We start from the raw sequence: 288,358 nt of genomic DNA, 5'->3' as shown, positions 1-288,358 counted from the left end.
TTCTTGATGGAAACCAGGTGTGCTGTCATCAAAGCGAATTAGAAGCAAATGGGAAATTAACAGTTGGAACCGTGGCACAATCAACAGAAATTAGGAGCAAGATAGGGAATAAACGATCGGGACCATGACAGTACCTCCCCCCCACGGGAGCCTCCAGGCGATCCACCAGGCTTGTCCGGATTGTACCGATGGAAATCCCAGATGAGGGAAGGGTCCAAGATGAAGGAACAGGGAATCCAGGAATGGTTCCTCCGGGCTGTATCCCTCCCAACTGGCCAGGTATTGGAGGCCCCTGCCTCGGCACCGCACATCCAATATTCGCCGGACGGTGTACGCTGGGTGGTCATCAATGATACAGGTGGGTGGAGGGAGTTCGGCAGGAGGACATAGAGGGCTAATAAACACCAACTGCAATTGGGAATCGTGGAATGTGGGATGGGTTGCCATAGATTTGGGTAGTTTGAGTCGGACCGCCAAGGGGTTGATAATACTCCCAATTTTGAATGGTACCAGGAAGCAGGGGGTTAGTTTCAAGTCCAAAACATATGAATTAATGAAGCTTCTCAATATTACATCTGTCGCAGTAGGGAGATATATCTGAATAAAAACAAGATAGCTTACCCTTAGTCATATGAGCTCTATGTACCATCTTAAATTGTATGAGGGAATGATGAGCAGATAGCGATAAAGTATTAACAGTTTAAAAATTTCATTCCAAGTTTCCTTAGATATTGATGTCTGTAAATCTTGTTCCTAGAGATTCTTAATTTTGTCTTAAGGAACATTCCTCATCTCCAGCAACATACCATAAATATTAGATATTGAACCATTATGAAAAGGTGTCAAACTGAAAATTTGTCTAGTAGGTTCTTATCTGAGCATATAGGAAAAGTACAAAATTGGGATCTTAAAAGGTCTCTGATTTGTAAATATCTAAAAAATTGAGTTTTGGGTAAGCTACATTTAGCTGACAATTGCTCAAATGAGAAAAGGTTTCCTCCAACAATCAGATCCGAAAAACATTTAATACCCAACCTGTCCCATTCTTTAAAAACTAAATTGGTCATGGAGGGTTTAAAAAATTAGAATAAATAGGACTTGAAAGGAAAAATCTCAATAAACCAAAGTGTTTTCTAAATTGTATCCAGATCCTCAGAGTATGTTTAACTATTAAATTATCAGTTAGTTTACTTACAGATAAAGGAAGTGAGGAAAAGAAGAAAAAGAAAGAAGAGAAATAATAGAAAATTTATTAACAGAGTTAGCTTCTAAAGAAACCCATACTGGACAATCTACACGATTAATATAATATAGCCAAAACATAAGATATCGTATATTAACTGCTCAGTAATAAAACCTAAAATTAGATAAGGCAAAACCTCCAGTCTTTTTAGATTTTTGAAAATGAATTTTATTTAAGTGAGGATGTTTATTTTTCATATATAAGATAAAATAGAATCAAGAGAGTCAAAAAAAAGATTTAGGAATAAAAACAGGTAAAGCCTGAAAAAGATATATAAATTTAGGTAGAATATTCATTTTAATAGAATTAATTCATCCAATCAACGATATTGAAAGAGGTGACCAATTTAATGATATCCTTTTTACATGATTCAATAAAGTAAGAAAGTTTTCTTTAAACAGGTGTTTGTAATTCTTAGCGTTACATCCAAATGAGTGAATTGATTCCTAACTTTAAAAGGGAGATTAGTATCAATTGATATCAAATTATTTAAAGGAATTAATTTACTCTTATGTAGGTTCAATTTATATCCTGAAAACTGGCTAAAACGGGAGAGTAAAGAAAGTACGCAAGTTAATGAGGTCTCAACAATAGAGATAAACGGCAATATATCATCAGCGTAAAGTGAAATTTTGTGAGTAATACCTCTACTTAAAATACCACAGATATCATTAGATTCTCAAAAAGCAATGGCAAGAGGTTCTAAAGCTAGATCAAAAAGCAAAGGGCTCAATGGACAGCTTTGGCTAGTTCTGCGATGAAATTTAAATGGTTTGGAATTTTGAAAATTATTAACAACCCAAGCAGAAGGACATAAAGTAATTTAATCCATTGAGTAAAATCTGGTCCAAAATTAAATTTTTCTAAAGATTTAAATAAATAATTCTATTCAGCCCAATCAAAGGCCTTCTCGGCATTTAAGGATATCACACATTCTGATATCTCCTGGGAGGGAGAGTAAACAACATTTAATACATGGCGTATATTAAAATGGGAATGTCAGTTTTTAATAAATCCAGTCTGATCATCGGAAATAATAGAAGGTAGAATATTTTCAATCCTACGAGCCAGAACTTTAGAAAGGATTTTAGTATCAACACTGAGTAATGAAATAGGCCTATATGAAGAGCATTCAGTTGGGTCCTTGTTCTTCTTTAGAATAAGCAAAATCAAAGCTTCATAGAAAGATTGAGGCAAGCTACCCAATTTGAAAGAATCCAAAAAGACTAAGTGTAACTGTGGTATAATTAATGAAGAAAAAGTCTTATAAAATTCTTCAGAAAATCCATCTGGACTGAGAGCCTTCCCCGAGTGTAATGAATGTATAGCGTTGGCAGTTTCCTCATAAGAAATGGGTTGATCCATCTGTTTACAGTTATCTGCAGAAAATGCAGGGATACTTAATTGATCTAGTAAATTATTCATTAAAGTATTATCTTTAGGGGAATCAGAACTATAAAGTTCAGAATAGAATTCTTTAAAGTATCATTTATTTCAGAGTGATCAGTTGTCCTGTCACCATTAGTTTTGAAAATTTCTTTAATTTGTCGTTTAACTATAGAAGTTTTTAATTGGTTGGCCAATACTTTGCCTGATTTATCTCCGTGAATGTAAAATTGAGTTTTATCTTAAGAAGTTGAGTTTCAATTGGATATGTTAACAGAAGATTATATTTAGTTTTAATTTCAACAAGTCTTTTATATAAAACAGGATCTGGAGCTATAACATATTTTTGATCTAATTGTTTCAATTGATTGGCTAATTCATTTTTTTCTTTATTAGCTTTAATCTTAACACTTGCAGTATAAAAATAATTTGTCCTCTAATATAGGCCTTGGAAGTATCCCATACAATAAGATTAGAAGTCTCTTCTTTTTTATTCTCTTCAAAAAACAGAATAATATGCCTCTCTAGAAATTTTTAAAATTCCTTATCAGATAACAAAATTGTATTAAAATGCCAAATACTGTTTGTTTGAGGAAGACCAGGGAGATTTAGAGATAGAAATACAGGAGCATCATCTGAAACAGCAATCTCTTTATATCCACAGGAACGAACTGATGAAGTCATTTGACTATCAATAAAAAATAATCAATCCTGGAATATGTATGATGAACATGGGGCAAAAACGAATACCCCCTATCTAAAGGACGTAAGAAATGCCAAATATCAACAATACCACTTTTCAATAAAAAAGATTGAATAAACAAAGCTGATTTATTAGGAGATGCTGGTTTAGAAAATGGTCAGTCTAAAACTGGATCGAGCCAGCAGTTAAAATCTCTTCCCATCACCAAAGAATAAAGACTCATATCTGGTAAAAACGAAAAAGAAAAAAACGCTCAAAGAATCCTGGATCATCAACATGTGGGGTATACACATTGGCAAATAATATTCATTTATTATCTAGTTTTCCTGAAACTATAAAAAAAAAACCTCCATTAGTATCAGACACTACTTTGTGTTGGACAAAGGAAAGCGTATTATTTATAAGAATCAAAACTCCTCTAGATTTGGCCTGAAAAGGCGAATGAAAACAAAATACGTTCCAACAGCTAAAAAAACGTAGATTATCACATTTGCATATGTGAGTTTCTTGCAAAAAAAAATAATAGGGACATTAAATTTTCTAATATGAGTAAAAATCATTTTATGTTTAACAGGGTGATTTAACCCTTTCATGTTAAAACTGAGTAAAACTGAATTTGGTCCATTTTTAGTATTATTTAAAGGAAGGGTGAAAATGAAAGTTAAAACCAATCCATAAACCGTGACAAATGGTAACCAAGCAAAAAGGTGGCTAAAAAAATTTTGAAAACAGCTGAGAAAAAAACCATCCCCCTGCCCACCTCCCAAAGAAGGAAAACCGACCAATAGAAAGTCAGCATCTACAACTACGGACAACCCCACCCCGCAAAAAGCCTGCTGATCACTCCAATTAGATTCAAGGTTGTTTATATTCCAACCTAAACTAAACAATATCTGGACAAATTCAATTCTTGTATACCAAAAATACGGTATTAAAAAAATACAAAAGGAAATTAGTTACAAAGATTTACCAAAAGTAAAAGATACCATTATTCATACAGAAAGATATTAAAGATTTAATCTTATATCTTCATGAAAAAACAGGCTTAGCAGTTAGCTTTCAAATTAAAAAAATCTTTTATGCTTCAGCATTCAAACAAAACCATTCAAAGGGTCCATTTTTAATGAGATTCTCAGTCAAACTGGGTAACCAAGGGACGGGTTAAAACCCTTGTTAAAAAATTCCAAAAAAGCTTGTTTAAACTTAGCACATTCCTGCATTACCTCAAGTGAATAGTCTTCGAGAATCTAAAAGTCCACCCTATAACAAATTATACCCCTTTGACGGGATTAGCAAATTAAAAGTTTCTCATTTAATTTTGTGTCTTTGTGTAAGGACAAACTAAACAGCTAGCCTTTGGATCTTAAAAATCTTTGTGCTTCAGCAGTTGATCGAAACCATTTGAAAGAACCATTTTTAAGTGTGATTCTGAGATGAGCTGGATAGTGAAGGGAGGGTTTAAAACCCTTGCTAAAAAAACTCAGACATAACTTCTTTGAACTTAGCATGTTCCTGCATAACCTCAGGTGAGTAATCTTCAACAGTTCTAATCTTGCCGCCATGATAATCAACCATGCCTCTTCGATGAGGTTCACGTATTAACAGTTCCTTTGTTTTAAATTCATGAAAACATATTATTACTGATCTTGGTCTATCTCTGTTAGGAGGTGTAAACACAGGAGTCCTGTGAACTCAATCAATCATAGGCAAAGATGCAAAAATTTCTGGAAATAATTCTTGCAGAAAGTTTGCAAAGAATTCCATAGGATGATTACCTTTGATTAATTCTTCGAGACCCCGATTGTTCCTTCTACTTTTATTGTCAATGTTGATAATCTTCTGTCTTAACTTTTCGTTGGACTTTGATTGCTTTTCACAAAGCTTTTGCAATTCATCCAGCAAACACGAGGAAATCTGCAGATGCTGGAAATTCAAACAACAACACACACAAAAATGCTGGTAGAACACAGCAGGCTAGGCAGCAACTATAAGGAGAAATTATGTCGATGTTTCACGCCAAGACGTCAACATCGCTTCTCCCTATAGATGCTGCCTAGCCTGCTGTGTTCTACCAGCATTTTGTGTGTGTTGCAATTCATCCACTTCTGTTTCCAGAGATGACAACATTGCTTCATTATTTTTTATACATTTATCGTGTTCATTAAGAGTTTGCTGAATAGAATCCAATTTACCCTCTATTTGTTTAAATTCAGAGCTGAATTGTTGAAACTTCTGTGAGGCTTCTCATGTATGACTTTGCAGCAAATCCATAATAGTATCCAAAGAAGCAGGGGGATCATCCTTTTTAGTACCTCTGCTACCCTTTGATGTAGCCATAATGGAAAAATATCACACTTAAAAAGGAAGTTTTAAGACAGGTTGGAAGTAGTAAGATAATTACAGTTGGAGCAATGGGAGATTGCTGTTACTCCATCAGCCACCACCAGGAAATCTCTAGTACCTTATCTTTTTCCAAGCATATTGCAAGCTTTGGGATGCGGTATCAAATTCAGCAACGTCAGGATATTCGCATTCTCAGTTTATATAAAAACTGGCCACTTCTTGGAATATGCACTTGATGTTTCTCTCTCGGTGGACACTGCCTTTTCTGTTGGACATTTTCTGCAGCTTTGAGCTGCATTTCATAGCTCCTATGCCTGTGTTTTCTTTCACTCTCTCTGACCGTCAATGAGGTGGCTTCAACAACTGCAGCAATTCTGCCTCACGCTAGCAGAAATATTCTGTTATAGCTATCCCTCTTCCATTTTCCTTTAACTATAACATTTTCCTATCAATGTCCCGCTGTAAGCTCTGACAGCCCTCCACACTATCCACAACACCTCCAACCTTTGTTTCACCAGCTAACTTACTAACCCATCCCTCCACTTCCTCATCCAGGACATTTATGAAAATCAGGAAGAGTAAGGGTCCCAGAACAGATCCCTGAGGCACTCCTCTGGTGACCGACCTCGATGCAGAATATGACCCGTTTACAACCACTCTTTGCCTTCTGTGGGCAAGCCAGTTCTGGATACACAAAGCAATGTCCCCTTGGATCCCTTGCCTCCTTACTTTCTCAATCCATATACACTACACCTACTGCTCTACCTTCATCGATGTGTTCAGTCACATCCGTAAAAAATTCAACCAGGCTCGTAAGGCATAGCCTGCCTTTGACAAAGCCATGCTGACTATTCCTAATCATATTATGTCGCTCCAAATGTTCATAAATCCTGCCTGTCAGGATCATTTCCATCAAATTACCAACAACTGAAGTAAGACCCACTGGTCTATAATTTCCTGGGCTATCTCTACCTTTCTTGAATGAAGGAATAACATCTGCAGAACCTCTGCTTTCCATTGATGATACAAAGATCATTGCCAGAGACTCAGCAATCTCCTCCCTCGTTCCCCACAGGAGTCTGGGGTACATCTCGTCTGGTCCCGGAGACTTATCCAACTTGATACTTTCTAAAAGCTCCAGCACATCCTCTTTCTTAACATCTATATGTTCAAGCTTTTCAATCTGCTGTAAATTATCCCTACAATCGCCAAGGTCCTTTTCTGTAGTGAATACTGAAGCGAAGTTTTCATTAAGTACCTCCGCTATCTCCTCCAGTTCCATACACACTTTTCCACTGTCACGCTTGATTGGTCCTATTCTCTCATGTCTTATCCTCTTGCTCTTCACATACTTGTAGAATGCCTTGGGGTTTTCCTTAATCCTGCCCACCAAGGCCTTCTCATGGCCCCTTCTGGCTCTCCAAATTTAATTCTTAAGCTCCTTCCTGCTAGCCTTATGACCTTCTAGATCTCTATCATTACTTAGTTTTTTGAACCATTTGTAAAATGTTCTTTTCTTCTTCACTAGATTTTCTATAGCCTTTGTACACACAGTTCCTGTACCGTACCATCCTTTCCCTGTCTCATTGGAATATACCAATGCAGAACACCACACAAATATTCCCTGAACATTTGGTACATTTCTGCTGTAATTTCCCTGAGAGCATCTGTTCCCAATTTATGCATCCAATTTCCTGCCTGATAGCTTTATATTTCTCCTTACTCCAATTAAACACTTTCCTAACTTGACTGTTCCTATCCTCTCCAATGCTATGGTGAAGGAGATAGAATTGTGATCACTATCTCCAAAATGCTCTACCACTGAGAGACCTGACACCTGACCAGGTTCATTTCCCAAAACCAGATCAAGTACAGCCTCTCCTCTTGTAGGCTTATCTACATATTGTGTTAGGAAAACTTCCTGAACACACCTAACAAACTTTACCCCATATAAACCCCTCACTCTAGGGAGATGCCAATCAATATTTGGGAAATTAAGATCTTCCACCACAACTATCCTGTTATTATTACACCTTTCCAGAATCTGTCTCCCCATCCGCTCCTCTATGTCCCTGTTACTATTGGGTGGTTTATAAAAACACCCAGTAGCATTATTGGCCCCTTCCCGTTTCTAACTTCCACCCACAGAGACTCAGTAGACAACCCCTCCATGACTTCCTCCTTTTCTGCAACCGTGACGCCATCTCTGATCAGCAGTGCCATGTTCCCACTTCTTTTGTCTCCCTCCCTGTCCTTTCTGAAACATCTATAGCCTGGCACTCTAAGTAACCGTATCTGCCCCTGAACCATCCAAGTCTCTGTAATGGCCACAACATCATAGCTCCAAGTACCTGATCCATGCTCTAAGCTCATCTGCTTTGCACATGATGCTTCTTGCATTAAAATAGACATATCTCAAACTATCAGTCTGAGTGCATCCTTTCTCTATCACCCGCCTATCCTCCCTCTCGCACTGTCTAAAAGCTTTCACAATTTGTAAGCCAACCTCCTCTTCCCCAGTCTCTTCAGTTCAGTCCCCACCTCCCAGCAATTCTAGTTTAAGCTCTCCCCAACAGCCTTAGCAAACATCCTTGCCACGATATTGGTCCCCCTGGGATTCAAGTGCAACCCATCCTTTTTGTACAGGTCACGTCTGCCCCAAAAGAGCTCCCAATGATCCAGAAATCTGAATCCCTGCCCTCTGCTCCGATCCCTCAGCCACACACTTACCCTCCACCTCACTCTATTCCTATACTCACAGTCGATTTGTGCAGGCAGTAATTCTGAGATTACTACCTTTGAGGTCCTGCTTCTCAACTTCCTTCCTAACTCCCTGTAGTCTGTTTTCAGGTCCTCCTCCCTTTTTCTGCCTATGTCATTGGTATCAATATGTACTACGACCTCTGGCTGTTCACTTCAGGATATTGTGGACGCGATTGGAAACATCTCAGACCCTGGCACTTGGGAGGCAAACTACCATCCACCTTTCTTTCCTGTGTCCATAGAATCACCTCTGACCCCTAACTCCTATTACTGCTGCCTTCTTCCTTTCCCTACCCTTCTGAGCCACAGAGCCAGACTCTGTGTCAGAGGCGCGGCCACTGTTACTTCCCTCAGGTAATCCGTCCCCAACAGTACTCAAACAGGAGTACTTATTGCTGAGGGGACACCCACAGGACTGCTCTAGTATCTGCCTCTTGCCCTTCCCTCTCCTGACTGTTAGCCACTTATCTGTCTCCTGAGGCCCCGGTGTGACTACTTGCCTATAGCTCCTCTCTGTCACCTCCTCACTTTCCCTGACCATGCGAAGATCATCGAGCTGCATCTCCAGTTCCCTAATCCAGTCCCTAAGGAGCTGCAACTCAATTCACCTGGCACAGATGTGGCTGTTTGGGAAGCTGGGAGTCTTCCAGACTTCCCATATCTGACACCCAGTACAGAACACCGACCTCACAGATATATTTCCTGTTTCTATTCTTCGTGGATAACCTACCTGGCCTCGATCTGTTATCACCGAAGCCCCATTGAACCAAAGCTCTCCTACTCCGTCACCCGCTGCTCTGATGCCAAGCTGTCTCCTTTTAAACTTCGTGCCGGTCTTACTCGCTGATGTCCACACACTTGCGCAGTCATCCCTCGATCAGACCGCTAATGAAAAATCTGTCTCCTTTTAAACTCTTCGCGCCGGTTTAACTCACTGAAAAACAGAGTTTCCCTTCTTGTAGCCAATATTCATGTCCTAAGTCAATATTACCAAAAATAGATTACTAAAAGACAATAGGAACAGAATTAGATTACTTGGCCCATTGAGTCTGCTCTGCCATTTCATCATGGTTGATCAATTTTCCCTCTCAGCTCAATCTCCTGTCTTCTCCCCATATCCCCTCATGTCCTGACTAATCACGAACCTATTAGCCTCTGCTTTATGTGTACCCAATGACTTGCCCTCCACAGCCACCTGTGGCAATAATTTCAACAGATACACCACGCTCTAGCAAAAGAAATACCTCTTCACCACTGTTCTGAAATGATGTCCCTCTATTTTGAGGCTATGTCATCTGGTCCTAGACTCTCCCACCACAGGAAACATCTTCTCCATATCCACTCTCTTTAGGCCTTTCAACATTAGATAGGCTTCGATTAGGTCATCCCCCTTTGTTCTGAATTCCAGTGAATACAGGCCCAGAACCGTCAGGTGCTCTTCAGATGACAAGCTGCTCAATACTGGAATCATTTTCATGAACAAACACAAGGAAATCCGCAGATGCTGGAAATTCAAACAACACACACAAAATGCTGGTGGAACACAGCAGGCCAGGTAGCATCTATAGGGAGATGCACTGTCGCCGTTTCGAGCCGAAACCCTTCGTCAGGACTAACTGAAAGGAAAGATAGTAAGAGATTTGAAAGTAGTGGGGGGAGGGGAAAATGTGAAATGATAGGAGAAGACCGGAGGGGGTGGGATGAAGCTAAGAGCTGGAAAAGTGATTGGCGAAAGTGATACAGAGCTGGAGAAGGGAAAGGATCATGGGACTGGAGGCCTAAGGAGAAAGAAAGGGGGAGGGGAGCACCAGAGGGAGATGGAGAACAGACAGGGTGATGGGCAGAGAGAGAGAAAAAAACAAACAACTAAATATGTCAGGGATGGGGTAAGAAGGGGAGGAGGGGCATTAACGGAAGTTAGAGAAGTCAATGTTCATGCTATCTGGTTGGAGGCTACCCAGCTGGTATATAAGGTGTTGTTCAACCTGAGTTTGGATTCATTTTGACAGTAGAGGAAGCCATGGATAGACATATCAGAATGGGAATAGGATGTGGAATTAAAATGTGTGGCCACTGAGAGATCCTGCTTTCTCTGGCGGACCGAGCATTGGTGTTCAGCGAAATAGTTTCCCAGTCTGCGTCGGGTCTCACCAATATATAAAAGGCCACACCGGGAGCACCGGACGCAGCATACCACACCAGCCGACTCACAGGTGAAGTGTTGCCTAACCTGGAAGGACTGTTTGGGGCCCTGAAAGGTGGTGAGGGGGGAAGTGTAAGGGCGGGTGTAGCACTTGTTCCACTTACAAGGATAAGTGCCAGGAGGGGGATCGGTGAGAAGGGATGGGGAGGACGAGTGAACAAGGGAGTCGCATAGGGAGCGATCCCTGCGGAAAGCAGAAAGTGTGGGGCGGGAAAGATGTGCTTGGTAGTGGGATCCCGTTTTCGTGAACCTGCTTTGAAGCCTCTCCAGTGTTAGAACATCCTTCCTACGATAAGGAGCCCAAAACTGTTTGCAATACTCCATGTGAGGTCTCTCCATGTAAAACCTCAGCATTACAACCTTGTTTTTATATTCCGGTTCTCTTGAAATGAATGCCAACATTGCATTTGCCTTCCTCACCACCGACTTAACCTGCAAGGTAATCTTTAGGGAATCTTGCACAAGGACCCAAGTCCCTTCCTGCCTCAGATCTTTGAATTTTCTCTCCATTTAGAGAAAAATCTAGGCTTTTACTTCTTCTGCCAAAGTGCATGACCAATCTCTTCCTGACACTGTATTCCACCTGCCACTTTCTTTGCCCATTCTCCTAATCGGTCTCAGTCCTTCTGGAGTCTCTCTACTTCCTCAAAACGATATTATAACGATAGTCCCACCTCCAAAACTACTACATTTCTGTAACGCCCGCTGTGATAGGCACAATATAAATGAGAGTGCACTTTCTTATTCCATGGAACTTGAAACTATTTATAAATATTATTTGTTTGTGTATATATTTTGATATCCTCAGGCGACGCAATGTCAAGGCAGATCTTGCATTGATGTCGCAAAAGGTTTTCAGAATCGGGTTTATTATAATGTGAATTATTTTTTGTGGCAGCAAAGAAACATACAATTACTGTAACTTGCAAAATAAATAAAAATGCAACTAAGGGATAATGAGCCAGTATTCACGGACTCATGAATGGTTCAGAAATTTGATGACGGGGTGGGGAAGAACCTGTTCCACTGAACCGTGCGTGGGTCTTCAGACTAAGGTACCTCCTTTGTATTTTTTAAATTTTCAATTATAACATTGAGAAATAGATTAACTGCACTATTACGGTTCTCGGTATTTTGTTTTTCTGGTCAACCGCTTATTTTAAGGCAAGCTGCATTTTCTTTTACCCGGATGAAACCAGCGATTCGGCATCAGCCGCTGCGGAGACGGGATCCGCCTTTAGCTAAACGGTCGCCCTATGATTTCAGCCGATCATGCGATTGGCTTTCAGATCCGGTCGCCGCTCTGCTTCTCCATACCAGAAACCAAATCGAGGAATGAAAACCGAAAGTGACGATAATGGGGGCGGTGATGAATCAGTGCCACTTTATAAAAGGAGGGGACTGTGCGGCTGATCAGACATAGCAAGAAGACCTTTATGACTAATCTGGCCGACAGGCAGTAGACGAAGAGATCCGTTTACTGGCATTTTGATCATTTTATTTTAGTGCTGTCGCAATCGCTAGGCGAAGCAGGAGTGAGGTGGACAAAAACAAGGTGAGCGTTACAGTAACCAATAAGACGGGCGGAGATGAGTGTTGTCTCGTTGTAGATTAATTCATGTTCGGGGTCATGAATAGGTGAATGGAACGAAGGGGAATGAATGTGTTTCGCGTTCCTGTCAGCGACAAGCTCCCCAAGCATGAATAACTCAGAATAGTCAACTCTGGGCAAAGTTATTCCGGAAGTAAAGTGCGCAAACAGAACGCGGAAGTATGTTTATTATTGTAACGAAGTAACTGCAGTGAAAGACTTCTTAACACCAGGGGAATTGCTGGGAAAATGCTTCCTGTGCCCCTTCCCCTATAAAGGTGACCGAATTGCGCTGTCTTCGCGAATATGTAACGCGAGTTGCGTCCTCGTCCAGGTTCTGCCGAAGATGATGTCACGAAGTGGGTGGAGATTGGTGACCCATTTTTATTTCCCAAATGCTGATCCATTATATACTATTTCTCGGTATTTTAATCGGATTTTCCAAAACAGCCTTGTGCAGAAAACAAAAATTGCGTTGACTTGATTCAGTACCCACTCACTCAAAACAGGAGGGAGGTATGCCTGGCCACCGTGATAATCCTTAGTGAAATACATTTTCACGCAAACAGGCGTGGGAATATCATTGCCCACATTCTTGTTTCAGTGTGAAACAAGAGGGGGACCTTTGTTGTTCAGATCTTTTCTATTGACATTCAATCCCATGGCCTAACTTTTTGAACACATTGACAAAATACCGAATGAGCCAATAAATAAATAAGGCCACCTTTACGTGAGTATGGAAATAAACGCTCGCTTCCTGTTTTGCAGGATGTAATTTTACCGATAATCCGGTGTTTGTTTTCGAAACTGTTTTGGTTTTGAAATAACCATTTTCCAACAAATGTGACACCGTGAATTTGCTTTGATAACATTGGGTATGGAGGCTCATTAAAAGTTACGTTGTTTGTTTATCGTAATTGCTGCAAAATGGGAGGAGACCGATCGTAAACTGCAGCGATCCGTTGGCTTGTATACAGTATTTGTTTTTTTCCTCATGCGGGGGTAAAGTAGCTGACCAGTTGGTGCTGTGGTTGAAATGTTGTGCACGTCTAGTTGTGTGTGTGTAGTAATCGTCTCCATGGTAAAATCACCACTTCTCCCATGGATGCTTTCAGAACGATGTGAAAATGATGTCATTGCACCATTGAATTACTGCACCGTCACGTTATTTTTCAAGTAGTTTCCTTGCTCTACCTTACAATATTCTGGGGATGCATGTCTTTTGCCAAAACTATGAGAGCTGGTGCCATTTTCTGATGTTCTGTATGTGTTTGCCCGCAGATATATAAAGTATAAACTGACGATGTTGATTGTGTGACCTCTTTATCTATCATTCACTCCCTCAGTGAAGGTCAGATCATCCTTATGGGCATTACATGTTTTGTCCTATCAGGGAGGACAGTAAAGACAATGTTTAAGTGCATTTTAATGTAAATTTAACTGTGCAGTAACGCAAAAAAAAAACCCGTTTCAGCTTATTGGGACCATTTATACCCCCGCATTTCCGGTGAGTTCTAAGACTTTATCGTGCTGAAAGTAGGAGTCGATCTACTGAAGGTCTTGCTATCTTTTCTTTCAGTTAGTCCTGACGAAGGGTCTCGGCCCAAAACGACGACTGTACTTCTCCCTATAGATGCTGCCTGGCCTGCTGTGTTCCACCAACATTTTGTATGTGTGTGGCTTGAATTTCCAGCATCTGCAGATTTCCTCGTGTTTGCGTATTAACTCTCAGTAGTTTTAACAAAACCTTTAAGAAGGCTGCTTCAATGTTGGCTCGGTTGCGTGCTGCTGACCACGACAGATACACAGTACTCTGGAAGAATGAATTGCTCAGAGTAAAAATAAGGATGACTTCATTCAGTAGATAGATTGTTCCCAAAGATTGTTACGTTAGTATTACAATTGCATAGATATACAAATACCAGAGGCGAAGTAAGAAAGAATAAAAAAAAAGTTACCTCCAGAAGGAGGGGGTAATCACATCCCTGCTACAGGTTGACTCATATACCGCTCTTTTGGAGCAGCGCAGTTGTCTTAGTCGATTACTAAAAGTGCTGCTCAGTTCAGCCAAGGTGGCATGCAGAGGATGAAAAACATTGTCCAGAATTTTCCGTAGGGCCCTTTGTTCTATCTCAGCCTCCAGTGTGTCCAGCTTGACTCCTACAACAGAGCCACCCTTTCTAATCGGTTTATCGAGCCCCTCCCAATGGCTAATGGTTCTGGTTCCACTAACACGCCAAATGTGTGTGAGAGTAGAATTACTTTGGGGTTTCAATTACTGAATTAAAATATTGTATAAAACTATCAGCTTTAATATTTATTAAGACCTAAGAACAAACTTATCAATTCTAACAATATAAAAGTTTATTAGGTTTTCTAGGGCTGCTATATTCATCACATGAATCGTTATTTGCATTAAATCTGAAGGCAGCTGCATGTAAGTTTGCCTCTTGGGAAGCACATTTATATTTATCTTTCTGTTAGGAATAATTAGCTAAAATATCTGAGATTGGCAACTTGACAGTTGAGTGAAAAGTGCAGACCAATTTGATAATTATCTTAGATAAAATGTGAGACAAAAATACCGTTTCACTCTTACTGTTGAGTAAGAATAAAGGAAAATTAGGTTTGGAGTGATTAAGTGGTAATGATGCAATTCTTGTTTTGGAAATCCATTCTTATGATGTCTGTATCACATGACAAGAACACAACATGTTTTTTTGTGTCTGTGATGTTTTGAAAGAGGTATAGGTGCTTAGTTTTATGATACAGAGCAAATTGTATTCTGTTTTACAAAGACATCTACTGACATATATTACTTACTTTACTGTATTGTCACCAAACAATTGATACTGGAGCGTACAATCATCACAGCGATATTTGTTTCTGCACTTCGTGCTCCCTGAAGGTACAAATCAAAGTAAATATAATAAAAATTTAAATTATAAATCATAATTAGAAAATAGAAAAGGGAAAGTAAGGTAGTGCAAGTCAGGTCCGGATATTTGGAAGGTACGGCCTAGATCCAGGTCAGGATCCATTCAGCAGTCTTATCACAGTTGGAAAGAAGCTGTTCCCAAATCTGGCTGTACAAATCTTCAAGCTCCTGAACCTTCTCCCGGAGGGAAGAGGGACAAAAAATGTGTTGGCTGGGTGGGTCATGTCCTTGATTATCCTGGCAGCACTACTCCGACAGCGTGAGATGTAAAGTGATCCCAAGGATGGAAGATTGGTTTGTGTGATGTGCTGGGCTATATTCACGATCTTCTGCAGCTTCTTCTGGTCTTGGACAGGACAACTTCCATACCAGGTTGTGATGCACCCTAGAAGAATGCTTTCTACAGTGCATCTATAAAAATTAGTGAGGGTTTTAGGGGACAGGCCAAATTTCTTCAGCTTTCTCAGGAAGTAAAGGCGCTGGTGGGCCTTCTTGGCAGTGGACTCTGCTTGGTTAGACCAAGTCAGGTCATTTGTGATATTCACCCTGAGGAACTTAAAGCTTTTGACCTGTTCCACCTGTGCACCACTGATGTAGATGGGGTCGTGCGGTCCGCTACTCCTTCTGAAGTCAACAACGAGTTCCTTCATCTTGTTGATGTTGAGGGATAGGTTATTGTCTTCGCACCATGCCACTAGGTTCTTAATTTCCTCTCTGTAATCAGACTTATCATTATCCAAGATATGGTCTACAATTGTGGTGTCATCAGCAAACTTATATATTGAGTTCGATGGAAACTTGGCTACACAATTATGGGTGTACAGTGAGTACAGCAGGGGGCTGAGTACACAGCCTTGTGGGGCACCGGTGCTCAGAGTGATTGTAGAGGAGAGCTTGGCCACTATTTTTACAGCCTGGGTCCTGTCTGTGAGGAAGTTGAAGATCCAGCTGCAGATCTGAGTGCTCAGACCCAGGTCCCGGAGCTTAGGAATCAGTTTATTTGGAATGATGGCATTAAAGGCGGAGCTGTAGTCAATGAAAAGGAACCTTACATATGCGTCTTTATTAAGTACTACATTTGAAGGAGGATTTGAGTGTAAAATGTGACCACTTTAATTTTCCTTCTTAAGATCTCAGAGAAATTGTAACAAATATTTATTGCCTTGTGGGCAGGAATTTTCCCAGCAACATCACATCACCGTTCATGTTAAGTTCACACAACTTAAGAAACAGTATGTTGGATTGGTGGTAAAGAAAATGTTAATTGTGCCATGTGTGCAAACTATCATTATAAAAAAATAAAAATGATATATCATAAATGTACTATTCACCTTATAATCTCTTAATTAGTCTCTGGCATTAGTTAAACTACACCCCAGTGCTGTTACAGCATTGCAACAAGTCTCAGTTGCCCCATGTTGTTCGCTGTTCTATGAAGTTGCCACGTAAATGCATCAATACATAGCATTTATGTATTCTACTTTATCCTATTAATGGGAAGCTTGCCTTAGATATTTTGAAGCAAGGAATTGTAATTAGCACTTATATCAGGCTCTGTGTAGTTATTTTAGTTACTGCCAGTTATGCCACTGGCACTTATGGCAGCAGTGAAGGTTACCCATCTGTCTGTCCTTAGTCATCTTCTCTGTTGTGCCCCAGGTGTGGTTCAAGGTCATCGTTTCTCTATCTTTGGTATGGCACCAAGTTGCCTTTGGTCTCCCCATTTCCTCCATCCTTCAGGGGTTCTGTGAGTGCTGACAATGTTGGAGTTGGCCTCTCTTCTCATCACATACCCAACCTATCTGCCGCATTTCCTCATGATTTTGTCCATGTCCTCTTGGTGACACTGAATAAGGGTGATGAACTTAGAACATGGAGTTATGATGCTATGGCCTTCAAAAGGTTTTGGCTATTGCAAGGGCAGGATTGGCTGCTTGATGTTCCAGGGTTTAGATCAGCCCTTCTCAATCTTTTTGCCCTGCAGGAATCCTTGAAATAATTTTCAGGTCTCGGAACCCCTGCGTAAAAACTATTGCAGGACATTTGCAGCTCATGGTACATTAGCGTGATCAGTATATTGTACGTATAGTTATCCAAAATAATTATCAATGCTTGAATTTGGAGAATGAACTTTTGCAAACCTTTCCTGGGAAAAATACAGGTAGTTAAGTTTAGCTTAACTTTCTTGAAATTAATCTCTTTCCTTTCTGTTCATAAATTTAAAAAACTCATAAGGCAAACATAATACATTTCTGTTAAATAACTGGCTTAAGCCAAAATAGTATTTAATTTTTCTGAAGGTAGGCTTCCTAGATTTAATTTAAATAAAGATTGTAATTTGATTTTATTTAATGTTGTTTACAACATGAACATTTATTGACAAAGTTGAATAGTAAAGTTAATAAAAACTATAAGCTACAGCAATATGAATAAAAATATTGCCTAAGACACAATTTTATACAAGACATTGAAAAAACATTTACTTACTAAATGAGACACATGGGTTAAATATAAAAAAAGAAAGGCATAATAAATAACTAAATGAGAAAACTGCAAAAATTAAAACTTCACAATACAATTCACTTTTCACCTGCACAATCCACCTTTTGCAATGTTTACAACAACAGCAAAGTGGCAGGCCAACAGCTGAGTTGTGTGTAAGAATTCCTTCTTAAAATGAAAATTTCCCTCCAATGTTCTACTACACTGATGGCTTGTTTGATCCTATAAGTCAGTGCATAAGGGGAAGTTGGGCGAGGTAACTCGATAGGGAGAGGCTGACATTACAGCCCAAGTTGGGTGAGTCCATTCAATGCTTGGAAAGTGCACTTCATGTTCCTCATCAGCCTCTTCTCCATCAATACAGCGTCTACCAACTATCAGCCTACTGTCCTCCCCTCCATGCAATACAGCGCTCACCATTTGTCAACGGCCTCCCCTATCTCCCATCAAAAACTGGGAATGGACTCAATTAAATAAGCACGGTCCTACTGTGTACTGCCATACTGGGCTGAGAGACTTCTAACGAGATAGTTAGCTGGATTGCTTGGTCACAGCCCACCACTCTGAGTGCTAGCATTGCGAGTTGCGTGGTTCAAAAACTGATGTTACTTAGATGTTACACGATCTCTCACAGAACCCTTAGCAATCTCTTGTGGAACCTTGGTTGACAAACCCTGGTTTAGATGTTTGAAAAGTGATGGAAGTAAAAGAGATGTGGGGAAGCGGCATTGCTAATCAGCAATAATAGCACAGCTTCAGAAAGGGAGAATATCATGGAAGGAATATCTACTGAATCATTGTGGGTTGGAAGTCAGAAACAGGAGGGTGCATTCAACCTATTAAGAGTAGTTTACAGCCATCCCACCACCCCACTCTGCCCAGCAACAGGGAAACTGAAGAGCAAGTAAGTGGGCAGATTTTGTAAAGGTCAAAAATAACAGTTGTTATCATGGGTGGTTTCAGCTTCCCTAATATTGATTGATACCTTCTTAGTGCAAAAGATTTGGATGGGGCACAGTTTGTTAGATGTGTCAGGAAGGATTTCTGACACATTATGTACACAGCCCCACTGCACCTTGTACTAAATAATTAATTTGGTCAGATGACAGATCTCTCAGGATGAACATTTCAGAGATAGTGACAATAACTACTTAACATTTAGCATAGCCATAATCAAGGATGGGAGCAGACTGTATGGGCAAGTATTTAATTGGGGGAAGGCAGATTATGCAGGTATGAGGCAGGAACTTAGGAGTGCAAATTGGGAGCAGATATCCTCAGGGAAATGCACAGTGGAAATATGGAAGTTGTTTAGGGAGCACTTGCATGAGGTTCTGGATAAATTTGTCCCATCTGAGATAGGAAAAAGATGGCAGGGTGAAAGAACTATGGTTGACAAGAGAGGTGGAACATATAGTTAAGAGGAAGAAGGAAGCGTACATGAGGATTAGGAAGAAAAATGAGAGAGCACTTCAAGGTTATGAATTATTCTGGGAAGAGCATAAGGATGGATTTAGGAGAGCTGGAAGGGGGCATGAGAATGACTTGGCAAGTAGGATTAAACAAAACTCCAGGGTCTACATGTATGTGAAGAGCAGTAGGATAATTAGATAGTTGGTAGGGTCACTTAGGAATAATAGGCAAAACATTTGCCTGGAGTTGGAGGAGGCTCTTGATGAATACTTTGCTTCAGTGTTCACATTGAGGGGGACCTTTATGATTGAGGTCAGCATAAAACAGATGAATGAGCTGGAGCATATTGAGGTTTAAAAAAAAAAGGCAGTGTTGAAGCTTTTGGAAAACTATAGTATAGATGACACCTGATGGGTTACTACAGGAAGTGAGGAAAGAGATTGCTAGGGCATTGAAGATGACCTTTGCATTCTCACTTTCCACAGGAGTAGTATCTGAGGATTGGAGATGGCAAATATTGTTCCTTTGTTCAAGAAAGGTAATAGACCAGTGAGCCCTATGTCAGTGGTAGGCAAACTCATGGAGAGGATTCTTAGGGGTGAGTATTTGGAGAAGTATAGACTTATTAGGAATAGTCAGTATGGCTCTGTGAGGGGTAGGTTGTGTCTCACAAGCCTGATAGGCTTTTTCAAGTAAGTGAAAAATACCAAGTTGAAGAAGGTAGATCAATGAATGTGGTTTATATTGACTTTAGTAAGCCAATTGGACAAGATTGAAGGCTCGTCTGGAAAGTCATCAGGGTTGGGATCCATGGAAACTTGGCAGCGTCGATACAAAATTGGCTTGCACATAGAAGCTAGAAGGTGATAGTAAATGGAGTATACTCTGCGTGGAGTTTGGTGATGTGGTGCTAACGTGGGGATCTGTTTTGAGAACCCTGGTGTTTGTGATTTTAATAAATGACTTGGATGAGGAAGTGGAAGGGTGGGTTAGTATGTTTGTACATGACTCAAAGGTTGGTAGTGTTATAGATAGTCTAGCAGGTTATTGCAGGTTACAACAGGACAGAGAGCAGAGCTGGGCTGAGAAGTGGCAGACGGAATTCAGTCAAGAAAAGTATGAAGTGATACACTTTGGAAGGTCGAACTCGAATGCAGATTCAAAGATAATGGAAAGATTTTTAGCAGAGTGGAGGGACAGAGGGATCTTGGGGTCCAAGTCCACTGGTCCTTCAAAGTTGTCACCAAGTTGATAGTGTGAATAAGGAAGCATTAGTTTGTAGGCTTTCATTATTTGGGGACTGAGTTCAAGAGCCATAAGGTAATGTTGCAGCTGTATAAAACTTTGTTTAGAGTATTGTGTTCTTGGAGTATTGTGTTCCGTTCTGTTCAGCTTACTTTAGGAAGGATGCTGAAGTGTTAGTGAGAGTGTGGGGGAGATTTACTATGATGAGAAGTGACTAATGGAGATGTATAAGATTATAAGAAGCATAGATAGAGTGGAGCCCCACTCAGCCACTTTGTCGGTCATAAGGAAGGCAAATACAATGTCAGCTTTCATTGCTAGGGGAGTAAAATATAAAAGCAAGGATGTAATACTGAGGCTTTATAAGGCATTGGTCAGACCACATTTAGAGTTTTGGACCCCTTATCTAATAAAGAATCTTCTGGCATTAGAGAGGGTCCAGAGGAGTTTCACAAGAATGATTTCAGGAATGAAAGAGTTAATGTATGAGGAGCGTTTGACAGTTCTAGACCTGCACTTGCTGGAGTTTGGAAAGGGGGTGGGGATCTCAATGAAACCTATTGAAAGTTAAAAAGCTTAGGAAGAGTGAATGTAAATGTTGTGTATTTAAGTAATATTTGAGTAATATTGTAAATATGCTGTTTGATTATGCATTCTTTGTTTAAATAATTCATAAAGGTTATATATGAAATAAGGGAATTGCATACATCTTTACTCTACCACGTGCATCTCGCTGACAGTAAAAACTAAGTTGGACTCCCATTTCAGACTCTGTTTTTTCTTTTAAATTAGTTTGATGTTTTGGAGTTACAAAACATAACCATGGAGAAGTTTCCTGTAGTGGAGTGTCTAGGTCCAGAGTGCGCAGCCTCTGAATACAAGGACATCAATTTAGTACAGATTGAGGATTGTTAGCCAGAGGGTGGTGAATCTGGAAATCATTGGCACCAGTGACCGTGGAGGCTTACTTAAAGAGAATACATAAAGCAGAGGTAGATAGGTTCTTGTTAGCAGAAGCATTAAAGGTTACTGGGAGGAGTCAGAATGAGGTTTAGAGGGATAATAATTAAACAGCGGTGCAAATTTGATGTCCCAAAGAGCTTGGTTCTGCCCCAATGTCTTAGGGTCTTAAGGTTGTATGACAGCCAGTGGAAATCCTTTTTCCAGTGCAGTAATGACCGATATCAGAAGTCATCTGTTTAGGGTGAGTGGAGCAAAGTGTAATAGTGATGGCAGAGGTGGGCTGTTTACACAGAGAGTGGTAAAGACCTGGAACCTGCTGTTTCAATAGGTTTCAGTAGGTACATTTAATGTCCGAGAAATGTATAATTTTGCTGTGGGAAGTGGTGTTCGAGATTGATACAATAGGGACATTTAAGAGGCTTTCAGATAGGCGCATGGATGAAAGAAAAGTAGATAGTTATATGAAGGGTATATTGATTGCGAGTATTTTAAACCATTGTAAGATGAAGGGTCTATACTGTGCTGTACAAGTTCTGTGTTCTATAGGAGTCCGCTGTAGATGATGCTTTCAAATTGTAGCATTTGGATAATCTTCATGTCCTTTTTCAGGGATCGATTTTATTTGCCATATATATTTACATGTACTAGGAATTTGTTGTGCTTTGGTGTCGCATGCAACAAAAAATAACTATTCAACATTTATGAAGAATTATATAAAATAATGCTGGAAGTATGCATATGGTATAAATAAATAAATAAACAGCAGCATGTATTTACAATGTAGACAGAATTATAAAATGTTTAGTTACAGTGCAGTGCAGTTACTGCGATAACTCTGGGGAAGAGGTGGAAGCTAACTAGAATAGTTGATCAGATTAATTTAAGTAAAAATGCTGATGGAACTCAGTAAGCCAGGCAACATCTATGGAAAAGAGTAAACAGTTGACGTTTTGGGCCAAAACCCTTCATCAGATTAACTGCCCGGGGGAGGAAGCTTTTAAGGTGGTGTGAAGTTTTTGGGAAAACCAGTTTGTCCTGTTCCTCTGAAATCAATTGTCCGACCATGTGGTGAAGTAGTATTCTGGTAGTGAATTAATCAAGTCAGTGACATTTGTGGTAAAATCATGTTGACTCCATGAATTCTGGTCAAACAAAGAGGAAAAATACATCCTATTTTTAATTACTAATGAATGACATGTCCAGCAAGCGATTATGTCTAGCTGTCGAAAAGTGGCAGGGTAGCATTGTGTAATGAAATAACACTAGCCATTATAGAGAATGGATGTTTGATTGAAGTACCAGAGGTCAGCCAGTGCTTCTGCAACCTAGGGTGGAATTTTTGTTAGTTTTTTTTTTATTTTTATTTTTTTCTCAGCTCAGTTCGAAACCTGAGGTACAGGCATAGCCAAGCATGCTCATTTCTCAATTGCTAGGAACTTTCAGACTATTCTAGTGGTGTGCTGAAGAGTTACATAACTATTCCTGTGTAGGCATAATTGTTTAATGCTTTGTGTAGTGACTTTGGGATGATACCAATTGCAGATACTACTATTAGGGCAATGGATATACTCTGTTCATGTTCCATAGTCTTTCAATTTCCTCTTTTAGTTCAGCCCTTTTCTGGTGTTCTTCACATTGATTTCTATATGTGTGTGTTTGGAATGTCTACGTCTATTTAATAAGTTCTTCTTGCTTGTTTATCTTGTAATATTATATCCAGATGGTTATCATGGATAGTCCTATTTTTAACAATGGATCAGTCATAATATGATTTGTGGGACTCTGACTCTAAAACTGGATCGGGCTTGTATTTATGGTGAGCTATGGTGTTTTTTATAAGAATATTATTATTATTATTATCATCATCATTATCATCACATGTACCAAGATACAGTGAATAGTTTGTTTGTGTACAGTTTGTTTCGTTACACAGTGCATTGAGTAAAACAAAATAGAACAATAATCGAACAGAATAACATGTAACAGCTACTAAGAAATTACAATGCATCCCCCGCTTTGCGAATGTTCACTTCACACCGCTTGGCTTTTACAAAAGACCTAGATTAGTAACCTGTTTTTGCATTACAAAGAGGATTTTCACTTTAACGGAAAATTTTCCCATATAAATTAATGGTTCTTCACTTTACGCCATTTCGGCTTAAGAAAGGTTTCATAGGAACGCTCTTCCTTTGTAAGGGGGGGGAGCAAAAGATGCATGATCATGATGAGATAGATTGTGGGGTCAGGAGTCCAATTTATTGTACTGAAGAACTACAAACTAATCTTGCAGCAGCAGGGCAAAAGCTGTTGTTGAACCTGGTGGTTTGTGCTTTTGGGTTTTTGTATCCTCTGCCCAGTGGAAGAGGCGAGAAGAGAGAGTGGGTCTTTGATTAATAGGCTGCTTTACTGAGGCACTGAGAAGTATTGACAAGTTCCAATGAGGGGAGGCTGGTTGCTGAGCGATGCTGAACTGTGTCCACAGCTTCATGGTTTCTTGTGGTCACGTGGAGAACTGTTGCCATGCCAAGCCATTATGCCTCCAGATAGGATATTTTCTTTGGTGCAACAATAAAAATTGATGAGGATCGATGGGGACAAGCCAAATTTCTTTAGACTTTTGTGGTATTAGAGGTGTTCAGGTGTGGGCTAGACATATATCACTATGTCAAATATAAACTAGCATACACAAAGTGCTGGAGGAACTTAGACAGTCAGTCTGCATTTGTGGAGGGGGATTAACGGTTACCAGTTCAGGCCAAGACCCCTCATCATGACTGGAAAGAAAGAGGACATTTTGTGGGAAGGAGGGAGATGCTCGAACTAGTAGGCAAAGACAGTAGACCATAAAACAAAGGGGAGGAGCTGGGGAAGCAAATGTCATCAGTTTGGAGACTACTAAGACAGAACATGAAGTGTTGCTCCGCTAGTCTGCATCTGGCCTCAGCGTGGCAGTAGAGAAGGCTGTGGATACACATGTCACTGTAGGAATGTGAAGTGGAATTAAAGTAGATGGCCATTGAGGGATCCTGGCTGTTTGTTGAAGCAATTTCCCCCAAACTGTGTCAGGTTTTGGTTGTCTTTATCCTGATGGCATCAATATTCCACTAACTTTTCACTTCTGTTTTCCCCACGCCTTTTGTTTTCCCTGATATCTCTGGCCTCTTTACCCCTTCTTTTTCCTCTCCCTTGCCCTTCCAACCTGCCCATCACCCACACTTTCCTCTGTCATGTTTCCACCTGCTTTATTCCATGGTCGACTGTCCCCTATATTTACTTATCAAGAATTTCAATGTACTGCTGCCGTAATGTTAACAAGTTACACAACATGCCAGATCTGATTCTGATTTCTATCAAATTTCATTTTCTTCAGCCCTTTGCCTCTTCCCCTTATCGCCTTCCAGATTATCAAATCATTCCCACTTCCCCCGCCACCTTCACCATCACCCCATCTTTCCTCTTGCACCTGGATTCACGTATCACCTGAAATCTCTGCTTCTCCCCCGTGCCTCCCCCCACCTATTCTGGCTTTTGCCCTTTCTTTTCAATCGTTTTGAAGTGTCTTGGCTCTAAATGTTCATTTTCCTCCGTTGATCTGCTAAGTTCCTCCTGCGTTTAGTGTGTGTTGCTCTAAATTTCCAGCATCTGCAGTTTCTCTTTTTTCACCAAGCACGTAGTATTCAGAGGCCAATCTTACAGAACTGTGTAAAAGTCTTAGGTACACACATAATATATATATTATATATATAGCTAGTTTGCCTATGACTTTTGCGCAGCACTGTATTTGTCAATGTGGAGCAGAGAGCGAGTTTGTAAATCTGGCACGAGTGAAGGGTGGAATGCCGTGGGAGCGGTGTGGCAGAGGAGGAGTGCCAGGGAGGGGAGGGGTGGCGCAGGTGCAGATACACTCAGCCCTAGGACACCAGGCAAGATCATTTGAAACAGTTGGATTATTGATCTTTCTTCCTTCCCTCTCACTTCCCCATTTCTCAACCATGTTTACCTTCTCCTAGCCCCCTTCCCATTCTCAGTCCACAATAGAGACCCATGTCAGAATAAGGTTTATCATCATTCACATGTCACGAAATTTGTTTTTTTTTTGCAGTGGCAGTTCTGTATAATACATAAAATAACTACAGTATTGTTCAAAAGTCATCGACACCCTATCTATATACAGTATATGCCTAAGATTTCTGCACAGAACTGTAAATGTCCCATAGCTGTCCAGACTAGATACTAAATTTGGAAGATTAGTTTGTAATCCTGTAAAAACCATCCCTTCAGGTATGGAAAACTCTGAGCTTTATGTAATTCTGCATTAATGTTTACAGCACTGTGCATTCGATATATAATCAGGTGACAGTGACACTTTGCAACTTTGCTTAAACTTAAACAAAAGCTAATAGCTATTAATTTATCATTGAAACTTGTCCTTGCACCAGGCAACATCTTTGCACACCCATTCAGTGAGGAATGTGCATCTAGGTATTTGCAGACTTCACATGCCAAATAGTATGATGTTTATGGATAATATTTTTCATATTATTAGGGTCTAGCTGATTATTTGTAGGGATGTGAAGTACAACATGTTGCTTAGCTGATTTCATATACGTAATCTTGAACAATTGTCTGGTATTCCACCCAGCATTCCCATTAATGTGAAAATGATCCACAATGAGAAAATAATTCTTGTGCTTTTAATTGTTTTACAGGGAATCTCTATTTCTCTTAAATTGAGAAGAGATTGTATGCTGGCTCTAGAACCGGAATTAGAATCAGGTTTATTATCACTGCCATGAAATTTGTATGTCATGAAATTTGTTGTTCTGTCACACCAGTACAGTATGACATATATAGAAAAATACTAAACAATGAAAGTTTCCAAAAAAAGGAATAGCAAAGTGATTTCTGTTGGATCATGGACGGTTTAGAAATCTGATGGTAGACACCAAGCTTTGAGTGTGGATCTTCAGGTTCTTGGGTTTATTTGTTTAGGAATTTATTATTTTTTAATTTGCTGAGCTATTTATAAGAGTACATGAAGAAAATGTGCAGGGAATGATGATAACATACTTCTCTAAGTAAATCATTTGAAAATGTTGCTAGAGAAAGGAATGACATTCTGTGTACCAGCAATGAAAGGATTCTCTAATCTCAGAATCACATTATTGCCAGTCAGTGACACTCACCAGCATTGATTGTGATTTGGTGCCAAGCATAAAGCACAGGGTGTACCACAACACAATAGAACCAGCAATTTACAAGACAATATTGCAAACAGCCATAAACAATCAACAAGTACTAGAATGGTCATATGCTTAAACATCAACAGTCAAATTTATATAAATGTAAACAGATACTTTTAATCAAATTCACAATCAAATCTGGGGATCTAGAGTCATCATTGAAATACCACATCATAAGGTATTTCCAATGAATTATGGATTTGGTTATTTTAACAGACCATCCTTGTGTAATCCCAGTTTCTAAACTCTTCACTGTTAGAATGGTTAACACGTGGAGTAACAGAATATCTAATTTTCCTAGGATTCATTTCCTGGGGAATTCAGTCAGGGGCCATTGCTGATACTGTTATGTTTGGAGAGAGCAGAGAATTTGGGCATGTTTTTAATTGTTAGTAAGTGTCCTTTGAGATCTGCTGATGTCTGTGTGCACATAATTTGGGTAGAGACCCGGTTGGATTTGCCTCTGGTATCAATTCAATCAAATAGATTGCTATTACTTGAAATCTATGTTCTGCTAACAACGGTTGCTTGAACAAACTTCAAGGACAGAAGACAAGAACAAAGTAGAGGAAGCATTATGAAACATGTTTTTTTACTGCCTTTTAGACATTAAACCTTGCACTAGGTTTTCTTGGAAAGCTCTACTTGTTGCTGGTAAAGTAAATGACATGTAATGGCTTGATGTCCTTCACAGAGCGAGCCATTTCAAATGGATCCAGGCTATAGGTTGCGGGGCCGAGAAGGTGAAGTGGAGAATCCATTCAGGAGAACAGCCACAGCAGAGCAGTCAAGACGAAATCCTAGAAGAGGGGATGGTAAGAGATTTCTTTTTGAAGATTACTGACTGTTCTTTAAGTCTGTATTGTAGATCTAGTTTTCTTTGTCTTTTACAATGTTCTTTTCTTCTTCCTCTCTTTATGCCTTTCTGAAGTATTCACCATTTACCAAGGTAGAAAGGCAGGTAAGTGACCTGCTTCCAAGCCTTAATGATTGCTGCTTGAAGCTGGATTGATAGAGAGGAATGGTGAGACCCTGGGATAGGAGGATCAGCTTGGGAGTGATACAGGACCTCAGGGAGACAGCAGGACAGTGGGATTAGATTGGGACTGATGTATACAGTGTGGAGAAAGTTAGTCTTAGAACTGCTGGATCTGCTGCTAGGTTTGGAGGTCAATGATTCAAGGGTACATTGTTTTATCACCATTCCTGTGGTTAGATGGTGGTCACGCAAGAGCATTAAAAGAATGAAAGATGAGAGGATTCCTACCGAGAGTCTGTTTCCGGTGGATGGAGTGTCAGCAGTTAGGCTGAAGCATAGGGGGTTGACATTTACAGCTGTGGTGAGGCAGAATTTTTTCACTGAGAGTTATCAGCCTCCAGAATTCTCCACATTGGAGATTCTCAGGCATAGCATTTTCATCACATTGATAGATAGATTTTGAGCTGTATGAGAGTTTGAGGTTATTCCAATTTGACATACAAATGGAGAAGATCTCCCGGAATCCTGTGACATGGAGGAGTAGGTTTCAGTCATTGACTGACCTACACTTAGGCTCCTTGTTCTGGTTATTCTGTTTCTAAATGATATTCTGCAACTTAACTTCGAACTCTTGCATCCAATAAAAAGACTTCATGCATAATGCCTCCTCTAGTAACAACTAAGATGGGGAACCAGCTTTGTTAGAGTATTGCATCACAGTATTTAATTTCACAATGTATGTTCAAGGCACAGGTTTCAGCTAAATACAGTTGGCCCTCCTTATCCGCGGGGGATTGGTTCAGAGACCACGGCTGCTCAAGTCCCTTATTTAACCTGAATCAGTGAGCTCATCTTTAGGACCCAGTGGAACCCCAGACTTTATTTAACATCTTCAGAGCGGTGGGCATTCGGACCCGGTGTAGCTCTGAATCTGCAGTGATTCTGTTCACGAAAATAATTATAATCGCTATTGAAAATAAGGTGGAAATAATAAAGCGATCAGAAAGAGGTGAAACGCCATCGGCCATTGGAAAAGCATTAGGCTACATTCGGTCAACGATCAGAACAATTTTAATGGAGCACGTGAAAGGCACTGCCCTGATGAAAGTTACGATTATTACTAAGCAACGCAGTGGTTTAATTATTGGGTTTTGGGTCTTTGATCCTCCACATCAACCCGGCACAGTGGAGAGCACACTCGGAAGTGGTCTGTCACTGGATCGAACTCGGGAACTTCCCAAGCCCGGCGCTGAAACATACGTTCTTAGTGTTTTATATGCATAGAAAGGTAAAATATATACTATATACCAAGACAAACGTTTGACTGACGCTAAATAATACCGGATGTACCTGTTCCGACTTACTTAATAAGAGAATTTACTATTTTTTTTCAATCCCGATCCACGATAACCCACGCACATCCTCCTGTATACTTTAAATCAGCTCTAGATTACTTGTACAGCTAGTACAATGTAAATGCTATGTAAAATAGTTGTTATACTGCATTGTTTAGGGAATAATGACAAGAAAAAAAATCTGTACATGCTCGAACAAGTGCTGCAAGAGCACTTTTGGGTTTTCACTATTCGCAGTTGGTTAAATTTGCAGATAAGGAAGGCCGACTGTATTGTTGTGTTCAACTTCTTCAATAGTGCAGACATTTATTTCAGGACAAGAAAAAATTGAGTCAGTTGTTAATTGTTCTCTTTCTTTCCCCAAAGAGGAAGCGTTAGTATTTATTCCTCTTACACCTAACCACTTTTCATTTACTTCTTGCTTTGACTTTACTTTTTTTTTGCATTACTTTCTCATGTTTGTCTTACATTTTCGATTCTTTGACTGTTGACCTTTATTCCCTGGATTGTAAATCAGATTGGCAGGTTTGATTCTGAATAAATTAGAATTAGATTTATTCAGAATATACCTGCAGTATTAGATTGAGCTTGAATTTGTAAAACCATCCATTAAAATATCTTTCTTGCTAAATTATCACAAAATGGATTAGAACCTATGAACTATTAGCAATAAAACAATGATGACCATGTAAAATATGCATTAGTCAGAGAGTCCTAGAGGATCTAAGAAAAAGAGGACTACATTGATTCCTATACCACGATTTTTGTAAACATTCACCTGTTGATTGGCCACAAGGGACAATTTCTGGTCTAGGTGCATGCCGTGATTCTTATTTCCACTTTCTCCACTTCTGGAGTCCACCTAACAGCTGAGGTAAGTGTTCAGGGTGTGACATATGAAGATTGGATCATGGAATTGATTCTAAACAGTAATGGGAGTTCAGCAGACTCTTAAAGATCTTGTAACTTTGAGAACAAAGAGGTTCTTCTTGTGTCCTGACCAACACACAAAGAAATAAATTTTCATTTCCAACAAAAACAAAAAAAATGCTGGTAGACTTCAACAGGTAAGGTAACATTTGTGCAAACAGAAACAATCAATGTTTTGATTGTATGACTCTGTCCAACTAGCTTGTATTTAAGTTCCATATTTCCATCACTTGCAGTTTTTAAAAAAATATATTTTCATTCACTTGTCATTTCATCCCTTTGATTATAGGACTATAGCACACAGTATATCTCTTGTATTTGCCCACCCAGACAGTCAGAATACTATCAAAGGCGGTCACTGGCTATGATACAATGTGGGAGATCCAATACACATGTAATCATGGTGATTTTATATTTTCTCTCAGCCAGGAAACACAGCCTGTTTTCAATGTGGCATTCAGATAGTTATTAAGTACACAGCCAATAAACAAAACTGTAGATAAGAAACTGCAATATAATTAGATGGTGAATTTCAACTTTTTAAAACTAGAATGCGATTTAAATCCAAGAAAGATACTACGTTATGCAGTAATTTTGAGAACAGCATTTTGATGGTAAATGCAATATTAGTTGTAGGATAGTTGGGTTGTTTCAAGTGACTTTTATAATGCCCAATTAATTATATTTAAAATAATAACACTGAAAAACTAAGGTTGCATTGTGTGCTGTGGTCATCTCGAACTGAAGAACAGGCATTGTCCTGAATAGCAAACTATTGCATGGAATTTTGAAGCTCTTTAGATTTACAGTTAATAGAAAGGATAAGAATGCTTTTGAAAGCATGTGATAATACACAATTTGACTGAAATTTAGAATGTGTTTTCCTTTTCAATGTTTTCAGCCTCTGCAGAACGAGCTTTACCACAAGGATATCATTACAACAGGAACCAGAGAAATGCCACAGGAGCACCGGACAGAAAAGGTGCACCACATCCCAGAAGAGCACTTTCAACACCCAGGCCAGGAGAGTTGCTCCCAGCCAGAGAGTTTGGAGAAAGGAACCAAGATCGTAACTTCAGTCACAATCCCAAGCATGCAGATGGGAGGCAAAATGGTCCCAGAGCAAATCGGAACACAGCTGGTAGAGCCCCCAATGTTCACAGCATTTGTCAAGGCCCCCCGCAGGGTATGAGGGACCAACACAAAGAACAGAGACATGAACCATGGAGAAGGAATGACCTTCCTGAGGGAGGCAGAGGGAGACAGGCTGAAACGCAGGATAATCCACACCATCAGGAAAGGAGATCTCACAAAGCACACACAAAGGACAAAGAACACAGTGTGAGAAAGTTAGGTTATAAAACACTGGAGAACCTTCTGGATAAAGAGCCATCTGAAATTGTTATAACATTAGCTTGCAGTTCTGGCCTGAAAGATGTATTAAATAAAAAACTAGACATAAGTTTCATCCAACTCATTTGTAAAGTTTTGTATAAGGCTTGTCAGTCCAAGACTGATCGTCAGAGCATTCAACACCTCTTGGGCATGGTAAAGGACTCTCAGTTTCTGAAGGTTCAGTTACCTCATTATGTGGTTCAGATGAGTACAGACCCAGTGCTTGCCCGTAGAGAGCAGTACCCTGAACATATTGAAAGAATTCTGTTCTTGCTTCAGGAATTAGTAAGCATCTTTCCAGCCAGTTCAGTTCAAGAGGTGTCTATGGTAATTTTGGTTTTGGACCCTACGGTGAATACACTACGGGCTGCTGGGGTTTCAATTGGCGAAGAGATTGAAAATAATATGGAAAAGATAAAAAATATAATTCAGCACTTACAGCAGAGAAAGCGCGATGGAACGCTCAAAAATGACACCCTTATGTTGCTAGACGATAAGGAAACAAATCCTGAAGACAACTACAGAATGATGACCATCTATCCTACTTACAGTGAGGTGCATCTTGAAGAGAAGCCATTTCTGCGACCTAATCTAATTACTGAAAAATATGCGAGCGCTGAAGTGTACCTCGACACCCATTTTCGTCTTCTGAGAGAAGACTTTGTGAGACCTTTGAGAGAAGGTATCTTAGACTTGCTTCACAATTATAATGGCAAAGGCCTGAGGAGGAAAGTATTTGACGACATCAGAGTATATTTCAATACCCGCATCTTAGTCCCCCTGTGCACAGCTAGTGGTGTTGGGTATAAAGTCCAGTTTGACACGCAGCCTTTGAGATTTGTCCGGTGGCAAAATTCAAAGCGTTTGCTGTATGGTTCACTTGTGTGTATGTCCAAAGACAACTTTGAGACATTACTTTTTGCAACAGTGTCAGATAGGGATCCTAAGAATCTCAAAGAAGGTGTTGTCTATTTGTCCTTTAATACACGAAGCCGGCCGCTGCTAGCTGAAGTAGAACCTTCAGATTGTTTCTTGATGGTGGAAACAACAGCATATTTTGAAGCCTACCGCCATGTTCTTGAAGGACTACAGGAGATACAAGGCGAGGATATTCCCTTCCAGAAGTATATTGTAGAATGTAACACAGATATCCAGGCCCCAAGATACTTACTTTACAATAGCCAATATGACCTTGAACCACTAATGAAGGAAAAATTAAAATGCTCTGAGGAAATGGACAAAGACCCATTTCAAAGTTTGATGAGGAACACCAAAATCAACGTTCTCAATAACACATCGTGGCCGTCAAAGGAAGCGTTGAACTTGGATGAGTCACAGATGAAAGCTCTGAAGATGGCACTGACTAAGGAACTGGCCATCATACAAGGGCCTCCTGGAACAGGTATGCTTGATGAAACATATTTTAAAAAATTTCATGCATTGCATGCTTTTAAAAAAAGGTAATGTATATCTTTAAATCATTTATTTTGTTTCTAATATTCTCCCTCCCCTGCTCTCTATTCTGTAATTGTATGAGACTGAATCTTTGGGATTACTGTGCACGTAGCTCCTTCACAATACTGGCTTACATAGATGTTCACAGGAGATGGTCACAATCCTGCTGCTGGACTTCAATGGGACCTAATGATCATTCTACTGCCCTCACAGTGCGTGTGTACAAAGCTAGGTTGGGGGCTAAACACCTTCTCAAAAATCACCCTGGCTGGAAGCTGTCTTCAGGGTTTTTAATGAGGAAAAACTAGTAAAACAATAGAGTAAGATATGTATTAAATTCAATACAGAAACTTGATATGAATATACAAATACCACAGATTATTCTCACGATCAGTGTTAACCAAGGCAATATACATGCAACATAACATTATTATAGTGTGTAGATCAGAGTGGGCCTGTGGCACAGTGACAGCTTAATAGTGATAAACTTCCTTCAGGGTACAGTGACTAAAAGTTTACAAATATTAAGCAGAACCTAAAACTCACCGATATTGCTGTTTCAAGTGCAAATAATGGATGGATGGAGATGGTTGTCTTTCTGCCGTGAGTTTCAAAATGAATCCCAAATTACCTGTAGGGAAATGATGTAAAAGGCAGTTTATGCACAGGAAATGATGTTCATACAAATTGCACTGCTTACAAAGTGAACATCACCTTTCAAGGCAGAGCACAATCATTGCACTTTTGACTGGAGCTTCCCATAATACACAAAGGGAAATGTGTGAGTCTAGGGTGAAATGAGGATGAGGGAGAGCAGCCTAATGGCTGTATCTAAGGCATGGGGATTGGATTAGTGAGTAGCTGTGGCAAGGAGTGTGTCCAGGGGTAGTAATGGATATGCACTCAGTGGCCACTTTATTAGGTACACCTGTACACCAGCTCATTAATGCAAATAACTAATCAGCTAATCATGTGGACCAACTCGATGCATAAAAGCATGCAAACGTGGTCAAGAGGTTCAAGTTTTGTTCAGCCCAAATATCAGAATCAGGAAGAAATGTGATCTGACTCTGACTGTGGAATGATTGTTGGTGCCTGATGGGGTGGTTTGAGTATTTCTGAAACTGCTGATTTGGGATTATCACACACAACAGTTAATAAAGGTTACAGGGAATGGAGCAAAATCAAAAAAAGAAATCTGGTGAGGAGCAGTTCTGTGGGTGAAAACACCTTGTTAATGAGAGAGTTTAGAGAAGAATGGCCAAACTGGTTCAAGCTGACAGGAAGACAACAGTAATTCCAATAAACCCGTGTGACAACAGTGGTGTGCAGAAGAACATCCCTGATTGCACAACACATAGACTCTTGAAGTGGATGGGCTACAGCAGCAGAAGACCATGAGCTTCCTAATAAAGTGGTGGCTGAGTGTAGGTTCAAGGTTTGGGCAGTTGTGGAAAGGAGTGTGCAGAGTGAGAGGAGGGATATTGGGTGAAATCAGTTCTGGTGAGGTGCGGTGAAGTTTGTCAGTGTGTAGATGAGGGAAACGGGTGGACCTCATAAAATTGACAAATATGGGATCTGAAAAGATTTGTCTTCATGGGAGTTCACTGCCATTGTTATTGTGGCTATACAGAGATAGAGATACAAACATTCATTCCCCCCACTGCTTACACTGGAGAAGCTCTGCATGTAGTTTCTTCATTGTTGCTGGCGACTTTAATCATCCAGTCTTAAAAACAGTTCCACCTAAATTCTATCAATGTGGGTTTTGCTACCAAAGGAGAAAACGCATTAGATGTGGTTCACACCAGCAACAATGGGGCTTACAAGCCTGCCACAAGCACTCCTCCCACCCCACTTTGGATACTCTAATCTCTTTAGCTGTTATGTTAATCCTAGCACACAGACCACTGTTTAAACAAGTCAAGCCAGTCCACAAGGAAATCGGGGTTTGGCAACCTCAGCGTTACAGGGTTGTTTTCAGAGCATGGATTGGAACATGTTCAGGGTGGTGATGACCTATGATCATCTTACAAACATGCTGGACCCACGACTGTCTGATTGGCGCAGTGAAGTGAGGACGTCACTGCCTTTCAATCCATCTGCGTTAGGGCCAATGAGAAGCCATGGCTTACAGCAGAAGTCCAGGCACTGATGAAAGGACGGGGTGCTGGGGGGAAATAAGATGGCCCATGGGTCAGCAAGCACAGCATTTTCCTGTGCCATCAGGAGGGTGAAACAGGACTAACACACAATCTACAGCCATTTCTCTGATAGCACGACATGCTGTGAATGTGGCAGGGCAATCAGACCATAATGGAGAGTTAAGACCACACTGCACCTGAGTGACAGTGATGCTTCTCTTCCTGATAGGTTGAATGTCTTCTAACCATGCTTTGATGATGTGCTCGTGAGTAAGCCCCCACTCCCTGGAGGAGCCAGCACCCTGGCCACAGCCGACGTAAGGCAGACCCTAGTCACGGTCAACCCACACAAAGCTGCAGGACCTGATAACACACCTGTTTGGGTGCTGAGAGACTGTAGCCCAGCTATCAGATGTTCTCACAGATGACGTTAACATGTCCACTGTCCCTCCAGGCTTCAAGGCTTCCACCATCATCCCAGTGCTCAAGAGGCCGATGATAACCTGCCTTAACCTCTACTGTCCGGTGGCACTGACATCAATAATAATGAAGTGCTTTGAACAGCTGGTCTTGATATGCATTAAACCTGCTTTCCTACTACATTGGACACCTACCAGCTGGCATAATGCTTGAATTGGTCCACCAGTAGCCTCTGCCTCATACTTAGTGCTGATCCACCTGGAGAATGGTGTCTCTTACCTCAGTATGCTGTTGAAAGACTTCAGTTAGGCGTTCTGTAAAAGCATTCCTCGGAACTTGGTGGGTAAACTCTCCTAGTTGGGTCTGAACACCTCTGCATAACTGGATCTTGGAGCCCTTGACAGAGAGATCTCAGACAGTCTGGTGTTGGCAGCAACATGTTTGGCTCCATCACACTGATCACCAGTGTCCCCCCTCCCCCGGGGATGTGTGCTCAGCCCACTGCTGACCCGAAAATGGCCTGCAAGATCCAGTTCCCCAACAGTATCCAAGCTTTTATTGAGGTGAATGGCCTCAATAATCATGATTGTTCCTGTGTGTTTTTAACTAAAAAACAAAAATTGAAGGAATCTGGTATCAGAGGACTAACCAAGGTTTCCATACAAAAAAAATTGAATTCATTCTTGCAATACACACTTAAGATTTTGCTTTGCAATTTGTATAATGCTTCTGGAAAATTTAAAGTAAATAAATGATGCAATGTGTATGTCAGTGATCATCTGATAGTTTTCTTCAAACTTTGTAAATAACACTAATTCATAATTTTCAGGAAAAACTTACGTTGGATTAAAAATTGTGCAAGTACTCCTACATAATGAGCAAATTTGGCAAACATATTTGCAGAAGGCTCCAATTTTGGTGGTGTGCTATACAAATCATGCTCTTGACCAGTTTCTTGAAGGTAAGATTCTGCTTTTGTCTGCTTGAAATTTGTTTTCAAATTTATTCAAACTCTGAATATTATATATAGTTATCTTTGCATTTTGTTAACTGAACCAATTTTCCATCTTTTTGAGCCTACATAAATTAGATAGCTGTGTAATGAAGATGTTACTAAAATTCCTTAGTTATTGTCTCTTGATTTATAATATTAAAGATTGATTTTACTGGAGTTTTTTTAATATCTGTCATGGGCAGCACGGAATAATAATCCTTATGAGGATCATGTACATGATGTACTTCATTCATCAGTTGCAACTACACTATCAGAAGTGATGTGCAAGGCTCAAATTAGCTGTTAGTTGAAGAATACTGAATCTACCACATATTGCAATTGGATTTGTTGGTTATAAGCCTGAGATATAATTCTGACAAATCTGTTGGAATTCTTTGAGGAAGTAACAGGCAAGATAGAGAAAGAGAGTCAGTGGATATTGTTTACTTGGATTTTCAGAAGATCTTTCATAAGGTGCCACAGTTGAGGATACTAAAGAAGATAAGAGCCCATGGTATTACTGCAAAGATACCAGCTTGGATAGAAGATGGGCTGATTGGCAGAAGCCAGAGTGGGAATAAAGTGGGCCATTTCTGATTGACTGTCAGTGATTAATGGAGTTCTACAGGGGCTGGTGTTGGGACCACTTCTTTTGGATGATGGAATTGATGGCTTTGTAGTCAAGTTTTCAGATGATACAAAGATAAGTGAAGAGCAGATAGTGCTGAGGAAGCTTGGGGTCTGCAGAAGGAATAAGACGGATGAGGAGAATGGGCAAAGAAGAGCAGATGGAATACAAATGTAGTGAATTGTATGGTCATGTACTTTGGTAGAAGGAATAAAAGCGCAGACTCTTCTAATTGGAGAGCAAATTCAGAAATCAGAAGTGCAAAGACTCTTATGAGTCCTTGAGCAAGATTTCTTAAAGATTTGCAGGTTGAGACAGTGGTAAGGAAGGCAAATGCAATGTTAGCATTCATTTCAAGAGGAATAGAATACAAAAGCAAGAATGTAATGCTGGGGCTTTATAAAGTATTGGTCAGACTACACTTGGAGTATTGTGAGCAGATCTGGGCCTCTTATCTGAGAAAGGATGTGTTGGTATTGGAGAGGGTCCAGAGAAGTTTGTGGATGATGCAAAGATAGGTGGAGGGACAGAGCAGTGAATCTGTGGAATTTATTGCCACAGGTGGTTGTGGACACCAAGTTATTGAGTATATTTAAAATGAAGCTTGATAAATTCTTGATGAGTAATGGTGTTAAATGTTACCAGGAGAAAGCAGAAGAATGGCGTTGAGAGGGATAATAATTTAACTTTGATGGAACAGTTGAATAGATTTAATGGGTTGAATAGCTTAATTTTCCTCCTATGCTTGATGGTCTTATGGGCTAAAATCTTGCAGATTGTCTGCTATTGCAGGGTAGTATGAGTGCTGAATGTGGCTTGGAACATTGAGTTGCTTGGGTCCAGCTTATTTTTCATTCTGTAATATAAAGAGGCTTGCAGGCCTGGTGATTAAGATGTTACACTCATTAAATTTCATTTGCATAGAAATTCTGTTTTATTATGCAAAGCAAGTGCTTATAATACTAACTTACTGTTCTATAATGTTATTTGAAATGACTGAATGATAGAAACTACATTTCTTGGTAAGGGTTTCTAAGAACATCCAGAAGCTAGACTAACATTGTTTTATTTTTCTTTTCCTTTCTCTAAAAATATTTGCTTGGAGATTCTATAATGCTGTGCAATGTGTGTTTTTTTAACTAACAATAGGAATAGAAATTTTTTTAAAGAAAATCTCAATTGCAAAACACAATCAGGAATTTCCAGATATTTGATACAGATCCTTGTGATAAACTCACAAAGGTTTTGGGTGTATGGACATCAAAGAGTGTAAGGCACAGTATTGATGTCATTTACATGCAATTTTCCATACAGATGCAGGCAGTGAACTCTCATTTCCACAGAACACAAGGAGACCTTAACTGAAGGTTGAGGCATGTTTGGCTATTTAAGATGTAGCTCAATGTGAGTTATAGCTGCTCTGGGGTACTCCTCTTCCTCCAAGTGAACTTCACATGTAACGAAATGTTAGTCATTCAGAGAAAGCACCAGAACCATTGCTTTGTCTTTCCATGGGAAATCCAACAGGAGTGCCATTACTAAAGTACTAAATGGCACAGACTGCAAACCCGAATATTTAGTATGATGGTATTGGGGTGTGAGACAAAGGTCTCACTTATCCAGCTCTGGCTGACAGAGGAGAAGCTTAGCCAAATTAACTTGCACCATCATAGTGAAGAACAGCACAGAAACAGGCCCTTTGGCCCATTTAGTGCATGCTAAAACTATTTAAACTGACTACTCCCATCCAGCTTCAATGGGACCATAGCCCTCCATACCCTTACTATCAATGTACCTATCCAAGCTTCTCTTAAATTTTGAAATTGAGTTCGCATGCACCACTTGTGCTGGCAGCTCATTCCAAACTCTCACAACCCTCTGACTGTAGAAGTTTTCCCCTCATATTCCCATTAAACTTTACACCTTTCACTTTTAACCCATGACCTTTGGTTATAGTCTCACCCAACCTCAGTCAAAAAAGCCCGCATTTCTAAATCCCTCATAATTTTGTATACCTCTATCAAATCTCCTCTCAATCTTTTACATTTTGAAGAATAAAGTGTTACTAATATAATGTTACTAATATAATAAAGTGTTACTAATATAATGTTCTTTTGTCAGGAATCTATGGATTTTTGCACAATGGTCTGGTCAGAGTGGGTGGAAGGAGTAACAGTGAACTACTGAAAAGGTTCACCTTGAAGGAACTGCGGAATGCCAGGGATTTTAGAAAAAAACTACCCCAGCACCTGCGCGGAGCCTATTTTGAAGTAAGGAGATTTTAACATGCGAGTGGATTGGGAAAATCAGATTGGCACTTGATGTCAAGAGAGAGAATTTGTAGAATGTCTACGGGATGGCTTTTTAGAACAGCTTGTTGTTGAGCTGAGAAGATCAGCTATACTGGATTGGGTATTGTGTAATGAACCAGAGGTGATTAGACAGATTGAGGTGAAGGAACCCTTAGGAGGCAGTGATCATAACATGATTGAGTTCACTGTGAAATTTGAGAAAGAGAAGCCGAAATCTGATGTGTCGGTATTTCAATGGAGTAAAGGAAATTACAGTGGCAAGAGAGAGGAACTGGCCAAGGTTGACTGGAAAGGGACACTAGCGGGAAGGACAGCAGAGCAGTAGAGGCTGGAGTTTATGCGAGAAGTGAGGAAGGCACAAAACAGATGACATTTTCAAAAAAAGAAGACTTCTTTGAATAGAAAAAGGATCAACCGTGGCTAACAAGAGAAGTCAAAGCCAAAGTAAAAGCAAAGGAGAGGGCATACAAGGAAGCAAAAAGTATTGGGAAGACGGAGGATTGGGAAGTTTTTAAAAGCTTACAAAAGGAAACTAAGAAGGTCATTAAGAGGGAAAAGATGAACTATGAAAGGAAGCTAGCAAATAATATCAAAGAGGATACTAAAAGCTTTTTCAAGTATATAAAGAGTAAAAGACAGGTGAGAGTAGATACAGGACTGATAGAAAATGATGCTGGAGAAATTGTAATGGGAGATAAGGAGAATGCGGAGGAACTGAATGAGTATTTTGCATCAGTCTTCACTGAGGAAGACATCAGCAGTATACCAGACACTCAAGGGTGTCAGGGAAGAGAAGTGTGCACAGTCACAATTACAACAGAGAAAGTACTCAGGAAGCTGAATAGTCTAAGGGTAGATAAATCTCCTGGACCAAATGGAATGCACCCTCGTGTTCTGAACGAAGTAGCAGTGGAGATTACGGAGGCATTAGCAATGATCTTTCAAAAGTCGATAGATTCTGGCCAGGTTCTGGAGGACTGGAAGATCGCAAGTGTCACCCTGCTATAAGAAGGGGGCAAGAAAGCAAAAAGGAAATTATAGATCTGTTAGCTTGACATCGGTGGTTGGGAAGTTGTTGGAGTCGATTGTCAAGGATGAGGTTATGGAGTACCTGGAGGCATATGACAAGATAGGCAGAACTCAGCATGGTTTCCTTAAAGGGAAATGCTGCCTGTCATACCTAGTGCAATTTTTTGTGGAAATTACAAGTAGGCTAGACAAGGGAGATGCAGTGGATGTTGTGTATTTGGATTATCAGAAGGCCTTTGACAAGGTGCCGCACATGAGGCTGCTAAACAAGATAAGAGCCCATGGAATTACAGGAAAGTTACATACGTGGATACAGCATTGGCTGATTGGCAGGAAACAGAGAGTGGGAATAAAGGGATCCCATTCTGATTGTCTGCCGGTTACCAGTGGTGTTCCACAGGGGTCCACATTGGGGCTGCTTCTTTTTACATTGTATATCAACGATTTGGATTATGGAATAGATGGCTTTGTGGCTAAGTTTGCTTATGATACAAAGATAGGTGGAGGGGCCAGTAGTGCTGAGGAAACAGGGAGTCTGCAGAGAGACTTGGATAGATTGGGGGAATGGGCAAAGAAGTGGCAAATAAAATACAATGTTGAAAAGTGTATGGTCGTGCACTTTGGTAGAAGAAATAAACGGGCAGACTATTATTTAAATGGAGAGAGAATTAAAAGTTCTGAGATGCAACAGGAATTGGGAGTCCTCATGCAGGATACCCTTAAGGTTGAGTTGCTGGTGAAGAAGGCGAATGCAATGTTGGCATTCATTTCTGGAGGAATAGAGCATGGGAGCAGGGATGTGATATTGCGGCTCTATAAGGCACTGGTAAGACCTCACTTGGAGTACTGTGTGCAGTTTTGGGCTCCTTATTTAAGAAAGGATGTGCTGATGTTGGCGAGGGTTCAGAGAAGATTCACTAGAATGAATCCAGGGATGAGAGGGTTAACATATGAGGAATGTTTGACTGCTCTTGGACTGTACTCCTTGGAGATGAGGAGAATGAGGGGGACCTTATAGAAACATTCTGAATATTGAAAGGCATGGACAGAGTGGATGTGGCAAAGTTGTTTCCCATGGTGGGGGAGTCTAGTACGAGAGGGCATGACTTAAGGATTGAAGGGCACCCATTCAGAACAGAGATGTGAAGAAATTTTTTTAGCCAGAGGGTGGTGAATCTATGGAATTTGTTGCCACGAGCGCAGTGGAGGCCAAGTCATTGGGTGTATTTAAGGCAGAAATTGATAGGCATCTGAGTAGCCAGGGCATCAAAGGTTATTGTGAGAAGGCGGGGGAATGGGACTAAACGGGAGAATGGATCAGATCATGATAAAATGGCGAAGCAGACTCGATGGGCCGAATGGCTGACTTCTGCTCCTTTGTCTTGTGGGCTTATGAATGCAGCATGTATTCAGATTCTCAGCTAGTCACCAGCAAGATAATTATTAATTAGTGCATACTATTAGAATTTACAAGCTTTATGTTGATATTCTTGAGCCTCTTTTCGCTGATATACAAACGTTTGTATATATCACTCTTGTTTAAACAACAATCCCCATCTTCAACACACTGTCCTAGTGCTCATTGCCTTGATATTAGACCTTTAAGTTGCATTTACTGCCCCCTACCAATCTGTACCCTGCCTGGTCACCAGTAGTGGTTGAAGACAGGAGATGAGCCAGGATTGAAGATGGAGTCTTTGACTCCTGTGCCAGTTGATCTGGACTGCAGAAAATTCTACACAATAGATTGGGTGTTGGGGGGGTGGAGGGGAGGATAAAAGGAGATAGAGAGAACCTTCACTTCTTCTTTCTACTCTCCTTAAACTTTATGGCACCTACTTTTCTCTGTTAACTCTCCTCTTCACCTTCCTCTTCCTCTAACTTCTTTCCCTCTTCTTTCCCTCTTTTATTACCACTATCAAATTGATATTTTTTATTTTAATTACATCTTCTTTAGTGTATAAAGCATTGCTAAATTCCCATATCTTTAAATGAATATTAGCAATATTTGCATGAAGTAAATTATTAACTAAATTCTGAATTGTTAAAGGTAACCAACCAGATGAGAGAATCTGAGCAAAAGATTTGCAGTGCAGCAAAACACTTGGAGTGCACAACACAAGGAATTGTCCATGAACAGTATTTGGAAAGATACATCTCACCAGTGCACTGGCAAAGCTTGCAGAGTGGATGGGTAAGAATGTTGAAGAAATGGCTCCATAAATTTCATCATGCTTTATCACATCTTGAACAAGTGATTGTTCATTATATGGACTCGAAGCAATTTAGTAAACCTTTTTATTCAAGATGTCACTAGATGACATCAGGGCGAATATAACGATATATGGCTTTCCCTTTGTTGACTGATCATTATCTGGTTTAGGTTAGACAATTAATTACACAGCTGTTAATTAATCAAAGCTCGCACTTAAAATAGTCTCCACACAAACATCAGTATGTTGACTCCAGACCAATAACTTAAAACATGAATTCTCTGTACTAATATTCACTCAGACAACTTCTGCCATTTATAGCACCAAAATAGGGGATCTCCCATTGGCTAAAAGATTCATCCTTTTTCTCCTAGCCCCTAATGTGGGGCACCTTCCTTATGATAGTTAATTTCTGGAGTTCTCGCTGCTTTGTATTTGAAACCCCACCTTTTTGTACTCCTTCCTTAACAGTTCAAATGCTGTGTTATGACCTTGTTGACTCTTGCCTACCTGGCTAATGTGTTTCAGTTTCCCATTGGCTCTCGTCCAAACCAGCATCAAATTGCTTACCTTTCTGTCCTTGGTTCTGAATCACCCTGGTACTAGGGTCATTCTCAGGTCAGACACAGATTCCCCTATTCATAAACCTGCATATACTATCATACCAAAGAATGCATCACAAATAACTTCTTAATTGGAAATCATCTTTAGTTCATCAGGTTATCAGGAGTATCACTGTGTCTGCTTTAAACCACTTTGAAGATAGATCTTTTTCTGAGCAGAAACAGGTCATAAGACAGTTCACAAAATAGAAATTACAGAGCAGTTTCACAAAATGGCACTATCCATTTCTTTAACCAAATTGCAAGAACAAAGACAAATCGTTTGTCCACTTCCCTGTCCTTGACTCATTTGACTTTGATGTTTTCTACCAGATTTTAACTCCTTCATGGCCAACATCTTAACATCAACTATAATGAAAGCTTTAACTACTGTAATACAGATGAACTCTAAACAATTGATGAACTTAAGAATGCTTCAGAACTGAAATGCATGAGGTGTTCTTTGTTGTACATTGTTCCTGTATTAACTCATTTTTAAACACTCATTTGAGTGTTTATAACCCTCCGTGTTTAAGCCATGAAACGTATTCAGTTTGTGTTAATGATTCTGTAGCTCTTTCCATACTGACCTGCCGAGTTTTTCCATGTTATGATGTTACCACAGATTTTAAGTCTTTTAAGGTTAGAAGTTTTACTAAATGTTTTAATTTTGCAGAATTTTGATCATCAGTTTCCTGGAGAAAAACATTCATTACTCTTAGAGTGGTTTGGTCTTGGCTTCATGGGTGTGCCTGAAATTCCTGGAAGATCACCAGTTGACATGGAAAATGCAGGTACTAAAATGTTCAGATTTGTTTTATCACAACTCTTGGGTTGTTACTGGGCCACAACTCCATGATTCTGAACCCAAGTATTGAAAATCTCATTTTTCATCTGAGTTGCTGTGATAATATTGGTTGAAGATCTGGGCAAAACATGCAATTATCCTGTAGTATTAAACTCAATAGCATTGGAGACACTAATAGAATTGGAGGCTACTGAAAAATAGTGAGACCCTTCAGATATGCAAGAGGTCTGTGAGAGAACTAAATGAAGAACAGAAAGACCAAGTAAAGTTCCTTGAAAGTGGTGGCACTGATAGACAAGGTGGTGAAAAAGTTGCCTAACTCAGTTGCCTTTGTCGGTCAGGCCACTTGAGTGCAGGAGATGAAACGTTTTGGCGCAGCTGTACAAAGCATTAGTGAGATGCAAGTATTATGTGCAGTTCCAGTTGCCTAGCAACTGGAAGCACACATGAAGTTCTAGAGGATCTCAGCAGATCAGGCAGCATCATGGGGAGGAACGAACAGTCAATGTTTTGGGCCAAGACTTCAGTGGGACTCCAGCAATAGGAAAGATGTCATTAAGCTGGAAAGGGGGCGGTAAAGATTCATAGGGATGTTGTTAGGACTGCAGAGCTTGAGTAATACAGTCAGACTGGCCTGGCCAGAGTGTGAGTGAGGTCCTAACTTAATACTTCTTTTCTATATTCACCAGAGTAGAAGTGTGGAAAGTAGAGGAGTGGCTGATACTCTGGAATTTGTCAGTATTTTGGAGGAGGTGTTAGATAATCATGGATTTCACAAAGAAGGATAAATCCTCATGTTTGGTGAGATCTATCTGCTATGAGAGAAGAAGTGGGAAATTGTTGGGACCCTGAGGAGACCTGTATCTTTGTTTACCACAGGTCATGAACCAGAAGACTGGAAGATAGCTAATATAGTTCCTTTATTTAAAGATAGCAGTGATAAGTGAGGTAACTACTGGCCAGTGAACCTTGCATGAGATTATTGGGGGAGAAAATAGAACATATTGTAGGATTTTGTGAATAAAACGTGTCAGTGTCTTATGTGCTTAACAAAATCCACAGACCTTTCCTTCCATTACAAACAAACCAAAAGCAGTCCTCTTACAGTGATATAATTACATCAGACACCACCTCTTAAAGTGAATTCAACAGTTCAATGACACTGTTTGTGAATTACATAGAACAATTTCTATTATGAATGATGTATGTCATCTGTCACCCATTGCATTACTTTAGTTACTTTATTGTCACCAAACACTAGAGCGTACAATCATCGCAGTGATATTTGTTTTTGCGCTTTGCGCTCCCTGAAGTACAAATCAAAGTAAATATAATAAAAATTTAAATTATAAATCATAATTAGAAAATAGAAAAGGGAAAGTAAGGTAGTGCAAATCAGGTCCGGATATTTGGAAGGTACGGCCCAGATCCGGGTCAGGATCTGTTCAGCAGACTTATCACAGTTAGAAAGAAGCTGTTCCCAAAACTAGCTGTATGAATCTTCATGCTCCTGAACCTTCTCCCGGAGGGAAGAGGGACAAAAAGTGTGTTGGCTGGGTGGTTTGTGTCCTTGATTATCCTGGCAGCACTGCTTCGACAGCGTGCGGTGTAAAGTGATCCCAAGGATGGAAGATTGGTTTGTGTGATGTCCTGGGCTATATTCACGATCTTCTGCAGCTTCTTCCGGTCTTGGACAGGACAACTTCCATACCAGGTTGTGATGCACCCTAGAAGAATGCTTTCTATGGTGCATCTATAAAAATTAGTGAGGGTTTTAGGGGACAGGCCAAATTTCTTCAGCTTTCTCAGGAAGTAAAGGCACTGGTGGGCCTTCTTGGCAGTGGACTCTGCTTGGTTAGACCAAGTCAGGTCATTTCATTTGTGATATTTACCCCGATGAACTTAAAGCTTTTGACCTGTTCCACCTGCGCACCACTGATGTAGATGGGGTTGTGTGGTCCACTACTCCTTCTGAAGTTAACAACCAATTCCTTCGTCTTGCTGACTTTGAAGGATAGGTTATTGTCTTCGCACCATGCCACCAGGTTCTTAATTTCGTCTCTGTACTCAGACTCATCATTACCCAAGATATGGCCTATAATTGTGGTGTCATCAGCAAACTTATATATTGAGTTCGATGGAAACTTGGCTGCACAATCATGGGTGTACAGTGAGTATAGCAGGGGGCTGAGTACACAGCCTTGTGGGGCACCGGTGCTCAGAGTGATTGTAGAGGAGAGCTTGTCCCCTATTACCTTGCAATATAACGTAGAAAACTACAGCACTACAGGACTGTTTTCTGGCCCTATTCCTCATCTCCTCAAAAGAATCAAACCTTTTTTTGTGTTAAGATGACCAAGAAGATGAGGATGAGGATAAAGATGAAGAGGAAGAAGAATTAATTCATATCCCTGAGGAAGCAGAGCTCATTCAGGCAGAAAGAGTAATTGATGGGAATGAGCTAAAAATGAGGACCAGGAAGAAGGAAGATGCTGATATTGCTGAACTAGCAAACAAATTGTTAGCAATGAATCTGAACCAAGGAACTCAGAAAGCAGGCCAAATGACAGAAGGCGGCTGGCAGGTAAGTGTAGACCTGCGGTTCTGAAATGAGATCTTTCATTAAAGTTCCAAGTGCATGAATTTGTCAAATCTAATGTAAGTAACAAGCACTGTTACTGGTTCAGTACAAATTCAGCAGAGTATACTGCATGTGTGCTCCATACTGTACAGTACCAGTGTGGGTCAGCAAACTCTGGGCTCATTATGGATAGAAAGTCTTAGGCAGATGCTGCATAACAAGAATATACACTTGAGCAGCTATTCTGTACTCCCAAAAGTTGCTTGTGTTTCAGAATAGTCTGTTCATATGGTTTCTCAGTCCTGCTCTTAGCATGGTGTCCTTGCTTTTGAACAGCAACAACGCCCCCAGAAGAAGAAAATGAAGAAGAGAGCAAAGGGGGAACTGCAGAAGAGTGGTGTTATGTCTGCAGCAGAGCAGAAAAAAATTACCAATATCTGGCTGCTTTCTCTTGAGGACAGGTGGCGACTGTACAGGTGAGAGGACGCACAGTGCTATCTATCAGTATTCCCTCTTTCATTGGAAGAAACAATAAGCTGCAGATGTTAGAATATTACCACAGTAAATGCTGAAAATATTCAGTAGATGAAGCAACATCAGTAGAGAGGGAAGTATTTGTGTTTCAGGTTGATCAACTGATAAAATGTCATTTTATCTGATCTGAATAATTAATTCTTCTCTTGGCAATCTGGGTATTTCCTAAATTTTCCGTTTCAAGTTTAAATTGGCCAGTGTGTTGTGTTTTCAATGTTAATAAACTCCTTGGTGCTCTTGGAACCATAATTTTATCATTTTACTCCATAGTTACTGCAACTTTTTTCAGTGGTGGTGCTCTGTGCCCAATGGATTTCATAGCATAAAGATTTCTAGTCCACTAAAGAGGGCTAACTGGACATCCATTACAGTGGACTATGGTTGTGAACTCCTGCTACAGAGTCTCCTGTGGAGTCTTGACAGAGTTGGTGTAAAGATGTTTTCTCCAAGATAGAATCCAAAACAAGTAACTACTATTGAAAAGCAGACAGTATTTCCTGAGAGTAGTGAGCCTTTGGAACTCAAAAGCAGAGATCTTGAATGTATTAAAGTGACGGTAGACAGATTCTTGATAAGCATGGGGCTGTGGTTTGGCATAGTAGGCATGAGTGGGGAGCTGAGGTTGCATTAGCCATGGTTTTATAATGGAGTTCACCAGAGGAACTAAGTGGCCTTCTCGTGTTCCCAATTCAAATATCCATCGATAAAGCATGAATATTATGCCCAAGGAATTGTGAGGATGGAGGAAGAAAGGAAGAAATCCTGTCTTGATCCAGAATGAGTGAGATGAAAGAACAAAGATCAGTATGTCCAGTTTGCAGTATCATTTGAGGTAGTCTCTCAGTGTCTTAGACTTGTTTTTTTTTAGGTTTATAGAGCTGGATTTGGGGACAGCATGGAGTTATGGGTTAGGTTAGGGTTAAGGGTTAGGGATATGGTGGAGTTAAAGGACAGGCAAGGATCTAGCTCAGTGCTCAAAGGCCAGTTACATAGACAGATGATGAAGGACCTGTGGTTGGATAGTAGGCCAGCTAGAACGAGGATTGATGGCCCCAGTTCAATGAGTCATTGGTGGGTTCTCGGTCTGGAGTTCCACACTGGTGACCCGCTAGGTTTGCAAGTCAGCAAGACCGGAGCTTGAGGCCTGGGGTTCGGGGTTCTTGGTTCTTGGTCCTCCAAAATATTCCGCATAGAATTTAAACTGGAGGTGGCAGAGGATGGACTTTTGAAGAAGAAGAGCTGTCTTAAATTTAAACATGAAATCTGCAGATGCTGGAAATTCAAGCAGCACACACAAAATGCTGGTGGAACACAGAAAGCCAGGCAGCATCTATAGGGAGAAGCACTGTCGACGTTTCGGGCGCCCGAGAGACTGCCCGAAACGTTGACAGTGCTTCTCCCTATAGATGCTGCCTGGCCTGCTGCATTCCACCAGCATTTTGTGTGTGTTGCTGTCTTAAATTTAATTGGGTTTGATTGTGTGACTACGGTAGGATGAAGATTATTCCATGCTTTAACGGTGCGGGGGAAGTGCGAATTGCGCGGGTCCTAGGCGTCAGAGAATCCAGAGTTCAAGGCCTAGCCCGAGTCCTTATTCATTGCCAGCGGTGAATCCTGGGGTCGAGAGCACAACCAAAGCCTGAAAGTCTGTGGGAAGTTGAAGTCTGGTGCTGGAGCATCTGAGTATACTAGGGAAATGCAAGGCCCAATGTCTGCCAGTCCACTAGTCCGCTGGAGGCCTGAGACAGCCTGTCCTGGGCCTGTTTCTGGGCTAAAGGACACATTTCCGCACATACTGCCATCACTAATAAATATTTCATCCCCACCAGTCATCTGCAAAAGATTGCAGTAACAGTACTCTATAGATTAATATCCAGCTATTTCCTGAGTGAGCAATGTCTATTAACCACCACCTAGTGGAAAAAGACAGACATGCCATGGCTCAGTACTTGAAAACCTGGCACACTGGAAAGGAATAGTTATGAACTTTTCCCATAACGTTGGTGAATTTGTGACTGACTAATGTAAAACTTTGAAATTCTAGACTGTGGTTATCCATGTACCAGATGGATATAAGGCGACGGATAATCCAGCACGAGCAGCTCTATCAAACAGCAGCTGACAGACTGACAGAGTTGAGGCTGCAAGAAGACCTCTGGGTCCTGAAGGAAGCTAAAGTTGTTGGAATGACAACCACAGGTTTGCTCTCCTTAAGTCTATTAAGTATGTGCATCAGTAGAGGTTGGGCACTTATTTAAAAACTCACCTGGACATAAATCAGCTTTAACCTCCAGGAGACCTGGGGGTCAGAGTCAGAGCAATACAGCCCACATTGCCACATGTTGCAAGGAATTGAAACATAGCCTGGCCAACCTTTACTTCTTATTCGGGCCCTCTGGTCCTTGCAGCATTCTGGCAAGTCTTTTCTGCACTCTCTCCAGTTTAATCATGGCTTTCCTACAACAGCATTCAAACTGTATACATACTCCAAGCACAGGCTAGCCAACAACTTACTATAATGTAACATCATGTCCCAATTTCTATCCTCAAAAGTTCTGACTGATGTAAGACAGCAGGCAACACACATTTTTCACCACCATGTTTACCTGTGATACCACTTCCAACAAGCTATTCACGTATTCCTCAGTCCTCTGTTCCGTTGACTGTGGGGGTCCATAATACAATCCCGTCAGAGAGACCCTCCTCTTGTTTCTAATTTCTCCTCGTGGCTTCACTGGATGACCCCCAGATGGTCATCCCCAAGTATTCCTGTTATATCTTGCCTTATCAATAATGCAGAACTTTTTCCTCATTTACCTGTACTTATGTCACACCTGTAAGCATGGGACAACTGAGTTGATGGCTCTCCTTTCTCTGTTCTAACTATAAACATCCCAGATCTGAGTCAATTTGTGCTGTGTTCATCTACCTTACCCGTTATGGAAAAAACCTCGTGCAATGAAATGAGAGTTGTAACTGAGTATTCCTTCCCCTTCTTATACAGTCTCCTTGCTTATCTTGATTACCTACTTTGCTTTCACTGTTCACTGCTTTAAACCAGTTCAAAGGCCCAGGCCCCTGCCAGACTGTTTTAAACCCGCCTGTGTAACACAATGGTATTGCTCCCTCTCCCATTCAAGTGCAACCCATCTGCCTTGTTTGGGCTATCTCTACCCCAGAAGAGATCCTAGCGGTCTGAGAACCTGAATCCCCACCCCTTTGGCCAGCTCCTCAGCCACAAGTACGTCTGGCCTATCCTTCCAATTCTGACCTCGCTTGTGTCTGGCACTACAGAGTAAACCAGAGATCACGACCCTCAAAGGAAAAGATGCTTCTAACTTCTTACCTCATTTTGTAGGATCTCAATCCTTGTTTCACTTTTGTCATTCATACAATGATCTCTAGCTGCTCATCCTCCCCCTCAACTATTTTCTACAGCCACTCAGTGACATCCTCAATCTTGGCATCTGGAGGCAACACACCATTCTGGCATCTCTTCTGCAGTCGCCGAACCTCATGACTGCTTCCATCACTATTGAATGATCTATCATAGTTAACCTGCCTGACTTCACCTTTTCCATTTGAGCTTGAGGCAGTTACTGTGCCAGAGACCTGAATGCTATTGCTGGCACCTGAAAGTATATAGCCCCCACCCCCCCACCTGGAGTAATACAGCCCAGATTCAGTTCTTCAGTCCAATTGATCCGTGACAACAGTATCCAAAGAGGTGTACCAGTTATTTAACTGGAGAGGAAGCCTTGGGTTGGTCACCTCCATAGAAGTCTCATAAATGATGTTCTCAAGTTCCCAGATGATCCTATTCTTTTTCCATTTCGGTGACCCAGTCTATTAGGAGATGCAGCTTTGCACAGATGTCATTAGGGAGGCTGAGATCCCTTGATTTCCTACATCCTTCAGAAGAGCATTCCACTGCTCTAACTACCATCCTACCTATAGTAAATCAAGTACTGAGGATCAGCAACAAAATAAACTTCACTTGTGCTTCTTCACCCATGCCTCTTTAAAGATCCATTCTCACCCACGACACCCAGGCCACTTGCTCAGCCTCCTCACATCAAAGCCTAAGCCCTATCTTGTGACTGCCGCTCAAACAGAAAGCTGCTCAACTTTCTTGTTGGCTGCTGTTAATTAGCTAATTAACCAATCCACTGTTAACATGCTTCTCTATGGAACCTCACCAGCAAAGCCTGAGACCTAGCTCATTTAAAACTTTACCACTGCTCTGTGATAAGTATGTAAGTGAAATGTAAGCTTGTTTTAAATATGGTTTAAGGCCCTTCAACCTAATCAGTTTGTGTTCCATTGCATCATGACTGATTTTTATTATCTCTCTCAACCCCTTCTTCCCATAACCTTTGATGCCCTTACTAATCAAAAACCAATCAACTTCAGCTTTAAATAAGCCCAGTGACTTGGCCTCAACAGCAGTCAGTGGCAATAAATTCCACAGATTCACCACACTCTGGCAATGGAAATTCTTCCTCACCTCTGCTCTAAAGGGATGTTCTTGGATTCTGAGGCTGTGCCCTCTAGTCCTAGACTCTACATATGTGGGAAACATCCTCTCCACGTCCACTCTAACTAGGTCTTTAAATATTTAATAAGTTTCAACGAGATCCCCCCTCAATCTTCTAAAGTCTAGTGAATACAGGCTCAGAGCTATCAAACACTCCTCATATGTAAACCCTTTTATCCCTGAGATTCTCATGAACCACCTCTAGACCCTCTGCAATGCCATGAGATCTTTACTCAGATAAGGGTCCCAAACTACTCTCAACACTTCAGATGTGCTCTGACCAATACCTTATAAAGCCTCAGCATTACATGCTTACTTTTATATGATAGGCCTTTTAAAATGAATCGTATTTGCAGGAAGTTAACCATTAGTGAACACTGCTCTATGACTCCCAATTCCCTTTGCACTTCTGAATTTGCTCTCCAATTAGAAAATAGTATGCACCTTTTATTCCTTCTACCAAAGTGTATGACCATACACTTCACTGTATTCCATCTATACTTCTGTGCCAAGTAATCTAATCTGTCTAATTTCTTGTGCAGACTCCATGCTTCCTTAACACTACCACCTAGCTTTGTATCATTCACAAACTTGGCCACATGGCCATCAAGTCCATCATTCAAATCATTGACATATAATGTGAAAAGAAGCAGTCCCAACACTAACCCCTGCGGAATACCACTAGTCACCAGCAGCAAACCAGTAAAGGCCATCTTTATTCCCACTCTTTGCCTCCTACCAGTCAGCCAATCTTCTATCAATGCAAGTATTTTTCCAGTATCACCATGGGATCTTGCTAATCAGTGTCAAGTTTAGCACCTTGTCAAAGGCCTTCTGAAAATCCAAGTAAACAACATCCACTGAGTCTCCTTTGTCTATCCTGCTTGTTATTTCCTCAAAGAATTCCAACAGATTTGTCAGGCAAGATTTCCCCTTAAAACCATGCTGACTTGCCCCAATGTATCATGTGCCCCTAACAACCTCGGAACCTCATCCTTAATTATGGACGCCAACATCTTACTGAACTCTGAAGTCAGGCTAGCTAGCCTATAATTTCCAATCTTATCTCCCTCCCTTCTTAAAAGTGGAGTGGAATTTGCAATTTTCCATTCCTTTGAATGACTAGAATCTAATGATTCTTGAAAGATCAAGTTGGTTGATGCACATTGCACAAAAATCTTCCTTTGCCCATGTAGCAAGGTACCTAAAGGTTGATATGGGCAGCAAATAGGTACAGCTGACAGGATCACTACCTCATATTGCTTCACTCCTGACTTTGGGTGGTATCTATGTGGCATTTTTATGTTGTTGCTATGACTGTGTGACTTCCTTTGGGTGCTCTGTGCTCTGGTTTCCTCCCATGAACAAGTTCACATGGATTGTTAGGGTAATTGGCCATTGTAATTTACCCCAAATGTGTAGATGAGTGGTAAACTCTAGAAGGAGATTATGGAATGTGGGGGGAATAAAGTTGGATTAGTGTAAATTAGCGGGTGGTTGATGGTCACTGTGGTCTTAGTGGGTGAAAGGGCCAGTTCCTGTACTGTAGCTCTCTCCTACTCCACGTTCTCCAAGGTTTTATAGAAATTACACTATCTAGCTATATGATCATCGCCTGTCTCATCATCCAATTTGGATTTGAGTGTCCCCTTTCCCGCTGCCACCACTGTCTGCTACATATTTTGTAATTGCTGATGCACCCTCCAGCTAACAAAAGAGAACCCAATGGCTTTATTGTTATCCATTCCAATTGACGCCTCTCTCTGGGCCTCAATAGATTGGATGTGGAGAAGTTGTTTGCAATGGTGGGGGCATCTATGACCAGAGGACACAGCCTCAGAATAGAGGGTTGTCCTCTTAAAATGGAGGTGAGGGAGAATTTCTTTAGCCAGAGAGTGGCGAATCTGTGGAATTTGTTGCCACAGGTGGCTGTGGAGGCCAAGGCAGAAGTTGATAGATTCTTGATTAGTCAGGGCATGAAGGGATACAGGGGGGAAGGCAGGAGACTGGGGCTGAGAGGGAAAATGGATCAGCTGTGATGAAATGGCTTAGCAGATTCCAGGGGCCAAATGGCCTAATTCTGTTCCTATGTGATCTGGTTTTATAATCTAAATGTTGAACTTGAAACTGCATCCAGCCCTTCTGCTGACAGCTTGTTCCACACTCTCCCTCAGATTCCCTTTAAACATTTCACCTCTCCCCCTTTACTAATGACCTCGAGTTCTAATCTCACCCAATTTCAGTGGAATCTCCGGTGTTTAACTGAATTATTCATTTAAATAGGTGCAGCTAAATACAGGAAGGTTCTGCAGGAAGTACAGCCCCGCGTTGTGGTGGTAGAAGAAGCAGCTGAAGTTCTTGAAGCCCATTTAATAACAACACTCAGCAAAGCATGTCAACATCTCATTCTGATTGGAGACCATCAACAGGTCAGTATATGCTGTTCCCTCCCTGTTGTCCCTTCAGTAGTTGCACATTTAATCAACTGAGGTAATTAATCGACTTTTATAACCTTGTTTCTATTCTCACCCAGTGGTTATAAAGTTCAAAGTGCATTCATTATCAAAGTATGTTTACTATATACAAGCTTGAGTTTCATCTCCTTACAGGCAGCCACAAAACAAAGAAACCCAATAGAACCCTTTAAAAAAGATCATCAAACACCCAATGTGCAAGGAAAATAAAACAAATTGTGGAAACAATGAAAGTAACCATTAACATTCAGAACTGAAGTTCACAAAAGTGAGTCCACAGCTATGAAACTAGTTACAGCTGATCCAGGAACACATTAGTTGCAGGCCACAGCCTCAGTTCAGTGCAGAGATGAGTAAAACAAAATGAAATTGATGATTTCCAATTCCATCTTTTTTTCCTGAAATCTAACAGTTCAGTGGGCAATCTAGCAACCAATGTATAATGTTCATTTTTTTCATCTATCCACCCCACAGATCAAATGCTTTTGAATTGACCAATGGCAGATAAACATGTAGGAAAAATTACTTGATTTTTGATTAATTCAGCTTACGAATAGATGCAATATCACTTGGACTGGAATTTGTCCTTGTGTCTTTTGCATCTGATTGCATATTTCTTCCAGTTCCATCCCTTTTGGGTGACTGTCAATAGCTCAAGCATTCCTTCTCACACCACTGAACAAAATGTAATGCGGCTGAAAATAGAGCACTATCAAACCCAGTCCCAGCTGCATATCCTCTGGCAGGAACACAACTGCGTGACTTCTTGATGGGATTTTCATTAGCTGTAGAAATATTGTTCTAGCATCCAATTACAGGTTGAGTACCCCTTATCCGAAAGCCCTCTGAAATCCAAATTTTTTTCAAGTTTTGGCATGATATCACAAATGGAAATTTTCCTATAGCATTGGGAAAGTTCCCAAGTGGTATGCAGGCCCCTAAGCATTACAGGTAACTCTGAGAAGTGATATAACATCTGTAATGAATGAAAGTTAATGAGAAATAGAAAAACGCCGTATAAAGTGAAAAATAAAGATCTTGATTGTGTGTTGAAAGACTGGATTCATCAATGTCAGAGTTAATATATGCCATTTAAAATGGTATGCTGGTCATGAAACAAAGATCGATCAAGACATTCTGAAATTGACGGTAATTGAGAATATTCAGTAGGCTGGTTGCAGAAATTTAAGAAAACAAAACTTTTTAAAGATAAAGCATCTGCTGATCATGAAGCAGCAGAGAAATATATTGATATTTATGAAGATCGTCACTGATGAAAGATCTAAAACTAGAAAAAGTCTACAATGCTGATTGTTTTTTTATAATTTACATAAAACAAAGAAGTAAAATACAAATAGAGTATACTGTAACCTTATAATTAAAACATGGCAGCACTGGGGAGACTGAAAGCCTGTCGTTGTTTGCCATTGTTCAATAGTTGATTCAGGTACGTATTCTCTCCCAGTGCTGCTGTGCTGCTTTTGCTACCCTGCACACATTGTATTTGCATTATATTAGTGCTAAGTAATAACTTTTACTGTTAAGTACTTATGTGTGATGAACAAGTCTAAGACAAAGACAGCTTGCCAGTAGCACATAAATTCAGAGTCAGCAATGATGGTGATCCCATGATCCATATATTAGAAAATGTGGGAAAAAAAAGCAAAAATACTTCCGGCCCCAAGCTTTTCTGATATGGGGGTACTCAACCTGTATCTCTAAATCATGTCAAAAATCAAATAGTGCCCAATATTCATCTCCAATCTGAACTTCAGCCTCACTGATCAAAGGATCCAATATTTTGTTTTGACTCATGGCACAAAATTTCACCATGTTTTCCTGAAACACACTAATTAAAAGGGTCAATGCACAAAACCACATTCTTTTTTCGGACTGCTCCCCAGAACTCTGTAATCCTACTGCTCACAGTGCTCATATTTAACACTGAGCCTTTTTTTAATCTTCAATCACTTTTCCATACTCAAATCTGGCATCCTTTGGGGGATATCGCTCAGAAAAGTTGTGGAACAGTTTGGAAATCCACCACAGGCATTGGAGGAAGTTGCAAGGATCATACACGAGCAGGCACTTAAGTACTCAGTGTGCAGAATTTACAGGGAGTGTTACATACAACTGGTTGTGTGGAGCAATATCTATGCAGGCTAGGCTTCACTAAGATCATCAGAAATGATCATAACCATACCAGGTATGGTACAATGGCTAACTTTGGACTGCTTATGTGGAAGTATGAGATTGAATCATACCAAGGGAAATGGGAAATTCAAAATTAATTATTTTAAAGAGTTTATTTTAAAGATAAGTGAGTTTCAACAGTGCTAACCATGAAAGAATTAAATTGTCATTTCTGGTTAATAACTGTCTTCGTTGCCCCTTCTGACCAATGGTGGGTCTAAAGTTACGTAAGACCAACTGTAAACAACTCTCAACAGTTCACAGTTAATTCTGGACAGACAACGAATGCAGGCTTTGCCAGTGACATCCTGTATGGGAATAACAGAAATGTGATCTACAACCTCAAATACAGGCATGTGTTTGCCTGTGAGTGCTGAGGATTATGGACATTTTTTGCAATGTTTCTCTTTGCAAAAATATTCTAGAAACCTCCTGCCACAACCATCAGAAAGGAATCCAGAATCCTCCTGCATAAATAGTTGGGTTTCTATGGTTACTGTTCTTCACCAGATATTTCTGAGTCCTTGAAAACACTTTGAATCCCTTCTACCACTGTTACAGCATCTATCTTGAAAAAGCAGTATTTATTTGGAGATACAGGCCCTTTGAGAATGTAGGGTGACTTGGACAGGTTGGGTGAGTGGGTAAGTGTATGGCAGATGCAGTTTAATGGGGATAAATGTGAGGCTATCCACTTTGGTGGCAAGAACAGGAAGGCAGATTACTATCTAAATGGAGTCAATTTAGGAAAAGGGGAAGTACAACGAAATCTAGGTATTCTTGTACATCAGTCAATGAAAGCAAGCATGCAGGTACAACAGGTAGTGAAGAAAGCTAATAGCATGCTGGCCTTTATAACAAGAGGAATTAAGTATAGGAGTAAAGAGGTCCTTCTGCAGCCTGGGGAATTGTGTGCAGTTTTGGTCTCCAAATTTGAGGAAGGACATTTTTGCTATTGAGGGAGTACAGCGTAGGTTCACAAGTTTAATTCCCGGAATGGCGGGAATGTCATATGTTGAAAGATTGGAGCGACTGGGCTTGTATACACTGGAATTTAGAAGGATGAGAGGGGGTCTGATTGAAACATATAAGATTATTATGGGATTGGACACGCTGGAGAGAGGAAGCATGTTCCTGCTGATGGCTGAGTCCAGAACTAGAGTCCACAGTTTAAGAATAAGGGATAGGCCATTTAGAACAGAGATGTGGAAAAACTTTTTCACCCAGAGAGTGGTGGATATGTGGAATGCTCTGCCCCAGAAGGCAGTGGAGGCCAAGTCTCTGGATGCATTCAAGAGAGAGTTAGATAGAGCTCTTATAGATAGCGGGGTCAAGGGATATGGGGAGAGGGCAGGAACGGGGTACTGATTGTGTATGATCAGCCATGATCACAGTGAATGGCGGTGCTGGCTAGAAGGGCCGAATGGCCTACTCCTGCACCTACTGTCTATTATGCGCACTGAGCCTTGTTGCCCAGCAACCCACCGATTTAACCCTAGCCTAATTACAATGAACAATTAATCTACTAACTGGTACGTTTGGATCTGAGCACGCGAATGGAGCCAATATGCACACAGAAAAAATGTACAAACATCCTTTTGGAGGATGCAGGAATCAAACTCTGAACTCTGACACCCCGAGCTGTAATAGCATCATGCTAACCGCTGTGCTATTGGGGAGCCCCAGCATGACCCTTTAAGAGCTGGGCTCTGAAACTGCAGCTGCAAGGTTATGTGTTGGCACTTGGGAGATCTTGCAATAGATGATTTGTATATAACTTAATATGTGTGTTGAAACTAACTGTGCAGAAAATACTATGAAATCCAACAGCACATTTCTGGGAATCTGACAATTGAAGATTGTGACCTTTTTCTCACCTTTTAAAAGCAACATTACGTTTGAACTCTGAAACAACACTCTTTTAATTCCACTAAAAACTACAAGTCCATTCAATATTAAAAGCGGTATATAGCTACAATTTCACTTACTCAGTGAAATGTAGTAAAGCTTTGGAATGGGAAAGCAAATTACCTTTTTTTTGAAAGCAAGAACTGGAAGGACCACCAGCCACCTTGGGCAAAATTTGGCACTTCAGATTTCCAGCAGAATGTGCTGGCAATTTGTACAGTTTTATGGTCTGTCAGCAAAATGGCACCCATACCAAATGAATAATGAGCCCATTCAGGAATACAGTTAGTCCTCTTTATAGCTTCAAATGCCAGAATGTAAAATTCAACATTGTAACCATATTACAGTTTCTGTGTTGCAAGCTCATTTTAAAAAAGTTTATCTTCTTTCAAATTGCCTTGGGTCCATAATCCATTGCATAAAGTGTGTTGTAAAATCCAAAGAGTAGATGTTCTCAAATAATGCCAAGTTCAGCTAGAGAAGCATAACTTTAAATGCACTACCTTTAAATGTACGATGCTGCTTTAAATTGTCACAATGTGTTCTCTATTTGTTTCTAGTGAGATCACAAAATGCAAACAGGAAACCCAATAACTAATCCTCCCCGGGCCTTGATATTAAACAGACATAGTTTTTTACTGTTAAATAGAGAATGGCCAGTAGCAGATGATTTCTTTGCTACAAAACAGTATTTTTAAAATGGCATTTAAATATTAGTAGCATATACCCTTTAACCAGCCTGAATATTCAGGTGGTAAGTACCAATCAAAGACATTTAATCATCCTTTACAGTTTTTAAATGCAAGTACAAAATAGTGCAGTTGACTTCAATAACTGCAATAACTTCAATAATGTTGATGAAGAAGATATTTAGCACCTGTTGCTTAAAAAAAGAAAAAAAATACTCGCTAAAAAAACTACTGGCTAATCTGATCTGTACTTGGGTTCCCTCTTTATGTTGTTCCATTGTCAGCCCCAGTGCTCTCTCCAAAGTGAAGAGCTCTTACTGTCTGGGGATTAGTTTCCAAAATAATATGAGTTGATTTTGAAAGATTACTGTTTAAGAAGATTCCTTCGTTAAATCTTCTTTGTAATGCAGGTTGAAGTTATAATTCAAGTCTAGCCACCAAATATGCTGAACTGTAGATAGTTGGTGACCATCCATTTGCTCACTGTGATGTGGCTTCTTGAAATTACAGCTCTGTTATTCTTTCTGTACTTCGAGTGGTCTTGAGAATATGTAGTTGGATGTTGATAATCAGATTATATGAGTTATCTTTATGCTATCTTCAGCCATTAATGTAGTGTTTCCTTGACAGCTTCGTCCCAGTGCAACAGTGTATGATCTCGCCAGAAACTTCCATTTGGAAGTTTCTTTATTTGAAAGACTGGTAAAGGTCAACGTTCCATTCGTGCGACTGGATTATCAGGTGAGAATGAGTGAAGTGTATGCCAAACAGTTTCATGACCAAAAAAAAATTGTTATGATGCTTTTTAAAACAATTGAAAAACTGGCATTTTCTATCCACAACCTGAAAATGAAAGGCCATCTTTAAGGTTTTAGGCAATACTAAGCCAAAAGAAAACATCTTTGGTAATTTTCCAAGGATTGCCTCTTTATTAGAACATTATAAATAAGGGCACCTGGAGACTATTCGGCCCTTCACACTAACTATGATACAAATTAAGATCATAATAGATCTTTCATTTCTTCACAATTTCCCTGCAATAATCCATACCATTGACTTCCTTAGCATCTGAAGATCTATTAATCTCCTCTCTTAAAGTCAATGACTGAATCTCTACAACCTTGTTGGCTAGATAATTCTAATGATTCATAACCATTCTATATGAATACATTTCTTTTTGAGACACTCCTGGCAAGCCAACTCCATATTTTGAGATTCTGACTCTGGTTTGTGATACCCTATCCCAGAGAAACATTGACTCTGCATCTGTACAAGTTAAATTTTAGTGATATCATCTCTCATTGCCCACTCAGTTTCTTTAGGCAACAAGTCCGTCTTAGCAATCAATATAGTAAAGTTTTGCTGCATTCCCTTGATTGCTAGTATTTCCTTCCTCAGGTAGAGAGGCAGGATCTGTTCATATTATTCCAGATATGATCTCATCAGAGCATTATTTCATGGTAGCAACACTCTACTTCCTGTGGTTTCATACCTATGAAATGTTCTTGCAGTAAAGACTAGTGTACTGTTGACCTTTCCAACTGCTTGATGTACTCTCATGTTAACTTTCAGAGGTTCATGAACAAGAGCACTCAGATCCTCCTTTTAATTTCTCAACATATTAAAAATATTCATTTTCTATTTTAATGGAGCAATACGAACACAAACAATATACCCTTCTGTTTTGAGGTTTAAAGGGTTGTCATGCTGCTACATTAATTTAAAATGAATACTAATGTTGCATTTGTTAGTGATGATCTAGTCCTTGTCCTCATCAATTATTCCATACTGCAGTGGGTATAAGGAGTTACTTTCCCATGGTCTCCATATCTACAGTACAGATTTCAGCCTAATGCTATCACTATACATTCAGATGGCACAGCTCTAGAACAGAACCAAAGACCAACTACACCACTGAGAGTGCATTAAGTTCCTGAGTTGGCTTGATCGTCTCCTATACTGATGGTTGCTCTTCCAATCTAGCACAAGAATGACTTGGCTACATATAACAAAGTGAAATGTTCAACTGTGTACCCACTGTGGCTGATGTTTTGCAGTCCACCCCTCCCTTCCTATGCTTTTTCTGAGCAGCTCCTAGATTACTTCCAGTTAGAACATCCACATACTACTCTCATTGATGACAACTCCCCACAGCTCCTTGCCAACTTCAAATTTGACTCAATCATGGTGTCTTAGTCACTGCTATGTAGGACCCAAGTCCCCAATTCACCAGCCAAAGTCATCTCACCCATGACATCAACTTCTCCACCAGTTGACATGCTTCCTATATAACTTGTAATACCCAGCTGCCCTTTTTTGTATGAGCCCTGCTCTATGTGAACAGTCATCAGTCGGGCTAAGTAAAACATTATTTTACAAGGAAAGATTGAGAAGCTCGAATTCTGTCCGCCTCAGTTTGCAAGTGTGATGTGATTGAAGCAGACAAGATATCAGAACACATCCTTTCTTACCACTGAGATTAAATTGGTCCGCATTTGCTGGCCTCATTCCCCGTCATTTTGATTTGAACAATAGTATTAACATTTTACCTTTTGTGCATCATCTCATAGAGCTCTGTATAGAAGGAGATGACAAGAACCCCAGTTTATGTTACAACCAGATTACCCATGATCTTATTGAGCAGCAGAACCTACCTGAGATGCCAAATGGTCTACTTTTACTCCTACTTCATACATATATTTATAATGAAGGGTTAACTCTTTCTTTTCAGCATCGTATGAGACCAGAAATTGCTGAGCTTTTAACTCCTCACATCTATGCGCACCTGGAGAATCACCCATCTGTAATGGATTATGAAAACATTAAGGTATATTTTTTACATTAGCAGATACATATTTAGGGCAATGAAATGAGTGAAAATGAACAGCGTTTACTGTTGAACTTCAATGATTTATTGATTCACTGACTAACTATTACAAAAATTTTAGTTTGGGAACAATGTGGTGTCTTCTCACATCAGTCACTGGGAAATCAAAGAAGTACATTTAAAATAAAATACACAATCCTACAGCTGGTTGTCCTAGATTTGACCCGGTCTCCTACAAACTAAGTCATAAATTAGTCCATATTGCAGTGGGTATAAGGATCAATCATTAAAATAAGTGCACCCATCTATATTTTTGATGCTTAGTGATTAAAGCTGACTTGTTTAAAAACTTGCCTGGAGTTGCTTTCCCCTGGTTTCCATATTTAAAACACAGATTTCAGTCTGATGCTACCACAATAAAGTCAGATGGCCCAGCTCTGGTATAGAACCAAAGACCAACAACACATTATGCTCTGGTGTTAACTTGATCCTCTCCTATACTGATGGTTGCTCTTCCAATTTAGCACTGTAGGAAGGAAAGTTTGAAAGGCCAGAGTTCTGTCTGTCTCAGTTTGCAAGTGTGATGTGATTGAAGCAGACAAGATATCAGAACACATCTTTTCCTTACCATTTTCCCTAAAAACTTTCTTTCAATTGAGATTAAGTTGACTGGTCTGAATTTGTTGGTTGCATTCCCCATCCATTTTATTCGAACAATAGTGTAACATTTTACCTCTTGTGAGTTGTCTGGTAGAGCACTGTATAGAAAGAGACTAAAACAACACCAATTGATATTACAACCAGATTAGCTACGATCTTACCGGACAGCAGAACAGCAAATCATCTCAAGAAATATAACCAGCAGGAGACTCTTATTGAAAAATCCGGAAATACTGACTTGAAATTGTCACAAACACTATTTCAGTGCTGAAACAGGCCAATAGTTGCTGACCCTGACACATAATATACAAACCTAACTTCTGCCATCTCCATTGAGATCCTGTCACTAAGTTCATCTTTCCCTCCACTGCATTCCGCCCTCCATTTTCTGGAGGGATCACTATGTGACCCCTTCAGACACTTTCCCTACCTCGCTGATCTCCCTACTGGCACTTGTCACATTTGTACGGATAACAGGCAGGACAAACAAGAGTCGGGATAGACAGGAGATGTAGCTTACATGGATTTTCAGAAAGCTTTTGACAAGGTGCTACACGTGAGGCTGCTTAACTAGAGCCCACAGTGTTACAGGAAAGATACTAGCATGGATGGAAGAATAACTGACTGCTAGGAGGCAAAGAGTGGGAATAAAGAGGACATTTTCTGTTTGGCTGCCGGTGACTTCTGGTGTTCTGCAGGGGTTGGTGTTGGGACAGCTTCTTTTCACATTAAATATCAGATTTTGATGATGAAATTGATGGCCAAATTTGTGGATGATACGAAGATCAGCGGAGGAGCAGGTAGTCTGCAGAGGACTTGAGCAGAATGGTCTAATGGACAAAGAAGTGGTAGATGGCAAGCAGTGTAGGGAAATGTATGGTCATGCACTTTATAGACAATAGGTGCAGAAGTAGACCATTCGGCCCCTCGAGTCTGCACCGCCATTCTGAGATCATGGCTGATCATTCACTATCAATAACCAGTCCCTGCCTTGTCCCCATATCCCTTGATTCCCCTGTCCATCAGATATCTATCTAGCTCCTTCAAGGAATAAAGGCGTAGACTATTTTCTAAATGTGGAGAAAATTCAAAGATCAGAGGTGCAAAGGGACTTGCAGATTGAGTTGATGGTAAGGAAGGCAAATACAATGTTGGCATTCATTGCGAGAGGACTAGAATATAAAAGCAATGATGTAATGCCGAGGCTTCATAGGTCATTGGTCAGACTGCACTTGGAGTATTCTTGGGCCCCTTATCTAAAAAAAGATGTGCTGGCCATTGGAGAGGGTCCAGAAGAGGTACATGAAGATAATTACAAGAATGAAAGGGTTAACATGACAAATGTTTGATGGCTCTGGACCTGTACTTGCTGGAGTTCAGTAGAATGAAGGGAAATCTTGTTGAGACCTATCGAATTTTAAAAGGCCTAGTTAGAGTGGATGTGGACAAGACATTTCCTATAGTCAGGACTAGAGGGCCCAGCCTCAGAACAAAGGGATGTCCATTTAGAACAGAGATGACAAGGAATTTCTTTAGCCAGAGGATAGTGAATCTCTGAAATTCATTGCCTTAGACAGCTGTGGAGGCCAAGTAAATGAGTATGTTTAAAGTGCAGGTTGATAGTTCTTGATTGGTCATCTTGTTAAAAGTTACGGGGAGAAAAGGAGAATAGGACTTGGAGGGATAATAAATCAGCCTTGATGGAATGGTGGAGAAGACTCAATGGGCCTACAGGTCTAATTCTGCTTCTATGTTTTATGGTCTTAAGTGTAACACCTGCTCCTAGACCTCCTTCCTTACCAACACTCAGGGCTTCAAGCAGTCCTTCCAGGTGAGGCGACACTTCACCTGCAAGTGTATTAGGATCATCTATGGTATCAGGTGCTCCCAGTGTAGCCCTCTCTACCTCTGTGACACCCGACACAGATTGGGGGATCACTTCATTCTATCCGACACGAAAGATGGGATCTTTCAGTGGCAACCCATTTCCAATACAATGTATCCTCCACTGCAATGAGAGTGGTGCGTGGCCAAGTGGTTAAGATGCTGGAATGCCCCCTTCCATTCCAGTCGGGATGAAGAGTCTCAGACGGAAATACTGACTGTTTATTCCCCTCCACAGATGCTGTCTTGCTAAGTTCCTCCAGCATTTTGTACATGTTACACATAATGTACAAGTTCATTAATTTGACCTAACTTGTGTACCTAATTATATAGCCCAAACAGTTTCAGCTAAGAAAATGCTATTGAACACTTGGTAGCCTGGGCTGTAATGGAATTAACTAACCCTCAAACTTTGAGTGCGTCACACTTCTGCTAAAAGTTATTTGGATAAATAGACAAGTTTATAATTGTCCAATTCAGGTTAAGCTATACAGAACTATTTTAGTTGATCATGATAATCTTTACGTTACTTTTTAACCTCTCTTCTCTCTCCACAATTTTTCCATAGGGGATATCAACAAATCTGTTCTTTGTAGAACATGATTTCCCTGAGGAAGAAATCCGGGAAGGCAAAAGCCATCAGAATCAGCACGAAGCTGCTTTTGTTGTTGCACTCTGTCATTATCTTATCTGCCAGGATTACTCGCCTTCTCAGATCACAATCCTCACCACCTATACAGGGCAACTCTTCTGTCTACGCAAAATGATGCCTTCTGAGAAGTATGCTGGTGTGAAGGTTCACGTGGTCGACAAATATCAGGGAGAGGAGAATGACATCATTCTGCTTTCTCTGGTGAGAAGCAATGAATCGGGCAAAATTGGATTTTTGCAAATAGCAAATCGGGTCTGTGTGGCACTATCAAGGGCCAAGAAAGGTCTTTACTGCGTAGGAAACATGAGTATTCTAGCAAATGTTCCTCTATGGAGCAAGATAATGCATACCTTGCGTGCAAGAGGCAATATTGGCCGTGCGCTATTGCTCTCTTGCCAGAACCACCCCAAAACACAGACCTTAGTGTCTAAAAAGGAGGATTTCAGTAAGGTGCCTGAGGGAGGCTGTTCCCTGCCATGTGAGTACAGGCTGGACTGTGGTCATGTTTGCACAAGGGCATGCCATCCATATGATGTGGACCACAAGAAATACGATTGTCTGAAACCATGTCAGAAAGTGATTTGTGAAATTGGGCATAGATGTACAAAGCCATGCTATAAGAAATGTGGCAAGTGTGAAGTAAAGGTGGAGAAGTTAATTCCTAAATGTGGACACTTGCAGGAAGTGCCTTGTTATAAGAACCCAGCAGATTTTTGCTGCAAAAAACCTTGTTCAAAAATACTTTACTGTGGACATAATTGTACTGTGACCTGTGGAGAGAAATGTGCAACATGCAAGGAGAAAGTTCCAATAACCTTAAAGTGTGGTCATGTCCAGGAAGTAGAATGTTACATAAAGGAAGCTGCAAAGATTGGGAACTGTGTTCCTTGCAAACAAAAATGTAATGCTATCTTGGACTGTGATCATAACTGTCCTGGTTCCTGTCACCTTTGCTATGAAGGTCGCTTTCATGAAAGTTGTAAACAACCATGCAAGCGTTTGCTCATTTGCTCTCATGAGTGCATGGAGCCCTGCACAAACCAGTGCCCTCCATGTCAAAGGCCCTGTGAAAACCTGTGCAAGCACAGCAAATGCAGGAAGAAGTGTGGCGCTTCATGTACTCCGTGTGTAGAGCCTTGTGAGTGGGCTTGTAAGCATTACAAATGCCGAAAGCTCTGCTCAGAGCCATGTGACAGGCCACCTTGCAATGAGCCTTGCAAAAAACTGCTGAAATGTAGGCATCCTTGTGTCGGACTCTGTGGTGAACCCTGCCCGGGTAAATGTCGTGTTTGTGACCGCGCTGATCTCACTGAAATTTTTTTTGGTACTGAGGAAGAACCTGATGCCAGGTTTGTTCAACTGGAAGACTGTCACCATGTTTTTGAGGTAACTGGTTTTGACCATTACATGAATGATGGTGAGGAGGAAGGCAGTGATAGCGTTATAAAGCTAAAAAGCTGTCCAAAATGCCAAACTCCCATCAGGAAGAGTCTGCGTTATGGAGCTATGATAAAAAAGAGCCTCTGCGAAATTGAAAAAGTGAAGAAGCTTGTTCATGGGGACGTAGAAACAATCAAGCAAAATGCAGCAGCTTTGATAGTTCAACTGAAGGCACGCTTCATCTTAGCTGAACAGTTTCCAAGTCTGCATAAAGACTTGCTCTCTTCATTGCAGTCATCTGTAATGTCACTATATAGTCTTTCTGTCATTGAAAATAAAATTTCATTTCTTTGCAGACTTGGTAAACTTAAAAAGCAAGAGGTGACATTAGATTTCTCCATGAAAGAAAAGTTTAATACTAAATTATATGAATATCTAAATTGGATAGGCAAACGTCGAGAAAGGTTTACAGAACAGGAGCTTAATGACCTGCAAAGTGAAATTCAAAGGCTTACATTCCTTGTTGACCTCTACATTCGGTGCAGTAAGGCATCAGGGAAAAAACTGGACTCTTCAACAGAACAGACTGTTGCACGTGTGCAGCACATCCTGGAAGGCACAAAAAAATTTACCAAAGAGGATGAAAAGTTCGTTAAAGAAAACATGGAAAAATTAAAGTCGGCTCTGCCCGAAACTGCCCTTGGCATTTCTGAAACAGAGCGAGTAATGATAGTTAAGGCAATGGGCCTTCGTCAAGGTCATTGGCACAAGTGTCCAAATGGTCATGTCTATGTTATCACAGAATGTGGAGGTGCAATGGAAAAAAGCAAATGCCCAGATTGTGATGCAGTGATTGGGGGTACCAACCATACTTTGGAGCTTAGCAACCAAGTGGCTACAGAAATGGATGGAGCTCAACATTCTGTCTGGTCAAATACTGCAAACAATATGTTGAATTATGAAGAACTTGCAGAATTTTTTTGAGTAAGCCAGAGTTCTCATTCATTCCTATGCATAAAATTTTGGCGTGTTTACTGAATCTTGTGACTTTGCAGAACTTTGATGATGCTGTGGTAAGGCATGAATATTAGGCTTCATTTTATCCAGGGGCTGTGCCGTGTATTTTATGCTTTGCAAATTGAAAGCAAAATTAATTAGGTTGAATTACAATATGTTTTGGATTAAGTTTGTATTGTGTCTTGAAACAATTGCATTTTAGTATAATTAAATATCAGTCATATAATTAAAATGTTTTAATCTAGAAATAATTTGGAGTTTGTATGTATTACAGTCAATGTTGATCTGTAAATCCAAAACAAATTAAGAGTAGGTGGATCATTGTTTTCTTCACTTTGTACTCTAATTTTATGTTTTGCTTTTACTTGTCATTAAAATGCAGCTTTCATAGTTTATTTTTCCTCTGGAAGGTAATTGACTAGTTTATTGCTAAAATGCACACTTGGAAAACTGAGGGACTAACTAGGTTTGTACAGTTGATTTTGTTCTTTACAAATGAATGTCACTGTCCCTCCTACTGATGGTAAATTTGCAGCCATCATCCACAGGAACCAGGAAACTCTCAGGAAATTTCAATCTAAATATAATCCTAACCTGAATTGGAGATTCAGGAGAAGCCTGGGTAAATCCCAGTCAGGAAAAGCCATGCTCCCGCCATTCTTTGGGATATTTGGGCAGCATGCTGTATGCCGAGCCTCCTTTTCACCTAGAAGTAGGTGAAGTAAATCTGTCAGTGAATGTGGTGACAAGGAAGCAATGTTGGTTGTGCAGTGAACCAACAGAGATTAACTTTCTTCATCTGAATTATATTTGGACTTCCTTTAAACGAGCAAGTTTCATTCTGGCTTGTATACAGCTCTGATAGTAAACAGCTCCTTAGCAGAGGATTTTCTTCATGAATAAATTCTTGAAAATTACCATATCAAAAGAACAAAAATTGGGAATACCAGGAGGCTCCCAGCTTGTGGAGTTTTAAGTTATTTTGCGAATGACAGACCCCAATTTCTACAAATCTCTTTTCGCACATCTTTTGAGTCCACCTAGTGACTGGAAGGCCAAAAGATCTCCTGGCTGAGTTGCTGAACACCTCAGTCTTGCCTCGTGGTTGATCACCTGAAGTCTGCAAACGTTGCACCTTGATGTTTAATCTAGGAGTAATAGACCAATGCTATATTAAGTCAGTTGAGTTAAATATATAAAGAGTAGGCACCAACCCAGTCGATGAGGTAATTATATAAAGAGCTGCAATATGCAACGCTTCAGGAATATTTATAAAGAAATTGGACAAACATTGTTTAGGGAAGTATGCACCTATTGAAGTGTTAGTACATCTCTAGAGTTTGAGTATTAATGTTTGTAACCCTAGGACATGGTTTCCTTTCAAAACCTTGGCTGTCATTAACAAACCATTCAAGGAGATACTGCAGCAACATTGTAGAAAATGGTTTTCTTCTGTTAATGTTAATCTTCATCCCACAAAGTGAAGAATCTGGTTTGTTCCGATTATTGTCTGTTTGTATGAATGATTTCTAATCACTTTTTTGTGGTTTTAATGTAAAGTTATTAACTTTTAGCAGATTTTGTTTTGCCATAGATAATTTTGTTAGAAATCTTAAAGCCATTTGTCAGATTAAACAATTAATTACGGAATTGCTTGTGCCCAATATTCAATGTCCCGCAAAAATGCAAACAAATAAAATAACTTAAATAAAACTTCTTAAAGTAAGTGAAAAGAATGTTAAATTAATATTGTTTTCAAAAAATGGTATCAATGAAAGAAAAGTAATATTTTGCATTGAGGTATCAACTGCCTTATGGATAAAAGCCAGATGTGCTCCATGTGTGCCAATCTTTATTGGCTCAGTTTGGTCCTAATATATTGACCATCTGAAATTCAGTACAGTTAGCATGTATTATCAAATAGTAATTATCATCAAATATGCAACAATGCAAAGCAATGTTATACTCCCTTATATTTTTATGATAAAACAGTGAAACAGCTTTTACAGGACATTTAAAAAAACAAGTAATCAGTAGCTTAGTCCGAAGAATTTCTTTAAGGAGAGCTCAGGTGAGCTTGAAAGCGGATCTGCCGGGAAGCCCTTGTTACCATTGCAGTGGGAATCATTTGGTACCAATAGGATGGTTCAGACTGTGGAACGCAAGAGTATTTAATCTGTATGTGCTGGCAAAACTTAGCAAAGCAAACCAAAATGGTGTCATCAGTTAATAACTCATCAGGGGTGATTGATAAGTTTGTGGCCTAAGGTAGAAGGAGATGAGTTATTAACTTAAAACTTTCTGGATAATCAGTCAAAGAGTTGACCTGCATGTGCATGTAACGAGAGCTGCATAACTCATCTCCTTCTACCATAGGCCACAAACTTATCAATCACCCCTACTGTGGACACTTTCTGGAGGCCCCAGATCCGTATGCTCCACGACCGCTGGACTAAGTGTGTAAATGTAGGAGGGGACTATGTTGAAAAATAAATGTGCTAGGTTTTCTAAAATTGACTCCTACCTTAGGCCACGAACTTATCAATCACCCCTTGTATATCTAAAAGGAAAATATAATGTACCATGTAACACTGATCCAGGGCTCCAATTTTCTATGAATCCAACAGAGAAATTGGAGGGAGAGACATCAATTCCTCAGACTACCACAATGCGTTAAGAGCAGAGACTGGACTCTACTCACTGTTTGCTTGCTCGCTATGGCCAGATCACCATGACCAGCACATTAAAGACTGGCCTAGTCAGGATACCCCAGAACAGTCTTCACTTAAGCAGGTAAAAGATGTTCTGAATCACTGCTTTGCTTTGGCCTTCCTCTCAGACCTACTTTTGTTCGAGGTAGGCACATGTTCACTCAGCTGTCACTTTATTAGGTACACCTGCTCATTAACACAAATATCTAATCAGCCAATCATGTCGCAGCAACTCAGTGCACAGTGAAGAGATTCAGTTGTTGTTCAGACCAAACATCAAAATGGGGAAGAAATGTCATGGAAATGACTTTGACAGTGGAATGATTGTTGGTGCCAGGCAAGGTGGTTTGAGCATCTTGGAAATTGATGATCTCCTGGAATGTTCACACACAACAATTTCTAGAGTTTACAGAAGTTGGTGGGAAAAAAAATTACATCAGCAGCAATTCTGGGGGCAAAAATGCCATGTTAATCAAAGGTCAGAGGAGAATGACCGGGCTCTTTCAACAGGGAAGGTGATGGTAATTCAAATAATGAGGTGTTACAACAGTGGTGTGCAGAAGACCATCTCTGAATACACAACACATTGAAGTGGAAGGTCCCCAACAGCAGAAGTCCACAAATGCACACTCAGTGGCCACTATATGAGGTACAGGAGATAGCTCATAAAGTGGCCACTGAGTGTATATTAATTGGAGGAATTTTGCCAGTTAAAAACAAAGCTCAGTGATTTGAATGAGCAAATATGTTCTCTGTGGAAGAAAATAGCGCTTTTAGTTTGTTCTGAATGGATAGACTACTGTTCCTTTTCAATGGGCATTCTAACAGATTTTGTACTATTTTTCATTTTCCTCTATTTCTTGTATAGTAATGTCTATGGGTCTACCGAGAGACTGGACCTGTCACCATGTTCTCCCCTGGAATCCTCTGTTATACAAAGGGGCTTGCTGTAGCTCCACACAAGAAGACCCTTCCATAAATCCTGCCCACATCTCACCCTAGCCTGAATCTGTAATAAGCCTTAGACTAATGATCGGAAATATTAATATCTTCCTTTACTTACTCTACCAAGAAGTCTTCAATAGGTAATAGTGCTCCACTTGGATTGTTTCAGTTTACATAATTTATGAACAGCATGGAGAAGAAAGGAAAATTCCTCTCCATCACCCAATGTCAAAAACTTGCTTGATAACGTAAGAATTTAAGAAATAGGAGCAGGAGTAGGCCATCTGGCCTGTCGAGCTTGCTTCATCATTCAATAAGATCATGGCTGATTTGGCCATGGACTCATCTCCATCTAATTGCTTTTTCCTCACAACCCTTAATTCCCCTACTGTATAAAAATCTATCCAACCTTATCTTCAATATATTTTCTGAGATAGCTTCCACTGCTGCATCGGGCAGAGAATTCAACAGATTCACTACTCTCTGGGAAAAGCAGTTGCTCCTTATCTGTGTCCTAAATGTAATCACCCAAATCCTGAGGCATGTCCTCTAGTTCTAGTCTCACCTATAAGTGGAAACAAATATCCTGCCTCTATCTTATCTATCCCTTTCATAATTTTGTATGTTTCTATAAGATCTCCTCTCATTCTTCTGAATTCCACCAAGTACAGTCCCAGACGACCCAATCTCTCATAGTCTAAACCCCTCATCCCTGGAATCAACCTGCACTGTCTCCAAAGTCAGTATATGCTTCCTCAAGTAAGGAGACCAGAATTGCATGCAGTACGTCAGATGCAGCCTCACCAGTACCCTGAACAGTTGCAGCATAACCTCTCTGCTCTTAAATTCTATCACTCTAGCAATGGCCAACATTCCATTTGCATTCTTGATAGCCTTCTGCATCTGCAAACCAACCTTTTCTGATTCATGCACAAGCATTCCCAAGCCCTTCTGCACAGAAGCATGCTGCAATCTTTTACCAATTAAATAATATTCTGCTCTTCCCATATTTCCTTCCAAAGTGGATGACACCGCATTTACCAAATACCAGATCGTTGCCCACTCATTTAACCTGTCTATATCTCTGCAGACTCTCTGTACCTTCTGCATAATTTGCTTTTTTGCTCAACTTAGTATCATCAGCAAACTTAGATACACTACACTCGATACCCTCTTACAGATTGTTAATGTATATCGTGAACAGTTGTGGACCCAACACCGACCCCTGCGGCACACCACTCACCACTGCTTACCAACCAGAGTAAGAGCCATGTATCCCAACTCTCTGCTTTTTATTAGTGAACCAATCACTATCCATGCTAATACATCACCCCCAACTCTATGCATCCTTATCTTAGGGATAAGTCTTTTATGCAGCACATCATCGTACGCCTTCTGAAAATCCAAGTAAATAATGTCCATCTGTTCCCCTCTATCCACTGTGCTCATTATATCCTCAAAGAACTCCAGTAAGTTTGTCAAACAGGACCTGCCTTTGTTGAATCCATGCTGTGTCTACCTGATGGATTCATTTCCTTCCAGATGCCTTGCTGATTCTTCTTTAATGATAGCTTCAAGCATTTTCCCATCTATGGATGTAAAACTAACTGACCTATAATTACCTGCCTTTTACCTACATCCTTTTTTGAATAATGGCGCGACATTTGCCATCTTCCAATCTGCCGGGACCTGCTGGAATCCAGAGAATTTTGGTAAATTATCACCAAAGCCTCTACTATAACCTCTGCTATTTTTTTTCAGTACCCTGGGATGCATCCCATCAGGACCATGGGACTTATCTATCTTCAGGCCCACAGGTTTGTTCAGCACTACCTCTTTAGTGATAGTTATTGTACCGAGGTCCTCACCTCTCATTGCATCCATATCATCTGTCTTTGGCATGTTAGATGTGTCATCCACTGTGAAGACCAACACAAAATATTCATTCAAAACCTTGGCCATTTCCTCATTACCCAGTTCAATTCCCCTTTCTCATCCTCCAAGGAACCTATGTTCACTTTAGCCCCCATTTTTCGCTTAATTATAAAAACTTTTACTCTGTTTTTGTATTTTGTACTTATTTATTTTCATAATCCATCTTCCCTTTCTTTATTGCTCACTTAGTGGTTCTTTGTTACTTTCTAAAGTTATTCCAATCTTCCAGTTTCCCACTATTCTTAGTGACTTTGTATGCACGAACTTTTAGTTTGATGCCTTCTTTTATTTCCTTAGTCATCCAATGCTGGCTCTCCCCACTCTTACTGTCCTTGCTTTTAACTGGAATATACTTTTGTTGAGCACTGTGAAAAATCTCTTTGAAAGTCTTCCGTTGTTCCTCAACCATCCCACCAAATAGCCCGAGGTTTCAGTCTACACTGGGCAAATCCTTCCTTGTCGCATTACAGTCTCTATTGTTTAGGCATAATAAACTGGTTTTCAATCAAACTATTGCACCCTCTATTTGTATGAGAAACTTAATTATATTGTGATCACTCTTTCCAATAGTATCCCTAACTGCAAGATCACTAATTTTACCTAACATAGCACATTCCCTTGTGGGTTCAGTAACATTCTGTTCAAGACAGCTATCATGGATGCATCCCACAGGATACTCACTAGTGGAGTGGAAACAGAAAATGCTGGAAACCCTCAGCAGATTGAGCAGTATTTTTGGAAAGAGAAATTATTAACATTTCAAATTTTGACTTTTTAAGCTTTTCAAAATCTGCAGATTTTGGTTCTTAATTTTCATTTACTGTCCAGTAAAAATGCTAATTGAAGGGAAACTCAAGATATGTTTTAATCTTGTTTTACCCTATCTGAAAGCAAAAGTGAAAAAAAAAACGAGAATGTGCCACAAAAGCAAAGGATGAAAGTTTAATATGTTTCTACTACAGAGTTCATGTATTGTGATTCCCAACGGGTTGGACATTGGGGAAGTAGAAGAAGTCAATGGCTTCAGTCACAACCTTCTAAAAATTGCAGAGAAATTCAAAAAGTCCATTTAGGCCTCTTGTTTTTAGAGTATAATACCTGGGACAATAGCAAAGAAGTTAAATCAAGTTTATTGTCACATGCATAAGTAGAGTAAGGTACAAGTACGATGAAAAAATTTGCTCGCAGCAGCATCCCGGGCAGATGGGTTCAGATAACATATGGACTATAAATTATATCACAGATAAAATATGCAAAAGCTAGAGAGCACAAAACAAAAAGACACAATGGAAGCCAAGACCATACTAGTGCATGCCCCATGGCTGAGGTAGGGTTAGGGTTTAAGCAACGGTGGTTGCAAAAAAAGTAGCAGTTTTTGAACCTGGTGGTGTGGTACTTCAGTTTGCTGTACCTCTTGCAGGGAGAAGATGGCATGACTGTGAGAAGACCATGAGTTTGAATGTTTCCGGAATGAATCTGACAACTGTTTAGACTGAACTAACAGATAAAACTTCTGACAAGAGACAAAGGATAACATCACTCAGTCCTGATGTTTCCTTTCTATCATCAGCAAAGTCTCATTGACAATACTGTCAAACAACACTTATTGGCAATGAACCTATTCACAATGCCGAGGCTGAATTGCACCAGGATCACTTAGATCTCATCAAGGATCAGAGCTGAATTTCAGGAATGAGACAAAAGTAACCGCCCTTTCAACAAGCAGCATTTGAACAAGTGTGGGACATTGAAGTTAATAGGCACCAAAATGAGAAGTTACACAGAAGAAAGCAGTTGTTACTGTCACAGGTAGAGAACATTCAAGTATAGCTGCCATGGAAGGAAGGGAAGAGCAACAAGTACCAGAGAGAGGTGATGGGCAGGTTGCTCCGCCTTTATCATTGCGTTATCCCTTGTTACCCCGCCCACCACCGCCCCACCGTCATTGGCCCTTCCGCGACCCCGCCCTTTATTAGCCCCGCCCACCACCGCGACACAGTCATTGGATGTTCCCGTAACCCCGTCCTTTATTAGCCCCGCCCACCACCGTCCCACCGTCATTGGCCCTCCCGCGACCCCGTCCTTTATTAGCCCCGCCCACCACCGCGCCACAGTCATTGGCCCTCCCGCGACCCCGCCCTTTATTAGCCCCGCCCACCACCGCGCCACAGTCATTGGCCCTCCCGCGACCCCGCCCTTTATTAGCCCCGCCCACCACCGCGCCACCGTCATTGGCCCTTCCTGTAACCCCGCCTCCCCAGGAAACGCTGCTCCGCGGCCGCTTGGAAGTTGAAGATGGAGGAGGGAATAGAGCCCGAGGCCTTGCAGTGTGGTGGTGATCTGCGGCTGCCGCTGCGGAATCTGGTGCAGGGCCTGCGCGAAGTAGTGTCGCAGCTGCGAGGTTAGTGTGGGCGAGTCGGTCATCAGTCAGCTCGTCAGCCAGCAGCCCGGTGCCGCTGCTTGGACTCTTGCGGGGCACGGTCGGTCGGTTTGGGTGGGTGGGCGCAAGGCCATTTGTCTGCATTGTGTCTGATGCCTGGCATCGTGTGAGAGTGAAGGACTGAGCGGGTGCTGATAGTGCTGGGTGAAGGAAGGCACGTTACTTCCCTTGTTGGTCCGTGGTCTCCCGGAGCCTGAATGAATTAGAGCACAATTACCGGGATTATCCCCGTGATGAATTTCTAGATTGAGGTATATGTGAAGCTGTCAGTTGATTGTGTAAAACATCTCACTTCATTTGTTGCAGCCAGTCTATGCAATACTTAAGATTTTCTGAATAGCCTGACATCTCTCATCCCAACATCACATGGTACAGTTCAACACTGGAACAAGCCCTTCAGCCTATGATGCTGTGCTGAATTAAATTAATTTGTAATCAATGACTCAGCTAAACTAATACACTATTTCCACTTACTGTACATTCATGTACTTATTTAAGAACTACTGAAACATTTTTATTATCTTTGCCTCTATCACCATCTCAGGCAATGCTTTCCAGGCACCTATCTCTGTTAAAAAAAAGCTTGGTCCACGTGCCTCCTTTGAACTTGCTTCCTCTTGCCTTAAAATACATGTCCTCTTATATTAAATATTTCAGTCCTGGACAAGTGATGCCGGTTTATGTGTCTCATAACCCTCAATTAGATCTCTCCTCAGCCTTCAATGCTCTGGAGAAAACAACCTAAGTTTGTCCACCCACTTATAGCACACATCCTCTAATTCAAGGACCATCCTGGTAAACCACTAGAAATGGCCTAACTAGAGTAATAAAGCTGCAACAAAACTTTGAGTCTTGAACTTCATTCTTTAACTAATAAAGGCAAGCTTACCAGATTAAACTCTCATCTGCCATTTCATCATACTCATCTGCAACAGATCTACATTCCACTGTATCTTATACCAGTCTTCTATGCTGTCCACACCACTACCAATCTTTGTATCATAAGAACAGGAGCAGAATTATGTAATGTGGTACTCTTAATCCCATTCTCCTGCCTTCTTCCTGTAAACTTTGACACCCATACTAATCAAGAACCTATCAACCTCTGGTTTAAATATACCCAATAACTCAGCCACCACAGCTGTCTGTAGCATTGAATTCCACAGATTCACCACCCTGCGGATAAAGAAATTCCTCCTGGTCTCTGTTGTAAAGGAATGTACTTGAAATCTGAGGCTGTGCCTTTTGCAGTCTGAAACTGGGTCCTAGACACTCCTGCTATTGGAAACAATGATCTCTCCAAGATCATTCTATCTAGGCCTTTCAATTTTCAATAGGTTTCACTGAGAACCCCCCCCCCCCCCTTTCTAAACTCCAGCTAATATAGGCCAGAGCCACCAAATGCTCTTCACAGATTTACCCCTTTAATGCCTGGGATCATTCTCATGAAACTCCTTCAGACATCTGCCAATGCCACATCATCCTTAGATAAGGGGCCAAAAATGGCTTGCAATGCTCCAAGTGCAGCCTCAGCATCATATCCTTTTCTTTTGTAGTCCTCTCGATATGAATGCCAACATGGCATTTATCTTCCTCCGCACCAATTCCAACTGCAAGTTAACCTTTAGGGAATCCTACACGAGGACTCCCAAATCCCCTTGTGCCTCTGAGTTTTGAATATACTCCCCATTTAGAAAATAGTCCACATCTTTATTCCTTCTACCAAAGTGAAAGATCATATACTTCCCTACACTGTTTCCATCTGCCACTTTTTTGTCCATTCTCCTAAGCTGTTCAAATCATATTGAATGGCAAGTCAGCCATGAAGGTTGGGTGCCAACACTTAATGTTCATTTGTGATCTGTAGTACCTTACGAGTAATTATCAATGGGAAAAGATCTCATTGTTCAGTATTCTATATTTCAACTAATTTCCTATTCAGGTTGATGCACTTACTGCTGCTTTTTAACAAAACACTCAAAACGCTGGAGGAACTCAGCGGGTCCGGCAGCATTTATAGAAATGAATAAACAGTCAGAATGTTGGGCTGAGACCCTTCTCCAGGACTAAGAAGGAAGGGGGAGGATTGCAGAATGAAACAGTGGGGAAAGAGGTAAGAGGCAAGTTGGAAGGTGATAGGTGAAGCTGGGTGGGTGGAAAGATCAAGGGTTGGAGAACAAAGAATCTGATAGAGGAGAGTGGACCATAGAAGAAAGGGAAGGAGGAAGGGACCCAGGAGGAAATGATAGGCAGGTGAGAAGATCAGAGTGGGGAATAGAGAGAGGGGAGTGGAATTTGTTTACTGAAAAGAGAAATCAATATTCATGCCATCAGGTTGCAGGATACCTTGTTGAAACATAAGGTGTTGCTCCTCCACCCAAAGGGTGGCCTCATCTCGGCACAAGAGGAGGCCGTGGACCGACACATTGCAACAGGAATGGGAATCAGAATTAAAATGTTCGGCCACTGGGAAGTCCTGCTTGTGGTGGATGGTGTGGTGGTGCTCAACAATGTGGCCCACCAGTTTACGACAGGTCTCACCAGTGTAAAGGAGGCTGCAATGGGAATATCGGACACAATAGACAACTCCAGCAGATTGACAGGTGAAGTGTTGTTGTAGCTGGAAGGACTGTTTGGGATCCTGAATGGAGGTGAATTTGGCAGGTGTAGCACCTAGGCCACTTGATAAGTACTGGGGAGGGGTGAATGGACAAGGGAATCACTGAGGGAGTGATGACTACAGAAAGTGGAGTGGGGGGGGAGAGATAACAATATGTTTAGTAGTAGCATTCATTTGGAGATGATGGAAGACGGGGACGATAAAAGTGCAGCCTGATGGGGTCACAAGTAAGAATTAGAGGGACTCAATCACTATTAAGCTGGAAAGAAGATGGGGTGTGGGCAGATATAGGGGAAATGAAGGAGATGTGGGTGAGGGCAACATCAACAGCAGAGTGAGGGAAACCCCATTCTTTAAAGGAGGAGGACATTTCTGATGTCCTGAAATGGAAAGCCATGTCCTGGCAACATGGCAGAGGCAAAGACGCTTGAAAAAGGAATGGCATTTTTACAGGAGATAGAGTGGGAAGAGGTATGGTTGAGATAACTCTGGGAATTAGTAGGTTTATAAAAGATGTCGGCTGTTAGTTTGTCTTCAGAGGTGGAGAGAGATTAAGAAAGGGAAGGGAGGTGTCAGAGATTGACCAAGTGAGTTTATGGGCAGGGTGGAAATTAGAGGTGAAATTGATGAGCTCAGCATGAAGCAGCGCTCATGCAGTTGGTCAATGTGGCCAAGGAAGTATTGAGGAGTATGATCGGGAAAGGTTTCGAACATAGACTGTTCTACATTGCAGATCTTTTTAATGAGGTGGTTTATCAAACTTACAATATTTCTTAATCATAATTTATAGTTTCTATTATGAATTGCACTATACTGCTGCCACAAAACAAAAATATTCATGCTATTAGAAGAAGAAAGCCCTTAGCTCCAAGTGGAGTCGTCGGGATGCCATCATGACTGCACTTTTTTAGCAGGCTTTCTTCTTTTTATGAGAACGAGTTGCTAGCTCGACGCTCAACCCAGCACGGATGGAAAGCATGCAAGGGAGCCGGCTGGAATTGAACTCGGGAGCCTTCGCTCCGAAGTCCGGCGCTGACGCCACGACACCACCAGCTGGCATATTCATGCTATATACCAGTGATATTAAACCTGATTCTGATTCATCCTAAATGTGCTTAAGGATTTTACTGACCACTAGTGTCACATTGACATATTTATAGTTCCTTGCTTTACTTACGATACTCCTGTTGACCGTTCATCAGTGGAGCTAGGTTAGGAAACTCATTATGCTACTCTTAATTCATCAAAGCTTGCGCTTTCTTGTCTCTGCACAAACAATGTAACTGTGTTGACCCTGGCCAACAACTTAGAACATGAATTCTACTGGCAAACACGAGGAAATCTGCAGATGCTGGAAATTCAAGAAATTCAATGCTGGTGGAACGCAGCAGGCCAGGCAGCATCTATAGGGAGAAGTGCTGTCGACGTTTCGGGCCGAGACCCTTCGTCAGGACTAACTGAAAGGAAAGATAGTAAGAGATTTGAAAGTAGTGGGGGGAGGGGGAAATGTGAAATGATAGGAGAAGACCGGAGGGGGTGGGGTGAAGCTGAGAGCTGGAAAGGTGATTGGCAAAAGGGATACAGAGCTGGAGAAGGGAAAGGATCATGGGACGGGAGGCCTCAGGAGAAAGAAGGAGGGAGGGGAGCACCAGAGGGAGATGGAGAGCAGGCAAGGAGTGATGGGCAGAGAGAGAAAGAAAAAAAAGGAGGGGGGAAACCCATTAGTGCCTCTCCTCCTTCCCCATCCCGAATGTATTTAGCTTTTTTCCCCCTCCCTTTTTTTCCTTTCTCTCTCTGCCCATCACTCTGCCTGTTCTCCATCTCCCTCTGGTGCTCCCCTCCCCCTTTCTTTCTCCGTAGGCCTCCCGTTCCATGATCCTTTCCCTTCTCTAGCTCTGTATCCCTTTTGCCAATCACCTTTCTGGCTCTCAGCTTCACCCCACGCCCTCCGGTCTTCTCCTATTATTTCACGTTTTCCCCTCCCCCTCCTACTTTCAAATCTCTTACTATCTTTCCTTTCAGTTAGTCCTGACGAAGGGTCACGGCCCGAAACGTCGTCAGCGCTTCTCCCTAGTGAAGGATTGAAGATGTTCTTGAACACTCCTATCCATCAGTTGGTCGGCACAGGGTTTCAGTGCCCTCCCAGGTACACCATCAGGCCTGATGCCTGGTGAGGACTCGCACTCTTGAAAAATGTTCTGACTCTGGCCTCTGAGACAAAGATCACAGGATCATCAGGTGCTGCAGGGATTCACACAGGTGTAGTTTTACTCTTCTTACAAAGCATGCATAAAAGGTGTTGAACTCATCTAGGAGAGGAGTCATTCATGATGTTTGATTTTGTTTTGTAGGAAGTACTGGCCTGCAAACACTGCCAGAGCTGATGTGCATCCAATTCCATCTCTAGCCTCAATTGGAATTGTTTTATTGCCCATACGTCATAACTGGACTTCTTGCATGTTTCTGGATCACTGATCTTGAATGCCAGTGATCCTGCCCTCCTCAGACTACAAACCTCTTGGTTCATACACTGTTTTTGATTTGATTCTAGATTAGTTAGTGGCAATGTTCTGGTAGTAGTATCCTAGAACTTTACTTTTGTCATCCTTCATACTACTCTGCCAATTTCTAAGCATTGACCAATTGGATCTAATATTTCTTGCAACCGGCATTTTGCTGAACTTAAATCAAACTTTTACAACTTCTCTGCATTTTGTATTCTAAATATGAGAACAGATTGTTCATGTATCACAAAATGCTAATGTGGAATATAAGAACAAGATGAGGAAGAGTTCATGAAGCTCTTGTAAGATGATATAGATTCACATGTGTGCTCTTCTAGTAGGGGCTGGTAGAGAGAGTTTCGTTGCAATGTATTTGTTAACCTTTTTTATAATTGGCATTTAGTGTGTTACATTATTGTTTCTACTGTGTGAATCCAAAGTGGCATGTTAATATGAGCTTTTCTCTTTACAGAAGGAGAATCATGGAAATTGGAGAATTTTGACATGGAATTCTTCTGGAAAACTCTAGGTTTGATATTTAATGTCAATGTTACAATAGGAGATTGTGAATGATATAACGAGTTATCCATTGGTAAGACATCTTCATTATGGTGGAGAATAAATGTTCAAGTTACCAATTACACCAAAAAGGACATGTATAACATACACAGACACACAGCGCTAGTACACTAACTGGTGTTATCTTCATAACTTTAGCTATTTGTCCCTAATATAAATAACTAGATTTTCAACATTTTAAATGTACATGCTTCAGCTGTCACTACTATTATTTTATAATTTTGTTACACTGGGATATTTAGATATCTTTCTATTCTCAGCATTTGTGGTAGATAAATTGACTGTGATTAAATTGCGTAGTAAGTCCATCGGTACACTTACCTGTTTAGAATCTGAACATTTCATAACATTGACGGTGAGGACAATATCAGTGAGGTTGATGTTCTGGAGCATGTTAATATTAAGGGAGAAGAGGTGTTGGAGTTGTTAAAATACATTAGGATGGATAAGTCCCTGGGGCCTGACGGAATATTCCCCAGGCTGCTCCACGAGGCAAGGGAGGAGATTGCTGAACCTAGGGCTAGGATCTTTATGTTCTCGTTGTCCACGGGAATGGTACCGGAAGATTGCAGGGAGGCGAATGTTGTCCCCTTGTTCAAAAAAGGTAGTAGGGATAGTCCAGATAATTACAGACCAGTGAGCCTTACGTCTGTGGTGGGAAAGCTGTTGGAAAAGATTCTTAGAGATAGGATCTATGGGCATTTAGAGAATCATGGTCTGATCAGGGACAGTCAGCATGGCTTTGTGAAGGGCAGATCATGCCTATGAAGCCTGATAGAGTTCTTTGAGGAGGTGACCAGACATATAGATGAGGGTAGTGCAGTGGATGTGATCTACATGGATTTTAGTAAGGAATTTGACAAGGTTCCACATGGTAGGCTTATTCAGAAAGTCAGAAGGCACAGGATCCAGGGAAGTTTGGCTAGGTGGATTCAGAATTGGCTGCAGAAAGTAGAGGGTCGTGGTGGAGGGAGTACATTCAGATTGTGACTAGTGGGGTCCCACAAGGATCTGTTCTGGGACCTCTACTTTTTGTGATTTTTATTAACAACCTGGATGTTGGGGTAGAAGGGTGGGTTGGCAAGTTTGCAGACGACACAAAGGTTGGTGGTGTTGTAGATAGTGTAGAGGATTGTTGAAGATTGCAGAGAGACATTGATAGGATGCAGAAGTGGCAGATGGAGTTCAACCCAGAGAAGTGTGAGGTGGTACACTTTGGAAGGACAAATTCCAAGGCAGAGTACAAAGTAAATGGCAGGATACTTGGTAGTGTGGAGGAGCAGAGGGATCTGGGGGTACATGTCCACAGATCTCTGAAAGTTGCCTCACAGGTAGATAGGGTAGTTAAGAAAGCTTATGGGCTGTTAGCTTTCATAAGTCGACAGATAGAGTTTAAGAGTCGCGATGTAATGGTGCAACTGTATAAAACTCTAGTTAAGCCACACTTAAGAGTACTGTGTCCAGTTCTGGTCGTCTCACTATAGGAAGGATGTGGAAGCATTGGAAAGGGTATAGAGGAGATTTATCAGGATGCTGCCTGGTTTAGAGAGTATGGATTATGATCAGAGATTAAGGGAGCTAGGGGTTTACTCTTTGGAGAGAAGGAGGATGAGAGGAGACATGATAGAGGTGTACAGGATATAAAGAGGAATAGACAGAGTGGACAGCCAGGGCCTCTTCCCCAGGTCACCACTGCTCAATACAAGAGGACATGGCTTTAAGGTAAGGGGAGGGAAGTTCAAGGGGGATATTAGAGGAAGGTTTCTCACTCAGAGAGTGGTTGGTGCATGGAATGCACTGCCTGAGTTAGTGGTGGAGGCAGATACACTAGTGAAGTTTAGGAGACTACTAGACAGGTATATGGAGGAATTTAAGGTGGGGGGTTATATGTGAGGCAGGGTTTGAAGGTCGGCACAACATTGTGGGCCGAAGGGCCATTAATGTGCTGTACTATTCTATGTTCTATGTGTAAAGGGGGTTTCTTTTTTTTCTTTGTTACTGTTGGGAAAGGGTTTCCTTTTGTTAACTAGCAGGAATGCTAATTTACTGATACCGAGAATGGTATTCCTTTGTAAACCAAATGGGGATTAATGTTCTTTCTTCTGAGTCTGTAAGCTTTTGTTGACGGGCTTTTGGGCATATCGGCGCGAGGGGGTCGAGAGAGAGGACGCAATGCGCTAAGCTGGGCGAGGATCGGACCCCAAAGGGGGGTCCGAGGCCGGGAGATTCTCCGAGGAGGAGGGGGGGGTATGAAGCTAGATGTGCTTGGTTGACCACTCGGAGGGTCCTGAGCTGTTTGGAGAGTCGAGGAGTTCGGATGGTCTTGAGCTGCGAGTCGAGGAGTTCCGAGGGGATCGAATGGTGGCCAGAAGACTTCAGTAATTGAGCTCCAACGGTTGTGCACGAAGTGGTTTGGACTTTGATAAGTTTGGCGCCTTTTCTTTAATTTTCTCTTCATATATACTGTATCGTTATTAATCACTTAGTTATAGTAACCTTTATAAATTGTACTCATTTAATCGCATATGGTGTACTGTCTGGTTTTGGGCGAGGCGGGGACATCACACAGCATCCACACCAGCTGATTACCCAGTTTGGCGGGGCCGAAGGCTGCTCCCCCTAGACGGGAACGAGCTGAGCGAGCCTGAGGCGACCCAGGGGGTTACATTGTGGGGTGCTCGACCGGGGTTGATTTCTGTGGAAGCTGTGGGATCGCCCTCTTTGGATTGTGTCTGCGGCGAAGAGCTGGTGTGCCTTTGTGGGTGTGCGATTGCTGGTTATCGCTACGTGTGTGTTGGGTGGGGTGGCTGCTGTTGCTAGCCTGGAGGTCGTTGTTCGATTTCCGACTAGTGCTGACGAAATGGTGGTGGGACCATGGGTTGTCCGTACTGTTTGGAGAGTGAGGAATGACAGGTTGGGATGTTTCAGCAGTGGTGAGCTCCGCCCAGTTATTGGAATAATGTCCAGCCCTAAAGGGGCAGAGGCGTGGGTGGAGCAGACCTCTCAGTTGTTGGGTGAGTGGCAGTGCTTGGCTGAGGGAAAGCGACAGGGACGGGTTGAAAGTTTGAGTAGGCGGGCTGGTGACTTTGTTAGAACTGTCGGGCGCAATTACCTCGAAGTGACCGCTGCCAGTTCTGGGAAAGTGTGGGAAAATGCGTGTGGTTCGACTGGAAGTCAAATGCCGCAGCTGGGGGGCTTATTATATCTGTGGCAGGAGATTGGTGGGAAGTTTTTAGGGTATCCCTTTTTGCCTAGGGGGGCAGATAAATTGCTTGTGGTGCCAAGTGGATCTGTCAAGGGGATCAGTTGTTCCGTTGATTCGAGAGGTGTCGGGAAACTTAGAGGAGGCCCAGTGGGGGAACGGCTTGGGGTCTCTGGGGGAGCACGTTCCCAGCAATGTACCAAGGAACTCCCGAAAGGAACAGACCCTATTCCTGAAGGCTTAGAGGGGCCATGCGCACAGGTGTTGTTACGGATGGATGGAAGTCAAGTTAAAGCCATCCTCGGCACCGGGGCGCCGGTGAAGTTGCTGTACAATTTGTTTCATAACCGTTATTGGAAGCATTTACCCTTGACAACATTGAGGACACTGGAGATTCGGGGTACCAGTGCCGGTGATTATCCAGACAACGGTTGTTGGTCAGTGAAAATGGAGCTCTTAGAGGCAAATGTGGAGGAGACTGAGGTTCATGAATCGTTAAAGCTGATGTGTCCGGACCCTGTTGAGACGGGCAGTGTTTCTGTTCTAGAGAGAACCAAAATCCTGCTGGTGCGCTTGGGAGCCTGCCCAGAGGAGGTGGGTGAGCGCTGTTTGGAGGCATTGTCGATGCACCCAGGGTTTCGAGCTGCTTGTGCGGACGTGTGTAGCAGCATTGGGCTGATACCGAATTCAAACAAGAGCCAGTGGTGGTACGGCCTGGGGGAAGTATCTGAGGGTGAGACCCTCTTCGTGGACGCTGCGAAATACCACAAGGGAGGGGAGTTGACTGCTGAAGACACCTCGGAGAGAGAGAGGTTGCGGCGACTGGCCCCTACAGCCGTGGAAGACGTAGGCAGCGTGTGTATGGATTATATTGCGTTGAAGAGGCACACTGTCAGTGACCAGAATATGGCCCTGAGGGCCAGAGAGGCGATGGCCTGTCTGAGTGGTGTGAAGTGGTTTAAGGTGCTGGATCTGAGGAATGGATGTTGCCAGATCCCGATGAGTGGGGCCAACAAGGAGAAGACGGCCGTTATAAATTCCCTAGGAGTCTTCGGGTCCAAAAAGATGCCACAGGGCATATCTGGAGCCCTTGCAACCTTCCTGCGGGGCAGGTGGAAGACCATAGGGGATGTGGAGGCGTTTGGAGTTTTGGTGTATGTGGATGATCTCTTGGTATTTGGATTTGCCTCAGGAGAATATGAAGTGAGGTCGTTGCAGGAGCAGCTGAGAACTACCGAGTTAAAGTGTTTTCAGGACACGTGCCAGGGCTGGCGAAGGTCGCAGCTCGTGAGAGACTGTCTCTACGGAATCAAGTTTGAAATGAAGACGGAGAGACTGGAGAAAGTGATCTGGAACCATTCGGAAGACTTACAAGTTGGAGAGAATGAAGAAAGTTGTCTGACTGAGGGTAATAGCAAACTGAGAACCCGGAGAGGGGAGTTTGCGGAGGTGAAGAAATTACAGACGAATCTCAGAAGAGAGAAGCGGAAGCTTGAAGGGAACCTGAAGATGACCATCGACAGTTCAAATGAAGTGCAAAACCTGAAAGTTGATCTGGAAGAAGTCATGAGGAAGAAAAATCTGGAGAGAAGTGCAGTGAATACTGAACAGGAGGCTGCAGAGACTGCGGGAGCAGTGCAGGCCACGTGTTTCCGTTTGGAGAAGGTCAAACAGCAGCTACCGATCACAGGAATGAGGAAGAATACAGATTCGATGGATGATGTGCTGGATGTGTGGTACATGCTGCCTTTTGCTGACTTTCCCTCGATTGAGGAAGAGACCTTTGGCCCTTCTCCCATTGAGTCAGGTGTAGCGGGGAGGGTTAGCTGTGTGCAGTGTGGGGCATGAGTGAGAGGTTGAGAGAGGAGTTGGTAGTGGGCCCAAGGTATCCCCAGTTGTGTCCGAGCCTGAAGGGTTTAGGTGAGGGGGTACGGAGGCCTCAGAAGGGTTAGGGAACTCCCAGATAGTTGGCCTAAGTAGCGCCTGAGGAACAGGGCGTGAGGGTTACTGTGTGGGGAGGAGATGTCACTGTTTGTGCTTGGGTTACGGTGTGTTGGCAGGAAAGGTGGCGAGTTATTTAGTAGTCATAAGGACATGACTTTTATTTGGTGGAGGAAGTGTGTAAAGGGGGTTTCTTTTTTTTCTTTGTTAATTTTGGGAAAGGGTTTCCTTTTGTTAACTAGCAGGAATGCTAATTTACTGATACCGAGAATGGTATTCCTTTGTAAACCAAATGGGGATTAATGTTCTTTCTTCTGAGTCTGTAAGCTTTTGTTGACGGGCTTTTGGGCATATCGGCGCGAGGGGGTCGAGAGAGAGGACGCAATGCGCTAAGCTGGGCGAGGATCGGACCCCAAAGGGGGGTCCGAGGCCGGGAGATTCTCCGAGGAGGAGGGGGGGGGTATGAAGCTAGATGTGCTTGGTTGACCACTCGGAGGGTCCTGAGCTGTTTGGAGAGTCGAGGAGTTCGGATGGTCTTGAGCTGCGAGTCGAGGAGTTCCGAGGGGATCGAATGGTGGCCAGAAGACTTCAGTAATTGAGCTCCAACGGTTGTGCACGAAGTGGTTTGGACTTTGATAAGTTTGGCGCCTTTTCTTTAATTTTCTCTTCATATATACTGTATTGTTATTAATCACTTAGTTATAGTAACCTTTATAAATTGTACTCATTTAATCGCATATGGTGTACTGTCTGGTTTTGGGCGAGGCGGGGACATCACACAGCATCCACACCAGCTGATTACCCAGTTTGGCGGGGCCGAAGGCTGCTCCCCCTAGACGGGAACGAGCTGAGCGAGCCTGAGGCGACCCAGGGGGTTACATATGTAACGGTGTTATGAGTTTAATTTTAACTTCAAGTGGTATACATTTTGGGAAAAATATAGCTTTCAATGGATAGAAAGTGAATTGTTACCGAATTCAAGTGCTGATTCACAAAATCTTTTGATGATGTTGTAGCATTGTCTCCCAATGTTTAATTTTACAACTTTGTAAACACTACTACAGCATAGGAGTGGAGATGTGTGGTTGTTGGTGCTGGTATGTAAAAGGAAGTACAGTAGGAATTAATCACGGTTCTACTTTATTAATAAAGCAAAGTTTAAATATTTGGACAATTACATACTTTTTCGTTAGCCTGTACTTGTACAACTATGTATTTTCATGGAAAATTGTATAACTCTTATTTTTCTTCTAGGTGAGTGTGTCAAAGCAGTATCTCAAGAAGCAACAAAACTCAGTCTGGCCTTTTCAAAGCCTCCTTTGCCATCTGAACAAGTAAGTGTAAAGGTTGAACTTCAGATTATGAATTTTGCAATTGATAAAGTGTAATCAAATTCTACTGATCTGTGTTTTCTGTGTAGGACTGTCAGAAGCTCACTAGTGAAATTCAGAAGAGCATCCTTAATTTATCCAGTGTGTATTACTGGTTCCCAAAGAGTCAAGGCAAGTGGTACTGAAAAGCTTACAAATTTATCCATCTGGGCGTTTCCAAAACCGTAGTGAGTACATTATTGAGCAGAGATGTGATTAGATTAGATTATCAGGACACTCAGTCCTCATTTATTGTCATTTAGTAATGCATGCATTAAGAAATGATACAATGTTTCTCCAGTATGATATCGCATAAACACAAGACAGACCAAGACTAACTGACAAAAACCACATAATTATAACATACAGTTACAACAGTGCAAAGCAATACCGTAATTTGATAAGAGCAGACCATGGGCACAGTAAAAAAAAAAGTCTCCAAGTCCCCGATAGCCCATCATTGCACGCAGACGGCAGAAGGAAGAAAAACTCTGCCTGCCATGAACCTCCAATGCGGCAAAACTTGCCGATGCAGCCTCTGGAAGCACCCGACCACAGCCAACTCTGAGTCCGTCTGAAAACTTCGATCCTCCGATTAGCCCTCCGACACCGAGCACCATCTCTGCAGAGTGCTTCGACCCCGGCCCCGGCCGCCAAGCAACAGGCAAAGCCAAGGATTCGGGGCCTTCCTGTCCGGAGATTTTTCAATCGCATTGTAGCAGCGGCAACGAAACAGGCATGTCAGAAATTTCACCAGATGTTCCTCTGTGCTTCTCACATCCGTCCCCATCAAATCAGGATTGTGCATGGCCCCTACTTACGGATAACAGATAATCATTCCTGGAGTGGCCTCGCGCCCTGCCGTCGCACCACTATCTTCTCACGAATGTGACTGTTGTTTAATAGTTATAATTTTTATTTGGTCTGCAAAAATAATTAAAGATTATGAAATGTGTCATGTGCGTCATTTACAAACACAGTCCCAAGATGTGCTGGGGGCAGTCCTCAGGTGCACCAGCATAGCAGGCCTACTACTTGTCAACCTGTACACCTTTCGAATGTGGAATGAAACTGGAGCACTGAGGAAATCCCTAGTCAGGGGGAGAAAGTTTAAACTCCTTACAGATAATGGCGGGAATTGAATCCCAACTTTCTGATCTCTGTTGCTGTAGAGCATTATTCTAACCGCTACTCTACTGTACAGTGTCTGTTCCTTTCTAAAGCTGTCAATGCTCAATTAAAACAGGGAGGTACTCTGATAAACAAAAAATGTATACAGGTTGTATAGTGTCCTTGAATACAGTATATCGATTAGGTGTTTCTCTACATCTGTCCTATACAAAACTACATTTTGCATTCTAATTTTGTTCCAAGTACAATTTCCTTTCAAGAATGAATGAATGTGACAAATTAGTGCTCTTCTGTCATTGTCTGTGAAATACACAAAAAGTAATTTGCCTGGGTTTCAAAACCTCCATTTCAGATCACAAATGCTTCAAAAGTCCAGAGTTCCTGCTTGTTGGACGATGTGATAAGAATGTGATAAGTGTTATCAAAACATTGCAGATATATGTACATACGGATCCTTGCAGCTCACTAATGCTAAACAGCGTAAATTTGCTAAATAAGTTAGTTCAAATTTGCAATTGCCTATTCAGCTTCAGGTCTTTACTGCCTAAACGCCTTAGTTAATGCTTGCCTCTTTATTACTCTCCAAATATCTTATCTTGGTGTCCATTTGTTGGAACCTTGAGTATGTTGTTTCATTTGAATACAGTTTTGTTTTGATGTTTGTAGAAGCGAAATAAAATCAAGAAGTCCTCTGTAGTAGAGGGAAGCTTTATTGCACAGTACTGATATGTCAAGAGAACAGCTCAGAAATGCTTAAGTTAGTTCTGCTCAAGCACTTGTTTCCTTAACCTCATTAATGTACATACAGGGTCAAGCAAAACAGAAATATTTTGTTTTCTCAATCATTTCCCCTTGACTTTGCACCAGATGTGTTAAGTTAATCAATGTCTTCTTCCATGATCGTATCAATAAGTCCTGCTCTCATCTCATCCTGCCTTTAGTGTTCCAAGGTTAGTATTGAATCAAATAAATTTTACAATACTTCATCACATATTCCACAGTGGTCTTTAGAGACATTTCATATTTAATTAGAGGTTCTTGCAAGCCTTCATTTCTTTCTCAGCACAAAATGCTCCAAAGTACAGCTATACCAAAGGGCAAATAGCAATCTCCCTGTTTCTACCCTTATTCCTTGGGTCTAACTGTTAGGTTTGCAGTTCTTGCTCACACTGTCTATTCCATATTTTCACAGTTTTATCCTTTGAAGAGCCACATTGTGGGATCTGAGCAATTATGTGTTTAAGTACCTAATTTTATTAATTAAAATGCATTAGTGTTTTCTACATAAGCCCATGTCCTTTTAAAAGTTGCTTTGGATGAATTACCTAAGATGTATTTAACCATCTAGTTGAAATCTTTAGTGTGACCTTTACTGTTTGGCTAGAAGTCCAAAAATGTGTAGAAAATAAGTGATCATGAGTATTAGGTGTTTAAACATATTAGGTGTTTAATGAGAGGTTTCTTTTGCCTCAGGCTTGACTTTACGACGATTAATTCGAGATGCCACAATCGACATAGTGGAGGGAGTTATTCAGCTATTGAACGTGATACTGAACACACCACTTCAAAGGTGCCAATTTTAAAATTTATACAATTGTGTTGAAAATTTATTGTGTGAAGACGAAACTTTAATATTTAAAATTATAGAGGCATTTTATTTCTGAATCTTTACTACTTTGTAATGTAAACAGAAAATGTTGGAAACACTTCAGTCAGGAAAGAGAAACGTTCATGTTTCTCTTTGAAGGCCCTTTGAATTGAAAATAAGAGTTTTAAATTGCATCAAGAATGGGACAAAAGATAGATGGGTAAAAGTAATAACTGATGGTCAATTAATGATGGCAGTTAGAGAGTGATATCATGACAATGTTTTGTGAAGTGCTAGGCTGTGGGAAATGTTGGAGAAAGGAAACTGTGGTAATGAAGAGAGAAAAGCTTGAACTAGTAACACAGACAAATGACTTGCTAAGGAAATGGTGAGATGTGACATACAGTGAGTTACAGAAAATGATATAATTAAATGTTGAGTCCAGAAGACTGCATCATGCCTAAATAGAAGATGGCATGCTGTTGCTCAAGCTTTCACTTGACCTCATAACTGTGCAAGCGGCCAAATGTGAGAGTGGGATGGAGAAATAAAGTGAGAGACACAAGAAGTTCCGAATTTCCTTTCCAGCTTTTTAATTGTCTCCCATATGTTGTATTTGCATGTTGCATGGTGTTGGGGAGTATTCTGGAGTTATAATAATATAGCAGATATTAATTCAAACAACGAGTCTTCAGTTCTTAAAGTAAGTTGTAAGTTGCAAGCAGTTAAAAGCACATCTTTGCAAATAATACTGACTGTGGACCACAAGCTGGCTGCTCAAAAGATGCATAAAGGCTGATTTATACTTGTGAGTACGGGCTATACCGCAGCCTACGCCATAGCCCTGATTTTCACTTCCACGTTGCTCTATGCCATGGTGAGCATGCCTTGGTGTGCGCCAAAATGCTAGTTGGTGGTGGGGTTCCTATGCCACTGTTTTGAGTTTCTTCGTGAGAGACATGGACGAGGAAATGCATTTCAAGCATTTTCGCACGCCAGCAAGTAGATTTGATGATTTGGTTCAAGTATTTCGCGTCGGTGTACAGGCATGGTGGAGAAGAAGCAACCGGAAATGCGTAGGAGGAAATGTGATGCTACCAAGAGGACCAATCACAGTTGTTGCATTCTGCGTCGCCGCAACGTGCGAGTTACTTTTTTGGGGAGGTCCACGTCACCCTGCGGCATAGGGTATGGCGTAGTTACGGTGTAGGGTATTTAGCACCTACGGCATAGATGCGACGCACAAGTATAAATCAGCCTTAAGACATAGGAACAGAACTAGGCCATTTTACCCATTGAGTCTGCTCCACTGTTCAATCATGGCTGAGCCTTTTAATTCCCCTCCTCAGCCCCACTCCCTGGCCTTCTCCCCGTAACCTTTGATACCATGGCCAAACAAGAACCTATCAATCTCCATCTTAAGTACATCCAATGACCTGGCCTCCACAGCTACCTGTGGTACCAAATTCCACAAATTCACCACCCTCCGGCTAAAACAATTTCTCGACATCTTTGTTTTAAATTGAGACCCCTCCATCCTGAGGCTGTGCCCTCATGTCCTAGACTCCCCCACCATGGGAAACATCCTTTCCACATCTACTCTGTCCAAGCTTTTCAACATTCAAAAGGTTTCAATGAGATTCCCCGCCCCCCCCCACCTCATCCTAAATTCCAGTGAGTACAGACCCAGAGCCATCAAAAGTTCCTCGTATGATACCACTTTCATTCCCGGAATCATCCTTGTGAACCTCCTCTGAATCCTTTCCAATGCCAGCACATCTTTCCTTGGATAAGGAGCCCAAAACTGTTCACAGTATTCAAGGTGAGGTTTCACCAGTGCCTTATAAAGCCTTAACAATACATCCCTGCGCTTATATTCTAGGTGTTTTGAAATGAATGCTAACGTTGCATTTGCTTTTCTCAACATTGACTCAACCAGCAAGTTAACCTTTGGGGTGTTCTGCACAAGGATTCCCTTAGGATCTAAGTTTTCTGGATTTTCTTCCCATTTAGCAAATAGTTTGCACATTTAGTTCTTCTACCAAGGTGCATGACCATATAGAAAATAGGTGCAGGAGTAGGCCATTCGGCCCTTCGAGCCTCCACCGCCATTCAGTATGCTCATGGCTGATCATCCAACTCAGAACCCTGTACCTGCTTTCTCTCCATACCCCCTGACCCCTTTAGCCACAAGGGCCATATCTAACTTCCTCTTAAATATAGCCAATGAACCAGCCTCATCTGTTTCCTGTGGCAGAGAATTCTACAGATTCACCACTCTCTTTGTGAAGAAGTTTTTCCTCATCTCAGTCCTAAAAGGCTTCCCCTTTATCCTTAAACTGTGACCCCTCGTTCTGGACTTCCCCAACATCGGAAACAACCTTCCTGCATCTAGCCTATCCAATCCCTTTAGAATTTTATAGGTTTCAATAAGATCCCCCCCCCCCCCCCCAATCATCTAAATTCCAGTGAGTATAAGCCTAGTCGATCCAGTCTTTCTTAATATGAAAGTCCTGCCATCCCAGGAATCAATCTGGTGTACCTTCTCTGTACTCCCTCTATGGCAAGAATGTCTTTCCTTAGATTAGGGGACCAAAACTGCACACAATATTCTAGGTGTGGTCTCACCAAGGCCTTGTACAACTGCATTAGAACCTCCCTGCTCCTGTACGCAAATCCTTTTGCTATGAATGCCAAATGCTATGCATTTTCCAAGATTGTATTTCAATAACAAGAGAAAATCTGCAGATGCTGAAAATCCAATCAATACACACAAAATGTTGGAGGAACTCAGCAGGCTAGGCAGCATCTATGGAAAGAAGTACAGTTGATGTTTTAGCCTGAGAGCCTTTGGCAGGACTGGAGAAAAAAAGATAAGGAGTAGATCTAAAAGGTGGGAGAGGGGAGAGAGAAACACAAAGTGATAGGTGAAACTGGGAGGGGGAGGGATGAAGCAAAGAGCTGGGAAGTTGATTGGTTAAAGTGATATAGGGCTGGCAAAGAGGGAGTCTGATAGGAGAGAACGGAAAGCCATGGAAGAAAGAAAAGGGGGGAGGAGCACCAGAGGGAGGCAATGGTCAGGCATGGAGATAAGGTGAAAGAAATCAATGTTCATGCCATCAGATTGGAGGCTACCTAGATGGAATATAAAGTGTTGTTCCTCCAACCTGAGTGTGGCCTCATAGCAACAGTAGAAGAGGCCATGGATTGACATATCGGAATGGGAATGGAAAATGAAATTAAAATGAGTTTCCACTGGGAAATCCTGCTTCTTCCGGCAGACGGACAGTAGGTACTCAGTGAAATAGTCTTCCAATATGTTGGGTCTCACCAGTATACAGGGGTGGCTGCTCCGGGCACAGTATGTATCCCCAACAGACTCACAGGTGAGGTGTCACCTCACTTGGAAGGACTGTTTGTGGCACTAAATGGTAGTGAGGGAGGAGGTGCAAGGGCAGGTGACGCTTCCAAGGGTAAGTGCCAGGAGGGAGATCAGTGAGTCGTGTAGGGAGCGATCAGAAAGCAGAAAGTGGGGGGGAGGGAAAAATGGTGATGGGATCCTGTTAGAGATGGCGGAAGTTGTGGAGAATTATGTGCTGGACATGGAGGCTGATGGGGTGGTAGGAGAGGACAAGGGGAACACTATCCCTGGTAGGCTGGCATGAGGGTGGGTGAGGGCAGACGTGTGAAATGGAAGAGGTGCAGCGTTAATAGTGAAGGAAGGAAAACCCCTTTCTTTGAAAAAGGTGGACATCTCTGTTCTAAAATGAAATGGCATTTTATTTCATTTCATTTGCCACTTTTTTGCCCATTCTCCTCATCTATCTCAGTCCTTCTGCAGCCTTCCTATTTCCTCAACACTACATGCCCCTCCACCGATCTTCATATCATCTGCAAACTTGGCAACAAAGCCATCTATTCCATCATCTAAATCAGTGATATACAGCATAAAAAGGATCGGTGCCAACACTGACCCCTGCGGAACAGAACTAGTCACTGGCAGCCAACCAGGAAAGGATCCTTTTATTCTCACACACAGCCTCCTACCAATCAGTCAATGCTAGCATGCCAGTAACTTTCCTGTTATACCATGGGCTCTTAACTTGGTTAGCAGCAACTTGTCAAAGTTCTTATGAAAACCAAAATATGCAACATCCACTTCATCCCCTTTATCTATCCTACTTGCAATCTCTTCAAAGAATTCCAACAGGTTCATCAGGCAAGATTTTCCCTTAAGGAAACCGTGCTGGCTATGTCCAGTTTTGTCCTGTGTCACCATGTACTCCATAACCTCATCCTTAACAATTGACTCCAACATCTTCCCAACCACCAAGGTCATGCTAACTGGTTTATAATTTCCTTTCTGCTGCCTCCCTCCTTTCTTCAAGGGTGGAGTGACATTTGCAATTTTCCAGTCCTCCGGAACCATGGCAGAGTCCAACGGTTCTTTAAGGATCATTACTAATGCCTCCACAGTCTCTACTGCTACCTCTTTCAGAACTCTTGGGTGCAGTTCACCTGGTCCGGGTGACTTATGTACCTTTGGATCTTTCAGGTTTTCGAGCACCTTCTCCCTTGTAATAATAACTGTGCTCACTCACTTTCCCTCACATCCTTCAACACCTGGCACACTGTTAGTGTCTTCCACAGTGAAAATGATGCAAAATACTCACTTAGTTCATCTGCCATCTCCTTGTCTCCCATTACTATTTCTCTGGCTGACTTTTCTCATGGTCCTATATCCACCCTCATCAGTCTTTTTTTGTCATATATACTTGTTAAAGCTTTTTCTATCCACCTTGATATTGTTTGCTAACTTGTGTTCATATTTCATCTTTTTCTCCTAATGATTCTTTTAGTTGCCTTTTGTAGATTCTTAAAAGCTTCCCAATCCTCTATCGGCCTGCTAGCCTTTGCTTTGTTGTATGCCCTCTGTTTTGCTTTTACATTAAGTTTGACTTCCCTTGTCAGCCACGGCTGTACTATTTTGCCATTTGAGTATTTCTTTGTTTTTGGAATACATCTATCCTGCGACTTTTTGATTTTTTTCCCAGAAGCTCAAGCCACTACTGCTCTGCTAGCACCTCTGCCAGCAACTCCTTCCAATTTACTTTGGCCAACTTCTCTATCATACCACTGTAATTTGTGTACTCCACTGAAATACTGCTATATTGGACTTTCCCCCTATCAAAATTCAAGTTGAACTCCAACGTATTGTGATCACTGGCTTCTAAGGGTTCCTTTACCTTAAGCTCCCAAATCTCCTCCAGTTCATTACATAACACCCAATCTGGTATAGCTGATTCCCTAGTAGACTCAACGACAAACTGCTTGTTAATGTTAAAATAGAATTATGTTAATGTGAACTGCATGAAACTAGGCAACATGACTAAGTTATTTGCACCATTGTAAACAAGTTCAAGCTGGCAGACCAGGCTGATGTTGTCAGCTAGCATATCAAACATGGTCAGAAGTGTAGTTGCAATCAATATTCAACATACTTGAGTATACAGAGTCAGCCCTGACAACATTAATTGTGGGTGTCTGGAAACTCTGTTCTCACAAGCTTCTTGACCAGCAAAAGTGATTGAACATTCAGAGGTTTTCCCCAGAGTATTGTCAATGCAAAATATTGAAGGCAGTGATGATGTTGTAACTATGGAAATTGCACAAATCACCTACTGTTACCTGTGGCTTTAAGGGTGTAAAAATATGAAGCACTTTTGAGTTTGCAGTAGTCTCCTGTGAGGGTCTCCAGAAGAATGTCTGCTTGTCGTGATGAATAAAGACTTCTATCACCAGCTTCAGTTTCTCTCTGGTGACTGATCATAATCATAGCACATAGTATCAACATTCTTTGTTGGAGGCTGGTCTACCCTGTAGTCTAATTGCATTGTTACTCTGCTGTGTAATACGAATTGTGTATTTAAATTCTTAGTTCTTAGCAGGCGGTAGATATGAAAAAGAAGCTTCAAGTAGTCAGTATGAAATAAGGGTTTTATATAAATTAATCATATGAATCCTGGTATAATGTGATAATTTTTTATTTGTTACATGGTCGTGTGACATGAGATTATCTTCACATTAGCTGTGTTGGCTATGATAGGAACTGGATTGTGATGAGGCTGGGGTGGGGGTGCAAATAATTAAAATAAAATTTGTCTCACACTTTGAAACTACCCTACGTTGAAGTTGCTGATACTCTTTCATTCAATCTTAGCTTTCAAGTTCATAGTCCTCTAGGAATATAGTATTTTTGACACAGGATTCTGGAGATTCTGGAAATCTTGAGCCATAAATTCCTCCAGAATTTTGTATGTTGCACATAATCGTTGATATTGAAACACCAGCTTAACTGGAGAAGAAACTATTTGCCTCTCATCTTGAGTATTGCTGGGAGTGTGCAACTGTTCTATGTCTTTAATGTAAGTTCTCTAACTAAGCAAACATTTTGTAAATAAAATGGATAGGGAAAGGATTTTATTAAGATCTGAGACTATAAGACATAGGAGAAGAATTAGGCCATTCAGCCATCAGGTCTGCCCCACTATTCTATCATGGCTCTTTTGTTATCCTTCTCAACTGTGTACAGCTGCTTTCATCCCATAACTTTTGAGGCCCTTGCTAATCAAGAACATAGCAGCTTCTACTTTAATTACACCTATTGACTTGGCTTCCACAGCTATCTGTGGTAACTAATTCTGCAGATTTTGGCTAAAGAAATTCCTCCTCATCTCCATTGTGAAGGGATGCCCTTGTGTTCTGAGACTGTGTGCTCTGTTCATAGACTCCCACTACTAGAAGCATCCTCTCTACTTTCACTTTATCTGGGCCTTTCAATATTTGATAAGTTTCAATGAGATTCTCCCCCCCCCCCCCCCCATTCTTCTAAACACTAATAAGTGCAGGTTCTGAGCCATTTAATGCTCTTCGTATATTAACCATTCATTCCCAGAACCATTCTTATAAACCTCCTCTGGACTCTCCCCAATGCCAGCACATCCTTTCTTAGATAAGGGGCCCAAAACTGCTCCCAGTATTCCAAATGCACTCTGGCCAGTGCCTTGAAGCCTCGGCATTACGTCCTTGCTTTTATATTAAAGTCCTCTCGAATGAATGTTAACATCTATGCACAAAATTATTTAATTTTCTCAAAAGGATTGTAGTAAAAAAGAAAGCTATATAGATTTAAACTTGATTCACTCTTCAAACAATTTAACTGTTTTGTTCCCAGACTGCTGCAATGTGGGGCTTGTTTTATTAAAATACATTCAATTTAATAATTGGTTGCAATACTTACATAATGTTTGCGTGAGGGGATCTCCTTGCGAAATGGAATCATAGATTGATACTGATTTGGGAACAGAGAAACTGTTGTTTTCCTTGGTTTGCGAGTGAAGTTTTTTTTTGTTTTAGTTTGTCACAGGACCAACTGATATCCACAGGTGGAGTCTGGGAAGCTTGTGACCGATTTGTCAAGATACCAAAAGGTAATGCGTATTTCAGATTACAATCTGAAGTGCTTTTCCACCTCTCTCAGGTATTCTGCATATGAAATAAAACAAAATTCAAAATGCTAGTTAAGAAAGTAAGATGAATAACAACTCATTGCATTAATTTCACGTAAACTCTGGACAAAGCTCGACAATTTAACTCCTTCATATAAGCCATGTTCATATGTAACATTTCCCAATTATCCTTGTCTCTGCAAAGAGAGACAGCTGACACAGTATGTGTTGATATTTTCTCAAGGCTGCCAACATTTGAATGGAAATTTGTTTAAAGGATAAGCTAAAATTGCTTGATCTTTTAGTATTCTTCAACAAATTGGACACCTTAATCCATTGGATACTGTTCTATGTCACATCTGTATTTTTAGCAGTTAAGTTTTTAACTGACTATGGAAGCTTTCTGACTAGTTATCAAATCTGTCCATACTATCCTTTGGCCTTAACAGTCACACGTGGATAGTATAGATAGAGTTAAGTTTTTACTCTTATGCTCGTACTCTGCACTTACTAGTGTTTATTTAAAAACCCTTGTGTATTGTATTTGTGAACATTATACAACATAAATTAGTGTCATTTGCTTGCACAGTTACTTTAGGTTTTAAGAAGGTAGGCACAGGTTCTACTAAAATGTAATTTTGACCATTGGTTATAAAAGTGTATATATTTCTTCATGAAACTGTTACATACATGTTCTTGTAGTAATGCCTTCTTATTCTGAGTGCAGTATTTTTCAGTTTTGCCTAGTTCAATTGAACCAAGGGTGTTATACCAATCTGTTTGTACTTCTCTGCAGATAACCATGCAGCTGTTCTATCACTGATGTCTTCTTACTTGGTAATTGTAGAAGATGCTTTGGAGGAAATGAAACAGGTGCAGAGTCAAATAATATATAAAAATACGTTAATATATATAATTTTCCATTTCGGAGTCTGCATTTCTTCAGGATGTTGAATGTATAAAAGGATTATGTAGACTTGCAGTCAGGAATGCTGACTCATGATAAAATTGAATTATTTGCATTTTCATTAGAGCATTCTATGCTATAGAAAGTATAATATTACTAAATAGTGAAATGTGCATGAGTTCAGGAGCATCTTTGAAGGAAAAAATTTGGAGTGGATTTGAGACTGCAAAATATTCAGTGGATTCCGGTTAATTGAACCACATCGTGACCAGTATATTTTGTCTTATTTAAGCAGCTGCCACAGATAGCTTAAGTTTCATGGAAATAGTTAAAAAGAAGGCCATAGGTGGGAGCTTAAAATTCAAGGATACATGTTGTATCAAAAAGCCAGGCAGGTAGGCTGAGGGGGTGGTATGGTTCTGTTGGTAAAATATGAAATCAAATCCTTACCAAGAGGTGATATAGGATTGGAAGATGTAGGATCTTTGTTGATAGAGTGTTAGAAAATGCAAGGGTGAAAAAATCCCTGATGGGAGTTAGATAAAAGCCTCTGGACAGTAGCCAGGATGTGGGAGATTGGGCAAAATTAAGATAGTTATGGGGGTTTCAATATGCTGGTAGATTGGGAGAATCAGAATGGTGCTGGATCCCAAGAGAGGAAATTTGTAAAATGCTTATGAGATGGCTTTTTCGAGCAGCTTGTGGTTAAGCCCACAAGAGGAAAAGCAATTCTGGATTTGGTGTTGTGTTACGAACCAGAGTTGATTAGAGAACTTAAGGTAAAGGAACCCTTAGGAGACAGTAATCATAATATAGAATATACCTTCAGATTGAGAGGGAGAAGCTAAAATCAAATGTAACAGTATTAATGTAGAGTAAAAGGAGCTACTGAAGTATTAGAGAGGAATTGCCAAAGTTAATTGGAAGGGGACACTAGCAGAGATGACAGCAGAACAGCAATGGCTGCAGTTTCTGGGTCAATTCAGAAGGCTCAGGATAAATCATGCCAAAGGTGAAGAAGTATTCGAAAGGAAGGATGAGGCAATCATGGCAATCAAGAGAAATGAAAGACTATAAAAGCAAAAGAGAGGGCATATAATATACCAAATATTTGAAGGAAGTTGGAGGATTGGGAAGCTTTTAAAAACCAACAGAAGGTAACTAAAATCTAGAAGATTGGTTGACTGGCAGAAGGTGCAGTGGGAATAAAGTGGACCTTTTCTGGTTGGCTGCCTGTGACTAGTGATATTTCACAGTGGTTAGTATTGGAACTGCTTCTTTTCACGTTATATATCAGTGATTTGAATGACGAGACTGTTGGCTTTCTGGCTAAGTCCGCAGAAGATACGAAGATAAGTGGAGGGACAGGTAGTGTTGAGGACGCAGGAAGTCTGTAGAGAAACTTGGATAGATTGGGAGAATGGGCAAATAGAATACAGTATAGGGAAGTGTATGGTCATGCATGTTGGTAGAAGGAATAAAAGCGTACAATATTTTCTGAGTGGAGAGAACAATCAGTAATCTGAAGTGCAAAAGCACTTGGGAGTCCTCGTACAGGATTTCCTAAAGGTTAACTTGAACGTTCAGTTGGTGGTAAGGAAGGTAAATGCAATTTTAGCATTTACTTTGAGGAGACTGGAATATAAGAGTGAGGATTTAATACTGAGGCTTCAGAAGACATTAGTCAGTCTGCACTTGGAATATTGTGAGCATTTCTTTACCCAAGAAAAGATGTCTAAGAAAAATGTGCTGGCATTAGAGAAGGTCCAGAAGGGGTTCACAAAAAAGATTCTGGGAAAAAAGGGTTAACTTATTAGGAGTGATGCTGATTCTGGCCTGTACGCACTGGTGTTTTGAAGAATGGGGGAGGGAAATCTCATTATAACCTATTGAATATTGAAAGGTCTAGGTGGAGTGGATGTGTCAAGGATGCTTCCAAGAGTGAATGTATGCGAGACCAAAGGGCACAGCCTAAGAATCGCGGGATGCCCATTTAGATCAAAGATGATGAGAAACTTCTTTAGCCAAAAGGGTAGTGAATTTTTAGTCTATTGCCATAGACTACTGTGGAGGCCAAGTCATTGAGTATATTTAAAAGGGAGGTTAATAGTTTCTTGATCAGGCAGATCATTAAAGATTACGTGGGAAAGGCTGGAGAATGGAGTTGAGAGAGATAATGGGTCAGCCACGTTGGAATTGCAGAGCAGATTCGATAGGCGGAGTAGCCTAATTCTGTCCTTTGTCTTATGGTTGAATACTGGCAGTCATTGTCTTATTTTTGTAGCTATTTTATTTTTTTATTGAAATACTTCCACCATCACTTAAGACAATGCATTTAAACACTGTAATTGATTATTATACCCAATGTTTATAAATCTAGAATTATCTTAAATTTGAAATTGGGTTACTGAGCCTTCTGCCACAGGAAATAGATTCTCCTTATTTAATGCATCAAACAATTTCACTTTCAAAGTTTTTAATTTACATCTAAAATTGAAACTCCATTTTCTTTTAATTCAATTACTTGTCCAGATACTTTTAGCTCCAGGACTTTGGGAGAATTGTCCACATTTGCAACTTCTGGAGTGGAGCTACTTAGTTGCTTCAGTTTTCATTAATAACCTGTGGCATACAAATCAAATGCTGTATTAATTTGAATAATTTTCTGTACACTGCCATCCAGTCGAGAAAGAATTATCGACAGTAAATCTCTGAGCCTTGCATTTTGAACACCAGGTGGCAGTAAGAATTACTCTTTTGGAGATGGCATGGCTCTTAAAAAGTAGGAGCCGGCAAAGATTGTTCTGCTGGTTAGCACAATCTTGAGCTTTTCTAGTTCAGCATCATTTTCAAGCATTATTCCAGTAAACCTTAGTTTTTCAGATATTAAAGGAAATTGTTAGTCTTATGTTTTAAATGAACGTGACAGATTTTACCACCACCTCCTGGTAGAGAATTTGAAAGGTTCTATTGGTGTCTATGTGAAGAAATTTCAGCACATCTTAGTCCTACTCATTATTCTCAAACTGTACCCCTGAAGTTCTCAGCCTGGGTAAATGTCTTCCTTGCATATAGCCTGTTAAATATGTTTCAAAAAAATCTGTTTCAAGGAGATCTCCTCTCGTTCTTCAAAACTTTGGAAAATTCACATCTATTCAATTCCCAGACCGCAAATCTATCATCCTTGGAGCTAGTGAGCATCACTGAACTCTCTATGGCACGTTATTCTTGGGTAAGGAAACCAAAGTTGTACAGAGTACCCCAGGATTTTTTTGCTCTGGCCCTATACAGTTGCTGTAAGATGTCCTTACTCATGTATTCAAATACCAACATAATAAGGCTACTGGTGGCTGCTAGCTATTAGTGCAATTGCTTTACTTCGCCAGTGATCAGAGTTCAATTCTTGCCACTGTCTGTAAGGAGTTTGTGGATTCTCCCTGTGATTGTGTGGGTTTCCTCAGGTCTCTTCCACGTTCCAAAGATAGTAGGGTCAGGGCAAGTAAGTTGTTGGTTCCGGAAGTGTGGAGACACTTATGGGCTGCCCACAGCATAACCCTTGCTGACTTGACACAAAATTACATATCTTACTGTACATTTTGATATGTGTTGAGCAAATAAAGCTGATCTTTATTTACCATAAGACATAGGAGTAAAGTTAGGCCACTCAACATGTGGCTAATTTATTTTTCTTCTCAACCGAATTTTCCATGAATTCCACAGATTCACTGCCCTCTGGCTAAAGAAATAATTCCTTATCTATGTTCTAAATGTATGTCTAATTCTGAGGCTATATCATCTGGTCCTACACTCTCCCACTATTGCAAATATCCTCTCCATATTCATTCTATACAGGCCTGTACACATATAGGCCTGAGCCTATTCAGTGGGTTTCAGTGAGATTCTTCTCAACTGCACTGAGTATAGGCCCAGAGTCATCCATCACTCCCCACTGGTTAAACATTTCATTCTCAGAATAACTTTTGATAACTTCCTCTGGACACACTCCAATGCCAGCACATCCATAGCATGATCAAAAGAGCACCAAAGTGCAGAAACAGGCCCTTCAGCCCACCTAGTCTGTGCCAACATGAGGAAATCTGCAGATGCTGGAAATTCAAACAACACACACAAAATGCTGTCAGTTAGTCCTGACTAAGAGTCTCGGCCCGAAACGTCGACAGTGCTTCTCCCTACAGATGCAGCCTGGCCTGCTGTGTTCCACCAGCATTTTGTGTCTGTAGTCTGTGCCAAGCTTATTCTGCCTAGACCCATTGAACTGCACCTGTACCATAGCCCTACACATCCCTCTCATCCAAACTTCTCTTCAATGCGGCAATTGAACCCTCATCAGCACTTCCATTGGCAGATCATTCCACACTCGCAATGCCCTGAGTGAAGAATTTCCCCCTTTCACTCTTAACCTATGACCTCTAGTTCTAGCTTCATCGCACCTCTGTGGAAAGAGCATACTTGCATTAGTCATATTCTTCAATTTTACACACCTCTATCAAATCTCTCCTCATTCTAATATACAACCAAAATGGGGTTTGGCAGTTCCCACAGCATGCATCTGCAACACATGATCTGTTTGAGGCTCATGAGTTGTACCTATAATCCTACTTGCATCCTTAATGAAATTAGTTGTAATTTGTGTCTTTATTAATTCTCATGTAGATAGTAATCTCATTTACGTCTCAACTATAAGCCTACTCAGCGATTAGTTCATCTGGGTGATTTAAAGAGTAAAAGTTAGATGTCCTAGCCAGTAAGCAAATCAAACAGACTTGCTGCTTTAATTCCTTGCACCTGCACTCGCCCCTGTAAACTCACCAGCAACAAAACTTGCTTCTTCAACTCCTTCCCATTCTCTTCCTGTCTCATTCTTATCTACACAGAACTCAAGATAATTTGAACCTATTTGTGCTGTTGAAGTAAATGGATATGTGTATTGACAGGCTCAACACACAGAAAATGCAGATCCATTCAGTGATATTTTCGAAGATGATGAATCACACTTGCGAGAAAACCGGGATACTTACTGGTCAGAAGAGGACAAACAGGTCATGGCCCCCTGCTTTGGGCTACTGAAAGCAGCCAAAGCATGTTTGAGAAAAGTCTCTGGAGCCATTAAAAATCATGGAAAAGTAGACACGTTGCAAAACATAACACAGTTGGATGATCTGGGTGATGTCACAAGTGAAATTAGCCCCAGGTAAGTTTTAAATTGCTGAATGCAAAATTCCTTCAAGTAATGTTTTCTGCTTTTGTTGACAACAAGTGGCAAAAAGAATTAAATACAATTCAATATGATCAAAGCGTAACAGAACTTGATTTATATATCTGGTTCAGGTAGGCTCTGCCAATAAAATGTTTGAAATCAGGTTGGCACGTTGTGCAGACTTGGCACAGTTCTCAGTACTTAGCTCAGAATAATTGGTGTCCTGTTACCATGTGTCTAGTCTGTTGATCACTAAAAAACAAGAAAATATCTGTAGGCCCTGGAAATCTAAAAAACACACACCAAATGCTGGAGGAACTCAGCAGGCCAGGCAGCATCTATGGGAAAGAGTACAGTTGACATTTTGGGCTGAGACCCGTCATCAGGACTGGAGAAAAAAAAATTAGTCTTAACTCTTCATTTTTTTTCTCCAGTCATGATAACAAGATGTCCTGTTGGACCTTTGCAAGGCTAGTGCAGAAATTGCAGGGGCCCTAGGAGCAGTATTTAAAATGCCCTTAGCCATGGATGAGGTGGCAGAGGATTGGAGGATAGCTGATGTTCTTTCTGTTTAAAAAAAGCTCTCTGAATAAGCCAGGAAATCGTAGACTGGTGAGCCTAATGTCAGTAGTGGGTAAATTATTCAAAGATAATTCTAAGGGACAGATTATAAGAGTATTTGGATAGACAGGGACTGATTAGTGAGAGTCAACATTGGTTTTTCCGTGGTAGGTCTTAGCAAACTAATTTTATAGTTTGATAGTCAATGAACAGCATCCTGATATAGATTTTGTATTATCCAGGTGGTCTAAGGCCATGTGAAGAGCCAGTGAGATTGCGTCTGCCATTGACCTACTGTGGTGATAGGCAAATTGTAGTGGTCCTTGCAAATTGTAGGTCCTTGCTAAGGCAGGAGTTCAGTCTAGTGATGACCAACCTCTCAAAGCATTTAATCACTGTAGATAGTGAGTTCTACTGAGCAATAGTCATTAAAGCAGCTCACATTATTTTATTTAGGCACTGGTACAATCTTCTTGAAGCAAGTGGGGACTTCTGCCTGTAGCAGTGAGAGGTTGAAAATGTCCTTGAGTACTCCTGCCAGCTGATACTCTACTGCCTTTCAAGGGTTCACCCTCTTTAAAGATAGCCTAACAGCAGCCTAGCTGGCTGGTGGCGCAGTGGCATCAGCACTGGCCTAGGGCGAGAGGTCCCAAGTTGGAATCCAGCCGGCTCCCATTAAGGCAGTGGTAAACCACTGTAACTTGCCTAATATGCGATTTCCTAGTCGTCTGCTTCCTGGAAATAATACCTAACAACAGCCGCTGAGAGAGGGATCACAGGGTCATCAGGTGCAGCAGGATCTTTATAGCTATAGTTATATTCTCCCTATCAAAGTGGGCATAGAACTCAGAGGCAACCCTCCGACCTCCAAATATCTTCGCCCTTGAAATAGCCCTCTGCAAGTCATACATGGTTTTCTGGTACAGACCTGGGTCACCAGCCTTGAATACCACAGATCTAGCCTTCAGCAGACAATGTACTTTCTGGTTCATCCATGGCTTTTGATTTAGGAATTTACAGTAAGTTTTTGTAGGCACACATTCATCCATACAGGTTTTAATGAAGTTGGTAACAACTGCAGCATACTCATCCAGATTTGAAGATGAATCCCTCAATACAGGGATTCAAAGCAGTCCTGTAAGCCAGTGGTCCCCAACCACCAAAGCATGTCCCCAAAGCATGTGCTACCAGGCTGCAAGGAAACAGTATGATTTGGTGGTATGAAATGATATGAGTCAGCTGCAGGTGCAGCCCTGACACCCATGTCTTATTCTTCAGGAAAGCCTTCACCTTCACCTCTAGGGCCACATCTGCTGAGTTACTTGAAATGTGTACATTCTTCCATTGAGATGCTTGTGAAACCTTAAGAATTTCTGAATCTGGTAGCAACAAAGGTTTGGAATCTGGGAGTTTCAATCCTGCTATATTTCAGCACAGAAGTACTATCAGTCCAAATAACTGAGTTATTTGTGCAAGTCCTTTCTCCATACAGCTTGCCACCGTAGCAGCGATGAGCTCCATACAGGGGATGGAAACCAACTTCAATAGAGCCCTAGATTTTCCCATAATAAAAATACAACACACGTGAGAACATGTGTCATGCAACAGTAGGTAAGTCACTGCTTCTTAGCCATCCTCGGTTGCATCTGTGAAGTGATGTAACTATGCAGCAGTAATGAATCCACAATCCAAGTGGTTCAAACATCTAACAACCTTGAAGTCTTCCATCTGGCAGAGTTCTTCCACCCAGCTTATCCCTGAGCAACTGATGTTGGTATAGTGTCATCCCAGCAAAGCACTTTCTTATATAGCTCTTGTAGGATGTTCTAGCAGATAGCACCACCAGACTCAAGATTCCTAAAGGATCGTAGATGGAATTAGTTGTGGAGAAGATAACAATATCTTGATCCAGATCCAAACCCTTCATGTCTTTTGCTCATTCCTCTTTTGGTATCACAGATAGTACGCTATGTCTGTTGCTTATCCACTTTAGCACAGCTGTATACAAGGTCATGATGGAGAGACACTGTTTCTTTCTCCGAAGACTCTGACACAAGGCAGTCATCAATGTAGAAGGAATGCAAAACCTTATCCACTGTCTCGCTGCTGAACTGTTCTTCGTTGTTTACACCTTTGCTTATTGCCAGTGATGTAGCATCCTGTATATTCCAAGACACTGGGTGTGTAGCAACCTTTACTCGACCTTTCAATAAAATCAACAATGTTGGTTAAAGTCGGCTTATAGCTGTGTCTTTCTTGCAGTTCACAGACCACCGTTCTCCATTTATCACTAAGCATACAGGGCAGTTTCTTTATAAGAATTGCCATATTGGCAGGCATGTCCAGTTCACACATGTACTGCACTTCACCGACGGTATTGCAACAGCCTCTTGGAAAAAGATGGTAGTTTTGAAGGGCTGAAAGATCTTCAGATTTGATAGGTGCCCAGTAAGGAGCCTTTCACATGTAGGCTGATGCAAATACCTGTTCATTGCCAAAATGTTCCTGTAGTAAAGCCTTGGTCTTTTGATACCTTTCTTTTAGGTCAACATACTGGCGTTTCTGACAAGCTCCCTCGGATGACCTCCAGAAAATAGAGGCTGTCTCATAGTTGTCAATCTTGCCTTCAACACTATTCTTAAAAGCCCTCATGAATTCATGATACTGCAAAGGATTGCCATTGAAGATTTGAATCTCTCTTTTACACAGAGATGTTGTTGTTGTATCAATAGGTTGTTATTTCATTTTACATCCTTATTGTCTCCATAGTACTATTCAGATCTCTATCGTTTAAAACAAGAGTGTTTCCATGCTGTGTTAATGTCCTTATGAGCATCTTGAGCTGTAGGATATGAAATAGGTTCAGAGTGAATGCCCTGCACTACCTCTTAGGACCCTAACTCACGTTTCACAGACATTTGAGGAACAAATGTATCAACATTGACGTTGAGTGTGTTGGCCTTATCGATATAAGAACTCACGCCACAGGACTGTCCGGCTGGAGCACTAACACACCTACCTCACTTGTAGCCCTTAGCACATTAACTTTGGCCATTTGTGTTGCAGTTTCTTCCAGCAACTTCAGCTGCTCCTTCCTTCTCTAAAGCTGCTTATTTCATTTCTGTTCTCGCTCTTGCAGAAGAACTTGAAGCATTGACATCGTTGCTCTGGTGTAAGTCATCCTGTGGATCCTCAGCTTTGTGCGTAGTCAAAACATGCTTGCCACCTGCTGTTCTGGCTACTCAGTGTTGAGATTCCAACTTCTCCAATGGGACCGAGGCAACCCTTAGCCGTAGGCTGATGTTTATTTGCTATAATAATTTTTTTTGTTCACAAAACGTAGCAGTTACTCAAAATAAATCAAAACTACTCAGAGACAAAGCATGGGGTGGGGTTGTCTATGGTGTGTTCCACAAATACTGAAGTTCTAAGTCAAAGAAAGTACGTTTGATCCTTTATTAAAAAATCAGCAAAGACAAACACTATTGTAGAAACTTAAAAAAAAATTAATGAAACTAAAACTAACAATATAACAAAATAAGTGTACTGAAATATACTTAAATGTTAATGAATTTAAAAGTACTAAGCTGGATGTTATTAATGGTCAACAAAAAATATTCCCCTGACTTACTTCCTGCTCTGACCAGAGTAAAGCTGATTAAAGACAAAGCATGAATATGTAATTATTCACTTCTACCAGGCCCCAACCCACGTGACAAATTACCCATAATAAACATTCAACACAAAATACAATACAGTCAGACAGAAAAACATGGCTCTAACAATGACTGTTTTTTTAAATGACGTACTTTTTTTTCACTGTTGTCATCTTTTAACCTATTGATCAAAATTTAAACTCTGTGTGCAGACATGCAGTGACTTTCCTCTATTTAACCTACCCAAGCAAGCATCACAATCAAATCTTGTGTAGGCCCTTAGCTTCTGCAGTTTAATCTTTCAAATGAAATCTCTTATCCTTGGAATTGATCTTTGTTTCTTCACCTTCCAGGGAATTCATGTCCTTCCTGAAGTTAAGCTAATCAAAATTAGGTTCAGTTTTGTTGTGTAGTCTTTTGTCCTGGAGCACTATACAAAGATAGGTGCAATCTTGTATCACCTTTTGTATTACTTTACAGCCCAGAACATCAGAATTTATGATTACCATCTACTTTAAGGTGTATCTCCTTTGATATTTCATTTAGGAGCTAGATACAAGTTATGCAAACTTCTTGTATTCAGTCTTTATCTCGGTAATAGCACTTACTATTTCTGAAAGTGCGGGGAGCACATGACCTGTGCTACTATGAAAGATGCTATCGTTTCATAAGTCATGAAGTGTTTTGCCCCAGAATGTCAACGTTTTAATTGCCCCCATAGATGCTGCCTGACTTGCTGAGTTCCTCTAGCATTTTGCCTGTGTCTTATGAATTATATTTGAGGTTCTGTCTCCCTTCTCAGAGGATGAAAAACAGCAGTTGACAATATTTGAAGAACAGATACCCAAGCTAATATTTATCTGCAAACAAAGATGGCAAAAACAGATTATCAGGTTCATGGCCTTATTTACTTTATCTGCTTAATATCATTGCAGTGAACATAGATAATCACTTTAGTACTTATTACATACAATTACATATTATTTTGGAAGCTGTTTAAAAGAAAACTTTAATCCATTGTTGCTAAAGTTCATACATTTTTATCAAAGGTTCAGCATAGAAGTGCGTGCTTTACAAGTGATCCTGCATAATGGCTATTTGGGTAATGGAAATTTGCCCTTATAGAGTCACAATCTGAAGATTTAACAATGAGAATGAAATGTCTCCTCATAGAAGTTATGTGGGGAGGAAAATAAAGCAATAAGATTTTGCAAATCTCATCTCTTGATGAATGCACAGATGCTGTGGTGTTGCATTACAGGGAATCGCAGAATAGCCTGTTTTTTAAAGGATGCAAACCCCTCCTACCATGTGGTCACCCGTAATTTTTTTGTGCTGAAGCATTATACTAGCTTGTATATTTGAAGCTACTATTGATACACTTTTTTTCTTTAATAGTGTTGATGAATTGGTGTTGAGTCTTTATCCGCCAATGAACTATATCACTGTGCAAACAAATGTGAGTATCTGTCTCCATCTTCCAATAAGCATTTGCTAGCATTAGATGTTTACACAAAAACAAACTACTCCACCTGCTGGATTTGTTTAATATTTCCATAATTTTTAGTTGTTTAATATTAGGGTCATTGTGTATAAACTGATTTTGTAAGTATGTACATCTTTACAGGAATAAATCAATAAAATGGGCTTCATATTATTGAGTTGGATGTGATCCCAGGTTCCTTAACGGGATGCATCTGTGGGTTTGTTGTTGTAGCTGTTTGTTTTTCTGTGCAATGCAACTCAATGACTGTGTACCTGCTAATGGATCTACAAGGTGGCTGGGTATGGGGAGGTGTATTAGTCCAAGTGAACTAATACACACATGCTTTTTAAGTTTTCTTTCTTTTATGGGTTCTGGGTGATTTAGGAATTGGGTCAAAATCTGGTTAGATATGGCACTAAGCTGCAATGTCCTTGGGTCTTGGCTCATAGATGTTTTTTGGGCTCATAAGTTTTGAGGACAGAGCGGGGAGTTAGCAGTCAAGTTAGAGTTTGGAGACTGGAATGAGGGAGAGTTCAAGCTCCATTCAATGTGCTCCACAGTTGAAGGTCAGCAAACTTTGTGAATGGATGTCAGATCAGCAAGCACTGTGGTTGAAAGGCAGTGAGGACAAGGACTGGTAACCCCGAGGTCAGTGAGGCCAGAGTTCAGGGTCACATCCATAATCGATACTGAAGAACAAAGCCGAGAGGTCAATAACTGAAGTTGGCGAGCCCGGAATTTGAAGCACAATGGCAGAACCTGAGTCTGCAAGTCCACTAGGGAAGTTGGAGGCCCAGTGTCTGAGTCCATAAATCTGTTGGAAGCCCAGAGGCAGCTTGTCCTGCAGTTGGAAGACTATCTGTGTGTGTATATGTGATTGGGTGGGTGGAAGGGAACTTATTTTGCTGCTGTTGTTTTGTTGTTGTGTGATGTTGTTCGAAGACTTAAAGTACATTTATTATCAAAGTATGTATGCAGTATACAACCCTGACATTCTTTGTCCCACAGACAGCCACGCAACAAAGAAAACCATAGAACCCATCCAAAGAAAATATCAACACCCTGTAGGCAAAAAGAAAGAACAAATCTCACTAACAGCAAAAAAACAAGCGAGAAGGACAGAATAGAAAACATCAAACCACAGTCAGTAGAACAGTCTAGGAATGGTCAGTTCAGTTCTATTTAGCGCTGTGTCATTCGTTGGTTGAAGGCCACAGAGACCATTCATCCTGATCAAAAGTGCACAAAATGGCAGTAAAACAAGAGTAAAAAGAACCAGAAACACCTATAACATAAACTATAGAGTACAATCCACAAATCATGTTGATTAAACCTTGCCCAAGACTCGGGTCTCTGACACCATCCTCTGGCAGCAGCAAATGAGAGGGAAAGAGAGACCAGCCAAATGCAGCAGCTGGCGCCTTCCCCTCTCGTTCTTGTTGCTTTCAATCTTGTTTGATGCTTCAGTCGGCAAGATTGGTGATCGTGGGCTCGTGTCCCATCTCCAGGCTGCACACTCTGCTCTAAACCTTACCGAGCTCCCTCAGAGACAACAAAGCATGAGGTTGCTCAATTAGTCCAAAAATACACCATCAAAATGTAAACCACTGGTTTCAATCACGTATCAAAGCTTAGTAGCAGAATCATATTTGAATGAAAAGGAAGTAGAAGGAGTAGTTTTGTGAACGGTCTGAAAGACGATGCCTTTAGTCGCATTGTTCGCTGGTGCCATCTCATTGCTTATGGTGTTCATGCTAAGTTGTGCTCATACTGAATTGATGGCAGAATATTCGGTGAGACTTGCGGTCTGCTCACTGTGCACACTCGGTGCTGTGGGCAGACTAGTTGTTAACGCAAACAATGTATTTCACTGTGATTAAATTGACCTGAACCAACTGATTGGCTATTAGAGCCAGATCTCGAGACTCACTGGCTCGGTACAATACATCCAGATGTATTTTATGAAAAAACATCATTGAACCTGCTTCTTTTAAACTGCACACAAATTATTTTTCTCTATAAGTGCAAGTTCTGATTTTTAAAAAATTATGATCAGCAAAGTGGATTAAAAGATATTCAGCGCATTTCTACTATTCAATCATGTTCTTCTGTCTTCGAGAGGTCAACATATGAACAGCCTTATACCCTAGGAAATGTTGCATTTAATATGATGGCCTTGGTTGATTTATGGGAATCTTGTAAGTTTTCTATCAAGTTATTGGAAAGTATATTTTAACTGGATTATTTTCAGATTTTTTTTTGTTATTTCAGGCAGCAAAGGTTGCTTCTGTCTTAAACAAAGCTCTGGAAATAACCAAGTGAGTTCAATATTTTACCAGGGTATTATACCTTAAGTATTTTCCTTTTCAGCTCATATTTTTTTCAAATGATAAGATGTTACTAATTTGGGTCTTTAAGTAGCCCGTTGAATAGTTGAGGTCTCAGCAGAATGCCGTGTGGGATAATACCTAGTCACTAACTTCAAGAGATCAAAGGTTGTGGAAATCAATGGACAGTCTGAAGAAGATTCAAAGGTGCCAGAATTAAAGTACTCTGTCTTTGACAACAAAACTCAGCTAAGTCAGCTGGAAGAATGGTAGGGTGTAATTGGTAAACATTGAGGAATGAGAAAGAGAGAGTGTTAGTAGGAAGACGAGGCTGGAGACAATGTAAGTTGATTACCTGAACAGAGGTGTGGGTAAGACAGTACAGGTAGTCCCTGAGTTACGAACGTCTGACTTACAGACAACTCGTACTTATGAACCGAGGATGGAGAATGCCGTCCACCATTTTAAATTGTTGCCGTTGACACTGTGTTGAGTGTTTAACTTTGGATTTGGCTTAAATTTTTCTTAGTAAGATTCACCCTGACCCTGCCCCCCCCTCCCCGTTCCAGTTGGCTGGTGGTGCAATGAGATCAGCGCTGGGCTCTAGAATGGAGGTTTGATCCAGTGACAGGCCGCTCCCGTGCCGGGTTGATGTTGATCCAGTGACTCCCATACCATCCGTGCCAGCTTGATGTCGAGCTCGCAACTCGACCTCGTAAAAAAAAACACTGCAACCTCCAGTTTAAATTCCCACGTGGAATATTGTGGATGATCAAATACCCAAACCCAGCACAGCCCCTATTTGTCCCATTTAGGACCCGGGGAATTCAGTGCGGTGGTCCTTAGGACCCAGTGGATCTTGGGAGCCGGCGCAGCTCAGCACCCACTGCCCGCAGCGTTTCTGTTCCATTGACGGGAAGCAATCGTGATTGAAAATGAAGTGGAAATAATAAAGCGTTTGGAAAGAGGTGAAATGCCATCGGTCATTGGAAAACCGTTAGGCTACAGATCGGAACAATTTTAAAGGATAACAGATGAAGTGAGAATAATGGAGCATGTGAAAGGCCCTGCCCCGATGAAAGCTACAATTATTACTAGGCAACGCAGTGGTTTAATTATTGGAATACATAAGTTTCTTAAGTGTTTTATATGCATGGAAAGGTAAAATATATACTATATACTAAGAGAAACGTTTGACTGACGCTAAATAATACCGGATGTTCTTGTTCTGGCTTAAGTACAAATCCGATCTAAAGACAGGCTCAGAAACGGAACTCATATGTAACCCGGGGACTGCCTGTCCACCTTTCTAGATGAATTATAGATCAAAGTAAATGGACATTGTCAGCTGTGAAACAGCAAAGTATAAATTAGGATTTGAGAGGGAAGTGGTGGAGGCATTGGAGTGAAGATGCAATGTGTAGTTGGGGAAAAAATGTGATGCTAGTGATAAGTTGTGGGACATTGTGTTTTCCCTTGTCTGATTGCATCAACCTTTATTCTGTTGCAAGATGTGCTTGAACTCATAGCAACCATTCCACCTGCATTTGTGAGAATATGTTGCACCTGTTATTCTGATTAATAATGTTGCCCACAATCTTTTCGTATCTGTTTAAAAAAAAAATAGCCTTTATTGTGCAATGATAGAATTTGCTGATGGGGAACAACTGAGGGTGACAGTGGAGATTATAAATCGGCTGTTTTGATTTGGTAAATAAGGTTGGAATGTGATATCGGTCATTACTGTGTCATTTGGCATTACCAGTGATGTGTTGAAGTAACATTCATCTAATTTATTAAATTTTGAAATTCGGAAAGTGTGACCAATTCATTATATAATGGATGTTTTTCTGTTTGGTGTTGTGTTATGTTTTAATGAACAAATTCATTTTTTTCTGGCACAGATCCAGTCACGTGTGTCCTGAATCAGAAAACAACTGGTTGCACTTTCTCAGTGGAGCAATTGATCACAATATGGACAAAGTGAAGGATTTAACACAAAACTGTTCTTAGCATGTGAAAAGAGATTACTGTTACAATGAAGAATAGATTGGAAGAATGTGTGTTCAGTTCAAGAACCCAACCAGTAAATAAAAATTGTGCTCAATATTTCAGTTGTCAAAGCGGTTGTGTTTGTACAAGAGCCAGTGACATCCTTGATAATTTATGTGCCTTAATTTCTAAAATTATCCATGAATACACATTTTTTAAAAACAGTCAGATGTTCTAATGTTATTACATATTAGCATGGATAGAAGCTTTCATAAGTATCAAGGGTGCCTTTTGACCTTCGAAAAATGCAGTAACATTTTAACATCAAATTTGAGTTTCTTTTAGGGATACTGCTGTGTTATAGATATTTTTCCCATCAGAAAGATTATACAAAGGTCTTCCATGCACACTAAGAGTTTCCATGCAGTGTTTAAGCTTGCATTAACCTAGTGTGCTTTGAATAATTGGGGAAATTGTGGACTGACCTCCAGGAATATCTTCCAGGCAGAAGGATAATATTTGAGATTTCTGGAAAGTTTGCTGTGAAATTAAGTCTTCCATGTTGAAAATGTACTGTAAACATGAGAAATTTTGAAGATGCTGGAAATCCAAAGCAACGCGCACAAAATGTTGGAGGAACTCAGCTGGTCAGCAGCATCTATGGAAATGAACAAGCAGTCATGCTTCGGACTGAGTGTCCTGAAGAAGGGTGTCAGCCTGAAATACCGACTGTTCATTTCCATTGATTCTGCCTGACCTGCTGGGTTCCTCCAGCATTTCACGTGTGCTGCTTTGAAAATGTACTTTTTAAGAGCTTTATTAAAGTTTATTCTGCGCTGTATTTGCAAGTGTACTACTGTTTCTGTTTGATTGGACTATATAATTGTTATTTCTCTTATAGTTTAACTTTCTTATGCTTGTTTGTATTTTATATAATTACCTATGTGCACATAATTGTTCAGTGTGTTATTTAGTGGTTGTATTTGTTTGCCTTTCGAGTTTTTTTAGTGGCATGTATCACATTAATTGAATAGGAGCTATCTCATTGGTTAACTGTTATCAATGGAAATTCAATAGAATTAGCAAACTGGCATAAGAGGACCAGCCCATGCACATTGAATCAGTCTCTTCATCTTCTGTCTGTCTTCCACAAACCACCCCCCCCCCCGCCATCCCTCCTCAACTAGGCTCTTTGTCTTTCTCCCTCTTTTTCCTTTCTCCTAGTTTCATTCTTGTAATGCTTAATAAACAATCATAACCAACAAATTTTATGCCTTGTTCTTGACTTCCAATGAACCTTGGATCAAAAACATCAGGATCCAGCAATTTTGGCCTAGTCGGTAAATGGTTGTGCAGATTTAAGGACTTGGAAGAATTCCAGATGAAATGGAAACTTCAATTTAAACCATATTTAAATAGGAGGTAAGATCTTCTTCCTATTTTACAAATTGTCCGAGAAGTCACCTTGTTTTCGCTTCAATATGCCATCTTGTAGAAGTTTAAGAGTGAAGGAAAATTCTGTTATAAGACCAAAAGATATAGGAGCAGATGTATCCCTTCATACCCTGACCAATCAAGAATCTATCAACCTCTGCCTTAAATATACATAAAGACTTGGCCTCCACAGATTTGCCTCTCTCTGGCTAAAGAAATTCTTCCTCAACTCTGTTCTAAAAGGACGTCCTCTATACTCAGGCTGTGTCCTCTGGTCTTAGACTCTTCCTCCATAAGAAACGTCCTCTCCACATCCGCTCTACCAAGGCCTTTCACCATTCGATAGATTTCAATGAGATCACCCCTCATTCTTCTGAATTCTAGTAAATAGAGGCTCAGAGTCATCAGAAAATCTTCATATGACAAGCCATTCAACTCTGGTATCATTTTCACAAACCTCTTGAACCATCTCCAGTTTCAGCACACCCTTTCTAAGATAAGAGACACAAAACTGCTCTCAATAAATGACCTCACCAGTAAAGTTTCAACATTACATCCTTTTATATTATAGTCCTCTTGAAATGAATGCTAACATTGTACTTCTTCATCACATATTCAATCTGCAAGTTAACCCTTAGGGAATCCTGCACAAGGACTCCCAAGTCCCTTAGCATCTGTTTTTTGTATTTTCTCTCCATTTAGAAAATTGGCAACAGTTTCATTTCTTCTCCCAACGTGCATGACAGTACACTTCCTGACACTGTATTTCACCTGCCATTTCTTTGCCTGTTCTTCCATCTGTCTGTCCTTCTGTAGCCTCTCTACTGCCTCAAAATGACCTGCCCCTCCAGCTATCTTCATATTGTCTGCAACCATTGCAATGGAACAATCAATTCCATCATCCAAACCTTTGACATATAAGGTAAAAAGAATTGATTCTAACTCACGCCTCTAAGGAACTCCACTAGTCACTGGCAGTCAGTCAGAAAAGACCCGCTTTATATCCATTCTTTGTCTCCTGCCAATCAGCCACTACTTTATCCATGCTAGAATATTTCCTGCAATACCGTGGGCTCGTGGCTCCTTGTCAAAGGCCTTCTGAAAATCCAAGTAGGTGTATAAAATGATGAGAGGCATTGATTATTTGGATAATCAGAAGCTTTTTCCCAGGGCTGAAATAGCATGAGAGGGCACAGTTTTAAGGTGCTTGGAAGTAGGTTGTTACATACCCTGTAACTGGGTCACTTACCAGCAGAGATAGAGAATTCCGTTGAAGTCTGATGGTACTATTTTTAGCAGTATTTATTGATAAAAATACACAAAAATAATATCAATGCAAACATACAGATAATATACGTCGTCAATACTAAATCTAAAAGCGCGGGTATAATAATAAGAAGAAATAGCTCTATCTTCTAGGGGATAATGTATTGTCCGATGGAAATATAAAAGTCACTCAAGTTCATTCAAGCTGCAGTTTTTTGGTTGGAGAGAAAGACGGATGTTTAACTTGCCCATTCCTTTAGTGATGTCAATCCTTTGAGAGTCGTTGGGGGCTGATTTCCCCAACTGATTAGTTGTTAGCTAAAGCCGTGCTTCCGTGGTAAAGGCCCACCAATTCCGAGGCAAATGGAAAAGGACGCATGTGGGCTTTTCCACCAGCTTTCACTATTACGTTGTTACAGGAGTTCTAGCATTTCTTCTGGTGCATCTGAAGGGGCTGTTCCCCAGACCCTCTTTTATCCTGACTCACAGGGCCTCAGATGTCAATCAGGTTGGGATGATGCAATCCCTCCACCAACCCCCCTCGTTTCATTGCCTGGGGCTTCGATGAATCGTGCAGTATTCAATACACAATTCCGTCTCCAAGAGATAATGGCCGCTAACCATGGCTTTGTCTCTCGGAGGCCCAGGACACATTCCAAACATTGAGGAATCTGCGTGTCTCGCTCTCATTTCCTGGATCTGACCCGAATCAATAGTGATCCTGCGATTCTCAAAAAGGAGGGGGCCACAGACGTAACAAGGTACAGAGGAGATGTTAGGAGTAAGTTTTTTTTTGCAGAGTGGTGAGTACGTGGAATGGGCTGCTGGCGACAGTGGTTTAGGTGGATACGATAGGGCCTTTCAAGATTCTCCTGGACAGGTACATGGAGCTTAGAAAAACAGAGGGCTATGGGTAACCCTAGGTAATTTCTAAGGTAATGACATGTTCGGCACAGCTTTGTGGGCTGAAGAGCCTGTATTGTGTTGTAGGTTTTCTACGTTTCTACAGCATCAACTGATTCTCCTTTATCTTTCCTGTTTTAATAAAGGAATTTCAACAGATTTATCAAGCAAGATTTTCCCTTGAGAAACAGCCTATTTTATCATGTGCCTCTGAGTACCCCTAGGCCTCATACTTAATAATTGACTCCAACATCTTCCCAGCCACTGAGGTCAGACTATCTGGCCTACAGTTTTCTTTCTTCTTGAAGAGTGGAATGACGTTTGCAAATTTCCAGTCTTCCAGAATTTAGTGATTCTTGGACGACGCCTCCATAATCTCTTCTGCCACATCTTTCAGAACCCTGGGGTGTACACCATCTGGTCCAGGTGACTTGTCTACCTTCAGACCTTTCAGTTTCCCAAGAACTTTCTCTCTGGTAATGATAACTTCACACACTTCATGACCCCTAACACCGGGAACTTCCACCATATTGCTGGTGCCTTCCATGGTGAAGAGTGATGCAAAATGCTTATTCAGTTTGTCTTCCAGCAGTCTGATATTCATTCTTGTCTCTTACTCTTAATCTATCTAAAGAAACTTCTGTTTCTTTAAATCTTCTTTAATATTACTGGCTAGCTAACTTTCATATTCCATATTTACCTTAATGACTTTTTTATTTGCTTTCTGTTGGTTTTTAAAAGCTTCCCAATCCTCTAAATTCCCACTATTTTTGCTCTATGCCCTCTCTTTGGCTTTTATGTTGGCTTTGACTTTTATTGTAAGCCACAGTTGTGTCATCTTGCCTTTAGAATACAGTATTTCTTCCTCTTTGGGATGTATATATCCAGTGCCTTCCAAAAGGCTTTCAAGAATTTCAGATGGTGCTGCTCTGCATCATCCCTGCCAGTGTTTTTCCAGTCAGTGTTGGCTAACTCCTCATGCCCCTGTGATTCCCTTTACTCCACTGTAATACGGATACATCTGACTAGCTTCTCCTCAAATTACAGGGTGAATTCAATCATATTATGATCCCTTTCCACTAAAGGTTCTTTCACACTCAACGCACTAATCAGTTCTGGTTCATTGCACAACACCCAATCCAAAATAGCTGATCCCCTAGTGAGTTCAGTCACAGGCACTCTAGAAATGCCCCCTCCAAGAATTCAGCACAGACCTGATTTTCTCGATTTACCTGTATATGGAATTCCCTCTTTTGACATGCATTTTCTATCTTCTGTTGGAATTTGTAGACCACATCCTTATTGCTGTTTGGGGGGTCTGTATACATCTCCCATCAGGGTCTTGTTATCCTTGTTTCTATCCATGATGATATGACACCTGATCCTAAGACCCTGCTTTCTAATGATCTGATTTCATTTTTTACCAATAACATAACACCACCCACTCTGTTTTCCTGCCTGTTCTTTTGATACAATGTGTATCCTTGGACATTAATCTCACAGCTTTTTTAGCTATAATTCAATGATACCTACAACATCATACATGCCTCTGTGCAACTGTGCTACAAGTTTATCTACCTTACTGCACGCATTCAAATATAACATGCCTATTTGGTTAGTAAGAGGCCTTCAGAAGTGAAATTTTGAGAGTAGAAAGCTTGCATGTGCCCATCAGAATAAAAAGCAAGGATAGCAGGTTTAGGAACTTCGGTTTTCCAGAGATATTGAGGCCCTGGTTAAGAAAGAAAAGGCTGTGTATAGCAGGTCTCGGCAGTTCGGAACAAATGAAGTACTTGACGAGCATTAGAAATGCAACAGAATATTTAAGAAAGAAATCAGAAAGGCTACGAAAAGGCATAGAAACATAGAAAATAGGTGCAGGAGTAGGCCTTTCAGCCCTTTGAGCCTGCATCGCCATTCAGTATGATCATGGCTGATCATCCAACTCAGAACCCTATACCTGCTTTCTCTCCATACTCCCGATCCCTTTAGCCACAAGGGCTATATCTAACTTCCTCTTAAGTATAGCCAATGAACCAGCCTCATCTGTTTCCTGTGGCAGAGAATTCCACAGATTCACCACTCTGTGTGAAGAAGTTTTTCCTCATCTCGGTCCTAAAAGGCTTCCCCTTTATCCTTAAACTGTGACCCCTCGTTCTGGACTTCCCCAACATCGGAAACAATCTTCCTGCATCTAGCCTGTCCAATCCCTTTAGAACTTTATATGCTTCAATAAGATCCCCCCTCAATCTTCTAAATTCCAGTTCTAAAGCCTAGTCGATCCGGTCTTTCGTCATATGAAAGTCCTGCCATCCCAGGAATCAATCTGGTGAACCTTCTCTGTACTCCCTCAATGGCAAGAATGTCTTTCCTCAGATTAGGGGACCAAAACTGCTCTCAATATTCTAGTTGCGGTCTCACCAAGGCCTTGCATCAGCTTGCTGTAGCAGACAAGGCGAAGGAGAATCCTAACAGCTGCTACAGAGATGTTAAGAGCAAAGTGATTGCAAGGGACAAAATTAATCCTCTGAAGATCAGAGTGGTAATCTATACAGGGAGCCAGAAGAGATGGAGGAGATCTTAAATGGATTTTTGCATCTGTATTAACTCAGGAGAGGGGCACAGAGTCTATAGCTGAGGCAAAGCAACAGCGAGGCAAATTATGGTGGATAAATCCCCAGGGCCTGCCTGACAAGGTGTTCCTTCTAACCGTGTGGGAGGCCAGTGCAGAAATTGCTGAGATATTTAATCATCCTTAGCAAATGGTACTGGAGGACTAGGGAATAGCTAATGTTGTTCTGCTGTTTGAAAAAGGTTCAAAGAATAAATCAGGAAACGATAGGCCAGTGAGCCCGACATCAGTAGTGGGAAGTTATTGGAAGGTATTCTAAGAGATTGGATATGAGTATTCGGATAGACAGGGATTGATTATGGACATTCAGCATTGCTATCTGCATGGTAGATCATGACAAACTAATCTTATAGTGCTTTTCAAGGTTGTTACGCAGAAAACTGATGAAGGCAAGGCAGTGGGTGTTATCCACCTGGATTTCAGCAAGACATGAAACTTCTTCCCTCAGAGGGTGGTGAGAGTGTGGAACGAGCTGCCAGTGCAGACATGATTTTGACTTCAACTTTGAAGAGAACTTTGGTTGGTGCATTGAAGAGAAGGGTATGGACGGCTGTGGTCCCGGTGCAGATCGATGGGACTAGGCAGTTTAAATGGTTCCGCACAGAATGGATGGCCCGAAGGACCTTTCTCTCTGCTGTAGTTTTCTATTACTCTACGACTATGATTTGCAGCCTGTAGTCTATAGCGACCTCTAGTGACTCAAGTAAGGATGACAGTGATAGGATTGGTAGCTATGTCACGGCTGCCTCAGTGTAGCCCAAGGAAGTGAAGACATGCAGGACTGAAGATGGAAGTTATGAAAGGAGACAGATAGTGTTTCATCAACCTCCTGAACAGGTAAAGATAGATAATGGTCCAAAGAAATTCCACATTAAACAAAAATGGAAGTTTAAAGACCTGGACTGAGCTTCAACAGAAACATAGAAAACCTACAGCACAATACAGGCCCTTCGACCCACAAAGTTGGGCCAAACATGTCCCTACCTTAGAAATTACAAGGCTTACCCATAGCCCTTTTTTTTTCTAAGTTCCATGTACCTATCCAAAAGTCTCTTAAAAGACCCTATCGCATCCGCCTCCACCACCGTTGTCATCTGTCCATTCCACACATTTCCCATGCTCTGAGTAAAAACTTACCCCTGACATCTCCTCTGTACCTACTCCTCAGCACCTTAAACCTGTGTCCTCTTGTGGCAACCATTTCAGCCCTGGGAAAAAGTCTCTGACTATCCACATGATCAATGCTTCTCATCATCTTATACACCTCTATCAGGTCACCTCTCATCCTCCTTCCTCCAAGGAGAAAAGGCCGGGTCCACACAACCTATTCTCATAAGGCATGCTCCCCAATCCAGGCAATATCCCTGTAAATCTCCTCTGCACCCTTTCTATGTTCTCCATATCCTTCCTGTAGTGAGGTGACCAGAACTGAGCTCCGTACTCCAAGTGGGATCTGACCAGGGTCCTATATAGGTGCAACATTATCTCTTGGCTCTTAAATTCAAATCCATGATTAATGAAGGCCAATACACCATATGCCTTCTTAACCACAGAGTCAACCTGTGCAGCTGCTTTGAGCGTCCTATGGACTCAGTCCCCAAGATCCCTCAGATCCTCCACACTGCCAAGAATCCTACCATTAATACTATATTCTGCCATCATATTTGACCTACCAAAATGAAACATTTCACACTTATCTGGATTGAACTCCATCTGCCTTTTCTCAGCCCAGTTTTGCATCCTTTCAATGTCCTGCTGTAACCTCTGACAGCCCTCCACACTATCCATAACATCTCCAATCTTTATGTCATCAGCAAACTTACTAACCCATCCCTCCACTTCCTCATCCAGGTCATTTATAAAAATCACAAAGAGTAGGGGTCCCAGAACAGATCCCTGATGCATTCCGCTGATCACTGACCTCCTTGCAGAATATGACACTTCTACAACCACTCTTTGTCTTCTGTGGGCAAGCCAGTTCTGGATCCACAAAGCAATGTCCCCTTGGATCCCATGCCTCTTTACTTTCTCAATAAGCCTTGCATGGGGTACTTTATCAAAAGCCTTGCTGAAATCCATATATACAACATCTACTGCTCCACCTTCATCAATGTGTTTAGTCACATCCTCAAAAAATTCAATCAGGCTCGTGAGGCACGACCTGCCCTTAACAAAGCCATGCTGACAATCCTAATCATATTATATCTCTCCAAATGTTCATAAATCCTGCCTCTCAGGATCTTTTCCATCAATTTACCAACCACTGAGGTAGGACTCACTGGTCTATAAATTCCTGGGCTATCTTCACTCCCTTTCTTGAATAAAGGAACAACATTCACAACCCTCCAATCCTCCAGAACCTCTCTTGTCCCCATTGATGATGCAAAGATCATTGCCAGAGGCTCAGCAATCTCCTCCCTCACCTCTCACAGTAGCCTGGGGTACATCTCATCCGGTCCCGGTGACTTATTCAACTTGATGCTTTCCAAAAGCTCCAGCATATCCTATTAATGTCTACATGCTCAAGCTTTTCAGTCTGCTGCAAGTCATCACTACAATCACCAAAATCCTTTTTCATAGTGAATACTGATGTAATGTATTCATTAAGTGCCTCTGCTATTTCCTCCAGTTCCATACATACTTTCCCACTGTCACACTTGATAGGTCCTATTCTTTCACGTTTTATCCTCTTGCTCTTCACCTACTTGTAGAATGCCTTGGGGTTTTCCTTAATCCTGCTCACCAAGGCCTTCTCATGGCCCCTTCTGGCTCTCCTAATTTCCTTCTTAAGCTCCTTCCTATTAGCCTTATAATCTTCTAGATCTCTAACATTACCTAGCTCTTTGAACCTTTTGTAAGTTTTTTTTTCTTCTTGACTAGATTTATTACAGCCTTTGTACACCATGGTTCCTGTACTCTACCATAACTTCCCTATTTCATTGGAACATACCTATGCAGAACTCCACACAAACATCCCCTGAACATTTGCTGCATTTCTTCCATACTGTTCCCTGAGAACATCTGTTTCCAGTTTAAGCTTCCAATTTCCTGCCTGATAGCCTCATAATTCTCCTTAGTCCAATGAAACACTTTTCTAACTTATCTGTTCCTATCTCCCTCCAATGTTATTGTAAAGGTGATAGAATTATGATCACTATCTCAAAAATGCTCTTCCATTGAGAGATCTGACATCTGACCAGGCTCATTTCCTAATACCAAATCAAGCACAGCCTCTCCTGTTGTAGGCTTATCTACGTATTGTGTCAAGGAACCTTCCTGAACACACCTAACAAGCTCCACTGCATCTAAACACCTTGCTCTAGGGAGATGCCAATCGATAATTGTGAAATTAAAATCTGCCATCATGCCAACTCTGTTATTAGGAGCTCAGTTCCGGGGAACGCGCTAAGATGGTAGTGTGATATTAATGCGCAGCAGCCTCTCTAGACTCTGGATTTGGGAATTACCAAACATTATGTGGATTTTCTGGTGTAGTCTGTTTTGTCGTGTGTCTTTGTGATATCATTCTGGAGGAACATTGTCTCATTTTTTAACTGCATTGCATTTGTGGTTTCTAAATGACAATAAACTGAAACTGAACTGAAATGCTAACACATGACTGTGCAGCCAGATTCAAGGAGAACCTGATCATTAAATTTGCTGATGATACCACAGTGGTGGGGCTCATCAGCAAAAATGATGAAACAATGTACAGGGAGGAGGTCAAACACCCAGAGAGCTGGTGCAGTGACAACAACTGGATGCTCAATGTCACCAAAACCAAGGAGATGGTCGTTGATTTCAGACTGTTTCAGACTGAGCACACACCCCTCAGCATCAGTGGCTCCACAGTGAAGAGAGTGGAAAACATCAAGTTCCTTGGGGTGAAGATCTCGGACAATCTTACCTGGTCCAGGAACACCACTGGGATTGTGAAACAGGCCCAGCAGAGATTGCACTTTCTGAGGAAACTTAAACAAGCATCACTCCCCATTAACATCTTAACTACATTCTACAGAGGTGTGGTTGAGAGTGTGCTGACCTTTTACATCACAACCTGGTACTCCAGCTGCAGTGCTGCCGACAAAAAAGCCTTACAGAGGGTGGTTAGAGGAGCAGAGAAGGTTATTGGGATCTCCCTACCTTCTGTCCAAGACTTCTTTCAGAGTCGATGCCTCCAGAAGACACAGTACATCATTAAAGACCCCTAACACCCTCTCCATGAACTGTTTGTTCTTCTGCCATCAGGTAAACATTACAGGAGCATCAAAACTAAAACCACAAGGCTACTAAACAGCTTCCTCCCACAGGCAGTCAGACTGCTAAATAGCTGCTCTACCTGACTCTGCTTTGGACACTTTTAACTTGCACTGGACACTTATAACTTGATTTTAACCAACATGTGGCTGTTGCTTTTTACTATTTATTGTTGCGTTTGTTATGTTATGATTGCACTTGCCCCTGGGAAACGCTGTGTCATTCTGCCCTCCAGAGCTGATGTATGGTTGGAATGACAATAAAGTTTTTGAATCTTGAATCTTGAATCTATTTCACCTTTTCAGGATCTGTTTCCCTTATCTGCTCCTCGATATCCCTGTTACTATTGGGTGGTCTATAAAAAAACACCCAGTAAAGTTATTGACCCCTTCCTGTTCCTAACCTCCACCCACAGAGACTCCATAGACAATCCCTCCATGGCGTCCACCTTTTCTGCAGCCATGACACTATCTCTGATCAACAGTGCCATGCTCCCACCTCTTTTGCCTCCCTCCCTGTCCTTTCTGAAACATCTAAACCCCGGCACTTGAAGTAACCATTCTTATCCCTGAGCCATCCAAGTCTCTGTAATGGCCACTATATCATATCTCCAAATAATAATCCATGCTCATCTGCTTTGTTCACAACACTCCTTGCATTAAAATAGATGCATCTCAAACCTTTGGTCTGAGAGCATCCCTTCTCTATCACCTGCCTATCCTCCCTCTCACACTGTCTACAAGCTTTCTCTATCTGTGAGCTAACCTCCTCTTCCCCAGTCTCTTCAGTTCAGTTCCCACCCCCCAACAATGCTAGTTTAAACTCTCCCCGGTAGCCTTAGCAAATCTCCCCGCCAGGATATTGGTCCACCTGGGATTCAAGTGCAACCCGTCCTTTTTCTACAGGTCACACCTGCCCCAAAAGAGGTCCCAATGATTCAGAAATCCGAATCCCTGCCCCCTGCTCCAATCCCTCAGCCATGCATTTATCTATTCTCACTGATGCGTGGCACCAGTAGTAACCCTGAGTTTACTACCTTTGAGGTCCTGTTTCTCAACTTCCTTCCTGTATTCTTTTTTCAGGACCTCGTCCCTTTTTCTACCTATGTTATTGGTACCAATATGTACCACGACCTCTGGCTGTTCTCCCTCCCACCACAGGATATCTTGGACGCAATCTGAAACATCCCGGACCCTGGCATCTGGGAGGCAAACTACCATCCGAGTTTCTTTCCTGTGTCCACAGAATCACCGGTCTGACCCCCTGACTATAGAGTTTCCTATCACTACTGCCTTCCTCTTCCTTTCCCTACCCTTCTGAGCCATAGGGCCAGACTCTGTGCCAGAGGCATGGCCACTGTCACTTCCCCCAGGTAGGCTGTCCCCCCTAACAGTACTCAAACAGGAGTACTTATTGTCAAGGGTTACAGCCACAGGGACACTCTTTAGTACCTGACTCTTCCCCTTCTGCCTCCTGACTGTGACCCACTTGTCTGTCTCCCGTGGTTCTGGTGTGACCATCTGGGTACAACTCCTTTCTATCACTTCCTCACTCTCCCTGACCATGTGAAGGTCATCAAGCTGCATCTCCAGTTCCCTAACTCGGTACCTTAGGAGCCGCAGCTCGACACACCGAGTGCAGATAAGGCTGTCCGAGAGGCTGGGAGGCTCCAGGACCCTCCGCATCTGACAACTAAGCACAGAAAACTGGCCTCACACACATAGTTCCTCCTTCCTGCAAGTAACAACGGTAAACCTAGCTCGCTTCATCCCGTTACCACCTAAGCCCATTTCGCCAAAGCCCTGTCACTCTGCTGCCTCTCACTCCACTGCCCGCTCTGAGTGCTGCCCGCTGGATATGACGATCTTTTTAAACCTTTCGTGCTCTACTGGATGACGTCATGCGTCTGCGCAATCTTGCCTCTCTTTTACCCCGAGTGTTAAAGACTGCCTTCACTGAAAATTAGCCATTCACTCACAGCTTTCTTGCTCCAAATCTCCGAATCTTGCTCTGCAATGTTTTAAGAACATACATATACAAATTACACCCATATGATGGCATCCAAACTTTGGCTGCTTGTTGTCCTCTCATCAAGTTAGACAGTTGACTCATAGAGTTGACAACAACATGGGAAATGAGAAGCAAAGTTCACAAGATAGTTGTGATGATGTTAAGAGGTGGTTGAAAGACCAGGTGCTGATACAGACTGATTGAAGGAAAGTGGTTGATGCAAGCGACAGATTTCAAAGGATTTTTCTGAACGCGAGGAATGCCACAGCTTAGCAATGATAAGTTATTCTGGGAATAAATGAAGAAAACATTGTCTATACATATAAAGTTAACTTTTAAGGATGGTTTATGGTTATGGTTTTGTTACGTCCGTAGCCCCCTCCTTTGTGAGAATCACAAGATCACTGTTGGGTTGGGTCAAGGGGCCCAGGAAATGGAAAAAGAGAAGTGCAGGCCGGCTCATTTCCCCGGCGATGTAAAGCTCCGGGACATGGCCATTGTCTCTTGAAGACCAATTTGTAGATTGAGCTACTATACTACGTGAACGCCCTCAGGCAAAGTGGGCTGGTTGAGGGAGAGAGTGCACACCCCCAACCTGATTGACATCTACGACCCTGAGAGTCAGGATAAAAGAGGGTCTGTAGGAACAGTCCCTCAGACACACCAGAAGAAATGTTAAGCGACCACGTAACAGCAGGAAGTCATCTGAAGGAGGCCACGTGCGTTCAATTCCGTGGCTGGAATTGGTGACTGGAACCATGGAAAACAGCTTTTAGCTAACAACGGGGGAATCCGCTCCCCTGACCCAACGGATTGGCATCATAAAAGACCTGGGCGTTTAAACCACATCGCTCTCAAACCCAACAACGCTGCAGCTTGAACGAACTGATAGTGACTGTTATCTTTCCATCGGACAATACATTATCCCCTAGACAACGATAGGACTATTTCTTATTGGTTATTATTATACCCGCGCTTTAGATTTAGTATTGACGACGTATATTATCTGTATGTTTGCATTAATCTTATTTTTGTGCCCTTTATCAATAAATACTTTTAAAAATAGTACCAACAGACTTCAACGGACCTCTCTATCTTTGCTGGTAAGTGATCCAGTTACAGGATTACAGAAGACTAATGCCTTCACCTGGCAGGCTGCCATAGGGCAGCTGTGAAAGTTATAAAAAAATTATTTTTATTTAATTATCTTGATACAGTGCACTCAATCTGATCTTCGTCTCCCTGACAAATAACCTCAGTTCTGTGGAGACCGGCAGAGATTCTTCGTGTAGCTTAATACGAATTTCATGGTCATTCACAGTCTGCTGTATACTTCCAAGTTTCCGATTAAGCGTTTTCAGTTCAGATTTAACCAGGTCGAAGGAATTCTGTAACAAGTCAAACTTGGATTCCAAGTCATCCAGAGAGACTCAATTTTTCGAGTCTCTCTGACATTTGTTGAGACATTTCAGCAAAAGTCTCTAAAGTAACCTCTTTTCTAGAGTGTTTTCTACTCATGGTGCTCTCACCGAGATAGGTTTAAACAGCAAAGTAAGCAAATAATTTCAGAGCACATAGCTACTGCAACCTACTCCATTACAGCCACCGGAAGTCTGTAATTACTAATTCCTTGTAATTACTACAAGGTTACTACTTCTGATAATAAGCTTTCTTGGTTTATGAAGCCTGAAGAAGCTAAGAAATTTTTACATAGTCTCCATGCTTAAATTCAAATTTGAGATGCTTTATGCTAAATGTTTTAATTTCAGGTGTTCAATCAAGTAATTGGCGCTTTGTTGATAACAAGGTTTCTTGGTTTTATGAAGTCTTAATCATTTGTTTGATTAAGTAACTGGTGCCTTGTTACCTTTCAAACTATGCAAAATATGCAGGCAGACTGCATCCATTTTCTCTTTTGTTGTTTTCCGCCTTTATATGGGTCCTCTAATGTTACTTTCTCTCAGCCTCTTTTTAAACAAAACGTTATACACTCTCAGTGTTATTTTTATTTTTACCTTCCTTTAATAATTTTGACTGAAAGTAATTATGTAGGGTATACGTGTAGTAATTACTGAGGAATTAAACTATAGGGTGTTTTGCTCTACTTTAAATTCATTCAGATTTTTCCTATCTTTTGATTATTTATCCACTTTTTGTTCTTTTACTGTTTTTCAATAGTATACAATATTCTATTGCTGGTTTTTGGTTTTTTTCATTATTTTACATTTTGTCATTTTGTTTTTTCTCTCCCTTGGATGCCTTAAATTAGTCATGTAGGAAATTATCTAAACCGCTTCCCTTTCTAATTATTTTCTATTTGTTTCTTTACTCCTTTTTTTTGCACCCGTGAGTATATGTTGTTTTACTTATTGATTTTCCTTATTTGATTTTCCTTATCTGTCTTTCCTCTTTACCGAGACTAATACTTATATTTTCCCATAGTTTTTTCTCGTAAATAGCGAACTTATTTACTTTGATATTTTATTTTTGTATACATATATTTACAATCGTTTATTCAGCACAGCTATGCATATATATTTTTTGGAGCCACCGGAGTTTTGGGTTGGGAATGTTAGAATTAGTCATCAGCCTCCCTTGGCTGATTTTTCTCTTTGGGAGGGGGGAGGGGGGAAATGGGTTCTTCCAGAAAGCTGTTTGGAGGTTTTTACAGTTTTATTTATTTGCTATCTGCATGTCTGTGATTACCTTTTATACATTACTAAAGGATACTTGATGGATTCTTTTATTAATATACTCAGCTTTAGTGTGAAAGGTCTAAATAACCCTGTTAAACAAAATAAGAGTTTCTCTTATATCAGCAAACTTAAAACTCGTATAATCTTTCACCAAGAAACCTGTATTCGTAAAGATGATATTTCATGCTTTTTCGAAGGATGGAAGGGTATACATTTTCACTCACCCTCTCAACTTAGATCGAGAGGCGTCTCTATCCTGTTTGATCAGAATGTATCCTTTATTCAACATAATGTAATTTCTGATACAAATGGGTACTTTTTATTGTTTTGGGTAGTCTTGAGAACAAACTAATTACATTTGCGAATGTACACGCACCAAATACGGATGACTCCTTGTTCTTTGAACGTCTTTTCTGCCTGATTTGAATCGGTATTCCTTAGTGATGGGTGGAGATTTTAATTTTTGGTTTGACCCTATATTAGATTGCTCTTCAAGTAAAACCCCTGTCACAAATAAACCAGTTCTGCTTTTTAAATCTTTTCTATTTCAATGTGGTATTCTCGATGTGTGGCGTTTTTTACACTCCCAAGAAAAGGAATATTCATATTTTTCTCAGGTTCATCATATGTACTCTCGGATTGACTACTTTTTTATAGATAGAAACTTGCTTCCACTGGTTCGATCCTCTGATTATAAGGAGATTGCTTTGTCTGATCATGCACCTGTGCTTCTGGCTTTAAGACTACCTGTTTACTCTGTACCAAATAGAAGTTGGCGTTTTAACTTATCATTGTTATCTGATAAAAATTTTCTAAAGTTTTTGGAAAACCATATTACTTTTTTCTTTAAAAGAAAATTTTAAAGGAGATATTGCTGGTAGTTTGGGATCCTTTCAAAGCATATATTTGTGGAGAAATTATCTCTTTACCTATATAAAGAAAAAAGCTGACAAAGAAAGGTCTGACCAAGCAGCGATATTAAAAGATCTTGATTGAAAGTATGCCCTATTTCCAGATCCAACTATATATAATAAGTGTATTGAAATCCGATCCAAGTATAATATTCTGCTGACTTAACCAATTGAACGACAGCTGTTGAGAGATAAAACTCAGTTTTACATTCACGGGGATAGAACAGGTAGTTTATTAGCCAATCGCTTAAAATCTTTTACAGCTAATTGTCAAATCACAGAAATTTTTAAAGATAATGGTACTAAGATATCCGACCATTCTGAAATTAACAACGTATTTAAAGACTTTTACCTTAAGTTGTATCAGTCTGACTCTTCTTTAGATGATACCTATATGAATGCTTTTTTCAGTAATATCAACATTCCTACATTGTCTGCTGATAGCCTAGCACAGTTAGTTCAGCCTATTTCCAATGAAGAAGTGGCTGAGGCTATATGTGCTGGTAAGACCCCAGGACCTGATGGCTTTCCTGGGGAGACTTATAAAACTTTCACTACGTTACTTACACCTTATTTATCCTCTGTTTTATGAGAGCCCTTTAAATCAGGTAAACTCCCTCAATCTTTTTTTGAAATTTTTATTTCTGTTATTCTTTTAAAAAAAAATCCAGCTGAGTATTCTTCACACAGACCGATCTCTTTATTAAATATTGATGCAAAAATCTTATCCAAAATCTTAGCTCGAAGACTTGAAAATATTTTACCATCTATTATATCACATGACCAGACAGGATTTATTAAACATCGTGACTCACATTTTAATATACGTCGGTTATTGAATGTGATATATTCACCATCCAAAAAATATCAGAGTGTATATTATCCTTAGATGCAGAAAAAGCCTTTGATAGGATTGAGTGGAATTATCTTTTTAAGACCTTAGAAAAGTTTAATTTTGGGCCTAATTTTATTCATTGGTTTAAATTAATTTATATGTCTCCTATCGCTCAGGTTATTACTAACTCTCAAATTTCTAAGCCCTTTAAGTTACAGCGGGGAACTAGACAAGGTTCCCTCTTAGTCCTTAACTTTTTGCTAAGCTATAGAACCCTTAGCAATAGCATTTCGAGAATCTAAGGACATTTCTGGTATTCTAAGGGAAGGTATGACTCATAAAATTTCATTATATGCTGATGATATTTTACTTTTTTATCTCTAACACTGAAACTTCTTTACCTTCTGTTCTTTCTTGAATTTCCCAGTTTAGTTCTTTTTCAGGATATAAGTTGAACTTACATAAAAGTGAGCTATTTCCTTTAAATGACCTAATGTCATCAAATACCAAATTTCCATTCCAAGTTGTTACAAGTCAATTTACATATCTAGGTGTAACAATTACTAAAAACTTCAAGAATTTATTTAAAAAAAACTTAAACCCCTTATTGAATTATGTGAAAAGGACACTTTCTAAATGGTCTCCTCTTTCTTTATCTCTAATTGGCTGAATTAATTCAATTAAAATGAAGATTCTTCCTAAATTTTTATATCTTTTTCAGGCCTTACCTATTTTTATTCCTAAGACCTACTTTGATTCTTTAGATTCAATTTTAACATCTTATATTTGGAATAATAAACAAGCTGGTTTAAGTAAAGTTTGCCTACAAAGAAATAAAGAGATGGGTGGATTCGCCCTACCCAATTTTAGGTTTTACTATTGGGCTGCCAATATAAGGAATATTACTTCCTGGTCTTATTATATTTATCATAGAGATTTTAATTCTGTAAAAAATTCCTCTATTGTCTCTCTTCTTGGATCATACTCTTCTTTTTCAGCAAATAAAATAACAGATAATTGTTAAGCAAACTTTAAGGATTTGGTCTCAATTTAGGAAATTTTTTGGTTTAGCAAATTTTTCATTATCATCTCCCATTCTCCTTAATTATTTTTTTTATCCCTTCCATGACTGACAAAGACTTTAAAGATTGGGATGAACTAGATATTAAGTGGTTTTAGGACCTATTTATCTCAGGATCTCTTGCTTCATTTGACCAATTGTCCCAAAAACACATTTTTACAGATACCTTCAAATTAGAGATTTCTTACGTTTCCAATTAGCTACTTTTCCTATAGGTCCTGATAAAAATTTAATGGACGATCTTTTAAATTTAAAACCTTTTGTTAATGGTTCTATTACCGGTATCTATAACTTGTTGATTGATTCTAGACAAGACTTTTTAGATAAAATAAAAAAAGCTTGGGAGGATGATCTAAATTGTCAGATTTCTGATGATAGATGGAATAAAATTCTTAAACGGGCTAATAAATAATCTTTCTGTGCTCGTCATTCTCTTCTACAATTTAAAGTGGTTCATAGAGCTTACATTTCTAAACAGAAGCTGTCCAGTTTTTATTCAAACATTTCTCCACTTTGTAATAAATGCAACTCTGCTGATGCCTCTTGAATTTATATGTTTTGGTTTTGCCCTAACATTGAAAAGTTTTGGTGGGAAGTATTCTATACCTTCTCACAACTTTTTAGGGTCCAATTTGACCCAAATCCCCTTACTGCCTTGTTTGGTATTATTGCAGATGAAGATATAACTTTAAATACTTCTAACCTACAGGTTTTAGTTTTTACTTCTCTTTTAGCAAGGAGAGCAATCTTGCTTAAATGGAAGGAGTCTACCCCTCTTATACATCTTCAATGGCTATGTGATATTATGTCTTATTTAAATTTAGAAAAGATCTGCTGCTCAGTCTTAAATTCGAAACAATCTTTTTATGATATCTGGGGACCTTTCCTAAATTACTTTTCCAATTTACAATGTTTAACAGTGCACAGACTTTTATGTATATTTTTATCTTCTCTTCTTAAGTGAATATGTTTTCTTTTTTAATTTATCTATTATCATCCATCAGCCTTTTTCTTTGGTAGTTGGTAGGGGGTTGACTTTTTTATACAAAAAATTTCTTTTATGATGTATGACCTATCTTTAAATTTTTGATTACAGAGTGGTATACCTTTATAGACAATAGACAATAGGTGCAGAAGTAGACCATTCGGCCCTTCGAGCCTGCACCGCCATTCTGAGATCATGGCTGATCATCTACAATCAATATCCGGTTCCTGCCTTGTCCCCATATCCCTTGATTCCCCTATCCATAAGATACCTATCTAGCTCCTTCTTGAAAGCATCCAGAGAATTGGCCTCCACTGCTTTCCGAGGCAGCGCATTCCAGACCCCTACTTCTCTCTGGGAGAAGAAGTTTTTCCTTAACTCTGTCCCAAATGACCTACCCCTTATTCTCAAATCATGCCCTCTGGTACTGGACTCTCCCAGCATCTGGAACATATTTCCTGCCTCTATCTTGTCCAATCCCTTAATAATCTTATATGTTGCAATCAGATCCCCTCTCAATCTCCTTAATTCCAGCATGTACAAGCCCAGTCTCTCTAACCTCTCTGTGTAAGACAGTCCAGACATCCCAGGGATTAACCTCATGAATCTACGCTGCACTTCCTCTACAGCCAGGATGTCCTTCCTTAACCCTGGAGACCAAAACTGTACACAATACTCCAGGTGTGGTCTCACCAGGGCTCTGTACAAATGCAAAAGAATTTCCTTGCTCTTGTACTCAATTCCCTTTGTAATAAAGGCCAACATTCCATTAGCCTTCTTCCCTGCCTGCTGCACTTGCTCATTCACCTTCAGTGACTGATGAACAAGGACTCCTAGATCTCTTTGTATTTCTCCCTTACCTAACTCTACACCGTTCAGATAATAATCTGCCTTCCTGTTTTTACTCCCAACGTAGATAACCTCACACTTATTCACATTAAACATCATCTGCCAAGTATCTGCCCACTCACTCAGCCTATCCAAGTCACCCTGAATTCTCCTAACATCCTCATCACACGTCACACTGCCACCCAGCTTAGTATCATCAGCAAACTTGCTGATGTTGTTCTCAATGCCTTCATCTAAATCGTTGATGTAAATCAGAAACAGCTGTGATCCCAATACCGAGCCCTGTGGCACCCCACTAGTCACCACCTGCCATTCCGAGAAACACCCGTTCACCGTTACCCTTTGCTTTCTATCTGCCAACCAGTTTTCTATCCATGTCAATATCTTCCCCCCAATGCCAAGAGCTCTGATTGTGGGACCACAATCTCCTATGTGGGACCTTATCAAATGCCTTCTGAAAATCGAGGTACACTACATCCACTGGATCTCCCTTGTCTAACTTCATGGTTACATCCTCGAAAAACTCCAATAGATTAGTCAAGCATGATTTGCCCTTGGTAAATCCATGCTGGCTCAGCCCAATCCTATCGCTGCTATCTAGATATGCCACTATTTCATCTTTAATAATGGACTCTAGCATCTTCCCCACTACTGATGTTAGGCTGACAGGACGATAGTTCTCTGTTTTCTCCCTCCCTCCTTTCTTAAAAAGTGGGATAACATTAGCCATTCTCCAATCCTCAGGAACTGATCCTGAATCTAAGGAACATTGGAAAATGATTACCAATGCATCCACAACTTCCAGAGCCAGCTCCTTTAGTACCCTAGGATGCAGACCATTTGGACCTGGGGATTTGACAGCCTTCAGTCCCATCAGTCTACTCATCACCATTTCCTTCCTAATGTCAATCTGTTTCATTTCCTCTGTTACACTATGTCCTTGGCCCATCCATACATCTGGGAGATTGTTTAAGTCTTCCCTAGTGAAGACAGATCTAAAGTACTTATTAAATTCTTCTGCCATTTCTCTGTTTCCCAAAACAATTTCAACCAATTCATTCTTCAAGGGCCCAACATTGTTCTTAACTATCTTCTTTCTCTTCACATACCTAAAAAAGCTTTTGCTATCCTCCTTTATATTCCTGGCTAGCTTGCATTCGTACCTCATTTTTTCTCCCTGTATTGCCTTTTTAGATAAGTTCTGTTGTTCCTTAAAAATTTCCCAATCATCTGTCCTCCCACTCACCTTAGCTCTGTCATACTTCCTTTTCTTTAATGCTATGCAATCTCTGACTTCCTTTGTCAACCACTGTGGCCCCTTTCCCCCCTTTGAATCCTTCCTTCTCCAGGGGATGAACTGATTTTGCACCTTGTGCATTATTCCCAAGAATACCTGCCATTGCTGTTCCACTGTCTTTTCTGCTAGGATATCCATCCAGTCAGCTTTGACCAGCTCTTCCCTCATGGGTCCATAGTCTCCTTTGTTCAACTGCAACACTGACACCTCCGATCTGCCCTTATCCTTCTCAAATTGCAGATAAAAACTTAACATATTATGATCACTACCCCCTAATGGCTCCTTTACTTCAAGATTGCTTATCAAATCCTGTTCATTACACAACACTAAATCCAGAATAGCCTTGTCCCTAGTCAGCTCTCGTACAAGCTGTTCCAAGAATGCATCCCGTAGGCACTCTACAAACTCCCTATCCTGGGGTCCAGCACCAACCTGATTCTCCCAGTTCACCTGCATGTTGAAATCCCCCATAACTACTGCGACATTTCCTTTGCCACATGCCAATGTTAACTCCCTATTCAACTTGCACCCAATATCCATGCTACTGTTTGGTGGCCTGTAGACAACACCCATTAGGGCCTTTTTGCCCTTACTGTTCCTTAGTTCTATTTACACAGACTCTACTTCTCCTGATCCTATGTCCCCCCTTGCAAAGGACTGAATCTCATTCCTCACCAGCAGGGTCACCCCACCCCCTCTGCCCACATTTCTGTCCCTACGATAGCACGTATACCCTTGTACATTCATTTCCCAGGTCTGATCTCCCTGCAGCCATTTCTCCGTTACCCCAACAACATCATAGTTACCCATTTGCACCTGAGCTTCAAGCTCATCTGCCTTATTTCTGACACTTTGTGCATTCAGATATAGAATTTTTAGCCCATTTCTCCTCTCTCTGTTTAAGTCACTGCCTATTGTGCTTAACCCAGCTCCCCGAACTCCCATTGGGCTATACACCCCTAGAATTTTGTTGTCCTTCCTAAATTTACTTATTCTTTCAGCACATTTAACTCCATGTTCCATCAGACCATCTCTCTGTACATGTGTCCTCCTTATCGCTTGTTCCGCCTCACCTTTCTCTACTACACACTTAATATTCCGGAACCGCGTAGTCCCCACCTGTCCTTTATTCTTCCTCTCGCTATCCTCTCTCACATTCTGGATCCCAGCCCCTTCCAAATTTAGTTTAAACCCCCCCAAGAAGCACTAGCAAACTTTCCTGCAAGAGTGTTAGTAGCGCTCCAGTTCAGGTGTAAACTGTCCCGTCGGAACACATCCCACCTTCCCTGGAACAAAGCCTAATTATCTAAAAACCTGATGCCCTCCCTCCTGCACCATCCTCTCAGCCACGTATTAATCTGTATAATCATTCTATTCTTCGCCTCACTCGCACATGGCACACGTAGCAATCCTGAGATTGTTACCCTGGAGGTCCTGCTCTTCAGCTTCACACCTAACTCCCTGAACTCACTACGCAGGACCCCCTCACTCATCCTACCCACGTTGTTGGTCCCTACAAGGACCACAACATCTGGGTTCTTACCCTCCCTCTCGAGAGTAACCTGCACCCGATCTGAGATGTCCCGGACCCCGGCACCAGGGAGGCAACATACCATCCAAGACTCCCGATCTTCCCCACAAAATCTCCTATCCGCCCCCCTGACTATAGAATCCCCTATCACTACCGCTCTCTTCTCTTCCCTCCTCCCCTTCCTAGTCGAGGGTCCAACCTCAGTGCCAGAGACAGGACCACTGCAACTTGTTCCTGGTAGGTCATCCCCACCAACAGTATCCAGTACGGTATACTTATTGTTGATGGGAACGGCCACAAGGGTGCTCTGCTCTCTCTGTCTGCTTCCCCTGCCTCTCTTGACTGTTATGCTATAACATTTTGATCAATTTTATCACAATATATGAATGTACACAAGTTATGTTGAGATGTGTTGCACTCTGTAAATCTTGTTTTTTTTTCTCTGAATAAAAATATTGTAAAAAGAAAGAAAGCTCTGTGGAGACCAGTGGACCAGGCTACCATTTGAAGTGGTTGCCAAAATATGATGAAAGGTTGTTCAGCCCTTAATCTCTAGATCATGTTACATCAATAGTAAAAGACCAGCATCTGATCAGAACCAGATGCAGTCACAAGTTGCTGGCAAGTTTCCAGCATTTGAATTTCCATTCCAAACTTCCTCCTAACATTGGTGAGAGAGACTGTAATTGCCTCCAACGTGTTAGAGACGCAGAGTCTGCTGAAGTGTGCAGTTCTCCAGTGTTCGAGTCAAAGGCTTTGAGATGGCAGGTGAGTTTAATTTTAGTAGTTAATGTGAAGAGGGTGTAGTAGATCGTTGTTTCCTTGTTCAGGCAGTTTGGGAGTACATTTTAATAATTCCATAAAAGCCACTAAGTCTGTTTAGTACAATCCAATCCACAGACTCAGAGAAATGGTTGAACATGCATTTAAGACCCTTTTGTTTTCATAACAGATTTCATTCATTCAGAACTGTTCAAAAGGGACTAGCGTGCGTAAGCACCCAGTTCATACCTGCTATACAAATGAACATTTTTTTCTGTAATTGTGATGGAAGTATCATCTCCTTGGGGGGCGGGGGGCGGGAGGAAAGTTTGGCGCAATTGCACTGCAGGTAATTCAGGATGATCCTGACTTCTGTGTGGTCTGCACACTATTCCTTCTACCCTGTGGGTTTGCTTGGGTTATCTCCCACATCCCGGAGATGAGCTTGGTTATATGGCTAATTGCACCTGGTGTAGGGATCTGGCAGAGGAACTGAGAGAGTGATGATTGGGAAAAATTAATGGGCAGATAGTGTTACAAGGAAATCAGTGGGGTGTTTTTTTGAGAGATAGCATGTATTTGCTGACTCAAAGGACCTCCATTAATGTCAAAAAAAGTACCTAAAATGTATAGAAATTACTTTATCAGGGAAACTCATATATCTCCCGTTCGAAATCTGTTGGATTTTAAGCATATTACACAGTTTCAAAGATATATATATATATATACACACACAAGTTTGCATTACTTTAGATATTTTTATTTAGCTGGTCTAAAGATCAGTTTAGAATTTTTTTCAAATCAAATCAAAGTGAAACCTGGGGTTAACAGTCTGCTGGTGTTAACTCAAGCTGCACAACAGCTTGACTAAATTAGAAACTACTCCTCTTTCAGTGTTTATATGTAAATAAAGTAGATGGAAAAATAACAAACATCCTAATCAATTTGTAACTCTTGACATTTTGCTTTATTGGTAGAATTTATTCAGATGTTCCATGCAATCTGATGTTCTATATGCTTTAAAATGAAAGTAGGTCACATAGTAATAAGAAGGGATTTATAATTAAAGGGACACTGTCAGTGTTGAAACTATCTAGCAAATCTTTGGTAGGAAAGTAAATGTTTTCATTACTATGATAATCTGTTACAAAAAATGTCATGATGCTCCATCATAAATCGAATAATTAAATTTACTTTGTGAATTAAAATTTCTCATTTAAGAAGACAACATGCCTTTAATGATTTGAATATTCTGCATACATGATGTGTGGGGCAATTTACATAAAGCAAATTTATATGCACATTTCCATCATGTGTCAGATAGCCCGTTTCAATTGTATTTTAGGTCAAGTTGTGCTGCATGTGTGCTTAAGAGGGAAGAAAAGAAAAAGCATTCAGCTTGTTTCAACATGGCAAATAGTGAGTGAAGATCCCAGAGTATTTGCTTTGTTTGCCTCCATTGGCTTTTATTTTTATTTATTAAATGTGAATGTTGATAAAAGAAAGTGTGATGTAGTAAACTGTGGAGCGAAGTCTCTCTGGACAGGAAATCAGAACCCACTCCATTCAATGAGGCTGAAGTTGCAGGGGATTATTTGCGGAATGTGGAGGCTGGTGGGATGAATGGTGTGGTCAATGGGATATTATCCTGCACCGGATGAAGAAAAAGGGTTGAGAGTAGAAGTACCAGAAAGTACCAGTGCCAGTGCTACTGCTGTTCAGGAGGATTTAAACTAATGTGGCAGAGGGTTGGGAACAAGTGCAGAGAGATAGAGGGGTGTAAAATGAGGGTAGAAACAAAAAGTAGTAAGGTGAAAAGTAAAAGTGGCAGGCAGGCAAATCCAGGGCAAAAAGCAAAAAGAGCCACTTTTCAACATATTTGTATAAAGGCTAAGAGTGTTGTAAAAACAAGCCTGAAGACTTTGTGTGTCAATGCGAAGAGCATTTGTAAAAAGGTGGATAAATTGTTATTAATGCAATGATAGTTATATAACAGATAGTTATTAATGAATATGATATAGTTGGGATCACAGAGACATGGCTTCAGGGTGACCAAAGACGGGAGCTCAGCATCCAGGGATATTCAATATTCAGGAGGGATAGACAGGAAAGAAAAGGAGGTGAGGTAGCATTGCTGGTTAGCGAGGAGATTAACGCAATAGAAAGGAAGGACATTAGCCTGGAGGATGTGGAATCGATATGGGTAGAGCTGCATAACACTAAGGGGTAGAAAACGCTGGTAGGAGCTGTGTACAGGCCACCTAGCAGTAGTAGTGAGGTTGGGGATGGCATTAAACAGGAAATTAGAAATGCATGCAATAAAGAAACAGTAGTTATCATGGGTGACTTCAATCTACATATAGATTGGGTGAACCAAGTTGATAAGGGTGCTGAGGAAGAGGATTTCTTGGAATGTATGCGGGATGGTTTTCTGAACCAACATGTCGAGGAACCAACTAGAGAGCAGGCCATTCTAGATTGGGTTTTGAGCAATGAGGAAGGGTTAGTTAGCAATCTTGTTGTGCGAGGCCCCTTGGGTAAGAGCGACCATAATATGGTGGAATTTTTCATTAAGATGGAGAGTGGCATAGTTAATTCAGAAACAAAAGTTCGGAACTTAAAGAAGGGTAACTTTGAAGGTATGAGACGTGAATTAGCTAAGATAGATTGGCAAATGATACTTAAAGGGTTGATGGTGGATATGCAATGACAAGCATTTAAAGATTGCATGGATGAACTACAACAATTGTTCATCCCAGTTTGGCAAAAGAATAAACCAGGGAAGGTAGTGCACCCATGGCTGACAAGGGAAATTAGGGATAGTATCAAGTCCAAAGAAGAAACATATAAATTAGCAAAGAAAAAGCGGCACACCTGAGGACTGGGAGAAATTCAGAGACTAGCAGAGGAGGACAAAAGGCTTAATTAGGAAAGGGAAAAAAGATTATGAGAGAAAGCTGGCAGGGAACATAAAAACTGACTGTAAAAGCTTTTATAGATATGTGAAAAGAAAAAGATTGGTCAAGACAAATGTAGGTCCCTTACACATCAGAAACTGGTGAATTGATCACAGGGAACAAGGACATGGCAGACCAATTGAATAACTACTTTGGTTCTGCCTTCGCTAAGGAGGACATAAATAATCTTCCAGAAATAGTAGGGGACCGAGGGTCTAGTGAGATGGAGGAACTGAGGGAAATACATGTTAGTAGGGAAGTGGTGTTAGGTAAATTGAAGGGATTAAAGGCAGATAAATCCCCAGGGCTAGATGGTCTGCATCCCAGAGTGCTTAAGGAAGTAGCCCAAGAAATAGTGGATGCATTAGTAATAATTTTTCAAAACTCCTTAGATTCGGGATTAGTTCCTGAGGATTGGAGGGTGGCTCCTTTTTAAAAAAAGGAGGGAGAGAGAAAGCGGGGACTTATAGACCGGTTAGTCTGACATCGGTGGTGGGGAAAATGCTCGAGTCGGTTATCAAAGATGTGATAACAGCACATTTGGAAAGAGGTGAAATCATCGGACAAAGTCAGCATGTACTTGTGAAAGGAAAATCATGTCTGACGAATCTCATAGAATTTTTTGAAGATGTAACTAGTAGAGTGGATAGGGGAGAGCCAGTGGATGTGGTATATTTAGATTTTCAAAATACTTTTGACAAGGTCCCACACAGGCAAACTTAAAGCACACAGTATTGGGGGTATGGTATTGATGTGGACAGAGAATTGGTTGGCAGACAGGAAGCAAAGAGTGGGAGTAAGCGGGACCTTTTCAGAATGGCAGGCAGTGACTAGTGGGGTACAGCAAGGCTCAGTGCTGGGACCCCAGTTGTTTACAATATATATTAATGATTTTAGACGAGGGAATTAAATGCAGCATCTCCAAGTTTGCAGATGACACGAAGCTGGGCGGCGGTATTAGCTGTGAGGAGGATGCTAACAGGATGCAGAGTGACTTGGATAGGTTGGGTGAGTGGGCAAATTCGTGGCAGGTTCAACTTAATGTGGATAAATGTGAGGTTATCCACTTTGGTTGCAAGAACAGGGAAACAGATTATTATCTGAACGGTGGCCGATTAGGAAAAGGGGAGGTGCAACGAGACCTGGGTGTCATTGTACACCAGTCATTGAAGGTGGGCATGCAGGTACAGCAGGCAGTGAAAAAGGCAAATGGTATGTTGGCATTCATAGCAAAAGTATTTGAGTACAGGAGCAGGGAGGTTCTACTGCAGTTGTACAAGGCCTTGGTGAGACCACACCTAGAGTATTGTGTGCAGTTTTGGTCCCCTAATCTGAGGAAAGACATTCTTGCCATAGAGGGAGTACAGAGAAGGTTCACCAGATTGATTCCTGGGATAGCAGGACTTTCATATGAAGAAAGACTGGATCTCACTAGACTTATACTCACTGGAATTTAGACGATTGAGGGGGGATCTTATTGAAACTTATAAAATTCTAAAGGGATTGGACAGGCTAGGTGCAGAAAGATTGTTTCCGATGTTGGGGAAGTCCAGAATGAGGGGTCACAGTTTAAGGATAAAGGGGAAGCCTTTTAGGACCAAGATGAGGACAAACTTCTTCACACAGAGTGGTGAATCTGTGGAATTCTCTGCCACAGGAAACAGTTGAGGCTGGTTCATTGGCTATATTTAAGAGGAAGTTAGATATGGCCCTTGTGGCTAAAGGGATTGGGGGTATGGAGAGAAAGCAGGTACAGGGTTCTGAGTTGGATGATCAGCCATGATCATACTGAATGGTGGTGCAGGCTTGAAGGGCTGAATGGCCTACTCCTGTAACTATTTTCTATGTTTTTCTGTTTCTAAATGAAACGGGTGCATTTGTCAACTCTGGTAAAAAAAAATCCATGAAGGAGAGACAAGGAAAACCTCTCAGGAGCACTGGCACAGAATGATATTTGCACCCAAACAGGCATGTTGAAATTGCAGAAATGAGAGTTCTCAAAGGTTGGAAGATGTTCAATCAAGATCTCTGAGGGCTGTCTGTTGGCATGTAATGGATATTTGTCTCTGAAGTATACTGAGATGGAGATAGAGGGGCAAAGATTGAAATAAAAGTTAAAGATGGGCCAGATAATCATAAACAGCTGGTAAATAGAAACAAAGATGATGACACTTTGGAGTTCAGCATATGAACAAGAAGTAACTCCAAAGTAGTCATGAGTTTAATGGAATAAAAAATGAAGGAAGATGTCAAATTAGGAATAAAGCAAGGACTTTAATCCATAAAGTTAGCTGATGTTTAGACACTCATAGATTCTTAACATTATAACTTCTATCTGGAGGAAGCAAGTTAATTTAAAGGAGGTGGCTTAATGTGGCAAAGGTGGGTTATGGTGGAGGGAGTGGTGGGGACAGATAGAAGCAAAAGACACCTAGTGCTTTCCTGGTGAGGGATAAAGATGCTGGGGAATTGGATAATCATGGTGAAAATAAAGTGGATTGGACCAAGAAGCTGGAAATTATTAATATGTTGGAGCAAGTCAGAGGAGTCACAGACGTAATTAGGAACAGACTGTTCAGGGAAGAAGTAAGATCTGTGGGTCAAGCTTAAGCAATTTGTCTGCCAGAACGGTCCTTCTTGCAGGAGGCACGGTGGTTTTATGTGGTGCTGTTGAGGCTGGAGGGTGTGGAGGAACAATTTTCAGAGGAAGTAAGGTCAATGTCTGTCTGGGAGACAATGGCTGATATTCAATGGTGGATATGAGGAGGTGTGAGAAAACTGCTATTTGACCTCTGCAAGGTAGCAGTCAGTTCACAACGCAAATCGATGTGCTGCAAGTTCCCTCAGTGAACAATCCTTTTATCTGCGTAATCCTGGTAACCTGTATGTTGGGTTAATATGGAAGAGTGGCGCTGCAGTTAACAGATCATCCATGATTGTATTGAATGGCAGTACATGTATCAAAGGCCAAACAAGCTACGTCTACATCTGCTTTTCTCATGTTATTATAAGCTACAACTTACAACTTTTTTCTGTTTACTGAAGCTTTCCTAATGGCTGGAGAGTGTTTATACCTAACTTACTTTGAAAATTTTAGCATTCATAGACGTGTTGTCTCTTTTCTGACACAAGAACTCCTGTCTGGCAGGAGTGTTTACAGACCAGCTGTGATGGTTAGTGCAACACTGCAATATGATCGAAATGATTTTACTTTTGGTCTTCACCCAATCATATTCTCAACTTTTCTGTTCTCTACAGTTTTTTTCACTCTTCATCCCAAGGCTATCAACAGATCTTCTGAAGCCTTTTCATCCTGATTTCTGATCCTTACATTCTGGAATTGCACTCAGAATTTGCCAACTTCCTGTATGGACTTTGCTTCCACTTTCTCCAACAAAGAGCTGTTATCACCTTTTGAAGGAACTGACCCATTCTGAGTCCTTACCAATCAATGAAACTAAGTGTTGTAGAGTAAAACAGAAAATAAAGTCAACAAGTCTATGAAAGAAGCAGACCCTTTAGTCTAACAACTTCATAGCACCCAGGGTGCCCACTTCAGCAATGCCATTTGCCCACATTAACTTCACACTCCTCTAAACCTTTTCTCTTAATACATTTCTTTAGATGTTCTTTACATGTTCCCTTCAGATCACTTTTAATATTTTCCTGTCTTACCTTAAATCCAGGCCCTTTAGTACCTGGTTCCAGTTCCCTAGGAAAAAGACTGCACATTTGCCCTGTCTAAGGCCTAAAATACTATACACCTTCAGAGGTTTACCATTCTAAGTCCTAGACTACCCAGCACTGTAGCTCAAGCCCTTAAGAAGTTGGAAAGTAGTTCTTTTGGTAAATTGGTTTATTGTTGTCGTGTACCCAGGTACAATGAAAACCTTTGTTTTGCATACCATTCACACAGACCATTTCATCACATCAGTGCTTTGAGGCAGTTTAAAGGGAAAACAATAACATAATGCACGGTGAAATGTCACAGTTAGTGGAGGTCATAACAAGGTAGGTTGTGAGGTTAAGAATCAATCTTATTGTACTAGGGAATCACTCAATAGTCATACAACAGTAGGACAAAAGCTTTTGTTGAGCCTGGGGGACCATGCTTTTGGGCTTTTGAATCTTCCGCTCAAAGGAAGTGGGGTAAGAGAATGTTGAGGGTGGGCAAGCTATTTTCCAAGGCGGTGACAGATATAGGTGGAGTCCATGAAGGGGAGCCTGGTTTGCATGATGCAGAGCAGTTGCCATACCAACCCTGGTGCATTCAGATTGGATGCTTTCCACGGTGAGAGTTGAAACAGGCATGTCAAATTTCTTTATCTGCCTGATGATGTAGAGGTGCTTGTGTATTTTCTTGGTTGACATGTTTGAACTGGGACAGGCTTAGAAACGTGAAGTTCTCAACCCTCTTGACCTCAGCACCATTCTCATAAACAGGAGCCTGTTCACTGCCCCTTCACTTTCTGACCAGCCCTTTTGTTTTGCTGATACTGAGGGAAAGATTGTTGTCATGAGACGAGTGCACTAGGCGGTCTATCTCGTTCCTATATTCTGACTCATTGTTATTTGAGATTCGGTTCATTTGTAAAGAACAAGTTCCTTAAACAAATGCTTTCTGATACCATTAAAGTTGGCCTTTCTCCAATTCAGAATCTCAAAGCAAGGGCCAGACCTACCTTTTTCCATAATCACCTTGAAATAAATGAAAATGGCATTATGTACTGATAAAGAAAACTTTCCTGAGCACATTTGACAAATTCTATCCTATCCAGTCCTCTTACAGTATGGGAGTCTCAGACAACCTGTGGAAAGTTAAAATCACCTTCTCCATCACAATCCTGTTTCTGGCAATAGTCTGCAATCTCTCTAAAACTTGCTGACTGTTGGGTGATCTGAAATATAGTCTCATTAACATGGTCATACCTTTCTTAGTCCTCGTTTCCACCCATAATGCCTCACTAGATGAGTACTCCAGTCTGTCCTGACTGAACACTGCCATGACATTCTTCCTGACTAGTAACACCACCTCTCCGCCTTTACTCCCTCCTGCTCTAACGCATCTAAAGCAACACTACCCTGAAATATTGAGCTGCCATTCTTGCCCCTCCTGCAACCAAGACTTACTAGTGGCTACAATGTCATAATTCCATATGTTGATCCATGCCCTAAGCTCATCTGCCTTTTCATCTTGCATTGAAATATACACAACTCTGAACATTACTCCCACCATGCTCAACCTTTTGTTTTCTGACTTTGTGATCTTAACAACATCTGTCTCCACAATCACTTTCACAATCATTTATTCTGGCACTCTGGTTCCCATCACTTTGCATCTCTAGTTTAAACCCATCCCCCATCGTGCAATACTAGCAAACTTTCTCACTAGGATACATGTTCCCCTCCAATTTAGCTGCAAGCCATCTCTTCTTCCTCCTTCCCAATGATTCAAAAATCTGACACCCTCCCTCCTACACCAACTCCAATGCCAAATGTTAAACTGTTTGATCCTTCCTATTTCTGGCCTCACCAGCACGTGTCACAAGTAGCAATCCTGAGATCCTGGAGTCCTGTCCTTTAACTTAGCACCTAACTCTCTAAATTCACTTTATAGAACCTCATCTCTTTTCTTACCTATGTCATTGGTACCTATAAAGACATGACCTCTGGCTGCTCACCATCCCACTTAAGGATGCTGAGGACTCAATCCGACACGTCCCGGAAACTGGCACCTGGGAGGTAACATACCATCCTGGAATCTGATTCTCATCCACAGAACTTACTTTCTGTTCTGCTAACTAAAAAATCCCCTATCACCACAACTATCCTGTTCATACCCCTTCCCTTCTGAGCCACAGAGCTGATTTTGGTGGACACCTTTCTGCTGGACTTTCCTCTGCTAGCAATCCTCCACTCCCAAAAGTATCCAAAGTTGTAAATCTGTTGTTGAGGGGGATGGCCACAGGGAAACTCTGTACTAGCCTTTACCCTTCCTGGACTGTCACCCGGTTTCCTGTATCCTGCACTTTAGGTGTAACTACCTCTCTAAATGCCCTGTTTATCATCCCCTCAGCCTTCCCAGTGATCTGGTGTTCATACAATTCCGGCTGGAACTCAATGTGGAGTGTTAGGAGCTGCAGCTGGGTGCACTTCTTGCTGTTGCAGTCATCAGGGATACCAGAGGTCTCCCTGCCTTCCCACATCCTGCAAGAGGAGTATCCAACTATTCTGACTGGCATTCCTACTGCTCTAACTGTGCAATTATATAAAAAAGGAAACAGTAGAAGTACAAACTGGAACAAAAATATCTACCTACAGTTTTTTGCCTTCCCTCACTCAAGCCTCTCCTTGCTGAAGCCGTGAAGAGCTAGAAGCCTCAAAGTCCCCACTCAACACGATCTGCTCTAACAAAGACCGTTCCACATGCCCCTGCCTTATTTTATCTCTGATCGGTTGCTGTTCAAATGCCAAAATCCCCGTGAAACAATGCCTTTTTAATGTATGTTTGCTAAGCTGTGTGAATCACTCCTTCTCTTGATCCCGATCTCTGATTAGCCGCTTTCCAAATTCTGGAAGTCCTGTGAGGTATTGCTTGTTAATACACACTCACTGACCTCAGACAGTCACTTCCTCTCGCTCCTGATCTCTGGCTGCTGTTCAATCATTCTCACTGAAGTTATTTCAAAATGCTCTTCTGTTATAGATAGAACATCACTTATCTAGAACTAAAATATGGTCAGATTTTACACATTTTACAGATTTATATTGACTATACCTGCATACAAATGCTTGGTTTGTTTCAATAAAGTTCATTTGTCTGCTACCGTAATGTAACCAGAAATAGATTATCTTATTGCAGGCTTGATTATGATGAATTGCTGGTATTGTACTGTACAATTGGCTGACTAATTTTTATATCATACAGTTTATTGCCATGATAGGCAAACAAGAGATCAGATCCAAATAGCAAGATTAACATGTGATGTAATCCAGAGCAATACAGACCAAGACCAACTATGTGTTCCTTAGCAAGTGTTAAGCTTGACCATTTATTTTTGCTCAGCTCGAAGTTGCAAGAATTCAAAGCCTAACAATTTTTTTCTTTCCTTTAGCTGTCTATGATCGTGGACCTGTCCTGAGTCATGTTGACTTTCACTGTGAGAAGAACAACAAAGAGCACAGGACCGCAGAGATTAGTACCAAGAGTCTGATAATCCGGCGAGGCCAGACTTTCCACATCACGATCCACTTCAATAAAAATCAGTATGATCCAGATAACGATAGAATTAAATTTGTTGCTCAGACAGGTAATAAATAAGGTTTGAAACAGGGAAATTTCACAAAATATTCCAGTACTGTTCAAAGTCTTAGACATTATATATATCTAGGGTGCCTAAGACTCTTGCACAGTAATGTATTTGTCAACGTGGAGTGGAAAACAAGTTTGTAAATCTGATAAGAGCAAATGATGTTTAGAATTGAGAGGGTGGAGCGCCCAGGGGAGAGGTGTTGACAGGCGGCAGAGGAAGAGTGCCGGGGCGGTTGTTGGCACGGGAGCAGATTAACCCAGCCCTGAGACACCAGGCGAGGTCATTTGATTCCAAACAAATGGTTTATTCATTATCACAAAATGTCTCTCTGGTGCTTCCCACTCCCTCCCCTTTCCCTTACCCTTTCTGCAACCATGATTCCCCTCTTCTAGCCCCCTTCCCACTCTAAGTCCACAATAGAGACCCATATCAGAGACAGATTTATCATTACATGCGTACATCATGAAATTTGTTTTTTTTTACTGCAGCAGTAGAATGGAATACATAAGTGTAATGCCCTGGTTAAGATGTTACTGCTAATGTTGTAGGGTATTTTATTTAGTGGTTTCTGTAGAAGCAGGACATGACTATTTTTGGTGTAATGCCCTGGTTAAGATGTTACTGCTAATATTGTAGGGTATTTTATTTAGTGGTTTCTGTAGAAGCAGGACATGACTATTTTTGGTGTAATGCCCTGGTTAAGATTTTACTACTAATGTTGTAGGGTATTCCATTTAATAGTTTTCTATAGAAACAGTTTTTTGCTGGTAGTGTTTGGGTTACGGATAAAGATAAGGGGCTGTGATGTTCATGCTTAGGAATGTAGTGTCATCTGATCAGGATGGTGGAATTGGGAGAAGCTGGTTGGAGGGCTATTATGACGGACACTGGGGAGGGTCAAGGTCCTTTTGGTGGGAGATGGAGATATAAGAAGCTCAAGAGAACCAGCCATAGGATTTGATCCAATGTGAATGCATGATTTGGAGGTGTCCAAGAAGGCAAATCCTACCGGTGATCAGTGAATAGGAGTGGCACCATGAGTACATTGGACACATCAATTTTTGAAATATCTGAGCTTCAACCTGTGCACATTTGATTGTTTTAATTATGAAGGGCCTTTTCTCTTTTTTCCTTTCTTCTTTAATAATGGTTAATATTCTTAAATATGCTTTCTTTATGACTGTATGCACTGTACAGTCTGCTATTTCTTACCAATGGGCAATTGCATGGGGGCAGTAATTACACAGTATTCACACAGATCGGGGTTCAGGTGGCCAAGATATCCTGACCTCTTGATTTTGGTGGGACCCAAGTCATATTGACCCTAGGCATACAGAGTCTGAGAAAGGGGGTTTTCTCACCACTGTTATCAAGGGGCTAACAAGCCACATCTCTAGAGACACTCGGTGAAAAAGGGTTTCATTGTGGGGGTTGTCTGGGATTAGATTCACTGAATACTATGTAATTGAATTTCAGTTTATTGTCATTTAAAAACCACAAATGCAATGCAGTTAAAAAATGAGACAATGTTCCTCCAGAATGATATCACAAAAGCACACGCCAAAACAGATTACAGCAGAAAATCCACATAACGTTTGGCAATCCCCAAATCCAGAGTCCAGAGAGGCTGCTGCGTATTAATATCACACTACCATCTTAGCGCATTCCCTGGAAAGGAGCTCCAAATCCTCCAGACAAAACAAGATTACTCAGATACACCAAGTCAGGAGACCAACTCTACCACCCAACAAGCCAAAAACTAAAGCTACAAGACCTACACAAATCCACATAGTTACATATAGTTATAGTTAACATATAGTTACAACAGTGCAGACAATACCATAATTGATAAAAAAAGACCATGGGCACAGTAAAAATAGTCCAAAGATGTTAAAAGACTATATGTTTGAAAGAAACCACTGCACAGTTTCCACTAGTCCTCATGGTCCCAATAGACGTTATCCCACGCAGGCGGCAGAAGGGAATACCCCGCTATGGACTTCCACGGCACCGCCGGACTCAGACTCACAGACGCAGCACACACTGAAAGTGCCCCGACTGCAGCGGACTGTGAGTCTGTCGAACCTCTGAGCCCCCGACCATCCCCTCCAGCACAGCCTCTCCAAGCACCATCCTCTGCCGAGTGCACTACGACGCCCCTGCCACCAGCCACCGGCAATGTGACCCCGAGGACTTGGGGCCTGTTCTTCTCAACAGAGACCTGGACCTCACAACAGCAGTAGCAACGAAGAAGGCCTTCCTGGATATTTCCAGATGTTCCTCTGTGCTCCCACGTCTGTTTTTCATCAGATTAGGATTGTGCACAGCACCCCACTTCACAAATAACTGATATCATTTCCAGAGAGACCACTGCAAACTGTGTTATGCCGCCATCTTGGATAACTCATCTTGGATTGCTCTAAGAATACATTAAGTTGTTTGTATGTTTAAACCTGTGATAAACTATTGTATGGGGAACTGAATAAGAGGCGTGATTATGGATGCCACAGGGATTAAGTGTTGGAGTGTTTCAAAGAGATTATTCTTAACTATGGTTTATGCACTGAGCAGAGTGGATAACCACAGCCCAGCTGAACTGTTGATTAGGGTTTTTAAGTACCATTAAAGTATTAGGGAAAGTTACAATCATGCAATGGCAGCTTGACTAAATGGGTAAAGATGTTGTTTTAGTTCAGGCTTGCAATGATGTGACAGGAGTGAATGTGCCTCGTACAGTTGGGGTACCAGGAGAGGCAGGGCCATGGGCCATCTGTACTTTCAGAGAAGAGGGAGGTATAGTCGAGGATGCCAAATTGGAAGTCGAGTTTCCCATAGCTGAGGGCAGAGACTTTAAAGACAGGTTGCTTTCATTTCTGTGGAATGATGTGGAGGGTCTAATGAAAATTCCCATTTGGTATCAGTAAGTAGGTCTCTGGCGGAGAATGCCAAAGTGCACAAGCAGAGAGTCAAAGCTATCGTAGGCTGAGAATATTCTCAGGAGTGAAGCCCACCCCCGAGGGAGTCAGAGGGATACGAAACTTGGGCGGAGCAGTCCTCTCAAAAGCTGGATGAGTGGCAGTGCTCCGATAAAGCGAAAAGACAGCGACTGGTGAAAAGTCTAAAAGGTTTGGCTGCTGAGGCGGTGAGGTCCTTAAAGGGAAAGGACCTCTTTCCCACTTCTATGGGCTACATGCAAGTGTAGAGAATGTTTTTGGCATGACAGAGAGCCCAGTGAAGGGGTTAGGTGCATGTGTCAGGAGAAAGGGAGAAACTTTCTGCCCAGAGAGACAGCTGCTGTGCTTGGGCCATCCAGCTGGCTGATATGAACCAGTTAAGGATAGTCCAAGTGGCAAAGGGCACACAGGCACATGACGTGATTGCTGTAAGCCTCCAAAAGCCTTGTAGGATGCATCCTCCTCCCTCATTTATTGAGTTGATTACAGAAGTAAGAGAGGAGGAAATGTGATGGAGGAGTGGGAGGCCTCCGTCAGGAGGGCTCAGTCCTTTGTAGCAGCCTCTGTTGCTAAAGCAATCCCTAATGACACACTGAGAGGGGTTTTACAGTATTTCATGAAAGATTTGAGAACTGAGGTACCTCAGATGATATTGGCTGGTGCTGTTATCAAGCATGACAAAGCTGAAAGGGAGCTGGACCCACTGGTGGGATGTATTAAGCAGAGGGCTGCTACTGAATGGGTTCCCTTGAAAAGGAGAGTGAAGAGTATTGTCTATTACAACCGTGGTGAGAAGGACATTTTCAGTGTAAGTGTGAAAGACAGGAAAATCTTCAGAATGTGAACCAATGGTTGCTGAAACAAAAGGGGAAGTCGGGGAACCTCGGAGAGACTCAGTAAGGAAGTGGCCTGGCATCTCGGCGAGAACAATACCACAGTGTGAAACTCTGTTCCTGATGGCTTAGTGGGCCAAGCTCCAGCATATCCCTATGGATTGAGGGTATTTATGCTAGAGCCATACTCGGCACAGGTTCTCAGGTTAGTCTACTGTACAAATCCTTCTCCAACCCATTTACCACTGACACAACTCAGTGCCCTAGAGCTTTGGGGCCTTGGTGCTGATGACTACTTAGTTCCTTGTTGAAGCTGGAACTTTCAGAAGCAGATGTTGGTGTAGCTGAGGCTTTTGATATGTTAGTGTCAGTCTGTCCAGACCCAGTTGAGAAGGGTGAAGCTTCAATTCTAGTGGGAACAAATACTCCTAATATGAGGAGGCTAGTGGGAGCCTGCAAGGAGAGAATTGGAGAGAGTTTCCTGAAAACCTTGTCCATTCGCCCAGTGTTCAGAGCTGTGTTTGAGAAGGTGCAAGCCCATCCTAGGCCGGATAATGAACACAGATGAGGAAATGAGAAGCACACCCAGTCCAAACCCACTGTGTTACGGCCTGGGGAAGGAATTCATGATGGGAAACACCAAATTTCCCAAATGCCTGATGCTAAAGCCCTCCTGCTGGACACTCCGAAGAGGAGTCAGGCTTACCTGCTGCGGTACTGGTGAGGCCCGAAACGCAGAAGCTGTCAGCTGTACAGGTAAACAGGATGACAGTGACACAGGAACACCTTGGAGAGGGAGGTCACCCTTTGGCGGGGGATGCTGAAGGCACATCTTTTCCCAGTGACTGTAATCTCTAGTTTTCTTGGGAGAAAATCAGGAGAGAAACAATCTTCTGGAACTGAAAAATTAACTTTGGTGACTGCCCAGTACCCTGGTGTTGGAAAAGGAGACTGATGGAGAAGATGTTAAGGTTTGAAAATCTCTTTCCTACTGATGAGTTCGATGTGCGTTGTTCCAAGAGTACTCACCACACCATCTGAGTGACAGAGGACAGCCCGTTCAGAAAAAGGTGTTGGTGATTAGCACGAACAGAGGTGGAGGATGTTCCGCAGCATCGGCTGAAACTGAAGAAACCTGTGATTATCACTGAGTTCCTATAGTGGTGGTGAGGAAGGAGAATGGAAAGGTACAAATGTGTGTTGAGTATCGGACACTGAACCAACGTACAGTCCATGACCAGTCCACCCCTTCCAGGGACTGAGGATGCACTGGCCTGCCCGAGTGGAGCAAAATGGCTCAGTGAGTTGGACCTAATCAGTGGGTATTATCAGACACCCATGAGTGAAGAGAAGACAGCATTCATAAGTCCACTGGGATTCTTCCATTTTGAAAGAATGCACATCAGGAGCACCAGCCACTTTCCATCGTGTCACGGAGAAGACTATTGGGGTCATGAGCTTACTTGAGGTACTGAGTCCACACAGGAAGAGTAGGCGATGAGGCTGCTGAAGGTGTTCGACCACCTGAAAGGTGAAGGGTTAAAATGTCACTGGACAAGTCCCAGTTCTGCAAACTGTCTGTCATCTATGTTTGGGCACATAGTACTCACGGGGTGGAGTAATTACGGGTCCATCAAAGATGGACCACATGGCCAAGGCCCAAGAATGTGAGTGCTCTACTCTCATTCCTTGGATCCTGTGGGTACGACTGGAGGTTCAGACAGACAGACAGACATACTTTATTGATCCCGAGGGAAATTGAGTTTCGTTACAGTCGCACCAACCAAGAATAGTCTAGAAATATAGCTATATAAAACCATAAATAATTAAGCAATAATAAGTAAATTATTCCAAGTGGAAATAAGTCCAGGACCAGCCTATTGGCTCAGGTTGTCTGACTCTCCGAGGGAGGAGTTGTAAAGTTTGAAGGCCACAGGCAGGAATGACTTCCTATGAGGACTACTCCAAAGCAAGCCACCCTTTGAATCGGCTTCCGTGCGTTTACCCCCCCTTGGGGAAGATAGGAAGGAGGTCAAAAGGAGAAGATGGTAAAGTTTATCTTTGTCCTTCAGAGCCTTTTGGAGCAAATTGCGATGGAAAATGTGAAGAGGCCTTCCAATTGTTGAAGGAGCTGCTGACAAAACTACCTGTGTTGGGCTTTGTGAACCCCCAGATGCCATATGTATTGCATACAGATAGCAGCCAAGAGGGTTTAAGGGGTGTATCAGGACGAGGCACTGGGTTGAAACCTATCACTTCATCAGCTGAAGTCTGTCACCCTCCAAGTGAAACTACCCTACGCACAATTTGGAGTTTCTGGCACTGAAATGCTGTGGTGGATAAGTTGAGTGATTAACAATAAGGTGCCAAGTTCGAGGCAAGGACTGACAACAATCCATTGACTTTTATCCTGACCTCAGCAAAATTGGATGCTGCAGGCCATCATTGATTGGCAGCATTGTCTTCCCATAATTTCAGTTTGAAGTCCTGTCTGGGAGGCTGGAATATTGATTCGGATTCATTGACCTGACATCTGCAAGAAGGGCTGGAAATGGACGGAGAGTGGGAGAGCATTCCTGCACCTGGAGTAAAAACAATGTGCCAGTTTTCTACCACGGGGAAGTCAGAGGCAAGGCAAGGGCAGGAGAGAGCTGTGGATCATTTAGGAGCTTCTTGTTGTGCCAATCCACAGGCTTACTGCAAACTGTCCACTCTGAAGGTGAAGCAGTTGTCTGCATTGAGTCCTGGGGTAGTGCCAGCCTCTCAGCGAGATGACCCTTGTATAGGTAGCATACCGCTCGGTCACCCGTTGCAGAAGGGGATATGACCCGAGTGGAAAGATGAAACTCCCTGCCATACCTCTGCTGCTGAAAGAATGGAACCAGGTTCTATACAGGGTCACGTCCCCCTAAGGCAGACCTCTGCGTTCCCAGTTGGTTTTGCCTGAGAAGTATCGGGGAATTGTGTTGAAATCACGTCATGATGATTCAGGTCATTTGGGGTTTGACATGACCTATGGATTGGTCAGTGGTTGGTTCTACTGGATCTGAATGAAGCCCGAAGTTGAAGAGTACTGTAAGTTGTACATTCAATGTATTCAACGGAAGACGTGGCCTTTGAGGGTCGCTCCCTTATTCCATTTACAGAGTGTGGGGCCACTTGATCTATGAGTTTCTTCTCCATGGAGTCTGATTCCAGCAACACTGAGAATGTCTTGGTTATTACTGATGACCAGTCCAGGTATGCTCAAGCCTTCCCTATAAAGGATCAGAGGGCATCCACTGTGGGCAAAGTGCTATGGGAAAAGTATTTCATTCATTATGGCTTTCTAAGATGGATGCACTGTGATCAGGGGAGGGATTTTGAGAGTAGGCTCATACATGAGTTACTGGGCATGCTTGGAGTCGAGAAGCCGAGGACTACGCCTTATCACCCTTAGGGTGATTCCCAGCTGGAGAGGTTCAACCAGACATTGTTAGACTTGCTCAGACATATCAGTAAGTAGAATAAATGGAGTCAGCATATTGGGCATCTGGTCCACTGCCACAACTGTACACAGAATGAAGCTATTGGGTACTCGCATTACTATTTGATGTTCGGGCTCAAAGCAAGATTGCCTGTGGATCTCTATTTTGGGAATGGTGGGGAAGACTTCCCACAGAAGACCTATATGTCTGACATGAGGAGGGAATTGCAAAAGGCTTATGAAATAGCAGAGGTCTCTGCTGCCAAGAAGAATCAAAGAAACAAGAGGAGATATGATCAAAAGGTTAGGTTCTCTCAGCTGATGCTCGGAGATGTAAGGAATTTGGAGCTACCAGGAAAGCATTAGTTGGCTGACTGCTGGGTGGCTATGCTCCATGTACTGGAGAGTAAGATGTCAATTATGCCAGTGTTCTGGGTGAAGCTAGAAGATGGGAATGGGCCTGTCAAAATTCTTCATTGAAACCACCTTTTACCTCTAGGACAGGAGGTACATGTTGACCCAGAGTCTGACATGGACTCTACACCTAGCAGGATGACTCTGCACCAAAGTGGGGGAACAGAAAGACAATCAGTGGAGAGAGCTGAAAGGGACCTATTCTCCGAATGCTGGACAGACTCAGAGGATGAGGAAATGGGGTGTGATATATGTTACCTTATGCAAATTCCCCAATAATTGATGACAAGATTCCCGAACCTCCCCATGCTGACTTGGATGCAACAGGGGGAGCTAGCAGTGGATAGGCAGACTTGCAGCTGAACAATGAAGGGAAGTTGGACTTCAAGGTAATTGAGGATGTAGCTGAACTCAGTCAAGTGGTAGGGAGACCTGAGCTGCCAGAAGGGATGAGTAATGGACAGAGGGGGCATCTACAAGGAGACAGGAAAGATCCCAAGGAGTGACTCAAACTGAAGAAGTGGAAAGCCGGATAAGGAGGTCTCAAAGTTCAGGAAAGGCCCAGACAGGCCCCAGTATGACACACTGGAGGAACAGAATGTTGCATCTATCCCCCTAGATAGTAGTATGTCACTACCATTTACAAGTGGTTTGGAGGTCATGACATAACAAAATTCCCTTGAAAATTGTGTTATTAATGATGGGCGGTAGATCTTGAAGTCATGAGGACATGACTATTTTTGGTGTAATGCCCTGATTAAGATTTTACTACTAATGCTGTGTGTGTGTGGCATCCGTTAGTCTTGCGAGACCATGGATCTGCGCCTGGAAAGTCTTGTCCTCTCCAGGGCGCAGGCCTGGGCAAGGCTGTATGGAATACCGGCAGTTGCCCAAGCAGCAAGTCTCCCCTCTCCATGCCACTGATGTTGTCCGAGGAAAGGGCAAGGGCTGATATAGCTTGGCACCAGTGACGTAGAAGGCAATGTCGGACTGCCTGAGGGACTCCAGCTCCAGATTCATCCTCAGAGTTTACTCCCGGAGCCTTTCCCATGAGTGGATAAGGCTGCAAGGCAGCGGAGGTTTGAAATCAGAGTTTTCCCTCTCTTAGATGGACTGCCTTCCCAGGCTGACAAGCTCCATCTACCCGAAGCACTGGTTTGAAGGCACCAGGATCCGCCTTTGCCCCTTCTCCTGTTGTAGAAACAGTTCTATCGAGCTTAGAGGCTAAGCCACACAAGAAGGTCAGGAGTTGGACTTGGTTGTCAGAGGCTATTTGAGGTGCATGCCATGAGGATTATTTTTAGGTAGCGAGAGCTTGTCCCCACTACCACTCCTCGGCTTGACAGCCTTGGAACTAGAGCTGTAGGGTATTCCATTTAATGGTTTCCTGTAGAAACAGTGAGCTTTACTGGTAGTGTTTGGGTTACCAATAAAGATAAGGGGCTGTGGTGTTCATGCTTAGCAATGTAGTGTCATCCAATCAGGATGGTGGAATTGGGAGAAGGATCTAGAGAACGCTGGGCGGAGAGGTTTTTGAAACAGACATGGGTAGTGTGTCAAGGTCTTTTTGGTTGGAGATGGACAGAGAAGAAGCTCAAGTGATTCGATGGAGTCCAAGAGGGGAAATCTATCAGTGATCAGTGAACAGGAGTTGGCACGGTGAGTACATCAGGCACACATCCTTTTGGAAGATTTGAGCTCCAACCTGTGCACATTTTACTGTTTTAATTATTATGCACCCCTTTTTTTCTTTTTTTCATTTCTTCTTTGACAATGGTTTGGCTAAGTTAAAATTCATAAATATAATGTCTTTATAATTGTATGCAGTGTATGGTCTATTAGTTCTTGCTGATGGATGATTTCATGGGGGGGCAGTAGTTACACAGTATTCATGTGGATTGGGGTTCAGGTGGGTGAGACATCCCAAGCTCATGGGTTTGGTGGGGCCCAAATCATATCAGCCCTAGATGCACAGAGTCTGAAAATGTGGTTTTCTCACCATGGATTCCAGTCGCTGTTAGTGAGATGCTAACAAGCCGCATCTCTAGAGGTGCCTGGTAAAAAGGGGTTTCATAAAATTACTACAGTACTGTGTAAAATTCTCAGGCACCTTAGCTATATATATGTGCCTTTGACGTCTGCATAATACTATATTAATTTTAACAAAAATAATTTTAACGTTTCTCTGATTCTAACTTATTTCATTGTTTAATAATATATTATGTTTATACAGTAATGACATTCTCCCTTGAACTGATTTGCTTAAACTGCCATTGCCTGGCAGGTTGAATTTACAAGATTCATATTGCAAGAACAAAATGGCTGATCCTTGCCTAAGATTTGAATATTCATGAATATCTCAGACAGGAAATGTTGTCAATGCAGAAAATGGGGCATCAATTCTCAGACAGAGTAAGAAGTATAAAACATTTGTAAAACTATTGGTAATCTCATTGATTTGTGACAAACACAAAGTTTATAGACTCTTTGCTGAGCCACATGTATGTTTTTCCTATAAGGTCGCATTTTAATATATTCTGTTATCTTACTTCTCATTTGAATGATAACTAGAGTATCCATTGCTAACATTGCCATTTTTAAAAAATGTTTGGGATTTACATAGTCAGATTCATGGGATTTATCAACTTTTACTTACCTGTCCGGTAATATTTCTTTACTGATACTAATTTCTTTTATTTGTTTGTTTGTACTGGAATTTGGTTAGCTGGTATTCCTAAAGACTTCGTATGTTTTCACATTTTATTTGTTGATTTCAACAACCATCCCTTGCTCACCCATGGCTGACAGTCAGGCATTGACAGACAATTCCTCAGGGCTGCTGAAAGTGTTGTAGATTGCATGTAAGTTGTTGAGCGAATGAAACATATAGGCTAGTGAGGATGTAACTTTACACCCTTTGTCATTTCTATCATACTTCATTAAGGTGAAAGGGAATGTGCAGCCTATAATTATTGTACAATACAGTAATCATGATTTAATTCCTTAACTAATAGGAAAATAATCAATTGAATCCTTTAAAATGGAAGTGCAAAAGAATTCTAAAAGCTGCACAGATTCTGTACCAAAGTATTAACTCAAGGAATCAATGTTAGTAGTTCCATCTATCCTGACTGCTACAGTGCCTGTAAAATATATTCACCCCCACTGGAAGTTTTTGTTTTATTGTTTTACCAAGTTGTATCACAGCGATTTAATTTTGCTTTTTTTGATACTAAGCAACAGAAAAAGACTCTTTTGTGTCAAAGTGAAAGCAGATCTCTACAAAGTGAACTAAATCAATTAAAAATATTAAACACTAAATAATTGATTGCACCCCCTTCAAGTCAGTATTTAGAAGATGTGTCTTTGGCAGCAATTACAACCTTGGGTCCACATAGATAGGTCTCTATGAATCAACTAGACATTGCAATTTTTCCCCAGATTGCATGAGGATTGTGAGTGAACAGCCCTTTTCAAGTCCAACCATTTGTATTGAGGTCTCAACTCTGAACTGGCCACTCCAGGACAAGTCAGAGCCCAGGACATTAGCTTTGTATATTTTTTAGACAATCCTGTGTAGCTTTGGCTTTATGCCTGGGGTTATTGTTTTGCTGGAAAACCAATCTACCCCCAAGTTGCAGTTGTTTTGCAGACTGCATCAGGTTTTTCTCCAGGATTTCCTTGTATTTTGCAACATTCACAAACTTCCCAGGACCTGCTGCGGTGAAGCACTCCCACAGCATGATGCTGCCACCACCATGCCTCACAATAGGGATGACGTGTTTTTGATGATGTGCAGTGTTTGGTTTACGTAAAAAATAGCATTTTGTCTGGCTAAAAAGCTCAATTTTGTTTTTATCAGACCATGGAAGCTTCTTTCAGCTGACTTCAGAGTCTCCCACGTCTTCTGGCAAACTCTAGCTAAGATTTCATGTGTGTTTTTTTCAACAGGGGCTTTCTCCTTGCCACTCTCCCATAAATCTGCAACTGCTGAAGCACCCAGGCAACAGTTGTTGTATGCTCAGTCTCTCCCATCACAGCCACTAAAGCCTGTAACTTCTCCAAGTGTGTTATTCCTACACATTATGCATATAATGTGTGTGTGCGTATGTGTATGTGTATATGTGGGTTAAGGTTACCTAATTATAACCAAAATATTAAAAACACAACACTGGCAATTGTAGAAAAATCAGTTCAAGTTCAAAGTTAAATATAATTCTCTAATATAAAAGTGGAACAGTAATTATAACTTTAAATAGTAATAATAAATGACAGAGATGTCTTACTTCTTGGAACAAGTAACAGTGTGGAAAAGGTAATAGAGTTGATGTAAATTATCTAGATTCCCCAAAGCCTTTTTGAGAAAGTGTTGCAAAGTTGATTGATGAACAGTTCAAAACACGGATCTGGAGCAGATGCAGCAGATTGGATAGGTAATTGGCTCACGAGAAATCAAAGGGTCATTGTACGGGACAATTATTCCAAAGAGATGAAGGTCAGAAGTAGGATTCCACAAAACACTTATGCACCTTGTTGGGGTTTGAAGATATACATTGACCAGATCAGATAAGAAATTTAAGTTTCCGTCCTGGAAGAACTTTGAAGAACAGATGGGTTTTACAACAATTTGATAGTTTCAGAGCGATTCTTACTGAGAATAATTCTTCTCTTCAATTCTGGACTTTACTTAATTACTTGAATTTAAATTGCCATAGCTGCCATGGTAGGATTCAATCTCGTGTCCTTAGACTGAAGATCCAGAACTCTAGCTATAGTCATGTAAATTAACCACCAACTATTGTATTATATTTGATGTGCTGACAAATTAGTTTATTTTTGTTCTTTTCACTTTAGGGCCAGAACCTTCAGAGAACTCTGGAACTAAGGTATTGTTTCCACTGACAGAGTCCATAAATAGAAAGCGATGGAGTGCAGTTGCTGAATCCTTCTCCCGAGGCAAATTATCCCTAGAAATATCTTCATCTCCATATGCTAAGATTGGCCATCACGTCTTAATGCTCCAGAAGCTATCTTCAACCCAGATTGAGAGCTACCTGTTAGGGGAGTTGGTATTGCTTTTCAATCCATGGTGCTCAGGTACTTCTTTATTTTATACGAGATTACAATGTTTGCTTTGGTTAGCGGAATAAGACAAAGTGTCAAATGAAACTGTCACCATAAGCTAGAATTTCTTTCTCTTGTAAAGTCATCAGCACTGGTAAGACTGTAGAATTTTGGGACATATCCAAAAAGAAAATGAGAGCTAAATATTTCAGTATATGCTTTATTCAAGCATAACAACTTGATAAGGCAATGTGTAGGAGCAGATTGTAAGGGTACAGTTTGTGGGGTTAAGTATTGAAAACAGAAATGTTTTGAAAACAAAATTACATCCCATAGTCTAAATAAATTTAATCATTTCTAATGATTTGTTACCTAAGTTTCACATGTCTATATGATACAATGGCAGGTATAAATAGCTGCTCATCACTGAATGACTAATGTTGCAGATTTGGGAACAAGCCAGTCCATTCTATCACATAGCAAATGCAGATTAATACTTTTGAAAAGATAACCTTGGATGACTACCTCCAAAAGAGATCTGTTTCAATTGGTTGAGATGTTAAAGCTGTAAAAAATCTTGAAGCTGAACCCCACTCACTACTCCAGGTTCATGTGTGGAGTGCAGTAAGAAAGCAAACAGTTGGTGACAAGCAGTTTAAATATTTTTGAATTTGTGTTCATGGCATTGCTGGGTGCATTATGAGAACCCACCATGCTGCTAGCAAATGCCGATAAATATTGAGGATGTGGTCACCAGGCCTAGGTTAAGAGTCTGCATTCAGAGTTAGTTTTTTGATTTTATTAGAGGAAATGGTACACGCATGATATAAATAAAATGTGTAGCTGACCACAAGTTAACTGTTGTTACTTGGTCACAAGGCAGTTGGTTGTCTGGATTTTTCTTATCTACCTTACCAGGTCTTGCTTTTTATGCCAGAAGATGATTGCATCAATTTTTCATCGTCTTCGTTCTTATGTTAGGACTATAATCCTGATCAAGAATCTATCAACCTCTGCCTTAAATATACCCAAATGATTTGGCCTCTACAGCTGCTGGTGGTAACAAATTCCACAAATTCACTACCCTCCGCTTAAGAAATTTTTCCATGTCTCTGTTTTGACTTCCCCACCATGGGAAACATCCTTTCCACATCTACTCTGACTAGACCTTTCAAATGGTGCAAGGTTTCAATGAGATCTCCCTTCATCCTTCTAAACTCCAGCGAGTGCAGGCCCAGAGCCAACAAATGCTCTTCATACGATAACCTTTTCATTCCTGGAATCATCCTTGTGAACCTCCTCTGAACCCTCTCCAATGCCGGCACACCATTTTTTAGATAAGGAGCCCAAAACTGTTCACAATACTCAAGGTGCGGCCTCACCAGTGCCCTATAAAGCTTCAGTATCATGTCCCTGCTCTTATATTCTAGACCTCCTGAGATGAATGCTAACATTGCATTTGTCTTCCTCACCACTGGCTCAACCTGCAAGTTAACCTTTAGAGTTTTCTGCACAAGGACTCCCAAGTCCCTTTACATCTCAGACTTTTGGATTTTCTCCCCATTTAAAAAATATTCTGCACATTTTTATCCTACAAAAATGAATGAACATGCATTTTCCAACATTGTATTTCATTTTCCATTTTTTTGCCCATTCTCATAATCTGTCTAGGTCCTTCTACAGTCTTCCTGTTTCCTCAACACCACCTGTCCCTCCATCAATCTTCTTATTATTTGCAAACTTGACAACAACGCCATCTATTCCATCATCTAAATCATTGATATACAGCATAAAAAGAAGTGGTCCCAACACCGACCTTTGCGGGACACCACTAGACTGGTAGCAAATCAAAAAAGTATCCTTTAATTCCCACCCACTGCCTCCTACCAATTAGCCAATGCTCTAATAATGGCAGTACTTTCCTGTAATAGCACGGGCTCTTAACTTGGTAAGCAGCCTCATGTTTGGCACCCTGTCAAAGGACTTCTGAAAATCCAAATATACAACATCCACAGCATCCCCTTTATCTCTCCTAATTGTAATCTCCTCAAAGAATTCCAACAGGTTTGTCAGGCAAGATTTTCCCTTAAGGAAACCATGCTGGCTTTGTCCTATCTTGTCTGGTGTCACCAAGTACTCCATAACCTCATCCTTAACAATTGACTCCAACATCTTTCCAACCACAGAGGTCAGGCTAACTGGTCTTTAATTTCATTTCTGCTGCTTCCCTCCTTTCTTAAAGAATGGAGTGACATTTGCAATCTTCCAGTTCTCTGATCCATGCTGAAGTCCAACGATTCTTAAAAGATCAATACTAATGTCTCTACAGTCTCTACCACTATCTCTTTCAGAACCCTAAGGTGCAGTTCATCTGGTCTGGGTGATTTAAGTACCCTTTGGATTTTTAGCTTTCTGAGCACCTTCTTCCTGGTAACAGTAACTGCACTCACTTTTCTTCTCTCACACCCTTCTACATCTGGTACACTGCTAGTGTCTTCCACAGTGAAGAATGATGCAAAATATTCATTTAGTTCACTTGCTATTTCCTTGTCCCTGTTATAATTTCTCTGTTTTTTTTTACTAGCAGTCTTATATCCACCCTTATCTCTCTTTTTTTTAAATATACTGTACTTGAAAAAACTTTTTTTTCTCCACCTTGATATTGTTTGCTACTTTGCTTTTAAATTACATCTTTTCCATCCTAATAATTTTTTTGTTGCTTTCTGTAGGTTTTTAAAAGCTTCTCAATCCTCCCTTTTTCTGCTAATTTTTGATGTATGCTCTCTCTTTTGCTTTAACGTTAGTTTTGACTTCCTTTGTCAGCCACGGTTGTACTATTTTGCCATTTGAGTATTTCTTTGTTTTCGGAATGTATCTATTCTACTTCTTTCTAATTTATCCCCAGCAACTCAAGCCATTGTTGCTCTGCTGTCATCCCTGCCAGCATCTCCTTCCAATTTACTTTGGCCAATTCCTCTCTCATACCACTGTAATTTCCTTTACTCCACTGCTACATCAGTCTTTACTTTTTCTCTATCAAATTTCAAGTTGAACTCAATCATATTGTGATCACTACCTCCTAAGGGCTTCTTTACCTTAAGCTCCTAATTGCCTCTGGTTCATTACATTACACCTAATCCAGTATAGCTGATCTCCTAGTAGGCTCAATGACAAACTACTCTAAAAAGCCATCTCACAGGCATTCAACAAATTCATTCTCTTGAGGTCCTTTACCAATCTAATTTTCCCAATCTACCTGTATGTTAATTTCTCCCATGACTATCATAACATTGCTCTTCTAACACGTCTTTTCTATTTCCCATTGTAATCTGCAGTCCACATCCCAGCTACTGTTCGGAGGTCTGTATCTAGCTGCCATCAGCTGCTTTTGGAATCTCTTTAGTCATCTCCATCAGAAACCTGGGGTGCAGACCATCCAATCCAGCTGACTTATCTCCATTCAGATCTTTCAGTTTCCCAAGAACCTTCTCCCTAATAATGGCAACTTCACCTACACTTTTACCCCCTGACCGTTTCAAACCTGGCATACTGCTAGTGTCCTCCACAGTGAAGACTAATCCAAAATACTTACTCAGTTTGTCCTCCATTTCCTTGTCCCTCATTACTACTCTCCAGCATCTTTTTCCAGCTATCCAATATCTACATTCACCTCTCTTTTGCACTTTACATATCTCAAAAAAATTTTGGTATCTGCTTTAATATTATTGGCTAGCTTACCTTTGTGATTATTCTTTTCCCAATTCCCTAACTTCCCAAAAATTTATGCTGGTATTATATGCCCTTTTGGGGTTTTATGTTGACTTTGACTTTTCTTGTTAGCCACAGTTGTGTCATCTTGCCTTTAAAATACTCCTTCTTCTATGGGATATGTATATCCTGCACCTTGTGAATTCCAGCCATTGCTGCTCTGCTGTTATCCTGTTAACCCTGCCAGTGTTCTTTTCCAATCAATTCTGGCCAATCCTCTCTCATGCCTCTGTAATTCCCTTTATTACCACGAGCTTCTCCAAAAAGCCATCTCATAGACATTCTAGAAATTCCCTTTCTTGGGATCCAGCATCAACCTGATTTTCCCAATCTACTTGCATAATGAAATCCCCCATGACTATCGTAATATTGCTGTTTTGACATGCATTCTCTATCTCCCCTTGTAATTTGTAGTCCACATCCTTATTACTCTTCGGGGTTTTGTATATAACTTCCATCAGGACCTTTTTACCTTTGCAGTTCCTAGTTCTACCCACAATGATTCTACACCTTCCAAACCTATGTCACCTCTTTCTAATGATTTGATTTCATTTTCTCCCAGCAGAGCCATGCCATCCTGTCTGCCTAGCTGCATGACCTTTCAATACAATGTGTATCTGTGGACATTAAAGTCACAACTATAATCTTCTTTCAGCCATGATTTAGTGATAGCCACAACATCATACATGCCAATCTCTATTTTTTCTACAAGTTCATCTACCTTATTCTGTATACCACACACATTCAGATATAACACCTTCAGTCCTGTATTCTCCCTCTTCAATTTTATCCACCTTTTTCATTGCAGCTCACCCTGTTGACTGCAATTTTGCCCTACCATCAGCCTCCCCTAACTAGCCATCTCACTACACACTGCCTCTGTCTATAAACCAACTATCCCATCTTCAGACCTATCACTCTGGTTCCCATCCCCCTGATAAGTTAGTTCAAACCCTCCTGAACAGCTCTAGCAAACCTGCCCACAAGGAGGTTGGGCCCCCTCAGGTTCAGTTACAACCTGTCTCTTTTGTACAGTAGTAACTTCCCCAGAATAGATCCCAATGACCCAAAAAACGGAACCCCTGCTCTCTGCGACAGTTCTTCAGCCAGGCATTAACCTGCCATATCATCCTATTCTTACGCTCACTGGGCAGCAATCCAGAGATTAGTACACTGGAAGTCCTGTTCTTCAGCTTTGTTATTTGCATCACCTCATCTATTTTCTGTATAATCCCCTCCAGGCCACACACCAGCTGACATGGAAGTATCTTGCTGTTTCTTCCTTTTTTTTGGATCACAACACTAGATCTGCACATCTGCCCCCACCCCACCCCTACTCAGCAGCGCCAAGACAGCATTTTCACTGGAAGGACAAATCCTTTACAGACAGTAGCGGGAGTCAGACCCCGATCTAGCAGTTGGCATTGTAAAGTGATTGAGCTAACAGACTGCCCAAGATCCGGTCAACTTCAGCTTTAAATATTCCCGATACCTTGGCCTCCACAGCTGTGAATTCCATAGGTTCACCACCCTCTGGCGAAAGAAGTTCCTCCACATCTCGATCATAAAGGGACATCTTTCTAGTCTGTGCCCTCTAGTCCTAGACTCTTCCACTATGAGAAACGTCCCTTCCGTGTCCACCCCATCTAGGTCTTTCAATATTCAATAGATTTCTATAGAATTCCCTCTCACTCCCCCTCAAAGTGTAACGGGTACAGGCCCAGAGCCACCGAATTCTCCTCATTTATTAATCCTTTCATTCCCAGGATCATGTTTGTGAACTTCCTCTGGACCCTCTCTGAAGTCAGCACATCCTTTCTTCAATAAGGGGTCCACAACTGCTCACAATGCTCGAAATGTGGTCTGATCAATGCCTTAAGAAGTCTCAGCACAACGTGCATGCTTTTATATCCAACTTTTCATTTTCTTTTATTTACCTCCAACTCAACCTGCAAGTTTTTACCTTTAGGGAATCTTGCACGACGACTCCCAGGTTGCTTAGCACCTCCGATTTCTGAATTTTCTCTCCAATTAGATGATGCCTGTATTCCTTCTACCAAAGTGCATGAACATATACTTCCCTACATTATATTCCATATGCCACTATTTTGCCCCTTCTCCTCATCTATCCTTCTGCAGACTCCCTGCTTCCTCAATATTAACTGCCCCTCCATCTATCTTTGTATCATCCGCAAAGCCATCAATTTCATCCAAATCATTGACATATAACATGAAAAGAAACTGTCCCCACATCAACCTCTGCAGAATACCACCAGTCACCAGCAGAAAACCAGAAAAGGCCCACTTTATTCCCACACTTTGTTTCCTGTCAGTCAGCCAGTCTTCTGTCTATGCTGGTATATTTTCTGTAATACCACGGGCTTTTATCTTGTTTAATGGACTTACGTGCAGCACCTTCTGAAAAATCTAAGTGAACAACAACATCCACTGACTCCTTTCTCTATCCTGCCATTTTATTTCCTCAAAGGATTTCAATAGATATGCTAACCAAGATTTCCTTTTAAGGAAAACATGCTGACCATGCTGATTTGGAGGATGAGAAGTGATTGATAGAGATATTTAAGAATATGAGAGGCATAGGTAGTGTGGAGAGCCAGTGCTTTTCTCCCAGGGACGTAACAGCCAATACCAGAGGACAACAGTGGAGCAGCAGCAGGGGAAGGACGTGGGTGTTGGTTACATCTCAGAGGATGAGGAGGGACCAGCCTATAGGTCCTCCTCTAACATTGGCTTCTTCTTCAAGTAGGATTCGAGATTTAGGGAAGATGTAAGAGATAGTTTTTTTTATAGACTGCATTATGTGTCTGGGACACACTGTCTGGGGTGGAGTAAAGGCTGGTAGGGATGTTCAAGGGACTCTTAGACACCATTAGCCACACTGGATTTCAAGGCGAGTGGACCCTGGTTTGAATCCAGCTGGCTCTTTGCACACTTTCTATCCGTGCTGGGGGTTAAGCATCGAGTTAGCAACTTGGCCTTGTAAAAAAGCAGATAGAATTGCTGGAGAAATAGCAAGGTTGCTGCCCAGTGCACCACAAAGGGTGAAAAAGAACAACAACCACAAGATAAGCACATGGGTGTAAAAAAAAATGGATGGTTAAGAGTCATATAGGAAGGAGGGAATAGTTAGTTTGATCATGGAGTAGATTATTTAGGTTGGCACATCATTGTGGGCTAAAGGGCTTGTACTGTGCTGTACTATTCTATGTTACTATATAGAAATTAAGGCTTATAAATTTGAAATGCTTTATGCACTTGACTAATCTGGAATGGTGAAGAGATGTGAAGCCAAAGCTTTGAGGTCCCATCCCAGATTTCACTTGGTCACCCTGGATGTGGAATCATCATGTTACAAATTATGAGGAAATTCCACGCATTCAATCCATTAATTTCCTCGATGATTTAACTCTTGAAATTTAGCTTCTCCCTAGAATATAGTATTTTTTATTGATTTATTTTAAAATGTATTTAAAGACACACCATAGAACAGGCCCTTCTGGTCTTTTGAGCCATGCAACCTAGCAACCCACCAGTTTAACCCTAGCCTAATCACATGGATCATTAAACCAAAATTAAACCAATACATCTCTGGACTGTGGGAGGAAAGCAGAGGAAACTCACAGACACATGGGAAGGAACATGCAAACTTGCTTACACAGAACGCCGGAACTGTGCTCGAAAATCCAATAGCCTGAGCTGTAATAGCATTGCACTAACTGCTGCACCACCATGGTGCCATGCAGAAAAGAAAGTCTTATTTTCAAACGAGGGAGAGGATCAGTGAAATCATTTAGTGTCTAAGTGTGCAGAATGACTTGTAAGATATTTCATTTCATGCAAGGTGACTGCTTATGATGCAATGAATGGAATGGGTGTTGCACTTTCTGGCGTGAAAGAGTTTATTACAGTACTTTACTACAATTTGCATATCCCTGTTGATGCTGCTATTGTGTTTTTTTTCTCTCTTCAGAGGATGAAGTCTTTCTGAAAGACAATGAACAGCTTAAGGAATATGTGCTAAATGAGCAAGGGATTATCTTTACTGGCTGCACTGATTATATTCAAAGCCTACCTTGGAACTATGGACAGGTGCTACGAAACCTTCCTTGCAAACCCTGCACTAATTCTGATAACAATGAGTTTCAGTGTTAATTTTTCGGGCAAGTAAAGACTGCTTCCAATTTGATGATGCATCATGCAATTTTTTTTTGAACGAAGCAGATATATGCAAAACCAAGCTGTTGACGATCCTAGTAGTATTAGATTTCAACACCCATTCCAACATCACACTTTACCAGCTATCTGCACAATCTCTTTGTGCCAATAAATAATTCACCTTTTCTAACCCGTACAGCAAGTTTTCAACAATCCTGTACAGACTCCTTTGAAATAATAAAACCACAGACCGATATGTAGTTTCTGTTCAGCTTATTCCCAGGAGCATTAGCACAACGCATGTTGTGTTGGGAGGTTAATGGGAGCCTTCACCCTCCTTGTTGATGTGCCAGAACGTGGGTATTGGGATTCAAACCTTGCCCCTTCACTAGTGTTCTTGCAGCACTGAATCACCCAGACTGTGGTATGCAGAGACTGTGAGAGCTGATGTTGGGCAGGCTGTGGTGAATGATGCAGTTGCACCCAGGTTGGATATACTGAGTTCAGAGCATTACCGAGAACTGAAGGAGACTGCTAAGGTCCTGTGGTTTCTCTTATTACCTCAGGCTGGCTGTGACGGAAGCTGCTGCTCTCCCTCCCCCCCGTTCTGGTTCATTACATGACTTCCTCCATGATGGAAACTTCTCTGTAATTTGAGCTTATAACTATAGTGAAAGGTTTAGAAAACTATTTTGAACACACGAGTTTCTGCAAGTGCTGGAAATCTAGAACAACACTTGCAAATTGCCGAGGAACTCAGCAAGTCGGTTAGCAGTTAGGAGAATAAACGGCCAAAGTTTCAGGCCAAGAGCCTAAACTAGGACTGGAAAGGAAGGGGGAGGAAGCCAGAATAAGAAGGTAGGGGAGAGGAAGGAGTACAAGCTGACAGGTGAGATCAGGTGAGGAGGAAGGAAGGCGGGTGGGAGCGCAGGGTGAGGGGGATGAAGTAAGAAGCTGAGAGGAGATAGGTTGAAGAGGTAAGGGGCTGAAGAAGAAGGAAACTAATAGTAGAGGACAGTGGAGGAGGGGAAACCAGTGGGAGGTGATGGGCAGGTGAGGAAAAGACAAGGTTTGAGAGGGTAACCAGAATGAGGAATATAAAACGAGTGAATGTGGGGGTGGAAACATTGGAAACATATCAGATAACATCCCATGCACATCAATCTTCAGTCCATGCCCTTCAGGGACTTCAACGTTCAAAGTAAGATTATTATCAAAGTACATGTATGTCACCCAACCCTGAGATTCACCTTCCTGCAGGCATTCACAGTAAATGCAAGAAACACACACGCTATATGAAAGACCACACACAACAGGATGGACAACCAACCAATCTGCATGACAACTAACTGTGCAAATAAAAATAATAAATAAATAAGCAATAACTGTTGAGAACATGAGATGAAGAGTCCTTGTAAGGAGTCCATAGTTTGTGAGAACAGTTCAGTGATGGGGTGAGTGAAATTGAGTGAAGTTATCCCTTCTGGGTGAAGCGCCTGATGGTTGAGGGGTAATAACTGTGGTGAGGGTTCTGAGGCTCCTATACCTTTTTCCTGATGTCAGCAGTAAGAAACATGGCTGGTGGGGGTCCTTGTGCTAAAATTAAATTGTAATTATACTGTATGTGCTGTGCTTGGCTCTGGATCATAACTATTTGTGCCAAGTGGGACTGTATGTATCTGTTTTGCACCTGAGCCGCAGAGTAATGATGTTTCATTTGGGTGTTTACGGCCGAATGAGAATTGAATTTGAACTTGAAGTTTACAAGTGGATGCTCGTGCCTCCAAGTTAGAGGAACCCAGACAGAATGTGAGGTGTTGCTCATCCATGGGCTTGTCAGGGCAGCAGATAAGACCATGGACAGATGTCTCAGAATGGAAACGGAAAATCGAATTGAAATGGGTAGCCGCTGGGAGGTCCTGCCTACTGTGGCGGACAGAGCAACATTTCTCAACAGATCAGTCCCCCAATCTACTTCGGGTCTCACTGATGTAGAGGAGGCAATACCAGATACAATAGATGACCCTGAAAGATGCTTCGATGAAAAGTCGCCCCACATATGAAGGGTGTTTGGGGCCCTAAGTGGTGGTGAGGGAGAAGGTGTAGGGTAGTCTAGCAATCTCATGCTTACACAAATATATACTCTCCTATTACATTACTTTCTCTTCAGCACTTTGCCTTTTCCACTATCCTCTCCCAGCTTCTTACTTCACCCCCTCCCCTGCTCACCTTCCCCTTCACCTGTTTCCAAGGTGGCATTTAGCTGCAGAGTCCGCTAAGGTCATGACTTAGATTTACTTGTTTTCTTTTTGTTGTGCTTTTAGGTTTGTTGGGATGGTTTAGGGAACAGAGAAAGGAATCGGGGGTCAGGTTAGGGTTTAGGACAGAGATGTGGGGAGTTTGAGGTCAGGCTGCAGTAAAGCATCTGCTCTGTGCTCAAAGGCCAACAATGCAGACGTGGGACATATGTGGTCAGATGTCAGGCCGGCAGACCAGTTTGGATGAAGGCTGGTGGATCCCACCCCCTCCCCCCAACGTTAGAGAACTGTTCACAGGTTTGGGAGTTGGAGTTCCATGCAGGAGGAAGATTGAGGTCCAATGACTCTCTGGGTTCACAAATCAGTGGCATTAAAGGTGAAAGCCTAGTGTTCAGGGCCCTATCATCAGCAATGCTGGATTTAAGGACGAGTATTCAGCGATCCTGGGGTCAATACTGAGTATCGAGGCCCAGGGGTAAAATCAGAAGGCTGGAAGTTGAGGCCCACTGGCCAGAGTGTGTGTCTGTGAGCATTTGTGTGTTTGCCAGGGAAACTGAAGGCCCAACGTCTGTGACTCCAAGTCACAGTTACTGGAAACTGAATCTGGGGTGTCCTGGAGATGGATGGTTGTGTATGCACGTGGCTGGGAGGGAGGAATGGGGCTTGTTTTGCTGTTACTCTTGTTTTGTTCCTTGTTGTGTTGAGTTTTATTGTATTCTGTGTGTTGTTCTGCTGAACATTGTGGGCATGCTATGTCAGCACTGGAATGCATGGTGAGACTTGCAGGCTGCCCCAGAATGTCCTCAGGTCTGCTGGTTGTTAATGGAAATGACGTATTTCATTCTATATTTTGACATATATTTGATAAATAAATTTGGATCTTGAAATTTGGTCTCACCTGCTACCTGCCAGCTTGTACTCCTTCCTCTTCCCCAAACTGCCTTATTCTGGATATTTCCCCCTTCCTTTCCAAACCTGATGAAGAGTCTCAGCTTGAAATGTCAACAACTTATTCTCCTCCCTAGAGCTGCCTGACTTGCTGACATCCTAGTTAGAGAACTAACTGCCATGCAGTTTCCCCTGTCTACCAGCAGGTGTCACTTCTAGATGGTAGAGCCATTTACTGGCCAGATGCTGGCCAACTGAACTACCAGCCACATTCAACAATACAAGTATAAAGCAAATCTTTTTTGCTAATGTATTAAGTAATTTACAGAGTGATAATGGGGATCTGAATGTATGTATGAATAAGAAAAGCTGAATGTCACAGAAAAACATTTTAAAAACATAAATCAAACAATTATTATTACAGAATATTGATTTTGAAATACTGTATTTACTCAACTTAAAATCTTCAGACGTATTGGTTTTGATGGATCAGCGAGTTTCTAAGCAGTTATAAAGTTTAAAGCTACAGAACTTAGATCTCAAGTAACAAAACATAATATTTTAAGTATTTTTATAGTTGTCACAAAGCTGATTCAAATAATAATCTATTTATTTTTAGTTTGAAGAGGACATATTGGATATCTGTCTTAAGTTATTAGACAATAGCCCCAAGCATCTGAAAAATCCAGCAAAGGACATCATGCGTCGATCTTCTCCTGTTTATATATGTAGGACAGTGTCTGCTATGGTAAGAACAATAATGGTAATATCTTATCAATTCATTTGTTAGTGATCTTTTAATGTATCATTGGCCAGCATAATGCAGCTAAATGATTCTCTAATGGTATCTTTTTAAATCACAGTTTTAGTCTATCAGACTCTTTATAATGCAGTTGCAGTTGCATTGGGTTCTCAACTGACTTTCTTTGAGGATCAGGATATACGAAAGGTGATTGATATGTTCGTGGTCTAAGGTACAAGGAGTCAATTTTAGAAGACCTAGCACATTTATTTTTCAACATAGTCCCCTCCTACATTTACACACTTAGTCCGGTGGTCATGGAGCGTGCGGATCTTGGACCTCCAGAAAGTGTCCACAGATGGGTGATTGATAAGTTTGCCACCTAAGGCAGAATGAGATGAGTTATACAGCTCTCAATACATCAACATATAGTTCAAGTGATTATGCAGAAAGTTTGAAGTTAATAGCTCATCTCCTTCTACCTTAGGCCACAAACTTATCAATCACCCCGATGAGTTATTAACTTCAAACTTTCTGCATAATCACTCAAAGAATTAACCTGCATGTGCATGTAATGAGAGCTGTATTACACATCTCCTTCTACTGTAGGCCACAAACTTATCAATCACCCGCTATGGACACTTCCTGGAGGTCCAAGATCCGCACGCTCCACGACCGCTGGACTAAGTGTGTAAATGTAGGAGGGGACTATGTTGAAAAATAAATATGCTAGGTTTTATAAAATTGACTCCTTCTACCTTAGGCCACGAGCATATCAATCAGCCCTTGTATCTATAATTGAAATTTATTAGATATCTCAGCATGGCTGGCATAATACTAAAGCCCTTCCAGCTTGTATAATTTACTGTAAATATTTTTACTGCAAACATTTAAGTACATGCTGTGTACTCGAAGGGTTATGACCTTGAGAGTTATGGATCAAATGCATGAGAATGTGAGTGGGTGGCTCACACTTTTACCACTGCTCGGAGGCACAATGAAGCAGAGTCCCTCCTTCTGTCTCAAAATGTTCTCTGTGTATGTCCTGAGTTGCAAGTTGTTGCCTAAGATGGGAGCTAATAGGACTTGCTTACACATTACTATGGAAGAATTGCTTAAAGTCCAGAAAACAGAACAGGAAGAAGTTGGTCTCTTAATCATACTTTGGCACAGAAATCTGCCCTGAACCTACACACATTTACAGTTTATATTCATGACAAAAGAGAAAAGATGAAGTGTAAGATCTCAAACAAGATGATGGAAATCTGAGCAACACACACAAAACGCTGGAGGAGCTCTGCATGCCAAGCAGCATCTATGGTAAAAAGCACAGTCGATGTTTCGGGCCAAACCTTTTGGCACGACTGGAGAAAAATAGCTGTGGGGTAGATTTGAAAGGTGAGGCAGGGCTGGATTGAGCAAGTAGCATATGTTATATGTTATCAAGGGGCCCTAAATTAAACAAAAACATGCAAGTATTAAAACATAAATTATTTACTTGCATAGTAAAGTAATTCAATTTTCAAAAAGCAAAGTAATTCAAAAAGCCAGATAATATGACAAATGTAACAGTATTACTAACATGTAGGCATCAATTTCAAATTTCAAAAGTAACAAAACTACAATTTAAAATAGTTGTCGCCAACCCATCGATCGCGATTGACTGGTTGATCTTTGAAACTTTCCCAGTAGATCCTGAAAAAAAAGTAAAATAAGTACAGAAATACTGTTGAAAGATTGTTTCCGGGTTGCGGGGTTTTCGTTTTGTTCTTTCTTCCCAGTGTGCTTGCGTGTAGCTCCCCCGCACTACACAGTGTATTTCAGTGGCCCCCAACCACCGGGCCATGAGGAAACGATATGAGTCAGCTGAACCTTTCCCCATTCCCTGTCACGTCCGCTGTTGAACTTGAACCCATGTGAGGTCATCAGTCGCCTAAACGCAGTCACACCCTCGCGCCAGGGATCAGTGGTTGGCCTCGCACGGCCAGCGGGAAGTGGCGTTGGTACCGGCCTGGAGTGCGGACAGATGGGCACCGCCTCTGAACCTGTTCAGCACACCGAATGTTTGTGGGGAACCCAGTGCTAAAATATTCGCAGACGACCTCATTCATGCTCAGGGATTCATAAGTATCAGAGCAGTTACCCCGCTGCGATCTACTGAAACAAACTTTTGTTGGCTGATAGATCCTACAAGGGGAGCGGGCTCACTCGGTCATTCTCTCCAGACTGCGACTGCTGTGGCCTTGTCACGAGGACCTCCGGCCCTGACCTTGTCCTCTCACCCCAGCCACACCTGGCCAAGGCATCTGGCAGCAGGCGGGCGGGCAGGAGGCTGCAGTTTGGGCCTGGAAGCTGTCTAATGAGACAATAAAAACTGCTTCAGCACCTTGAGTCCAAGAACCCTGCACCTAAAGACAAACCGGTTGAGTTTTCTCAGCAGAAAAAACGTGAGCAAGCGGGACAGAAGCTAAGTGCCGAGAGCTGTGAAAACTAAATTGTGGTGGAATAGACTGATCATAAGGATCCTGCTTCGAGTATCGCTGTATTCCTGTCGTGTTTAACACCACCCCCTGTCGGCCGGTCCACAAGAATATTGTCAATATTAAACTGGTCCGCGGTGCAAAACAGGGTGGGTACCCCTGGTGTTTATACATTATTTCTACTTCTGGGTTGAGGGGTTTTATTTCCGGTCTTTTCTGCCCCGGTGCGCATGCTAATTGATTTGGAGTTAATCTTGCCTTTTACTAAGGCTGAGGTAGGGGATCTTGGGCTTTAAAAAGTTGGTGACCACTAATTTAAAAGTTAGATTTCCTAGATTTAGCATGAGCAATTTTGTTGATGATACTGGAAATGTCTATTTCATGCAGAAGTTCATGTTCTTCTGAATGCGGTGGACTCTGAACGTCTGATCCCGAAGGTATTTTACCCAGCAGACGCAGAAGAAATTTGATAATTGCGCTTTGTTTGAATTTATTTACCCTCACCACCTTTTATGAAAAGTACATTAGAAAATTGGGAGCAGACTTTTAAATTTTAACAGCCGGGGATTAACAATGGTACAAGCACGGATTATTTGTTACATAGTAATTGGATTTATCAGTGTCCCGGGTAAGTACCTTTTGGTTACTTGCACAGAGGCCGCGACATCTCCTCGCTCTCAGCAACTGCTGATGCGATTTTAGTCCATGTTTATGAAAATGCGTTCACACCACAGTTTTTTATACGAGATGATGTTCAGGTTCCAACTCACATTCCACTTTAGAATCGTTGCGTACCCGAGCCTCTTTCAATCGGAGTTGTTCGCAAATCATCTGATCCCTTGAAACAATTCGCGGAACCAGAGGTGTTTACTGATCACCTGATCTATCAGCACTTTCTTTCAGATTTTCAACTCGTGTTCCTGACAGACCCTAGAACGCCGTCTCATTCCTCTCAATCTCATGTCGTGTATGAATACCAATTGACAATTTAACCTGGGTCATGTAGACTTGTCACTGGAACTGTTCGTAGCTTTTTCATTTGTGACGTGAGACATCGAACTGCATGGAAACAACACACACTATCTGATGCACCATCAATAACTCTCTCTGAGATGTGAAGGCGAGATATCGGCTTTTATTGACTGGAAGAAAGAACAAGCAGTGGTTGACCACCATACTACATCCTGGAGACAGAGAGGCCGGGCTTAGGCCTCAATCGCCTTTATACCGGGGTCTGTGGGAGGAGCCACAGGAGCAGTCAGCAGGGGGCGTGTCCAGACAGGTATATGTAGTTCACCACACTATCCATGTCTATCAAAACATCCTGTCATTAGCGGACCTCATTCATTTGAACTTTTTTTTCACCTGAGTAATCGATTAAGATATTTTATCTTAGGGCACGAAACTTTGATTTCAACTTGTGAAAGTGCTTTCCGCTTTCTTTTCCGGGTTCACAGGATGTGAGCATCACTGGCAATTCGGATGTTATTATCCCCCTCTAACTCCCGCAATTACATGATTAAGGTAGCACTTCACAAGATTCTTGGGTATACACCACGTAAAATCCAGCAAGGCCAATTATTCCCGGAAGGTCATTGATGAAACAAATAAAACTTTGCAGTTAAAATCCATAATACATTATTTGGTATGTTACATGCTAACAGAGGACAATTCATATTCAAAAAACACAGATATGGTGTCTTCGTAACTACCTGTAAACTTAGCATTCTTGTCTCACAGGCGCCAGAGATGCATTGAAACTGGGTTCATAGCTTTTAGGAAATACATTGTTATGAACTCAATCCACAGTACTTTGTCAAAGAACAGAAGACTGATGGCTGAAGTCATTTATTTAAGTGTAAATGAATCGCCTACACACAGCTCACTCTAACAGTCGTGAGAATACGGTGAGATGCCGATTTCACCAAACTGCGGCTTGTCATTTAGTGCGGGCGGCCTGTGGTATATGCTACTTTTGGTACTAGGTTAATCGGGCCCTGAAGGGGAGGATGTGTTTGCTGATCATATAAAGGAAGTCAAGAATCCATATTGTGTGGAAGACACAGAGAGTCCCAAAAGGCAGATAATTTGAGTGCATGGCAAAGAAACTTGCTGAAGCAGAACATCTGTTTCGAGGTCTGTCTGGGAGGAGATTCCCAAACACCTAGTGATTCAGGAATATGCTCAAAAAACTCACCGACAAAATGGAACATCCTCACTGACTCTGAGAGAGGTCAATCTCTGTTGGAAGTTACTGAACAAGTGAAGATTTGCAGTACTCTGAGGTATAGACTTGCAAAGACATACTGGGACTTGCTGTACTGATAAGTGAGTGAATTAACATACCAATACAGCAAAAAAAAAGAATGTGAATGGTAAGGTGATCATTATTGTAAACAGGTTAGATTGCAAAAGTGAGGAAATATTGGCAAGATTGGCCAGGCCTTTGATGAGACCATACTTAAAGGATTATGTGCATTTTTGGACTTCTAGTACCTGAGCATGGATCTATTTTCTGTACATCATTTTATTTTAATCCAATAAACTGGCCCTACTGAGTAAAATTACCCTGCAGTTATTGGAAGGCTGCCAGATGACCTAACTGAGACATTAAGAATTCAAGAAGAATTGTCATTGTAGATACTGAGAGGCTGTTTCCTCATGCTGAAGATTCTGGAGCAAGAGGGGATATAGCATTAAGTTAGAGAAGGAGGCCACTGGAGACTGGCATGAAAAAGCATTCCTTGACATTTGGAAATCTTTAGAACTGTCTATATTGGGAGAATTATCACTGAGTAAATTCTAGATTGAAATTGAGGCATTTTTGAACTCTAAATAATAAAATGACGAGGTATTTGAACAACTATCATCTACTTGAATAGTGGAACAGACTTAAGGCCTACTCATTTTTTTATGATCTTATAGCCTTTAATCCTTCTACTTTGGAATTTTCCTGGTCAATTGCATATGTGGAGTTAATTATCATCGAAAACAGCTGATTCCAGTTTGAGCCGCATTATCCAGCTAACTTTCTTTCTAGTGGAATAAAAACATTGTAATTCTTTTCAGAAAGGCTGTAAAAGCCCAGCACAAATGTAAAACAGAAAATGCTTATAATCATTCATTTTTCAATGTAATTTATCCAAGAGGTTTTACTCATTGATTCTTTGTTATATTTGTCAATTTTGCTGATGTTATGACATTGCAAGGATACCAATACAATGATGCCTTACAGGTGAATTGCAATGATGACAATGGAATACTTTTTGGCAAATGGGATGATCCTTATACTGATGGAGTATATCCAGGAAAATGGAACGGAAGTGTTGCCATTCTCCGACAATGGAACAACAATGGCTGTCAGCCAGTTTGCTATGGACAATGTTGGGTCTTTGCAGCTGTGGCTTGCACAGGTACTTTGGGATTCAGATTTTACATTAACATCACGTTATGACTTATTGAGTATGTTTCTAAATACTTGGAGTATATTTGCATAATCTGACCACAACGGAATATACTTTAATATAGATGAAACTTAGTTATTTAGGCATGTGTTATGTAAATTATATTAGCTTTATTACTTTAAATTGGAAGCATTTTATTTGTACTTTGCCCATTTTCATATTGTGTTCCTCCTTTTATCCTGTGAATAGTTGCTTATTGTTCATATCTGCATGGACTTGCTATTGTAAACAATATATTTTATAGTTTTTAAATTTTTATTTTATTTTATTGAGATACAGCACGGAATAAGTCCTCTGGCCCTTTGATTTGCGCCATCCAATTTAACATTAGCCTAATCACGGCACGTGTTACAATGACCAATGACCTACCAGCTGGTAGGCCTTTGAACAGTGGGAGGAAACTGCAGCACCTGGAGGAAAGCCACGTGGTCACAAGGAGAATGTGCAGACTCCTTACAGACAGTGTTGGGAATTGAACTGGGGTCGCTGGTACTGTAAGGCACTGTGCTAACCACTGTGCTACCGTGCCATCCTGCATACTGTTGTGTGTGCAGAGAGATCCAACCCACTGTGTCTATTCAAGGGCATTTTAGAGGCCATCTCTTGAATTTCCTTTTCTCACTCAGACCTCTGTCTTGGGGCTCCTACTCTCTTCCAAGTGATGCCCAACTCCAGCTTGTGAAACATCATCTTACCTTTAGGTTCAAGGTTTCAAAGATTCAGAGTATCTTTATTATCAAAGTACGTATAGAGAATAAAACTCTGAGATTCATCCTCCCTCCGGCAGCCATGAGGCAAAGAAACATGAAGAAAACCTCAAACATCCCCTGTGCAAAAATGAACAAATTACACCAACATCAAAGAGCAAGCGAAATACCCATAGAATATCAAACATCAAACCAGGAGTCCAGTAGTATTCAGTTCAGCGATGTGCTGCTAGTCCACTGCAGGCCACGGGACTATTCTTCGCCGAAGCGCCCCAGTCTGCATCAAACTGCTGGAAGTCAGCAAAAAGAGTAACCAGAATCCGGGAACACATGCAAATTAACCTCAGAGTCCGCATCCTTGCCGATCAGTCCTTGCAATGTGGATCCCAGGACCCCCGTATTTTTCTCCGACAACAGCTAGCGAGAGGGAGAGGAAGGCCGGTCAAACACAGGTAGATGGTGTTGAATGCCCACTTGACCTCTGCTCTTGTCCCTCGTCGTCTTCAACCTTGCTCGATGCCTCTATCAGAGAGAAGCTATGGAGTCGATCGTGGGTTTGCGCCCCGTCTCCAGGCTTCCAGGCTGCACACTCTGTCCCAAACCTGATCGAACTCCCTCGGAGACAGCAAAGAACCAGATTGCTCAATCGGCCCAAAAGCACACCATCAAACTGTAAATCGCAGGTCCCAATCGCAAACAGCTCAATAGAAGAAGCGTATTTGAATGAAGAAGAAGTAAAAGAAGTAGTTTTGTTAACTGGCTGCCGTTGGCCACTTTGTTTGCTGGTGCCATCTTGATGCCTATATTGTTATATTCAAAATTGATTATAACAATTTCTGATAACCTGCATTTCCTGTTTGTGTCAAAATTGGTAGTCAACATATTCAGGGCTGTTTACTTGTATCCTTAACTCAGTTTCTCTCTTTCCACATATCCTGTCTGATCTGTTGGATATTTCTAGCTTCTCTCTTGTTTCAGCTTTCCTGCTTTGTTCTAAATTTTGAAGTTCCAACATGGTCTTCTGTTTTTCTTAACTCTCTGACTTGTAGCACTGAATGTGGCCTGAACAGACTTGTTTATTAAATTCTTCCCTCTTACCTGCAACTTTGAATACATTTGTTTTCAAAGTCAACGTCAAGTTTATTGACAAGTGCAATGGAAAACTTGCTTGCTGCCGAATCATTGGCACATAACATCAGATAAGCAGCATTCAGAAATAAAGCTATGTACAATTCTTCTTTGTGTATGTACAAAAATATGTTTTCATTTTCCACTCAGTGAGCTGAATTATGAACTGTTTCTCACTCCACAGATTTCTGGCATTTTGTTCCCTTGTTTATGATTGGCTTGATATTTAGTTTGATGCAGTTTTAAGCTTGCTGCCCTCTTATCCCTGTTGTCTTTTACCACACTTTATGTGTCTATTTATATTCTCAGGGTTTCTCTAAGTTTTTGACTTTAATGTGATTTATGCAAATGGCACATTTAAACTTTAATGTGCTTCTGTTTACATCTGTTCCTTCTCTTGATGGCACAGTCAGCAGATCTGGCAATAAATTATTAATAGTTACTTGCTAATGGAAAAGGGTCGAGGCATGAAACAGGAATTGGCTGGAATGGGCTGGGAAGGTAAAACATAAATTGGGACTGGTGGGGAGAGCCCTCCCTTTCAATATCTGGTCATCAGGTGTGAGGTGCTCTCAGGGCTGCTCATCCCCTGCTGCTCCAGCTTTGGAATCACCTGAGATCTCTGCCGATTTATCTGGGGATCCAAAATGGAGAGGATCAGATGGGTCACAATGTACAAGTGGGGCAAAAAGGACCCAATATTGCCCTCACTCTGATGACCACTTTCATGTGAGGCTGCATCAGGCTATGAACCTAACTACGTGGGCAGCAAGTACCACCATGTGCTGAGGTTCAATCTGTCCTTGGTGTTGTGAAGAATGGGCCTGGTTCCATTGCCACGCAAGGTCCCAGTCAGCTGGATGCTGTCGCACTAGCTGTTCTTTGTAGAAAAATTCTTCTGGACCAACACCTTATACCATAAATCCATCCGACAGTAGTCTGTATGGAACTTCCTACAGACACTCAAGGAGAAGGAGTGGTTGGACACAGTGGGGTGGTTCCCTGAACAGACTGTCCAGACCATCTGGCAGAATGCCTCATTGCCAGTCCTCACCAACAGGCACCAAGACCTTGCTTGATGGTGGTGAGAGAGGCCTACCCAGTCAGATCCTTCTTATATTCCCACAGCATCACTCCTACAGTAATCGGCCTGCGAGGGGAAGACAGAGTAGCTCATCTCTTTGCAGACTGTGGGTTTCCAAAGAGGGTGTGCAGAAAAGTTCAAGGACGTGTGTCGCAGCTCATCCCAAGCCACCGTGTGATAAGGAATTATATGATCTGCAGGCTGTTCCTGGGACAGATGGAGAAGAACCAAGGCGCCTTATGGTCTGCTAGCAGATCAAGAAGTCCGTGGAGGAATGATGCCAACTGGCACAGTCCAGGCTGCAGAAGTACGTGCTGGGGCACAAAATCCAGCTTGGTGCAACAAGTGCAAGAGCTTGGTGGGGAAGGACCACAGTGTAGTTACTTTTTGCTACTGGAGAGGGAGTGGCTGGTTGGAGGACAAAGCCTCTCATTTATTGTTATACCACCTCAGCGGCCACAAGAGTAGCAGCAGTACTATTGACAGATGTGTAGAAACGTAATAGAACAGCAGTGAAAGCATTGACTTTGAACGTAAAGAATGAAAAGGTTTTGTATGGTTTATTCTGATAAATATTTTTATTATAAATAAACTTTATTTTGTTTAAAAAGTATTTAATTAGTAATTGGTCTCTTCAGTATTGTGTAAATCTCCTTCCCATGGTTTTCTTCTTTAGTTACTTCCCTGCCTTTAATTTTTTGTGTTTCTTTTACCATACTTATCCCTAAGTACAAAGATTATGTGCCTTTGCTTTAAGAAGCTGAACATCTTGCTGTAATGAGCAGACACAAGAGCTGATTAACTCCTTTTACAGTGACGGCAGAAATTTCCACCAGGCAGACTACTTGAGTCCACGTGACCTGTACATGGAAACAGATTTTCCTCCACTGCTGATGCTCGTTCTGCATTTAATCTAAATTATTTTTTGTTTGTGGAAACCATATCCATTGTTGTAGCTATTATGCATGCCACTTCAATTGTGAGATATTGTGTGTTTAGTAGGATGGACATGATGTCATAGAGTCATAAAGCACTACAGGATCTTTGACCTGCTTAGTCCAAGCTGAACTATTATTCTGGACAATCACATCAACCTGCACCTGAACCATAGCCCCCATATCCCTGCCATCCATATACTTACCCAAACTTCTCTCAAATGTTGAAATCAACCTCGCTTTCTGCTAGTAGCTCATTCCACACTCTCATCACCCTCTGAGTGAAGAAGTTCCCTTTAAAAGTTTCACCTTTCACTGTTAATCCATGACCTCTAGTTCTAGTCTTACCGAACCTCAGTGGAAAAAGCCTGCCCGCGTTTACTGTATCTATACTCCTCATAATTTTGTATCTGTTTATCAAACCTCCTCTCCTATGCTCCAGGGAATAAAGTTCTAACCTGTTCAACCCTTTCCTATAACTCAGGTTCCAGCTGCATCCTTGTAAATTTTCTCTGTACTCTTTAAACCTCATTTTCATCTTTCCTGTAGGTAGGTGACCAAAACTGCACACTACACTCATAATTTGCCTCACCAATGTTTTATACAAATTCAACATAAAATCCCAATTCCTGTACTCAATATCTTGAATTTCTGAAGGCCAATGTACCAAAACCTCTCTTTATGACCCTATCTTCTTGTGGTGCCACTTTCAAGGAGTTATGAATCTGTATTCCCAGATACCTCTGTTCTACTGCACTCCTCAGTGCCCTATCATTCACTCTGTAAGTCTAACTCTGGTTTGTCCAATGGTGAATCCAATTTACTACCTCATCCTGAATGCCATGTGACTGTACCTTCTTGACTAACCTCCCAACACCTTGTCAAATGCTTTATAAAGTCTATGTAGACAACATTCACACTGCCTTGCCTTCATTAACCTTTCCGGTAATATCTTTGGAACACCCTATAAGGTTGGTTGTCATGCTCCGCAGCGTGCAAAGCTGTGCTGACTATCCCTAATCAGTCCCTGTCTGTCCAACTACTTATATATCCAGCCCCTTAACTACTACCTTCTCTTAGCTCTCCTGACTTCACTCTAAAAACATTTCTTATACCCCTCAAGCACCTTATTTGATCCCTTCTGCCTGTACCCGCTATGCACCTTCTCCTTCATTGCTTCACTATCTCTCAAATACCATGGTTTCCAAAACCTGCTATCCTTACCTTTTATTCTGTCAGGTATAAACTCTAAACTCTCAAAATTTCACTTTTGAAGACCCCCCACTTACCACGTGCTCTTTAGCCTGAAGAAAGCTCGTCCCAATCTACACTTGCTGGATCCTTTTGGATGTCATCACAATTAGCCTCTTTCCAACTTAGAATCTCAACCTGAGGACCAGATCTATCTTTCTCCATAATTAGCTGTGCACATTAGTTAACTACAGTAAAACCTATCTTGTATAATGCATTTAAAGAGCATGTCAAATGTGGACTGTCAAGGCAGACTGTGTATGTAATTGCTAAAGATTTCTCCTGACCTCCATTAGGGTTACAAATTTACAACTTATCACAAATCCCAGCACTGGTTTGAAAAGATTATGCTACTGTTCTGTTACTTTCCTGGCTTAATTTCCACCTACAAATTCAACCACCTACAAATCGCACATGGCCTCATTTACCTTGTTATCGCACTGACAAGCAGTCTTCATCCAAACATTTTGTTGAAATGATTGAGGCTTGGACAGGAGCCCCACTTTGCACTGTCTTCCACTTTGACAGTAGTAGGGATTGTACTTTAATTCCCAACTGTTTTTTCCCAGTAGTTAGCTATTTATGTTAGAGGCATGTTAGATAGAGTAAAAATCAGAATCTTTTTAGCAGGGTACAAATATAAAGTAATAGAGGACATGCATTTAAGGTCAAAGGGGAATTATTAAAAGACATATGTAGGGCAAGATTTCTTTTTTAACAGAGAGCAGTAGGGGCCAGGAACAGATTGTAAGGGGTAGGGGTAAAGGTAGATATGACAGTGGAGTTTAAGAAACTATTAGAGAGACACATGAATACATGGCAATGAAGGAGCACAGATCATTTACAAGCAGAAGTGATTTAGTTCAGCACAGACATTGTGGGCTGAAGGGCCTGTTCCTGGCTTCTGTGTTCTATGTTTCTGTCATGCTCTAGTTTGTCCTACAGTTTTGTTGCAATTAATTATGGACCTCTCAGTTTCAACCTAACAACACCGTAATGAAACCTCTCAATATTGCTGATGTCTTTGTCATGTTTGCTGGCTGTGAATCTTCACCATTCTCTGTGCTCAGGAGATCTTTAACCTTTAATAATGTCCATTGCAGAGTGTTCAGACTGGTAAGTGTGAGGTACAGAGTTCAAACAAGATATGTGTCTTTTGGTCGATGAATCTTTACACCTCTGAAAGCTTCTACAAACATTGTTGCTATTCAGCAAACAGTTCATCATCTGACACAATCTCCAAACCGTAATAAGCATCATTCATTATCTTTAGACCACAGACTGGCACCTCCATACACTACTCATATCAAAAAACGCACTGTTAACTGACATGCATCAGTTAATTCACTACACCACTAATTAACTCAGAGTTTAGTCTTTATTGTCTACACATATATCAAATGTCAAACTGTTGACCATTGGCCAATAGTTTAGATCATGAATACTATTGTTCCCTTTGTACCAAAACTCACTCAGACCACCTTTCTAATTTATAACATTGAAATAGGGGATCTCCCATTGATCGAACAATTGAACGTCTCCTTCCCTGTCCTTGGCGTGTGGGTGGGGTGGGGTGGAGTTATCCCTTGCAATAATTAGTCACTGAAGTTCTCATTGGTTTGTGTTGCGTTTTGTAATTCTGGAATCGAAACAAAAGAACAACACTGAAGCTGGGAGATGCATACCTACTTTGTTTTCACTTTAATTTTCTTTAGTGATTCACACACATATACGTCCCGATGCAGGCTATTTGCATACTTCTTGCATATAAACAGTAATGAGTTATGTAAACAAACAAAAGAATGTTTAATCAAACAATATGTTTACAATATTCCTGAAGTATTACTGAAATATTAAACACACTACAGTTTGTATGTGAAGCCCCTCCCCTCAATCTTATTCTCCTTCCTTATCAGTTCAAACTGTTGTGTTTAAATTTTGTTTGTGGGCTATTTGGCTAATGCTTGTCAGCTTTTCATTGGCTCCGGTAGCATCATTTTATTGCCTTTTTTGTAAGTAATGACTTGTAATTAAAGCCTCTTTCTTTATTCTTCCTGAATCAAAGCACTTCTGCTAGATCAGCCAATTGTTAGGCTCAGGTTACCTCAGGTCACAGACTGATGCACTCTCAGAGACGTGAGGCAAGATATCGGCTTTTATTGGCTAGAAGAAAGAACAAGCAGCAAGTGACCACCGCACAACATCCTGGAGACTGAGGAAGGGGCTGTGCCTCCAATCACCTTTATACCGAGGTCTGTGGGAGGAGCCACAGAAGCACTCAGCGGGGGGTGGGGGGCGTGTCTAGACAGGTATATGTAGTTCACCACACAGACATAGACAGCTATTTCCATAATACTACCTGTTCCATCTAATTAAAGAGCATCACACAAACAACTTCTCATTTGGAAATTATCTATAGTCCATCCAATTACCAGTAGGGCCTCAAGGTGTCCACTTTTGATTGCATTGATGCAGCTATTCCTGAGCAAAATCAGTTTTCAAAGTAGTTCACAAAATGGAGGTTGCAGAACAGTATCACAAAATGGTGGCCTCCATTCCTTCCACCATGTGATGAACTACATATACCTGTCTGGACATGCCCCCCGGCTGACTGCTCCTGTGGCTCCTCCCACGGATCCCGGTATAAAGGCGATTGAGGCCTGAGCCCTGCCTCTCAGTCTCCAGGATGTAGCATGGTGGTCAATTGCTGCATGTTCTTTCTTCCAGTCAATAAAAGCTGATATCTTGCCTCACGTCTCTGAGAGTGCATCAGTCTGTGATCTGAGGTAACCTGAGCCTAACAATTGGCTGATCTAGCAGAAGTGCTTTGATTCAGGAAGAATAAAGAAAGAGGCTTTAAATGCAAGTCATTACTTACAAGAAAGGCAATAAAACGATGCAACCAGAGCCAATGAAAAGCTCACGTCTCAGAGAGTTATTGATGGTGCATCACACCACATGGCAAGAACAAAAAGACATTTGGTTTGTATGTTTCTACTGTCCATAACATATTCCAGTTAAGTGCTTTTCTCCACACTTTATTCCATTCTTGGCCAACAACACTGCACACCAACTCATTTATTAAGTATTTTAGACCTTACATTGCACAACTCCCATTTTAATTATTGCTTCTCATGTTGCAGAATATAACTCCCTTAATATATGCCTCCAGCATCTTTCAATATGTCATTTCAATTGATTCAACAGATCACATGCCAACAAATGTTACCTTCACAGCACTTTCCGTGTAGCATATAAATAAAAAAATAAGACCTGATTTTTTTTGAAGCGAGAAATATACCTTGGATTGTAAGAATGTTTCTGTAAGTTTTATCTCAGAATATAATTCCGAATGATTAATTGATCTTGCTTTCAGCAGCTTGTTGTTATAATTGTAAATATGGTATAAAGAAGGTCTTTACTCATACTCTCTCTTGTTAGTTTTGAGGTGCTTGGGAATTCCTACCCGTGTTGTCACAAACTTTGAGTCTGCTCATGACACCAATGGGAATTTAACAATTGATACTGAGTATGATGATGAAGGGATGGATCTCGGAAGATCGGAAGACAGTATTTGGTGAGTGACAAATGAATATAATAGAACATAGAACATAGAATAGTACACCACACTACAGGCCCTTTGGCCCACAATGTTGTGCCGATCCTCAAACCCTGCCTCCCATATAACCCCCCACCTGAAATTCCTCCATATAACTGTCTAGTAGTCTCTTAAATTTCACTAGTGTATCTGCCTCCACCACTGACTCAGGCAGTGCATTCCACGCACCAACCACTCTCTGAGTGAAAAACTTTCCTCTAATATCCCCCTTGAACTTCTCTCCCCTTACCTTAAAGCCATGTCCTCTTGTACTGAGCAGTGGTGCCCTGGGGAAGAGGCACTGGCTGTCCACTCTGTCTATTCCTCTTAATATCTTGTACAACTCTATCATGTCTCCTCTCACCCTCCTTCTCTCCAAAGAGTAAAGCCCTAGCTCCCTTAATCTCTGATCATAATCCATACTCTCTAAACCAGGCAGCATCCTGATAAATCTCCTCTATACCCTTTCCAATGCTTCCACATCCTTCCTATAGTGAGGCGACCAGAACTGGACACAGTACTCCAAGTGTGGCCTGACCAGAGTTTTATAGAGCTGCATCATTACATCGCATCTCTTAAACTCTATCCCTCGACTTATGAAAGCTAACACCCCATAAGCTTTCTTAACTACCTTATCTATCTGTGAGGCAACTTTCAAGGATCTGTGGACATATACCCATAGATCTCTCTACTCCTCCACATTACCAAGTATCCTGCCATTTACTTTGTACTCTGCCTTGGTGTTTGACATTCCAAAGTGTACCACCTCACACTTCTCTGGGTTGAACTCCATCTGCCACTTCTCAGCCCACTTCTGCATCCTATCAATGTCTCTCTGCAATCTTTGACAATACTCTACACTATCTACAACACCGCCAACCTTGTGTCATCTGCAAACTTGCCAACCCACCCTTCTACCCCCACATCCAGGTCGTTAATTAAAAATCACGAAAAGTAGAGGTCCCAGAACTGATCCTGTGGGACACCAGTAGTCACACCCTCCAATCTGAATGTACTCCCTCCACCATGACCCTCTGCCTTCTGCAGGCAAGCCAATTCTGAATCCACCTGGCCAAACTTCCCTGGATCCCATGCCTTCTGACTTTCTGAATAAGCCTACCATGTGGAACCTTGTCAAATGCCTTACTAAAATCCATGTAGATCACATCCACTACACTACCCTCATCTATATGCCTGGTCACTTCCTCAAAGAACTCTATCAGGCTTGTTAGGCATGATCTGCCCTTCACAAAGCCATGCTGACTGTCCCTGATCAGACCATGATTCTCTAAATTCCCATAGATCCTATCTTTAAGAACCTTTTCCAACAGCTTTCCCACCGCAGACGTAAGGCTCACTGGTCTGTAATTACCTCAACTATCCCTACTACCTTTTTTGAACAAGGGGACAACATTTGCCTCCCTCCAATCCTCCGGTACCATTCCTGTGGACAACAAGGACATAAAGATCCTAGCCAGAGGTTCAGCAATCTCTTCCCTTGCCTCATGGAGCACCCTGGGGAATATTCCGTCAAGCCCCGGGGACTTATCCATCCTAATGTATTTTAACAACTCCAACACCTCTTCTCCCTTAATATCAACATGCTCCAGAACATCAATCTCACTCCAATTGTCCTCACCGTCATCAAGTTCCCTCTCAGTGGTGAATATCGAAAAGAAGTATTCATTGAGGACCTCGCTCACTTCCACAGATTCCAGGCACATCTTCCCATTTTTATCTTTAATCAGTCCTACCTTCACTCCTGTCATCCTTTTGTTCTTCACCTAATTGAAGAATGCCTTGGGGTTTTCCTTTACCCTACTCGCCAAGGCCTTCTCATGCCCCCTTCTTGCTCTTCTCAGCCCCTTCTTAAGCTCCTTTCTTGCCACCCTATATTCCTCAATAGACCCATCTGATCCTTGCTTCCTAAACCTCATGTATGCTGCCTTCTTTCACCTGACTAGATTTTCCACTTCACTTGTCACCCATGGTTCCTTCACCCTACCATTCTTTATCTTTCTCACCAGGGCAAATTTATTCCTAATATCCTGTAAGAGATCCTTAAACATCGACCACATGCCCATAGTACATTTCCCTGAAAAAACATCATCCCAGTTCACACCCGCAAGTTCTAGCCTTATAGCCTCATAATTTGCCCTTCCCCAATTAAAAAATTTCCTGTCCTCTCTGATTCTGTCCTTTTCCATGATAATGTTAAAGGTCAGGGAGTGGTGATCACTGTCCCCCAGATGCTCACCCACTGACAGATCTGTGACCTGACCCGGTTCTTTACCTAATCTTTCAGAAGTATTGTGTTCTTTAATGTGTATCAGGCTAGAAATTGTATTTCTCCTGCTTTAGACGCTTTACGTTTTCTTTGCATGAAATGCTAATATAAAATTGTGCTCCCTCAAAGAATTAGCTAACACAAATGTGCAATATCATTAATTTGTTTTACACTCTAAGGGATCTGCTGAAGCACAAAGCACTCCATTCCCCAAGGAGCATCAATCATTTCATTGCAGACAGCCTCCCTGTAGTCAGGGAGGGGAAGTGACTCTTAATAGGCATACTCCCTTTGGCAGGAGCTGTGAATTATGTCTTCTGTTGTAAGTCTGTCAAACTACTTATTGTGTTCAAACTTCAAATTTATTGTGTTTTGAAAAGTGTTGGCAGTCTGCTGGTTCGCTGCAATGCCTGTGGAATCTGGTGTGGGTAGTGGTTTTGTGCAAAGTGGAGTTGATGAGAGGACTCTAAACAGAGAATTCCTCCAACTTAACCACAATAGATGTTAAAATGAGCTGTGATCCCTCAAAGTGGAGGAGGGGCATTTGGGATGGCATCAGACCCCTCTGGGCCACTTGTTGACAGAATGTAGAACCCAATGTCAATAGCATGAACCCACTACCAGCCATCATTTCATCTGTGACAAGAGTGTGTGCATTGTATCTCAGATCCCATAGACTGGAGTGGAAACCAGACATCCTAGGTTCCAAGGGGCCACTTATTACCAGATATTATGTGGTGCCAGAAAGTCATAAGCTATGATATTTCTATGGAAAAGCACCCACTGGTCTTGGTTACATTTCCCTGGAGATCCACATGAGACAAGTTTCTATGAAGTCTTTCCCTGATTCAGGGTACCTGGGGACATCTTGATGCTCCAAAAGAATAATAACATGGCTCCTGAGGGCAGCTTGATGCCATCCTGAAGCAGCAAGATCTCAGTAGTCACTTTTATCATTGAACAGTGCGATGTCATTCACAGGGAGACTGGTGTTCTCTCTGAGCTGGAATACTATTGATGAGCAGCTTGCATTTTACAGGAGCAAAGCTGGCTGCATGTCCACTGGAACAGAGAGGAGGCATGTTCAGTCTCATCCCTCGTCTGTCGGAGCAGAGACAGGTGCTTCCGAATTCTACTGCACTCCCTCTACCTCTCCATTATGAGCAGAATGCTGCTTAGATTGTGCATGCAGTTGAGTTCAAGGAGCAGAGTGAAGACAGCAGGGACCAGGCATTTGAGATTTGTTCAAGATCTGGAGGGTGAAACGATGACCCTATGGTTTGCATGCCATTGGGTTGTTGAACCATCATTACCTGAGATCATGCCTAGTGTAGGATCAGTACATTGATGTATCTCCTCAAAAAATTGCCACAATCAGCAACCTGCTGCTCAGGGATCATCTGAGAGGGTGGACAGAACTGTCAGCTGTTCATGTCAGAACACTGCATGAGGACCTTTGACAGTACATCTTCTCTCAGCTAGTCATCTCAGATGACTCCTGCTGGCAGTCTTAAGCAGGTTCATTTTTCCAAGAAATTTGTCGAGGAAGATCAAAGTTATCTGTAATGTCTCAAGCAAAAGGGTTCTCTTCCAGCAGAAGGACTGCTGCAAACAGAAAACACTGCAAAGTAGAGCTTGTACATTGAAACCGGCAAGGTTATCATAATATATGTAGCTTTACAAACAAGGGTAATTTTTCTCCATTTATGTTACATTTGATTTTTCTTTATATTAAATATAAAGGTTCTAGCAAAGTTTAAATACCTTTCATCTTTGACACAAAGCATACTTGAATGTGCAAGGATAACTTTCAAGGGTATGATTCAGAGTCACATTTATTTATCACATGTATATTGAAACATGTAGTGAAATGCATAATTTGTGTTAACAATCAACATGCCCAAGGATGTGCTGGGGGCAGCCTGTAGGTGTTTTGGGGAAAAGATTATGAGTGGGACCAGTGCTTCGGTCTCTGGCTCAGAAGGGAAGGGAGGAGAAGAGGAGAGCAGAAGTGACTGGGGTTTAGCGGAACAGACAGGAGGTTCTGTGGACGAGAATGAGATTCCTGAAAGGTACGTTGCTCTCCAGGTGCCAGGGCCAGGATCCATAGCATTCTTAAGTGGGAGGGTGAGCAGCCTGAGGTTGTGGTCTATGTCAGTACCTATTGTGGTGATATCATGTGTCATGTGTCAGAACATGATTGGACTGAGTTGTGAGCATGCGCAGAACTGACGGAATGATCGAGAAGCTTGTATGTTAAAACATGTTTGCTGTTTGCTGCTAAATGAAAGTTCTAGTTATGTTCTTCCAGAATATGGTTTGTTCTTAGTAACCCATGGTACGTATCAAGAACACAACACCTATGACACAGGTACGAAGAGTGACGAGGTTCTGCAAAGTGAGTTCAGGGAGCTAGACGGGAATTTGAAGGACATGACCCCCATGGTTGTGATCTCAGGATTGCTACCCGTGCCACTAGCTAGTGAGGCCAGAGATAGGAAAATCACACACATGTGGCTAAGGAGATGGTGCAGGAGGGAGGGCTTCTGATTTTTTGGATCATTGGTCTCTCTTCCAGTGAATGTGGGATCTCTACACATGGAACAGTTTGCGCCTGAACTAGAGGGAGACTAATCCATGGTGGAAGGTTTGTAAGTGCTAATCGGGAGGATTTAAACTAGAGACACAAGGAGATGGGAACCGGAGAGCCAGGGCAGATAGTGGAGGGGGTGTGGGGAAAGGTTTTGTTATGCTTGCATGCAAAGACAGGAGTCAAAAGGTCAAGCATGGTGGGAATAATATTCAGAGTTGCAACTATTTTGGAGCAAGGTAAGGTGAATGTTTGGGCAGAGACCATGGATTAGCACTTAGGATTATGACATTATAACCATTAGTGAGACTTGGTTGCAGGACGGGCAGGACTGACTGCTCAGTGTTCTGGCATCGGTTCCTTTAGACATGATAATATGGGAGTCATTAAAGGGGAAGGGATGGCATTAGTGTTCAGGAAAATACAGTATTGTAGCGGTGTGCTACATGCAGCACTAAAATTACGACACGGAGTCGGTAACTGCAGTCGAAGGAAAAACTTTATTCGAAATCCTCAGCCTCACTTTTAAGCCTCCCTCAACCTGCCCCCCGTGGCGCAGAGGCTCCAAAGCTCTGTGCTCGCAAACCCCCGTAGGCTATCTAATTGTGAGCCGGTTCGGGTGTGCCAGGAAATGGGTCGCCACATAACCCAACCCCCCAGAACCGGCAATACACCCCCCAATGTCCACAGTCTAGGCCGGAACCTGCTTGGGAGGTCGGCCTCTGCGCCGAGGTGCCGGAAACTCGGCTGGTTGCGCCAGGTCCACATGGGCCAGTTTGAGTCGGTCCACCGTGAAAACCTCCTCTTTCCCCCCAACGTCCAGCACGAACGTGGACCCGTTGTTCTGGAGCACCATAAACGGCCCCTCGTATGGCCGCTGCAGCGGTGGCCGATGCCCGCCCCTTCGTACAAACACAAACTTACAGTTCTGCAGGTCTTTGGGTACGCAGGTCGGGTGCTGCCTGTGCTGTGAAGTGGGTATGGGGGCCAGGTTACCGAGCTTCTCGCGCAGTCTGCCCAGGACTGCTGCTGGATCTTCCTCTTGCCCCCATGGGGCTGGTAGGAACTCCCCGGGGACGACCAGGGGCGCGCCGTATACCAACTCGGCCGACGAGGCGTGCAGGTCGTCCTTGGGCGCTGTGCGGATGCCGAGTAGGACCCAGGGAAGCTCGTCCGCCCAGTTGGCTCCTCGCAGGCTGGCCATGAGGGCTGACTTCAGGTGACGGTGGAAACGCTCCACTAGCCCATTCGACTGTGGGTGGTAGGCAGTTGTGTGGTGCAGCTGAGTCCCCAAAAGGCTGGCCATAGCTGACCACAGGCTGGAGGTGAACTGGGCGCCTCTGTCGGAGGTAATGTGGGCCGGTACACCAAAGCGAGATATCCAGGTGGTGATCAGGGCTCGGGCACAAGATTCGGAGGTGGTGTCGGTGAGCGGGACCGCCTCTGGCCATCTTGTGAACCGGTCCACGATAGTCAGGAGGTAACGCGCTCCGCGCGACACTGGCAGGGGGCCCACGATATCCACATGAATGTGGTCGAAACGCCGGTGGGCGGGATGGAACTGCTGCGGTGGGGCTTTGGTGTGCCGCTGCACCTTGGCCGTCTGGCAGTGCATGCACGTTTTGGCCCATTCACTGACCTGTTTGCGGAGTCCGTGCCAAACGAACCTGCTGGAAACCATCCGGACAGTCGCCGGGATGGAGGGATGCGCCAAGTTATGAATGGAGTCGAAAACACGGCGCTGCCAGGCTGTCGGGACGACGGGACGGGGCTGGCCGGTGGCGACGTCACAGAGTAGGGTCCTCTCACCCGGGCCTACGGGGAGGTCCTGGAGCTGCAAACCGGAGACTGCGGTTCTGTAACTCGGAATCTCCTCATCTGCCTGCTGTGCCTCTGCCAGTGCCTCAAAGTCTACCCCTTGGGAAAGGGCATGAACGGTAGGGCGAGAGAGCGCATCCGCCACAACATTGTCCTTACCCGAGACGTGCCGGACATCCGTCGTGTATTCAGAGATGTAGGACAGGTGGCGTTGCTGGCGGGACGACCAGGGGTCGGACGCTTTCGTAAACGCAAAGGTAAGCGGTTTGTGGTCTGTGAACGCGGTGAAGGGCCGACCTTCTAGGAAGTACCTGAAATGCCGGATTGCCAGGTAGAGCGCCAACAGTTCCCGGTCGAAGGCACTGTACTTGAGCTCGGGTGGCCGCAGGTGTTTGCTGAAAAATGCCAGGGGTTGCCAGCGACCTGCGATGAGTTGCTCCAGCACCCCACCGACTGCTGTGTTAGATGCGTCCACTGTGAGGGCGGTAGGGGCGTCCATTCTGGGATGTACTAGCATTGCGGCGTTCGCCAAAGCTTCCTTTGTTTGAACGAAAGCGGCGGTGGACTCCTCGTCCCAGGTAATGTCCTTGCTCGGACCCGACATCAGGGCGAACAGGGGGCGCATGATCTGGGCAGCTGAAGGGAGGAAGCGGCGGTAGAAATTGACCATACCTACGAATTCCTGAAGGCCTTTGATCGTGGTGGGTCGGGGGAAGTGGCGGACCGCATCTACCTTAGCGGGCAGAGGGGTTGCCCCGTCTTAAGTAATCCTGTGGCCCAGGAAGTCAATGGTATCGAGTCCGAACTGGCATTTGGCGGGGTTGATTGTAAGACCGTACTCACTCAGTTGGGCGCAGAGTTGTCGGAGGTGGGACAGATGCTCCTGACGACTGCTGCTGGCTATGAGGATGTCGTCCAAATAGATGAACGCGAAGTCCAGGTCCCGTCCCACCGCGTCTATTAACCGCTGGAACGTCTGTGTGGCATTCTTCAGGCCGAACGGCATGCGGAGGAACTCGAAAAGGCCAAACAGGGTGATGAGAGCCGTTTTGGGGACGTCGTCAGGATGCATCGGGATTTGATGGTACCCTCGGACGAGGTCTACCTTGGAGAAGATCCGTTCGCCGTGCAGGTTTGCTGCAAAGTCCTGAATGTGCGGCACAGGGTAGCGGTCCGGTGTGGTAGCCTCGTTCAGCCTGCGGTAGTCGCCGCACGGTCTCCAGCCTCCCGTCGCTTTGGGCACCATGCGCAGGGGGGAGGCCCATGGGCTGTCGGACCGCCGGATGATCCCCAATTCCTCCATCCTCTGGAACCTCTCCTTCGCCAGTCTGAGCTTGTCCGGGGGAAGCCGCCGAACGCGGGCGTGGAGGGGTGGTCCCTGTGTCGGGATGTGGTGCTGTACGCCATGTCTGGGCATGGCCGCTGTGAACTGCGGTGCCAGAACAGATGGGAAATCCGCCAGGACCCTGGTGAAGTTGTTGTCGGACAGTGTGATGGAGCCGAAGTGAGGGGCTGGCAACTGGGCTGCACCCAGGGAGAACGTCTGAAAGGTCTCGGCGTGTACCAGCCTTTTTCTGGGCAGGTCGACCAGTAGGCTGTGAGCCCGCAGAAAATCTGCACCCAGAAGCGGTTGGGCTACGGCAGCCAGTGTAAAGTCCCACGTGAATTGGCTGGAGCCGAACTGTAGCTGCACCTGACGGGTGCCATAGGTCCTTACTGTGCTGCCGTTCACGGCCCTCAGGGGGGGCCCCGGTGCCCTGCTGTGGGTGTCGTAACTCGTCGGAGGTAAAACGCTGATCTCGGCACCAGTGTCAACCAAAAACCGGCGTCCCGACCTTCTATCCCACACATACAGGAGGCTATCCCGATGGCCAGCCGCCGTAGCCATCAGCGGCGGCTGGCCCTGGCGTTTCCCGGGAACTTGCAGGACGGGTGACAAAGGCGGGCTTCTGCGCCCCACCACTGGTGGTAGAAGCACCAGTGTTCATTAGGCCGGGGGTTGGCGGGCTCTGCAGCCGGGCCTGGACTGGTTTGCTGCCGGGAGCGTGGCTGGGAGATCTGTGCGATGGACGCCCCGCTCACCTTTTTGGCGTTCCACAGCAAGGCCACCTGGGCTGCCACCTTCCGGGGGTCACTGAAATCCACGTCGGACAGCAGCAGGCGTATGTCCTCGGGCAGCTGCTCCAGGAATGCCTGCTCAAACATGAGGCAGGGTGTGTGTCCGTCGGCCAGAGACACCATCTCATTCATTAAAGCCAAAGGAGGTCTGTCGCCCAAGCCATCCAGGTGCAGTAAACGGGCAGCCCGCTCGCGCCGTGAGAGTCCGAAAGTCCTGAGGAGCAGGGCTTTGAATTCCGTGTACTTGCCGTCTGCCGGGGGCGACTGTACGAACTCCGCGACCTGGGCCGCTGCGTCCTGGTCGAAGGAGCTCACCACATAGTAGTAGCGGGTGTCTTCTGAGGTGATCTGGCGAACGTGGAATTGGGCTTCGGCTTGCTGGAACCATAGGTTCGGGCGCTGTGTCCAGAAACCCGGCAGTTTCAACGAAACCGCATGGACAGAGGCGGCGTCGGTCATTTCTGGTCCAAAAATCGTTTGGACCGTTGGGGTTACCAATTGTAGCGGTGTGCTACATGCAGCGCTAAAATTATGACACGGAGTCGGTAACTGCAGTCGAAGGAAAAACTTTATTCGAAATCCTCAGCCTCACTTTTAAGCCTCCCTCAACCTGCCCCCCGTGGCGCAGAGGCTCCAAAGCTCTGTGCTCGCAAACCCCCGTAGGCTATCTCATTGTGAGCCGGTTCGGATGTGCCAGGAAATGGGTCACCACAGTATCACAGCAGTGCTCAGGCAGCACAGATTGGAGGGCTCATCTGCTGAGGCTCTAACGTTGGAACTGAGGAATAAGAATGGTATGACCATGTTAATTGGATTATGTTATAGACCTCCCAGCAGGATTTAGAGGAGCAAATCTGTAGAAAGATACAGAAAATTGCAAGACAAACAAGGTTGTGATAGTAGGTGAATTTAACTTTCCACATGTTGACTGCGACTACCATTTTCCAAAAGAGTTGGATGGGATAGAGTTTGTTAAGTATGTTCAGAAGTTTCCTTAATTAATACAAAGAAATCCTGACCAGAGAGTGTGTGACACTGGATCTCCTATTGGGGAATGAGTCAGGGCAGGTGACAAAAGTGCATGTAGGGGAACACATACACTTTTGTCACTAGTGATTTAGTGATCATTATTCCATTAGGTGCAAGATAATTATGGAGACAGATAGTCTGGGCCTTGGGTTGAGGTTCTAAAATGGAGAAAGGTCAATTTTGATTGCATCAGCAAAAGATCTGGCATTTGTAGATTGGGATAAGTTGTTTTCTTGCAAAGGTATACTTGGTAAGTGGCAGGCCTTCAAAAGTGAGATGTTGAGAGTACAGGGTTTGAAGGCAAGGATAACAGGCTTTGGGTACCTTGGTTTTTGAGAGATTTTGAGGCCTTTGTTAAGAAGAAGGTGGAGGTGCATAGCAGGTATAGGCAGAAGAGAACAAATAAGGTACTTGAGGAGGATAAGAAATTCAAGAGAATACTTAAGAGTGAAATCAGACATGTTTGCTCTAGCAGACAAAGTTTAGGAGAATTCAAGGGCTTGGACAAATATATTAAGAGCAAACGGAGAGCAAGGGACAAAACTGGTCCTCTTGAAGATCTGCATGGTCATCAATGCTAGCAGCCAAAGTAGGTAGGGGAGATCATAAATGGACTTCTTGCATCTGTATCTACTCAGGAGTTGGATACAGAGTCTACAGAACTAAGTCGAAACAGCAGTAAGGTCATGTACCTTATATAGATTGGGGAGGAGGTGTACTTGCTGTGTTGAGACAAGTTAGAATAGATAAAACCCTAGGGCCTGACAAGGTGTCACTTCTGACCTTGTGGTAGGCTAGTGAAGACATTGCAGGGGCTCTAGTAGAGGTATTTAAAATGTCCTTAACAATGAGTGAGGTGACAGAGGGTTGGAGGAGAACTATTGTTGCCCTGTTGTTCTAAGAATAAGTTGAGAAATATAGGCTTGTGAGCCTGACACCAGTAGTGGAAAATTATTGGAAGTATTCTAAGGGGGTGTACATATTAGTGTTTGGTTGGACAGGGCCTGATTATGGATAATCAACATAGCTTTGTGCATGGTAGGCCGTGTCTAAACAATCTTATAGAATTTTCTGAGGTGGCTGCCAGGAAAGTTGATGAAGGCAAGGCTGTGATGTTGTCTACTTGGACTTTAGCAAGGCCTGTGACAAGGTACTACATGGGATGCTGGTCAAGAAGGTTAAGTACTTGGCCTTCAAGATGAGGTAGTATATTGGAGATTAGAGAAACATGGTATTTTTGCTACTTAAGATTCAAGATACAATATTGTTTTATATTAAGTGTCCTGTTTTGTAACTTCAAAGCATTAAACTAATTCATGGGAGGATACAGAGAGTCCGAAAATACGCGTGGAACTTCGTTTTTACTTCAAGCAAGGCGTGCATGTATCATGTGGTAGTGTGACGGCATATGCAATTCATGTATTTTACATATAATCCATAATGAATTATTTAAACTGGGCTGAGGAGTGGCAGATGGAGTTCATCCCAGATAAGTGTGAAGTGGTTCATGTTGGTAGGTCAAACATGATGGCAGAATAATGGTAAAACTCGTGGCAGTGTGGAGGATCAGGGGGATCTTGGGGTCCAACTCCATAGGACGCTCAAAGCAGCTGCGCAGGTTGACTCTGTAGTTAAGAAGGCGTACGGTGTATTGGCCTTCATCAATTGTGGAACTGAATTTAGGAGCCGAGAAGTAATGCTGCAGCTATATAGGACCCTGGTCAGACCCCACTTGGAGTACTGTGCTCAGTTCTGGTCACCTCACTATAGGAAGGATGTGGAAGCCTTAGAAAGGGTGCAGAGGAGATTTATAAGGATGTTCCCTGGGTTGGGGAGCATGCCTTATGAGAATAGGTTGAGTAAACTTGGCCTTTTCTCCTTGGAGCGAGGGAAGCTGAGAGCTGACCTGATAGAGGTATATAAGATGATGAGAGGCTTTGATCGTGTGGATAGTCAGAGGCTTTTTTCCAGGGCTGAAATGGTTGCCACAAGAGGGCACTGGTTTAAGGTGCTGGAGAGTAGGTACAGAGGAGATGTCAGGGGTAAGTTTTTACTCAGAGAGTGGTGAGTGCATGGAATGGGCTGCCAGCAACAGTGGTGGAGGTGGATATGATAGGGTCTTTTAAGAGACTTTTGGATAGGTACATGGAGCTTAGTAAAATAGAGGGCTATGGGTAAGCCTAGTAATTTCTAAGGTAGAGACTTGTTTGGAACAACTTTCTGGGCTGAAGGGCTTGTATTGTGCTGTAGGTTTTCTATGTTCTAACCGAACAAGACTGCTTAATCAAACAATACAATGTATATATACAAAATTACTTAATTATTGAAATATTAAATACACTACATTTCTCCCTGCTTATCTATAAACTCCAACTCAAAATGCATCTCAACTATATACACAGTATACTAAATTATGCAACTTCTATATACAGATATCCACAGCATGGTACATTTTAAATTGTCCCATTCAGGTCAAAAGATTTAATCACTGTGAAGGATTTCGTACTCTTGAGGGATAATGTCCTTGCTAATAAGGGGAATCCCACTGCTTGACATGTGAGACTTGTGGCTGTGAAACAATCTCAAGTTCTGTGGCCTCCTCCGTGGTGGTTGTAGGAGTTGACTCTGAGACTGCGGGATATCGTTCTGACAGCAATAGCCATCTTTCTTCATTATTTTTCTTTTTATAGCTTGTGCATCTTGATCTTTGAGAGGTGTATTTAGTTCACTGGAGTATTCTCTTATTAATCCTATTGCTCCCTTTACAATTTGATTTTTCCTCCTGGTTTCCTCATCCACAACAGCAACTGATGAATCCTCTGTTTTTTAATCTCCATTGACTGATTTCTTTTTGGCCTTCCACTCATGATCTTTACATCCACTTTTACAAGCAGCATTTTGTCTCCCATTTGAAGTTCATACAAAAACCTTAATTAAATAGTTTATACTCACAAAGGCTGAATGCTTGCATCTTTTCTGAAATTCCTGGCACTAAAACCAAGCCACGTTTTGCAAGTAACTGCCTGATTAACATATCAGAAGCTTTCTCAGGTATGTTGCTCAGAAACTCTGTCCTAGTCGCACCACTGTTTTTATCATTTCCATTCATCAGCATGACACTTCCTTAGTCCAACCTGAGGCACAGAAGTTGGCACCGTCACCTGATTGTACCCCTTTGGGAAATGTTTCATGGTGTACGGCATGGAGATAGTTGTAGTGTGAACCAGCACCTTTCTTAATTCACTTTCAGTTGGCTTCATTGCAGGGAGTGGTATGCAAATGGTGGATGGAGCTCCAATCAAATTGTAGTTGTCTCAGCCAATCACACCCCCACAATGCTGGTGCTCCTGTCTTTACCACAAACAAGTTCAATGTGTTTTGCTGTTTTTGTATTTCACTGTCACAAATGTCATTCCCACAGGAGTTATCTTTTCTTCAGTGTATGTTCTTAGTTCAGTATCTGCAGGCTTCAGTTTAGTATTTTTGAAATGCCTCTCAGGCTCATTTTGTGGAATGATTGAAATTGCTGAACAAATCCCCAATTCCATTTTAATTAATTTGCTGTTGAAATCATATTGCTTGTCTATTGTTAATTTTCACACTGTCAATCTCAAGGCCTCACAATTCTGTGCCACTCTCATCGTTATCAGACTTTTTGCAAACAGTGTGCAAATTAGCGCTCTTTTTGAAACTGATACTTGATTTCATTAGCTTTTTCTCTTCTCTGTGCACTCCATTTATTTTTGTCTACCCAACATGATCTTTGCATGTGTCCTATTTTATTGAACTTTCTGCGAGTTTGTTTGGTGTATGTGAGCCTCCACTACAATAGTAACAGAACTTGTTTGGCCAGTCTGGTTTCTGTTTAGGTGCTGCAGTTTTGTTCACACTCACTTTTATTCCTGACTGCAACTCAATTGCATCTTTGTCTGCGGTTTCCATTGAAACAGCAATTCCCATTGCTCCTTTAACTGTAAACTGTTCTTCAGTTAGGAGTCGTTTTTGAATGCTTTCTTTTAAGGTTCCACAAACTAAACTGTCTCTTAGTGCATCATTAAAACCATTACCAAACTTCCAATGCTCAGACAATCTCCTCAATTCAACCATGTACTGTACACTGAAATGGACAGCCTTTGTTTTTGATTCCAAACCTAAAGTGTTCTGCATTCAACAATGGCTTCAGTTCAAAGTGCTTCTGCATTACTTTGGCTAAATCAGGAAAGCTAATTTCTGCAGGCTTGGTTGGAGTAGTCAAACTTCAAAGGAAACAGCATACCTTTTAACCCAATACACTTAGCAAAATTGTCTCTCGCCTTTCATTGGTTATTTCATTTGCTTCAAAATACTGTTCGAATAGTTCAGTATACATGAACCGATTACCCATTGTATAACCAAACTAGTCAATCTTGCCGACATAGCCAGCCATTTCTGTTTTTTTAAAATTATTATTATCACCTGGTACTCACTCTTTATGAACCCTGAATTCTTTTGTTTTCTTACAATTTAAAAAATTATGACTGTGTCTTTCCTTCTGAAGATCACTCACTTCCTGATTCTAGTTGTGTTTTATTTTATCTTGAATGCTTCGCTGCACTTTAACAGGCTGGTAGCCATGTCAAGTTCATTTTAAAAATACTTACTTGCCAATGCTATGTTTTGTAACTTCAAAATGTAAAACTAATTCAAAGGAAGACACAGGCATTTGAAAATTTGGGTGTAACTTCATCTTTGCTTTATATAAGCTGCACACATATCACGTGGTAGCATGATCATGCATGCAATTCACGTATTTTATATATAACCCATAATGAATTATTTAAAGGAACAAGAATGCTTAATTAAACAATGCATATGCAAGATTATTCAAATATTGTTGAAATATTAAATACACAATATCAAGTGTAAAGGAGAATAAAATAATTGTTACTCCAGATCTGATACAACAAAGAAAAATGAGATAAGGAATGTTATAATAATTAAACAAACAATAGACATACAGCAAATATATAAGATAGCTTATATACATAGATTAATTGTATGTCCATAAAATGACACTAGGCTCAGGATGTCTATACATAAGGTGACTGAAAGGAAATGATAATATTGTGGTGATAGGAGCTGTGCAGGACTCTACAGAGAGTCAACCCCGTAAGGTGGCGAGGCTAGACAACATCCCAGGTCGAGTCTTTTCCCTACCCATTATGTCACAATGCAATCAATACTTTAGTGATTATCAGTGTTGAGCAGTTGATATTGTTCAAGCCTTGACCAATGGTGCTGCAGATAGTGCAAGTGACTCACAGATCCAGCAGCCTCAGTTGAATTCTGCTTTCAGGTGCTGTCTGCATGCAGTTTGCACATGGTCCCAGTTTCTCTGATGTACTCTGGTTTCATCCAACATCTCAAAGGTTGCTTGGGCAATTGACTGCTGTAAGTTTCCATTGGTGTTGGTGCATGGTGAGAGAACCATGGGGTGAGGAGTTCATGGCATGTGTGAGAGAATGTTGTGCAGATGGGAGATTTGTATTGAGGGATTCCTCTGAGAGTCAGCATGGACCTAAAAGGGCCAAATGGCCTCCTATGTCATTATGGAATATGATAATATGATGAAATATGTGAAGACCAATGTTTACACTTGCAGAACAAGGTTACTCCAAAAGAAAGCTACTGTGCCTAAATTGGATTTAAATACCAAAAGTGCCATTCATTGGGAAATAATCAGATGCTGAGATGTGCCATTTAAGTAACTGGGTTGTGTTGTTACAATCAATCAAGTGGGACTTGAACAGCAATATTGTGGGAACGACATGCATCATTGAACTCTCCAAAATGATTTTTGATGTAGCACTCATGATTTATTTGTTGAGTGTGAGGGTGAGGATCTTGTCACTAGGTTTGTGTTGGGTACTGTTATTTATGAGGCTCCTTATGAAAAACGCATTTTATCCTAAAGTTCCTCATAATCCTAGTGGCTATTTCCTCACTCTGGCGGGAATATTGAACTGGGTGTTGTGCTCCTGCTGTTCTTCTGCTCACTTTAGACTCTACTTGATGACTTAAAGCACCTAATGTGGTCTGCACAGTGCCCCAGGATTGATGCAGGTTATGAATCTCCATATCATGGAGGCCAAAGGGTCTCTGTACAGCTTCACTCCGCTGCTATGGTTAGAATCCAAAACAGTGTCAGTAGCTCTAGATCTAGTGGTGCTGATTTCCCCCTTCCCCCGGTATTTATCTCTGAGAGCAGGAGAAGCTCCCTCAGCTGCTTCCAGTGAACACAGAACTGATCACCATAAAATTCCTCCCATGTTCAACCACTGTATTTAAGAAGCGAGAAAGGTCTCCGCTGATAACTGAAGCTCAAGTAGTTGTACAGGTACAGTTGATAGCTGCTTGCTCTCTTAGATAACCAGCAATACTGCTGAGTGTGAGAGTTTAACATCCCACTTTCTCTCCTTTTCAACTAAAATGAAATCAAATTGTTTGCCCATGAACAGAGAACCACAGTGACCTCTCTGATTCAGCAATGAGGCAATGATCTGCTGATCCAGCAGCCAGATGACAGTGTCATCAAGATCTTTTCTTGCCACAGAGAGGGCAATCCGAGCATGTGAGTGTGACCACAAAACATACATTGGAATGTCACAAGTCTCTATGATGACAGATTTTGAAAGTGTGAAACCAATGAGTTAATTAATCTTCAGGTAGGTGCAGACAAGATTGTGGTATCTCTCAAGAGTCTGCAAGAATAAACTGACAACATCTTTTTTTTGTCCTGGCCTTCTGTAAGTAAACTACCATGTTTATCAGGAAGTCAATGATTAGGTTTAGGGCAGGGGTCGGCAACGTTTACCACTGAAAGAGCCAATATGGACCCATTTCCCACAGAAAAGAAAACACTGGGAGCCACAAAATGAAATAACACTGCATACAACGGGTTTTTTTTGCCTTTATGCTATGTATAAACAAACTATAATGTGTTGCATTTATGAAATTGATGAACTCCTGCAGAGAAAACTAAATTACATTTCTGCATGCAACAAAAACATTTTGAACTCCGAAAAAAAGACGTTGGGTTGAAGGTTACTCCGTAGGTAGCCTACCTTGGATCGAAGAATTAAAAGAATGCGCGCACTGGCGGGCGTCAGGCATTGGCAGTTGTGATGTATATTAATAGTGATAAAAAATCACGTTGTAGCGGTGTGCTACACGCAGCGCTAAAATAAAGACACTGCAGTCAAAGGTAACTTTATTCGAACTAAACAGCCTTGCTTTAAAGCCTCCCTCAACCCGTCCCCGTGGGCGCGGATGCTCCAAAAGACACGTACTCACAAACCCCCGTAGGCTATCTCCCTTAGTCGGAACGGTGGCTAATTGTGAGCCGGTTCGGATGTGCCAGGAAACGGTGTCTCCGCAAAGTTTTCAGATTGTACAAGATCACCATAATCTTCAAATTTCGAATTACATTTCAAAAGCTAACAAACCACGGGGAGCCGCATCACAGAGATCAAAGAGCCGCATGTGGCTCTGGAGCCGCAGGTTGCCAACCTCTGGTTTAGGGTATGACCACTTTGCCATTATCTGTTTAATGGGATTCTAGTTCTGTATGAGTGTAATTACTCTTGATGTGTCTGTTGCTATGTTTTTCAAGGAATTTCCATGTCTGGATAGAATCGTGGATGGCACGATATGATCTGAGGCCTGGTAATGATGGATGGCAGGTACTTGATCCAACACCACAAGAAAAAAGTGAAGGCAAGGAAGAAATTAGCAGTTTGATTGTATTTGCACTCTTAATGTTTGAAAGCTATTGTAGGTTGTGACATAACACATGAGAATTAACTCAATAGTAGTCACTTTAATATTTAGAATAAGCAGGAAACTTGTGCCTTATCATTCAAATTTCCAACAGTTGAAAGATGATATATTTAACTTTTCTAGGAAAAAGCATATGATTATAAAGTTAAATTCAGGCCACTTAATTTCATTACAGTTTTGAATAAGAAAGTTGTGCAGACATAACTGAAGGGATGTGATTGAAATAAAGCATAATTATGTTTGGTAAACAATAAATACACTTGTTAAATTCATTTAGAGTGGTTCTCAAACAAGCACTTCTTTCAACAGGAGTCTACTGCTGTGGCCCAGCCCCAGTTAAAGCGATCAAAGAAGGGGAGACAGATATATTCTATGACGTTCCCTTTATATTCGCTGAAGTCAATGCAGATTGTGTGACTTGGATTTGTTCTGATAAGGGAAAAAGGAGGAAAATTGACTCCAACACCAAACACGTTGGTCAAAAGATCAGCACCAAGTGTGTTGGTAGTGATGAACGTGAAGATATCACGAACAATTATAAGTATTCAGAAGGTAAGAGAAAATACATTCATCTATTCAGATTATCATTGACAACTACACCTCCGTAAATGATAAGACTGAATGAACAATTGAAAAAACTTGCATAACTTAGTATGTGGATTAATTTGCAGTGCTGAGACCACCTTCTGCTGCCAATCAGGTTTTAAATGTTTGTTAGAACCCTGTAATAATTTATTTAAAAACAGTGTCTGGCACGGAACCAATATCAATTCCATTTCCCATGGAATTTCCCAGGAACTTCATCCCCCATTGTGAGGTATATGTCTACCTATATTGAAATCAAGTTTGATATTTTTATAACACAAAAAATAAAATTAATTGAAAGGAAAACAAAGGAGTCTGAAATGCAATTCTAATTTTAATTTTTTAGTTAAAGCGAGGCGTGCATGTAATGCATGGAGGCGTGATGGATGTATGCAGTACACTCATTTTTACACATAACCTGTAATTAATTATTACAAGAATGCTTAATCAAACAATACTTACAACTTTTTCAAATATTACTGAAATATTAAATATACAACAGAATTAGTTACAGGTCATCACCTGCCCTATCTGTGAAAGAGAAGTGCAGTGCATTTTGTAGATTTTGATTAGTGCTGTTGCTGTGTTCCAGTGAAGGAGAGAATGAATGTTAGGGTGATGGATAGGCCCCAGCAAGGAGCTGCTTTGTCTTGGATGGTATCAAATTCCTGAAATGCTTTTGGTGCTACAGTCATTACATTTCCTCTCAGCTAGCCTGTCCACCCTCACCCAATAATCAAAAATGATCGCAGTAATGCTGCAATGCATACAATCTTGCACATAGCCAGCAGGCTGGTAATTTCTGAAGGTGGTGTTGCATAGTCGAGGCTGATAACTTTTGCTGGATTGTCATCTTGCAATCTCAGCTGGTCCTTTGAAATGGTTCAAAGGCTTACTATCTATCAGTGTTGATTACAAAATAGTTTAGAACTTTACTTGTATCATACTAATGCTTACTCATTTGTTTTTAAGGTTCCCATGTAGAAAGACATGTTTTTAAAATGGCTGACAAAAGAAAGGCCTCTCAGAAGCCAGAGAAACAACTTGACTTGTATTTGAAGGCTGATGGTCCAAATTACAATGGGGCCAATGTTAAAATATCTGCCATCATTTCCAACAAGAATTCAAAGAATAAGGTTTACACATTCAAATTAAGTGCTTTCAAAAAGAAATACAGTAAGCGCTCCAGAGGAAAATGTATAAAGAGGTATCAGGAGGAGATTACTGTTCATTCCAATGAGGGTAAGAATACTCTTGCTGTAATTATTTATTTAGATAATTACTGCATACAATTGGGGCAGATTATTAATCAAGGATTGGCTATATCTTTATTGCTTGTACTTCTAATGAGCAAGCTGCTGAACTAAAATAGTCCATTAATTAATGGACAGAAAATTTCTGGCTAAGGCATCAACATTCCTTTTTAACAAAATGATGGACAACATGAGGTTGATCTAAAAATATAAGAAATCTGTGCAATGATACGATTCACATCCGAAAATTATATTTGAGTAATTTCCAAGAATTAACCATCTATTAATTGAAAGTAACCATTGATTTCTGAAATCAATAGGGCATGCTCAAAGTTCAACTTTTTTGATAACCTCTTCTTAACATATACATTGGTATTGCAGATAAAATAGTGGAAATGGAACTGGCCTATGAAGAGTATGGGGAGTTTCTTGACAAGTATAATCTAATCAGGCTGACAGCTTTTGCAATTGATGGAGAAACGCAGGAAAGTGCATTTGCATTGAAGGATATCTCCTTGATTAATCCTAATATTACGATGCAGGTAATGGCTAGAAAGGTGACCCACTGCTTGTGCTAAATGTTGACTTTCTCTCTTCCTTTTTAAATTTACCTTCAACAATTAGAACCATAAAGGCACAAGTCTGTTTCTCCTTGGTGGGATGAAGCTTATTGATGGTTATGTAGATGTACAACCTGACTGAGAATTAAAATGGCGCGATTGTCAGGCTGAGAATCACCATTACCATATTTCAACAATAGGAGAGAGGTGTTGGCATTTGTCTTGTGATCAGAAGCTTGGCGTAGACAGGGCCACAACAGGGTTCAATGTGCTTAAATGTCCTCTACAAATGTAGGTATTGCATGAATTGATAAATGGAAAAGGGAAGCAGAGTGCATGGTTCAATTGTTAATTAATTATCTTAATACAGCCTTTAAACTCAAAAGGCCATTGAGAGAAAAAAAATCATAAATATGGTAAATCAACACACATTAATCTCAGAGACAATGATTTCCCACAACACACACAAAATGCTGGTGGAACACAGCAGGCCAGGCAGCATCTATAAGGAAAAGCACTGTCAACGTTTTGGGCCAAGTCCCTTCGTCAGGACTAACTGAAACTAGCCTTTCAGTTAGTCCTGATGAAGGGTCTCGGCCCGAAACATCTACAGTGCTTCTCCTTATAGATTCTGCCTGGCCTGCTGTATTTCACCAGCATTTTGTGTGGGTTGTTTGAATTTCCAGCATCTGCAGATTTCCTCATGTTTGCACAATGATTTCCCATTCCCTTATGACCAGATTCAAATGCATTTCCTCCCCATTCTGCCTCAAAATTCACTGTTCTTTACAGAACCTGCTTTTTCTGGGAAGCCCTCAGTTTCATACCTGTTGCCAGCAAGAGAAGAATCTGGGCAGACACTGAGGCAAGGATGGTAATCTAATGAATCTTCATGCTGAAGGATTTTCTTTAATAGAGTTCTTTGTGATAGAGATGTTATCAGTTAGGGCATTACTTGAACCAAGAAGTTCAATGCTATCAACTCTAACCTGATTCCCTGCTCCCATTTCTGACATTATTTGGGACATGGACCTCACCTTATTTTGCATGAGGCCCAAAGGATTGGGGACCACCACCTCATCTTTCTTAAAATCAGGTAGTCCTCAGAGAAGCAGGCCTGTAGGCCCTGAAGGATATTGATCCCACTTTGTGTGTCTCATGAAAAAAGGCAGACTGTAGATAAAGTTAAGAAAAAGTTGTAAAGAGGAAGGATTGGAAGTTTGCCTATTTCTGGTTTACAGCCCCTGCTGGCTCCCACTTGGACAGCCAACCCCAGTTCCAACCACTCTGGACATCTCCAGACCGCAGGTATCACCATGACCAACCCCAGTTCCAACCACTCTGGACATCTCCAGACCGCAGGTATCACCATGACCAACCCCAGTTCCAACCACTCTGGACATCTCCAGACCGCAGGTATGACCATGACCAACCCCAGTTCCAACCACTCTGGTTATCTTCAGACCGCAGGTATGACCATGACCAACCCCAGTTCCAACCACTCTGGTTATCTTCAGACTGCAGGTATGACCATGACCAACCCCAGTTCCAACCACTCTGGACATCTCCAGACTGCAGGTATGACCATGACCAACCCCAGTTCCAACCACTCTGGTTATCTTCAGACCGCAGGTATGACCATGACCAACCCCAGTTCCAACCACTCTGGACATCTCCAGACCGCAGGTATCACCATGACCAACCCCAGTTCCAACCACTCTGGTTACCTTCAGACTGCGAATTATGTGGCCTCCAGCTCCAGCTCCAGTGTGACCTCAGCCGCCTCCACTTCCAGGCTGAGACCTTTCTCACAACTGCTGGGCCCCTTCTCCCAACCACTACACCCCAGCAGTGGCTCTCTCAGGTTTCCCTGTCACTTCTTGAGTCCCAAAGCCTCAATCTTCCTTCCATTCCATCTTCCCTGAACTCCTCAACCCTCCCCTCTCTTCTGACACCACTAACTCTCTTTCCCTGCTCCAATCTCGTCCTCTCTCTAATTCCTGTCACCTCTTCACCATTCCTCCTGACCTTCCCCTTTCTGAGGTGATGAGATTGGTGATGATGCAGGACACAATGGCCTGATTGTCCTGAGTGTGGTCCTTTTCCAGGGGTAAGTAAGAAGAGGTGTCAGTGTTGCCGTCTGGCCTCAGCAAGGTAGAGATCAGTCTGCCACATTGCAACAGCACCCCTTTCATTACGGGTTTGATGGTGAGGGCAATGCGTTCAATGGGGGGAATGACGACCCACCATGATGTCAAGATCTTGTTATGCCACCTCTGTTTCTTAGTCCACTTCTTTGGCAAGGATTCCCCAGGCCACACAGATGACCCCTTCTCCTGTCTCCAACCCTTCCCCTCTTCTTAGACACCCTGCTCTGGATCATTTCATTGCTGATTGCCAATAAGACAACAAATGGCTCAACTTCAGCACTCCTTTCTCTTCTTCAAACCTTACCCCTGCTGAAGGCATTGCCCTTCAGTCTCTCTGCACCAATCCCGACCTCACCATCAAACCCGTAATGAAAGGAGTGCTGTCTCAGTGTGGTGGACTGACCTCTACTTTGCTGAAGCCGGACGGCAAACACTGACACCTCCTCTTACTTACACCTGGAAAAGGACTATCAAGCCATCGTCTCCTGCACCATCATCAATCTCATCAACTCTGGGGATCTCCCATCCACTGCAGCGACCTCATAGTTACCTTACCCCACACTGCTCACTTCTATCTCCTGCCCGTGATCCACAAACCTGAGGTCCGGGTAGGTCCATCGTTTCTGCCTGCTCTTGCCTCATGGAACATGTGTCCACATACCTCGACTCCATTCTATTCCCCTTGATTCCCTGGCTCTGATCGCCTCATTTTCACCATGGATGCCTAGTCCCTATACACTTCTATTCCCCATTGAGAAGGTCTTAAAGCTCTTCATTTCTTTCTTGATAACAAACCTTATCAGTTCCCTTCCGTCACCACCCTCCTCAGTCTAATGGAACGAGTCCTGATCCTAACAATTTCTCTTTCAGACCATCCCACTTTCTCCAAACTTACAGTGGTGCCACAGGCATCCGAATTAGCTCCAGCTAAGCCTGACTTTTTGTTGGCTCCATGGAGCAGTCCATGTTCCATTACATGTTCCCCTGTAAAGCTCCCCAAATCTTTCCATGCTACATTGATAACTACATTGCTGCTGCTTCAAGCACCAATGCTGAGCTCGTCAATTTCCTCAGATATGCCTCTGATTTCCACCCTGCCCTTAAATTTACGTGGTACATTTCTGACACCTCTCTTCTCTCTCCCCTTTCTAGATCTCTCTGTCTCCATTGCCAATGAGAAAAAACTGTGGAGACCTTTCTTAAACCATAAGACCATAAGCTATAGGAACAGAATTAGGCCATTTGGCCCATTGAGTGTGCTCCGCCATTTCATCATGGCTGATTCATATCCCTCTCAACCCCAGCTTCCTACCTTCTCCCCATAACCCTTCAAGAATTAAGAATCTGTCAAACTCTGCCTTAAGCATACCCAGTGACTTGGCCTCCACAGCTGTCTGTTAGCAATGAATTTCACAGATTCACTTCTCTTTGGCTCAAGAAATCCCTCCTCTTCTCAGTTCTAAACGGACATCCCTCTATTCTGAGGTTGAGTCCGCTCATCTTAGCTCCCCCACCAGAGGAGACATCCTCTCCAGAGCCACTCTTTTGAGGCCTTTCACCATTCAGAGATTCAAAGTACATTTATTTTCAAAGTATGTATGCAGAAATCAACCGTGAAAGATTTATCTTCCCCACAGCCAGCCATAAACAAAACCATTGAACCTGTTCAAAGAATAATCATCAACCTCCCCCACAGGCAAAAGAAAATTGCACAAATGACAACAAAAAAATGAGTGAAAAACACAGAATAGAAACACAGAAACAGAAAGAATCCAGGCATATTCAATTCAGCTCAATGATCTTTATCTGCTGATCCCCCCCCCCCCCCCCCGGTCAAAATCACCCTAAACAGTAACAAAAACAAGGGAGTGATTAGAAACCTGAAACACATCATTACATCATAACATATTCCATCTGCCACTTCTTTGTCCATTCTCCTAACCTACTTAAGTTCTTCTGTAGTCTCTCCAACATGACCTGCCCTCCACATATCTTTGTATCATCTGAAAACGTGGCCACAAAGCCATCAATTCCATCATCTAAATCATTGACATATTAACGTAAGAAGAATTGGTGCCAACACAGACCACTGTGGAACACCACTAGTCACCAGCAGCCAGTCAGAAAAGTCTCCCTTTATTCCCACTCTTTTCCTCTTGCCAATCAGCTACTGCTTTACCCATGCTAGAATCTTTCCTGTAATGCCACAGACTTGTAACTTGTTAAGCAGCCTCATATGTGGCACCTTGTCTAAAGTCTTCTGAAAAACCAAGTACACAACATATACTGTTTCTTCTTTGTCTATTCTGCTTGTTATTTCTTCAAAGAATTCCAACAGATTAGTCAGGCAAGTTTTATTCTTTTCAGGAAGCCATGCTGACTTGGCCCTATTTAATCATGTGCCTGCAAGTACCCGAAAACCACATCCCTAACAATAGACTCTAGCACTTCTCAGCCACTGAGGACAGACTAACAGGCCTATAATTTCCTTTCTTTTGCCTGTCTCCCTTCTTGATGAGTGTAGCGATATTTGTAGTTTTCTAGTACTTCATAACCATGCCAGAATCTATTGATGCACACAATCTCTTCAGCCACCTCTTCCACAGTAAAGACTGGTGAAAAATATATATTCAGTTCATCCACCATTTCCTTGTCACTCTCCAGCATAATTTTCTGCGTTCTGATATCTATTCTCACCTCTCTTTCACTCTTTATATATCTGAAGAAACTTCTGGAGTTCTCTTTAATATTATTGGATGCCTTGCCTTCTTATTCCATCTTTTCCTTCTTTTTGACTTTTTTAGTTGCCTTCTGTTGGTTTTTCAAAGCTTCCCAATCCTCTACCTTCCCACGAATTTTTGCTCTTTTATATGCCCTCTCTCTGGCCTTTATGTTGACTTTGACTCTGACATCCTATTGCCTGCAATTTTGCCCTATCAGCCTCTCCTTGCTAGCAGTCTTTACATACTACCCCATCCTCAGCCCTATCACTCCGGTTCCCAGCCCCCTGCCGAATTAGTTTAAACCCTACCAATTCCCATGACTATCTTGACTGCAGCCGTTCCCAGCCATCTTCTGTAAAATGCCATTCCATTTTTTCAGTTCCTTCTACTCTGCCACATTTGTTCCCAGGACGAGGCTTTACTTTCCAGGATATCAGCGATGTCCTCCATCTTCAAGGATCAGTGTTTTCTTCTTCCACTATTGATGCTGCCCTCACCCATTTATCCTCCATTTTCCAGACATCTGCACTCACCATTCCTGCTGTCCTAACAAGGATAGAGATCCCCTTGTCTTCACCTACCACCCATGAGCTTCCACATCTGGCACATTACTCTCCTCAACCTGTGCCATCTTCAATGGGATATACCACCAAACACATCTTTACCTCCTCCCCCTTCATTTTATACAGGGATCGCTCCCTTTAAGATTCCCTTGTCCATTTATCCCTTCCCACTAATCTCCATCCTGCCACTTACCCCTGCAAGTGGTAGAAGTGCTACACCTGCTCATTCACCTCCTCCCTGCCCTCCATTCAGGGCCCCAAACAGTTCTTTCAGGTGAGGAAACACTTCAGTAGTGAACCTGTTAGGGTTGTCTACTGTATCTGGTGCTCCCGGTGGGGCCTCCTCTACATTCATGATAGCTGACATGGACCGGGGGGGGGGGGGGCAGTTCCGTTGAGCACTTCTGCTCCGTGTTAATTCCTGTCTTCATTGCTGTTTGATATGTCAGTCCATGGCCTTCTTTTGGAGGAGCAACACTTTATATTCCTTCTAGGTAGCCTTTAACCTGATGGCATGAACATTCATTTGTCCAATTTCCAGTAACTTTTCCCCCAACCCTTCTCTCTTCTTCCATTCTCAAATCTGGCCTCTTACCTCACCTCCCAATCACTTCCCCCGATGCTCCTCCTCCTTTCCTTTCTCCCATGATCCACTCTTCTCTCCCATCAGATTCCTTCTCCCTTTGCCTTTTGCGTCTATCACCTTCCCAACCCAGCTGGGTTCACCTGCCACCTTTTAACTTGTTCTCCTTCCCCTCCCCCTTTTGTTATTCTGGCATCTTCCCCCTTCCTTTCCAGTCCTGATGAAGAATCTCTGCCCCAAAAGTTGACAGTGTATTAATTTTCATAGATGTTGCCTGACCTGCTGAGTTCCTCCAGCATTTTGTGTGCATTGCTGTAGATAGAGTTGACTTCGTATCTCACGTCTTCAGCAACAGCTTCCAAAATGATTTTCCTGAGTCACACAATGTGAAGCGTGCGAGGGTGAACCTGTTGATGATGTATCTAACCACTCCTTCTAGGAAATTGTGGCTATCCCAATTTTTTCCTGCCTTTAACTGTCTCTTTAAATGTCATGAGAAAACAGCTGTCTTATATCAACATCACATGGCAACATTTTTCTCTCAGGACATCCTGTAAAGCTGCCATCTCTGGCAAGGCTCCAGTGCTCTCACTGCAGTACTCACTTTGTTTTGAATGACTGATATCTGACCCCTAATCTTACAACGATGACCCCAGCCTTGCCTCTCACATACCTTACACACAATGAAGATGTGTCATCTTCTCTACTCTTATAATAAAGCACCACATCACATTTCCCTTTTAATTGCTTTCTCTACCTGCAACTTAACAGTCAGTGATTTATTCATTCCCGGGTATTTGTGGATGCTGACATCTTTCAATGACTGACTTCTTTATAAATACCCAGCATTTCTACTAGTAGATCTTAACTTATATCTTCCCCTGAAGTCTGTTTGCAACCACATCACAGCTTAGAACAAATCCTTGGAATAGTATCACTAGATGTGCCTCTCACTTTTATCCCTGAGATAGGTTCTGAGTAGTTGGCATCCAACATGATCTCAGTGACAGTCTACCCATCAAAGCATCGCGATACATCACCTGTTTATTCCAACTCTATTCAGAATTGGTTAACAGACAAAGTGTAAAGTATGGGAGTAATGGGACTTCCCCATGTTGGCAAGCTGTGACGTGTGGTACCACAGGGATCAGTGCTTAGTGGCTGCATTATGCAGGATCGAAAGATGCTGCAGAGGGTGGAAGACTCGGCCAACTCCTTTGCAGGCAAAACCCTCCACACCATCAAAGACATTTTCAAAAGGCATTCTTCATTAAGGACCCTCACTATCTGGAAACTCCTCTCTTTTCCTTATTACAATTGGGGAGAAGGTATTAGAGCATAAAGACCCACACTCAACATCTTAGAAACAGCTTCTTCTCTTTCGTGATCAGATTTCTCAACAGTCCTTGAAAAATAACCTGCCATTCTGCTTACATGCTATTTATTTGTAATTTATAGTAGTCAAGTTGAGTCACTTTTTATTTTCATTTTGACCATAACTCCTGGTACAGTACATCGTAAAAACGAGAAAACGTTTTTCAGGACCATGGTGTTACATGACACAGTACAAAAACTAGACTGAACTATGTAAAAAACAACACAGAAAAAAACTACACTAGACTACAGACCTACCCAGGACTGCATAAAGTGCACAAAACAGTGCAGGCATTACGATAAATAATAAACAAGACAATAGGGCAGTAGGGGTCAGTTCAGGCTCTGGGTATTGAGGAGTCTGATGGCTTGGGGAAGAAACTGTTACATAGTCTGGTCGTAAGAGCCTGAATGCTTCGGAGCCTTTTCCCAGATGACAGGAGGGAGAAGGGGTGCATGGGGTCCTTCATAATGCAGCGTGTACTGTAAATGTCCGTGATGGTGGGAAGAGAGATCCTGATGATCTTCTCAGCTGACCTCACTATCCGCTGCAGGGTCTTGCAATCCGAGATGGTGCAATTTCCGAACGAGGCAGTGATACAGCTGCTCAGGATACTCTCAATACAATCCCTGTAGAATGTGATCAGGATGGGTGGGGGGGGGGGGGAGATGGACTTTCCTCAGCCTTTGCAGAAAGTAGAGACGCTGCTGGGCTTTCTTTGTTATGGAGCTGGTATTGAGGGACCAGGTGAGATTCTCCGCCAGGTGAACACCAAGAAATTTGGTGCTCTTTATGATCTGTACTGAGGAGCCTTCGATGTTCAGTGGGGAGTGGTCGCTCCATGCGCTTCTGAAGTCAACAACCATCTCTTTTGTTTTGTTCACATTAAGAGACAGGTTGTTGGCTCTGCACCAGCCTGTTAGCCGCTGCACCTCCTCTCTGTAAGCTGACTCATCATTCTTGCTGATGAGACCCACCATGGTCGTGTCATCGGCGAACTTGATGATATGGTTCGAGCTGTGTGTTGCAGCACAGTCGTGGGTCAGTAGAGTGAACAGCGGTGGACTGAGCACACAACCCTGGGGAGCCCCTGTGCTCAGTGTGATGTTGTTGGAGATGCTGCTCCCGATCCGGACTGACTGAGGTCTCCCAGTCAGGAAGTCTAGTATCCAGATGCAGAGGGAAGTGTTCAGGCCCAGTAGGCTCAGCTTTCCAATCAGTTTCTGAGGGATGATTGTATTGAATGCTGAACTGAAGTCTATGAACAACATTCGAACGTACATGTCTTTTTGTCCAGGTGGGTTAGGGCCAGGTGGAGGGTGGTGGCAATGGCGTCATCTGTTGAGCGGTTGGGACGGCACGCAAACTGCAGGAGGTCCAGTGAGGGGTGTAGCAGGGTCTTGATGTGCTTCATGTCGAGCCTCTAGAAACACTTTATGATGATGGATGTGAGTGCAATGGGACGGTAGTCATTTAGGCAGGACACTGAAGACTTCTTCGGCGCAGGGACAATGGTGGCGGCCTTGAAGCACGTTGGAATGGTGGTGCAGATCAGGGAGATGTTGAAGATGTCAGTGAGAACATCTGCTAGTTGGTCTGCACATCCTCTGGGCACTCTACCAGGGATGTTGTCTGGTCCAGCAGCCTTCCGTGGGTTGACCCTGCACAGGGTTCTCCTCACATTGGCCACGGTGAGACACAGCACCTGGTCATTTGGAGGAGGGGTGGACTTACTCGCCGCCATGTCATTTTCCACCTCAAACCGGGCGTAGAAGTTATTCAGTGCATCTGGGAGGAACAGTCAGGTGATGTTGTCCTGTAATTGGTGATGTCCTGGATGCCCTTCCACATGCGCTGCGTGTTGCTGCTGTCCTGTAAATGGCTGTGGATTCTCTGAGCGTGTGCACGCTTTGTCTCTCTGATGGCCTGGGACAGTTTGGCCCTCGCTGTTGTTAGGGCTGCCTTGTTGCCTGCTCTGAAGGCGGAGTCACGGGTTCTCAGCAGCGCACGCACCTCCGCGGTCATCCATGGCTTCTGGTTAGCGCGTGTAGTGATGGACTTGGACAGAGTAACATCATCAATGCACTTTCTGATGTAGCCGATCACTGATGCTGTGTACTCCTCTAAGTTGGTAGAGTCGCCATCGGTTGCAGCCTCCCTGAACACGTGCCAGTCAGTGTGCTCAAAGCAGTCTTGAAAAGCAGAGATGGCTCCTGCTGGCCAGGTTTTCACCTGCTTCTGAACTCGCCTGGAGCACCTGACGAGTGGTCTGTATGCTGGGATTAGCATAACAGAGATGTGGTCTGAGTATCCGAGGTGGGGGCAGGGCTCTGCCCGGTACGCGTCGGGGATGTTTGTGTAAACCAGGTCCAATGCGTTCTCTCCCCTCGTTGCAAAGTCCACATACTGATGGAATTGGGGAGCACTGAATAAGGTTTGCGTGGTTAAGATCTCTGGCGACAAAAAACAATCCATCAGGGTGCGCGTTCTGCAGTTCGCTAATAGCCACGTACAGTTCGCTGAGCGCCTCCTTAGTATTAGCGCTGGGGGGAATGTAGACACCGACTGTAAGAACAGTGGTGAATTCCCGTGGTAAATAAAATGGTCTGCATCTAACAGTCACAAACTCCACTAGCGATGAGCAGTATCTGGAAACCAGCACAGAGTTCGAGCACCATTCTGTGTTGATGTAAACACACAAGCCACCACTGCGAGTCTTACTGGAGAGAGCTGCGTCCCTGTCCGCTCAAAACAAGGCGAGCCCATCCAGCTGAACGGCGGCGTCTGAAATTCCATCAGTGAGTCACGTCTCTGTAAAAACATACGCACAGCAGACTCTGTACTCCCGCCGAGTATTTCATTGGAGTCGGATATAGTCCAAGTTATTGTCCAGGGAGTGGACATTGGAGAGCAGAATGGACGGGAGAGCCGGCTGGCTAGGGTTTGCTTTTTGCCTGGCACAGACCCCTGCCTGCTTGCCTCGCTTCCGCTTCCTTGCACATCGCTTACGACGTCTCCATCTCCGACCACCAACATCAGGCGACTCTGAGGACTGTAGGCCCAATCCCCTCAGCAAGCCGAGGTCACATAATTTAACCAGCAATTGTCATGTCTTGCACTGTACTGCTGTTACAAGACAACAAAGTCCATGGCATATGTCAGTGGCATCTGATTCTGTTTCTGCAATATTTCCAGGAAATCTTTAGCTGTGTGTCTGTAAGCTGTCACGTACCCTGTAACTGGGTTAACAAACCAGCAGAACTGGAATGATACGTAGAAGTCTGGTGGTACTGTAACTAAAGGTGTTTATTAGTAACCTAAGCAATACAGTATCAAAAATGCCAATATACATATAAAACAGGTTAGCAATGATAAGTACAGAAGTGTAGGAATAAGAATCAAAACCAAGCTCTATCAAAGTCTAGGAGTAGATGAATTGTCAAAAGACAATATAGAGTTCAGTTCAGTTCATGTTGAGGTAGTTGCGTTGCAATGTTGCAGAGAGAGAGCAAGCGAGAGATGAGCAGCTGCAGCAGGCAAACCTTCCATCATCTTCTTGTTCCATTGTACCGTTGTGGTCACCGATTATGACCCTTCTGTACCAGGCTAGACCGTTCTTCAGTGATAGACTCATCACCCAGGCAAAGGCAGACACACACACACACACATCCCCACCGATCTGCCTTCATCCACCATGCTCTGGACCGATTCTCCTGAACTGATCCCCAAGGCCCCCACCTTCCTGTGGGTGCACAACACTCTTTCAGTGTCTGCTGGTGTTTCTGAGGGTTTCTCCGCAGATCTGTCTTTTATCACCCCTTGATGGGGTATCAGCCATCCATCAACTCAACATGTCCATGTCCACTCACTGTCCCAGCAAGAATGTTAACGAGCAAAGAAGCGTCCTTGCAGCAAAACGTAAACAATCAGTGAAGACGCCATAATACATAAATCATCTGTCTCTCTCTCTTACCTGTAGCAGATGCCTCTACCTCTGTTCTTCATCTCTCTCTCATTAGCAGCATAGTTCCCGGGTGGGGGGGAGGGGGGAGTCAGCTCTGGACCCCATTTCCATCTGGTTTGTTCAGCACTCATAACATAGCATAATCATGATAACCTTTATATAACCTGTATATACTGTATCTTTGTCTATCTACCTATCTTTATAAATATACTATGTGTGTATATAAAGGAAACACTAGTACAAGATAAAATGATAAAGTCACAGGAATACAAGACAAGAAGTAAAAACGTTAAGTTTTTAGGCAGACAAAGTGAAACTAGTAATGGGAATGCCCAGTATGAAAGGAAATTGTATCTTATAGACTACACATACTGACCATATTATGTCTGTTAAGCCACAGACAGATGGAAGATTACAGACAAGGGTACTTGGCCATTGTAATTCTAGGCAGTTTCTAGAGTAGGTTACATGGTTGGCCTGGGTTTCTATGATTCTCTGCAGTATATATTTTTTAGCTGAAGGGTTTAAACACTGGGCTGCCATTAACCATTCATGATGCAAATATGTAGTAACTCACTTTCTCTCCTTTCTGGACACGTTCCTGTGTGGGCAATTTGGTGTATAAATAACCTGATATTTTAGATATTCTTAAAAACTGCTTGTTTCTGCAGGTATTAGGAACACCCGTGGTTTCACAAAAGCTGACCATAGCAATCAGTTTTGAAAATCTTTTACCTGTCCCACTGAACAACTGTACCTTCACTCTTGAAGGAGCTGGTCTGATTGATGGCCAGTTGGAAATTGGGTAAGTGAAAATATTGAAAATGGAAAACACAGGCTTCTAAAATAAATACGACTTTCATTCTCAAGATCTATGCAATAAATGGATTGCAAAGACACTGTAAAAATCAAATTGGGATAAGCAACCAAAATTATGTACTATTGCAGAAACCATAATAATGCTTAAGAAATTTTTGGATTGGCAAATTAATATGTGGTGAGTAGATGGATTTGTAAAATGTGCAGGGAGAATAGATGAATTTAATTTGGCATCAGGCTTGGCACTAAAATCAAGGTCCATAGTGCTCTGTTCTATGTTCTGTAATAAATTTGTCTTTGACTTCGACCTTGTTCCAAATACACAATGTAGTATTTTCAAGTCTAATCTGGAAACTTAATTCTGTGTAATTAAGTAATATATATGAGGATAAGTAAATGTATGTGAATTATTCTACAATTAGACTGGGGAATGGTACTGGGAAGATGCACTAGAAAATAGTTTCGTAAAGAAAATTAGGTTTAGTTTATAACTTCTTTTTGAAATTTTACCTTTTCTTTAGGCTTGGCCAGTTAAATCCTGGAGAAGTGACTAAAAAGGAGGTTTCATTCATTCCCAAAAAAACAGGACTGAGGAAGTTAACCACTGATTTTGATAGTGACAAGCTGAAGGATGTGAAAGGTTATCTAAATATTGAAATTCAAGGTGGAATATGATCCGAAAAGTTCTGGGATATTTTACAGAATATGTAATACGAATTTGTTCAGTCATTTTTTTTTAGAATTTTAGACTTTTGTAGAAATTAGAGACATATTGCTTTTAGGTGGCACATTTGAAGTTTTCACTTGTTACAAATACATTCTCAGCATTATTACTTGTGCAATTTGCATACTGTTTGCTTGTCTGCTTTAGTAATCACTGATTTTAGATTATCTTGTTCTTGTGTGAAATTGTGTTTACTCTAATACTTAGCGGGGGGGTGGGGGGGGGGAGATCACCAATATCACTTAGTGGCAAAAAAACATCTGAATCTGTTCAACTGATTAAAAATCTTGAGTTCTTAAAATTTCACAATTTTCTCATTGGAAGTTCCGTTTCCTTGACTTGGCATTAAAGAGAGGAAGTAATTTCTCCCTTTGCACTTAGATGCAAAATGTTTGTTGGTCAGTTACTGAGAATTGTTTCTAAATTGATGTTCAGTCACTGAGCTGATAACTCATTCATGGTGATTTCCAGAGCTCAAATTTTGACTTTGTGCTTTACTAAGTGAAAGAGGCTGATAGCATTGGTGACAATGTGGTGTCTTCTCCTGCCTGTTTACACAGATTTACCATATGTTGACAATGAGTGATGAGGGAAATGTGGGTAAAAGGAGGAAGCTAGCTTTGGACTAATTGAGATGTTCTGAGCTGATTTTGTAAAGAACCGTTTTACAGAATTCGTTGTGAGCTGCATATTTTTGATTGCTTAATTAGTACAATCAACTTTTGATGTGGAAATTTTAACTGATCAATCTGGAGTTTCTTAATTCATCTGTTGTCCAACTTGCCCCTTCCTTCAGTGACATTACCTGCGGACACTTACTCCAATGGACTTGCAGATGAACTGGTCATTAAAAGCACATCTTTTTTATTCTCAAGTTGTAACATTTAATTATGTGATTATGAACATTTGCAACATTTTCATTTCTGTTACTGGTCACAAAGTGCAACATATAGTGTGGTATGACTTCCATTTTCCTCAATTTTTCAATAAATGATAAAATGTGGTGGATTTGAATAAGGGCAATATCCTGGGATTTTTTTTTATTACTGCTGATGTTAACTATGGCTATCCTGGCTGACTTTGTTTTTGATAGCAGATTGAAATAAAATGAATGAATTTGTTAAGTCATTTCGTCAGGATCTAATCATGACCTTATCTGTGGTTTTCAAAGGGAGTGTGAAGGAAATAAAAACAGTTGGCATGGAGAAGTCCCATGTTGAATAACTTCATGATTCTATCACTGGATAAAAGTTTTATATGTTATTTCTTTGCAGATCCACTGGTGATTCTTCAAAGTTACATTTGGCCATAAGGAGAAATCACACAAAATTTATTGTTGTAAAGTTATAATTCATTTGGACATTGCATATAGAGAACGTCTTAATTCTACATAGTCTAAATAGGAGAAAGATATTTGTTATTTTCAACTAATTTTTAATATTTTGTGTGGAACAGTTCCTCATTGGCATCTCGTTGAGCTGATTAAAGCTCCCTCTCAAAGCTCCTTCATATTATTCCGTATGTTTGTGAAGGGGCAACTGAAGCAGAGATGTCATAGCTGACAACCTCACAAATTTGACTCGTCAATCATTTCTCTTGTCCAATAACAAAAGTGGGATCATTTCTCATTTTTCTATATCGTGGAACAAAGCAACTCTTTCATACTCCACCCTGCAATGTGCAAATAAGCCCTTTGTTTCACCGTGGAAGGGAGTGCTGGGAGACAAGTCCTCAAAACAAATGACTGAACATTAATGACGCCCTGCCTCCTGTGTGCACTGAGATGTGAAGAGCCTGCGGTGGCGCTGCACAGCTCCAGGTACCAGCAGCAGTTCCCAAAAATTCTTCCTGATTTACTAACAGGTTAATTACATGATTATCAAGGTCCTCTCCCAGGCAATAATGAGGCTCTGAACATTCTCGATTACTACAGGCAGCCTATGTCACTTGCATTCCTGATACCAGATTTCTGAAACAACAGCCCTTTTCTGAGCCAATGTGTTGAAATAGACAGTGAAACCATTTCAATGACATTCTTACAGTCCTGTGAAAAATGCAAGACTCCCTCAAAATAGTTGGTCTGTTGTAAGACTGGAGAAGGATCTGCTGACAAATGAGAATATTTGCAAATGCTGGAAATCTGAGCAACATGCACACAGTGCTGGAGGAACTCAGCAGGCCAGGCAGCACCTAGGAAAAGAGTACAGATGACTTTTCGACCTGAAACCCTTCTGTGTGGGATCTTGAGTCTCTATACTGGGAGCATATGGAAACTAAGCTTTATTAGTTACAAATATCTAAAACCAAGTGACCCACCCACCCTGTCACAACCTACCCTGTGCCCATACCCCTTGATACCCTGGCTAATATTTGCTCTACCTGTTTTGAGTATGCAGAATCATCAGCTGCCTGAGAGCTCATAGGAAAGGAGAAACAGTCATTTTCCTCCTGAGGCACAAATCAGATTAGGTAAATCAGATAGTTGAAAATGAATGATCACAAGCTGTGGCATGTTGATATGAGAAACCATTATCAAGGACATCAGAAGCATGCCTGAAGTTATTGACTTAGCTGATTATAAGACCGTAAAATATAGGAGCAAAAGTAGGCCATTCAGCCCATTGAGTCTGCCCCACCATTCAATCATGGGCTAATCAAATTCTTCCAGTCATCCCCACTCCCCTTCCTTCTCCCCATACCTTTTGATGCCCTGGCTAATCAAGAGCCTATCTATCTCTGCCTTAAATACACACAATAACCTGGCCTCCACAGGTGCTCATGGCAATAGATTCCACAGATTTACCATCCTCTGACTAAAGTAATTTCTCAGTGTCTCTATTCTAAATAAACATCCTTCAATCCTGAAATCATGCCCTCTTGTCCTAGACTCCCCTAACATAGGAAATAACTTTGCCATATCTAATCTGTTCAGGCCTTTTAATGTTTCATTAAATGTTTCAGTGAGATTCCCCTTCTTTCTCCTGAACTCAAGGGAATGCAGCCCAAGAGCTGTCAGACATTCTTCATATGGTAAACCTCTCATTCCTGGAATCATTCTCGTGAATCTTCTTTGAACCTTCTCCAGTGTCAGAATATCCTTTCCTAAATAAGGTGCCAAAAACTGCACACAATATTTCAAGTGTGGTCTTACAAGTGCCTTATAGAGCCTCAACATCACATCCCTGCTCTTATATTCTATACTTCTAGAAATGAATGTCACCACTGCATTTGTCTTCCTCACCACTGACTCAACCTGGAGGTTAACCTTTATCCTGCACAAGGACTCCCAGGTCCCTGTGCACCTCTGCATTTTGAATTCTCTCACCATCTAAAAAATAGTCTGCTCATTTATTTCTTCCAATGAAGTGCATGACCATACACTTTCCAACATTGTATTTCATTTGTCACTTCTCTGCCCATTCCCCTAAACTTTCTAAATCTATCTGCAGGCTCTGTTTCCTCGACAGTACCCTCTCCTCCACCTATCTTTGGATCATTGGCAAACTCAGCCACAAATCCATTAATCCCATAGTCCAGATCATTGACATACATTGTAAAAAGCAACGGTTTCAATACAAACCCCTGTGGAACTCCGCTGGTAACTGGCAGCCAGCCAGAATAGGATCCCTTTATTCCCATTCTCTGTTTTTTTGCCAATCAGCCAATGCTACCCCCATGCTAATAACTTTCCTGTAGTAGAAGACAATGGAGTGTTGGTGAGAGACTGCTGGGAGATGTGGATTGGAACATGATTAAGTCAATGGGACGTACGTGTGAAACTGGACCAGGATTTTGCTATAAAAAATGCCGTGTCCGAGGATCGGTGGGCAATCAGCGACTAGCTCAATGATTGTCTCAGCTTTGATTTGCAAATTAAAGTTTAACCCTTCTTGAAGAATCTTCTGCGTCTCCTGGTCATTTGTGAGGCAAGAAAAGCCACGACACTACTCTTTTTAAATAGCAGAGTAACATTTGCAATTTTCCAGTCATCCGGTACAATGCCAGAATCTTATCCTCGACAGATCATTGTTAATGCCTCTGCAATCTAACCAGCTACTTCCTTCAAAACCCAAGGGTACATTCCATCAGGTCCAGAAGATTTATCCACCCTCAGACCATTAAGCTTTCTGAGCACCTCCTCAGTCATAATTTTTACTGCACATACTTCACTTCCCTGATAATCTTGAATGTCCAGTATACCACAGATGTCTTCCACTATGAAGACTGATGCAAAATACACATTCAGTTGCTCTGCCATCTCTGATTCTCTCAATACAATATTTCCAGCATCATTTTCTATTGGTCCTATATCTACCCTTGAATCTTTTACCCTTTATATACTTTAAAACGCTTGTAGCATCTTCTTTGATATTAGTTGGTAGCTTCCTTTCATAATTCATCTTTTCCTTCACAATGACTTTCTTAGTTTCCTTCTGCAAGTTTTTAAAAGCTTCCCAATCTTCTATGAGGGTTCCTTAACCTTAAGCTCTCTTATCACCTCCAGATCATTGCACAACAACCAGTCTAGCACAGCTGATCCCTAGTGGGCTCAACAACAAGCTGTTCTAAAAAGCCATCCCTTAGACATTCTACAAATTCTCTCTCTTGAGGTCCAGTACTGACCTAGTTTTCCCAGTCTACCCTCATGTTAAAATCCTCAATGATTATCATGATGTTGCCTTTCTGACACACCTTTTCTATTTCCTGCTGTAATTTGTAATCCACATCTTGGTTGCTGTTTGGAGGCCTGTATACAACTGCCATTAAGGTACTTTTACCCTTGCCATTTCTTAACTCAACCCACAGAGACTCTACACCTTCTGATCCTATGTCATCCCTTTCTAATGATTTAATATTATTTCTTATACACAGGGCCACACCACCCCCTCTGCCTACTACCTATCTTTCTGATACACCGTATATCCTTGGACGTTCAGCTCCCAATGGCAGCCATCCTTTAACCAAGTTTCAGAGATGGCCACAATGTCATACTTGCCAATCTGTAGCTGAATTTCAAGATTGTTCATTTTATTTCTTATGCTGCATGCATTCAAATACAACAATCTCAGTCCAGTATTTGTTGCTTTCTGTTTTAACTGCACCACACCTCTATTGCCCTGTAACTCATCCCACTGGCTGTGATTTTGCCTCATCTCCTGCTGTACTTTTTGTAATCTCTTTTGCACGCTATCTTTGATTTATTTCTGTTTTCCCCTTCCTCAGTCCTGTCACTCCAGTACCCATGTGAAGTCCTTACATCTTTCTCCATATGTGTCTAGCCAATTATTTTCTTGTCACTTTTAAATTAGATTCTATATTTTTATTCAATTACTATATAAGATTTTGTGCTCAATTTCCTCTTCACTTAGGTATTTATTTTCTTTGTTAGAAATTGCAGCTCCTACCTCTCAGCTTCACAAAATACTTCTTGAGGAACCGTCAAGAACAATAGAATTAAGTCTCCTTAGTTAGCATGCCATTTATCTTCGTCCTAGCTATTCTGGGAAATAATCATTTTAAATTCTTCTTCTTTGTCTGAACTATCATCCCTCATTGACAAGTTTGTTCCTGTTCAATTTTACAAGCAATCATATTTTTAAATAGCCCATTTTACTGTAGGTCACTTCAAATCTTTATAACCTGTGTCCCATGAGCTTAGGTGTAGGACTGTGTCTCTTTTTACTACAGTATATGGCCATCTAATTTCATATGTTGCTGACTTCTCCCAATATTCAGTCACTGATCAATAGTTTCTTTGCTAACTGGGAGTCTCACTTGGCTACTTCAGAAGGAACTCTTTTCCTTCCCCAGTGTACAGATTGGCAGTGTGGAAAGCATCCTTCACATGCACACCTGCAATTGCATAGGAGGATGTGTCTGTGAAATTTAACCCTCTATGCAATAAGATCAGGTCAACGTGATGAAACATATATAAGTGGAACCCCTGACCCCATACCTTCTTCCTTTCACCTCTTTCAAACCTCCACAATTAAACTGAATGGCAATAGAGAATACCTCAATAGTCTATATGTTTGTTTTAATCCAAAAACAATGTGATATTTATATAATTGATTAAAGGAAGCCCATGTTTCCCTGAAAGACTTCACCATCTTGACACGTTAGGAGAGATTGTGCCATGTGTTTCATTTGAGTATCATTAATAGATGGCCATACAAAAAGCAGGACCAATTGGAGGGATCATCAAAATGATTGTCACTATGAGGACTCAGCTGGCGTGGCAAAATCGTTTATCTTTTTTCTTGTGTAATGCTATCTATATGTAACACCACTGCTTTACTTTCTTACCTTGTGCTTTCCAACAAATACCTTCCTCAGGTTACTGCAGATCCTATGCTATGAGTGTGTTTAATGTACACAATGATCGTCTGTGTGGATAACTTAAAATGAAGTAAATATGTCATGTCCTGTGTAATCCCTACCAGTAAACTAACACACACATTGTTTAAAGGCACAGAGATACAACTGGAGAAGTGGTTCAGCAATGTGAATGACTTTGCAGTTGATTTGTTCATTTACTTTGGACTTTATTACACTAAAGTGAGCAATGTGTGACTGTGGGTTGACTTGACTTTTAACTGCCCAGCAAAGTTTTTGGTTGCTTATGCTCCACAGACTGAACAGAAGTGGTGACATTCCCTTTCCGCTAGGGAAGTGCCTTATATGGCATCTTTGGATCTTACTACCGTCACCCTAATCTTGAATCTGATACGCACGTTTATCTTGATTCTATCAGCATCTAACCTACTTCTGGTTTCCTACTTTCCGATGTTTATCATAAACCAGCACAGCAGACGTGAGATCTTTGGCTCTCGGAAGCTGGATAACACCACAAGTATCATTTTTAGACACGTGCCCAGCTGCGGGACCCCATGTTCTTGATGAGCCTTCTCTTCAGCATCCACTGTTACTTGTTATTGTTTTCATGCATGCAGCTCCTGCTGAATGTTCTCAGCTACGGTGTGCCTTCAAATTCAAAATATGCCACAGACCTACATAGGGACAGAGCTTCCATGTTTGCCTTTTGTTAAACCGAGACTGAGCATGCTTGTTCAGTGGAGGAACCTTTCATCACTTTATTGTTCTTCAAAGAGCTGTTTTATCCTTCACTTTTCTGCTTTTCCAGGAGATCGAAAAGAACTCATTCGGGGAATGTGTGCCAATTTGAATTCTCACCTGTCAGTTTCTTGCAAGGAGGGGACTGGAGCTTAAAGCAACAAACGTGTCAGTAAGGAAATCGAGTTCATGGAAAAAATGTTCCTTTCGTGCTCTTATGATATTTTAAAGAACTTCACAAAACAACTGATTACTTTTGTAGAAAAGTTTCAGTTGTTGGGAATCACAATTGACAACTTATACATTGGTGAAATAGAAAATAAATTAGGGACAAGAAATTAGTTCTGATCTGCCGAATCTGGCTTTGAGGAGTTTTGTATTCATTCGTCTGTGTTCCTTAAGTCTATTGGGAAATTTGTTTGCCCTAACACATATTGCTTGCAGAGAACATTTAAGATTCAAGATTATTTATCATGTGTACTTTGAGACATAGAGTGATGTGCACCGTTTATGTTAACAACCAACACATCTGAGGGAATGTTGTAGGCAGCCAACAAGTGTCACCACACATCCCCAACCAATGTTAACACAAGTGCACCAGATAATATTTGTCTGCAGTGGCCAATTCAACCTCACAGGTTTTAAAGACAGTTTCCATTTACTTTAAAAACAATTTGGTCTCACTAAACCTATTTCCTCCGAAAGAAAACGATTGAAAAAGTTATAATTCAAATACAGGCCTTGTCCTAATTTCCTTTACAACCTCAAACACAGCTTCGTGGGCGTGTTTTGAATTCTTTTTCAAGGAGGCCAGGGTGACGACTGCTCTCAGCATCCTCAAACTTGGAGCATTTTAGGATGCTACTGCTGATCTCTATCCACATCTTGAAGTTTGTTGTGTTAGGGAAGTCACTTAATCTGCATACTTATACAAGAGGAGAACCTAAAATGGGTCCAACCACAAGCGGGAGAAAATCTGCAGATGCTGGAAATCCAAGCAACACACAGAACGCTGGAGGAACTCAGCAGGCCAGACGGCGTTTATGGAAAAGAGCACAGTTGACATTTCAGGCTGAAACCCTTCATCAGGTTGGAGAAAAAAAAGATGAGGAGTCAGAGTAAGCAGTTGGGGGTAGGGGAGGAAGAAACACAAGGTGATAGGTGAAACCGGTGGGGAAGGGAGAGGGCTGAAGTAAAGAGCTGGGAAGTTGATTGGTGAAAAAGGTACAGAGCTGGAGAAGGGGAAATCTGATAGGAGAGGAGAGAAGGCCGTAGAAGGAAAAAAAGAGGGAGGTGATGGGCAGCTAAGGAAATAAGGTGAGAGAGGGAAATGTGAATGGGGAACGGTGAAGGGGTAGGGGCCATTACAGGAAGTGCAAAGATTGATGCTCTTGTCATCTGGTTGGAGACTACCCAGAAGGAATATAAGGTGTTGCTCCTCCAACCCAAGTGTTGCCTCATCGCAACAGTAGAGGAGGCCATGAATGGACATGTCAGAATGGGAAGTGGAATTAAAATGAGTGGCCACTGGGAGATCACACATTTTCTGGCAGATGGAGCATTGGTGCTTGGTGAAGTGGTCTCCCAACCTTCGTCAGGTTTCACCGATACACAGGAGGCCACCACACTGGGAGCACTGGTGTTACGTACTCGTGACACATGACTGTGGTGCCCTTGTCACTTGACTGGGGTTGAAGCTATACTGGACTTGAGGTAATGGTCTTGTGACGTCATTTTCCCGCCAGTAGAGATCATGTGACAGTTTTTTTTTACAGGTTATAAAAGGAGGACCCCACCCTGTGAGGGGGGCAGTTCGTGGCTGGATTTGCCAAGTTCATGCCACTATGTGATTTAATGTGATGACGCAGTTTAGTTGAAAGATGAAGTTTTATCTAATGCCTAAAGTTTAAAAGGTCACTGCCAGCAGTTTCTTTACAATACTACTAGTTTAAGAATCAGTGGAGAGTGAAGATCGGAGTTTGGGAGTTAAAGATCGAGGAGAATCGCTTTATGACGGTGAAACGCGTTCGACCTTATTTAATCCTTATTTGGAAGGAATTCATTGACTGTTCTCATGTTAATCTCTGCGGGATAGCAGAAGATTGAGGACAGTGTGATAAAGGAAAGGTCAGTGCCTTTAAGCCGTTTTGTTTCGTAAATTCTTCGTGGGAAAAGTTCGACGCCGGGGATCGAAGCAAAACGACGTGAAAGAGAATTTAAATCATCTTGAAAAGTCTCTCCCTTAAATGAACCGTGAGCATTTTGAACTTGTGGCAATCCTACTTAAAAGAACTGTTTTTGCAACATCGCTTTAAGAACTGTTTAAGCTGCCGCACAGCAGCTGTTTCCGGTTATGTTAGTGTTTGTTTACTTTTGGGGGGTTTGTTTTCAGTGTTTAATAAACGTGTTATTTGTTATATAAACCCTTGCCTAACTCATATATTCATTGTTGCCTGAATACATAACACTGGATACAGTAGATGACTCCAGTAGACTCACAGGTGAAGTGTCGCCTCACCTTGAAGGACTATTGGGGGTGGCTACAGGTATTATCCAGCTTTGGAAGCTTCACCATGAGACTAGCTTGAGCTATTCCTACAAGAGCACTGTCTGTAAACTAGGAGACACTCTGTCACTTCCAGGCTCCAAAATATGTCACTACGTCTTCAGTAGAGTGACAAGTACCCTCTTCTCTCTACCCCTCTCCTATCTCTCCTGTTATGCATTCAGTTAACTGAAATGCTGGAAGAGTATTACCTGTATAATGGTATTTCCCCTTTAACACGTCACTGCATAGGTTGCATCACTGTACGACATACAAGTTGCAGTGAGAACCTGGAACTCTGCACTGAAACCAACAATCTTAGTTTCTACTCAGTATAAGACAATGTAATAAATGGTATTTTTCCTTGAATTTCCCAAGGGAAATTCTCAATTTATACAAACAGAATTAGGGTGACCTACAAGGCCATTGTAATGCCCTTGAAAGACTCATGAAACAATTTCTAGATTGAAATATTCTGTATTTGATTAACTGTTGTTTAGGATTTCAGAAAACATTTGCTGGATTTTTTGAGCGGTGTGCATGTTTAAGGGCAGATGGAGTCCTTGAATGGCAATTAAGTAAACAAAGCAGCTGTTTTGACAGCATTACTCTGCATTAGTACAGCACAAAGTTGTAGCTTTAATATTTGCATCAGGCTTTGCAGTGTAGCCTGAATATATAAATTCATGTTTTAAATTTAGAAAGCAACTCCTCAGTTACAGCCAAACTAATTCAAGTTACACATGTTTGTAACTACAGTTGGATTAATTATGCAAAAATTGTTCAAGACATGGAAATTGGAGCCTGTAGCGGTGTGCTACACGCAGCGCTAAAATTACGACACGGAGTCGGTAACTGCAGTCGAAGGAAAAACTTTATTTAAAATCTTCAGCCTCACTTTTAAGCCTCCTTCAACCTGCCCCCCATGCTGCAGAGGCTCCAAAGCTCTGTGCTCGCAAACCCCCGTAGGCTATCTAATTGTGAGTCGGTTCGGATGTGCCAGGAAATGGGTTGCAGAGAATGGGTTCCAGGGAAACAGAGAACTTCCAGAGAAGTGTAATACAACAGAGCAAGTTAATGCATAGTTCTTTGAAAGTAACTTCACAGGTAGACAGGGTACTAAAAAATGTTTTATATGTTGTTGCTAAGGCTACTCTTGGAGTACCATGTACAGTTTTGATAACCTTGTTAGAGGCGAGATGTGGTTAAACAGGAAAAAGTGCAGAAAATATTTATGAAGAAATTGACAAGACTAGAGGGCCAGACTTTCAGGGAGAGGTTGACTGGCCTAGATATTTATTTCTTGATTTCTTGGAGCAGAGGGGAACCTTACAAAGGTTCATGAAATCTCGAGGGGCATAGATAAAGTAGATAGTCGTAGTCTTTTGCATAGAGTAGGGATTCCAATATTGTAGACATAGATGAAGGGTGAGAGGAGAATGATTTAAAAGGGAAATTTCTTTATGCAGAGGGTGATGAGAATGGAACCACCAGCCATAGGAAATGCTTTAGAGAGGTGTGAGAGTATCATTTAAGAAGCACTTGGATTGGTACATGCAGGGGCAAAGTTTAGAGGGAAATTGGAACTAGATGGTGTTCAACATTATTGGCATTGATTTGCTGCTTGACTGACTTGTATCCTTTCTGTGTTGTTCTATGACTAAAACTAAATGTATTAACTATACAGTCAAAATGCGTGGGTGAACATTCAACTCCCAAGGATGGATTAAATTTTCAGACTTAATCATTGAATTTCCAGTGGGACCGGTTTGTAATTGTTAGGGATTATTCAGAACCAATGAAATCATGGGTATCAGCTATTAATTAAAATGAGAACATGAGAGACTACAGAATCAGTCTTCAGGAATTTTTTTTTCACAATTTAACTTTAACAGACACTTTAAAGTTACTAAAACCAGTCACTGAGTGTGGGATGTGCAGGGAAAGACAATAAATGAATGTTCATGTTAATTGGTGGTCATTGAAAACTTCAGAATGAGTACTGGGAAGTGTCAGCCTTGAAGCAGGGTTTTGGCCCAATACATAGACTGTCTTTTCACTTCCACTGATGTTGCCTGACCTGAGTTTCTCCAGCGTGTTGCTAGGGAAGTAGGGTATGTGATTATATCTCGTATTAACATGTTGTTAAAGGCATATCCCATTCTGATATGTCATTCCATGGCCTCCTCTACTGCCACAATGAGGCCACTCTCAGTTTGGAGGAGAGATATTCTGCCTGGGTAACTTGCAACCTGACAGCATGAACATTGATTTTTCTCACTTCTAGTAATTCCTCCCTTTTCGCCTTTCTCTCCTTTTCCATTCTCTATTCTGACCATCACCTCCATCTTTTGCCCCTCCTCATTCCCTTCCTCCATAGTCCAGTCTCCACTCCTATTCTCTCCTTTACTATTTCCATCACTTTATCCCTCCTTCCTTATCCACCCGCCTTCCCTATTATTAAACAAATAGGGTTTATTAATACCCATGAAAAAAATATATAAAACATTTGTGAGGAGTGTTTTGCTAGATTCTCTCCAGAAATCTACTCTGTTAAATTACATATTTTATACTTGGCAGTTACAGCTTCAGTTTGGTTTAATTTAGTCAGTCAAAACACTTGGGGGCTTGTCCGGGATATGTTGATGACTTATTACAAGGCTGGAGACCTCAACAGTCATAGTGGATGAATATTTTTAAGTGTAGCACATGAGCTTGGATCTGTTCAGGTCAAAGACCATGGCATCTCAAAATATCAAAAACGAAGTGGAGAGCTGGATATTAAAGTGCAATAGGTGACTACTGCCATTTGGGAATTGGAAGCAGTGTGTGTATGCTTGTTCAAGGGACTGTATGGAGATACACTTGTTTATGATCACGTTGGTGTCTAGGTGGGATAAACATCTATGGAAGGATCAGGCATCGCAAGGGCTGCACCAGAAAAGGAAAGAGACAGGCATAGAGAGAATCAGACCAGATACAAGTAGCATGGGATATGTTTAATCAACAATTACAGCACATGCAAACAGCAAGGGATAGGGACAAGCAACATTTAGAGGAATTAGAGCAATATAAATTAGTCAGGGGCCTGATAACCTGAGAGATAAATGGGAAAGGGCCCAGTGGGCAGGTGCTTACTGTAGCAATCATTGAAATAACCAAAGATGAAGGTGAAGAGATAGATTCAGAGGTACTGTACTCCCCCTTCAAACTGACAAATGAGAACATGCCAGCAAACAGGAGACTTTATACCCAACCATGCCTGACAGGATGACACCCATAGACACTGGCAGGCTTAAAGTCCTGACAACCCCAGCCAGCCCCCAACACTGATTCCCACTATCCATAATCACTTCACCTCTAGTCAGCAGAACTTTCTGTCTGATCTACCTTTGGTTAGAGTTTCGTGTGGGAATTCTGGTGTATATTCAAAGAAATGTTCAAAATCCACCAGTGGCACCCCAGAAATATAGACATGCTGGTTAAATCCAGATGTCCAATGCATAAGTGGGGAAGTATGGCCCACACGGTGTGAGATGGTACACGGACAATTAATGTGAATACCAGTAATGAGGGAGGGGGAGATATCACAGCCTTAAGTTAAATAGTAATAGCTGGAATAGCCTAGCGCTAATCACTACAGTAGTGTTGCAGTTAGCATGACACCATTACAGCTCAGGGCAGTCAGAATTTGGGGTTCAATTCCAGCATCCTCTGTATGACAGTTTGTACATCCATCACGTGAACTACGCTGGTTTCCTTCGGGTACTCCGGTATCCTCCCACAGTCAAAAGACGTACCGTTAGTAGATTAAAAGGTCGTGATCAGACTAAAATCAGTGGGGTGCAGGGCAGCATGATTCAGTGGGCTGGTTCCACACTGTATCTCCCACCACCCCACTTGGGATAGGGTTCCCCTTGTCCTCACCTACCACCCCACCAGCCTTCAGGTCCAATGTATAATTCTCCATAATTTCCACCACCTCCAACGGGATCCCACTACCAAGCACATCTTTCCCTCCCCCCCTCTTTCTGCTTTCCACAGGGATCGCTCCCTACGCGACTCCCTTGTCCACTCGTCCCCCCCATCCCTTCCCACCGATCTCCCTCCTGGCACTTATCCTTGTAAGCGGAACAAGAGCTACACATGCCCTTACACTTCCTCCCTCACCACCATTCAGGGCCCCAGACAGTCCTTCCAGGTGAGGCGACACTTCACTTGTGAGTTGGCTGGTGTGGTATACTGAGTCCAGTGCTCCCGGTGTGGCCTTTTATATATTGGGGAGACCCGACGCAGACTGGGAGACCATATCGCTGAACAGCTACGCTTGGTCCACCAGAGAAAGCAGGATCTCCCAGTGGCCACACATTTTAATTTCACGTCCCATTCCCATTCTGATATGTCTATCCATGGCCTCCTCTACTGTCAAAATGAATCCAAACTCAGGATGGAGGAACAACACCTTATATACCGGCTGGGTAGCCTCCAACCTGATGGCATGAACACTGACTTCTCTAACTTCCGTTAATGCCCCTCCTCCCCTTCTTACCCCATCCCTGACATATTTAGTTGTTTGATTTTTTTCTCTCTCACTGCCCATCACTCTGCCTCATCCATCTCCTTCTGGTGCTCCCCTCTCCCTTTTTTTCTCCTGAGGCCTCCCGTCCCATGATCCTTTCCCTTCTCCAGCTCTGTATCACTTTCGCCAAACACCTTTCCAGCTCTTAGCTTCATCCCACCCCCTCTGGTCTTCTCCTATCATTTTGCACTCCCCCCCCCCCACTACTTTCAAATCTCTTACTATCCTTACTTTTGGTTAGTCCTGACAAAGAGTCTCGGCCTGAAACATCGACAGCGCTTCTCCTATAGATGCTGCCTAGCCTGCTGTGTTCTACCAGCATTTTGTGTGTGTTGTTCCTCACATAAGTGTTCGGTTCCTCTAAGTGAGTCAGAGCAATATGGAGGGCTGTTGTGATTGCATCCTCAGTGGAGCGATTTGCCCGGCAGACAAATTGGTGTTTGTCCAGATCAGGTGGGATTGTAGCCTTAAGACAGACAGACAGATAGACAAGCATACTTTATTGATCCGGAGGGAAATTGGGTTTCGTTACAGCCGCACCAACCAAGAATAGTGAAGAAATATAGCAATATAAAACCATAAATAATTAAATAATAATAATAAGTTAATCATGCCAAGTGGAAAAAGTAAGTCCAGGACCAGCCTATTGGCTCGGGGTGTCTGACACTCCAAAGGAGGAGTTGTAAAGTTTGATGGCCACAGGCAGGAATGACTTCCTATGACGCTCAGTGTTACATCTCGGTGGAGTGAGTCTCTGGCTGAATGTACTCCTGTGCCTAACCAGTACATTATGGAGTGGATGGGAGACATCGTCCAAGATGGCATGCAACTAGGACAGCATCCTCTTTTCAGACACCACCGTCAGAGAGTCCAGTTCCACCCCCACAACATCACTGGCCTTACAAATGAGTTTGTTGATTCTTTTGGTGTCTGCTACCCTCAGCCTGCTGCCCCAGCACACAACAGCAAACATGATAGCACTGGCCACCACAGACTCGTAGAACATCCTCAGCATCCTCCGGCAGATGTTAAAAGACCTCAGTCTCCTCAGGAAATAGAGATGTGTGAGAGCACAAGTCTCTCAAAGCACTTCATGGCTATGGGTGTCAGTGATTCAGGCACTTCGCAGCTCATTTTTTTGGGCACTGGGATGATGGTGGAGGTTTTAAGGCATGTCGGAACAGCAGCTTGTAGCAGTGAGAGGTTAAGTATACTTGTAAACACCTCACTCAGCAAGCTGGTCGGCACTTGCTTTCAGTACCCGGCCGGGCACTCCGTCTGGGCCAGCTGCCTTATCGCATTCACTTTCCTCAGGGTGGATCTCACCTGGTGTTGCTTAAGGACCAGTGTGGACTCATCATCAGGTGGGTTGATGAGTGGAGCAGCCTCCTCCCTCTGAGTATCAAAGCGGGCAAAGAACTGCGTTAGGACATCAGGCAGTGTGGCGTCATCACCTGGCTGCAGATTATTGGTTTTGTAGTCTGTCAGCACCTTGATGCCTTTCCACATACTGTGGGGGTTGTTGTTATCAAACTGATTTTCAACGCGCAATTTGTATTTGCACTTTGCATCCTTGATGCCCCTGTGGAGATTCCCCCGTGCTTCACTGTAGGCTTGTTTGTCTCCTGACCTGAAGGCCGCATCGTGCTCCCTGAGTAGTGCCCTCACGTTGCTGTTGATCCATGGCTTTTGATTGGGAAACACCTTAATTGTTTTTTGTGTTATTACATTTTCTGTGCAAAACTTAATATATCCTAGGACTGAACAGCGTATTCCTCCAGGTCTGCTCCCTTTGCAAACAAGCCCCAATCTGTGTTCGCAAAACAGTCCTGTAGCCTTGAGGTGGCTTCCTCAGACCACACATGTACTGTCTTGATGGTTGGTTTTACTCAGCAGATCTGTGGTCTGTAAGCTGGGCTCAGTGTGAGGGAGATATGGTCTGATTCACCTAGGTGTGCAGATGGGTCACTTTGAAAGCTCCTGGAATATTTGTGTAGACTTTTCTCGTGTTGGGAAATTCACGTGTTTGTACAATTTGGGCATGACCAGTCTAAGATCTGTGTGATTGAAGTCCCCTGCTACAATGATCACTCTGTCCGGGTGAGCCATGAGCTGCTTGTTGGCGCTATCATGAAGTTTTTCCAATGCTAACTTAGCCCTGATAATTTTTGTCACTGTCTATGACTTCATCCATTTTACTGTCATCTGCAAAGGTATTCATCATGCCTTTTACATTTTCATCCAAATCATTGACATAGGTTGACATACGTTAACAGGTCTAGTACTGACCCCTGAGAAACACCACTAGTCACAGGCCTCTAAACCCATCCTTCATCATCCTGTGTTTCCTGCCATTAAAACAATTGTGTATCCAATTAGCTTAGCTCTCACTGCATTCCATGTGCAACTTTCTATAGCAGCCGACCATGTGGCATCTTATTAAAGGCCTTACTGAGATCCCCATGGACTACAGCTAACGTCCAGCCCTCATCACCCTTCCTCACTATTCTTGAAAAAACTCAGTCAATTTTGAGAGACATGATCTCCCACACATAACGCTATGCTATTGCTAATCAACTCCCATCTTTCTAAATGTGTCTATATCTTTTACAGACATTAGGTTAACTGGTCTATAGTTCCCAGGTTTGACTTTGCAGCTCATTCTACACAAGGGCACCACATTAGCTACCCTTGAGACTTCTGGAACTTCACCTGTTGCTAACGATGATGAAAATACCTCAGCCAAGACTCCTGTAATTTTTCTCTAACTTCCTACAAAGATTGCAGACATATCTGATTTGGACCTGGAGATTCATCTAGCTTCATATATTTTTAGGCATCAGTGAATGCATATTGAAATTGTCAATCCATTGTTCCCATGTAGCTGTACAAGCTTGGACTGAACGCATAAGTTGGTGGAACGATAACTGGATACACACCCAGCAGCACACCTGCACTTTGTGAATTTAAGACACTCACCAGTAGTGTCTCTGACCTCCAACTGGTCTGAAGTAAATTGACCAGAGTGGACAGACCAGTCAGTTTGATGGAAGATGCAGGAAAAGACCATTTGCTCTGACAGGGAATGTGATGATGAAAGGATGGAAACTTGGTACCGGAGGGAAGAAGAAAAGAGCCTGACCAGTGCCTTGTTATGGTCTGCAGAGTTTTGCTAGAAAAGAGAGTTGGCGGCAATTTTCTTGGTAACATTTAAAAAGGGAGTAGAGCAATTACTTTGAAAGGAAACTTCTTCACAGATGCAAAATAAAGAGCAGAATGAGAGGCGTTAGAGTTCAGGAAAGCCACAAAGGGTTCCTTCTGTAATTCTGTTTCTCATGTTTCAGGGATGGAGCACATCTGAAAACCTGGGCTTGGAAAAACAATGGTGACTAAAGTTCTTTCTATTTTTAGGTTGTAATTTTCAAATTCTTTTTAGCCTTAATTGTGAGAAGTTACAAAATCTTTGAGGTTTGATTGTAAAGTTTTGCAACTGTTTACCCAAAACAATTCTGAGAAAATATGAATTTCCAAATATTTAGTGGAGAAATAACAACTTGTCTTACACTACACCAAATTAGAATAGAAATAATGCATATTGTTAAAGCAATATCTTTGGATGATTGTTACAAAAACATTCATGAGGTCATGAATAAAACATCCATGAATAAAAACCTAGCTTGCCCAATCTATCCACTTAAGACAGACGCAACAACTGAGGAACCAGACTGGTAAACGTTTGTTGAACTCGCTTCGTAACAGGTTTTTGTTTAGGAGGCAGAGTTTTACAGAGTATTGCATGGTGTTATCTCACATTGAAACACCTTTACTCTTGCACAGGTCTTCTCCAGGAAGTACCTGTTTACTATATAGAAGGGTTTGATTCAATTTAATTTGTTGCCAAACTTCTCAGCAGCTTAGCAAGAAACTTTTGTCTCCTTCATCACAGTTCGATGAAGTTTCTTCAATCTGATACTTTAGTTCTATCTCTTTTCCCACAGATGCCCCTAAGTAGTTTCAGATTTTCCTGTTTCTAGTTTAGATTTCCAACATCTTCAGTTTGTTTATGTTCTTTACCAATCTAACCCCTTCGTTATCGAGGGTAGAGCTGCATTAAATTACTTTATAATGAAAGTTATCATCGATTTGCCATGCTTTCAGTGACTTAAATGAAGGACACAGATTTCTTTGTCCCTCTACATTTCTTTGTCTTTTAGCTCTTAAACCAAAAAATCAGTATCCCAGTTTTCCCCATGGAACTGAATAATCTCTCACTTCCTGCATTGTATTCCACTTGTCCACTTGTCTGTTCAATCATTCAATTTGCCTAAATCCCCACGAGATTTCCTGGCAAGTATATTGCTCCTCACATTTCCACTCAGTTCAAAGTTCAAAGTTTAAAGTATATTTATTATCAAAGTATGTATACTATATGCAAAGAAACATACAAAAAATTCTGGAGGAACTCAGCAGACCAGGCAGCATCCATGGAAATGAACGGACAGTTCATGTTTCCGGCCGAGACCCTTCTTTGGGTTTGAAAGGAAGGGCAAGATGCCAGAGTAAGATGCTGGGGGAAGGGGAAGGACGGCAAGCTAGAGAGTGATAGGTGAAGTCAGGTGGATAGGAAAGGTAAAGGCTGGAGAGGAAGGAATCTGATAGGAGAGGAGATTGGACCATATGAGAAAGGGAAGGAAGAAGGGCACCGGGGGAGGTGATAGGCAGGTGAAAAGAAGTAAGAGGCCAGAGAGGAGAATAGAAGATGGGAGGGGAAGGGAATTGTTTTTTTACTGGTAGGAGAAATTTAATTGAATTAACTTTATTACTTACATCCTTCATATACATGAGGGGTAAAAATCTTTACGTTACGTCTCTGTCTAAATGTGCAATGTGCAAGTTATAGTAATTTATAATAAATAGCATGTACAACAATATAACTTAGAAACACAGTTTGTGTCAGCATGAATTAATCAGTCTGATGGCCTGGTGGAAGAAGCCGTCCCGGAGCTTCTTGGTCCTGGCTTTTATGCTGCGGTACCGTTTCCCAGAGGGTAGCAGCTGAAACAGTTTGTGGTTGGGGTGACTCGGGTCCCCAATGATCTACACACCTGTCTTTTAAATGTCCTGAATAGTGGGAAGTTTACATCTACAGATGTGCTGGGCTGTCTGCACCACTCTCTGCAGAGTCCTGCGATTGAGGGAAATACAGTTCCCATACCAGACAGTGATGCAGCCTGTCAGGACATTCATGTCATCAGTTTGGAGGCTACCCAGATGGAATATAAGGTGATGCCTCTCCATCCTGAGGATGACCTCATCATGGCACACGGACATGTTGGAATGGGAAAGGGAATCAGATTTAAAGTGTTTGGCCACTGGGAAGTTCCACCTTTGGAGGATGTAGCACAGGTGCTTGATGAAGCTGTTCCCCACTGTACAATGGGTCTCACCAATGTAGAAGAGGGCGCTTCAGGAGCACCAAACATGATAGACGGTTCCAGCAGATTCACAGGTGAAGAGTTGCCTCACCTGTAAGCACTGTTGGGGCCCCGAATGGGGATGATGGAGGAGGTGAATGGGCAGGTATAGAACTTTGGCCACTTGTAGGACTAAGTGCCATGAGGGAGATTGGTGGGGAGGGATGAATGGACAAGGGAATCACAAAGGGAGAGATCGCTGTGGAAAGCATTAGGGGCTGATTGGAGGTAGGATCCCTTTGGCGATGACAAAAGTTGCAGAGGCTCATGGGGTGGTAGATAATGACAAGAGGCACGCTGTCTCTGTTAAGGCAATGGGAAGATGGGGTGTTCTAGATGTTCGGGATTGCAGCAGAGGGCAGGATCAATGGTGGATGAAGGAAATCCCCTTTCTTTGAAGGAGGAGGACATCTTTGATGTCCTGGAGAGGAACACCTCCTCCTGGGAATAGATCAGGCAGAGTCAAAAGAACCAAGAACAGCCTGTTCTTGCCAGAGAAGGGTTGGAAAGAGGGACAGTGAAGATATTTGTGGGAATCAGTAGGTTCATAAAAGATGCTGGTTGACAGTTTGTCTCCAGAGATGGAGAAAGAAAGATCAAGAAAAGGGAGAGAGGTGTCAGAAATGGACCTAATGAATTTCAGGACAGTGTGGAAGTTGGAGGGGAAGTTGAGGAAATTGACGAGATCAGTATGGGTTGCATGAAGCAGCACCAATGCAGCAATCAATGTAGCAGAGGAAGAGTTGGGGAATATGACCAGGGAAGGCTTGGAACATGGACTGTTCTATATAGCCAACGAAAAGGGAGGCATAGATGGGGTCCATATGTCCTTGAGTCTGGAGAAAGTGGAAGTAGCTGAAGGAAAAATTGTTGTGGGTGAGGACAAGTTCTGTTAGATTTAAAAAGGGTGGTAGTGGAGGGGATCTGTTTGGTTCTATATACAACCTTGAGATTCATCTCATTACAGGCAGCCAGAAAGCAAAGAAACCCAAATAGAACCCATTATAAAAGCCAGAAAACAAAGGAACACAAATGGAGCCCATTATAAAAGAAGACCATCAAACACCTAATGTGGAAAAAAAATCATTTTTGATCAACTGTTTTTGAAGTTAGCTTATCTACCATTACAATAAACTTGAAGAAGCTTGTCCAGTCAGCATCTTGAAGGGTCTTGGCCTGAAATGTCAACTATACTCTTTCCATAGATGCTGCCTGGCCTGCTGAGTTCCTGCAGCATGTTGTCTATGTTGCTTGGACTGCCAGCATCTGCAGATTTTCTCTTGTTTGTGAGAAGCTTGTCCAGATTTAGAAACATAGAAAACCTACAGCACAATACAGGCCCTTTGGCCCACAAAGCTGTGTCGAACATGTCCCTACCTGAGAACTACCTAGGCTTACCCATAGCCCTCTATTTTTCTGAGCTCCATGTACTCATCCAGGAGTTTCTTAAAAGACCGTATCATTTCTGCCTCCATCATCACTGCTGTCAGCCCATTCCATGCACTCACCACCCACTGAGTAAAAAACTTACCCCTGACATCTCCTCTGTACCTACTTCCAAGCACCACCTTAAAACTATACCCTCTCATGCTAGCAATTTCAGCCCTGGGAAAAAGCCTCTGACTATCCACACGATCAATGCCTCTCATTATCTTGTACACCTCTATCAGGTCACCTCTCATCTTTTGTCGCTTCAAGGAGAAAAGACCGAGTTCACTCAACCTATTCTCATAAAGCATGCTTCCCAATCCAGGCAATATCCTTGTAAATCTCCTCTGCACTGTTTCTATGGTTTCCACGCCCTTCCTGTAGTGAGGTGACCAGAATTGAGCACAGTACTCCAAGTGGGATCTGACCAGGGTCCTACACAGCTGCAACATTACCTCTCAACTCCTAAATTCGATTCCACAATTGATGAAGGCCAATGCACCATATGCCTTCTTAACCACAGAGTCAACCTGCGTAGCAGCTTTGAGCGTCCTATGGACTCGGACCGCAAGATCCCTCTACACTGCCGAGAGTCTTGCCATTAATACTATATTCTGTAATTATATTTGACCTACAAAAATTACCCACCTCACAGTTTCTGAGTTGAACTCCATCTGCCACTTCTCAGCCCAGTTTTGCATCCTATCAATGTCCCACTGTAACCTTTGACAGCCCTCCACACTATCCACAACACCCCCAACCTTTGTGTCATCAGCAAATTTACTAACCCATCCTTCCACTTCCTCATCCAGGTCATTTATAAAAATCACAAAGAGTAAGGGTCCCAGAACAGATCCCTGAGGCACACCACTGGTCACCAGCCTCCATGCAGAATATGACCCTTCTACAACCACTCTTTGCCTTCTGTGGGCAAGCCAGTTCTGGATCCACAAAGCAATGTCCCCTTGGATCCCATGCCTCCTTACTTTCTCAATAAGCCTTACATGGGGTACCTTATCAAATGCCTTGTTAAAATCCATATACACTACATCTATGGCTCTACCCTCAGCAATGTGTTTAGTCACATCCTCAAAAAATTCAATCAGGCTCATAAGGCACAACCTGCCTTTGATAAAGCCATGCTGACTATTCCTAATCATATTATGCCTCTCCAAATGTTCATAAATCCTGCCTCTCAGGATCCTCTCCATCCACTGAAGTAAGAATCACTGGTATATAATTTCCTGGGCTACCCCTACTCCTTTTCTTCAATACAGGAACAACATCCACAACCTTCCAAGCTTTTCAGTCTGCTGCAAGTCATCCCTTCACTCACCAAGGTCCTTTTCGGTAGTGGATACTGAAGCAAAGTAGTCATTAAGTACACCTGCAATCTCGTCCAGTTCCATACTCACTTTTCCACTGTCACACTTGATTGATCCTATTCTCTCATGTCTTATCCTCTTGCTCTTCATATACTTGTAGAATGCCCTGGGGTTTTCCTTAATCCTGTCTGCCAAGGCCTTCTCATGGCCCCTTCTGGCTCTCCTAATTTTATTCTTAAACTCCATCCTGCTAGCCTTATAATCTTCCAGATCTCTATCATGACCAAGTTTTTTTGAACCTTTCATGTGTTCTTTGCTTCTTGACTAGATTTAGAACAGTCTTTGTACACCACAGTTCCTGTACCCTACCATCCCTTCCCTGTCTCATTGGAACGTATCTACGCAAAAGCCCACACAAATATCCCCTGAACATATGCTACATTTCTTCTGTTTATTTCCTTAAGAACATCTGTTTCCAATTTATGCTTCGAAGTTCCTGCCTGATAGCCTCATATTTCCCCTTACTCCGATTAAATGTTTCCCTAATTTGTCCGTTCCTATCCTCTCTAATGTTATGGTAAAGGAGATAGAATTATGATCACTGTCTCCAAACTGCTCTCCCACTGAGAGACCTGACACCTGACCAGGTTCATTTTCCAATACTAGATTAAGTACAGCATCTCCTCTCGCAGGCTTATCTACATATTGTGTCAAGAAACCTTCCTGAACACATCTAACGAACTCCACCCCATCTAAACCCTTCACTCTAGGGAGATTCCAACCAATATCAGGGAAATTGAAATCTCCCATCACAACAACCTTGTTATTATTGCTCCTTTCCAGAATCTGTCTCCCTATCTGCTCCTCGATGTCCCTGTTACTATTGGGTGATCTATTAAAAACACCTAGAAGTGTTATTGACCCTTCCTATTCCTAACTTTCACCCACAGAGACTCGGTAGACAACCCCTCCATGACTTCTTCCTTTTCTGCAGCTATGTCACTATCTCTGATCAACAGTGCCATGCCCCCACCTCTTTTGCCTCCCTCCCTGTCCTTTCTGAAACAACTAAAGCCTGGCACATGAAGTAGCCATTCCTGCCCCTGAGCCATCGAAGTCTCTGTAATGGCCAAGTGCTGATCCATGCTCTAAGCTCATCCACTTTATTCATAATACTCCTCGCATTAAAATAGATACATCTCAAACCATCGGTCTGAGTGCATCCTTTTTCTATCAGCTGCCTATCCTACCTTTCGCACTGTCTCCAAGCTTTCTCTATTTGTGAGCCACCCTCCCTTTCCTCCATAACTTCAGTTCGGTTCCCACATCCCAGCAATTCTAGTTTAAACTCTCCGCAATAGTTTTTGTCAAGTCAAGTTAAGTCACTTTTTATTGTCATTTCGACTGTAATTGCTGGTACAGAACACAGTAAAAACGAGACAATGTTTTTCAGGACCATGGTGCGACATGAAACAATACAGCTACGCAAAAAACAACACAGAAAAAACTACACTAGACTACAGACCTCGGACTGCATAAAATGCACAAAAACAGTGCAGGCATCACAATAACTAATAAACAAGACAATAGGAACAGTAAGTTGCAGTAAGTTAGTGCCAGTCCAGTCTCTGGGTATTGAGGAGTCTGATGGTTTGGCGGAAGAAACTGTTACATAGTCTGGTCATGAGATCTCGAATGCTTCGGTACCTTTTCCCAGATGGCAGGAGGGAGAAGAGTTCATATGAGAGGTGTGTGGGGTCCTTCATGATGCTGTTTGCTTTGCAGATGCCACGTAGTGTAAAGGTCTGTAATGGTGGGAAGAGAGACCCCAATGATTTTCTCAGCTGACCTCACTAACCGCTGCAGGGTCTTGCGATCCCAGATGGTGCAATTTCCGAACAAGGCAGTGATGCAGATGCTCAGGATGCTCTCAATACAACCGCTGTAGCATGTGATGACGATGGGGGGGGGGGGGGGGGGCAGCGTGGGAGATGGACTTTCCTCAGCCTTTGCAGAAGGTAGAGACGCTGCTGGTCTCCCCACCAGGATATTGGTCCCCCTCAGATTCAAATGCAACCCGTCCTTTTTGTACAGGTCACACATGCCCCAGAAGAGGTCCTAATAATCCAGAAATCTGAATCCCTGCCCCCTGCACCAATCCCTCAGCCACGCATTTATCCTCCAGCTCATTCTATTCCTATACTCACTGTCATGTGGCACAGGCAGTAATCCTGAAAGTACTACCTTTGAGGTCCTGCTTCTCCACTTCCTTCCTAACTCCCTATAGTCTTTTTTCAGGACCTCCTCCCTTTTCCTACCTATGTCGTTGGCGCCAATATGTACCATGACCTCTGGTGGTTCTCCTTCCCACTTCAAGATATTGGGGATGCAATTAGAAACATCCCGGAGCCTGGCACCCGGGAGGCAAACTACCATCCACGTTTCTTTCCTGTATCCATAGAATCACCTTTCCGACCCCCTAACTGCAATAGTCCCCTATCACTGCTGCCTTCCTCTTCCTTTCCCTACCCTTCTGAGCCACAGGGCCAGACTCTGTGCTAGAGGCGTGACCACTGTTGCTTTCCCCAGGTGGGCCGTTTCCCCAACAGTACTCAAACAGGAGTACTTATTGTTAAGGGGGCAGTCACTGGGGTACTCTCTAGCATCTGTTTCTTGTCATTCCCTCTCCTGACTGTTACCCACTTATCTGTCTCCCCAGGCCCCGGAGTGACTACCTGCTTATAACTTCTATCTATCAACCCCTCACTCTCCCTGACCACACAAAGTTCATCGAACTGCATCTCCAGTTCCCTAACATGGTCGCTAAGGAGCTGCAGCTCGATGCACCTGGCACAGATGTGGCCGTCGGGGGAGCTGGGAGTCTCCAGGACCTCCCACATCTGACACCAAGCACTGAAAACTAGCCTCACACGCGTACTTCCTGTCTGTATTCTAAACAGGTAACCTATCTCGCCTCGACCCTTTATCACTGAAGCCCCATTGAGCCAAAGCCTTCCGGCTCTGTCTCCCACTACTCCGCCGCCTGCTCCTCTGTCACCCGCTCTGTAAAGCTGTCTTCTTTTTAAACTCTTCCTGCTGTTATCACTGGCCGACCTCCACGTGCTTGTGCAGTCTTGCCCCATTTAAGCTGCTGAAGAAATAACCGTCATCTTTTCAACTCTGCTCGCTTTTAAACTCCTCCTGCTGTTCTCACTGGCTGTCTCCTCGCGCTTGCGCAGTCTTGCCCTGTTCAAACTGCTTGTTAGGAGTTCTATGGGCGTCATGGCGGCACAGCAGCATAAAGCTGTCCTGTGTTTCGTGGTTTAACTTCCTCCGTATGGAGTTAGTGGAGCAGTGAAGAGGGCAAATGGAATGTTGGCCTTTATTACAGGGGAAATTGAGTACGAGAGCAAGGATGTCCTTTTGCATTTCTACAGGGCACTGGTGAGACCACACCTGGAATATTGTGTACAGTTTTGCTCTCCAGGTTTAAGGAAGGACATTCTGGCAATTGAGGAAGTGCAGCGTAGATTCACTAGGTTGATTCCTGGGATGGCAGGGCTGTCTTACGCAGAGAGATTGGAGAGATTGGGCTTGTACACACTGGAATTGAGGAGATTGAGAGGGGATCTGATTGAAACGTTTAAGATAATTAAAGGATTTGATAGGATTGAGGCAGGAAATATGTTCCAGATGTTGGGAGAGTCCAGTACCAGAGGGCATGGATTGAGAATAAGAGGTCAGTTATTTAAAACAGAGTTGAGGAAGAGCTTCTTCTCCCAGAGAGTTGTGAAGGTGTGGAATGCACTGCCTCGGAAGATGGTGGAGGCCAATTCTGTGGATGCTTTCAAGAAGGAGCTAGATAGATATCTGATGGATAGGGGAATCAAGGGATATGGGGACAAGGCAGGGACTGGGTATTGATAGTGAATGATCAGCCATGATCACCTCAGAATGGCGGTGCAGACTCGAGGGGCCGAATGGTCTACTTCTGCACCTATTGTCTATTGTCTACTCTTTCCTATACGACATGGGCTACCTTTGAGTGCTCTGCCTTCCTGCCACGTTTGAAGGATTAGTAGACTGTGGTTGTGCTGTTAGCGCTAGAAGCATGTTGACACTTGAGCAATGCTCGAAGCATATTCTCAGACTGTGTTGTCACTGACACCAATGATGGTTGTTTTGATTTTTTTGTTGTACATCTGACAAACTTTTTATTTATTTATTGACATACAGTGCAGAGTAAGTCCTTCCACCCCTCTGAACAGTGCTGCCCAGCAAACCCAATTCAACTCTAGATTAATCATGGGATAATTCACAATGTATTGATCTTCTAACAAGTAAGTCTTTGCACTGTGGGAGGAAACCAGAGCACCTGGAGATAACCCATCCAGTCTATGGGGAGGACGTACAGACTCCTTACAGATGACATCAAAACTGAATTCTAAACTCGATATCCCAGCTATACTAGCGTCACACATGCTGCTATGCTACCCTGGTGCCCAAATAAACTAAAAAAAATCTGTAATGAAAAATTAGCCACAAAATACTCTGTACTCAGCTAATGCAAAATAGTTCAATTACTACATTAACAGTGTCTTACTAACAAACCTTTTGTCTATTTAATCTACTGTATTTGGAGTCACATTGTACAAAGTGCCAAGACTTCCTTACGAATCTTCAGTTGAAACAAGTATACGGCTAAATTTGCAAGTTTTAAACAGGGTCAACAGGATAGTTTATCAAATATAAGGTGTCAGGCGTCTATTGTTGTTGGTGTTTTGCATATTGGGTGTGGATGCATTTTTTGACTGCAAGTTTGGACTGAACCCAGGAAACTGAAAAGGAGTGAAGCCTATCAGTCTTGTTTGCCTGATTCAACTTATGCACTAACTCCAAAAGTAGTAGGTAAATTTAAATTTAAAAAATGCTGATTTTGCAAATCTGAAATAAAAAAGAAAATGCTGAATTGCTCAGCAGATCAGGTAGCATTTGTGAAGAAGAAATAAAATTAATTTTTGGTTGTCAGAACTGGATAATCAGAATTAGGTTTTTTATCACTGACATGTGTTGCAAAATTTGTTTTAGCGGCCGTGGTAGAGAACAAGACATAAAAACTACTCAAAGTTATAAAAATACTTCTGCCAAAGAGGAATAATGAGGTGGTGTTCATGGATTCATAGGGCATTCAGAAACTGATGAAAGAGGGGAAGAAACTGTTCCTAAAATGCTGATTGTGGGTCTTCAGGCTCCTGTGCCTCGTCCTTGATGGCAGTAATGCAAAGAGGCATGTTCCAGATGGTGAGGGTGCTTGAAGATAGATTCTGCCTTCTTGATGGTGGTGAGGATTGTACCCGTAATGAAACCAGCTGAATCTCCAAGCCTCTGCAGCCTTTTGCAATTCTATGCATTGGAGCCTCCATGAGCAGTGACAACTCAACCAGTCAGAATATCCTCCACAGTACATGTGTAGAAATTTGCAAGAGTGCTAGCTGATGCACCAAAAAAGAGAAAACACGTTCTCATTGGAGAGAGGGTAGGATAAAAGGAATATCTCTGATAGGATGAGACCAGGTGAAATGGGTGCCTGTGGTGCTGAGAGGCAGATTATTGCCCCTGTTATGTTGCTAATAGCAATGCTGTGGGACATACCTAGCAGGTTAGATTCTACTAACGGAGAGAGGAAAACTGAGCCAGATCACAGATGAATGACTGGCAAATACGGAGAAGCCATGAGACTTCTGAAAACCCTGCTACCACCCAGCACAGGTTATTCATGACCGTGCCAGACACATTACGCTACTGTTTGTTTAACTACTGTATATGTTGTAATGCACTTACGTCAACATGTACGTCTACGGAACACCTTTATATTGTCTGTAACATATTTCTGATCTATTAATATTATTTTATCTGTTGTTTGCGATATATGTACTGTGCTTTGCACTTCTGTCTGAAAGGAATCTTATTTCATTTAGCCATATACATATGTATGGTTGGATGATAATAAACTTGAATTTAAATTTGAAGAAGTGTATTACCTGAAGCTGAAGTTTTATTCTCTTTAGTCCTGAAGGATGTCATGTACCAAGTTGGAAGAAGATATGATGTTTCTCACTTTCATTAAGCCTTGTTGTAACTGTGCAAGAGAAGTGCAGACAGTAAGGTCAGAATGGGAGTGAGATAGGGGATTAAAGAGGCAGACAACAATCAGTGCAGGGTCTCTCCTGTCGACTGAACACAGGTGCTCCGGAAACTGTCACCTCATCAGCATTTGATTCCTCCGCTCTAGAGATGGCCACACTGGATTAGAAGTGCAAGTTATTAGTCGCTTTGTCGAGGATCCTCATCAGTGGGATGAATGAGAAAAGATAAAAAGATATGTCCTGCATTTCCTGTGGTTTCGTGAGACAGGGAGTGTTTGGTTGGATGGGGGAATGGATCAGTGATTAATAATCCTTTCGAATTGCTGAAAGTGGAGGGCAGGGGAATACTGTATGTCTCTGGTGAAGTATCTTGTTGGAGCTGGTTAAAAGTGAAAGGGAATTTGAATGAGACATGATTCCTGCTATTAAAGTGTTTCCTTCTTGACATAGAAAAGTACAACACAGAAACAGGCTATCTGGCATATCTAGTCTATGCCGAACCATTTAAAGTGCCTAGTCTCATGGACCTAAACCCAGACCACAACGCTTCATACCTCTCCCATCCACAACATCCCATCTCCTGTACTCAATACTTTGATCAATGAAGGCCAATGTGTCAGAAGCTTTCTTTATGACCCTTTGTACCTGTGACACCACCTTCAATGAATGATGGACCTGTATTCCTAGTTCCCCTTGTTCTACCACACACCTGAGTAACCTACCACTTACTGTGTAATATTTACCCTGATTGGTCTTCCCAAAATTCAACACCTCACAGTTATCTGCATTGACCTCTATCTGCTATTTTTCAAACCATTTTTCCAGCTGATCCAGATCCCACTGCAAGCATTGATAGACTTAGTTTTACTAAATGTCCTCATTGTTGAAACTAATTAACTACTTACTACTGTCATATCAAGGACATGTACTCACACCTCACTATTGGAACTCAGCTGGCTGGACCAAGATTATCATCAAGTCTACAGCCACATGGAACCAGCAAAATCCAACCTGAGCAGATTTGATGGGCCGATTGGCCTAATACTGCTCCTATGCCTTATGGTCTCATGCTTTATGGGCATTGGAGGACAGGTTATTGTTAGTAAACGCCGTCTAGCCGTGTTGGTGATGCTTTTCATCACATGCTAATTTGTAAGAAGAGAATTGTTTGGGTAGTAATTTGTTAGATTGTATTTGCTCAGCTTTTTCTGACCTGGATGTACTTTAAGAATTTTTTACGCTGCTGGGTAGATCTGTGTCATAACTGTACCAGAAATTGCCGTAGGTTCTAAATTATGTATTTATTTCCACTGCCTGGATGTAGTTTTGTTCTTGAGACCAAAGGCTGGGGCTCTCAGCCTTTTCTTGAGATCACGTGAATTGGATCAAACCCCTAGTCTGTCTATATTTTCTTGAAGTCAATTTACATTCTCCTTAAAGTGCACATTATTTACAAGTTGCTTCATCTACACATTTATAAATCATCTCCTAAACAGCCAAGTGCAAGTCATTCATATATCTTTTGAAAAACTCTAGCTAAGTCCTGCAGAAATCCATTGTGCTTTTCCCTCCAATCCCTCACCAAGACAATCTTCCAGCTCAGCTAACAAATCTTGCCTGTTACTCCATGAAGTTAGTTAAACAAGCATTGATTCTAAACATATCCATGTTCACTTTCATAACTGCTTAACCTGGCCTTTCACTCCTATCAATCTCAGAAGTGAATATACCTCCTATTATACAATCAACCACATGTCTTCTGATCCCATCTGGAATGCCTACTTATCATACCTCTTAAATGTATGCTTTCAATCACCATGTGACTCATTAAAAGTATAACAGCTTTGGCAATATTCACAATGGAAATGGTTTCATATGTTTTCCAGATTTTACAGCAATGTATTTTCAATCTTGAAGATATTACAGCATCAGCAAATCAGAGGAGAAAACAAGCAGGAAAGGCACTCAGAATGAAGTAACTCCAATCCTAGAACAGGAGGGCTAAACTTCCTTCCAATATTCCATTTACAACTTCTTTTCTGGGGATAGGGAGTGGACAGGGATTAGTAATGGCATTCTGGGGATAGGGAGTGGACAGGGATCAGTAATGGCATTTTGGGGATAGGGAGTGGACAGGGATCAGTAATGGCATTTTGGGGATAGGGAGCGGACAGGGATCAGTAATGGCATTTTGGGGATAGGGAGCGGACAGGGATCAGTAATGGCATTCTGGGGATAGGGAGTGGACAGGGATCAGTAATGGCATTTTGGGGATAGGGAGTGGACAGGGATCAGTAATGGCATTTTGGGGATAGGGAGTGGACAGGGATCAGTAATGGCATTTTGGGGATAGGGAGCGGACAGGGATCAGTAATGGCATTTTGGGGATAGGGAGTGGACAGGGATCAGTAATGGCATTTTGGGGATAGGGAGCGGACAGGGATCAGTAATGGCATTTTGGGGATAGGGAGCGGACAGGGATCAGTAATGGCATTCTGGGGATAGGGAGTGGACAGGGATCAGTAATGGCATGCTGGGGATAGGGAGTGATCAGTAATGGCATGCTGGAGTATTTGCTCTACCTTGCTGTTCCAGTTTTCTCCCACGTCTCAGTGGAGAGTGTTGATAGGTTAATCAGTTGTTGCAAAATAGCTATCACACTGGTGGAAGGTGGAAGAATCAGGGTGGGGTTCGTGGGCGTGTGGGAGAGAATAGATTATAGAGATATGTGAAGAATGGAAATAGTGGGATTGCTGTTTTGGTCCCCTAATCTGAGGAAAGACATTCTTGCCATAAAGGGAGTGCAAAGAAGGTTCACCAGATTGATTCCTGGAATGGCAGGACTTTCATATGAAGAAAGACTGGATCGACTAGGTTTATACTTACTGGAATTTAGAAGATTGAGGGTGGATCTTATTGAAACGTATAAAATTCTCAAGGGATTGGACAGGCTAGATGCAGGAAGATTGTTCCCGATGTTGGGGAAGTCCAGAATGAGGGGTCACAGCTTAAGGATAAAGAGGAAGCCTTTTAGGACCAAGATGAGGACAAACTTCTTCACACAGAGAGTGGTGAATCTGTGGAATTCTCTGCCATAGGAAATAGTTGAGGCCAGTTCATTGGCTATATTTAAGAAGAAGTTAGATATGGCCCTTGTGGCTAAAGGGATCAGGGGGTATGGAGAGAAAGCAGGTACAGGGTTCTGAGTTAGGTGATCAGCCATGATCATACTGAATGGCGGTGCAGGCTCGAAGGGCTGAATGGCCTACTCCTGCAGCTATATTCTCTGTTTCTATGTTTCTATGATGGAGCCTAATGGTGACTCCTTTGCTTGCATCTTTGGAAACAGCTTTATTTTCATCTTTAATATCTCTATTTTCCCTTTTCAGGGTTCTTTTGAAGACCCTGACTTGGATTTACATGCTGACTATGATACTTTGCAGGAATGGGACCCACTCTCAGAGTCCCACAACTGGCCATGGTTTAGCATGGCAAAGGCTCGGCCTAAGAGTCTGGCTCGAATTTGAGACATCAAGGATCTTGGGGCTCTGGAGACGGGCAGATTAAGGGTCAGTGTCACGACAGGAGACCCCTGTGTCGTTGGGGGAGTTGGGATATCTGCTGTGTGCCTGGAGACTCAGGATCTTTGCGATCTTCAGGCACAGAGCAAGAAAAAAGCAACTTAGTGGATCTTTGACATCATAAACTAACGAGTTGTTTGTTCTGTCTCCCTGCTTGCTGGGAAAATGGAGCCACCTCTTTCTCCCTTGTTAGGGAGAGGGAGAACCTTCGGTATGTTGAATACAGGGTGAAACATGAAATCTTTGGGGTAACTGCAAGTCTGTGTCTTTGCTATTGCTTTGCTCACGCTTGAGTGCTTGGTGGCGGTGCGATGCTTTTTTTGCCGGTGGGGGGAGGGTGGATCGTTGCTTGCTGCTGCTTACGTGTGGGAGGGGGGAGCTGGGGCGACTTTGAGGTTCTAACATTTAACCGTCATTCATTCTTTGGGGCACTCCTCTGTTTTTGTGGATGGTTGCGAAGAAACAGCATTTCAGGATGTATATTGTATACATTTCTCTGTCATTAAATTGTACCTTTGAACCTTTGTACATTCAAGGAAGCTTGCAGACCAGAACACAAAATTATCACTTAGCATATCAAACATTGTCGCCAACTAGTTGATCTATCAATAGTTGGGATATTGTGTACACATAGAGTTAGTTTTTGGAATCTGGTTCTCTATTCCAAGAACCCTTTACGCCATTTGTCCCAACACGTTTAAATGTCTTCAGAACTGTCTTATCAGTTACAATGATCTTTCACTGTGAATACGTATTCAATGGAACCATTTGTCAAATACAAAATACTAAAGTACACAAAGCCTTTGTAGTTTTTGAATGTAACAAATCACCTACTGTTACTGTTGTCCCCAAGAGTATAAAATTTCAATGTGCTCTACTGAGAGTATCTCCAGGGGAAAGCCTGCTTGTTGTGATGAATAAGGACTTTCTTATTCACCACTTCTCCACTTTCTCCAGTAACTTACAGTCATAGCAAGCCGAACTGACCTCTCTTAATCATTCACTCCCTCTCTAGTCCTGCATTTATATCACGAGAAAGTATGTGAATTATATAACAAGATCCATGTCAGAGTCCATGGCATTGTACAGTTCCAGACAGGGAAGGGAAGCATTCAGTATATCTGCACTTTGAGATCCCTGCTGGCTGTTCTTCATTCATTTGTTTCAGGTTGCATTGAGCCTTTGAGTCAATCGTTCTGAATATCTTTGCTGAAGCACAATCAATTTTATTAATGCACTCTGCAAGTGAATTACATACATCAACAGCTTAAATGATGCGGTGTGGAACCCCAGCGATACCTAAGCTGGGATTCACAAAGGTATGCCCTCTGTCCTCTCATTGATACCCTTACACATCTTGTTTAGTTGGCATAAGACCTCACTTATCAAAGGATGAAAGTAGATAGAAGCATCAGCTACCAATGAGTTATTTCTGGGGCTTTTCCAATATTTTCAAGATATGAACACCTAAAATATTCATCTTCATGGAATGAACGAAGCTAGTTTTGTTTGAAAGTGTTTTGGTGAAAGTGTTGTGAAAAAAAATATCAGAATAGATCTTTTCACACACATTCGAGCTATGGTTCTGGGCTGTGCTTTAGACAAATTGTATTTATGTTATGAGATGATTTTTTTTTGGAGCAGGCTCATTCTGTGAACATTGCGAAATCAGCACCACTCCCTGTAAGACACAGATACTGTGAGACACCTGTGTTATATAAGTAAGAATGTTGTATAGCTGGTTTTAAAGGCTATTCCAGTCACCCTGAGATATGATATTTGATTTCTATACCACTGTGGGGTTTGTTCTAATGACAAAAAAGGTCATTTGAAGAGAGAGGAATGAAGTAAGAAGCTCCGAGGTGATAGGTGGAAAAGGTAAAGGGCTGGAGAAGAAGGAATTTGATAGGAGAGAACAGTGGACCATGAGAAAAAGGCACGGAGGAGGGGCACCAAGAGGGGATGATAGACAGGTGAGGGAAAGAGATAGGAGGCCAATGTGGGGAATTAAAGAAGAGCAAAGGGGTAGGGATAGACACTGGGAGTTGGACAAATCAATGTTCGTGCCATCAAGTTGGAGGCTATGTATCACAAGTATAAGGCATTGCTCCTCCAATCTGAGAAAGGCCTCATTGCGGCAGAAGAAGAGGCGTGTCGAATTTATACGTTCACGTCAAGCTGCTCTGCCCTCTCCATGACCACATATGCTTTCTCTGGGTGCTCTGGTTTCCTCCCACAGTCCAAAGACATACTGGTTGGTAGGTTAATTCATCATTGTAAATTGTCCCGTGATAAGTTTAGGATTAAATCGGGGCTTGCTGGATGGCATGGCTCGAAGGGCTAGAATTGCCTAATCTGCACTGTATCCCAATAAATAAATAAATACATACATAAATAAATAAATACCTGTTGGGATAGATTTTCCACCTTGAACTTCCCACCCACCTGGCTTCATATATCACTTTCTTGTTTGTACTCCTTCCCTTGCCCTCGATTTCTTATTCTGACAACTCCACCCTTCCTTTCCAGACCTGATGATGGCTCTCGGCCCAAAGCATCGGCTGTTTATTCATCTCTGTAGATGCTGCCTGACCTGCTGAGCTCCTCCAGCATCTGTGCTCGTTACTAACAAGCAACTAATGTGGAAAAGAAGATGAACTATGCAAATGCAATAAATTTTAGTAAGTAAATAATACTGCGAACATGAGTTGTAGAGTCCTTGAAAGTGGGCCCATTGGTTGTGGGATCAGTTCAGTATTGAGGTGAATGTGCAGTTATTCAAGCTGGTTCAGAAGCCTGATGGTTGAAGGCTAATAATTGCTCTTGAACCTGATGGTATGAGTCCTAAGGCTTCTGTACTTTCTTCCAAATGGCAGCAGAGAGAAGAGAGCATGGCCTAGATGATGGGGTCCTTGATGACGGATGCTGCTTTCTTGTGGCAGTGCTCGGCGGTGTTCTCAATGGTGGGGAGGGCTTTTCCTGAAATGGACTGCACTACCCACCACTTATTGTAGTCTTTTCTGCTCTTGGGCATTGGTGTTTCCATACCAGGTTGTCATATGACTATTCAGGATACAGTCCACTGTGTATCTACAGAAGCTTCTCAAAGTTCATACCACTTTTAAGGAATTCGAGGCACTGGCATGCCTTCTTTGAAATGGAACTTGCATGCTGGTCCCAGGGCAAATCCTTTGATATGATAAAGAATTTAAAGTTACTGAACTTCTCTACCTCCAATTCCCCAATGAGGATTGCCTCATTGAGCCCTAATTTCTTCCTCCTCGATGATTTTGCTGACATTGAGTGAGAGGTCATTGTTGTTGCATCATTCAACCATTTTCCATCTCTCCCTTATATTAGGATTTGTCACAACTTTTATTTGGCCAACAACAGTGGTGCAGTCAGAAGACTTAAATATGGTGTTGGAGCTGTATTTAGTTTCACAATCTGAAGTATAAATTAAGTAGAGCAGCAAGCTAAATAACAGCCTTTTGGTGCAACTGTGTTGATGGTGATTGTGGGGGAGATATTGTTGTCAATCCATACTGACTGGTGGAGGAGATGTTACTTTCAATCTGTGCTGACTGCTGGTGGGAAAATCGAGAATCCATTTGCACATGTGGGCATCAAGGCCTAGGTCTTAGGCTTATTGATTATTTTCAAGGGGATGATAGTGTTGAGTGCTAAGATGTAGTCAGTGAAGACCATCCTGATATTTGCATCTTCAGATGCTCCAGAGATGAGTGAAGAGCAAATGAAATGGCATCTTCCGTTGATCTGTTGTAAAGTTAGACAAAATGGAGCAGATTCATGATCAATCTCTCAAAGCACTTTTTCAAAGTGGATGTCAGTACTACTGTTTGATGGTCATTGAGGCTGGTTACCACATTCTTCTTGGGCAATGTTATGATTGAATCCAGCTTGAAGCAGGTGGGTAACTCAGACTGCCAAAGTGAGATTTTAAAGATGTCAATAAATACACCATGCAGTTGATTAGCACAAATCTTCCGCTAGGAACACAGTCACGGCAAGATGCTTTCTGTGGTTCACCCAGCTGAAGAATGCTTTCAAGCTGGCCTTGGATACTGAAATCACAGGGCCATCTGTGGCTGTAGGAGTTTGTCAAAGTGCTTCCATGTTTTGTTAGACAAACGGAGCATAAAAGGCATTCCTTGTGGCAAGGACTGCATGCCATCGTCAACTTCAAAGCCAAATGTTGTGTTGCTGCCAACATTGTGGCCTCTCTCGCAGTTGAGTGCAGATGTTTTCAATGTGTGGACAGTCGCAAGGCTATGGGACCGGACGGCATCCCAGGGCGGGTACTCAGGATGTGCGCAGCATAACTGGCAGATATGTTTACCGACATTTTTAATCTCTCCCTCTCCAGGTGTAGAGTGCCCTTCTTCTTCAAATTATCCACCATTGTCCCTGTACCAAAAAAGACCAAGGTGACATGTCTGAACGACTGGTGTCCTGTCGCATTCACCACAATAATAAGCTTTGAGAGGCTGGTCAAGGATTATATCTGCAGTTTGCCACCACCCAAACTGAACCCCCTACAATTTGCCTATTGACACAACCAATTGACAGATGACTCAATAGCCACTGCTCTACATACCGTCCTACACATCTGCAGAAGAAGGATGCTTATGTGAGAATGTTGTTCTTGGACTACAGTTCAACATTCAACACCATAATTCCATCCATGCTCGACAAGAAGCTCAGAGACATCAGCCTTGACCCTATCTTGTGCAGTTGGATCTTGGACTTCCTGTCAGATCACTAGCAGGTTGTAAGAGTGGGCTCCCTCACCCCCAAACCCTCTGAGCCTCAATACAGGAACCCCTCAGGACTGAATTATGAGTCCCCTCCTTTACTCGCTGTATATACCATGACTGTTTTGCCATCCACAGCTCCAATCTGCTAATTAAATTTGCTGACGACACTACATTGATTGGCCTTATCCCAAACAATAACGAGGTGGCCTACAGGGAAGAAGGCATCTCTTTGACACAGCAGTGCCAAAAAAACAAAGGAGCTGGTTGTGGATTACAGGAGGAATGGAGACGGGCTAAACCCTATTGACATCTGTGGATCTGGGGTTGAGAGGGTGAACAGCTTTAAGTTCCTCAGCATCCACATCACTGAGGACCTCACGTGATTTGTACACACCAGCTACGTGGTGAAAAAGGCACAACAGCGCCTCTTTTCATCTCAGACAATTGAGGAAGTTGGTATGGGCCTCCAATTTCTAAAAATTTTCTACAGGGGCACAATTGAGAGCAACCTGACTGGCTGCATCACTGCCTGGTAGGGGAACTGTACTTCCCTCAATCATAGGACTCTGCAGAGAGTGGTGTGGACAGTCCAGCACATCTGTAGATGTGAACTTCCCATGATTCAGGACGTCTACAAAGACAGGTGTGTAAAAAGGTCCTGTAGGATCATTGGGGATCCAAGTCAGCCCAAGCAAAATCTATTCCAGCTGCTACCATTCGGGAAATGGTACCACAGCATAAAAGCCAGGATCAACAGGCATTGGGACAGCTTCTTCCACCAGGCCATCAGACTGATGAATTCATAATAGTATTTCTATGTTACATTGACTGTTGTATTTATTATAAGTTACTATGATTACACATTGCATGTTTAAACAGAGACATAACATAAAGATTTTTACTCCTCGTGTATGTGAAGGATGTAAGAAATAAAGTCAATTCAAATTCAATTCAATTCATTGAGTGAAACTTTGTTGTCACATATTGTATGTTGCTTGGTTTTGCTTTGTAGAAGGTGATAGCATTCAAGTCCTGTCACAGCTGTGGGGTATTCTTCTATGTGCACCTCATAGGAGCAGTGAGAGTTCTCACAAAACTCCTGTCAGAGAAGAAATATTCTTCACAGTTGCCATACATTGCCCTTGCTTCACAGCTGATTAGTACAATGATCAAAATCAGAATCAGGTTTAATATCACTGGCATATGTTGTGAGGTTTGTTAACTTTATGGCAGCAGTACAATGCAATACATGTAAATATAGGAAAAAAAGTGAATTACGGTATATACTTAAAATATTATATATATATAGTTGCTATTTGCGCAATTTGTTATTTTTTGTGCATGGAGTTGGTGGACTTGATGTTTTTCTTTGAAAGTTTGAAAGGGTCCATGGATTTTCTTTGGTTTTCTTTGATTTGTGGCTGTCTGTGGGGAAGACAAATCTCAGGCTGTATACTGCATACATACTTTGATAATAAATGTACTTTGAATTCTTGAATAATTCTGTAGCTCTATTTGTGTACTATATGATTCCTGACACCTTGTTCTCTTGCAAATATACATGACGTAGAATGACTGTTGCCTTATCTACCTTTCTCTTTGATTGACCTTTCCACCACTGCCAATGTTCCTCTAGGCTCCAAGTTTTAATCCATCAGCTCTGTCCATTTCCTGTTCAAAGCACTGGAGTATATACTCTGTGAATTCGCCCCTCTTCACAATGAAGCCCACGATGTTTCGCTTTCCCTCTTATGTAGAACATTAAATATTTCTGCTCTATCATCCCTCTTGCACTTTGATTCTAAGGGTTTCCCATACACAGTAAGAGACACGATTATAAAAAATGCATTGTTACAGTTTCCCAAAGGACAGTCCACACTCACCACTGGTGTCCCAAGTTTTCAGTTTTCCAACTTTTGAAGCTGGTGGCCCTGTAGCACCCAAATCTGCTAGCTGGTCCCTTACACAAACACACTCAAGACACACAACTATACTTTCATATCTATCTCTCCAGCTGTCTGTCATGCCCAGTACCCTGTGATCCCATGATCACTGGCCAAACAGAGATCTAAATATAGGGTGTCACAAGTAGAAATGCTCACCACCTCAGACAGTTGAGGTTGCTGGCCATGTAATTGGGTCACAAACACTGTTCAATCCTGCTGAAGGGTTTCAGTGCAAAACGTTGACTGTACTCTTTTTCTAGGAGCTGTCTGGCCCACTGAGTTCCACCAGAATTTTGTGTGTGTTTCTCAGATTTGAAGCATCTGCAGATTTTCTCTTGTTTGCGTTTAGATTTTGTTGGTTCTGGCCTATCTTGTCCGTTTTTCATTGACTCTGGCCCAAAACAACATTGTTTCGCTGCCCTTCTGACAAACTATGACCCTGTAGCGAACGGCATGCGGAGGAACTCGAAAAGGCCAAATGGGGTGATGAGAGCCGTTTTGGGGACGTCGTCAGGATGCATCGGGATTTGGACTTGGAGAAGATCCGTGCGCCGTGCAGGTTTGCCGCAAAGTCCTGAATGTGCGACACAGGGTAGCGGTCCGGTGTGGTAGCCTCGTTCAGCCCGCGGTAGTCGTCGCACGGTCTCCAGCCCCCCGTCGCTTTGGGCACCATGTGCAGGGGGGAAGCCCATGGGCTGTCGGACCGCCGGATGATCCCCAATTCCTCCATCCTCTGGAACTCCTCCTTCGCCAGTCGGAGCTTGTCCGGGGGAAGCCGCCGAGCACGGGCATGGAGGGGTGGTCCCTGGGTCGGGATGTGGTGCTGTACGCCGTGCCTGGGCATGGCCGCTGTGAACTGCGGTGCCAGAACCGATGGGAACTCCGCCAGGACCCTGGTGAAGTCGTTGTCGGACAGCGTGATGGAGCCAAGGTGAGGGGCCGGCAACTGGGCTGCACCCAGGGAGAACGTCTGAAAGGTCTCGGCGTGTACCAGTCTCTTCCTGGGCAGGTCGACCAGCAGGCTGTGAGCCCGCAAAAAATCCGCACCCAGAAGCGGTTGGGCTACGGCGGCCAGTGTGAAGTCCCACGTGAACTGGCTGGAGCCGAACAGTAGCTGCACCTGGCGGGTGCCATAGGTCCTTACGGTGCTGCCATTCACGGCCCTCAGGGGGGGACCCGGTGCCCTGCTGCGGGTGTCGTAACTCGTCGGAGGTAAAACGCTGATCTCAGCCCCAGTATCGACCAAAAACCGGCGTCCCGACCTTCTATCCCACACATACAGGAGGCTATCCCGATGGCCAGCCGCCGTAGCCATCAGCGGCGGCTGGCCCTGGCGTTTCCCGGGAACTCGCAGGGCGGGCGACAACGGCGGGCCTCTGCACCCCACCGCTGGTGGTAGAAGCACCAGTGTTCATTGGGCCGGGGGTTGGCGGGCTCTGCGGCCGGGCCTGGACTGGTTTGCTGCCGGGAGCGTGGCTGGGAGATCTGTGCGATGGACGCCCTGCTCACCTTTTTGGCGTTCCACAGCAAGTCCGCCCGGGCTGCCACCTTCCGGGGGTCGCTGAAATCCTCGTCGGATAGCAGCAGGCTTATGTCCTCGGGCAGCTGCTCCAGGAATGCCTGCTCAAACATGAGGCCTGTGTGTCCGTCGGCCAGAGACAACATCTCATTCATTAAAGCCGAAGGAGGTCTGTCGCCCAAGCCATCCAGGTGCAGTAAACGGGCAGCCCGCTCGCGCCGTGAGAGTCCTAAAGTCCTGAGGAGCAGGGCTTTGAATTCCGTGTACTTGCCGTCTGCCGGGGGCGACTGTACGAACTCCACGACCTGGGCCGCTGTGTCCTGGTCAAGGGAGCTCACCACGTAGTAGTAGCGGGTGTCTTCTGAGGTGATCTGGCGAACGTGGAATTGGGCTTCGGCTTGCTGGAACCATAGGTCCGGGCGCTGTGTCCAGAAACCTGGCAGTTTCAACGAAACCGCATGAACAGAGGCGGCGTCGGTCATTTCTGGTCCAAAAATCGTTTGGACCGTCGGGGTCACCAATTGTAGCGGTGTGCTACACGCAGCGCTAAAATTACGACACGGAGTCGGTAACTGCAGTCGAAGGAAAAAACTTTATTCGAAAACTTCAGCCTCACTTTTAAGCCTCTGTCAACCGGCCCCCCATGGCGAAGAGGCTCCAAAGCTCTGTGCTCGCAAACCCCCGTAGGCTATCTAATTGTGAGTCGGTTCAGATACGCTAGGAAATGAGTCGCCACAACCCATAATTTAAACCTCTCTCTTTGTTTTTCCTGAACCAGAACACGTCTGCTAGATCAGCCAACTGTTAGCCTCAGATTACCTCTGGTCATAAGTACAGACAGCCATTTCCACAAACCTGCATGTTCCATTTCGCCAACAAACAACTGTCAAACAACCTGTCCTCTTCCTGAGCAAAGCCAGTTTACAAAATGGAGGTTTCAGACCAGTCTCACAAAATGGCAGCCTCCATTCCACCACATTACAAGCACAAAAACATTTGTTTTATCTACTTCTATTGTCCCTAAAATATGACACTTACATGTTTTCTTCCATCATTTGTCCTGACCTCCACTAGGGTTACAAATTTACAACTTTTCACAAACCCCAGCACTAGTTTGAAATGATTATAATACTGTTCTGTTACTTTCCTGAGTGTGATGTTTGCTGGTTTAATTTCCACCTACAAATTTAACTTTTTCCATCACACATGGCCTCGTTTACCTTGTTATCCCTTTGACAAGAAACCACCATCCAAACATTTTGTTGCAATGAATGAGGCTTGGACAGGAGCCCCACTTTGTACTGTCTTCCACTTTGACAGTAGTAGGGCTTCTACTTTAATTCCCAACTGTTGTTTTCCCAGTAGTTAGCTATTTACGTTAGAGGCATGTTAGATAGAGTAAAAATCAGAATCTGTTTAACAGGGTAGAAATGTAAAGTACTAGAGGACATAGACTTAAGGTCAACGGGGAAATATTAAAAGAGAGATGTGGGGCAAGTTTCAGAGAGCAGTAGGTGCCAGGAATGGATTGTAAGGGGTAGTGGTAAAAGTAGATATAATAGTGGAGTTTAAGAAACTATTAGAGAGACGCATGAATACATGGCAATGAAGGAGCACAGATCATTTACAAGCAGAAGTGATTTAGTTCAGCACAGACATTGTGGGCTGAAGGGTCTGTTCCTGGATTCTGTGTTCTATGTTTCTGTCATGCTCTAGTTTGTCCTACAGTTTTGTTGCAATTAATTATGGACCTCTCAGTTTCAGCACTGTAATGTAAACTCTCAATATTGCTGATGTCTCTGTCATGTTTGCTGTCTGTGAATCTTCGCCATTCTCTGTGCTCAGAAGATCTTTAACCTTTAATAATGTCCATTGCAGAGTGTTCAGACTGGTAAGTGTGAGGTATAGAGTTCAAACAAAATATGAGTCATTTGGTCAATGAGTCTTTACAGGTCTGAAAGCTTCTACAAACATTGTTGCTATTCAGCAAACAGTTCATCATCTGACACAATCTCCAAGGAGCTGACACCCTTACTGTAGTAAATATTCACTGTCATTAGACCACAGACTGGCACCTCCATACACTACTCATATCAAAAAGCACACTGTTAACTTATCACAATCTGACATACATCAGTTATTTCACTACACAACTAATAAATTCAGAGTTTACACTTCATTGTCTACACATATATCAAATGTCAAACTGTTGACCATAGGCCAAGAGTTTAGGTCATGAATACTATTGTTCCCTTTGTACCAAAACTCACTCAGACCACCTTTCTAATTTATAACTCTGAAATAGGGGATCTCCCATTGATCGAACAATTGAACGTCTCCTTCCCTGTCCTTGGCGTGTGGGTGGGGTGGGGTGGAGTTATCCCTTGCAATAATTAGTCACTGAAGTTCTCATTGGTTTGTGTTGCGTTTTGTAATTCCGGAATCGAAACAAAAGAACAACACTGAAGCTGGGAGATGCATACCTACTTTGTTTTTACTTCAGTTTTCTTTAGTGAGGCCCGCACATATACGTCCCGATGCAGGCCATTCACATACTTCTTGCATATAAACAGTAATGAGTTATGTAAACAAACAAAAAGAATGTTTAATCAAACAATACGTTTACAATACTCCTGAAGTATTACTGAAATATTAAACACACTACAGTTTGTATGTGAAGCCCCTCCCCTCAATCTTATTCTCCTTCCTTATCAGTTCAAACTGTTGTGTTTAAATTTTGTTTGTGGGCTATTTGGCTAATGCTTGTCAGCTTTTCATTGGCTCCAGTAGCATCATTTTATTGCCTTTCTTGTAAGTAATGACTTGTAATTAAAGCCTCTTTCTTTATTCTTCCTGAATCAAAGCACTTCTGCCAAATCAGCCAATTGTTAGGCTCAGGTTACCTCAGGTCACAGACATAGACAGCCATTTCCACAAAACTACCTGTTCCATCTAACTAAAGAGCATCACTGTGGTGAACTACATATACCTGTCTGGACCCCCCCCCCCCACCCCGCTGACTGCTCCTGTGGCTTCTCCCACGGACCCCGGTATAAAGGCGATTGGAGAATTGGAGACACAGCCCCTTTCTCAGTCTCCAGGATGTTGTGTGGTGGTCACTTGCTGCTTGTTCTTTCTTCCAGCCAATTAAAGCCTATATCTCACCTCATGTCTCCGAGAGTTATTGATGGTGCATCAATTTTATTGTCTGGAAGTTTTAAAACATGGACATCCTGGTGGAGGAGCACAGGACTAGCTGCCTGTTTGACATGGGCAGCACTGAGAGTTTTATTGACCTGGACACAGTGCAACGCTGCAGACCCGTGACACAGCTGGTAAGCCAGAGGGTCACCATGGCTTCTGGGTTGCATTCCACAGACATCCGGGTGGGTTGTGTAGCGACACTGGTGGTGCAGGGCACAGAATATCGGGACTTTGCGCTACTGGTCATGCCTCAACTGTGCGCGCCTGTGCTATTGGGGCTGGACTTCCAGCGCCACCTCGAAAGTGTGACAATGGCAAATGACAGGCCCCTCCCACCACTCACTGTCAGGAATCCTCAGTTTTGTGGGACTTTGTCATATACCGCGCTACTGACCACACACACACACACTGACCCACACATCCCACCCAGCACCATGCCGACAGCTGCGCTACTGACACCACTTGCAGCCACTCCACCCTCAAGATTCCTCCCCCACCGCTGTTCGCCAACCTGACCCCCGACTGTAAACCTGTGGCAACTAAAAGCAGGAGGTACAGCGTGGGGGACAGGGCCTTCATTCAGTCAGAGGTGCAGCGGCTGCTCAGGGAGGGGATCATTGAGCCAAGAACAAGTCCTTGGAAGGCCCAGGTGGTTGTTGTTCAGACCGGGCAGAAAAATAGGATGGTCGTGGATTATAGCCAGACCATCAATAGGTTCACGCAGCTTGATGCATACCCCCACCCCACATCGCGGATATGGTCAACCAGTTAGCTCAGTACAAGGTGTACTCGACAATAGATCTGAAATCCGCTTATCACCAGCTCCCCAACCGCCCAGAGGACCGCCCCTACACCGCCTTTGAGGCGGGCGGCAGGCTCTATCACTTCCTGCGCGTCCCCTTCGGTGTCACAAGTGGTGTCTCTGTCTTCCAGAGGGAAATGAACTGGATGGTGGACCAGTGCCAACTGAAGGCCATATTTCCCTATCTGGATAACATCACCACCTGCGGTCATGACTGGCCGGATCACAACACCAACCTCCAATGATTTTTCCAAGTGGCCAAAGCCCTGAACCTTACTTATAATAGGGACAAGTGTGTGTTCGGAACCACCCGACTCGCTATCCTTGGGTATGTCGTGGAAAAGGGGGTCATTGGCCCTGATCCCGCCCGTATGCGCCCTCTGTTAGAACTCCCTCTTCCCACCACCCTCAGAGCCCTCATACGGTGCCTGGGCTTCTTTTCCTATTACGCCCAATGGGTCCCCTATTACGCAGTCAAGGCCCGTCACCTGGTCAAGTCTACCACATTTCCCCTCTCTGCCTTCAGCCGCATTAAAGGGGACATTGCCAAAGCGACGATGCATGCAGTGGATGAGACCATTCCCTTCCAAGTAGAGAGTGACACCCCCGGTTTCGTGCTGGTTGCTACCCTCAATCAGGCAGGCAGGCCAGTAGCATTCTTCTCTCGTACCCTCCAAGGCCCTGAAATTCGGCACTCCATGGTGGAGAAAGAAGCCCAGGCCATAGTGGAAGCTATTAGGCACTGGAGGCACTATCTTGCCGGCAAAAGGTTCACCTTGCTGACTGACCAGCGCTCAGTTGCATTCATGTTTAGCAACCAACAGTGCGGCAAAATCAAAAATGATAAAATTTTGCAGTGGAGAATAGAACTCTCCACCTACAACTATGATATCCTGTACCAGCCTGGAAGGCTCAATGAGCCCCCTGATGCCCTATCCCGGGGATCGTGTGCCAGCGCACAGCTCGACCAGCTATACGCCTTCCATGCACATCTTTGCCACCCAGGGGTCACCCAATTTTACCATTTCATGAAAGCCTGAAACCTGCCGTACTCCCTTGAGGACATCAGTACAATGACCAGGGACTGCTAGGTCTGCGCTGAGAGCAAACCGCACTTCTACCGTCCTGAAAAGGCACAACTTGTTAAGGCCACCCGCCCTTTTGAGCGACTGAGTGTTGACTTTAAGGGCCCCCTTCCCTCCACCGATCGCAATGTCTATTTTCTCAATATTATCGACCAGTACTCATGGTTCCCCTTTTCCATTCCCTGCCCCGACACCACTACCACGTCCGTCATAAAAGCCCTGCGCCAGCTCTTCACTCTGTTTGGATATCCCTGCTATATCCACAGTGATAGAGGGTCCTCCTTAATGAGTGATGAGCTGCGCCAGTACCTGCTAGCTAGGGGCATTGCTACTAGTCAGACCACGAGTTATAATCCCCGGGGTAATGGCCAGGTAGAGCGGGAGAATGCCACAGTGTGGAAGGCCACACTTTTATCCCTTAAGTCAAAAGGGTTGCCGGTCTCTCGATGGTAGGAGGTCCTCCCTGAGGCACTCCACCCTATCCGCTCCCTGTTACGTACGTCCACCAATGCCACCCCTCACGAGCGCCTATTCTCTTTTCCCAGGAAGTCTGCCACTGGGACCACCCTACCGGCTTGGCTGACATCCCCAGGGCCAGTGCTGCTCCGGAAACATGCGAGGAGCAATAAATACTCTCCGCTGGTCGAGAGAGTTCACCTTCTACATGTGAACCCCCAGTACACCTACGTGGTCTTACCTGATGGGTGGGAGCACACGGTCTTCGTCTGCGACGTGGCACCCGCAGGAGCAGCAGACCACTACCCCGAACACTCCCCGGTAACTATGAACCCTGTACCCGAGGTGACACCATGCACACCGAGCCCTACACAGACTCCTCACAACACTCCTATACCGTGTGTCTCACATGCGCATATACCAGGCACCTCGTACACGCGTGAGGGATCACTGACGCCTAGTGGGCTGACACCTCCAGTTAGGCCGGAACCAGCACAACCACTGTCTCCGGTGCAATCACCACTGTCCCCGGTGCAATCACAGCCGGTGCTACGTAGATTGCAGTGACAGATTCGACCACCTGATAGACTTAACTTGTAAATATACTTGTAAGAAACTTTGCCCCATGGGGACTCTCTTTTAAAACAAAGGGGGGGTGAATGTGGTGAACTATATATACATGTCTGGACCCGCCCCCCCCCCCCCCCCGCTGACTGCTCCTGTGGCTCTTCCCACTGCGTGGCTCCTCCCACGGACCCCGGTATAAAGGCGTTTGGGAACTCCGCCCCGGCCTCTGTCTCCAGGATGCAGTGTGGTGGTCAATTGCTGCTTGTACTTTCTTCCAGCCAATAAAAGCCTATATCTCGCCTCACGTCTCCAAGAGTTATTGATGGTGCATCAGTCACACAAAGAACTTCTCATTTGGAAATTATCTATAGTCCGTCCAATTACCAGTAGGGTCTCAAGCTGCGCAGTTTTGATTGCTTTGATGCAGCTATTCCTGAGCAAAATCAGTTTACAAAATAGTTCACAAAATGGAGGTTGCAGAACAGTCTTACAAAATGGTGGCCTCCATTCCTTCCACCACATGGCAAGAACAAAAAGACATTTGGTTTGTATATTTCTACTGTCCATGACATATTCCAGTTAAATGTTTTCCTCCACACTTTAGTCCATTCTTGGCCAACAACACTACACACCAACTGATTTATTAAATATTTTAGACCTTACACTGCACAACTCCCATTTTAATTATTGCTTTTCACGTTGCAGAATATAACTCCCTCAATTTATGCCTCCACCCTCTGTCAATATGTCATTTCAATTGATTCAATGATCATATGCCTATAAATTTTACCTTCACAGCACTTTCTGTGTAGCATATAAATAAAAAATAAGACCTGAATTTTTTTTTGAAGAGAGAAGTATACCTTTGATTGTAAGAATGTTTCGGTAAGTTTTATCTCAAAATATAATTCCAAATGATTAATTAGTCTAGCTTTCAGCAGTTTCTTGTTGTTATAATTGTAAATATGGTATAAAAGAAGTTCTTTACTCCTATTCTCTCTTGTTAGTTTTGAGGTGGTTGGGAATTCCTACCTGTGCTGTCACAAACTTTGAGTCTGCTCTTCACTTACTGAGTATGATGATGAAAGGGTGTGTTGTGTCTGTACAACTACCTATTAATTAAATAAAGCAAGCACACGAGGTGAGTTTAACTCATGTATTCACTTTGCAGTGACAGCAAGAGCAGATCAATGCACATCTGTAGACAACAGATCATACGTAATGCTCTAAAAGAAATAGATCCACGCATTTCACTTCCTTCCCCTTTAGGTTACTGTAACATAAAACTGTATATGTAACAAAACATCTGAGTTTCCTTTTACAAACCATATTCAAATAAACATGTTTTCACAATAACAGCCCATAACTAACTTCACTAGACTAAAGATGCAGTCTTTTGGGTGTGCTCTGTTTCTTTCAGGATATCACCTCTGGACCTATGGATTGGTGTCAGGTTTGGCAGGTGTCATGGCAAAAACTACTTTCTCTGTTGCATGTGTTATGTTGTTGTTCGTGACGTGATCACCACTGAGAGGTAAGTCAAATGGCTGTAATGTGTCCATCTTGTTGGATGCAGTCAACCCATGTGTGTTCTTCGGTTGAGCATGCAGTATCTGGTCCACATGATATCTCCATGTCTGATCTCCAACATCCATTGTGTCCATCAGTGGTTCAGTTCTTGTAGGTATCCTATCAAGTGTCCACTTCCATAAAGGGACACATTGCACACCAGTCAATTGGGCAGGGATGGGTTATAATGTGTGAGCAGTTCATCGGATATGATAAGTCTCTTTATTTCCTTGAATGCTCTTTCATATCTTTCTGACCACTCCCACTTGGCTCCTTTCTGCAACAGCGCACTCAAAGGGTGCCACACTGTTTGGGAGAAATTGGAGGTAGTGGTTCACAAGGCCCATTGTGTTGTGACATATTTTCTGGTTTGGGTGCCTGCGGCACTGCTTCAATCTTCTCTTGTGATTTACGTAAGCCGTGCTTATCAATGACATCTCCACAATATGAGATTTCATTCTTGAAAAACTCATATTTCTCTCTCTTTGCACGCAGACCATACTCACTCTTAGCCTGGTAAGCACTTCACCAAGATTCTGGGTGCGTTCTTCATCATTCTTACCAGTCACAACAATGTCATCACGGCAACATTGTATTGCTGGGACATCTTGGAGCACTTGGTTCCTTGTTTGAGTCCTCAAGCTCCATTTGCAGATAGACTTGTGACAAGTCAATCTTTGAAAACCTTTCTCCATCTGCCAAAGATGTACAGTACATAGCACAGGGTTGATGTTCACTTTGAAGTCCCTGCATATGCAAACAGCTCCGGTCTTCCCCTTCTTGAACACTGGGATAATAGGCATAATCCAATCACTACACTCAACCTTGCAGAGAATGCCAGACACCTCCAAGCTCTGAAATTTAACATCCAGTTTAGGACATAGTGCGTAAGGGACTAGGTATGCTTTATGGAATATTGGTGTTGCTGCTTCATCCAGTTCAGCTCAGTTCTGGTCTTCACACCTTTGAGTTTACCAATCCTCTTCTCAAACGCCTTCTCATTTGCATTAGGCAGCTGTGACTGTCTCTGCTTCGTGCTACCTTTGGGCTGCAATTGCCTGTTGATGACATAGTGAGAGCTTTGATTGTGTGCCAGTCTATTTGGATTTTTCTCAACCATTCACATTGGAAAAGTGCTGGCCCTCTACTTTTCAAAACATAAACTTCTAACTGCTGTGTTTTGCCTCCAAATGTCACATTCAATTTCAGTTTGCTGTTGGGAGATATTTTTTTACCTGTGTAGTTCTTTAGCATCATTGAGATATTTTCTAATGGTAGTCTATTGCAGTCAGCCTCTGAAACTATAGATAAAGCTGACCCTGTATCCATCTCCAGTTTCAGCTTTACACCAGACAAATGAATTGTGATCCATATGATTTTGGGATCTGCTTCAGTAATGCTTTACAGTTCTGGCCATGACAGCTCAGTGTTGACAGACTCTGTGTTGTCTGATTCAATTTCACATTCAGACACCCTATGTATTTGCTTAGTTTAGTGTTTGAAACTTTTCACTGTGTGTAGTTTTTCTTTTTAGTTGTGCTTTTTGTCTGACTTGCATGCTTTTTCTATGTGGCCTTGTCTATAACATTTACTGCAATCTTTTTCTTTGAACTAACAGTCATTTGCATCATGGGAGGATTTGCCACATCAATAACATTTTTGGCTCTTTGCACCATTCAGGGACATATTGTACATTTCACATTCTAAACTCTTTTCCCGTAGTTTTTCTGCATCCTTTGCTGCAGTCTCTAATGATATTGCAATGGTCAGTACCTGTTCTAAGGTTTGATCTCTTTCTGAAAGTAGTCTCTTTTGAGTGCTTTGACTATGCATGCAACATACAAGACCCCTTAATGCATCAGAAAGTCCATCTCTAAAGTCACTGTACTGGGAAAGTTTGCGCTGTTCTGCAATGCTTTCATCCTTTGACTGGTTCATTTTGTAGCATATAAACCTCTCAATTATTACCAGTGGTTTAGGGTTGAAGTGGTTTTGTAAAATTGTATCAGTTTCATAGAACATCTTGCTTGCTGGCTTTTCAGGAGTCACTAAGTTGGAAAAAGATTGTACGTTCTAACACTGTGTTGCCTTTAAGGCATTTGTTTGGTGTATTATATTTTTGCTTTAGTAATTCATTTCTTATTGTTTTCTAGTTAAAGTTAAGGTTGTTTAAAGTAAATTCGTTGTCTGTGATATATCGCGGCATGCGATGATGTCACACCTGGTTACGCCACGTCTTGTGGGAAAATACTGGTTTGGAGAAACGGGAAAGAGGGGGCTTGTGTGCGCAGGATCAACGCGAGAAAAGTTTTCTTTCTACGCACTAGAAACATCAGAGAAGCAATGCCGTAAGTTCATTAGATAATCGATATGTTGAATTAAAAATATTAATGCTGATTCTGTTAAAAGTAATGACGATTGATAAGTTTATGTTTTTTTGTTATTTAAAGAGTTGCAGATAGTTTGTGTTGATGTATTTAAAGCCAGTCGATGGCGTAGGTAGATTCTGACTGTATGTTGCACTGTAATGTAATATAGTTGTTGTGGTTTTACTTTTGCAAGTATTTATGATGTAAATGTGATGCCAAGAAGGAAACAAATACTGTATATATTTTGTATTGTTTATCAACAGTTTTCACCATACGTTAATGTGGAAGAGTGAGCAGTAAATGGTTAATCTTACTGGGACCGCCTCATTGACTGGTTTATGCTTGGTGTTTAGTTCAGAGTTCTTTTACACCTGTGCGAGAACACTACAGTGAAAAGGCGGCATTATCAGGTGTTTCAAGTGCTACGATGGAATCACGATCCAGCATCAAGTTGTTGCCATCCAGCGCCAAGAGCAGTAGGGCATCAACAAGTAAGGCTGCCCATGCAAGAACTAAAGCAGAAGCCACCAAGGTGCGAGCGTTGTACGCCGAACAAGAAGCAAAATTGAAATTGGAAGCGGCTGCCAGAGAAGCCAAAAACCAGTTGGAAAAGGTAAGGATAGAGTCAGGGTTAGAAGTGCTGATGCTACACTGAGAAGCCGAAGCTGCCAGGGTGGAAGCAGAGATATTAGAAAGTGCTGAAGAAATGCATGTTCTGGATGACGTAAAATCTACTTCAGTAAGGGCCAGATTGGAAGGCACAAGTGACTACACCCGATCTCAAATGGACTTGAAGATTCGTTCTTCCTCTCCATACTTATATGCTAACATCCCTCCTCATGAGGAGTCTCAAAGAGGACCAATTGCATCACACCCATCTGAGGAAGACAATTTACCCTTGCAACTCCGCGACGAATTCAAGAATGAAAGGACTGATGACAAATATTTCTCAACACCAAACCTACCAGATTTGGCAAAAGGAGAGGCAAAGGCTGAATTCAGAACAGCAAATTTCATAACAAATGTACACCCTCAGTCATATACCCGCCAACATATTCCCCCAGCCAGCATGCCACTTGCAGTTGAACCCATGGCACAGTATTTAGCACGATGAGATCTCATCACTCCAGGGCTATACCAGTTTGACGATAAACCTGAAAATTACTGTGCATGGTACTCCACATTCACCAATGCTATCCACGGAGTCCAGCTCAGAGCAACCCAAGAGATGGATCTTATGATGAAATGGCTGAGAAAAGAATCATGCGAACAGGTGAGACGCATACGTTTAGTGTACATCAACAACCCCAAGCTAGCCTTACGCAAATCATGGGAGAGACTTCAGGAGTGTTATGTGGCCCCTGAAATTATTGAAACGGCACTATTTCGACGTCTGGAAAATTTTCCTAAGGTGTCAGCCAAGGACCACACTAACTTAAGAGAGCTCGGAGATTTACTCATGGAGATTCAAGACGCCAAAGAAGATGGCTAATTAACTGGTCTGTCATACCTAGATACTTCATACGGGATTAGACCAATCATGGACAAACTTCCATTTGGGCTGCAGGAAAGGTGGGTGTCTGTTGGCTCAGAATACAAGGAAGAGAACAATGGTCGATTTCCTCCCTTTGAGTATTTCACTAGGTTTGTGTGCAAGGAGGCAAAGAAGCGAAACGACCTTAGCTTCATGAGTCCAGGTAGCAATACAATTTACACCAAGTCAGTTAAATCCACTTTGAATAATTTTAACATTAATAAACCTGTCTCAGTGCGTAAAACTGAAGTCTTTACAACTAACAATGACCCTAGCAAGAATTGTTCATTGCACAACAAACCCCACCTCCTCAAAAAATGCAGAATGTTTAGGAAAAAATCCCTTGAAGAGAGAATGGCCCTTCTCAAGGAGAAAAAAATATATTTTAAATGCTGTTCCTCTACCTCTCACCTTGCTAGAGAGTGTACAATCTCTGTGAAGTGCCCGGAATGTAATGGCGCTAATCACGATGGGGCCATGCATCCCGGCCCATCACCACAAACCGACAAAGCTCCTTCACCCTAACAAGAGGACGGTGGGGAGGGACAGAGTCACTCCAGGACAACTGTTGTCAGCTCGAGCTGCACAGAAGTTTGCAGTCAAGCTCAGTCAAGCCGTTCTTGTTCAAAGATCTGCCTCACTAAGGTGTACCCTAAGGGAGCCAAAGACAAGGCCTTCAAAGTCTATGTAATTCTGGATGATCAGAGCAATCACTCACTAGTCAGACCAGAGTTCTTTGACTTGTTCAACATTGAGAGTAATCAGTTCCCATACTACCTTAGAACTTGCTCAGGCAGCGTGGAAACTTATAGAAGGAAGGCAGAAGGCTTCCAGATCGAGTCTCTGGATGGTAAAGTTATCATCTGTCTCCCTCCACTCTTAGAGTGCAATGAAATTTTGAATAACCGCACTGAGATCCCGACGCCAAGTGCGGTGCTACACCAGCCACATCTCTGCCACATCGCCTAACACATCCCAGAACTGGATTCAAAAGCAGAAATACTCCTGCTATTAGGAAGAGATGTTCTTCGGGTGCACAAGGTTAGGCAGCAGGTCAATGGACCACACGATACCCCCTTTGCCCAACGCCTGGATCTGGGCTAGGTGGTGATAGGAGAGGTGTGCCTTGGCAATGTACACAAACCGACAGTTAACACACTCAAGACCAATGTGCTAGAGAGTGGCTGCCATTCAATTTTTCAACCCTGCACAAGTTTCATGTGTATCAAGGAAGCATGACAAGGCTTTAACAAATGTAAAGTAACCGACAAGACGCTGAGACAGTCAGTCTTCGCTCAAACTGAGCATGATAATAAACTTACTCCATCAACACAAGACACCATTTTTTAAAAAATAATGGACACCAAGGTCTTCAGAGACGAAGCAAATAATTGGGTCGCCCCACTACCTTTCAGAGAACCACACCAGCGCTTGCCAAACAACAAAGAACAGGCAGTCAAGCAGTTCACGACCTTGCAAAAAACCCTGAAAAGGAAATCAGAGATTCAGCAACAATACGTAGCATTTATAGAGAAGATCTTCGCTAATGGACATGCTGAAGTAGCACCGCCACTGAGGGAAGGCGAGGAGTGCTGGTACCTCCCAACGTTTGGGGTTTACCACCCACAAAAGCCCAACCAGATCAGGGTGGTTTTTGACTCCAGTGCTCAGTGCACAGGTATCTCCCTTAATGACGTGCTCCTTACAGGCCCCGACCTTAACAATACCCTTCTCGGGGTCCTGATGTGCTTCCGGAAGGAGAAGGTTGCAATCTTAGCGGACATCCAGCAGATGTTCCATTGCTTCTTAGTACAGGAGGACTATCGCAATTTCCTTCGTTTCTTATGGCACAAATGTAACTTACCTCGCACTGCCGATGAATTGGCCCAGGCAAAGGACGTCATCTTTAAAGCAACTCAAAGAGCAGCTTTTGCAAGGGAGTTTTCAACTCTCCAAGTTAATAAACCAATACCAAAGGACATCCCTTTGAGGAAATTCAACCGGATCCTGAGGAACGATATCATTTGCATTGGAGGCCGGTTAATACACTCCCACTTTCCAGCTGCAGAAAAGAGTCCAGTAATCCTGCCCAAAGACAGCCATGTGTCCTTACTGCTCACTTGCCATCACCACGAACAGGTAAGGTATCAGGGCCATCACCTGACGGAAGGAGCAATAAGGGCAGTGGGACTGTGGATCTTGGGAGGTAAAACACTGATCAATTCAGTACTCCACAAATGTCCAACCTGCAGGAAACTACGAGGGAAACTGGAAGTTCAACGTATGGCGGACCTCCCATCAGAACGCCCTGAAGCCTGCCCTCATTTACATATGTGGAGCTTGATGTATTTGGTCCCTGGACTAGCACTACGAGACGCACCAGAGGAGGACAAGCAGAGAGCAAGCAGTGGGCCATCATGTTTAGCTGCATGAGTTCAAGAGCGGTACACATTGAGGTCATCGAATCTTTGGATACTTCCAGCTGCATTAACACCCTCAGGCGCTTCTTTGCACTAAGAGGCCCTGCAAAACGGTTAAGGTCTGATTGCGGCACGAACTTTGTTGGAGTGTCCAAGGAGCTGGGGATGGACAAAACGGTGCAAAGGTACCTCAGTCAGCAGGGATGTAACTGGGAGTTTAACACACCACATGCCTCTCACATGGGAGGCGCATGGGAGCGGATGATTGGTATTGCCAGAAGGATCCTTGATTCAATGTTTCTGAAGCAATGTACCCGACTGACCCACGAGGTACTGTGCACACTAATGGCAGAGGTCACAGTCATTATAAATGAACGATCAGTCCTACCTGTGTCTCCTGACCAGGAAAACCCCTTCATACTCTCGCCATCAATGCTCCTTACGCAGAAGGCAGGAGCTCCCCCTCCACCGGGGGACTTCTCTGATAAGGATTTGAACACAAAGCAATGGAGACAGGTCCAGGCTCTGGCAAATTGGTTCTGGTCTTGTTGGAGACATGAATATCTACCTTTGTTGCAACACAGACAAAAGTGGACAGAACCCCACAGGAATCTTCAAGTTGGAAATTTAGTCCTGCTCAAGGACAAGCAAATCACCCGCAACTGCTGGCCAGAGTCACTGCCACATTCCCTGGTATGGATTGACATTCCCTGGTATGGAAGGTCAAGTTGAAAACTTCTGACCAAGGTGATGTGAGAACTTACCAAAGGCCAGTTGCAGAAGTCATTCTACTTCTACCTAAGGACTGATTTAGAGACTGAAGTTTTGTATTATGTTCATAGTGACCTTACGAAGGTCAGGCGGGGAGTGAATTGTCTTTAAGGCATTTGTTTAGTTTATTATATTTTCACTTTAGTAATTCGTTTGTTATCATTTTCTAGTTAAAGTTAAGGTTGTTTAAAGTAAATTCGTTGTCTGTGATATATCGCGGCATGCGATGACGTCACACCCGGTTACGTTGTGTCTTGTGGAAAAATACCGGTTTGGAGAAACAGGAAGGAGGGGACTTGTGTGTGATCAGCGCAAGAAAAGTTTTCTTTCTGCGCACTAGAAACATCAGAGAAACAACGCCGTAAGTTTATAAGGTAATCGATAAGTTGAATTAAAAATGTTAATGCTGATTTTGTTAAAAGTAATGACGGTTGATAAGTTTATGTTTTTTTGTTATTTAAAGAGTTGCGGATAGTTTGTGTTGATGTATTTAAAGCCAGTCGATGGCGTAGGTAGATTCTGACTATGTTGCACTTTAATGTAATATAGTTGTTGTAGTTTTACTTTTGCAAGAATTTATGATGTAATCGTGATGCCAAGAAGGAAACAAATACTGTATATATTTTGTATTGTTTATCAACAGTTTTCACCATACATTAATGTGGAAGAGTGAACAGTGTTATGATCCCAGCCCCCTCCTTTGTGAGAATCGCAAGAGCACCCATTGGGGGGGGGGGGTCAGTAGACCCAGGAAGTGGGAGAGAAAGAGACGTGCTGAATAGACACAGGAAGCGGGAGAGAGAGAAACGTGCCGAATACACGTTGCACCGGGATGCCAAATAAGGCGACAGTGACTATTGTTTCATGGAGACCACATGTAAAGCCCTCGGGCAAAGTGGGCTGGTTGAGAGAGAGATTGCATCATCCCAACCTGATTGACACCTGCGACCCCGTGAGGAAGTATAAAGGAGGGTCTAAGGGGGACAGCCCCTTCAGACGCACCAAGAAGACACGAGAGTGATCCCGCCATAGCGGGAAGCCATTCTGAAGGAAGCCACGTGTGTTAGATTCCGGGATTGGAATTTGTGGCTGGAATCGCGGAAAACCGCTTTTAACTAACATCGGGGAGGGGGAACCAACGCTCCCCCGATTCAACGGAAGCTTTATAAAGACCCGGCAAGTCTTTCCTCTTCTCCCCAATCTCTCTCTCTCTGTCGCCCCATGCGAAACCCAGCGATTCCCAAAAGGCTGAAGCCTGCAGACTTCTGAGTGACTTTTATAGTTCCAACGGACAATATATTATCCCCTAGACAACAGTAGAGCTCATTTCTTAATGATGATTATTACTATACCCGCGCTTTAGATTGAGTATTGACGACGTGCATTATCTGAATGTTTGTATTAACCTTACTTTTGTGCCCCTTTTCAAATAAAAACATTTGCAAATAGTGACATCAGACTTCAACGGACCTCTCTATATTTGCTGGTAAGTTATCCAGTTACAGGATAGGTAACAACTTGGGGGCTCGTCCGGGATTTGACACCAAACTGGGAGGCCAGTGAATCGGGCTTGTAAGTCCAAAACTTGAATCTGGTTACGCGGGTAGCCAGACGGGAAGCCAGCAAAGATGGATGTGGGTGAATTTATGAAAAACCCGACTGTGGGGGCACTAGAGGCGGCCACCAAATCAGACTTGTTAAATTTGGCGAAGGTGTTGAACCTCGCAGAAGTGAGGTCGTCCATAAAAAAGCAGGAGGTGCGAAGGGCCATAACTCAGTATTACATTGGGAAGAATGAGTTTGAAGCTGGGGTTTTGGAAGATATCCCTGAAAAGGTACCATCAAGTGGGACGGTTCAGTTAGAGGTGGAGAAATTAAGGTTGGAACATGAAATTAAGTTAAAAGAGCTGGAAGCGGCTGAGAGAGAAAGGGAGCAGGCGTTCCACCTAAAGGAGCTAGAGGCGACCCGGGACCATGAGCTCCAATTAAAGGGGTTAGAGGTGAAAAAGGAGCAGGACCAAGCTGAGAGGCAAAGACAGTATGAAATTCAGCTAAAGGAGCTGGAAGCAGTCGAGAAAGAGAAGGAATGGGCCAAGAAAGAGAAACAGAGGCAACATGACTGGGAAATGGAGAAGATGAGGAACGAACGAAGAGATCAAGGGTTAGACCGAGTGGAGCGGTTTAATGTTAGTAGGGAGTTAAGGTTGGTACCCCCGTTTGAGGAGACAGATGTTGATAGTTATTTCTTGCATTTTGAAAAGGTGGCAGTAAATCAGAAGTGGCCAAAAGAGCAGTGGGTGGCATTGTTACAAAGTGCATTAAAGGGGAAGGCCCAACGAGCATATGCGGCGTTGTCCCTGGAGGAGGGAGACGCGGAGAATTATGCTGAAGTAAAGGAGGCCATTCTCTGGACTTATGAATTGGTACCTGAGGCCTATAGACAAAAGTTTAGAAATTTAAGGAAAGGGTGGAATCAAACATATACCGAGCTAGCCCATGAGAAGGGGATGCTCTTGGACCGTTGGTGCACCACAGAAAGGGTGGACGAGGATTATGGGCGTCTCAGGGAGTTACTTTTGATTGAGGAATTTATAAGTTGTGTTCCAGAGGAGATCCGGATGTATTTGAATGAGAAGCCGGATAAGTCCATTTCAGAATTTGCTAGGTTTGCAGACGAATATGTCCTAACCCACAAGACAAAGACTTCCTCGAATTAAGGTCCCCAAGAGACCGTGGGAACGATCGAGAAAGTCCAACGAGTGAGGCAGAGGTCCCACCGGGAGCTAGCGGTAAGGTTGAGGGGGAAAGGCAAGACGGCCAGAGTTTTCTGGGTTTTACCTGTTTTCATTGTGGAAAGGAGGGGCATATTGCATCTCGATGCTTTGCTCCGAGGAAAGAGATAGAAAGAGGGAAAGCCGCTGTCCCTATCGGGTGTGCCATGGTAATCAGCAAATCGACCAGAGAGCTGAGGGTAGACAGAGTACGAGAAGGCTCTGAGAGCTGTCTGTCACACAGAACCGTGTCTGTGACGGAGGGAGACACACCAGTTTCCGTACGAATCTGGAGAGACACGGGGGCTGCACTGTCACTGATCAGCAGTAAGGTACTAGAATTTAGTCGGAAAACGGGCATGGTAAAGGTGGAAGGAATAAATAAAAGGATAGAAATGGTGTCCTTATATAAAGTCATTCTGGATTGTGAGCTGGTGTATGGATCAGTTGAAATAGGGGTGCCCTCAGAATTCCCGAGAGCTGACGTGGACATCCTGTTGGGAAACGACTTAGCAAGGGGTAAGGTTTGGTCAGCAATGCTGCCGACCTGCCGACCGGCGAGTGTGGTGGCCCCGCCACTAGCGCCCAAGGACCATCTCGCCGGCGTGGTCACTCGCAGCATGTCGAGAGAAGCAGCTGAGAACGAGAGCAGTTTAAATCTGGCCAGTTTTGATTTGGCTGAGACGTCTTTGCTGACCATGTGCCATGAGAGTTTAGAGGGTGGTAAGACGAAGAGTAGTAAAGTGAAAGGGGGTAAGGGAGAGGAGATAGATCTGCCCTTAGCGAAGAGAAAGGTCCTAAAGGTAGGAAAAAAAGATGAGAAACAGATAAAGCTGTTAAAAGGTCCAGAGTTGGACATGGATGATCTGTCTGGTTTGGCAGAATTGTTTGAAGAACTTGAGAGTTCTAAAGGTGTTCCCGATAATGAGAGGAGGGCAGTCCGAGATGGAAAGGGTACCCTTGCCTCAAAGGAGTCTGCTGAAAAGGCCGAGGAGGTTGTTTCAGCTCGCAGGGTTGTGCCTTCTCCGGGTGGGAGCTGCCCAGAGAGTAACTGGAAGGATTGGGGGAAGTTAGAATTTGAAAAAGGTACGGGTGTTGAAAGCCTGGAAGAGGCCAATGTCCCGTTTGAGTGTGTCCAAGATGGGGATGCACGTGGTGCTGAACGTGGTAACGGAGCTCAGAAGAAGTCTGAGGTATCTGATTCAGTGGAACGGGGCGGCCGTCCTTGTGGGTCAGATAGATTTGGTTCTGTGGGAAAAGGGTTAACCTTGGTAACCGGGGGAGGTGTGAGTTCCCCGGTGTTTGTACTCGAAGGTGGGTTCAAAGTTAACGCAGAATTTAAAAATGGGGGAATGAGGATTGTTGTTGAAGGAAACAGAAAGTCTCTAGTTTCCAAGTCGAAGGAAGAAATCTTAAACCTGGCAGATCGCTCACAGAGTGAGCCGGGGGATAGCGGGGGCCCCCCACTCTACTGTTATGCCAGGATGGGGTGTGAAGAGGCCGCCTTCGACATGCTAGTCGAGTGAAGAGTTCGAATTAATCACCAATAGCCTGAAGGGTACTGACAAAAGGGCCAGCCACCTGGGTAAAATCAAAGAATTGGGTGGAAATGATCTAAGTTTGGGGCATGGTGTTGCTAAAATAACCCTGATGAACGAGGCGGGCGGGAGTTCACCACGCAAAAGTACTCAAGTTCCCCACGGGGGGGGGGACTCGCCAGAAAAGAGGCGACGGTTAATGGGGATGCCATTGTTAGCCAGCAAAGCAGGTTGAATGGGTTTACGTCAAAGCCTGTGAATAATAAAGATAGCCCCTTTGGAGACCTGCCGGTTAAGTAAAACGACTGAAACGATTAGTATTCGCATAAACTTTTGTAAATGCACCTAAACTAAGGCCACACCTCCTTAGTTTTGTTGCTGAAAAAAATAAATAGGTGGTTATTGAATTGAGATCTGATGCTACAAGACTTTAGTATGGTATGCGATGTTAAGATATTAAAGAAAGGGACACTGTAATCCTTAACTATTTAGATACTGACTTGAATGTATAACGGTAGTACTCTGTGAAAAGAAAAACTTGTGTATTGTGTTAGATTCAAAAATCCTGTAAGACCGTGTACCACTCCGTTTTAACCGGTGGTAAAAACGTTTTTAAGAGGGGAGGTGTTATGATCCCAGCCCCCTCCTTTGTGAGAATCGCAAGAGCACCTGTTGGGGGGGGGGGGGGTGGTCAGTAAACCCAGGAAGTGAGAGAGAGAGAGAGACGTGCTGAATAGACACAGGAAGTGGGAGAGAGAGAAAAGTGCCGAATGGCACGTTCCACCGGGATGCCAAATAAGGCGACAGTGACTATTGTTTCATGGAGACCACATGTAAAGCCCTCGGGCAAGGTGGGCTGGTTGAGAGAGAGATTGCATCATCCCAACCTGATTGACACCTGCGACCCCGTGAGGAAGTATAAAGGAGGGTCTAAGGGGGACAGCCCCTTCAGACGCACCAAGAAGACGCAATAGCGATCCTGCTGTAGTGGGAAGCCATTCTGAAGGAAGCTACGTGCGTTAGATTCCGGGATTGGAATTTTTGGCTGGAATCACGGAAAACCGCTTTTAACTAACATCGGAGAGGGGGAACCCACGCTCCCCCGATTCAATGGAAGCTTCTTAAAGACCCAGCAAGTCTTTCCTCTTCTCCCCAATCTTTCTCTCTCTGTCGCCCCATGCGAAACCCAGCGATTCCCAAAAGGCTGAAGCCTGCAGACTTCTGAGTGACTTTTATAGTTCCAACGGACAATATATTATCCCCTAGAGTAGACAACAGTAGAGCTCATTTCTTAATGATGATTATTACTATACCCGCGCTTTAGATTGTGTGTTGACGATGTGCATTATCTGAATGTTTGTATTAACCTTACTTTTGTGCCCCTTTTCAAATAAAAATGTTTGAAAATAGTGACAACAGACTTCAACAGACCTCTCTATCTTTGCTGGTAAATTATCCAGTTACGGGATACGTAACAACAGTAACTGCTTAATCTTACTGGGACCGCCTCATTGACTGGTTTATGCTTGGTGTTTAGTTCAGAGTTCTTTTACACCTGTGCGAGAACACTACAAGCACCATTAATTTAAGAAGCATGGAGACATTCATTTTTTCATCCATGTCATTCACGTGACAATACAGTTCAACCCTCTCAATATACGATTCTCAGTCCTCATAAGCACTATCAAATTCATTAGCTTTCCTAACTAAGGCTATCAACATGTTATTTTTACTTTAGATTTTCTAACTGTGCGTCTCTGTGTGTATTATGCAGTTACTCATACAACCCTTTGTTAATGTCCATGATGGTCTTTTCTATATTGTTTCACTCTTTCCTCTAGCTGTCGCTCTCCCTTCTTCCAAAGTCTGCTGTCCTGTAACCATCAGTGCAGTTGGTGATATTTGTTAACATTCAGGTTCGTACTCTTCGACAATCTATTGGGTCTGTATAACTACATATCAATTAAATAAATCAAGCACACAGGAGGTGAGGATAACTCATGTATTCACTTTGCAGTGATAGAGACATCAGATCAATGTGCATGCATAGAGAACAGACCATTTTGCTTAGGTAAGTTATCAGTCCTGAGGTAGTCCCTAAGGGTGTCTTTGCTCTGAAAGAAATATCAGAAGATCAGAAGATAGTATATCGTGAGTTGCAAATGAATATACTTTTTCAGAAGCATCATGCCTTTAAATGTATATCAGCCTAGAGACTGGATTTTCTCTAATTCAGCTGCACTAGAATATCTCTGTACGAAGTGCCAGTGCAAAATTGTGCTCCCTTCAAATAATTAGCTAACAAAAATGTGCAAAATCATTAACTTGGTTTACACTCTTAAGAAATGGTAAAACACAAAGCACTCTATTCCCCAAGGAATTTCAAACACTTAATCATTTCCGGTTAAGATGGCACTACTGAATGTGTGCAACAGCTTTCTGGTAGTTAAAAAGATAAGGAATCCAACTCAAAACATCAGTGAAAAGACCTTTTCTGAGGTAACTTGTGTTAAATTATCTCTGCAACCAGTCAAGGGGTGAGCAATGATGAGGCGAGTTTGGGCAATGAGCTGAGATGCTGTGTTGCGGATGGAGTTCCAATGTCCTTATGACTGGCCCGGGTAGGAGGCTAGATCACTCTGGGCACCGAAAGGAGAAGTCGGGACCCATGCAGAGGAGATTTGGTGGCTGTACAACCGGCCTGTGTACAAAGTTGGATCACTCTTGGCATCGAGCCGATTTGAAGAGCTTGGAAGTGGTTTTGGGCTGGGCCATGATATCTGGACCCAGTGCATCACTGGGTAGTGTGGCCCCAGACCCTTTCACTGCAACGGCGCACCAGTCCAAGTGCGAGGTACGACTTGTTGTTTAAACAATTTAAATGCTGGCCCAGATCAGAGGCTGATTTCACTCGCTTCTACAATGTTCACTGCTCTCTTCAAAGTGCCAGAGCCTTTCAATATTCATTGTTTGGTCAATTGAAACGCTGGCCCAGATAGACTGAAAACACAGGGTGTCAGGATCTAGGATGGGAGTCAATTTCTCTTGTTCTCCATGATGGTCAGTCCTCTCTCTATGATGTTGTGGCTTTGAAGACTGCCTCGGTTGCTGTGCTCCATGCCCATGAATTAGATGAACTAATAAGCAAGGGTTTGTGCCTACACTGGGGTTCAGAACTGAGGACTCAGGTCTGCTTTGGAATGTTGTCGTCTGCTTCAATTGATTGCATGATTTGTGTTTTTCCCCCTTGTCTCTTGCACATTGAGGGTCAGTCTTTTATTTTTTATTTTTATTCCTTTTTTTCTTTAATTGGGCTCTTTCGGGTTTCTTGTTTTGTGGCTACCTGCGAGAAAGCAAATCTCTAGCAAATATAATATATGCACTCATTGATAGTAAGTATATCTGAAACTTGAATCGGATTAATTGCAGCCAGCCGTACAATAGCCTGGAGTCAGAGAGGGGCAGTAGCTCTAATAGAGGCACTCCTCTTGGCAAGCACAATGAACTATGGCTATTATAGTGGACAGAGAAGCTTCAGAGGAGTGAGCAAAGCAGTGCCAGCTCATAAGTGTTATACATTATCGGAGGGAGGTACTGGATGCAGAAAGGGCAGAAAGTGCAGGACCCATCAGGTCAAATGTAGAAAGATCTTGCAGGGAGCATAGGTGTGGTGAACTACATATACCTGTCTGGACACGCCCCCTGCTGACTGCTCCTGTGGCTCCTCCCACAGACCCCGGTATAAAGGCAACTGAGGCCTGAGCCCGGCCTCTCAGTCTCCAGGGTGTAGTATGGTGGTCAACCACTGCTTGTTCCTTCTTCCAGTCAATAAAAGCCGATTTCTCGCCTTTACGTCTCAGAATGAGTTATTGATGGTGCATCAATTTTATTGACTGGAAGTTTTAAAACATGGAAACCGTTTTACGTCCGGAAAGATTGGATTTGGACCCCCAAGACCCTGAAGCAGCTCTTGCCTTTGAACTCTGGCTTGCATGCTTCCAATCATACTTGGAGGAGGTTCGTGCGACTGAACCCGCTGTTATGCACAGAATTCTCCTCTCGAGGGTCACCCCGAAAGTTTATTCATTTATCAGGGACCTGTCGACCTATGAATGGGCACTGGATGCTCTCAAAAAACAGTACCTGTGGCCGGGGAACACTGTCTATGCAAGACATTGCTTAGCTACACGACGACAGCGGCCTGGAGAGTCAAGTGCCGGCAAAAGGTTCACCTTGCTGACTGACCAGCGCCCGGTTGCGTTCATGTTCAGCAACCAACAGCGGGGCAAAATCAAAAGTGATAAAATTTTGCGGTGGAGAATAGAACTCTCCACCTACAACTTTGACATCCTGTACTGGCCTGGCAGACTCAATGAGCCCCCTGATGCCCTATCCCGGGGAGCTCAACCAGCTCAACCAGCTATACGCCTTTCATGCCCATCTTTGCATCCGGGGGTCACCCGATTTTACCATTTTGTGAAAGCCCAAAATCTGCCGTACTCCCTGGAGGACACCAGGACGATGACCAGGGACTGCCAAATCTGCGCTGAGTGCAAACTGCACTTCTACCGTCCTGAAACGGTGCAACTTGTCAAGGCCACCCGCCCTTTTGAGCAACTGAGTGTTGACTTTAAGGGCCCCTTTCCCTCCACCGATCACAATGTCTATTTTCTCAATATTATCGACGAATACTCATGATTCCCCTTTGCCATTCCCTGCCCTGACACCACTACCACGTCCGTCATAAAAGCCCTGCGCCAGCTCTTCACTCTGTTCGGATATCCCAGCTATATCCACAGTGATAGAGGGTCCTCCTTTATGAGTGATGAGCTGCGCCAGTACCTGCTAGCTAAGGGCATTGCTACTAGTCGGACCACGAGTTATAATCCCCGGGGAAATGGACAGGTGGAAAGGGAGAATGCCACAGTGTGGAAGGCCACACTTTTAGCCCTTAAGTCAAAAGGGTTGCCGGTCTCTCGATGGCAGGAGGTCCTCCTTGATGCACTCCACTCTATCCGCTCCCTGTTATGTACGTCCACCAATGCCACCCCTCACGAGCGTCTATTCTCTTTTCCCAGGAAGTCTGCCACTGGGACCACCCTACCTGTTTGGCTGACGTCCCCAAGGCCAGTGCTGCTCCGGAAACATGTGAGGAGCAATAAATACTCCCCGCTGGTCGAGAGGGTTCACCTTCTACGTGCGAACCCCCAGTATGCCTACGTGGTCGTACCTGATGGGCGGGAGGACACGGTCTCTGCCCGCGATCTGGCACCCGCAGGAGCAGCAGACCACTACCTGGAACACTCCCTGGTAACTATGAACCCTGTACCCGAGGTGACACCGCGCACACCAGGCCCTACACAGACTCCTCACGACACTCCTATACCCGGCGTCTCGTACGCACATATACCAGGTGCCTCGCATATGCGTGAGGGATCACTGATGCCTAGTGGGCTGACACCTCCAGTTTGGCCGGAACCAGCACAACCTCCATCTCCGGTGCAAGCACCACCGATGTCGGTAGCGCAGCTGTCGGCATGGTGCTGGGTGGGACGTGTGGTTCGGTGTGTGTCTGTGTGGTCAGTAGCGCGGTATATGATGAAGTCCCACCAAATTGAGGATTCCTGACAGTGAGTGGTGGGACGGGCCCGTCATATGCCATAGTCACACTTTCGAGATGGCTCTGGAAGTCAAGCCCCAATAGCACAGGTGTGCACAGTTGGTGGTGAACTACATATACCTGTCTGGACACGATAGGTCTCTTCATGGAATCAGAAACCCTGCGCAATGGAGCACAGCCAAAAATAAATGCTGATTTTCACAATGAGTCACAGTGATCCTTGCATTGTTCAAGGTAAATTTTTCTTGAGAAACACTCACTCAAATATGCATGTAGATGCACATATGAAAATGGTTCTTGATAACATGTTCCCACACATCTACACCATCCTCCACTCTCATTCCATCATTGACATTCTATCCAGCCCATCTCCCACACTGATATGAAACCCAAGATTAAATGGTAATGAAAAGCTCTCTCAATCTTTCATCATTTCAGTTCTGTGAGGTGTAGGAGGGAAGCCAGCTGCTCAGTTGTCAGTTGCATTCCACATCAAGCTGGGGAACAGTACACAGCTTCTTGCAAATTGCTAAAGTTTTGCTCTGAGTCCTCCTTATTTTGTAATGTTTAAGTAACACCAGAGAACATTTGCGTAATGCAACTCGCCTCCCTGTATGTCCTCCCCCCATGCACCACCCCTATCCTCAATCCAGCACACTTTAAAGCTGCTGTTAATCTGCTGTTCTATTGTAAATCTGTGAAATTGATTCCTTTTGAGTGAGTTAATTCATTGTGTTTTGAAAGGAGTCACAGTCTGGGGTATCTGTTGCGTCCTCCTGCAAAGTGGGTTTGATGGGAGACCCACTTTGAGGTAATGGATTTTAAAGTGAGTTGTGTCTCTCAAAATGGAGTAAGAGCATTTGAGATGGCATGAAGCCCCTTCAGCCCACATGTAGAGACCGTGCAGAACCCAATGGAAATGGCAGAAACCCAACATCACCCAGCATTTCAGAACCCACAGACTGAGTCACCAGGGGCCACCTAAGAAGAGCAAGGAGAAAAATTGTGTGAATGATGAACTGCCAGAGGAAAGCTGCAGCAACCAGATCTCTGGCACTGAGGGTGGCTTTGGGATTGAGAAGGGAAGGAAGGAGAAGAAGAGAGTGATGATGATTGGGAATTCAATAGTTAGGGGAACAGACAGGAGGTGAAAAGACTTCCTTCAGGAAATGAAAGACATTTCAGATGGTATATTACGTTCCAGTTGTCAGGGTCAGGGACATCTCAGATTGGAACACCAGCAATCGAAAGTGCAAGGGTAAGCAGCCAGAGGTAGTGATACATATTGGTACGAAGAACGGTGGCAGGAAAAGGGCTAATACCCGGAAGAGTGGTAGGAAGCTGAAAAGCAGAAACTCAAGGGTAGTAATCTCTGGGTTGCTGCTTGTGCCATCTGACAGAGAGGGTAAAAATAGGATGTTTTGGCAGATAAATGTGGCTGAAGAACGGATGCAGGGTGCAAGATTTCAGATTTGTGAATCATTGGGATCTCTTCCAGATGAAGTATGACCTGTATGAAAAAGATTGGCTGCACCTGGTCTCAAGGGGAATCCGATAACATTAGCGATTGTTTGCAAGAGCTGTTGTGGGGGGTTGTTTAAATTAGTTTTGCAGGGGGATGGGAAACAGTATGTGGCAGTTAGTGTGAATGTAGATGTACGTAGAGAAGCTGGGAGGAAGGATAGGCAATGGATAGGGCATAATTGCCACAGCTGGATGGGTTGAAATGTGACTACTTTAGCACAAGAGGTATTAGGAACAAGGGTAGTGAACCTAGAGCATGGGCCAGTACATTACAGAGGCTTGGCTCTCATATGGGTAGGAATGGCTGCTGAATGTTCCAGAGGTTAGATGTTTCAAAAGGGACAGGGAGGGAAGTAAGTGAGGTGGCGGTGGCATTGCTAATCAGGGATTGTATCAGGGATGGAGGGATTGTCTACTGTCTGTGTGCATGGAAGTCAGAAGCAGGAAGTGAACAATCCCTCTATTAAGAGTATTCTGTAAACCTGCCACCCTCACCCCTCCAATCCCCCCACCCCCTTGGCAACAGAGACGCCAAGGAACAGATCGATGATAAATTAGCAAAGGGCAAAAATAACAGGGTTTCTGTCTTGACTGACTTCAACTTCCCTAATATTGATTGACACCTCCTTAGTGCAAAAGGTTCATATGGAATGGAATTTGTGTTGTGGAAGGATTCTTGACACGCTATGGAGGAGAGGCCATACTGGATCTGATGCTATGCAATGAACCAGGTCAAGTATTAGATCTATCAGGTGAGCATTTCAGACACAGTGACTAGAACTTCTAACCTTTACCATAGTCTTACAGAGGGGTGAGAGCTGACAGAATAGGAAATTATTTCACTGGAGGAGGAGGAATTATGATGCAATTAGGCAGGAACTTAGGAGTATAAATTGCAACAGATGTACTAAGGGAAATGCATAAAATAAATGTGGAGTTGCACTTGATGGGGCTTCTGATTAGGTTTGGCCAATTGAAACAGGGTAGGGTGAAGGAACCATGGTTTCCAACAGTTATGGAACATCTAGTAAAGAGGTAGTAACAAGTTTAATTAATGTTCAGGAAGCAAGGATCAGACAGGGCTCAAGAGAGTTACAAGTTAGCCAGGAAGGAGCTTAAGAATGGATTTAGGAGAGCTAGAATAGGGCATGAGAAGGCCTTGGTAGATAGGATTAAGGAAGACCCCAAGACATGCTACATATAAATGGTGAGCTCAAGGATGTCTAGACTGAAGGTAAGGTTGAGTATGAACAGAAGAGAAAACATGCCAGGAGTCGGAGGAGGTAGGGGAAGTCTTTAATGAATTCTTTACTTTAGTATTCACCAATGAGAGGGAACTTGCTGAAGGTAAGGACAGTGGAAAACAGGTTCTTGTGCTGGAATGTGGCTGTGAATAAATGGTACTTTTGAAAAGTGTTAGGACAGATAAGTCCCTGTGCTTAGCAATGTAAACCCCAGGTTACTACAGTAAGTGAGAGAAGGGATTGCTGCACATTGGCAACGATCTTTGTGTCCTCATTGGCCACAGAATTAGTACCAGAAGCTTGAAGGGTGGCAAATGTTATTCCTTTGTCCATAATGGCATTGGGGATATTTCAAGGGTGTGTCTTCCCATCTGGTCCTTGCTGGGAGAGGATGTCCCTGGCACCCATGACAAATGTATCCACCTCTACAAAAGGTCCGGATGAGTTTGGATGCTGGACAATAGGAGCAGTTGTGAATCATCTCTTGAGATTCTCAAAAGCATTGACTGATGTTGCAGACCACATTATTCATGAGGTACATGATTTGGTGAGGGAAGTCAGAGGAGCAATGATTTGGTTGTAGTTGCGGATGAAATAGGTGTAGAAGTTGAAGTCCAAGAAACACTGCAGCTGTTTGAGGGAGCTCAGTCAGGACCATTCAATGATGGTGCCCACTTTCTCTGGGTCCATGGGCTTTGCAGTGGAAGGACATAACCCACAAAGGAAATGACTGGGGTGTGGAACTGGAATTTTGTTAACCTGCAGTATGGCTGGTTTTTGAGGAGATGCTGAAGGACTGAGTGGTTGTGACAGATGTGGTCTTGATGAAGATAAGGATGTAATA

The 288,358-nt window shown here is 42.4% G+C and overlaps 3 protein-coding genes across 5 annotated transcripts; all 3 read left to right on the top strand.

Annotated features, from left to right (window-relative positions):
• Positions 1 to 11,963: 11,963 nt before the first annotated feature.
• znfx1 (zinc finger, NFX1-type containing 1) lies at positions 11,964 to 68,852 on the top strand. Its single transcript, XM_059980458.1, has 14 exons — positions 11,964 to 12,196; positions 27,231 to 27,351; positions 30,702 to 32,597; positions 36,044 to 36,175; positions 38,958 to 39,106; positions 42,228 to 42,371; positions 43,669 to 43,786; positions 46,152 to 46,384; positions 46,718 to 46,857; positions 48,960 to 49,114; positions 53,736 to 53,881; positions 59,347 to 59,457; positions 61,448 to 61,543; positions 64,656 to 68,852. The coding sequence occupies exons 2-14, from the start codon at positions 27,246 to 27,248 to the stop codon at positions 67,101 to 67,103; spliced, it is 5,874 nt and encodes a 1,957-aa protein (XP_059836441.1). The 5' UTR covers positions 11,964 to 12,196; positions 27,231 to 27,245; the 3' UTR covers positions 67,104 to 68,852.
• A 6,112-nt stretch (positions 68,853 to 74,964) lies between these two features.
• Positions 74,965 to 115,014, top strand: ccndbp1 (cyclin D-type binding-protein 1). Its single transcript, XM_059980457.1, has 11 exons — positions 74,965 to 75,128; positions 80,764 to 80,820; positions 87,268 to 87,347; positions 87,434 to 87,515; positions 89,988 to 90,084; positions 97,519 to 97,592; positions 98,407 to 98,483; positions 103,473 to 103,729; positions 109,351 to 109,411; positions 111,710 to 111,756; positions 113,670 to 115,014. The coding sequence occupies exons 1-11, from the start codon at positions 75,023 to 75,025 to the stop codon at positions 113,776 to 113,778; spliced, it is 1,047 nt and encodes a 348-aa protein (XP_059836440.1). The 5' UTR covers positions 74,965 to 75,022; the 3' UTR covers positions 113,779 to 115,014.
• A 22,098-nt stretch (positions 115,015 to 137,112) lies between these two features.
• Positions 137,113 to 223,524, top strand: LOC132399747 (protein-glutamine gamma-glutamyltransferase 2-like). 3 transcript variants are annotated; one of them, XM_059980455.1, is made up of 14 exons: positions 137,163 to 137,212; positions 138,552 to 138,625; positions 147,279 to 147,473; positions 159,998 to 160,240; positions 167,967 to 168,085; positions 171,917 to 172,045; positions 177,755 to 177,932; positions 186,530 to 186,665; positions 204,180 to 204,283; positions 204,656 to 204,898; positions 205,904 to 206,173; positions 206,566 to 206,726; positions 218,774 to 218,907; positions 219,443 to 223,524. In XM_059980455.1, exons 2-14 carry the CDS (start codon positions 138,616 to 138,618, stop codon positions 219,594 to 219,596), a joined length of 2,076 nt encoding a protein of 691 aa, XP_059836438.1. In that variant the 5' UTR covers positions 137,163 to 137,212; positions 138,552 to 138,615; the 3' UTR covers positions 219,597 to 223,524. The 3 variants fall into 3 exon arrangements, 2 of the variants coding, with proteins under 2 accessions (XP_059836439.1, XP_059836438.1); XM_059980456.1 differs by lacking the exon at positions 138,552 to 138,625 and having other exon boundaries at positions 137,113 to 137,212; XR_009514057.1 differs by lacking the exon at positions 206,566 to 206,726 and having other exon boundaries at positions 219,443 to 219,579.
• Positions 223,525 to 288,358: the final 64,834 nt, after the last annotated feature.

Source organism: Hypanus sabinus, chromosome 9, assembly GCF_030144855.1.
Source record: "Hypanus sabinus isolate sHypSab1 chromosome 9, sHypSab1.hap1, whole genome shotgun sequence".
Taxonomy (NCBI): domain Eukaryota; kingdom Metazoa; phylum Chordata; class Chondrichthyes; order Myliobatiformes; family Dasyatidae; genus Hypanus; species Hypanus sabinus.
This window is presented reverse-complemented; position numbering and strand designations above follow the sequence as displayed.

Bases quoted from the DNA above. Each gene is read 5' to 3' on its own strand.
- LOC132399747 (XM_059980455.1), top strand. The intron at 177,933-186,529 runs GTACTTTGGGAT...CTCTCTTGTTAG, and splicing joins TGCAGCTGTGGCTTGCACAG to TTTTGAGGTGCTTGGGAATT. The intron at 206,727-218,773 runs GTAATGGCTAGA...TTGTTTCTGCAG, and splicing joins ATCCTAATATTACGATGCAG to GTATTAGGAACACCCGTGGT.
- ccndbp1 (XM_059980457.1), top strand. From the start codon at position 75,023: ATGGAGGAGGGAATAGAGCCCGAGGCCTTGCAGTGTGGTGGTGATCTG. The intron at 90,085-97,518 runs GTGCCAATTTTA...TTTTTGTTTTAG, and splicing joins CTGAACACACCACTTCAAAG to TTTGTCACAGGACCAACTGA. The intron at 103,730-109,350 runs GTAAGTTTTAAA...TTTCTTTAATAG, and splicing joins ACAAGTGAAATTAGCCCCAG to TGTTGATGAATTGGTGTTGA.
- znfx1 (XM_059980458.1), top strand. From the start codon at position 27,246: ATGGATCCAGGCTATAGGTTGCGGGGCCGAGAAGGTGAAGTGGAGAAT. The intron at 32,598-36,043 runs GTATGCTTGATG...CATAATTTTCAG, and splicing joins ACAAGGGCCTCCTGGAACAG to GAAAAACTTACGTTGGATTA. The intron at 49,115-53,735 runs GTTTGCTCTCCT...TCATTTAAATAG, and splicing joins TGTTGGAATGACAACCACAG to GTGCAGCTAAATACAGGAAG.